Source organism: Argiope bruennichi, chromosome 7 (assembly GCF_947563725.1).
Source record: "Argiope bruennichi chromosome 7, qqArgBrue1.1, whole genome shotgun sequence".
Classification (NCBI taxonomy): domain Eukaryota; kingdom Metazoa; phylum Arthropoda; class Arachnida; order Araneae; family Araneidae; genus Argiope; species Argiope bruennichi.
In genome coordinates this window covers 78646919-78893741 of record NC_079157.1, presented here as the reverse complement: position 1 = coordinate 78893741, position 246823 = coordinate 78646919, and the positions used below count along the sequence as shown (strand labels likewise).

At 27.9% G+C, this 246823-nt stretch overlaps 6 protein-coding genes across 11 annotated transcripts; 4 read left to right on the top strand and 2 right to left on the bottom strand.

The window, feature by feature from the left end:
• Nucleotides 1–7581: 7581 nt before the first annotated feature.
• Nucleotides 7582–60880, top strand: LOC129975827 (WD repeat-containing protein 76-like). 2 transcript variants are annotated; one of them, XM_056089058.1, is made up of 21 exons: nt 7582–7655; nt 13484–13601; nt 15344–15376; nt 18026–18121; nt 25045–25143; nt 29042–29182; nt 31710–31841; nt 33186–33272; nt 33769–33833; nt 35951–36008; nt 43775–43861; nt 44057–44143; nt 44342–44386; nt 45168–45277; nt 47038–47194; nt 47893–48042; nt 52296–52402; nt 52483–52581; nt 55277–55417; nt 59157–59210; nt 60351–60880. In XM_056089058.1, the coding sequence occupies exons 1-21, from the start codon at nt 7615–7617 to the stop codon at nt 60604–60606; spliced, it is 2163 nt and encodes a 720-aa protein (XP_055945033.1). In that variant the 5' UTR covers nt 7582–7614; the 3' UTR covers nt 60607–60880. The 2 variants fall into 2 exon arrangements, with proteins under 2 accessions (XP_055945033.1, XP_055945034.1); XM_056089059.1 differs by lacking the exon at nt 43775–43861.
• A 12646-nt stretch (nt 60881–73526) lies between these two features.
• Nucleotides 73527–100507, top strand: LOC129976050 (WD repeat-containing protein 76-like). The gene is made up of 16 exons (XM_056089401.1): nt 73527–73548; nt 76120–76159; nt 77917–77952; nt 78771–78857; nt 79724–79794; nt 80862–80991; nt 87805–87876; nt 87969–88052; nt 88594–88706; nt 90117–90270; nt 91136–91285; nt 91688–91803; nt 92882–92983; nt 93877–94020; nt 98644–98697; nt 99962–100507. The coding sequence occupies exons 2-16, from the start codon at nt 76127–76129 to the stop codon at nt 100209–100211; spliced, it is 1596 nt and encodes a 531-aa protein (XP_055945376.1). The 5' UTR covers nt 73527–73548; nt 76120–76126; the 3' UTR covers nt 100212–100507.
• Nucleotides 100508–105802: 5295 nt separating this feature from the next.
• On the top strand, nt 105803–131201 carry LOC129975150 (probable glutamate--tRNA ligase, mitochondrial). Of its 2 annotated transcripts, XM_056088111.1 has the most exons (13): nt 105804–106213; nt 108191–108301; nt 110711–110758; nt 112012–112182; nt 112744–112824; nt 112933–113120; nt 115611–115665; nt 116714–116824; nt 119969–120129; nt 121303–121366; nt 129281–129404; nt 130741–130895; nt 130990–131201. In XM_056088111.1, exons 1-13 carry the CDS (start codon nt 106019–106021, stop codon nt 131101–131103), a joined length of 1578 nt encoding a protein of 525 aa, XP_055944086.1. In that variant the 5' UTR covers nt 105804–106018; the 3' UTR covers nt 131104–131201. The 2 variants fall into 2 exon arrangements, 1 of the variants encoding a protein (XP_055944086.1); XR_008785021.1 differs by lacking the exon at nt 130990–131201 and having other exon boundaries at nt 105803–106213; nt 121303–121370; nt 130741–130881.
• Nucleotides 131202–134005: 2804 nt separating this feature from the next.
• LOC129975148 (F-box only protein 30-like) lies at nt 134006–152526 on the bottom strand. Of its 2 annotated transcripts, XM_056088110.1 has the most exons (10): nt 152363–152526; nt 150578–150662; nt 149093–149294; nt 147093–147401; nt 142938–143171; nt 140547–140924; nt 139158–139393; nt 136076–136121; nt 135799–135978; nt 134006–134698 (listed from the first exon to the last, which is right to left on the bottom strand). In XM_056088110.1, the coding sequence occupies exons 3-10, from the start codon at nt 149270–149272 to the stop codon at nt 134480–134482; spliced, it is 1782 nt and encodes a 593-aa protein (XP_055944085.1). In that variant the 5' UTR covers nt 149273–149294; nt 150578–150662; nt 152363–152526; the 3' UTR covers nt 134006–134479. The 2 variants fall into 2 exon arrangements, with proteins under 2 accessions (XP_055944085.1, XP_055944084.1); XM_056088109.1 differs by lacking the exon at nt 150578–150662.
• A 276-nt stretch (nt 152527–152802) lies between these two features.
• LOC129975723 (Bardet-Biedl syndrome 2 protein homolog) lies at nt 152803–184805 on the top strand. Its single transcript, XM_056088900.1, has 18 exons — nt 152803–153048; nt 153134–153358; nt 154373–154498; nt 154953–155015; nt 155691–155873; nt 155969–156055; nt 156446–156581; nt 159545–159642; nt 161407–161517; nt 161620–161676; nt 163459–163556; nt 163641–163748; nt 171504–171633; nt 173662–173790; nt 175868–176005; nt 181481–181593; nt 183347–183495; nt 184555–184805. Exons 1-18 carry the CDS (start codon nt 152932–152934, stop codon nt 184653–184655), a joined length of 2169 nt encoding a protein of 722 aa, XP_055944875.1. The 5' UTR covers nt 152803–152931; the 3' UTR covers nt 184656–184805.
• A 6455-nt stretch (nt 184806–191260) lies between these two features.
• On the bottom strand, nt 191261–246611 carry LOC129975920 (metal cation symporter ZIP14-like). 3 transcript variants are annotated; one of them, XM_056089208.1, is made up of 9 exons: nt 246478–246611; nt 208579–208960; nt 206246–206411; nt 204799–204968; nt 202952–203077; nt 201798–202046; nt 200018–200234; nt 198133–198320; nt 191261–196366 (listed from the first exon to the last, which is right to left on the bottom strand). In XM_056089208.1, the coding sequence occupies exons 2-9, from the start codon at nt 208882–208884 to the stop codon at nt 196106–196108; spliced, it is 1683 nt and encodes a 560-aa protein (XP_055945183.1). In that variant the 5' UTR covers nt 208885–208960; nt 246478–246611; the 3' UTR covers nt 191261–196105. The 3 variants fall into 3 exon arrangements, with proteins under 3 accessions (XP_055945183.1, XP_055945184.1, XP_055945182.1); XM_056089209.1 differs by lacking the exon at nt 246478–246611 and adding an exon at nt 240590–240654; XM_056089207.1 differs by lacking the exon at nt 246478–246611 and adding an exon at nt 210399–210722.
• Nucleotides 246612–246823: the final 212 nt, after the last annotated feature.

Sequence of the window (246823 nt, the reverse complement as noted above, 5' to 3'; positions counted from 1 at the left end):
AAATTTGATGATATTCAGTTTAGTATTATATATGAATTAGTTTGAAAAAAAATAGTTATATTATAACCCTCTCCCTCTTTTTTTCGATATAGAGAAAAGTAAACAAGATCAGAAATTTTTCTTACTTGGGTTTTCAAAGTTGAAAAATAAATTAGAAAATGAAATTTTATGTGAATAGAAATTTTTAAAATTATTTGTTTAGAAAATATTACTGAAATCTCTAAGATAAGGTGATTTTTTTGTAAACTGAATTTTCATATAATTGTTAATAGATCCAAAAGCAGGACTGATTACTAATATTTTAATTTTTTTTTCTTTTTACGCTGTAACTTGTGAACAACAGTAAGCTTTAATACATATGTGTCATGTTTTCGACGGGATAGAAAGAGTTTGTAATAACAAAATTTCCTATATTGAAGCAACGAAGAATCTCATTAAAAATTTAACTATAATGAATTTTCCAGAAACTACTGCAATATTGTATTTTAATAAAATAAATAAAAGAGAGAGATGATTTGGTATTAACCCTTTGCCTAAAATAAAAATTGACTTTCCGTTACATATTAACTAACTCAATAAGTGGCGCTAATTATTTATTATCTTGAATGGCATAAGCAGGAACAGTATAAGACGCGGGGGAAAAGAATGAACAAGATGGGACACTTTTGGTAAAAAAAATTTTTCTACTGCTGGTATGTTCTTCCCTTTTTGTTTTAATAATTGGTTATGAGAGTTCTTATATAGTTTATTTTATGTTATTGTATTTTTTTCTTAATTAGTGGTTGTATTATTTTATAATTTTTTGTTCTGTTTCATTTCTGTAAAAAATGGTGTATTTCTTAGGCCTTAATTTCAGGGGATTTTCTTGTCACAAGGGGTCAATACTGTTGGACTAAGGTCTGATTCCTCACAGAAAAAATCCCTTATTTTAAATCCCTGCCTGAGGATGACCCTTGAGAAAGTCTTCAGGCCGGATTCTTATTTTATTTGGTTTAATTTTGATTCTGTTTTTTCCCTTTTAACTTGGTTTTTGTTACTATATTATATATATATATATATATATATATATATATATATATATATATATATATATATATATATATAATATGAATCTTTGTTCTAAACCCTTAAATACCTTTTGCACTCTTTGTATTTCAGTATAGAATCCTTGTAGAATTGTAATTTAATATTGTATCAAATGTTTCATTCATTTTAAAAATAAATAAGAGGATTTATTCTTACATATTATTTAAGATTAAAACATTCTGATAATGAATTTATTTTTATTGTGCAACTATAAGCGACATGTGCTACATAAAATTTAAAATAAATTCTTTCAGTACAAAAAGTTAAATGTTTTGGAATACCAAATGTGTTCAACTTTTTGTATATACTTAAAAAATATTAATTCAGCTTAGAGACTCTTTTTATAGAAAATAATAAAATCTTGTTGAAACACATTAGTTACTTAAATTATGGAACTTGTCTGCCTTAGTACTTCGAATGTATACTATAATTGCTTCTTCCTTGCAATCTCATTTCCTGTGAAATGACATTTCTTTATTATATTGTTTTGCAATTGTTGAAATTTAAATGTTAGATAATTAATAGAATGTGTATGTGAGTTGTGTCTCCATGTGTTATTTTTCATAAAGTTTCTTACTTCATCCTTAATACTGGCACATCCAGCTTGTGCTCAGTAGTGTAAATAGAAAGAGAATAATATTTTGATGTAAAAATTGTACATACAAATTTTGTTAAAACCTTTGTATAAAAGAAAACGTCATCAGTGTTTATGTATACAGAGTAAATATATTTAAAAATTATATAGTATATCTGAGATTCAGAATAAATTATATAAAAATTTAATGTTGTGTGTTTTATTTCTTTACAAATTTCTGTTTGAGGATCTCTTCACTTTCTTATTTTTGTATCTGAAGAAATTTAAAAGTTATATGCCATGAACCTATAATGTAACGAGGGATGTAAAGGTAATATTGATATTCCAGGTGCCAGTTTGTAAATTTACTATGAATGCAGATATTTGTAATGGATTTCATTTTTTAAATCACAAAACTTTGTCATTTTTCGCATTCTGAGATACATTTGCATTCTAAAGTATTATTGTTCAATTCCAGTAAATTCTCCAGGAGATTGCAATTATTTTCCTGTGAACTTATTACTAAGCGAGAACCAAAAAAATTAAACTTTTTTGAAATCTGATTGAAGCTACCCGGAACTTTTCAAAAAAAAAAAAATGAACAAAATATCAAATATGTATGTAACAAAGACTTCGATTTTTTTTTTTTTTTTTTTTTTTTCTTCCTCCTGAGAACATTGTAAGAGAGGGTGATATTTTTTTGTTCAAACTAGCAATGTTTACCTTAGCTTTTATTTATTTATTGAAAAACATTGCTACTAGTTGAACAAAAAAACTCATCTCATTTACAGATATGTAGAAAAAAAGTAACTGGGTTAAATCTTTTGAGAAATGAGTAAGATATAATATTTCATTCCACTGATTTATGCATTTGTGGGATATGAAGTTAGAGTCGGATTATCAAATAACTAAGTTACAGGTATATTATTCTGAATCAAAAATACTAATTTAAATATGACAAACCTTTTGTTGGCGCACGCACGTAAGGTGTGTGTAATTCTTAGCTTCCTTATGTGAACAAACATATCCGCACTAAATTATTGTTTGCACATGAGATTGTTTTGGAGAAAAACTGAAATTACTTTTTAAATTAAATGAATTTTATTTTTGGAGAATTGATGCCTTCTTAAATGACATAGAAAAAAAAACTTTTTTAAATCAATTTTCTTCAAACTTGTCAATTTTTCTATAAGAATTAAGATTTAAAATGTGAAAGCATTAGAAAAGTATTATTTCAAAAGAAATTTCATCCAGATGCATTCCCCTCTGTTTTTGGACGGGTGTTGAATATGAAACAACGCAACATTCAAAATGCCTACTGTTATTGAAATCGGCGCGTAGGTAATGCATCCTTTTAAGATTATTTTGAAATTTTCCCTTTGGATCGGATTTGATTCGAGGATTTCGGATTGTTGAGGCTAAAGAGATTTCTTTCCTTTCAGGTACAAATAAAATAAAACTATGCAAAGGTCAATAAAAGATTTTCTCATAGCGCTTGGCCCGTCGCGCGCTTTGCCAAGGATAGCTTAGTGCTTTGGGCATTCACGGATTAAAAGTTACTTGCACAACTGTTTGTTCAAAAGTTTGTCGAGTTTTTGATAGCAAAAAATGTAAGACTTGTCCACTAGTTAGAAAAGAACAAATTAAAAACGAAATTTCAAATCAGCAGTTCTGTAAAAACAAAAGTCTTATTTATCTCTTGAATTGTAAAGAATGTAATTTGAATTATATAGGACAAACTAGTACCGAACTAAATAAAAGAATAAATGGCCACAGATCTGCTATTAAAAACTTCATTAAAAATGAGTCTTTTGACTATGAACTATTACACTTTCAATGTCATAATTTTTATAATATTAATATTTACATTCTGGAAGATAACATTATTGACTTAAACAGAAGATTAGACTTAGAAAATATTTATATTTGTAATTTTAAAACTTTGTTTCCTTATGGTTACGGGGATTTAGATAACATTTGCATTTATAACAAACTTAACGTCTTTAAAGACTTTCTAGATAAAGAAAACTTTAGTAAGAGATTAAAGAAAGATATAAAGGTAGAGGTGGCAATTATAATATTATATCTGAAGAATTTCAAAATTATTGTAACTTGGAACATAATAGTGAGAATATTCTTAAAATTAAGAAATATCTTTTTGGCGTTAAGAAAAAAAAAATTAGATGGTTTATTAATAATAAATTTGAAGATTTAAAATTTGAAAACTCTTTCACTAAATTCATAATTCTAGAAAAAACACCATCTGAAAAAGAGGATCAATACCTTTAATTTAAATAGGCAATTACTGAACACATGAAGATTTAAATATTGTTACGAATCTGTAATGCTGTTTCCCAGCATAGTTGGTTCCATCATCAGAAAAACCGTTTTACAGTCATCTGTATTGGACGGAGTCCGGGTGTCGCGTCGGAGGTCCCAGAGCTTTGGTGACTTGGCGCCGACTTTGGCGCCAAAATAGATTATACCCGAAACATCGAGAATTTTCCCGATCCGTCCTCGAAAGTTCTTGATTGGTTGAGAGGCTTCTAGCCCCGCCTCTTGAGACCTATAAAATTAGGCAGTTTGCAGCTGCCAGAGTAGCGGTAGTCGGAATCGACGGTAAACAACTGGTCTTCCAGAGATTAGCAGAGCAGCGACGGAGTCAAGCTAGTGCTGAACTAAGCTGTGCGCTACTGTCTGCAGTAGAGTCTTGTTGTGTGCACATATCGGCTGAAAATAATTGTCTTCCCTATTCTGTATATAGTTGTCGTCTTTGTGCTGTCCTGTTTGTCTTCGTGTAAATAAACGTCGGTTTTTTTTTTGTTTTTTTTTTTACTGCCGCATGCTGATTGAGCGTTCTCCACACCATATAACTTCCACTATCCAAACGAATTCGGAAATTTCGTAACAATATACTTTTTTCTACATCACTCTTTCTGATATTTGCAGTTTCATTTTGTTTTCGACTTCTTACGTCTTTTCAAATTTTTGTTTTAAATAAAAAAAATTTAATCAGAATAATTTTATTTTATTGTTCAACCAACTTTGAAATTGATAATATTTTAAGAATATCTTTTGAAAACCGCTGGCGAATATATTTGATTCAATAATTTTGATTGTGATTAGTGTAGAATTAAATTTAAAATGTTCTTATAACATAATTTAAGCCAACTTAATGTAAAAAAAATAAAGCTAAAATGCAAAATAGCTGGAGACTATACGATTTTATACAAAAAAGAAAGTTAATAAAGTATTCTTAAAAAATGTGTTTAAATGACATTTGGATGGACATTAGAAATTTTTGATTGGCTTGAAAACTTCATTCCAAATATCGATATTGATAATATTGTTAAATTTGTCGCTTATACCATTGCATTATTCTAAAATTTCCGATTGAATGCTTCCTCAAATACTTTCAAATGCATTAAATTACACCAGAAAGATTATTTAAAGGAAATATCTACATATTAAAACTGGAAATGCGCAGACACAAGAAAGCTGGAAATAAATGTTAACTGTCAAATTTTCAGCAAAAAAAAAAAAAAAAAAAAAAAAAAAAAAACATTTTTTTTTAAATTATGAAGTGGGCAAGATAAATGGTACATGAAACATAGTCATCATTTCTTCCATTTGAAAAATTTACTTTAAAATATGAAATAACTCATTAATCTTTTGTTTTTATAATATTCCTCTCTCAGTGTTGAGTCTATCATTCAACCAGAAAAATTATTATACAGTCAAACTCTTATTTTTCTGGAGGTTATGAGATGCAAACATAATATTCGCAACATTTTAGTGAATACTATGAAGAAATGTGGTATAGTAAAAATTAACAAAAATGCAGAGAAAATAATTAAGATTTTAATTCTTTAATATTTATAAAATATTCTTTCGGGTGACTGGGAATTAATTAGCATTCCTACTGGGCGGAAAATCTGCAGAAGGGGAAAGCAATATCTTTGCCCAATTTGTGACAAAAGTTGTAAACAGTTTAGCAAATAATAAACAATGTATGAAATGGAGGAATTCTATTTTAAAAGAATCGCATTTCATAGCAATGCATAAATATATTACATCATCTATCCTTAAAAATTAGATTTAAAATACCCATTTTAGATTTTTTTAAAAATTATATTTTTTCAAAATATTATTTTAAGAATACAAAAAGCCTATACAAGGAATATTAAATTAGTTAAGCTTAGAATAATCTAGTCATCTAATGATTCTTTTTAATTGTATAACAGAAATGAATGGTTTCTTTTACAACGATATATGAAAATTACATCCATAAAGGTACGTATTTTGTATGAGAAATATTTATACGATGACATTTTTTTAACTTATTTTCAAAATATATTTAACAAAAAAGAATATGGAATCTCTTTGATGTATAATATGTGAAAAATAAATAACTTTTAAAAAATGAATTTTCTTTTCGCTTTATTAATATAAAATTTATCATTCTCAGGTTAATGTACCATGAAACCTCATGATAAACACTAGACAATGCTTCGTTATCAAAAACATCAGAAGAGATAGAATTATCGAAAACTGCAACTTCGAATTCAATTAAAATGAATCTCAAGTTTCCTCACTACTGATATTTTGACCTTGGATACTGAAAAATAAATTTAAAAATTTTTATTCATAATGCTTTAAAGTTAATATACGATAGATCATTCTTAGGTGGATGTGCCAAAAAGTTATCGAAGGAATCGGTCGATTTCCATTTTATGTACGATATTAAAGTCTGCAATAGGCAAATATATTGTGAGTGGAAAAGGAATAAAAAGAATCGGATTCCTTTAACCTAAAATCGCAAAGAACAACTCCTCCGTATTGATATTAAGCGGTCGAAACTTAAGCGGAGACGGCTATGCCTGAGCCGACATCTCTGAAAGAAGAGAAGGGGTATCGGCTGATCTCCGACCCTCAAGGGGGAGGAAAGGAAATCCCAGAAACACAAACAAACTGAGGGTACAAGAGAAGACTCTTGTACCCTCAGGGTCTCATACCCTTAACGGGAATAAAGAGAAAAGGAGAAATCTGTGAATGGGTTGAAAAGTGAACGGACCAGTTATTATTGGAATTATCGTATCATTGAATCGCATATAACTGAAATTGGGGCTATTCACAGGAAAGTGTGAAGTCACCGCTCCAATTAATAGTATTTCCTATCTTGACTAGATATTCGCATTTGACAATGCTCTATCCTACAAAGATTATTTCTTATTGCCTGTGACATGCCTTCTAATGGCATTCATTCTGTTCATTCAACAGGCGCCATCTATTGGCAGAATATAGAACTAAAGTGAAAATTTTAAAGAAATGACATTTCTTTTAATTCCACTTTTTCAGGAAATGCTTTACTCCAATAAATAAATTTGAAAAATCAAAATTAAAAAGTAAGCTGAAATTGATAAATTAAGTCAATCACACGTTACTTAAATTAGCAAATTAAGTATTAATTACAATTAATAAATTTTATATTTAATAATAATTAATAATTTTTAATTAATAGTATGTTTGAAATAATAGATATTTGGAACAAATATTTAAAAATAACAATAGTAAAATTATTTGTTATTGAAAAAATCGTGTATTATGCATCTCTAATAAAATTTGTATTATCAGTTCGATATATTTCTAAAAGATAATGCTACTGTAAATTTATTTGGATCCCATTACTAAAATATATATATAGACAGGAGAACAGCCTTAAAAGTTAGGCGTTAATACAAAAGCAAGAATTTACTCTGGTTTCTTTTTTCCAACTATATTATGATTTTTTCTTTTCTGGAGCATTGAAAAAATATTTGATGACGGGGTGATAAATTATAATTAGATAACCAGGAAAGCCGATTTTTACATATGATATTATTAAATATATTAAAATGAAGTGAATCAAAACTTTTTTTTTTCCCGCGCTTGTTTTCTTCCGCGCAGTTTCAAAAATGACGAACCAGAGTGATGGAGAATCTTCGATTGGTTACTTGTAAGTATTTTAAAGTATTAAAATTTAGTTGAAATTGTTTAAATTTTTCGATTATTTTGAGATTTTGAATAGTTTAAATGCAATATAAATGTATGAGATTATGATGAATAACAACAAAAAATTTATTTGCTTTTCTTCTGTCTGTTTTTTTTTGTTTGGTCTTCTTGGTATAATAATACTGAAAGTACATAATAAAATTCTGATTTTATGCGTCAAAAAGTAAACAGAGATCGTTGGCAACAAAAATAAGTAGTAATTAATGATTTGTTTGCTGTTTTCTCTTTCTTCCTTCAGTCTTCTTGTTGTAAATGTAACATTTTTTTTTGTCAGTTTGTGCAGTTTTTTTTTTAATTCTTTATTTGAGAGGATTCTTCGGTACTCTTAATTATTACGCTCATAAATGTTTGATGGGCTTAAGGTTTAGGTACAGCAGACATTGTTCCAAGTTTTAGTTGCTTCTCATGATAACAATTTAATTGATTTGCTATCACGTTGGAAAATCCAGGGTAAAAGTGAATTTTAGTGTGCACCCAGCTGCGCCAACAATGCCAAGTCTCCAATAAAGATGGCAGACAAATTAAACAAATACTTCCATGGAACAGTTACGGTTACCATTTCCCGCCATGTAATTAGGACTTTTTACTGATAAGTATTGTTTGTTTGTTTTTTTCATACTGCCCGATGCCTTCGGCATCTGTAGAAGGCGCCAGGCAGAATTTTTTAACTTAAAAAAAACATCCTACGGCTTCACTAGCAGTGGGAGCGGGAACCTAGTAGCTTCGCTAGCACATTGAACATAAAGACTGTGTGAATAACAGAAACAGTACATAACCAAAGAAAAGAAAAAACGAAGAAATAAGCAATCGGAACATTCTCCATACAAAATTTGAAACAAACATACTTTTTCCAACTTCATCAACTCGTAAAAAAATATATTCCACTCACCCTTCATCCATTCTGCCGGTTCGATATCAAGCCATTCTCAATACAAAATTCCAAACAAACATCCTTTCCTAACTTCATCAACTCGTAAAAAATATATATATGCATATTTAACTCACCTTTCATCCATTCTACAGGTTCGAAATACTCCTGACATAGCAAATTATGAAGGAAACCAACCGTTATAACACCAAAAGAATTACGAGAACTGCGAAGAATTCCATTGCAGCTGTCTTTTAAAATGAGATTGCAGATGATTTTTTTAAAGCGCATACTGACAATTAAAAATTGCAAAAGAATAAATATTTTCTGTTCGTATTCATATTAAAAAAAGAAAGAAGAAAATAACTTTTAATTATAAGCTTAACTTTCTTTATTTAATAAATTGTAATTATAATAAAGAACAAAATTAAAATCTTTAATCGATATTTTTTTAATATTTTTAATTTAACATTTTTTATAATGTAATTGTAGTATATGTACAACTCAACCATTGCAAAAAGTAGTAAACAAAATAGCAGTACGGTTGCTATAAGAGGGATCCGATGGGTTGCAATATTGGCGACAAACAGCTGGTGCACACTAATCGTCACTTAGGCCAAATCCAGCTTACTGATAATCCCAGTAAAACGGAAAAATGTTTAATCGTATTTTCATTATTTTTTGCCAAACAATGGAAAGTTTTCCAAATAATAATTAAAAATGCAGTACCATACCATGCTTTGAAATTTATCATCTTTAAAAAATTACAGTTTGGCTATTGTATTCTTTGGTTCAGTTGGAATTCCTTGCTGATCCAGTTTGGATCCAGATTTCAATCCAATGGTAATTTAGAATGAAACATTATTTGGTTATAGGCTGACAAAATTGCTACTTGCCTTATGTGAGAACGTCGCGATTCTAATTTCTGCAGATAACCATTTAAAGGAGGTATTTACTGAATCAAAAATTTCCTGAAAACTAAAGATGTATAAAAGAACAGTAAGATGATAAATTTGGATTAAATTGCTCTCAACTCTCCTAAAACCTTACAGTGATATTGTATAGCTATTATATATATATATGTGTGTGTTGTGTGTAAGCATTATTTTGTTTGAAAGCAGATGACAGATTCGAAGACAGTGTAGAGACTTTGCATTTTAAAATTATTTTTAATCCATTTTTGGGAAGGCATAATATATTTACAAGAAGGTGCAGACAAAACACGTCCGCCACAGGGCGAGACAAGAGCAGAAGTGGGGAAGAACAAGAAATAAATTATCCCTCGTCTTATATAACATGTGATATTGAGAGGGAAAATATTTTTTTACAGTGCTAATATATTATTAAGATTCTGATAGGGATTTCTGATGCATGTCAATCACAAGTAAGGGAAACACAAGGATCTTTTAAAAAAGCATGTGCTTATTTGACATTTTTCGAGCCCTTCACGCGGAGTGAGTGAAAGTGTCGATGTTTAGCAGATTCAGCAATTTTATAAAGCTTCTCTTGAATGAATTAAGTAGTGAAAGTGGAATCGGATCAGGAAATAAGAGAATGAAATTACTTTGGGCTAAATTAAGATAAAACCTTGAAATTTATTTCGATTAAATTAAGATTTAAATATATATATATAGAGAGAGAGATGTAAGCATTATTTTGTTTGAAGTAGAAGGCAGGTTTGAACACATAGATGAGACATATTATATTTTTTAATTAATTTTTATCTATCGGGAAAGCATAATTATTTACAAGCAGAGACGCAGACAAGGCACGTCCGCCACAGTGCGGCACAAAAACAAAGAAGAAGAAGAGAGAAATAAATTATCCCTCGTTATATATAACCTGAGATTTTGATAGGGAAAATATTTCTTCATAGTGCTAATATATTAATAAGATTCTGATGGGGATTTCGGACGCATGTCAATCACAAGTAAGGGAAACACAGGGATCTTTTAAACAGAATGTGCTTACTGGACATTTTCCTATCCCTTCAAGCTATCATTATATATATATATATATATATATATATATATATATATCATTGTTATAGATAATAATGATAATTTTCTATGGCAACAATAATGTTGGAAGAGATTTTTCTATTAATAAAAATGTGAAAGAACAAATGCTCTCGTAAAAAAAATTGTTTATGGCAATATTCAAGCTAATTTTGAAAAAGTGATTTTGAAGTGTCAATTTGATTTTAAATGCGAGGGATTCACAAGCTAAACATAAAGATTGAAAAGAAAAAGGGGAAGCAGACTGAAAAATTAAAAGCCAGCTTTAAAAGAGAGTTTAAGAGTTGAGAAAAAAATTACAATTCACAAATTTTTGTAAAAGAAGTTTTTAAAACTTTTAAACAGTTTAGTTTCTCTTTTTTTTTTCTTTTTTTTTTTTTGCATTTTAATAATCGATATTTTAATTTTGAACTTAATAATTGATTATTATTCATAATTTTTGGCATTTTGAATGTAATAGACAAACTATTTATCTAACAAGCAAAAACTGTCTATAAATTAGTATCTTATGACTAACAATATTTGTAATAATAAGTGAAATTTAAAAAAAGCAATTATATGTATTTACAAAAGCATAAGTTTTGTTTAGATCAACTGATTTATTATAATTTGTAAATGAAAACAATTTTGAAGTAATATTTTGACACTTTCATTTGTTTAAATATATATTATTAAGTATACATAATTTATATGTTTAATCTACAACATGTTATTCTGATACTTGTGCAAAGAACACTAATTGGTTTTTGAACTATTTTAAAGTTTTCAGCATTTATTGTAAAAACTCTTAAGCCTTTATTTACTGATGGTACTGAAAAGTACCATTTAAATCTGGCTTATATCTTCGTGATATGACAATTTTTGCTGATGGTATTCTAAAGAACACAGAGAATGTAACCCAAATAGCAAGAAGTTAATATAAGCTAAAAGTAGGAATTAAAAATATTTAATTAATAATTAAATTAAGATATTTCTATTAATTAGAATATTTTTCTGGGGTTTCCTGGGATTATTCTGCAAGAAAACTTAACTACTAGTGTAAAAATGAAGTTGAAAAATTGATGACAATATAATTCGGTAAATAAAGGGTTAATATAATTTGTGTTGCAAAGACTAGCTTTAGTGGTTTTTAGATTTCCTATGTAGCTTTTGAAAAAAAGTATTGAATGTTCATTCCATCTTTTATAATTAAATTTCATAAAAATATAAAAAAAAATTTATTAAATAACTAGTGTTTTTAATAATGTATATTGTGCACATGTAGCATTTTAGAAAAAGGGGAAAGCCAGGAAAATATAATTTATACTTGTAAATCAAGGGAAAAAAATTTCATGGTTTCTCTTGCCACACTGTATTATATTGAGAATTCTTACCCAAGCTAAAAATAAAATGCAACTTATCTGTGAGTTCTATTAATATTTCTAAAAAATAGTTTTTTTGTTCAAAAATCAACTTGAATTCAAAGTGCAAAAATGTATATATGTACAAAGTGCAAGTATGTTATCTACTATATATATATATATATATATATATATATATATATATATATATATATATATATATATATATATATATATATATATATATATATATATATATATATATATAAATATATATAAAGGTTATTATATTTAAAAAAAAAAAAGAAACATTCAAATCATAATATAAAAAAATAGGATACTAAATTGCATAAAAATATTAAATTACAGAAATTAGAATACAATAGAAAATATTAAATTTAAAAGCTGTTCTTATATACCATAAAAAAAGTTATTCATAGGTGATAGTATTAAAAATATACTGTTATATCTAAAAAATGGATTTCAGATCTTGTTACTGAACCCCCCCCCCCCCCCTTGAGGTTGATGTACATATGACAATTTTTTTAAAATAGAAATTCTTAGTATAGAAGGAAAAGTGAGGTTAAGAATTAACATTATGCAAAAATCATTTCAAACATAATTAAGACTGAATTGAATTTATTGGATATAAAGAAATATTTTACATAGAAATAATAAATATTTATGAATTATTATTCTAGTATTTTTATCATTAGGTAATAATTTCTGTCACACTAATCAGGGGGAAAATGTATTTAATGTTCATTCAGATACTAATGAATGAATGCTAATAAATAATTCAGATTCCAATGAATACTAATTATTGTTGTTAATAAATCCTTTAGATAAAAGAATAAAGGGTTGAAATTTTTAATGTTTGATCACATTATATGGCAATCTCATCAAAATGGTATGTCAGCTCATTCTTTAAACAACAACAGATGTTTATTGATTCTCTTGACATTGACAAGACATTGGATTTTTGAAAAATTTCTTTATTGAAAGATCGACTTTGGAGGATTTTGATATTGAATTTAGACCTTTCTACAATGATACATCTATGATCAAATAAGCATTTGGAAACACATAAACCAAAAAAAAAGTATGAGTTTCCCTTTTTACAGTCTTTCCTTTTAGTCATCAAATTATGATTTTCTATTTAACATTTTTTTATTAATTTTTTTTTTAACTTTAGAAAATTTAATTTGGTTATTATAAGATTAGACCATTAATTGCAAAACAATAAAATGCAGCTGCGAAGAGGTGTGTGTGTATATATATATATATATTTCAGTTTTTTCCATGGAATATTATAACATTTTCTAGCAATGTCAAGGAACTGAATTTAAGTCAAGATGTAATTCAAGGAATGCTTTCGGATGGATTGTGTCGTTTCTTTAATTCTTACTAATTAAAATTGGTTATTAAAATATTTGCAATCATTGGCTCAAAAATACAGCAAAAGTCAGATAAATTATAATTTATTATGGTATTTTGTTTTTTCTTTAAGCAAATGCTTATTTTTTAATCAATTTAATATTTTTAGACCTGATATTCCAATTTGTGATCTATCATTTAATGATAGTTGGACTCCTATGAATCGGATTTTCTTTAGTCAGTGTATAAATGAAGAAGCTGAAAGAACTTTCTGTCCTCAACAAAAGGTAACTCTATTTATGCTTTCTTGAAATATGCATTTGAATTTAATTTTAAGTCTTATTTTTAAAAAAATTTATGATTTTATGCAATTTTCTTTGTTTTTATTTTTAATGAAATGAAGGTATATTTGAAATTTAAATAATATTATACTTAATGTGTAATATAATGTTATATTAAGTAAAAAAATCTTGCGCAAGTTAGATAATTCAATAAGAGTCTTATTTTAAATCATCTAAATTTTTATTTCGGCTTGGATTGTCTACCTGATTCTCAAGTATCTTTAATTAAAATTCTTCACTTCAATTTTCTTTTACATATGGAAGAATTAATTTAAAAACTGAAAAATAGTTACTGAATCAAATGTAAAAAAAAAAGTTACTTCATAATAGCATTATGAAAAAAAAGTTATAATTTGTGGAGTTGTTGAATTTTTAATTACTAAAAATTAAAATAATGAAAGATTTGGTTGTGCTGCAGCATGAGTAAGATTTCTTATCCATACATTGACAACTTTTGATGTTTTTTAAAGAAAATCAATGGCAAAAACTTAATATTTTATAAATTACCTCTAAATTCTTTAACAGTAATCATAACAAAATTCATGATATTAAATTACTGTCATAAACACTTTAATGATTAATGTTTGTTTTTTCAGGTAAAAGGATTTATTATGATGAAATATATTTTACAGTTATTAGAAAATAATAAAACAAACATGTAGAAATTGTTTCGCATTCAAAATTAAATCTTTTATTTATCTATTCATTTATTTTTGTTCATAATTAGAAATTGAATGTAAAGGTGCCGTTGAGAATTGTGCTTATACTAAGGCAAGATAAAAGAAATGGCTTATAAGCTAAGAGATAAGATTTAATAATAATAATTACAGAAATAAGTATCTCAAGACAATCGCCACCAACTTGAATTCATTTTTTGCTGCTGAATAGAGGTTTTTGTAAATTGTATTGATCTACATATATAATAAACCTACATGCTACTACTTAGAAAGTAGTAGCCAAAATTGAATTTGACTACCTATTTAAGGGAAGTGCCATAGACATAACTATGTAATTACTCCCCCCACACAAAAAGTAGGCAATTGTAGAAACCAAATTGTAACATTAGCTTGAAGTAACAGTAATTAAGCATCCTTTAAGGCTTTTATTTTGGTTCTAAGCTGGTGAACTATAGTGAAAAATGGTTTAGAGCATACTATCCTAAAGTTATAATATTTTTTAAAATAAGAATTTTAAATTATTTTTTTCATTTTCAGTAATTTACAAGCCCCTGAATCATCAAATCAGTATGTTGTCTATATGGAAAAAAAACTTTTAAGAATGTGCTTTCACTTTAAAAAAAATCATAATTGTAAAATCTTGTTATTTTTTTATTAATTTTTTACAGTTTCTAACAATTTTTGGACTCCCTATATTTTTGCGATTTTCACTTACTAAATGTCGTTTGGTATCCTATGTTATATAGTGATTTTTTTTTATCTTAATGCTTACTATCATATGTCTGAATTTATTGACTGAATTCGGCAATATTCTGTGTGTGTATATATATATATATGCATAAAAAAGTCTTTTTTTTTTTTTCTGTATATGAAAAATAACCTTTCTATTTTTAAAAAATTTATAGGCAATATATTTTTTGTTATGATGTAAATTTTTTATATTTATATATGCAGCATCAATTTAAAGTATGTTGATTTTCTTATCTAAGTTGAGCTAATTTTTTATTTTAGAAGTGGAGAAGAAAAAGAAGCCCATTTAAAAATGTATGTATCCTGTTTTAAAGAAACACTTAGTCTACTGTTTTATTAATAATTTCTGATTAGTCAGTAAAATACATTTAAAACCATTTTACAACAATCTCAGTAATTTTTTATTCTTTTAAGCGTAATGGAACATGTTTGTAACAAAGTATTATGTATGCATTCTAGATCATGAAAACAAATATTATGCTTATAAATATTTTTTTAATTCTTGCTTAATTATATATATATATATATATAATGGAAATTTGTAATCTTATTAGTGCATAATAATTACCCATTAATTGCAATAGTTAATTATAATTATTGCAATAGTTAATTATAAAGCTTTAAACAGCTATTATTAATACGAGTTCTGAATTATTGTCATTGTATTCTTTATTATTTGACTAATTTTGTATAATATTTCACAGCATTTTGATAATTTGCAATTTAAGGGAGACCTGTGTACCTAGGGCCACTTTTCATTTTTTTAAATTTACAAATTCTGAGTAATTGGCTGTTTAAAATTGTGAAACAGATATGCAGACAAAGTAATACAAATTAATTTCTATTAAAATCTTTATAAATACTTAAACTAATAATTTCTGTCTAATAGAATGTTTTCTTGAAACTCCACAAATGGTCCCTGGTAGAAGATTTCATTGTACTTAGGGCCAATAATTGATATACCCTGGGCTCATTAATGAATAGGAAACTAACTAACTATATATATATAAAGAATACACAATGTGTCAAAGCATTAGTAAATTACAAGTATTTTCATAAATTATTCAACATCATAAATTGATTCCAAATATCAGCTCCATGTATTGTCCTTTTGAAGCACCTATAGATTTTTTTTTTCTGAGTAATTAGAACATATTATTGTAATTCTGTTTCATAAATAACATCTTTATCATACAGAAATTTTCTGAATGTGCAGTGTTTTTAGATATTCAACACTGTATTGTTCCTCTGTTATATCTGTCACATAAAAATATTCAGTTTTTTTTTTAATAATTTTTTTAAACAAAAATTCATTTCAAATTGTATCATTTATGATAGCTTCTGTGGAATCGGACGAATCTACATTGTCTAATAATTTATTGGGTACCTCAATCTGAAATATAGGTATTTTCCAGGAGTTTTTCTTTTGGCCATTCTAAATGCTATCCCCTTCACTTTTCCTTTTCTAGAATACATAGAAGTCTAATCATAAAAATTTACATCTTCCTGGTTTTTGACAGTTAGTCTGCAACAAGAATATGAACAAGAGTATTCATATTTTGAGAGCACCGTACAAATAGTACATTAGTTAGAACATGTGCAGTAAAATCCGGTATTTTCTAAATAAATCTTCCAACAAAAGTTGATGTATATTGTTCTATTTACTCCAAAATGTTATATTGGAGCCCTAACAGGACCTTTCAAAATTTCTGCAGTCACAGTTGTATCATTTGTATTAGGTTTTGACTTTTTATTCTCTCAGGATGTTTAGGCATCTAACTATATAATAATGAATATGTAATTAAAGAGGAATATTAACAAATTAGGAATTCATGTTACAAAAGTAGGATAATGCTTGAAATTTGGTTAAAATATGGTGGAAACCCTATTTAAAATTATTTTATTTTTAAAAATATAAAAGATTGTATTTTTCAATAAATTGTCATATTTATTCAAACAATTTAATAATCAGCAATGGTGATAATAGCAAATGTATTTTTTATAAGTCAAGCACATTAAGTATGCCTAAGTAACTTATACCCCTTCCATTTTAAAGAACATTTAACAAAAAAAAAAAAAAATTGATTACTTCAAAATAATTTAGATAATTAAAACTTTTCCTCTATTCATTATGAAATTTTTTTAAAAATATAACGTAAAGAAGTTTTGTATAGTCTTGTATCTAGATCCATGACCCTATGTACAAGACTATGTAATTTCATATGAAATGTCTTCTACTACAAAACTCACATGTAGAAGAATTTATTTACTGTTTCAATAGTACTTCATCTTACATGTAACATTTTGTACTAGAATGCAAAGAAAAAATGTTTATTTACCTTTATAAAAAAATAGAATATATGAATTACAGAACAATTCTTCAGACTATCTAAAAATTCAGACAAATTATAAATCAGATAATAAAAATCATATAAAATATATTATCAGACTATAAAAAAACAAAACAAATTATTTTCTCTAATAACTTCATGCAGCTTTCTCCAAGTTTTGAAAATAATTGGCAAAGTAACAATGTGTTGCTATCATGCAGCAAAACTTAAAGCTAAATAATATTCAATTAAAGAGCAGAGGCCCTAAGTATATGATGGACCTAGATACATATGTCTTCCCTACTTGTTTCTGTTTTATCAAAACTAGGTGAAAGTTTTAAAAAAAATTATTAATTTATTATGTGACATACTGAAATAATGAAAATAGATTAAAGATTTTAAAATGTTGTTTGGAAATAAATAGAATGTAAAATTTATGTATAGCTTCCTTCCTTCAAATATTGTTTGACTTTGTTGTCTGAATTATTTATTATTTGTTTACCAATTTACTACAGATTTCTGTGCAAATTAATTTGTTCAAGAGTTGTAAGAAAATAAACATTATATAATTTCTGCTTACATTTATTTGTATCCAATTCTATTATCTGTTTAGGAAAAAATGAATAGAAAATATATCATTTATAAATATGTGTCTTCTGGATCTGAAGTATCTACATCTGATGAATTTAGTTCAGCTGATGAACATGAGGTATATATGTAAATATGAATTTCACTTATTTTTAATTGTTACTTTAAAAATGTTTTATAACAGAATTATTGATTTAAAGATGAATATAGTAAATGATTAATATTGATATATTTTTTTAATTGAAAGTATGTGACTGTGAGCAATTAAAAATTTTAATTTTAGGACATAGCTTTATATCTTTTATACTATCAATAATTTTTTTTCTGTTGGAAACATTTAAGGAAATTGCCAGTAAACTAGTTAACCAAAGGGGTGTGATTCTTTCATGGATCTGTAGCTTTATATTTTTTATTTTTTCATATTTTTCTGCTTTTTTAACAACAAAAAAAATATCTGCAATTAATTTTAAAAAAAAGCACTATTTTCTTGCAAAATTTGTATTTATTGGGGGAAGGACAAGTGAAAGGTTTCTTTTTCAACCACAAGTCAAGATTGGATGCAATGAAGAAATTACAAATAGTGCTGAAAACATATGTTGAATATTCATGAACATTGTAGTAGATGCCCCTGAATATATTTGCTGTTGCAACCTGTTGCCAACTGCAACCTTGGCAGTTGATCCTATTTATCAAAAGCATTCTCTCCTTTGACATTAATGATAAGTTTTTCTGACATGATGACTAATGTTATTAATGTTTTAGAAAGAGTTGTATATGATTTGGAGGTATACAAAATCTTGATACCAGTTTGCAACAGCCACAGGAGAAAGAACTAGTGGATAACTGATAGATTGAAACAGAAAACTTCAGACAATTTCCACTTGTTTTAAAAAGGGTATGTGCTATGCTCACCTGTCTACATGGGCCTAAAGTTGAGTCGAGTTTTAATATCATGAACTTGGCCATCACTTCTGAAACAAATAAACTAAGTATAGGGTCATTGGATGCCATTCAGACTTTGAAGTATCAATTTATGTCTCAAAGGAATTCTGGAGTTCATATGTATAAAAATGACTATCTTAAAATGGACAGAAATCTCAGTAAAAACGTGAATTCAGCAGCAAGCAACTGCAAAGAAACTCTTTGCAAGGAAAAAAAAATGTTTATTATGAGTAATCAATCCTGAGGAAAATGCTATTGTCAAACAAAGCTTTAAAAAAGAATCTGCAAAGCTACTGAAATGCAGAGAAATAATCATTAAGAAAAAAAAAGTGGTCATAGGTCTCAAAAAATTTTTCCAAAGCAGATACAAAATGAAATTGCTTGTTGGATCAATCTAACTGGTGCCCAATAGCATACTGTGAAATGCCCATTGAGTCATGTCAGTGAGACTTGTAAAATAACAAACAATATCTGATAATGTATACGAGATATTTTGAAAAGGTCCACTGAACATTCAAAAGTTTTTTACAAAAAATATGGTGGTGAGGTATATTTATAAAGTATTAGCAATTCCCTCATATTTTTTGCTTTATGTACATTTAAATTTCCCCTGGATAATATGCTTCTTAAAGTGTCTTGAGAAAATCATATTATTGACTTCATTTTATAAGCATTTTGAAATGAATATAAAAACCATTTTGGCTACAGTTTTGATAAATTTTTCTGTATAATGATTATTGATTTATAGTTTAGGGAGTTTTTACTTCACATTTTTGGATTTGATATTGTTTGTTGCAAAAAGAAATTTAAAGAATAAAAGCTTTTCTGATAAGCCAGCTAATATTTCAGATGAGGAAAATTGCTATTTGTAGTATCATCATAATTTAAGCAATGTCATAATGCTGTGATGCAAGTGCTATTGTTATGTATGTATGAAGTTCAAAAGAGAAGGGAATGTGTAATGAGGAGGATAAGCAGAAGTTCATTAATCATTGAAATATTTATTGCATCTAAGATTTGCAATTATTTTATGTTTGCATTTACGTCATGAAATATTAGAATAGTAATAATAAAACAATGCACATTCTAAAGTTATTTTTGATATTTTATGATCAAATATTACTGGATGCAGAACATCATGAAAAGTGCTTAAATTTAAACATTTAAGCACCTTAAAAGTACTTAATTCTGAAAAGAAAATACTAGCTTACGGCTTGGTACAACTGCTATACCAGCAACGAGTCTGAATTTCGTTCCCCCACTAGAACTTTCCAGCTGAACTCTAATTGCCTCGTAAAATCCCTTCCCTTTAGAGTCGCAATCCTTAGGATCAGGAGATTTCTTCTAGAAGTTACTATAATCATTGTTGGTGCTAGTAATTTTTTTAAAGTAACATTCGTAAGATGTATGGAATGAGTTTGCATAATTTCATTTGTGGGAAATACTCGTTGTAAACTTTCATCTTTTCCCTTGTTTCTTAATTTTTTTAACTTTATAATATTTTAACTTAGTATAATTTTGTAACTGTATAATAATATATGGTTATAGTTGGGTCCGTCTATTTGTCTAAATATTTGAACCAAGGATTTACTAATCATTTGAACAAGAAGAATTACTTGAAGTTTCATTTTTGATGGAATGGTATTATGAAGGTAATCGGAACCCTAGAAAAATTGTTACTTCTCTGCTCCCATTCGTCACAAATAATGCAGAAAAACTAAGTGGAACCTCGGTGGGTTTTTTTTTTTTTTTTCCCCACTCTGTCATTATATTTTACATTGAAAAGTGACAAAACACTTTGTTTTGTCTTCATGCCCCCCCCCCCTGAAGAGTTGGTCATATATATTTCCCAGTCACTAATGTATTAGTCTAACACAGTATTAAAACGACCTACAATTTTTTTTCAGCTTTAAATTTTAATACTTGAACTGGATGTATTCCTGCTAAAAATACATTTTGGTTTTGATTTTTAAGTAAGGTGTCGGTTTCACCATTATTTTTCATAATTTATGAAATTGATTGATTTATTAATTTATAATTAATCATTCATTAAAAGTTATAATTGTAATTTTAAAATATTTAAGGTGGTTCTTAAAATCTATCAAAAATAATAATTAGTAGTTTTTCTATAACAGAAGTGAAATATTAAAATTTTTCTTCCTTCATTTCAATCCGCTGAGAAGTACTAGACACAAATTATTCCAGAAATATTTGTATTGAAATAAAATAAAGTAGCTGCATAAAAAAGTAAGGAATTCTAGATTTAATTTGAAGCATTTCTGAAAGATAATCTAAATCAGCTGCTAGTAAAATTTGTATTTAATAACGAATGCTGATCATTTAGAATGCCAGATATACTGTTTTAAGTTTTTTTTTTTTAATGTTTTGCTAACTACTTTTCAGCGTAATATTATTGAAATGCAATCTTATGTATTGAATTCTAAGTAAACCATATCTAATCTTACTTTTAAAAAATTAATTGTCTTAATTCTGGTGATTACCTATGTATTAGTAAATTTTTCTGCAGAAAAATAATTTTTTTGTTATAAATTGGGTATTTATTGTCTGCAAAATTGAGCATAGTTTTCAAAAATACTACATTGCAATGAGTAATTTAAATTTTCGGCAAAAAAAAAAAAAATATCACCATAAACTGTAAGAATTGGCAATAGAATAGAAAAACGTTACTAGTAATTATATTAAAAACTGTTCGAACTACGTTAGAAATAAAAATTATATTTTATTTTTGTGAGCGCAATATATTAACACTAAAACATTCAAAGATATTTTAATCTGCAAAATAGCAGATGATTGTTATCTATATTATGCACAAAGAAATGGGAATATTTTTAAAAAGGAAATATAAACGATTAGGATCTTTATGCATGATATATAAACTGTCACATTTGATTAAAATTGATGAGTTAGAAGAATAACAAAATAAAATTCACAATGAAGTGTTCAAGCTTTATAAGAATTAAGTTTACAGCTTCAGTAATACTTGAGAAATTTATTTAATTACAAATATGATTGAAAAATTGACAATATATTGTTTAATGTGCTAAATAACAATACAATTTATTTAATGTCATAATATTTAATTCAATACTTTCTCCTACAGAATTAGTAAATGTTTGAGAAAAAAAATAAAACTGCGATAAAAACCTTTTTCTAGGATTCAGACGTGGTAAAACCGCAAAAAAGCAACCTGGTTATGAGGAAGAGGACAGGTGACCAATTACCACTGTGGGTGGTCGAAATCGGAAAGGCTATTTCCAATAATCGCCTTTAAAATAAGGGGAAAGCATCTTCTAGCTTTTTTCAATGAATGCCCATATTCAAAGTAACTTTTCTGAGTTTGGCTCCCTAAGCTTAAAGGTTAAAAAGTGCTTAATTTTTTTCAGGAAGTGCAAAGAAAGCATTTTGTTTGGTTTTTCCATTCATTGAATAAGGAGTAGGTACTGTCTGTCCACGACAAGAACACTGCTAGACAATCGTCTATGTTTACGGTGGGCGTTATAGAAACAGATTCCGGTAGGGACGATCCATTTTGAATAGGTGGAATCGGACAGAAGTCTGGGGGGTATTCTTTTTCTTGGCGTCAATGTGAAGTGATAAAAGAAAACCTGTTGCTCATAAATAGTGATGAAAGAAACTTGAATGAATTTCTACCTCTGCGAAATGAACTCTTCCTACAGTAACCTGTTTCTATAACGCCCGCCGTAAACATAGACGATTGTCTAGCAGTGTTCTTGTCGTGGACAGACAGTAGAAGGGAAGAATGCAAAGAAGGAATCTAGGGTGAAATAGATCCAGAAGTTCCAACACATAAAAAAATAATGTTCAATGAGATTTTTTTCTCCTGTTCCCTCTTTCCCACCCGCCAATAATATGCATTGCTGCTTACCGAAATACTTGAATAGTTATCCAGAAGAGACAGTACGAAATAATGAAGAATTTGTTTAAATTATGGCTGGCAAACATAGGTTTAACATTTTATATGTTGTTAAAGAAGATTATGCTGATTGATTAGATCAGTGAAAAACTAGAATGCAACAAGATGAATTTTACATACTTAAGAGATATATCAAACATGGGAGAAGCTACTCTTAGCACACTGACAGGGAAGCCTCTTTAGCATATTTCTCAAAAAAAAAAAAAAAAAAATATTGAGCTTAACTAAGGAGACAGGCAAGTATTCAAAAAAGACTTTTACTAACTTCAGAAGTAAAAAGCAGTAAAATAATTTTTTGGATTACTTCTTAATATTGCTATTCTTTTCTAATAAAAGAATGATCTAAAAAAAGTAATTAAATGCAAAATAAAGTAATTGCATTGTTCTGTCATCAATTTTGTGACAGTTATGCAATCTTACGATATTGATTCATTTATGATGATTATGATCCATTTTGGAATGCTTTAGTTCTTAGCTTTATAAGATTCAAAATAAAATTACTAAATATAATGAGTTCGTGTAGAAGGAAATTTATACTTCCTAATGTTGTATTATTTCAAGGTAATACTCTATTGCGCTACCAGCGCATCTATGACTATACTTACAGAGCACAGGATAGCTCTAAAATATAGCGGAAAGTTCAAGAGGAAATAAGCAGGCATTTTCTTGCATCCTTTTCGTTTATTTTTCAGAACACATAATTTTTATACTGAATTCAAAACACGTTCGAACAACTGTTATTAGGTTACAGTTAATAAAACTAATACTAAATAAAAGATAGATAGATATTCTCCCACCTTAAGTTGTTGGAAAATAACTTAACCTACAAAAAAACACTTAAATTTTTTTTTTTACGTTTACAGTTATTGCATGCAAACTATTACTATAAATTTCTTAAGGCTAAAATTATGACTAAAATATAAATTTTCAAAGTTCAAATGGAAAAAGAAAAATTTACAAATTCAGTCTTATAGGTTGTTTTACAGTCCTCCCGCTTTTTGTTTTTAAAGCAGGTGCAGTGTCATTATTAGAAGTTTCTTTTGAAACCTCATTCTTAACATCATCACGTTTTATTTCAATCCTTATAGCTCTATAACAAAAATCTTCAACAACTTCAAATTCTGTGTCAAATTCACTCTCAGAAAAAAGTTCAAGGACGCTCGAGTGAGTATTTTCTAGCCGCTCTGCTTTCGATTTAAAAACATTCCGTTCTGATTCCAGTTCGGTAATATCAATACTTTCCAAGTGTTATCAGCTCTGTTAATTTACTTTGCGTTTTCGTAAAAGTAGCTCTGCCAGCCTTCCATGATTTATTTAAGATTTGCCATATCAATAACTATTGTAAACACAGTCTTGCCGAGGGTACCAAAAAATGTTGTATTATCTCAAGCGCATCTATGACTGTACTTACTGAGCAGAAGATAGCCCTGAAAACCCCCGAAGACTCTGAAATATAGCGGAAAGTTCATGTGGAAATAAGCAGGCGTTTTCTTGTATTAATTTTGTTTATTTTTCAGAACCCATAATTTTTTAACTGAATTCGAAACACTTTCAAACAACAGTTATTAGGTTACAGCAAATTCTCACTGCACACCCTGAAAAGGGTGTTCTGTTTATTGAGATTTTGCAATTAGATTGTTATTGATTATCAAATTACTGATAATCTGTATAGATATATTTTTTTAATGGTATGCAATTGATTCGAAGTTTCATCTTTTTTTAATTTCAATATCGAAAAAGAAAATCGATTTCATTTTTTTCAACTGCTATTGCTTTTTACAATGTGAATGTAAAAGAATATTTTTATAAATTTCTGTTAATTGCAACAAAGTATATGAAAATTAAGTGTCAACATAAAAGTATGAAATGAATAAGTATTATAAAAAACATGATGAATTTTCGAAATCTAGTAACTAATAGCTTATTACTTTCATCAATTTGGATAACCAGTTGCCAAGCGTAAGAATTAGAAGGGGGGGGAGGGAGATAGAGAGGGGATTATTATTATTATTATTTGCAAGTAATGATAATAAGCAGTGCTATGTTTGTCCTGACTTGTTATTTTCAGTAATCAATGTAATTTCTTTGAACTCTAAACATATGCAACTATCAATTAATGTATTTATTGGTTATTTTTATTTCCCTAGGGGAGAGTAAAGAAAAGGAGATTGTCTGATAAATGCAGGTCCAATTCAGAGTCTGAAACTTATATATCTGATGAATATGATACAGCAGATGAGAAAGAAGTATGTGTTATTTTGAATAAATAAATTATTAATCTGACTTTTTGATATTAAATACACTTTAGAGTATTTTTGAAAAGTTCTTTTAAATTGTGTTCTTTCTATTAAAGAAAATCTAGAGCCCAGTTTTTTTAGCAAAAAGAATTATTAGCATTAAGTTATTTATATTTAAACAAATATGTGCTCTGATACTTTTTTAGAGTTAATGTAAAAATATAATAGAAATATTTATTGATAGAACTCAAAATTAATGAAATGAACCTTTCTTATATGCTTGAAGATTTAAATTTCTTTAAGTTATTGTTTTTTTTCAACAACATATTAATTAAGAAAAGTAAAGAGAAAAATTGTATCCATATTGCCTCCCGTCCAAAAATGTAAAATGCAATTATCTAAATGAGGATGTGATTATATTTTGGGATTTTTATTGAAGCTCGAAAATTTTCTCGAATTTTGTCTAGTTATACAAGTTGGTAACAGAACCCAGAAAGCAGGGGAAAATCAGAAATTTTTATTCATCTGGATGAATCAGAGAAATTCATGAAAATATCTAAAAATCAAGGAACAATAAGAATTATAGCATTTTGGGACGAGCATACACAGTATTGGCGATTTCGTGCTATCATTTCTCTATATCTGAATGCTGCCAAAACAGTCATTGCAATAGCAACCTGGGACAGCTTTCTTTCAAGGGCAGCAACTTTTTGGAATTTCATTTTGATTAGAAGTTGATGAATGTTACTAACAGTACCCTAATGAAGCTTTCTGAGAGATCAGTTTTCACTTTTCAAAGAACAGAGAGTGAATGAATTTTAATTTTACATGCTCTCAACTCAAAACCTTGCAGTGCTGTCTTGTATTATAATGATGCTTTCTTATAGCAACAGTAATCATGAGAGAAAATTTTTAGTTGATAAAGATAGTCTATGAAAGAACCTGAAAGAACAAACACTCATTGCAAGAAGAATTATTTATGAAAATATTCAAGCATATAGTAGAATTATTAATTTTGACGTGTCAGAACAGTTGATTTAAGTATAAGGAATCTGTGGACTAAATATGAAGAGAATATAGAAAAGAAATTAAGTAAAAATTTGGGTAGAAAAAAAAAGATGCAGAGTATTAGCTCAAAGAGTTTAAAAGTAATTAAAATTTTTGGGATAGCTCAAAAAGAATGTTAAATAATTGAAAAAGAAATTGGAAGTTTCAAAATTTTGCCAAAAAATGCTTTTAAAACTTTTCGCTTAATTTAAAGTAAGATTCATTGTTTTACCATGTATTTTTTTTTATTATTACTTTTATAATTGATATTTCAATTTTGAAATTAATAATGCATTATTATTTGTAATTTTTTGCCCTTTTAATTTTAATAAGTAAACATTTGGTACTTGAATTATCTTTAAATTACTATCTCCCAATAGGTATTATTTGAAATAATAAATAAAAAAATTTTTAAACTTTATTCATTTATAAAGGCATAATTTTTTGATTAGAAGAAGTTGTTCCGATTGATTTGTTACAAAAAAAATGAAGTAATGTTTTGGCATTTTTTTTTTATTTACTAAAATATATCTTAATAGATGTTTTTAATCATAATATTTTTTATGTATATATTTATGCTACAACTTTTAATTCTAGTTCTTATGCAAGAGCACTGATTGATTATTTTGGACAAAGTTAATAATTTTTATTGATAATATAAATTATCTTGTATTGCAAAGTATTTTACTAAAAGTTCCAATATTTTTTCGATATAAAAATTGTTATATACTAATTTAATAGTTTTTTAGAATGTTTATTCCATTTTTTAAAAAATTAAAGCATGAAATTATATTATTTTTATCAAATTCAATAATTTGTAAAAGTGTTTTTGATAATGTGTATTGTACACTTATGCCTGAGTACAGAGAAAGCCGGAAATATATTATTAATAGCAAGATTAAGTCAGGGAAATTTTTTCCACAGTTTTTGTGGCCACCATGTTGAACTTAAAATTTTAGTACGATCGCCACATTAGAATTTTTTAAAACTGGTAACAAATATGAAAGTCTCGGCAGTTTTAGTTGCATTCCTAAAAATTGAATATATTTTCAACATTGGATGTTTTTTATCACTATCTAAGACGATGAATGTTTTGTGAACATGGTAATAAAGTTTGATTCTATCTGGAACAAATCATCATAATATTTAACTTTGAAGGTTTATGTCCTGGGTTTCAAGAATCATTTTTCTGATAATTTTATGTTTTATTGGATTCATTCTGATAAATATGTTTATGACGAATATACTTATTAAATATGTTTGGAATCTGGATTATGTTAATTTATAAGAAAAGAAAGTGATTGCATTTCTAAAGAAACATGTATTTACTGAACTGATTGCAAGCTGGAAAAAAAAATGATCATTAAAGTAACAACTACATTAAGTTTTACAGAATGAAATTTGCTGTATACTTTAAGTAGTGACTTTCACTGTTTTGATGAAGTTTATAGATAATTTTTGAATAAAATTTGATGAAAAGTTGTTAAACCAAGAAAAAATCTAACAAATAGTTGTTCCTGTTTTAAATAATTTTAAGTGAAAATACTGATCCTCTGAATTTTCAGATTTATATATTTAAACCAAAAGAAGAAGCTAAATTGATCTTGACAAAACTAATTAAATATTTTTTACATTCTTTCATGGACTCATTTCATTTTCTTAAAACAAAAATTTTGGTGTCCAAAATTTTTACTCAATCTCAATGGGCAAGATTTTATGGAAAGTTTATTGGATCTTTCATTCATGACGTTTTACTAAAATCTTTACTTCTCATAAGCTTTTCTCTTCTTGATTTCAGTTCCTCTTCAATGTCTATTAATATGAATACTTCAAGAGGTATTTTAGATTTTAATATAGTACTAGGCATATTAAGTTATAATGTTGTGTTGATCCAACTGAACTTTCAGTTATTAGCTTAGAAAAATGGAAACACATCTATCCCTAAAACTATTTGCCTCTCAAAAAGTAATTTAAATTTAACAATGTTTAAAAATGTCGAAAGAAAAATTGTTTTTTGAGGGAAAAAAATATTTTCAAATAATAGAATGAATAATTATTTTCAAAATTGTACTTTTAAATAAATAAAATTGTTTTTAAATGTTAATACCGCAAATTATCAAATATATCCAGTAATTCTTGTTTTTAATATTGTTTTGTTTGCCTTATTAATGAAATTATTTTTAAACATTCATAACATTAAACTGAATTATTTGGGATTGGAGAATTTTTACTTCTTACTAAACTTTAAGATATTTTATATGGAAGTGTAATCATCCCTGCGATTATCATGGCAATGAATATAAATTAAGTCGAGTTTATTGTTAATTTATTTTTATGAAATTATCTTAATTCTATCATATTTTTTCGTTTTATGATTTTTAATAAGAGTGTACATGTGTGTGTGAATTAATCACGTTTCTTTTTAGTAAATAGCATTCATACAATTTAAGTATTGCTATTTTGAAAATAATGTAATGAATACAAAGTAATCTGAAGACTCCGACACTTACACGGGGATTTGAATAGTATACTGATATTTGTTGATAGCTTTGTGAGAATTTAAATCTGAATACTCATGGAATTATTGAACATTTAAAATAAAGTGAATGTTTTCATCAATATATATATATATTTGATAATGTGTGCATCTTGTTAAGTATTTAATTTGATAACCAACAGAAGGTTAATTAATTTTTGGAGGGAGGGTAAATATTCAGGTTTACAGCTACATTATTAATTTTATAAGAATCAAGAACTGGTAGCCATTACAGATTATTCAAATTAAAAGTAATAATGTTTTTATGTTTATTAAAAAAGATATTATGGTATGCTAATATTGAAATTTTTCTATATATTTTAGGTTAATCTACATTCTAAACTAACAGCTGTCCAGTCGAGAAAACATACTAATAAAAATAAATCATTTGATAAATGTACACCTACTGATGATTATGATTCATCTAGTGATTGTGACTCATCTGTTTCCTCTGGTGATTCTGAGGTAAAAATTTAACTTTAGCATGATTGTGTTTTACTGCTTTTCTAACTATTTTAAATAGTATCTGCATATGATTTTATTACTTACCTCTGGCATGAGAGCTGACTCTTTCAATTTGTTGGTTATTGAATAAAATGTGAATAACCAATCTGTAATGATGTCTATTATTATTCAACTCATGTTTTCTAAGATATTTCCATATTTTTAGCCCATTATTAAAAGAAAAATCCACCATGTCACCAAATTTGGATTAATATGCTGCCAAATTCCATAATGGCAAACATAGTCTAAAAATAATTTGTTATATATTTCATTTCAGTACGTATGATAGATTTCGCTGCTCAGAAAATCTTTATCTATTTTACTCTGTTATTCATCCCTGTTTTATACTGGCTGTTTCTGAACAGTCAGATTGTGATAATTCAAATATTTTATCAGCTTGATAAATACTGAAAATTTATAGCATTTTATGTAAACAAAAATAACGGAAGATATAAAGGCTCTGAAGAATATTGAATAACTTGTAATGTATTCTAAAAAAAATGTTTAAAAAACTATTATATTTATAAATTATTAGAATATTTGTTGTAGTAAATAGACTTCATTCATTTTAAAATATTTTTCTAATAATAAGTAGAAATTTATTCGAACACTGTGCACCTGACATTTATTCACCTGATTTATATAGATTTGATGTTTATAATCTTGATTTTTTTTTTAAAAAAATTTTTGGGAGCTTCAAGCTTTGAAAACTTTTTCAAAATTTTTAGTTTTATATATATATACTAGCCGCCTTTGGCGACCAGCCGGTTCGCCAATCTTAGTGTTCGTTAAAATTTTAATAATTAAATATTTTATGCAATTCCAACTTCTTCAGCAAAATATTTTATTCTTCAGCAAAATATTTTAAAACTTCAAATTTTGATAGTCATATAATTCACTCATAATATTATAAAGGCCTTCAGTCATAACGTGATATGTATCTCTCTAATTTTCTGTTACCCCTCGTAGAATTTATGCTTTAAATTAAAGTGTAAAGGATTAATCTGCAATTAATATAACAATATTTTTTACTGAAACAAAGCATTTTTTTAATAATATGATTACCGATAATAGAGTCACTGAGCGTTTAAACTTTATGGGCACTAAAGAATATCTTTCTTAATTTATGTAATATCTCAAGCATTTGTCAACAAAATTTTCTCAGATTCATCATGAATGGATCGATTTATTAACAATGTTTCATTTTAAATGCATCAAACACTCAGAAAATAAAATGAATCGTTTAAAATAATCTGTCGAAAACAGGTTTAAAAAAACTACTTAAAAAACGATGTACTTAAAACTATAAGCATATATAAAAAATATATATAACTAACATAAATACAATTTAATTACAAAAGCATGCAACTAACCTAAAAATAATTTAAATCATTGAAAACAGGTTAAAAAAAACTACTTAAAAAACGACGTACTTAAAACTATAAGCATATATAAAAAATATATATATAACTAACATAAATACAATTTAATTACAAAAGCATGCAACTAACCTAAAAATAATTTAAATCATTGTAAACAGGTTAAAAAAAACTACTTAAAAAACGATGTACTTAAAACTATAAGCATATACAAAAAATATATAACATAAATACAATTTACTTACAAAAGCATACAACTAACCTAAAAGTAATTTAAATCGTCCGTTGATAATAGTTGCCATGCCAACGATCAGAACACAGTGCGCATGCGTGAATTTTCTTCGCCTTTTACGTAACGCAAATGCGTGAATTTTTCTACGCCAGTTGGGGTAACGCTATGAAGATTAGACATTTTTAATTTCCTTTATTCTGTGCTATTTTAATTCAAAAGTACTTCAGAATGAATCTGAAACATGGATTAATTAACAATGTTTAATTTTAAATGCATAAAACATTAAGAAAATAAACAGAATCGTTTGAAATAATCCGCCGAAAAATCTTAACCCTAGCCTCATTACTGTTGGGAGAAAAAAAGAACTAAAGCCTAAATCATTTGGCGTTGGGGAAAATTGAAGATTTTTTTGGCGGAAAAGTTGGCGGTGGGGAAAATGGAAGATTTTTTTGGCGGGAAAGTTAGTTTTTAATTAATAATTGACTACCCCTAACATTTAGGGGGATGAAAAATAGATGTTGGCCGATTCTCATAGATACCGGATAAGCACAAAAAATTTCATCAAAATCGGTCAAGCCGTTTCGGAGGAGTATGGCAACGAAAACTGTGACACGAGAATTTTATATATTAGATATATATATACACACTCACATTTGAAAAAAAAGAAAAAAAAATCTGAACGTTCATATCAATAATTAGTCTTTGGTATTTGTACACTTCATTGAGTACTTAATTTGAGTAATTCAACAGAAGGCTAAATCATTTTTGGAAGGATGCGAAATGCATAAATTTACTGGAATATCATTAATTTTATAAAAGTTAAGAACTAACTATCATAAAAGTGTATACTATTCTTGAAATTATTTTATTTTTTTAGAATAATATGCGTCCTAATCTCTCTGTTCTCAAAAGCACGAAATATACAAATTATAAAAGTGTATCATATGATGAATGGAAAATGAGTTCATCTGGTGACTATAGTGTATCTATTTCATCTAGTGACTGTGAAGTAAGAATTTTAATCTAGCATAATTGTTATTAATTGCTTTTCCAGCAATATAAATAATATCTACATGTAATTTTATTACTTACTCATTCTATAAGAGTTGCTTCTTTCAATTTGTTGGCCATTGAATAAAATTGATTGTTCAACCAACCTATAATTATGTCCTCTATTTTTGAAGTCATATTTTTAGAAATAACGTTTCTGCATTTTAATTGACATGAAATATATGTATATAAGTTTCCTTATAACTCACTGTAATCGTTATTATTATTTTTTTTTTTAATCTAAAGGCCAAAGTTACTTAGTATTTTATCTTATTATTTTTAAATGGTTTCATATGGACTGAATATTCAATGACCATCTCATGTAAATTGATTGTGTATTCAGATTAAATTATCTAAATAAACTTTTTAATCTAATGAAGTAGACTAAAATTATTTTGTCATATTTTTCAGTTCTGTTGATAGTTTTGGGATTTCAAGTGGATTATACTGCCTGGATAATGCAAATAGAAATTTTTCTGTTTCACTAAGTTATTCTTTCCATCATATATTAACCATTTACGACAATCATATCATTCAATTATAAACATTTCTTTGAAACACTCCATTTTTATTTTTTATTGTAAAAGCAAATGGTGGAAAATTTAACCATTTTAAAGAAGATTAAATAAAATATAATATTTTCTAAACAGAAAGTAAATGGTTTATTAAGTATTATGTGTCATTCCCCCTCTCTCCTGTACAGTTTAAGTACGGAAAAAACAAAAATTCGCGTTTCTTAAAATCTGTACCAATTAGATAGCAGTTAGTGATCTGATATGTTTTATATCGGTACTTTATTTGCTTTTCCCATTCATTAAAATCATATTGAATTATAACTAGATCATGAGTGCTATTCCTATATTTCTTCGTATCTGGAATATATGTACAAGGAAATCATAAACAATGGATTTTTTTCCCCCCAGATTTTTGAGGGGCAATCCTGATTGTTGTGTTTTAAAATATAATACTGAAGGTAAATGCTCTTTTTTCCCTGTCTCCTTTTAATAATATTAATTTTCATCCTTTGGTTTTTAAATGTTTTTTTCTATATTGTGTAAAAAAAGGACTCTGTCAACAACAACAAAATGTCTTTATTCATGATAATTTCCATATTTTTAAAATAAAGTCGCAACCAATTCAGACAGATATGTGTTTTGGTCATGGAATATTGCATACAGTTTTCAAAGGTACCTTTTATATCATATATTGAATTTATTATTAAATAAAGCTCAATTTGCAGCTGTGATAGAAACTTTATCTTACTAATTTATGCTGATTTATTTCATATTTTTCTATTTTACAGAATAATCAACTCAGTGAATACGAAAAAATGGTACAGAAAAATAGAGATGAAAAAATGGCTTTTTTGAAATCTCTCAAAGTATTTGAAGTAAGTAAGTTGTAAGTATAAGGTGAAATTCTTACTAATGCCTAATGATTCACAATTTATGTACAGTGTTATAAAATTAATTGAAATAAAGAATAAATTACTTTTTTTTTTTAATTTCAAAGATAGCTTTTTTTTTAAGTAACTATTTTTATTTCATTATAACAAAATTCCGAACTCTAAATTTTGCCACTTTTTACAAAATTACATCCTTGTTAATTATTATTAAGTTATAAAAGAACTGTGGGTTCAATAAATTCTTGGTCAAATAAGTAATCATTCATGAACTTGGCATATCTTGAAAAGGCATTTAAATGAATTTCTGTATAAGAAATCATAAAGTAAAATCCATTTTATTTCATCTTTACTCATCCTTAGTCCTTTAATATCCATGTTAGCTACAGAATTTTATTTCCTTTTTTATCAGTTATTTGTTACTAATTAAATGTGTTAGTAATTGTAAATTTCTGTAATAAAATATTCTTTAAATTTCTCTTAGGCAGTGGACAATTTAAAAGAGGCTGTGAAGACCGAAACAAAAGGAAAAGGAAGAAGTAATCAAAGGTTAGAGATACCTTTTTGTGTGTGTGTATTTAATAGTAGTATGATAAATTTATCAAATATTTAATTAAAATGTATTAGAAATATAAAAGTTTATTTATTTTTCTTCATGCAGTCAAATCTGTTTTTGTGCAGTAGATAGAGACCACATTAAAGAAATTGCACAAAAAAATATTCTGAAACTTATAAATAGCTGTAACAAATAATTTTTTCAACATAGTAAGCATATATATATATATATATATATATATATATATATATATATATATATATATATATATATATATATATATATATATATATATATATATATATATATATATACACTGTGAAGGGAGACTGCATAAAAAAAGTCTTACTGAGAAAATCTGTCGAATATTTACAAAATAATGTGTGAGTGCTTTCCATTTAAAATAAATAATTAAATTACACATGGAAATTTTAAAAAAAATTAATTTCTCATTTTAAACATGGAGAAATTCTCATAGTAATAAAAATACATATATTTTTTATGATGAATTGATTTAGTATAATTTTCATCACCTCAAAGATATTAGAATTTATTTATTTTTGGAAATTATTTATTTAATTTTGGAATATTGGAATAAATTGCCATGATATATACATACATTGTATAACCATTCACATTGTATTTGTATACATATGTACACTGATAAAAAAAATTACAAAAGTGTTTTAATATCAACAATGGTTTATACATCATAAAAATACTACACAAAAAATGAAATCGTATTAAAAAAGGATTGCATAAAAATAGATTTGGCTGTGTATTATTTTGTTATTCTTAATCTTCATATATTTCACTCTATAAATTCTTATTTTTTGAATAAATTACATTGGATGCATGACTATCAACACAATTTTGTAAAATATTAGATTTTTAAAAAACAACTTGATATTTAATTTATTTAATTCCATTTTAATTTTACTTTGTTTTTAGTTTATTTTAAACTTAGAATGAGTGAAAGGAATATTGGGACATTTAATGGACTACAGTTTTCTTCTGATTATGCATTTTCTTGATTCATTTACAACTTTTTAAAGAGCTTCAGTGGTATTTCCCTTTAAAAACTTTTGCAAACTGATAATGTTCATTTCCTTCCTTTTTATCAATTAATATTCTTTGTTGCCATAATATACAGTTGCTTTTTGTATATATTTGAAAAATTTCTTGTAATTGAGTTTTTGTTTAGGTACATATCTAAAATTAAAGAATTCATGACTGTGGAGAGGCCTTTTGGTTAAATGATCATTCATGTAATTTACTAAGCTGTGTTGCTGTTAAAAGTGTTTTAGAATTGCTAGATTCTTCCATTCTCCTAATTATATAGTCAAATGCAATTGAAAAGAAAGAATAAAGATTAGTGTATTAACTCTAATTGTGACCAAGTAGGTAGTTTTAAAGTCATTAGCAGTGAGGATATATTTTTAAAAAAATAAAGTTTAAAAAAATACTTTAAATGATTTTTTTAATGTGTTTGATTAATAAATGTTCTCATGAAATGCAAAGATCAGAAATCTTATAAATCCATTGTCCAATTAATCATATTTAGTAAAATATTTTTAACAAAAAAAATGTTTCTTCTGTGATTAAAGTTGATCAAGTTATGAAGTTTTGAATATCATTGTTTTAGATCATTTGAATGATGAAAAAAGATTTGTCAGTGAGCAAAAGTTGGTTCAGTGAAATTTAAAGCCTTTCAACTTAGTTTGAGTTGCTGAAGATTTTTTTTTCATGTTAATTATGACTAGAATATTTTCTTTCATATGACTATTTGAACTTGAAATCTGTGTGTGCAGCTAAATTTTGTAATTTGTTCTGTGTCACATTTGTTAATTCAAACAACATAAAATTTAATTCCTTACACTGTTTGCATTATATTTCTTATTGAAAGTATATTTATCTGCAATAATTTAAAAACTAACTATTAAGCTACAATTAAGGACAATCTCATTATGTCATGTTATATGTCAAAGTCATCATTCAGGAAGTAGATCAAGAATCAAAAATGTAATGATATATTTCAAATTCGTTTTTTTATTTTTATTTTAGTTTCGTAATAAAAATGCAATTAAAAAATTAATTTTTTCATTTTTAGTTGTATGCGTGAAATTCATGAAACAGGAAAGACCAAGGCAGTTAAAAAAATTGAAAAGGTAATTAACTTTATTTATTCTTGATTCAGGCTTTTCTCCATGATTTTCTTATTTTTTGTGTAGTTGCACCTGTGCATTTTTAATGTTAAAGGAATGCATAATAACATTTCTTGTCCAGAACCTATTCCACTAATTTTGAGTTGCATAAAAAATCGTATTACTTAAGCCATTTTCTATCACATGATATGTGAAACATTATATAGAGTGCTTAGTAATATATTAAATAAATTATTTCTGCTTTAAAAAACTAATTATATAAGCAATACAATAAAACAATGAAAACGGTTTGAATTTCAAGGCAACAGCATAATCTATTGTTAGAAATAAGGTTATATGTATATATATAATGTGTGTGTGTTTAACTTGCCAAAATTGAGCAAAAATGAGCTATGAAAAGAGAATTTTTTAAAGTTGTAAGATTGTTTAAATTAATATTTTGGGAAATTATCCCAGAAAAACGCCAAAATTTAGCTTTATTTTTCATTAATTTTATAAAAAAAAATTATTTCTCTGAGGTGCTCATTCCTACCTTTCAAGGTTTACATGTTCTAAATTTAGTAGCTGTAGATCAAATGGTCTAGTCTGCAGAGCATCAACACGAACATTCCTCTTTTCTAGTAGTATAAATATATTTATGAATTTTATATGATAGACTGCTTTTCTAGCGCAGTTAATTCCATTTTTATCATGACAGTTTAGTAAGTAGTTTTGATAGATGCCAGATCAATTACATACCAGTCTTGGTGGCCAAAACGAAAATTCAGAAATTACTGGAATTTTGGATTAGGAATAAAGTTATGCAATCTTTGTAAAACATTCTTTGTCTTGTCTCTAATAATATAAAAAGCCAAAGAAATTGGGTTGAAATTAATCCATAGTGAGTCAGCATTTGATTTCAGCTAAAGCTAGAAGTTTGTCAAGAATGGGTGATGATTCTAGAGACCCAAATAGTGGAGAAATTTCTCTTTTGCAAGCTCTCTCAGAGAACTTTGTGCTGAAACAAGATTTATATATATGTATATATATATTTAAGTGATTTTCTGTTGCATGCTGCTGCTTACTGTGAATGTTGATGATTTTATGTATGCTTTAGTGATGTTTTATTATATTGCATAATTATTATTTGAGGTATTCAGTATTGCATATTTATTATCTGAAGTATTTAAAATAAGGGGTAATATCTTAAAGAAAGTAATTTTTTTCAATTTTAAAACATTCTGGTCACCATTTCAGCATTTGTACAAGTTTAAATTCTTGCTAAGCCTTACTTTAAAGTGACATTTGATTATGGCTTCCTCTAAATTGACAAAGATTAATAATACGAATATAACATAAGTCTGGGAATGAATTACTTTTTATTAAAACAAGACATGTTAGTACTGTTAGTCCTGTGAATACAACACTCATTTAGGGGATTTATGTTCTTGGAATTCTGCTTCTGTTATACTTCTTACTGCTAATCATTCAAAACACACTTCTTGCCATGATGCTGTTGAGCATAAATATTTTTCATGACTGCTCCTGAGTGTGAATTCATTCAGTGGCGAGTAAGCCTCACAATGAGGGTTATTTTTTCTATTTCGTGGTTCAATTGCATTTTTAAAATGCTAGGTAAGCAAAAACTTCATTATTTTTTTTAAGAAAAACTAAACTTAATTGCAGTTTTTTTTAAAAAAATTAAATGTTTTAAAAGCAGCAAATCTGCTGGAACAGCATCTGTTCCAGCAGATTTGCTGGAACATTTCAAAGACATACATTGTCTTTCTTTTAAAATGATTTGCAAAGAAGCAACAACAACTATTGATGATGATATTGCAGGAGTCTTGATTCTTGGTCTACTCTATGACGACCCACCTACCGGAAAGTGTGTAAGACCTTGAAAGTCGCCGGGGAGGGTTGTTAGAAGAGTCTTTTCAAGGACATTTTATCTAGAATTGATATGTCAAATGTTTTTATTTTGATGACTTATTTTATCGTCCTTTTCCAGATTAAACTTTGTCATTTTAAGGTGAATAGCGCGTTTCCAGAAAAGTATGCAAACAATACCTGATACTTCTACTTGAAATTATATATGAGTGGAAAAAGGAAATTAAAACCATATGTGATAGGTAAAAGCATGACATTACACTGCTTTAAAAATGTTAAATCCCTTCCACCTGAACAGGAAACAAATAAAAATGCATGGATGACTACAAGTATTCGGGAATAACATGGTCATTAACTATATTCTTGCTTTTCATAACTGTACTATTGCCCACAATCAACCTGAAAATATGAAAGCAACCTAAGATGTTTTACTTCTTCCAAATGTAGTCGCACTTCGGCCTTTAGGTCTACAGATAATTTGTGACTTTAAACAAAAGTACAAAAAAAAAAAAAAAATGCTTGTAAAGGATGTGATAAAAGCATATGGATGGGAACGAAAAATTTTAATTTTAGATGTAGTTAACTAAGCACAAAAAAGTTGGAGTTTCATTTCATCATGAACTATTTAGAATTGTTTCTAATATGCAGAGTTCATAGCAAACACAGAATTAGAAAAAATCTTCAGTGTAAACATCATCAATCTGAAATTATTTGAGATTACTTCAATCATAAATGGAAAAGGATGCAGTGTCAGTCACATTAATGTGTTTATCAACATTGATAACGATATAATCTACTCACAAGTGACTGTAAAAGTTTTAAAAAAAGAAAAAAAACACTGTTTGAAGAAGCATTGTCAAGAATATGAATCAAACCCCATATAGCAAGACAGAAACATTCGGAGATCTAAAGGAAGTTTGACTGTGCTTACATCCATTCAAGACACAACAGACGAAGAATTTAAAGCCTTTATATTAGGAAAGAAAGTTATTTCCAGTAATCACTTTTGGATTATTTTAATGTACCAAAGTAATTTTTAAAAAAATGTTATAACTATAAAAATTGTTTTATTTTCTACTCATTCATTTGCATGTATTAATTTCTGGAAATCTTATTTTTGTCCCTAAATCCTACTGCAATTCATGATTCCCCCCCCCCCCCCCCTTTCAAATTTCCGCTCTATTTAAATTATAAAAAATGTTTGACCCCTTAAGTGATGGCTTAGAGCAGTTTTGCTATAGTATAGTTTATTATTTCATAATTTTTATAAAAGCTTGGTTGTATATATGGTTGTTTAATATATATTTCACATTCCCCTAAAAATCTTAATTGTCAGTAAATAAAATGATTAGTGCGTTCCAAACAGTTATCATTCAATAAAGCATTGTTTCTTTCACAATTTTGCACTTTAGATAGGGTTCTAAATATTTTAAAAAGAAAAATAGTTTGTTGTTTTAGAAATGTGTGATTTAAAAAGTTTATTTTTAAAGCAACAGAAATAAGGAAAATTTGCCTACTTCAATCACCTATGCATTTTTTTTTTTTTTTTTTTTTTTTATGAAATATAATGATGTGCAATGAAGTAGAGCACTAATAATAACTTTAGTATTTAAGAAGTAGTAAAAATTTTTACAGTTTATTCATCATTAATAATTGAATAAATTGTTTAGAGAAATACACTTTTAAGTTGAATTAAATACAGCTTATTCAAATTATGTGATTGGTTCAGTCAAAGAAAAGAGTTTCTTAAATTACATCATTAATTTCTTTAAGCTCAATAAAGCAAAATATTCTCTAGTTTTCAAGTTCATATAAAGTTTGAATTAATGTTTGTCATTTTAAGAATGGTTATCATTTTTTAAAAGAATTAATTTTTTCTTCCTCACATATAATACAAAAACATGCAGTCTTAGTTTTTGTTCTGTTTGAACCAATTTAATATCTCTGTATTTTTGCTTTTTGCTCCAACTTGTTTCAATTTCAATTTACAAGAACTGGTAATTTTTATAGCTTAGGTAAGATTAGGTAATTTTTAGGTAAGATAGTAAGTAGTCCCTGTGATTTAGTTATTGAATTCATGCAATGATTTGGCCTCTAATTTGGGCAATTTTTCTTCTGTTCTTATTTTTAAAGTATTTGATTAAAATTATAACCAAATGAAGGAAAAAATAACCACTCAGGATATGGCATGTTTTGCTACTTGCTTTTTATAGGAAGGTAACTACTGGGGATAATAACTTAAGATTTATTTTTCTACAAAAGAATAAAATGAAACAATGTATGTGAATGAATTTCAGTAATTTTTAATATTTTCTCAATATACATATATGTATTTGAGAATTAAATAGATGTATTGTTTTTAATATTATTAATATGAATATTGTCTTATTTTAACAAGCATGCTTATTATTTTGCAGAAAAATTGAATTTAATGTAACTTGTTTGCATAATTTTGTGAAAAAGGCATTCATTAGCATGTTTACAGTTTTGATTTCTGAAAAAAATATTAAAATATATTCTACTCATTAATCTAAAAAAAAAAAAAATTTAATCTTTCGATAAAACTCAATTATAGCATTTAAATATTTTTTGAGAGCTCCCTGAAAAAAAAAAAAAATTGTTTTAGGAGAGATGTTCATAGAGAATAGAAAATGATAAGTTGCAATACTTTACATAATCAGAACTTTTACTTTTGGTTAGTCAAGGAAGAAAAATTTTAAATTGAAATTAAAAGGATCCTCTCATTTGAATTTTGTTTTCGAGCAAATAATTATTTATTCTATTGAATTAAAAGCTGTATAGTTTTTTAAATAATTAAAAAACATATATATTATTAAAAATGCTGGAATTATTTGCTACAATTTAAACTAAGAAATTTGAAAAGATTTGAGGCAAATCTGAAGAAGTAACCAATAAGTTAAGAGTTCTTAAGCTATTGCTTTTGATCCCACAAAATTTAAATCAAGCCTTGAATGATGGTGGCTATTATTTTACAATAATTGCATTGATTTTGTTATTTGTCAACAGTTCTAATAAAGCAGTTTTATTTATTATTATTGTTTTAATTAATATTTATAATTGGGAAAATGATAGTTTTTCTAGAAGTTTTCAACACAATTTAGATAGTGATAGAAAGGGATATTAGAAATCTATGACATTTATTTATGTTTAAATGTAAATTTACAAAGTCATGTTGGGCACTAATCAATTTAAGAATGTAAAAACGAGTCATACTGTTTCATTTACACATTATTATAGCATCTTCTGCAATGACAGTTTGAAGCAGTCTTTATTTCATATGTTTAACCGCTTTAACAACAGATGTAAATTTCATCATAGTTTCACATAGAATTTATGTAACATAAACTAGAACACAGTTGTACTGTTGAAGAATTTTAAGAGTAAATGAATGAACTAAATATTATTGAAATCCATTTAAATTTGAATTTAAAATATGTTAAACAAATTAAGTAAATTTTAAATTTGCAGGTTATTGAGATTAAATTTGAAAATTATATTTCAGTTCATTAGATTAAATTAGCATTGTGTCCATCAAAGTTATAATTTTTATAAATGTGTTCAGTAAAATGTATTCCTTGTTAATAAACTTATAGAAGCAAAATTCTTTAATTTTGTTTATTATTTTCAACGCTCTTCTAAAATGCTGTAGTATTTGTTTCAAAAGAGTAATCATTATGGTAATTAGCATTTTTACACAGAAGCTCCATTTCATTATGAGAGACATGGAGTGTCATTCTCACAATGACATTGACCATGTTTTCCTCTGGAGTATCAGCATTGGTAAATTCCGCCTTGATACCCATAATTTGTAGGTCTTTTTGGAACCTTATTTCTCTGAATTCTACTCCATTATCCGAATTGATGATTTTCTTGATGGCGAATCTTTTGGCACGAGCCGGATATATGAAATGCGTTCGATGCCTCATCTTTAGTTTTTGTTAAGAAACAAATTATTTTTCAACTAAAATCATCATTGAAGATAATAAAATAGCAGTAGCCATTACGAGTTTGCTTTGGAAAAGGACCACAGATAGCCGCAGTGGCTCCTTAGATCTTTTGCTGCCTAAGGATTTCAAGGTTTTCCTTCTATTTTTTGCCAATCGGCATGATGTACAATCAATCTCTTCGTTTTTTAAAAAAGGTAAACCCCTCACACCATGCACAAATGACACAATATATTTGATATTAATATGAGCATACTTCTGGTGTCATTCAGTAAGGTTATCAGTCTTTGCTACAGAACGCTTGGTTTTATCTTCTGTAATTTCCCTATCTTCCGTTTTTGAAATGTTGAAAGATGTTATCTTTGAAGTTGGAGGTGGCTTTGGATATGTTTTATGAAGACTGCCATTCAAAGTCGCTGTAAAGATCCATTGGTTTCCATCGAATACTTAATTTTTTTGTCTCTGTCCAATTACCTTATCTTCTTCTTTATCCAGCTTGGGCATGGATATCAAGTTATGCTTTATTTGGGAAGAATAAATAACATTATTCAAGAAAAAAACTTTGGCCATTTGAATAGCAGTTATATAGTTCATATGTCTTGGATGAGGCATGTGGCACTATTTGCTAAATAGATGTGTTCAATCTTATTAGATGGATACTTAGTGAACCATTTTTTATCTGAAAAGAAACATGTCTTTCCTTTGATCCATGCATTTGGATCCAATCTTTCAGTTATATAAGTTTCAGCAATGAAATATTTTGGATTAACCTTTTTCTTTTCCCCACGGTCTCTATCACTGTACACCGATTTATTATATTTACTAGCCTCATCTGATGGACGATTTATCTTTGAGCGATTTCTATCATCAGTTCCAGGTGGAATGACACTGTGTAGTGCAAATTGTTCATGATCTCTCGATCACTGCTCCAAACGTGCCTTCTCAAAAGTTCATTCAGAACTGAATCAAAGTAAACTGATCATAAGGCCGTCTATAAATAGCTTGGACAATTGCCCCGAAGCAATCTGGTAAAAATCTAATCTAAAATGCTTGGTATTTCAAGGAGATTTTTTTTTAGCCAGAATCTAGTAAATCAGCTACGATTTTCCAAAGTGGCTTCGTAGAGTCCAGTTCTCTCTTTAGCATTAATTGTGCACAAAAAGAACTAATCTAATGAACCTATCATACAGGCTCTACTTTCTGGGTAGAAATATTTCTGAATTATTTCCCATGCTATCTTCCTGTCTATTGTGTGAGAAATCATTGGCTGTAGATCCTTGGATACATTAAGATAGATAGTAAAGAAAACTTTTTGACAATGCAATTTCTCTTTTCGTTTGCCTTTCTCTTAAAACTATATCATACACATTACGATCCAACAGGATAGCTATCACATCTTGTTTCCTGCTTGGATAAATATCGGAAGTCAATGGAGCGACATGTTTATCATTCATAGGGCTCCCCCCCCCCCCTTGAATCTTCAAAATATCGGATGGGCATTAGTGCCACAATTTTCTTTTCACATTATTATTATTTGCATCTCCAGAATTCATCCTACATTAAACAAAAAGCTTTTGAAGCTTCGAAATAACATTACATTTTTCATTTGATACATTATGGAGCATATTCCTCATACATTTTGATGAAGATAAAACTCATTGCTCCAAAAATATACAAAATTCATTCATATCATCATTAAAAAAAATTATACATCTAAAATGTTTTTATGTAGCAAAGCAATAAGGATCAATTTTCCACTTTTATCTGTATAATGCTGTGTTAAACTGTGTATATCAGTATTAAACATTTTGTTATTATGCAAATGATGAGCAGTTTCATGTGAAGTATATTTTATTGTAATGATATTTAAATTCACCTGATAACCACAGAAATTAAATTGTTCTCAACAATTAGTTTAAATTTTTATTATTTTAGGCACAACGTATTAGTCTCCGCCAGAAAAGTTTGTTGAAGAAAAAACAGGAAACATTTGCATCAACTCAGTCTTCAAATACAAATAATGTAAGATATAGAAAATCTAGAATTTCTGTATTTTAACTGTTTTTAGTTTAAATATTAATTATTTCTTTAAAGTATTATGCAAATGATAAACAATTTCGTGTGAAGTATATTTCATTGTAATGATATTTAAATTCACCTGATAACCACAGAAATTAAATTGTTCTCAACAGTTAATTTAAATTTTTATTATTTTAGGCACAACGTATTAGTCTCCGCCAGAAAAGTGGGTTGAAGGAAAAACAGGAAACGTTTGCATCTTCTCAGTCTTCAAATACAATTAATGTAATATATTGAAAATCTAGAATTTCTGTATTGTAACTTTTTTTAGTTTAAATATTAATTATTTCTTGAAAGAATTATGCAAATGATAAACAATTTCGTGTGAAGTATATTTCATTGTAATGATATTTAAATTCATCTTGTAACCACAAAAAATAAATTGTTGTTCTCAACAATTAATTTAAATCTTTATTATTTTAGGCACAACGTATTAGTCGCCACCAGAAACGTTTGTTGCAGAAACAGGTAACATTTGCATCCTCTCAGTCTTCAAATCTAAATGTAAGATATAGAAAATCTAGAATTCTGACTTTTAACTTTTTTTAGCTTGTATTTCTTAAAAGAATTAAAAGGTTTATGCTCTTTAAAATTGAAAAAAATCATAATATACTTCTTTAATTATCTGGACTGGATTACTGTAGACTGTCAATCTGGCTCTTCTTAAATCTGCATATTCAGGAAAATAAGTGAGAAGTGTTAAAAGAAGAGAAAAACACTATATTTCAATAATTTTAGCATGATGTAGACAATAAGATGGTGAAGTATGCTTTGTAATATTTGTTATATATGGTGTAATTAGTTACTCTTTGTAATCTTTTGTATAATAAATTTAAATTTTTGCTGTAAAAGGTCATTTTTAATGAGTTTTTATTAATCTGGTGGTTTTTGTTAATCCAGCTGTGTTCTGGTTTGGTATCTGCCAAATTAATAAAAGTCTGCTTTTTTTTTTTTTTTTTTTTTTTTGAAAACATTAATGCTTTTTATATGATCTATTATTTTGCAGTACCTTATTTTAATTTAGAACTACATGATTTTCTATCTATGCCAAGCTACTTTGATAGGAATTACACATGAATTAAAACTGTCACTTTTTATAATATTAGTAATGATATAAATGTATTATTTTGACTAAAGAATTGCTATTTGGTAATGCCAGAATTGTTTTTAACTTCAATTTTAGTTATGTCAAAATTTATTAATTTTTAATGCCTTGTATTCAAACTATACTTTTGCTTCTATATTTTAGGAATTGCCTTCTGTTTTGTCATTTGAAGAAGCACTTTTAGAAGGCCATACATATCATGATTTTATTTCTGAAATTAGGGAGTCAGAATTCAGAATCCAACATCTTCAAAAGTAATCTATAAATTTTATTTCTTGGGAATTTACTTTCTTGTAAAAAAAAAAAAAGTGTGTTTTTTTAAACTACACTGTTCAGTGACACATACCAAAAAGTAAGAGGGAAAAAAATTTTAAGACAATAAACTGGCATAAAGAGAGCTGACTTGATAAACTAAAAAGTAATAATGCACAATAGTAAAATGGCAAATACGACAACAAAAATTACACTACAGACATTTCGGTTTGTTTGGTTTGGTTTCAAGTATTGTGTTTTGTTAGCTTTTCCTGAAAACATTTTATTACAAAATATACATCTTCTGTGACTGGTTCTAATAATGATACTAAACTTACCTATGCTATTAATGTATTCTTCTGGACACTTCAATTTTTGCTAATGAAGCACTTAATTAATTCTTGAAAATGTAATAAATTTTCAATCTTCATCAGTTTAAATCCTACATGTGTCACTTGGCTCCACTATGTAGAGATTATTTGATGCACTTGTAGCTTGCATGTATAAAACATATTTTTTTTATTTAAATTAACTTTTAAAAAATCTTAATATGTGATTACTTTGTTAGAACACTATTTCAAAAAAAAGGAAAACCCCTAATATATATTGCACAGTTGTCAATTTTCATTCCACTTTTTAAAATTTGCTGTATTTATATCTTTATTTTGGCATTTAAATTTCTAGAAATCCATCGTTTAAAATTAGCTGAAGCACAGTCTGAATCTTCTTTAGGTGGCAAGTTTTAGATTATTTCTTTCTCCCCCCCCCCCTAAAAAAAACATTGCTATACAAATGTTTTGATTATTTTTCTAATGCTTTAATATATTCTGTATGTTCATACTCATCTAATTTATTCTCACTCCATTACCTTTAATACTGCTATCATTTGTAGTAAAAATGCATTTAAAAATAATAATTTGTGATTTACGAAAGTTAATTTGTAAAGTAAACGAAATCTTAGTAGTCGGAACCATATATGCAACTTTTTATAAATTTCATAAAATTTATTGTTTGCATAACTATTATTTAAACTTAGCTGATCCAAATGAAATTTTCAAAACTCTGTTTTGCTGTTAGATATTAAACAATTTCTGTGTAGAAAAATAAGAATTGTTATATATGTAATTAATTATATATGTAAAATATGTCAACATGTAAAACATGTAACATGTATAATTTATGTAGTATTTTAAATGTTATATGTTGAGGTTTTTTTAATATGCTTCTTCGAAAATGTGCCTAAAATATTCTAATCTGTAATCTAAAATATATTTAAATAAATAAAAAACTTTCTTATAAACAAACTTTTGCATTGTAGACTTAATAGATGTTTTCTTATTTTACATGTTTTCACATTTAAAATTTTATAAATCAAAATCCATAATTTATCTAGTTGTAATTTTACTTTTTATTCATTTCAAATTAATTTCTCTTATTTATTAGTTTTATCGATCTTAATCTCTATATACTTCATGTTTGGCTTCAACGTGCTGTAATATAAATCAGCAAATTTCCTTTAAAATCATCATGAATTAAAATCTATAAAGCATAATAAATCTATAAATAAATGTAGAACTGGATATAATCAGTAATTCATCAAAATAATTGACTTCTTTTAAAAGTTTGTTAGGTTACTAATCAGTATTTAACTATCTCTCCCTGTCTCTCTCTCTCTCTCTTTTTAATATATCAGCCAGAGTAAAAAATCATAATTTATTCATTTTTATTTTTGACTTTTTGTTTAACTTACTTATTTTTTTAGTGACTATGTATCTCATTTTGATAAAATGAGCCTTCAAAAATCCCAAACATTGAAGCATAATTATGGTAGATCTTCTTCAATGGCTTTTCATGAGTCACAAGAAAAGATCATCTTATGCATAGGAGTTTTAAGTGGTGAAATCATTTTTCGACAACTGGTGAGTTTAGTACATAAATCTAATTCCAATTGAATCTGCTAGAAAATATAATTTATGAGCTAAATAATATTGTCTGTGCTTGGAAGCATTGTAATGTATAGTTAATGTATAATGAGTTATCAGAAATTGTGAAATTTTACTTAAGCCATGTTTCAAAAATTTCATCTATTCTCATACTAGTGGAAGTTTCCCAAGTTGGGAGTTGACTGAGGTGCATTGTTCTTCATTTGAACTATTTTCAAGATTCTCAAATCTCCACATATAGCTTAAGCAATACATTATTGTTTTTAAAAGAAAGTGAACAATTTATTTTCAAATTTGTTGTTTTTTGTAGCCTTGATAATCAAAATCAGTTCTCTTGCTGGATACTAATGCTGATATTTGATTTTTTTCCCCTTATTATTTATGATTACCTTATTTATGTATATTATTTTGCCATTTTCTATTATTCGTTAAGCTTTTAAATACATATTGCATTAAATTATGTGAAAATGTAACAAAAAAATAAGGAAAATTTTTTTGTAAGTCTTAATATTGTCTTAATATTACTTTGTAAGCAAATATATTTTTCTGGTTTTCATGTGTTTTTTTATACATAAATCATTCATTATTGTAATTTTATTTGTGAATTTGCGGTTATTTTTTTTATTATTATTATTTATTTAAACATTGACTTTTAAACGCATGTTAATTTTTAGAATATGGATTCTAATGTTTGTATATTCCAACCTCATCGTCAAAGGGTCAGCAATCTAAAGTTCAGCCCTTATTTTCCTAATGTTTTAATTTCTTCAAGTATTGATGGCACAATGCGTTATGGAGATTTTGAGAAAAAGGTCTTTTATCAGGTATGGGTTTTTTTTAATGGATTCTTTTGATGTGAAATTTTATATCTGTACCCAATTTTGTTACCCAATCTTTACCCAATTTCCTTTTTGTAATTTATCAAATATTCAGTTTGTTGAGACAAAAGAAGATGCTTAATATATTCACTACAGACATCTTTATTATTATCTGTTAATCAAATTTTTGTCAGTCTTTATATTTGATTATGGTAGAATAATTTTCAAACCTTTGAAGTAGAATAAACTAGGGAATAGAAGTTCAAAGATTAAGTTATTGATAAAACTTTCTTTTACAAAAGAGCTGATAATTCTTGGTTTGATTATTGTATTAAATGAATAAACTTTTAACATTCTTTCAGATGAATAATTTATAATGGGTGACATTATGGCTTCTGCAGAAATAAGCTGAGCATTAGTTTCTCTGAAATCCCATTTTATATGTTTTCCTATGCATTTTAAATATATGAATTGAGTTTAAACATTTTTATATTGATGTAATAAGGTAATTAATGGCCCAATTAGGTATGATAATTTAACTTCAAAATCGGATTTTAATTTTACAAAGGCAAACTTTTTTCCCTTCAAAAAGATTTAACCAGTTCATCACCAGTGAAAGGAGAAAGAAGCATTTCCCCAAACCCGCGTGTTCCAAGAGTGTATGCACTTATAGACCCAGGCGATTTTTTTCAGCTAATAAACCTAATTTTATTTAAAAATTGATAGAAAATCATTATTGCAATTAAATACGCTGAAATGATAGTATCTGATATGATAGTATCTGAATATGCTGTTATAGAAATGTCGAGATATTTTAAAAAAACAATTGCAAAGTTTAATGAAAATGAAATAAATTACAGAAACATTTATTAGAGTAACATTTTAATAAAAAAAAAAAAGTATGTATAATATATACTCTCAGAAAATGACGTACATTTGCTTACAAATATTCAAAACATTTTTTTTATATATACAGTGGTGGTCAAAGTGTGAACACTTTTGAAAATCGTTATGTTTTTTAATGCAAACTATTACATATCATTTTAAAGAGAATTTAATGCTGATTTCATTACAAAAAGCAAAATTCTAATATTTGCAATACAAAAAAAGTTATTCTTTAACCTGTATAACAAATACAATGGTGAAGTGGATAGTAATTTCTAATTTTTCTGACAAATTACTATTGTTCTGGAAACAATCAAATGTTAATAACTGCTAGCAGAAGCTAACATCATATTTAAAGTTGGAACAAGTCATTATTGTGTGTTTTTTCTATAGAAGGAAGAGTGTTTTTTAGGTAATGAAATTGCAAGTTGGAAATTTTGTTAAACTTTTTAATGTATATTTGGAATTTTTGAAAATATTTCTAATATTTAGTCAAATAAAAGAATAGATTGGACACCTAGGAAGAGAACTAAGATTATTGTGTTACATGAATGCATGCTTTCTTATGCTGAAATTGCAAGACAATTGGGTGGTTCAGTAATTACATCCGTTTTGTTTACAATAAAAGGAGACAAATTCAATAAAAAACAAAGCAGGAAGTGGCTGAAAAAGGTGCACCGCATCTGTTGATGACTGAAAAATAAAAAGACTATGTTTCCAAGATAGAAGAATGTCATCAACAGCCACCAGAAGTTAGTTGAATGATGCTGCATTTATGTCAGTTCAAGAACAATCAGGATGTTGCAACTCCATTTATTTATCCTTGAACTTTCCCTGATCACGCATGTGGCCTCAAACTGTGACGTAAGGATTAAAGCGATGTCATGTGAGCCGGTCATGGATTGGTTCCTAATTACATCACAAAATGATGTCATATGTAGAATTAGAGTATATATGTATCTCTCTCTTTAAAACTGTGTGTCTTTTTATGTGTATCTCTGTGCTGTTCTGTTAATAAAGATTTTTGTTTCAATAAACGTCGCAAAGATTTCTTTGCAGAACCTGAGTTTGTAAAACAGGAGGAGATTATTAGATGTTGCAATATGAGGTAGAATTCAATGAAAAAATCCTTATCTCAATTTACAGAAGCATATAAAAAGAGCACAATGGATAAATGAAAGCATTAATTGGACAGATAGTCAGTAGTCACAAGTTATACGAAGTGATGAAACAAAGATATTATTATTCGGTAGTGATGGCAAAAATATGTAAGACACAGAATTGGTGAAGAGCTACATCCTGACTGCATTCAGGCAACTATGAAGAACACATTTAGTATGATGATTTGGTCATGCATGTCAGCAGACAGTATTGATCTTTTTCATGTTATTGATGGGTCATTAAGTGCAAGAAAATACATTGACACTACTGAAGAACCAAACCTTACACCTTCGATCAGTGATCTCTTTCCCTACAAAGCATTGTTAATTTTTCAGCAGGATTCAGCTTCTTGTCATACAGCAAAAATATCAATAGTGTGGTTCAGTACAAAGAGCAGTGAATTGTTATCACGGCCAGGAAACAGTCCTGACCTCAAAAGTATTGAAAACTTATGGCATCGTTTGAAAACTCTTGTACATATGAAGCGTTCATCAAATAAAAGGGAATTAATTGTGGCTATAATTGTTTCCTGGCATCATGCAGTAACGAAGGAAGAACTGAAAACTCTCGTCAGTTCAATAAAACATCAGTGTTAAGCTGTAATAAGAAATAAATGTTGTCCTACTAAGTACTGATAACTCACTGCAGTCATCAGCATCTGAGGTATCTTGATAATTATTGCTGCTCAACTTTTTTAATATTGTAAATATTTGAATTTTACTTTTTGTATTAAATTCTCTTTAAAATGACATATAATAGTTTGCATTTTGTGAAACTTTACATTTTCAATAAACATACAAATTTAGAAAACAAAACATAAAAATTCAAAAGTGTCCACGATTTTGGCCACCACTGTATATATTAGAAAACTTAATATAAAAAAATTACTTTATTGTATCTAAAATTTTTGAAGCTTATGATACATTTCAAAACATTGTTCAGGGCAAATCCCTACGTTGCAATTTTTACATTCATAATGAGATAACTTCCTCCCCCCTTCCTTTAAAAAACTTTTTTTTTGGCATACTACACATTGTCTTGACTTTTTACTGTTTGCATCAACATATAATTTTGGAAAATGAAGCCTAGTTAATCGTAAAGGATTGTCAACTTGTTTTATCAACTATAATTTCATCTGCGAAAAACAAATTTAAAAAATCTAATTCTTCAACTGGCTCTAGACTATTTATGTAGATACCACTATATCCAGAAAACTCCAAACTTTTATGTCTTTTTGCAAATCATACATATTTAAATTGTCCGCACTATTATCCCCATAATCGATTATCTCAGTGTCATCTGAATAGTCAGATTAACTGCCGCTTATATTCGAAAAATCACTTTCCTCTGTTTCACTGTCTGATTCATTTATCAATTTAGAAATCTCACTCTCTTAAATATTTTGCTCTTTTCACTATAGGGACTAAAATAAAACTGACCAAAAATTTACAAATGATAAATCTACAGCCACATAAACCAATAAGTAATCTTTTATCTATCTTAGTCAAAATATAAATGTAAACACAGAGCACAGTCAGTCAAGGTCCTTTAAATGCCCATTCCTCTCTAGAGAGCCGAAAAAGTGTAATTGTTTATATATTTAAAAACCCAAATCAAATTTTTTTTAAAAATATCAGAACCAAATGAGCATATTGAAGGTAAATGTTCTGTGAAACATTATTCGGAATTATAATGGAATTCAACCACCATCTAGTGCCATTTAAAAATTTAAATAAAACATTCCAAATTGAAATTGCATATATGTCATCATGGGCTCCTGGAGTGGGAAGGGCTTGTCTCGCATACAAAAGTGTGGACCGTGAAGGTAGGATCACAGTTCTGAATCAACTGCTCTAAAAATACTGGAGGGATGGGGAGAATGCAGGATATTTTTAGTTGAGGAAGCACGTATTCATTGCATATTAGTGTGGAAAGAACTGTTTTGAGAAGAGGGGCTTTTGCATAAATTAATTATTAGTTTTAGTAGTAATGTATAGTTTTTAAAAAATAAACATCATTATTTTTAACTGCAAAAAAACAGCTTGATGCATTCTAAGATACTTACTTTATCTTATATTTTTGTAAACCATCATTTTAATTAACAGTAAATTAATTGACTATATCCTATACATATATATTTTTATCTAAAATTTTTAATTTTTTTTTATTACTTTAGATTATTTTCATGCTTTGTTAATATTTTTAACTTTTAGGTTTTTGAAGCTGAAAGTGTTAACCATTTTGATATTTTGTCTGCGACTTCATGTCTTGTATCTAATGGAATTAAATATGTTTCTGTTATTGATATCCGTTCACCCAGGTAACTATTTTCTCATTCATTTTATATACTTTTATATTGTACTTACTGTAAAAGTTTTGAAAAAATTATTTCTTTTCTAGTAAAACATTTGAGAAAAGACATGAATGTTGTGAAGATGTAAAAACAGTCAGTTTGCACCCTGTTAACAAGAATTATTTCTTATCAAGTCATAAAAAAGGGTGAGATGTGAATTCTTTTTTTATTCTTCTTTTCATGTATTCTATGGTTCCAATTATGCCATTAAATTTGTGGTTCCTAATAATGGGTAGTAGCAATAGCAAGCAATTCATAGAAAAAAAATTGAAACTTATTGAATTTCAAACAATAAAGGAAAAAAAAATTACCTATTACTTCTAGTAATAAATTATATTTAGTTTTAATAATCATGTAATGCATAATCTTAACCATTAATATTCATCATTTTGTATAAATAATGTAATCTATTACAGTTTTAAAGTCCTATTACAAAATACAAAAATGAACTTTTAGAAAGTAGTAATTCACCATAAATTGAAATTATTTATGATAAAGTTTTGGTAAATTTAATTTTTTAAAAAAATATTTATTCATTTTTAAATATTTAAACTGAATTTGAAATTCAAAAATTCATTCGATTTTGATGGAAATTGTAAGAAAATTCAGGCTAAATATTCAGTAATATGCAGGCTAAAATCTTACTTAAGCAGGCTTAATCTACCACAACTCATTGTTCTATCTGAAATGAGAGTTAGTTGATTAACAACTTTTAAAAAATGGATTATTGATTTGAAATTTAATGTGACTACAATAGTTTTGATATGTACCATTTTTGGAATGTAGCAATTATCTTGAAATTGGATTCATGTGTTTGAACCTTTCAAATCAAAAACATGGTTATATTATTTTATTATATAAACATGGTTGTATAACTAACTGTGAAAAATAATTCTTTCTAAGATATGTATGGATATTTGTTTGGAATAGCTGAGGTAATTTTGTAAATGGGGTTGTTATCATCCAATTTAAAATATTTAATAATATAATTGACTTAATACAAAATTTTTAAATTTATTTTGGAATTTGAGTATCCATCACACAATAAGATTAATAAACAATATGTTATTTGTCTGGCTTTCCTCTGTTAAGTTTAGCAAAGGGCGAAAAAATAGGTAAGTGTTGAATATTATACTAGTGTCTGCTAATAATGAAGAAAAATATGCCTTTCTCTATAACAGGATAAACTATTGGACTTATAGAGTTACCAAATTTGGCATTGATCTTTGGTGGGTGGGTATGTACCACTTAAAGTATATTAGAAATTTCAAATAATTAAAAACTAAGCCAAAAAAAACCCTGCAAGCCTCAAAATTTAATTCTTGAAAAAAAATGTTTTAAAACTTTAATTCACACAAAGCAGAACTGTTTGTTTTAAACCAAGTATTTTTTTTTTTTTCATTATAACTCTAATACTTAATTTTGAAATTAATTTATTGTTTTTGTAATTTTGTTGCATTTTAATTATAATAGTTAAGTAATTATTATTTGTTACTTGAGTTATTATAATTAAATTGGTATCTAATATCTAACATTATTTGTAATAATAAATTGATTTTATTCATTATAAAACCATAAGTTTTTGATTAGAGAAAGTGTTTTGTTAAAATTTCCAGTATTTTATTCCGTATAAGAAATGTAATATACTGTTGTAATAATTTTTTGGAAATGTTCATTCCATTTTTTTAAAATTAAGTTTCATCAAAAGTATGAGTTATTTAATATAAAAATGTTTTTAATAGTATATATTGTACAAATAAGGGATTCTGAGTATGGAGGTAGCCTGGAAACTATTATGATTAGTAGCCATGTGTCAGAAAAATAATGCAAGTTTAGTTGTTTTACAGTTTTTATAGCCATTTTGCATACTTTTAAACTTTGCTGCTATGAAATCCAAGCTATTTTTATCAAATATTTCATCAGATTTTCTTTTATTGTTGAACATTAAGGTAGAAGGAATATGTTTAATCATGTATTATTTACATAAGGAATAAGTTAGTGCACTACAGCAAAAAAAAAAAAAAAAATGTTTTAATAGCAATATTGCGTCATGGAACTTCACTTCACCAGAATGATTTATGTAAATAATGAACAAAACTGATATAAAATTAAAACAACTCAGCTTTCATGCCTGTCACAATTTGATGGTTGTGGATAAAGGGAATTGTGAACATCAAATAAACACAATTAGTTTTTCTTTGAAACCAGCTTGTCACCAAACATGGTTAGTTGACTAATAAGTAGAAAATTGATAATAAAAATTTAATGGTAGAAAATTTTATTAGTAACTGCTGAAAATAATACCAAATTAAGTATGTATTTTTGGGTTGGGATAGCCTGGTTGGTAGGGCATTGGATTTGCATCCCTTGTGTTGCGAGCTCGAACCCCGCTGTCCAAAGGCTCTCCATGTACATGGTAGCTGGTGCACGTATAAGTCTGTCGTAGCCATAAAGTCCTCCAAGCCGAGATAATACCACTGGGGGTATTGGATCAGAGATTAATGTTCTCTGATTCAGGTCTAAATTACAATCTGTGGGTGAGTAAATGAAATGTATGAATGAAGTCCGCCCTGTGAAAAAGGGTATGACACCGAGTAGCTAAGATGTATTCTTGGCCCTAGATAGCTCTACTGAAACAAGAGACACTAAAAGTCGGCTTAAAAATTGCTGAATTCATCAGCAGGCTTGTCTATGACAAGTGCCATAAGCAACAACAATATATGTATTTTTCATTATTTTCACTACTAACTATTTTATGTTTTTGATTAATTAAAAAACTATTGTTTCTTAATTAGTTTTTTAAACTGAAAATTATTTTTAAAATTTTTAACTTTTTTTCAGCATTGTCAAATTGTGGGATTTACGAAAACTACAGAAGAATCCTGTGACTGATTTTAACTGCAAAGGAGGAAATATGATGTCTTCTTACTTTTCTCCAATTTCAGGAAATTCTATTCTTGTGACTTTGTCTAGTACTATAAGGTATTTTTTCGTATTCATTCAAATTTGGTCCTTGATTTTGAATAGATCATTGATTATAAAAGTGATGTTTTTCTGAATATTTTTGATACTTTTTGTATGCTCAGTATTTATATGTATCTTGTGTGCATTTTTATCTACCTTTTTAAATTCACCTTAAAAATCACTTGAACTTCTGAACTGTAAAAATTCCCTTTGCCTTTCAGGAACTAATAGTTACAGCTCAAATCATTCTTTAATTTTAATCTTGTGGGCAAAACTGTTGTTTATCTCCAAATGTTTCATGGCTTGCACAAAAATAACTAGAAACTACATATAAGATGGGGGAGGGAAATGATTAATTTTTTTTTTTTTTTTTTTTTTTTTTTTTTTTTTTCTGGCTGATTTGCATTGCTGGTGACTTTTATTCCTCCTAAGAATTTCCTTCTGCTAAAAATTTTCTTATCTGTAACCTTGTATGTCGCATATTTGGGCAATGGCGCTTAGCCAGTAAAAAGGGTTAGGTTGTTTGCCGTTCAAGGAGGTGGAATGATCTCTTTGATAGCTTGTTCAAATGTTTTGGGACAGATATATAAAAAGGATAATAATTTATTGTTGATTCAATACCTAAAAAAAGATAACCGAATTTCATGAATAGTGTAAACCAAAAATTGAAACACAAAAAGGAATTCTAAAGCACACTGAAATAGAAGCTGCTGGGGGGGGGGGGGACTTAATGAAGGAATTGAATGAAAATTTGATGGTTTAATATCAAGAATGATGTTAATTACAGTGAATAATTTTTTATAAGCAAATATCCTCAACCACCACTATAACAGCAGCAGTTTCATAAATTTGAATATATTGCAGTTTTCTGTGTTGTTTTAAATTGGTGCAAAGTGCAAGTTTAGAAATGGATTTTACATATTGGTGGTTGCTGCTGAAAACTTTTGAGTGTTGTGCTAAAAATCTGGTATTGAATGAAACTTCTTTTCAGTGATTTCAAAAAGGAAAAAGAAAGTGAGACACATAGAAATTAATTTAACCTAAATAGACTGAAAATTATAATAACTTTTCAAGGCAAGCAGCAATTGTTCCAAGTCCTTGATATTCTAATATCTTCAAGATAAAGACAAGTCATGGCTTGTTACCAAACAGTGGAGTAATGGGTTATAACTGATAAAATTCAAATCTTTTGCTGTGATACGGCATGTTAAATGTGTACAATTCTAGATGTTCCCTGTACAATTCTAGAAAAATTATTTAATTGTTATCTTGTACTTCTCTTGCCAGTTAATTTAATCACAATTTTTTTTAGTTCATTTTGAGAAGATTTTCAACTTATTGATGAGTGCAATTTTTGTTCAGACATTCTGGTTTTCAAGAGATTAAGAGAAAACTGGAGAAGAAAATTTATATAACTGGTAGCAGTGATATAAAGTAGCAGTAACCTGATGATGTCCACTCTACTATTCTTTGATTTCTTGAACATCATTTTTCTGTACTGATATAGCAATGAAATGATTATTGATAATTTTGGGGATTTTTGAAAACTATATATCATTCTCTCTGCCAGTATTTGTAAATCATACTAAGTGGATGACAAATTCATCATATCTTAACTATCTTCATATTCACTTTTTATCTATTTCAGTTATCTGATCTCTTAAAGATGATTATGTATTTTTCTTGCTCATGTGTTTTTCTTTTCTTGCTTCTGACAATAGAACCTGGTTTTGATTAACATAATCAATTAAAGCATCTTATCATTATTTCATTTCCTTATCATTATATTTAAGTGTTAGTTGATAAATTATCAGGTTATTAATTCAGAAATCAATAGGACTGCTATTAAAGAATTTTCAAACCTTCTTGAGTACTTAGTTCTTGAAGCTGTGGCTCTATAAATATTTGATGACAATGATTCGAACCATTGTTAAGATAAGTTATGCTGGAAGTAAACAAAAATAAAGAATAAGAACAAAACGGAAAAAAAAAAAAATCGACTAAGAGGTACATTCTGCACCAACTTAACTTTTCTTCCTTTACAAATGATGAGTTTTCGTCTTTTATTTAAATACTGTCTCAAAAACTTTCTTTGTAAAGTTTTATATTAGCACAAATTTCCTCAAGGAAATTTCTTTAATATGCAAGGTCCCAAAAGTAGAATTTAAAAATTTGATTAAATAGTTGTTGTGAATGATGTTACAGGAGATGTCAAATTAATTTAAGAAGGCAATAATGTACTCACAAAGTATGAAGTACAAAACAATATGTTTTACTGAATCAGGACCAAAGACTCAACTCATGAAAAATACTCAACTGCTACTAAATCCTATCTTAGGAAAAATTAATGCTTTATTCTTCACTTTATGTTTTAAATTCTATTGAAATTATTTCTGTGAATAAAAGTGTTTCTTTTATAGAAATCATGTTATTTAAAAAGAAACTATATTTTAAGTTGTTGTTTTGAGGATTGTTCCAATTTCAATGCATTTGAGGGTTATCTAGTAATTATACAATTTTAATTATAGATTAGATTTTAAATAGGTTACAAAATTCAAGTGAAATATTGTATATCCTACCTTTTTGATTATTAGAACAACATTAGAGGGTCGAAGCATCAAATTTTGATTTACAAATGTGCATTAACTTTTCCCTAAATATTACTTCTTGAACCCTTAGGCATCTTATATTATGACAGTTGATTATTTAATTGCACATTTAGTGTAATAAAAACAAATAATTTCTCATAACTAAAACATTTCTAATAACTCATTTAATTGTTTATATACTCATTCATTTTTTGAGGAATATCTCTAGACTATTTTGCATTTCATTGCCTGAATTTATTTTTAGACACTTAAATAGTAGCTAAATTTTTGCTGATTAGGTAACATTTTTTTCTCAGTTTATTGCATTGATTAAATTTTAACAATTATCTTTTAGTTTGTTTTTATTTAAAATTATTTGTATTTAATTTAACATATTTTAAAGTGATATTATCTTACTTATTTAATTTTTAAAAAATTTGCATTTAAAAATTCTGTTGCTGAATGAAAATTCTTAATTCTTGCATGTCATTCTGGTGTCATGGTAGCCTGTTGTTAAAGGCTTGGCCTCTAGAGCTGAGGGCTCCACGTTTCAAACTTGAATCCGATAAAAAAAAAATCTACTGTGTCTCTAGGTTTGGTTCACATTAAATCTGATGTCAAGAAACAAATACCCTGTCACTGGTATACTGCAAAATTTAAAGGAGCTCCAATTGTTATATCCTCATCATCTGATCGCAATTGAAAATTACGCTACCATTTACAAAAAAGTAATCCTTGTAAATTTTCTGAAAAGGAGTAATATGAAATTTAATTGTTTTTATTTAGCTAAAAATTACAAAAATTTGTTTGAACTTTCCTTTTCAAGTAACCATTATTTAAAGAAGTTTTAGTATCTGCAACTTTAACTTTAGTTTTTAATTTGAGGCATCAAGTTTAATTTATCTAGATTTATTATTGTTATTAGAAGACTTATTTCTGGAAAAGTTCGTGTAGTTAATCAATTGTTAAATAATTAACTTCAAATGGACACATTGTTCTTTTCAAATTATAATGAATAACTTGGATGGTGTTTTTTACATCAAACGCCCTAATATTATTGTTGTGTAAAATTGTAAGAGTGAACAAACTAAAATGAAAATCTTATGAATGATTTATCTTATTGAAAAGATTTGTGAATTTGTTATAAATGTGTTTTTTCATCCATACAGCCTTCTTAACAGTTCATCATTAAATGAGGAATTTACATTGAAGAAATCAATAGAGTAAGTACTTTAATGTTCTGGTTTTAATTTTTATTTGTTGTAATGTTTTTGAAGGGCATTTTAGATTGTTTAATCAAGCTAAAATTGAATCTGTCAGGTCTCAAACTTTGATAACTACATTGTATATATAAAATTGTGTTTTTTATTTAAAAATTTTTTTAAAAAAACTGTTTTTATTAAAAATATATTTTTAAAAATCTGCTTAAATCATAAGATTTTAGTCTTTTGATATGTTAATTAATTTCTGGCTTTTGTTTTGCTTGCTCTTTTCGGAGAATTTCAAAATTTATGATTTAATTATATCCAATGCTTACTGTAACAATATTTATTTAACATATATTTCCAACTGAGAATTTTTGGAAAACTTTCTAAAAGTTTAATTACAATGATTGGTTTATATATGATTCCACTAAGCATGCAAAAATTGTGCGTATTGTATTGTTGCTGGCCAAAAACAAATTCTTAAATATTACTAAATACAGTACTTTTTTTATTTCTACATTTTTTCTCCCTTAAGTGTAAGAAGAAAAAAAATTATTTTTAAATAAAATAAGTTATTATTTATGTTGTGAAATTTTTTTTATTTCCAAAATTATTATTATAAGTTTTTTGTGTCAAATGGAGGAAAGACTTATGGAGAAATGCTAAACAACCATGCTATTATTAAAATTTTCCACTAACATAATCACCTATAGTTTGAAATTTGGTGTTTAAAAATATACACTAAAATTCTTTTATATTGGCTGCATCTTTCGAACAGAAAAAAATAAAGTGGAGAGAAAATATAACGAGTGCATATATAACAAATTATATACAAATCAAGAGATGAATTTAGAAAAAGAAGAAAAATTATTTTCAGGAATTGGTATCAAAAACTAAATTATTGTTTATGTGTGGCTTTTTCTTTATAGTGACTTTGGTAGGAAATTCCTATCCATTTTATTTACATGGTGTTATTTTAGCCCTAATGGTGGCAATCTTGAAAATCAGAGATTTTGTTTTCAGCTTTTTCACTAATTTTGAATTTTAGTTAAATCTTTGAAGCAAAACACATTCTTTGAGTATATTCAGAAATATGCATTCTATTTATCTCATATTAATTTGCAGAACTTAGCCTTTAAAATATTTCTCCAATTGCAGGCATGAAAATGGAGGAGTTGTTGGAAGGGCTCCTCTCAAAGCTACATGGGTGCCAAATACAGATAATGTATTTGTTGTTGGAAGTAATTCAAGTCCCAGAAGAATAGAAATTTTTGATGATAAACTTTGCAATTTTTTTAATTTCACAAGTGAATGCCTTGAAGGTATTCCAACTGTTAATGTATTCCATTCATCTGTACCAATTTTAGCTAGTGCCACTAAAGGAAACATTTTTATTTTTTCAGAAATTGAATAGATTTTGCATGCAAAATTTTAAATTGTGTTGTGTGTGTATGGCATACACCTCAATAATTTTATTTTATTGCTTTTTTATACGAATCTTAATAATGTTGTCTTTTATAGTGAAATATATTGCTAGTGAATTAGAAATTAAGAATTAAAAAAAAAGGAAATTAATGTATTTTCTGTTATGCAATTTTATTATTGTAATAAAATTTATGGTCCTTGAATAAGAAAATTACCAGATAAATTACATATTTTAATGTACTACTTATTTATTGATTTTGATTTTTTTTCCCTCAATTCATTAGGATTTGCCTTATCACTAGTGATATTTTTCCTTGTGCTTAATTTTTAAATATTTTTTATGAAGCACTTCATGAATTTCATTCTTGTCATACACTATGATTGCAACACACTGATTTATCTTTTGTAAATATGTGATTGATGTGGATATCTTGATTATAATAAATTTAGTAGTAGTTAATAAAATGTTTTTATATTGGTTTAAATTCTGAATAATTAATTCTCTCTTTTTGATCTTGTTCAGATATATGTTTTTAAAACTTTGTGTTCCAATTTAATGATCAACCTTCTCATTTCAAAGCAAGTTATATATTACTTTCACTGCTGTACTGATTGATTACTTTTTTTTTTTTTTTTTTTTTTTTTTGCATTGTTTAAGAAGACCATGTGTATCACTTTTTTACAAGTTTCAATTGGCTTATCATCGTCTTGATTTCAAAACCATGCAAGGTGGGAAAATGGAAACATGATTATTTTAACTGAGAACTTTTACCAAATTAGATATGAGATTTTTAGAATGGTCAATGAGAACACTAATTTAATAAACTGATTTACGATGATTTTAAAATGGTATTTTAATACATTTTTAAAAAAATTGTATTAGAATTTGGATAAATTCATTTTCACAAAAATTTGATCTTGTGAGGTTTTGAAACCAAAGCAATCATATTTCACTCATTAACCAGATTTGAAATCAAGATATTTTCATTTCCATTTCCCCTCTGATTTATTTTTGAAATAATACAAAAAGAAAGAAAGAAACCGACTTGTGGAAGTTAGACTAATTTTTATTTGATATTTAAAAAACTTTTAATTCAAATTTTTATGGAAATTATCCAGTGGGTGTGGTGTGCACGATATCTGCAGCAAGCTTAATAAACTTTATATTCCACAAAAAAACTTAAAATATAGATAATAAATCACATCTGGAGTTTACACTAAGGCAACTCGTACAAAAATAAACAAAATAGATAGCAAATTGCTGAATCAAAACTGTGGGCACTAACAGCCAGAGAGTTCCTTCTACAATCAACATTCCAAAAGAGAATTCACTTTACTTATGTGAGCATCTGCTTATATAGTCTCCAAGACAGGGAGACTATATAAGCAGATTGATATTACCAGAATTTTTGTATTTCTTAAAATCTTTAGTTTTCTCACTAAAGGTGGAAGGCATTGATATGTCATCCATTCAACCTCCATTAAAAAATCTGTCTTTCTCATTATGAAATTAACTATGCAGGGAAGTGATATTATTGATTTGTAACAATATCTATAAATTTTGCAACCAATTGAAAGGTTGTTTTTTTGTAAGTAGGAAAGAAATTTTATTTCGGAATTTTCTTATGGTACCGTTTTTAACAGGATTCTAAAGAATTTTATTGAAATATACATATTTTAAATTCATTTTGTTAATTGGTTGACATAGAGTTAAGAGAGAAGCAGCTGTTAATGTTTATATATGTAATATGAAAATAAAGTAATATGGGTGTTTTTTCTTATAAATGATTTGCATGTTTTATGTTTAAAAATTTGTATAGATTTTTTTTTTCTTCAGTAATACTAAAGTGTTAGTCAGTTAAAATATTCTTAATATCATAATTGAATTTTTCAGCATTTCAATTTTTATTTGATTAAATTTATAAATTATTAGTGTATTGGTATCAGAGATAATTAAAAGCATTATAACTAGCTTTTTAAAACAAATTATATAATAAATGATTTTAATAAATGAGACGAGATCTTAAGATATATTGTTATGAATTTATGTTTCTTCCTAGCACTGTTGGTCTCTTGGTAAAGAAAATACCATCTATTAAAGCTATATGTAAAACTAGGTCAATGGCTTGGTAACAAAAATGAAAATTCCTGTAACTGCTGAAATTTTAGCAATATATTGATTAGAAGCAAAAATACAATATCTTTCTAGAGATTTCTTTACCCTGTTATGGAAACTAAAATGCCGAGTCAGTTGAGAATTGCAGATAATTTGAGAAGTGTAACATGGTTGCCACATCACCAAGAGAACCTGGAAAATACAGTGAAATTTGAAAATTTTCATAAAAACTGGAAAAATAAAGGGAATTTAAGTTTCTTAGTTATTTTTTTTTTTTTTTCCCATCTAAAAAATGACGATTTTTGAAGATTGAAGGAATAAAATATTGTAATCATAGATTCCAAAAACGAAATGATACCGTTCGCGATTGTGTAATAGTGAAATTCATTGCTTTACTACTCTGTCCCATCTTTGTCTGTGAGGTTCAATCTAGATTTGATTTGCGAGACAGTTTCTCTTCTTCCATGAGACTCCCGAATTGCAGTTAATGAGCTTGCCCGAGACTTCTGTAACTGTGTGAAAGAATAGAATACATTTTTCTAGCCGGAATAACAACATTGAATCTGCGGATACATTGTGGTGGAATTTAGTCTCTCTCTCTCTCCTCTCATTTAGTCTCCTGACTTAGCCTAATTGGGGCCTGGGGCAAAAACTTCTTTGGGGGCTCCCCTCTATATTTGCAAAATATAGATTTTCGTAATAAATCTATAAAATATCGATTTTGTGTGTGTTTATGCGATAGATTAAGAAGCTAATATAAAACTGACGGATTTTACACTGTACTGATATTTTTGAAAAAAATTCATTAAAGAAGGAAACGTAAAATAAACTTTCTGTTGAATTTGGGGGGCCCCCTGAGTGGGGCAACTACCCTGAATGCCACTGCCTTAGTCAGGCTCTGCTCATACATGAGTTTATTAAATAGTTTGTTTATCATTTGAGAAATTGTATGCTTATTCAGAGTAGATTAGAGAATATTTTTAAACAATGATTAATACAAACTGCACGGATAAAAAAAAATTATCCTGCTTTTGCTGAATGGTTTCTAAAAATTTACATGCTGTTCGCTTTGTTAGAAGATAATAAATCTAAGTAATATGGGAAAAACAGGCACTTAATGGTCATGCCAAAAGAGGAAGACATACAAGAACTGTTTACCACTTCAAAAAAGTTATTGTTGGACTTAGTATCTGAACGGAATACAGGAAAAAATGACATCTCGAATCTGAAAGCAACAAATATAGTGTTCGAAAATAAACCGATTTAGAACTTTATAGTGACAAAAACAATTATTTAAGGCTGAATTTTTATGGGCTTTAAAACTTGTTGCGTCACATGCGTCTTTTAATGTATTCAATTATATATAGGAAATATTTTCACACGTTTGCTGAAAGTGAAATAGTAAAAAAAAAAAAGTGTATGCTAGGCCGTATAAAAATATCTTACCTAATTTGTTAAGAATTAGCTCCCTGAAATTGATGTCTGAAAAATCTGTAGAAGTTGCAGAAATTCATGTCCAAATTGTATCATGAATTTATTTAGCCTCCCTGTTAATAACAAACATTTCATTCGTTTAATTACTATGAATTTGAATGCGTTCTTTGGAAAGAACTTGTTGACAATAATTAAACTAAAAGAACACGAATGTGAAGTATCCTGGATAAGAACAATAAAACCGGGTAACTGGTCTTAAAAGTGGGAGTGAAAAAAGTAGAGACTCTGTGGTGAGAAATTATTTCATCAAAAATTTCTCGACAGGATGATATTCTTCTGGGTGTAATAGTCAAAGGTAACTTTTTTTCACTTTCTTTCTGAATTGGCAGGGGCTTATAACAATAAACTTACGCTCTTCGAAAATTGCTTTTGGGGAAGTTACATGAAGCGAAGCTTTGCTTTACAAATAGAATAAGAAAGCAAGTACATAAATCCATTCCGTACAAGGTGGAAGTGAGTGACATCACTCTTAATACTGTGTAATTTTCTGGATGATGAATGGCAAAGGGTTGCATACTTTATAAATGGTCAAGTTTGACTTTTATTTTAGTTTCATTTTATTGCCTTAAAACAGATGTCAGAGAGGAACCATCTTGTGAAAATCAAACTCATTCGACTCCTAAAGTAATAATAATAATATGTCACTAAAATTTAACAGGGTAACAAAACAAAGGACCAACATCCGTGTTCTGGGGAGCTTACTTACGTTTCTGTCTATATATGTGTAACTAACATTCTTGGCACAGAAATAAATGTTATTAATCATTGTTGAATAACAACTGTTGACAGCAAACCATCGCCAATCCAAAGGCTTGGTGCAATAGTGTTGTTTTATGAGGGTACGTATAGACATATTTTATTGAATAGAATGGCCTATTGTGTGGAGTTTCGCTATTTCCGAGATTTATAGAAAATATTCAGGACCGAAAAAAAAATGGCCTTCGTATTTTGAATCAGTAGAATGTCTTAATAGAAAATACTACTCATTTTGTGCCATGTAAAAAAGATTTCATTGAGAAAAAGCCCTATTATTATAAAATGTCCAACGCTATTGCTACGATACTGCACGGCATTCAGAATATTGAACAAATATCATGAAGATGTATGATATTTTGTCTTCGTGAGGAGATCAAAGCAAACTTCTTTTTTTTCCATTGATTTTGCTGTGTTTCCCTATTTTATTGTGCTCACAGTTTCTACTTTGCGTAAGAAACAGATGTAACTTTTCTATATCAAATAATCATATTTAGAAAGAGGACATTGAGAGTCTTGTAAATGCAGACAGACAAAAAACACAAGTAAATTCTTTTTTTAAAAAAGTGTATTTAACCAGATAGAGAAAAACAAATTTAATAACAGGAAACATAATTTTTGTCACACTTAAAAGGCTTTATTTATTTATTTTTCTTTCCCCAGAAATAAGTTTTTAGAAAAGTAGTAAAACTTTTCTATATTTGCAGAATTCATTTTTAAGAGTATTCAAATGCCTAACATTTGTGCATGGATGCTAATAAATTTATTCTGTAATAACGTGCTGGATATGCTTTAAGCGACATTTTTGGAAAAGTTTTGAAACTGCTTTGTATCGGAATGAATTTCATGTCTATTGAATACTACTTACTTATGACAAACAAAATCTAAAAGTGATGCAGAAAAAATAATTTTTGAATTAACATTCTTTTAAATACTAAACAAGAATGTTATGCCAAATCAAAATAAGATAATATGAAATGAGATTATATTCAAATAATGAAGGGCATCTTATTCAATTTATGTAAATTTTTAGAAATAAGTAATTTTTAAATCAAATAACAATCCCGTACATTTTATTATGTTTCCATTCATGTCTGCACTGTCGTAAATTCTCAATGTGATATCATGATTTCATTATATTGTATATGATGCAATATTTATTTTTGGAGGTTATCGCGAAAAAACGCCGAATTTTGTTTAATTATTAATTAATCAAAATTTTTAAAACATTTCTCCAAAGTGCTCGCTATCATTCTTCAAATAAAGTACAAATATGCCAAGATTGGTCGCTCTAAGTTTAATGGTTTGGCCTGTAGAGCACCAAAGCGCGCTCACACACACGCACACTTTCATTTTTCTATTGATAGAGACTAGTCGCCTTTAGCGATCATTAGATTCGACGAATAATGGTTATATGCAGTTTCATTGAAATCGTTTAGATCACAGATATAATTTAATATCCATGATTCCGTTAAATTCTCTAACATTCGTCGTGTTATTTTCATTGTCCTATTTATGTTCTGTCCATTGTTTTCATGAATTTCTTTAATGACCAAAGTAAACTAAACTCAGTGGCACTACAGCTCATGTGGGTCACTCCCATTTAAAAAAAATTAGTCTGTTAATGTCCGATCACCTATCTTTTAACTTTCGTAGTGTTGTAAATTCACTTTTCTGTTAGTCTTGTAAACTACACAGATATTAAATAGAATCCTTTTTCTATAACTTTCGACAATGAAAAAAGTAATTATATTAAATATTTGGTGAAATAATGAAGCAAATGATTTGAATTTCAAAGTAACAATGTAATCTGTTGTTAAAAGTTAGGTAAGAAATATTTTTTTAAAAATATGCTAAAATGTAGGCAAAAATTTGCATAAATATTAAATAAATGTCAAAAAATATTTTTAAATTTTAAATGACATTAAATTTATTTTTGTGCAATAACATTTTTGAAATTTATAATAGAAAACGCCAAAGTTCAACTTAATTTTTATTTAATTAAAATCTTTAAAAGATTATTCCGAAATGTACATTCCCACCTTCCAGGGTATGTATGTGTTAAATCTGGGGACTGTAAGTTAGATCTGTAGAGCACTAACACACACTTTACTTTTTTATTATTAATATTATCAGCGATAGATTATTATCGTGTAATGTGCATAATCACGAAGTTCATTCTGATCGCTCAAGTGAGATTGCATACCTTATTATCGAAAAAGACATTTTAGACAAAATTAATTTTGATGAAATACTTGAATTCTCCACCATAAAGGTTAAAAAAATGCATCTTCACTCAATCTAACTATTGGATATAATCTGATTCTTTTTTTTTTTTTTTTTTTTACTTAATATAACCCAATATACTGCAGTAATCTGTATATATATCAGTAAAATTTTGCCTTTTTGAAATTAATTTAAAATTATTTATTAATTTTTTTTTGCTCATTGTAATGAGTTAAATAAATTTTAATATCATGTCAATACATCAAATCCAAAAAGTTTTAAAAATTAAAATTTGCTTGCTTACTTGCATTAAAATAAAAAAAATTATTTTAATTATCTTTCCTATACATCATTTATTTAGATACTTTTCAGCTTTGCTTTGACGATAAATTCTACTATATATGATTAATACATTGTAATATTTATTTACATTTATACTTGAAAGAATATGTAAATAAATTCTTTGTGAATAAATATATACAATATGTAAATAAGGAAGAATGCAAAAGAACATCTGCTGTAGAATTAACTTTTTGGTGAATTATGTAAACTAGCAAATATGATCAAATAATGGCAAAAAAAAAAAAAAAATACTTAGCGCGCTTTTTATTGTTGTTTACCTTTGATAACAGTGATACAGTTGAATTTGAATAAATTAAAATTTTGAAAAACTATACTGATCATCCTTTCTATCATAACCATTTTTCAGTTTATTTCTTCAGAAATAAAATTCGAAATGAATACCTTTTCACCAAAAAATTACTTAGTTTTGCATGAAAATTTCCTCCGGTTTAGTTTATAATTTCAAGCAAGTTTTAGTTCATCATTTCTTCAAACTGTCTGATGAAAGCCCTTAATCGTTGTAAAAAAAAAAAAAAAAAAAAATCAATTTCTATTTTATTTTAAAAGATAGGAAAAGGAGAGCACAGTAGATTGTAATTATCATGGCAATATATACATAAAATTCGAAATTAACATTACGTACAAACATTCAAAAAAAGTATAAATAACTATGCCGAATGAAATAAATTATTTCAAATCAAAATAAATTTATTTTGTTCGTGGCATATTAAAATTTTGGGTAAAAAAAATTATTAACAAAAAAAAAGTTATATATATAAATAAAATCGATCTTTTGATGTATCTCCACGTTATATCTCTTTTAGAGGTCAAAGGAAAACATTTTGAAAACAACATAAATTTGACAAACTTCATGTCTCTCCTAGAATGAATTAACTCAAAACGAATTCTCACAAATAAGATTTGATATACGGTCCTTACATCCGTTTGGTCCATAGATCTTTGTCAAATTTTCGGCGAAATCCATCACGGGTTTGGCCATCCGCAAATGTGACAATAACTGAAAAATGCAAATGGTTAAACAAATAAAATTTGGTGAATAGCTAACATATTAGCAGGAAATATTATACTCTATTTCCATGATATCGAACTATGTTCTGAATGCTGCACAATATTCATGAAGAAAGTGTGCGAATGCTTTAGAGAGAATAGATTTTTTAAATTTCATGCCGATGGGTTTGTAGGAACAGGTTGTGAGTAACGCAACTCATCATCGCAAGTTATTGTGGTTCACACGTAACTAAATATTATAAATAATTATTAATGTTTTGTATTTGTTTAATTGTTATAATTGTTCATGTTTGTTTTTGAAGTAATTGCATCAAAAATATTTTATATATTATTTTTGTGTTAAATGAAACTATTTTTCTGCTGTTGCATCTGGCAACGAGATTATTATTGTAAAAATAAATAGAACGAGTGAGATGCTCGCCGTTGCTTGGATTTGACGTAGTTTGTGTTTTTATTTTAATTTCTTTAAAATACTTTAAATCGTTGGTCGTAATATCCTAAAATAAGAAATGTTTATTTTATGTATCGAGCGTTTACAATCTGCACATTAAAAAGCAGAGTCATACGCCGATAAAGTGGTGACCCGGAAACAGAACTGCAATGGCGACCAGCGAAAAACACGAACCGAAACTAAGTGCAACGGAAACTGCAGCTAATGGTGAAGTAGCCAAGGTTAGTATAAAAATACCTCCATTTTGGACAGAAAAGCCAGAAATTTGGTTTTACCAAGTGGAGGCGCAATTTTCCATTAGTGGTATTAAATCGGAGGAAACAAAATTTCATTATTTAATTGCGCAGATGGAACCAAGATTTGTTGAAAATTTATGGGATATAGTCACTGATGCTAATGAAAATAAATATACCGCTGCGAAGGAGAGATTGCTGAATACCTTTAAAGAAAGCGAAAATAGACGTATTCAGCGTCTCGTGTCAGAAATGGAGTTAGGCGATTTACGGCCAACTCAACTACTTCAAAAAATGCGTAGTTTGGCGACAGATGGGATTTCGGATAATGTGTTGAAAACTCTATTTCTTCAAAAAATGCCGGATTCCATCCGAAATATCCTAATCGTCAGCAATGAAGATATCCGGAAACTTGCCGAAATGGCTGACCGTATTGTAGAAATGCATCCGAATCGGGAAATATATGCTACATCTAGAGGTGATATACAGCAGGATAGTGAAATAAATAGTTTACGTTCACAAATTGTTTCTTTAGAGCGTAAAATCAACCGCTTACAACTTGAACGCAGTCGTTCAAGGAGCAGAGCTGCTAATCAAAACAATCGGGGGCGCAGCGCGTCTCGTAAACGATTTAATCCTGCTGGTAAGTACTGTTTTTATCATTATAAATTTGGAGCAAAGTGTCATCCCGATAAATGCAAGAAACCTTGCGAGTGGAAAAATGCAAATTCGGAAAACTAGCATCAGCAGCAGACTTAACGGCGAGTTCTGCTGCGGAAGTAAATCAAGATTGCCGTAAATACCGTTTATTTGTCTTTGACAAAACAACGGGTTTGCGTTTTCTTGTGGACAGTGGAGCTGATGTTAGCATTTTTCCCAATACCGCAAAACAAATTTCAACTAGTGATTATAAATTATATGCTGCAAATGGAACTGAAATTGAAACATATGGAACGAAAGTATTAACCCTTGATTTGGGATTACGTCGTGAATTCCAATGGCCTTTTGTTATAGCAAATATCAAACAGCCAATTTTAGGAGCAGATTTCCTAAATCTTTTCCATTTGTTAGTTGATGTTAAGAATAAAACATTAATTGATGGAATAACTAACCTCTCTACTGAAGGTAAAGTTGCACCTGCCTTAAACGTCAGTGTAAATACAATGTACAGTGCCTGTAAATATTCAGATTTATTGTATTTGTACCCATCTATTACAAAACCTAATTTTTTTATTTCTGATGTAAAGCATACTATAAAACACCACATAGAAACTAGGGGACCACCAGTGTACTCTAAGGCAAGACGATTAGATCCGAAGAAATTAGAAACTGCCAAACAGGAATTTAAGTTTATGCTGGACAATAATATTATTCGTCCATCTAAATCAGAGTGGGCCAGTCCACTGCATATGGTCTCGAAGAAAGATGGATCTTTCCGACCATGCGGGGACTACAGAAGGTTGAATGACCAAACACTCCCAGATAGATATCCAATTCCTAGACTCGAAGATTTTCAGCACATTTTGCCAAACAAAGTCATATTTTCTAAAATTGATCTTTTTAAGGCCTATTTTCATATTCCTGTTGCAGAGGAGGACAAGAAAAAAACAGCTATTATTACTCCGTTTGGACTTTACGAATTTAACAGAATGAGTTTTGGTTTGCGGAATGCTCCGGCAACATTCCAAAGATTTATTCACGAAGTATTTCGAAATTTAGACTTTGTGTTTCCTTATTTAGATGATGTATTGATTGCCTCTTCTAGTCCAGAAGAACATCGTTCACATCTCAAAATAGTTTTTCAACGCTTAAATGATTACGGGCTTCGCATAAATGTCAGCAAATCAGTTTTCGGAGTTGATTCACTAGAATTTTTGGGCTATAAAATTTCGGCTAAAGGATCAAGGCCTCTGCCTGAAAAAGTAAAGGCCATATTAGAGTATCCATTGCCAAACACCCTTCAAAAATTGCGTACATTTTTAGGTATGCTAAACTTCTATCGTCCATACATAAAAAATGCTGCGGCAACTCAAGCCCCTCTTCATGAATTTTTAAAAGGTGCCAAAAAGAAAGATCAGAGAAAAGTGCCTTGGAATGAGGCAACTGTAAAATTATTTGAAAAATGCAAAATGGATATAGCAGAAGTTGCAATGTTGACATATCCAAATTCCGATTATCCTCTGTCTCTTCACACAGACGCATCGGATTTGGCTATAGGAGCAGTTTTGCAACAACACGAACCTGATGGGTTGAAACCTATCGCATTTTTTTCAAAAAAGTTAAATGAGGCACAAACCAATTATTCGACGTACGATCGTGAACTTTTGGCTATTTATTTGTCCGTAAAACATTTTAAGCATTATTTGGAAGGTAGAGATTTCCAAATCTTCACTGATCATAAACCTTTAGTTTTTGCTTTTAAGCAAAAGAACGACAAAGCGTCGCCAAGACAGTTGAGACATTTACAGTATATTTCTCAATTTACCACAAATATATGTCATGTAAAGGGTCAGGAAAATATTGTCGCAGATACATTATCGAGAATTGCTAATGTTAACCTGCCAACTATAGACTATGATCAAATTGCTGAAGCCCAAACTGATGATGACGAACTGAAACAACTGCGACTTTACAGTAAATCCTTGAAATTTAAGCAGTGTCAACTTCCATCCGGAAAATATTTATGGTGCGACACATCTACATCAAAGGTTAGACCTTTTATTCCAAAGCCTTTCCGTATGCGGATGTTTCAACAAATCCATTGTTTATCTCACCCTGGAATTCGTACAACAGTTAAAGAAATGTCATCACGATTCATTTGGTCTTCACTGAAACAGGAAGTTCGTAACTGGACACAAGCATGTCTCCATTGCCAAAAAAATAAAATTTCGCGGCATACAAAATCCGAATTTGGAACTTTTAAACCGCCAGATGATCGTTTTAGTGTAATTCATATTGATTTGATTGGGCCGTATTCTCCATCGGATGGATACATCTATTGTTTGACATGCATCGATAGACACACATCTTGGATGGAAGTGGTTCCTTTACGACAGATCACTGCTGAAGTTGTTGCACAAGCTTTTTACGAATGCTGGATAACACGATTTGGAGTACCTTCTCTCGTGGTTACGGATCGAGGAACTCAGTTTACTTCAGAATTATTCAGAAAATTAGCAATCATTTGTGGCGTAAAATTACGGCATACGACGTCTTATCATCCCCAAAGCAATGGAAAGATAGAACGCCTACATCGCACGCTAAAAGCAGCCATTAGATGCCACAACTGTATTCGATGGACTGAGTCGTTGCCTACGGTTCTCATGGGTTTACGAGCTTCTCTTCGAGACGATTGTAGTTTTACAATAGCCGAAATGGTATTTGGTAAATCTATCAAATTACCTGGTGAGTTTTTTGAAGATTCGAAAACTGTGTCCATTACAGATTCTTTTGTTGATAATCTGCGAAAACAGATGCAGTTAGTAAAACCAAGAATACCCAAGCAAAAATGCAAACAACACATTTTTGTCCCACAAGATTTAAATACAGCTACTCACGTATTTCTTAGGATTGATCGCGTAAAAAAACCCTTAGAACCGCCATATGAAGGACCATTTTTAGTATTACAACGAACTCAAAAATTTTTCACGTTATTAATCAAAGGTGAACATGTAAATATTTCTATTGATCGAATTAAACCAGCCTATAAGTTAACACATTTTGACATTTCTGATGCTCCATTGCCATCAACTGTTAACAGTCCTGCATCTTGTGAACCCAAAAGAAGTGGCTCAACTGAAAGGATGCAACATAAGAATGCATTAAGTGATTCAATAAAGGACGAGAAACTGCCTGCTTTAACCACACAAACACGTTGTGGAAGGAAAATAAAACGACCTGTGCGTTTTACAGACGATGCATAAAATGTTGTTCTAGTGCATTCTATTCATATTAAATTCAAATGTCATTTTCAATTTTTTTCTAATTAACGTAACTTCGTTACTGGCAAGGGAGTGATGTAGGAACAGGTTGTGAGTAACGCAACTCATCATCGCAAGTTATTGTGGTTCACACGTAACTAAATATTATAAATAATTATTAATGTTTTGTATTTGTTTAATTGTTATAATTGTTCATGTTTGTTTTTGAAGTAATTGCATCAAAAATATTTTATATATTATTTTTGTGTTAAATGAAACTATTTTTCTGCTGTTGCATCTGGCAACGAGATTATTATTGTAAAAATAAATAGAACGAGTGAGATGCTCGCCGTTGCTTGGATTTGACGTAGTTTGTGTTTTTATTTTAATTTCTTTAAAATACTTTAAATCGTTGGTCGTAATATCCTAAAATAAGAAATGTTTATTTTATGTATCGAGCGTTTACAATCTGCACATTAAAACGCAGAGTCATACGCCGATAGGTTTATTAATAAATTCGTTTGTAAGATGTAGATCTATATTAAATTTGGACCATAGCTATCCAATATCTATCTATTCATGTAAAAGCGATGTCTCAAAAACACAAATTGTCAGGTGGATAAGTTTGGAATATGGTTTTCACATCACAATTTTAAATCTATGTCTTATTTTGGTATATGATCATCAAAAAGAAAGACTTTGTATGTATCTATATGTAAGCACATCAAGATATATATAGCAAGCAGAACATATGAAATCATAAGCTAATTTAATGAAATTTGTTATGTGCGAATTACATTATAAATGTGGATCTAATTCAAATTTTATATATAACATTTCAAAGGACATGCATAATGATGTACTATTTTTATTTAGCGCATGATATTATATGACATCTTCATTATTTATTCGAAATTCTGATTTTTACAATATCGTGAGGATAATCGTAACGATATTATAGGTATTTTGTGCTAATAGGGAAACAAGGCATAAATCATTCCAAGAATGGGAGAATTGAGAAAAAAACACTTTCACTGATTTCTCTTTATTTTCTTTATTTGTAATTTAGTATATACAGTATAAAAATAAGAAGTCTCTATTATGTCTTTTAAAAAGAGCAACTAAAGACCTGATTAATAACTTGATTTATATGTCGAAATAAACAAGTCCCGGTTCCCGATCTCGGATTATTTGAATCTTTCTGCCTTATCTAACAAATGATGTAAATTGTTTTACTTTTTATCTTATTATATTTGCAATTTTTAGAATTTTTCAACGGTTACATTCCATTTAATACCTTATTTGTTTTTTAATTAATTAGTTTGGCTACTTAGTAACTTTACTAGATAACTTTTTTAATAACAGAGTATTTATGATCAAAAAATTTCACTGTAACTGTATATATTATGTAACAATACAATGAATTTCCCGCGGTTTATGATGCAAGTGTTCGATTCTTTGTATTAGATTTTTATTTAATTTATTGAGAATTCTGTAATTTTTTTTTGTTTGATAACTTTTTATAGCAGATATATTGGGAAATATTCCATCATTGTTCCTCTTTTGTAGGAAATAAAACATGTAAGTTTTGTATTTCTTATTATGAAGAACTCCGTGCAAGAAATGATGGGCTTTAATTATGTATTACGTAATAATAAATTAAGGCCATTTAAGATCAAACGAAATAAAAATATGATTTATTTTTGAATGTAATTTTCATTTTTTACGCGGCTTTTTTGGCAGCAATAATTTTAGCGAAATGAAATAAAAATAATTTTTAAAAAATGAAAACACACATGAATTTTTTTATTTTTCATCTATATCTATACTTATAATAAAGCTCAATGTGTGTGTGTGTGTGTGATATTTGTTTCTATCTTAAAAGGTGGATATTTTTCATTTTACATGCTTATGTTTATGCTTCGGCTACTTTAGGATTTTATTTTCTGGTTGTATTTCAAACCAACATGCATGTTTGGTAAGAACTATTTTGCTTATAAAAACGCTTTTGTTGCTATGCTTTATTTTTGCTTTTTTATTCTGGAGAAAACAAAAATACACTCTGTTCTTCATTATGATAAAAATTTGTTGCCTGAAACCGTATTATGGGTGTAAAAGAAATTATCGTCCTACTTTGTTCATCAAATTATTCAGTAATTGTAATTAAATAATGTAGAGAAGAAAATGGATAGTGTATCATCAATCTCTGTCCAAGTCCTGTTCAACCTTTGTTCCACTATTAAGAAAATTAAACTTTTTGGTAACCATATATCCTTATTTAGAAAAACACTTCTGTATGACAAAAAAGTACATATTGAATTTAACATAATTTTTAATGAAAGGAAATTTCATGAGTGAGTGGCCAGCTCAACTGTTATCTTATCATGTGTGTGATCTAGGTTCAAACGATGAGATTTAGATTGATAATTCTTGTGTACTTCAAAGCAATATCATTTCGTTATTAATAGTTATAATTCTATTAAAGATAATTTAATTTTCTGTAGTTTATTTTTTTTAACTGTATTGATGTTTCGATCTTGCTTATTAATTTTTTTTAGCAGGAATTAAATGTCAATGAATCAGGACAATGATTTTGGTCTGTAATAGATAGTTCTGTTTACAATTCAATTCAATGATTATATATATATATATGCATATATCTATGAATTAAGTAGCAGAATTTAAGAAATATTTTCTAACATAGGAAGTTTTTTCATGTTAGAACTGTATGATCAGACAAATCTTATAGTATTTTTTATTGAATTTCAATGAATGGAAAATAAAAGTTTTAAATATAAAATGAAATACATATTTATAATTAATAATTTTGGTATTTAAAAAAAAAATTTGTAGAATATATGCTAAATGAAAACATTTTGTATAATTATGAATGCATTCTTTTAAAAGTATTACATATTTTAAAAATGTATTCTTTCAGAACAAGAATGAAGAGAAAAAGTGCACATAAAGAATTTGAGGTATGTTGAATTTTAAAGCCTCTTTGACCTTCAGATATTAATTAGATATGCCCTTATTTTGTGTGAATAATATCACTGTTGAATTAATCATTATGTTCTTTAGTTATGCTTTAGTCCCATAATATAGTGATTGTATATTTGTCAATAAATGTCATTAAGACTGGTAGTTAGTAATAATGATAAGTTTAAAAAAAAAAAATTAAAATCGATGTCATTTTAGCACTAAAAAAATTAGTACAGTTGTTTCAAGATTACCCTATTCTGTGAGAAATTGCCATAAAATTAATTATGGTAACTACAGGATAACATTAATTCAGTCATTATTTTAAAACAAAAAGATACGATGTAAAATATTGTTTTTCCTCTGAACAGGAAAGAGATTAATAGTTTAATGTAACTATATGCTTGTAAGGAAGAAAAAATTGTCATTTCTAGTAGCCAACACTCCTAACATAAACACTGTATTTTTGATTCTTGAACTGTAATTGTCTCTAAATCAGTTAATAGTAGTTTTCATTGAATATTTCGTCTAGGTGTATTTCATCTTTCAAACATTCTTGTTTTAAAGAAAGAGTTATTCCTTTTTTTTTTTTTTTTTTTTTTCCCACCTCATAAGACAATATTGTTTATGAAGACTAAAATTTCGCAAATTATTAAGCAGTTAACTTATACTTGTATTTTGGAAATAAAAATAAGCATACTTTCTCCATTATAGTTATGTCTATAGATTAGTTTGAGAATGAAATGTATTTATCTGTTTATCAAAACAATTAATGCTTTGAAAAAAAAAAGGAAAAAGTTTGTTTTGATAGTGTGATATTCATATTAACTGAATATTATATTACTTATGATGTTAATTTCATTTTCCACCATTTCATCGTGACTTTTAAAAAAATGAGCATAATACTCTTTTATTGGATGCTGTACCTTTCAGCTGATAATAAACATAATAACATTATATCACTTTTGTTATTTTTACTGTCTTTTTTTTTTCTGTTTTTCTCATCTTTTTTGAGACATTCTATTTTTTACTCTCTATTTGCTTTTTATAAACTCTATATGGTAGCTGCTAGGAAATAAAAATATGGGTACCACCATTTGCAATTAAAATGGCTTCATATTTATTATGTCATTTTCATCAATTTTCCCACATTCTTATATTTTCTCAAAACTAAAAAAATTCACCTGTTTTTTTATTTACAAGGCGTGTTTGTATTGATACAATATTTTATATAATGTATTTATGAATTAGGATATTGATTAAGAATATATTTTTAACTGATGTGTTGTGGATACAGATATAGACAGAATGTGCATTTATACCAAAACTTTTTGAGTGTATATTTCAATAAAAGGTTGAACTGTGAATCTGACGTTTTTAGTTCCTTTTAATGTTATTGGATGCAATATATGTTTTAACACATTTATATGTATATGTGTATGTTTTTATTTTCTTTTTGAGTTTGTCCAATTCTTTAAAAATGCATTCATGCTTTTGAAATCTTTTCATAATTGTAAATTATTTCTTATACATGGAGATGATGATATCTATGAAATTCATTTTAACTTACTACTTCAATCAAATTTAACAGGTAGAAACAAAATTATACTTAGAACGATAGTATAATTTATTCTGCTTGCAATGATTAATTCTCTATTTAATTATGTTTCCCCATCAATATTTTGATGGGGAAAGAGGGTTTAATTATTCAGATTGCTAATTTTTTTTTTTTTTTTTTTTCTTTTTTCTTTCCTAGGATAATATAAAGAAAGTGAAGGATGAAAAGCCTGATGTAAGTATATGGACTGTATTTGATATTTCTATGAATAGTTTTTATATTCAAAGTTTATTTGTAAATTTTAAAATTTTAAAAATGTTGAAAAAAATTAAAACCCATTATTTTTGTAGAATGAAACATGCTTAAAAATTTCAGTGATATTTGATTTTTGTATTAATATGAATTTTTAATTCACCATTTGCAATTTTAATTGTACTATTGTGTTTCTCACTTCTAATGCAGTCTGCAAAGCTTAGGGCCTTTTAATTTTAGGAATAGTAAGATTTGTCTGATTACAAAAAAATAATTATAAGAAGCTATTTTAATCTATCGCATGGTTGTTTCAATATTAATTAGAGATAGTTATGAAGGTTTCACTTGAATCACTTAAAAGTAAATTTCAGTGTCAGCCCACTTCATTATCCAATATTTTGGCTATCATACGAGACATAACTTCTGTGATCCTATCTTCGAATATATCATTATCTTCAACTTACATCACTTTATCTTTTAAATAACCCAAAAATTGGACAGTAATTGTCTATTTAAATTTATGGATTCAAGAAACATATTAAACTTTTATCACCATTGATGCCATTTTGATGACAGTCAAATGCAAAATCACTATTTTTGCATAAGTTGCATAATCTATCCGACAAAAAAATTTAAGAATATAATTCTGTCCTATTCTGTAAAAAAATTTGCAATATTATATTCAATGGCTTTAAAAAAAATCAGAGGAAGATTTTATGGCCACTCTATAATATTGTGAAGGAATCATAGAAATTTGTATTTTCCTACCTTAGTTATCTAAACAAATGTATTATTTTCAGATTGGCAATCTTAGTGAATATGAAAAAATGATACAGAAAAATAGAGATGAAAAAGCTGCATTTTTAGAGTCACTAAGAATGGATGAGGTAAGTTTATGATGCAAAGTATTTTTTAAAATAAATTTAAAATTTATTATTTCATCTCATGAATTAAACGAGCTGATATCTCTGGCATTACTCAAGATTAAGATAGATTCATCTTATTATAATTTTCTTATTCATAAAATACTTTTTTTATGAATAAAAAATATCTATTTAATTAAATGCCATAAAATTTTTATTAAAACTATATTTATGTGCAACATTTGATGTAGTTGTAATATGAAAGTTGCAGCAATCACATACCAAATCAACTTTTTATTGAAGAAATGTACATGCTTTGTATGTGAGAAATTATGAATACATTTAATATTAGCAATAAAAAGAAAACCAAAAGGCACATAAATGTTAATGATAATAATTAAAAATTTATATATTTTTCATTGTCACAAATAATTTTTTGTGAAATAATAATTACACTTAACAAAATCCACTCTTGCTTTATATTTATCTATTTTTCATTAATGTATCATTTTTATCGAATTTTAAAAAAACTCTGAAAGCTCATTTTCCACATAAGTGAATTATAATTATCAAAGAATGATGATAATTGCTTAAAATTTAGAAGTACCAATTTAGAAAAAAAAAATTTTTTAAATGTTTAATATTTTCAATTAGTAGAAATAGTGATGTTGATGATAAAATAACCTTTTTACATGTGGAAATATAGATTTTAATAAATTTAGAGTTAATTTTATAATTATCACAAAACCATCACTAAATCTTTCTTTATGTTTCATGTTATTTGTGAATGAAATCTGGAAGGAAAAAAAAAAAAAAACCTGTATTGTAATATGTATTTCTATAATTTACCTTTTCTTTATAAATTTTTATTATCTTTAATTTTTTTTAAGGTTAAAGAAGGCCTGAATGAAGCCATAAATAATCTGAAACCGAAAAAACCTCCCAGAAAAAATATCAAAAGGTATGTTTGATGCAGTATAAACCTAAAAAAAGTTTCTCCTTCGCAACACACATTTTACCTTTGACAATCTGTGCAGTATCTTAAAATATTTAAACTCAAATGTAAGTGTGATATGTGAAATAAAACTTTTTTCATATGTTATTTGCTAGTAACTTTGCAACAGGTATTGAGCTATTGTATATATTTTATAAAATATCATATTCTTGCAGATGCAATTATTTTGGAAAACTTTGAATACACACTCAAATACAATATGTATAACACTAAAAATGATAAAGAGAAATAGCTTGCAAGATGATTAATATTTTTTCCCAAGCAAATTACTGGTACAAAACAAAAAGTGGCTTTGCAGCAATTTAATTTTGAACAAAGATTTCCAAGTTTGAGACCCCATTTCACCTAAGGTTGACTTTTCTGTAAATTTATTCTTGTTAAATCCATTTTGAATATTCTAAGATGTGCATAAGGTGGAGGGTTGGGGACTGGCAATACCTTTATCATCTAGCTCTTTTTCTAAATTATGATGTTATTCAGTGTTGAAATAGAAATGTGAAATAATAGAATTATTAATTTGCAAACTTACTTTGTTTAGTGTGTAGTGATGATTTAACTCAGATATTGTACTGCAGGTTGCATATAGTCTACTTTTGTAGGCTTCCGATTTACTCATGTAATTTTTGTTTATCTTTTTATTCGAATTGTACCAGTCATTCATAAAGTAGACTTTGTGATTACTTTAATCTATAATTATTTTGCTATGTTATTATATAAGAATGTTATATCATGATCGGATGCAATTAAATCTCATTCAAAAAATAGCATACTTTATTGATAATAGACTTTATTGATTTTGGCATAATTATTAGCACTTGTCTAATTTTGCTTATTTCTTAAACAAATTAACAAGAAATTGTTCCAAATGGAAAAAAAAGTTTTAATTCTTCAATAAAGGTATTAGAATTTTGTCAAGAATTAGATTAATTTTGTATTTGCACTGTCACATTTCAGTATGTGAAAATTGTTAATTTCTTTAAGTGTAAAATTAAAATAATGAAATCATATTTTAGCCCTAAGAGTGTTTTGGCCCCTCAAGTTCCTACTCGTAAAAGTCTTCGATTGGCAAAAGTGGATATTGATTTGTCTGAGAAAGCAGTTGAAGCAAGGGCACTAGCAGAAGCTGAAAAAGAAATTGAAAAGGTAATTTACTTGATTATTTAATTTTATCCTTTAAATTATTATTTGTTGATAAAGGTTAGATTTTAACAAAATAAAAATCTAACTATTTCGTTATCAAAGTTCCTAATTCTTAGTACATTCTCTAAAGACATTTTTTGAATCTTTTCTTGTAAAGCTTTGAAAAATATATTGAATATTATTAAGATTTTACAATTCTGAAGACATGTTTCTGAATTCTGAAGCTCATACCAAAAACCTACTAATTTTTTTTAAATTTATTAAAACTTTATTTCATACTTCTAACCCATGTTCTTTTTAGTTAGAAAAACTCCAGAACTTATGTATATTGTTAGATAGGAGTAAAATAAATAATTAAAAAAAAAAAACTTTCACTTACAGAAATTCTTGATGTTTCCATCCTTATTGAAAAAGATTCATTAGAAACAATCAAATGAAGATATTTTGTCACAGTTAGCCATTAGTATATTTTTGTTCAAGAATATGCACACTTTCTGTATTTCTTGCTATTTTTGTCTTACTTGTAAAGTTAATTATTGCTTGGGAAATTTTAGTTTTATATTTCATTTACCTTAGAATGCATTATCAAGCTTAGAATCTTATTTATCAAATTTCTTGCGACATATTTAATAAATAAGATAATATGTGATGATATTTGATGAAAAATTCCAAAATATATGCTTCCTATTTTTATTACATACTCTAATACTACAGAATTTTTGTAGTTGTTACGGAAATGAGGTAAAAACTATGGAGTTACTGATATTGTAAAGAAACTGTGGAAAATTAAAAAAAAAACTGCAGAAAATACCTTTATTCCAAATCCTTGCTCACATTCAATGCTAATAATTTGTAAAAAAAAAAAAAAAAAAAAAAAAAAAAACAGAATCTTGTTTTTGTATGAACATGAAAACACTGGAGTTGCTCCTGATTACAGAATGTATATGGGAGTTTGCTATGTTAAACTGAGCAGTGATGGCTTAAAAAAAGTATAAATATTTGCTATTTCATAATATATATATATATATATATATATATATATATATATATATATATATATATATATAATTGTCTGCCAAGCAGTCTAATTTATTTGATCAACAAAATCGTGCTGTAGGTTTTTTTTAAAGTAAAATAATTTCATTTATATATTTAGTCATTAATAAATGTCAGTTAAATAATTTTGACTAATGTTTTAATCAATTAAAATTCTTGAGATATCTCTACTCTTCAATAATTCGTGGATATTCATTATATGTAATACATTTGTAAGAATTGCAATGAATGACAGAGTAAACAATGTTGGAGGTTATGTAACTTTGCATGATTTAAATTGTAATCATTTATTGTACATTCATTCATTTTTATTTTAATTTATCATTTACTGCTTTGTATCTTTTAACTTTTTTTTTTTAACATTTAAGGTCTGTAAAACCGTGATGAATTCATACATCTGAACGTTTCATAAACACATCATTTTTCTACATATTACTGCTATTTTTTTTGTTCGGTAGTGGCTTTTGTTTCATGATTTTACCTAGAAGTACATTTTGTTAAAGCGTATCAAATCAATCACTGACTAACTTTAACTTAGCTTTCTGATAAATTCTATATGGACACCAGTAAATAATTCACTGCACTTCATGTTGTAATGAAGCAGTTTTAATTAAAACTCATTCAGAATTTAGGTATATACATAAAATTTCTGCTACTGCAATGATTATTTACAAATATTTATAGGGTTAAATACATAAAATTCAACATTCATAGGAAAAAGAATTCTATAAGAACTTACAACGAACAATTTCTTTTCATGCCGAGATTACATCTGAAAGTAAACATAATGACGTCAGAAGAGAAATAACATTGCCAGAAAAGGAATTATAAAGATTTATTACTTTTTAAAAAAGACAATAATAATGTAGAAAGTTAACTTCAAATTATATAAATGTAAGGCAGCCTTAGTGATGTCTACTCTATTTTAACATCCACTCACCTTTTGATTATAAATGATTTTCAAAACAAAGAATTAAACTCAAACAAAGAATTTCCACTCAACAGCATTCACAGCTCCGTGTTTCTGTATTTGTTCCCAATTCAATTTTTTAAAATTGTTGGCTGCTCCTTTGAAGTTTGAACCATTGTCACTGTACACAACTGAGCACCTTCCCCTACGTGCCACAAATCTTCAAAATCCCATCCAAAACGTTTCTGTGGAGGCGGCAGTGACAGGTTCAAAATGTCAACTGCTTCAATAGTCAACTGCTCTGTAAACGGCACAAGTAAATAACAGTACCCAGCTTTTCTTATCTCCTTTGAGAAAAAGTGTCCAGCCATATCAATGCCAGTAATCTGGAACACTGCTGCATCTTTTACTCGATTTGCTGGAAGAGGAGGAGCAAACATATAAAAGTTCTTTGAACAAAATCTTTTACAAATAATGCAATTTGCCAGAACTTGTTTCGTGATTTCCAGGAAGGATAGAAGGCTTTAAAAATTCGTTCTTATCTTTTCTATATGTTATTTTAGTTTTCAACCGAATAATGCCCTGCTCATCTTTAAATGCTTGAAAAGTTTTAAGTCAACCATCATTTTCAGAAATGAAAGATTCTTCTTGAATCATGTGTATTATTTTCACTTCTGCTTCACACAATTCTGCAGCAACGATTCAAACAACACTATTATAATTTGAAATATATTTGTAGTGCTAATTCTCTCCTACATTGATTTCATTATTTGTTAATGTATAAGTGGTTTTTGATTTTTCATTTAGAATCTCTTCTTCATCCCAATGATGATTCAATGTATTCATTAGATTATTGAATTAAGATGGATCCTTTATCCATTGAGGACCCTCCCACCATTTTGAGGAAAGCTGATGCTTTGCCTTGCAACCTCTCAAGGGCAAATCTGTTGGGTTTCTTTCTCCTGGCAAATGCCTCCATTGCGAACAAATACTGATCAGTTTTCCTCTCTCAATAACCATGCCAAAGCAGTGGTCGAATCGCTCCAGAAATATTTTTCGATATTTTTTCATCGAAAGGCTTTAATGATGGAATTTGCCAATCTGACACCAATAACAGCAGCTAAAAGTTCTATCCTTGGAATAGTGGCCCCTCTCGAGGGAGTTACTCAAAACTTGGCAGCTAAAAAAATACTTCAATTTTGTCTTTATTTTGAATTCTCAAATATGTCACAGCTGCATATGCATCTTGGCTTCCATCGACAAAAGTATGGATGGCACAGTTGCTTAGATTTTCTTTATTAATTTGAATGTACCTTGGAATTTCTATATCTTCTAAAGTTTCAGCTCTTGAAACCATTTCAAAAATTCGTATCATAATTCACAATTAATTTCTTCATCCCAACCAATTCCTGTTTTCCAGATTTTCTGTAACATAATTTTCGGACAGAGCATGACTGGTGAGATGAAACCAAATGGATCAAACACCTTTGTACTATAGATAGCATGCTTCTTTTCGTCACCTTTTCAGCAATGATATCATTTATCCAGTTCATGTCAATTTTTAAAGTTTCGACTTCTTTATTTCAAATCAATCCCAAAACGTGAGTTTCTATTTTACTGTAACTTTTATTGCTGTGTCCAGAATATTCCCATTCTCTTAATTCAAATCCTGCTTTTGACATAAGATCTTTTGATTTGTGGATAAATGTCTCTAATTCTTCTTTACTTTCTACACTGGTGACAACATTATCAACATAAAAACTCTTGGCGAGCTTTTTCTTAAATGCGTTATTGTACCCCTCACTTTATTTAATGTGGTAATCAATTACTGACGCCAAAAGGAAGGGTCTACAATTCACTCCAAACACTACTCTGGCTTGCCGGAAATACTTCAGTTTCTTTTCCTTCATATTTTCCCACCATAGAAAATGCAAAAATTCCCTGGCTTTTTGACGAATACTTATTTGGCAAAATGCTTTTCTTCACCTATTACTTCAATTTTTTCTTCTCTGAAACGTAGAATAAGGTCAGGAATAAGTTCCATGAAATTTGGCCCACATTCCAAGCACTGGTTCAAAGAAGGGTGATTAGGCAATCTGGCCGATGTATCAAACACTGATCGTATTGGAGTCATACTACTGCTTGGTTTAATAACCGGGCGATGAGGTAGATAACTTCCATAATTTGAGATTTCAGCTTATGGGACTTCTTCTATGATTCCTTCTTCAAGCCAATTCGAAAAAATAGCTTCATATTCATGATACGAATTAGTACTCACAAGTTTTGAAGATGTGTAATTCAGTCGTTTTTTAGCCAAATTCAAATTATCAGGTAATGGTGATTTGTCATCGGCCCAAGGTAAACAGACTTCGTTCCTCCCATCAGCATTGACAGTAACTGTTTCTAAAAAATGTTCTCGTTTGGAGGTCAATCTCTTGTTTTGATTTTTTCTCAATAGGATCATTGATACCGATTAAATCGAATCTCCACAAATTAGATTTATCAGCTTTACAAACCAAGTACTGCCAAGTTTTCATTCGGAGTATCTCCTTCTAGTGCTTTTCCCATCAATGTCCATCCAAGGTATGTTTCAATTGCTACGAGACCAGATGATCACATCCTCTTGTTACCGGTCAGCAGTTTTCCCATAATGTCTGCTCTGCTGAGGATATGAACTATTCCACTACTGTTACTTATGTCAGACAAAAATATATTATCATCTTCTAATTCTTATATCCAAGAGCCTTTGCAAACAGGATGGATATTTTTACAAATTTTTTCATGGTCCAAAATCTCAAAATTACAAGCAAAATTCTCATTTAAATTTCTTAATCGTATTTTGTAGCAGTCATGTAGAATCTCTTTGGTAGAAACTCTGCCAAAGAGAGAAGGTACCATTTTTTCTAGGTGCAGAGGCAAATATTTTATTTCTTTTGCAACATTTTTTAAAATATATGATTTATGTGAAGCCGAATCTAAAAGTAATCGTACATTTTTCATTTTTTCTTCCAATACTAGTTTGGCCTTTAAAGTCTGAAGAAATACTTTTGTACGTTTACTGAAATTACATGTTGACTTCAGTTTCACTTGACGGATTTTCTCCTTTTTTAAGCTGAGGCGATTTTATCACATATCAACAGCACATGCTTCTTTGAACAAGCCAAACATCTTAAAAAATCATTACGAGTCTTCGCTGTGTGTCCTTGCAATAAACATGAAAAACAACATTTCTCTTTGGCGATTTTGTGTCTTTCTGATAAATTCATTTTTTGAGCCCTAAAAGCATTTTGAACTGATGCTTGCCTTCACAGAAAACACATTTCTTGACTACTCCAATTGACGTAGTTGTCAGCAATCTTGCAACAGTTGGTATTTTATTTCGCAAATGATCAGAAGCATAATTTTTCTTTTTGTATGTATTGCTATCTTGGCTTTTACCTAAACCAAAATCAGCTACCGCTAAGCTTATTCTTTCTTCACTCTGAACTTCCGTTTTGAGAAATTCCATTAAATGTTGAAGACGATTCTTTGCATCATATTTCGAATTAGAAGAAGGACTGTGATTCCATGCTTTTAAAAATTCAGCGGGAAAACATGATTCTACCATAGAATATAAAATACTTGCATTTACATCAGTAATAACACCTAATGTTTCCAAAGAGCATAAAGTTTATCATATAAGAATGTCGATGAAATGTTTTCTTTAGTTTGTACAGATATAATCAATTTTAAGAGTTCTCTAACGTAAACTTCTACCAAGATTTCCTCTCTTCTGAAACGAGATTTCCTCTCTTCAAAAACGAGGTTGAAGTCCTTCAATTGCTTTTGAATAATTGGCGCCTGTTGGCGGAAAGCTCTTGACTTCTTCTCTCGCATGTGACCGAGCAGCTGTTGCTTGGATTAAATATTAAAATTTCTCCTCTGGCATAATTTCTTCATCTTTGTGAATTTGTTCAAACTGACTCCAAAAAAATTAGCCAATCTTTTATATCATCGCCAAATTGTTTAAATTTTAATCTAGGTAATGCCAATTTACGCTTGCAAGTATTCACATCATAATTTAATTCGGGTGGAAGAGACCTTTGGGCTTGAATTTTCGCCATATGTAAATCATGATCCATTTTAGCTTTCTGGAGTTCCAATGCAGTTTTCTTTTTTTCAATTTGCTGCTGTTCTTTCAGCTTCTGATCAGCTATCACTGTGCTTGTTCTTGCACAAAATCAAGATTTTCTTTCTTTTCCACGCTGTTAAAGATAATTTTCTTTAAATCAGCTACTGTAATGGTTGGCAAAAACGTTTCCTTAATTTCTTCCACTACAAATTTAAGATCTTTTTTAAATCCTCTTACGGTGCTAAGCATTTTTATATACTTCAAAATGTCCTTTTGCAGGTGCCAAAAATGTTAAAGCGTATCAAATCAGTCACTGACTGACTTAGCTTTCTGATAAATTGTATGCGGACATCAGTAAATAATTCACTGCACTACATGTTCTAATGAAGCAGTTTTAATTAAAACTCATTCAGAATTTAGGTATATGCATAAAATTTCTGTTACGGCAGTGATTATTTACAAATATTTACAGGTTTAAATACATAAAATTCAACATTCACAGGAAAAAGAATTGTACAAGAACTTACAACGAACAATTCCTTTTCATGCCGAGATTGCATCTGAAAGTAAACATAATAGCATCAAAAGAGAAATAACGTTGCCAAAAAAGGAATTTATAAAGATTAATTACTTTTTAAAAAAGACAATAATAACATAGAGAGTTAACTTCAAATTATATAAAAGTAGGGCAGCCTTAACGATGTCTACTCTACTTTAACACATTTCACTTTTTTGGCAGGTTTTCAAAATAAAAGGTGGTATTGAAAATTTCCACAAGTTGCTCAACAGACATCAAAGAAAGAGTGACAATGTAGGTCAAAGATAAAAATTTTGATTAAAAATATAAGCATATCCCATACATTTCTTTTTTCTTTTGGGCATCGATTTTTTTAATTTTTTCAGGATACTGGTTTGATGAAAAAGAAGATAGGAAAAATAACAACCAAAAAGGTTGCAAAATTCAATAAAGATACAAGTAATTCTGATGTAGGTTGATGTGTTTTCGCTTTGCTGTTTTTAAAGTATCTGGTTTCTGCGTAATTTTATATTTAAGCTTTATAATCCTGTACTAATTGAGAACAGTTAATTTAGTTAGGCATTTTCAATAAGCTTTTATTAATTTGGAATATTTGATATAATAAAGATGTATTTGCTAAATATTTTGATTAAATTTATAATGGCCCTTTGCATTGAAGTTCATCTTTTCTGTCTAATTTAGTATTTACTTATGTTAAATTTCAGTTTTGCATTGTTTTGAATTATAAATTGAGAACAGAATTAAATGATATTTATTATCAACAATATGCTTCTGTTTGCAAAAAAATCTGTATATTATTATTTTTTAAAATAATTTAAAATCTTATTTTTGAATTATATATAATTTGTTGGCAAAAAAATTCTGAAGTAAATCTTTCATCTGCTACTCTGTGTATCTTTTTTTGAAAGATCAAATATGTTTCTCCTAAAAAAATCCAAACAATGAATCTTCCTATCTTTTATAAATGCTTAATATTATGTTTATTTTTAGGAATTACCACCCATCTTGCCATTTCAAGAGGCTATTACAGGAGAGAATGTATATGCAGACTTTGCACGTGATTTTGATGACCTAGATTTCAAAACACCTAAGCCATTTACTGAGTAATACATGTTTGATTTCTTTTTTTTTTTAAATATTTTGTTTCTTATGTTTTTTTACATGTTTTAGATAAGTAATCATTGTGTAAAACTTGTTCCACATTGCCATCTTCCTAAATTTTTGAATTCAAAGCATAGAAATATTTTCAGTGTTGTTTTCTTTAAAAATGCACTAAATCATATTTATGAATTTGTGCTGAAATTTGTTAGATTTTAGTTGTTTCTCTTCCCTCTTGTTTATTCATTCATGATCAATAATTAAAAAAATTAATAAATTTATATTTTTAAACATATAAGTTTATTCATCTATCAGTAGTGACACATTATTTAATCATAGCAATACATTGATATGGTATGAGTTTGAATGGATGTCGATTTAGGAAAATTAGTCTTTTGATAATTTGTATCTCTTATCCCTAAAATATTTTTTTATGTATGTTTTTAATTAATAAGATTTTTACCAATTTTTTTTAATTAAAAAATATTAAATCATTTTTATCATGGTATTATTTATTTTAGTTTCGATTAAAAAAATACTTGTTGTTGACAATCAGAATTCATATTTTCCAAATGCAAATTAATTGAATGTAAAGCATTTTGGAATATGATGTAATACTTTTGCCATTTTCTATATTTATCTTGTTTGTAATATTATTTATTATTACTCACTACACCAAAAAACTTTCCTGATTTATAATTATAAACTATCCTTTATGAAGATAAATCTTAAGTCTGGAAATTATGACATTAAATTTCTCACTGGACCTTACTTTCACTTTGTAAATCAAAATAGAAAAATAACTTGATTTAAAATATTTCTCTTAATTTTCCTAAGTAATTACTTAGTTGAATCTTTTAGTTATTATTAATTAATATTTCATTTTCTAAATTATTTACCTATTTTGGGTTGCTGAAAAACTTTTCTGATAAAAATGGGATTGTAATATATATATATATTCATTTTGTTATAGACCATTAATGGAAAACTTTGAAAAAGTCCTGAAATGAATAATATCATTGCTAACGATAATACAAATTAACAGTACATAGAAAGCTACCAGCAGCTATATTAGTTGCAAATGTTGCAATTTACTCTATTGTAAATTTTAGAGGTCAAAGGAAACTAAAAAAAAAAGTTTTAAATGCGATATTTACTTATTTGTTAAATCATTAACTAATGTTAAAATTTAAATTCTGTTCAAATTTATTGTGTTTAAATGCACATGGTGGTAATCAGGATTATTTGATTTGATATAATGAGACACTTTCAAGTTTCCCATGTGCTTTAGTAATCACATGCTGTATAATGGGTTTAACATTTTTGATTTAATTTTGCTTGATTTCATTCAAAAATATAATTTTTGTGGAACAAAATATCTTTTTTTTAATTGAATTTTTTTAATGATTTTTTAGCTATGTGTCATGTTTTAAGAAAATGAAAATTGATGAGTCCAAAATTGCTAAAGTTGTTAATGGCAGGATTACTGCAATGGCTCTTCATCCAATGAAAGAAAAAGTGATTGTTAGTGCTGGAAATAAATATGGTGCTATTGGTTTTTGGCATGTGGTGAGTTTCTTCTTGGTTTGATGTATTAATGTCCTGATGTATTTATTGTATTACATGTATAATTTTTATACTTTTCACTATGATTTAATTTTTTTTTCTGATTTAGAAATTGTTAATTAACAAACTTTAAATATTTTATAATGCCAGTTTTATATAGCTAGTTCTGGAAAACTTGTTCTCATAGGTTAATGATAAAAGTTATTTCTTTAAAATTATAATTCTTGATAATTAAGTTTGGAATTCATAAGCATTGTTTTAGAAATGTTTGGCAAAATATATAATTATTTTTGTTATTTGATGCATTTCTTATAAATTTTTTTTCCGGATTTAGTATAGAGTATAGCTAATGTATTGATATAATTTTTAATGTATGTGCATATTTAAAACTGCCTGAAATTTAGTGTTTAGCTGCTGAAAGATATAAAAGTCACTTTTAATATAATTCTTTTTAAATTATAAAATATATTTTTAAAATTATCCTGTATTACAATAAATACTTTTATTGTTATTTTAGTTGTGGGAAAGAGTTCTTTGCTGTTATTAATGTTTGTCTATGAAATTAGTTGATCATTAAAAATTAATTGCATTCATTTATTTATTTATATATTAAAAGTGACTTAATCCAAATTGAAACCAATCTGTTCTGTATTTGGCTGTGTTTCTGTTTTTATGACTTGCCCCCCCCCCCCTTCTCTATATAAGATATTAAATTGTTTGGTATATAATACTCCTAAATCAGAACTATTTTGACACTTTAATTGGTTTTTCTTTGTTTGATATGTAAACTTTTGTAATTATGATAGCACAAAATGATATTCTTTTTATGCTTTCTGTATAATAACTTTCCTTCTTCCCCTTTCTGCAGAATTCTGATTCTGACCCATACGAATTTAGACCTCACCTCTTTGGAGTCTCCTGCATGAAATTCAATTCTGATTCTTTGAACCAGATTATGTCAAGTAGCTATGATGGTACTATGCGCTGTGGAGACATGGAGAAAAAAGTTTTTAATGAGGTATATTGGCTTTTACTTATGTTTAAATTTTTAGAGTTTACTGTTTAGATAGAATGTAATTTTTTAATGTATTGTATTTCAGTTACTGTGAAGCTTTAGTTGTCAAGTGTGTTTTATTGGATTTGATTATTTACTCTAAATTGTTTTTATAAATAGAAAACAATTGTGCTTAGTAAATTACCACATGTATTAATATGTAAATGTATGCTGAGTGACTTTTTATTCCTATATTTTTTGTTTGATTTATCTGTAATGCAAATTTTTGTTATCATGATAGCACAAAATGATTTTTTATTTCTGTGTATTTCTTTATATATTTTCTCTAATTTTTTTTATTGTTATAGTTTTGAAAAATAGATTTATTGCTGCAATGTAATGTGTATACGTATTTTTCTTTTTCAGGTTTTTAATATATCAGATGAAACTTCTTGCAATTATTTTGATTTTATTTCTCCAACTACAATCTTAGTATGTCACAGAAATGGAAAGGTTTCTATTGTGGATATTCGTTCTGATAGGTTTGTATTCATCACATTCCTTTCAATTTAGCAAGCTTAATGCCGTATATAAAGGATTAAATGCTTTAATATGTAAGCCAACATTGATCGTTTTGAATAATCAAATTAAAGTGAATTCCTTATAAGGAAAGAAATAGAATTCCCTAATGACTGGTAAAAGTTATCTAAATATTGTCTGTAAGCACTATGTGAAAACAAATTGTTGTCTAAATCTGTTCTATTAACCATTTTACTCTTATGATTTTTTGTTAAAAGAAAGGAAAATAGTTTTGTCTAAATTTCATTAGCCCCATTTTTGTTGAAAAAGTTTATGATCTCAGAATTAGAAAATAGTATAAAAATTAAGCATTTTGAAAACCTCTTTCAAATGTTTAAAATTTGTTGCATTTGATGGCATTTTTAAAAGTTGAAATGATTTTTTAAAACTATTCTTATTTACAAATATTAGATCTGAATTATGAAGACATCTTAATATTTTCCTAAGACCCAGTATTGTTTTACAGGGTTGCTCTTTGGGTTGCAGTCCACAGAAACTATTTGGCCTTAATGAAATAATGTTTTAAAAATTAATTGCTGGTTATCATTTGTGAAGAATTCACAATAGCTGTTTTATTTACACCTATATTTCTTGAAAGTTTTGGAAGTCAATTCTTTGCAGTGTCATGATAAATAAATATTCTGTATTAATTAAACAGTCATATTTTTACACAAAATATTTTGAAGCTATAGGATACATTGTAAAAAATTTATTTAGCTGGGGAGGAAAATTAGGATAGTCATTCAACTAGGAATAGTTAGGGAATTCTCCTAGAATAGGAAAAGTTTGGATAATTTGTTTTAAAAAAAATATTTTTGATTATTTTTATTTTGAAAATACTTTTTTTCTATTGTTAAATGGAATATAGGTAAAAATGGGTGTGTATAGGTGAAAACTTTTTAGATCTGATATTTTTGAATAAGCATTTTTAATTCACAAGTTAAAACATTGAAAAAAAAAAAGACGTAAACATCATTTATTTTGCAAGCCTTTTTTGTTAATTCTTCAAAGTTATATTGTTTAATTTTCACTTTATTTTAGTAAATCTGCTGATAAATCACACAAATGCCATGAATATTCAGTGAAGACAGTGAGTGTTCATCCAGTGAATAAGAATTACTTTGTTTCTGCTGACATGAAAGGGTAAGTAATTTTTTTAAATTTAAAAATAATTAATTAAACCAAGTTTCCTAAATATTTACTTTTTCATCTTAACTGAGAATGGGTGTAACAAAATGAGATAAATAGTGAAAGTGTTCTTGATTATTTAAATAAAAATTCATTATTTCCTAATTATGGTGTGATTTTTTTAAAATAAATCTTGAATTCATAATATAACATTAGAATTAATTTTTTATATTATTATGTTCATAATTAAAACATAAAATAAGATTTTGAAATTCACAATATTGATTAAGTGATGAATTCATTAGTTATAAGATGGCAATAATATCTTAATTTATGAAATATCTTAACAGAATCTATTATATTGCTATCTTTTTTTAGATTACTTGTTTTTCCTCCTCTTTCTTTCCCCTCCTATTTTACTATATCTTTCATTTGTTTTTATGAGGAATTTGACCATCTGGCATTGTTTTCTTTATATATGACAGTGTTACTTTTGAGAACTTATAATTAGTTTCTTCTTTCCTTGTTGAGTTTGAAACAATAATAAATGTGTGATTACAAAACACAACAATAAGATTTCAGCGCAGTTCTATCTTAATATACCATGGAGATTTTCCATGTAAAAGGCATAATTTTAAAGAATGGATAATTTTTAGTATCTAACAATCTGTCTAATATTTTAACACTCCTTTGGTAAAAATGTAAGGAACCTGGTAGTTATTCTGAAATAAAAATTTATAAGGAATTGACTATAGGGAAATCAGTTTAAAATATGGGCTACTATTTTTTTATATTATTACTATTCATTAAGTAATATGATTTTTACTATTGATTAAGTAATATGACAAATTGTTTTCACAGTTATATTATCTTTCAACACTGTTAAATTGTTTATGTAACTTTTCTAGATTTCTTTCCTTATGGGACTTACGAAAGCTACAGAAGAAACCTGTAATAGAAGTGCATCATCATAGGAAGGTCATAACATCAGCTTTCTTTTCTCCTGTTACAGGAAATTCCATTTTAACTACTTCAGCTGATGATTCTCTATGGTAAATAATAATTTGTGATTTTGCTATCTTTCACTCCATTCATAACATATTCATTTGCATTTTATTGGTATTTAATTTTCATTTACAAATTTATATGGTGGAGAGAAATTAACTTGCAGGTTTTGGGAACCAAACTGAAATATTTCTGTAATTACAGGCTCTCAATTAAAAGAACTCAAGAATGATTTCCTCTTCTTTTAATCACATTAGTTTGAAATGATTCTGTTGATTTCAATAATCCATAGTATTTATGGGTTATCATTCCCCATCATAGTAAGCAGGTTGTTCTTTTGCAGTTTTATTTTTGTCTGGATCCTGGATGTGACTTTGTATCACAATTTTATTTCATGTATTTTTTTTTTTTTTTTTTTTTTCTTTTTCTAAAATGGTAATTTACTAATTTTGTAAGAGTCATTATCAAATTAAATATTATGATGCTGAATGAATAATATTAAATTTTCTGCTATATAATTATTTGGAATATTAAACAAAACTTCCATATTTTTTTGGGAATGTGGAAAATAATTGAAATTTATTAAATGTCAATGTTATTACTGAAACTAGGAATTTAGTTTTTTTTTTAAAAAACTTGAACAGAACTTTCTAAAACTTGAAGACTAGTTCATGATTGCCACTTCACCAGGAGAACACTGGAAATTTAAAAATTTACTTTTAAAAAAAATGGGAAATTTGAAATTTTTTATAAAAACTAGGAAACAGGGAATTTTAAGTTTCTTAATTATTTTTTTACCATTTAAAAAATGCTGATCTCTAAAGATTGCAAGAATAAAAGGTCATAGTCATTGCTTCCAAAAATGAAACGTTACCATTTGAGATTGTGTAACTTTCTGTTTTTTTTTTTCTGTATAGATCAGTTCAATTTCTGTTTGCGAGGCAGTTGTTCTTCCATTAGATTCCCGAATTGCAGTTATGAGCATACGCGAGACTTCTGTAACTGTGTGAAAAAATAGAATATATTTTTCTAGCTGGAAAAGCAACATTGAATCTACAGATGCATTGCAGTGGTATTTAGTCACTCACACGTGAGTTTATTAAATGGTTTGCTTATCATTTGAGAAATAATAAGCTTATTCAGAGTAGATTAGAGAATATTTTATAACAATGAGCTGCTCAAAATGAATTGTACAAATAAAATCAATCCTGATTTTGCTGAAAGGGTTGGAGAAGACCCCCAAAATTCATTTGTTGCATACTGTTTGTTTTGTAAGAAAATAATAAGCCTAAGTAATATAGGAAAATAGTTATTTTTTAATCAGGCCAAAAGGGGGGAAACAACATTGTGTGTCAGTTCAAAAAAGTCTTATTTAATATTAGACTTTGCATCTAAAGGAATGGAGGAAAAGATGATATGCCAGTTTTGAAAACGTCAAATTTAATGTCTGAATATAAACTGATTTCGAACTTTTTAATTCACGAACAATCATTCAAAGCTGAATTTTTAAAGCCATTAAAACTTGTTACATCACATTTGTTCTTTGATACATTCAATGATATATTGGAAATATTTTCACATATGTTCACTGAAAGTGAAATAGCTAAAATGAAAATGTACATTCAGCCATACATAAATGTCGTACCTCATACCTTATTTAGCTCATGAAACTGATAGCTGAAAAATCTGCAGAAATTGATGTCCGAATTCATGAATTTACAAAAATGGAATAAACTTAAAAAATAATAATAATTTTGCTTTGTAATGTTTTTTTTTGTTGTTGTTGTTAATTAATCATTTAATGATTTGTATCATGATAACAAAGATGCTTTGTATTTTATTTCACCTGAGTCCTTAATTTTGTGTGACTTGCAATTAAAGAGCACGAGAGGTAATATATCTTCCCCTATTTATATATAAATTCTCTTTTGCAAAATTCTATATTATAAATAGTTTTTTTTTTTTTTTGTATCGATGTAATTATGAAAATTCTGTTAATATGCTATTATTTCAAATAATGTTAAATTGTTGCTTCCTTTTTTTGCTTTTTCCACTTCTTAAAATTATATTGCATTATAACTGGAACAGGAGTGCTATTTTTGCATTTCCCATTTCCTCGTATTTTGAATATATGTAACAGGGGAAAAAACAGTCCTCCCCCTTCCTTTTATAGATTTGAATGGCAACCCTGTAGTTGCTTGTATTTTGTAGTTTCTTGTATTGTTATATTAAAAAACTGTTTCTATAAACATCATCACAAAGTTGTAACATGAATCAATTTTTGATATAGATCAGCATTTACTAATAAAGATTAGTATTATTGATATGGGAAAAGTGATATTATAAAATTTTGGTATGGAGAAAAAAATTGATTCAATGTAAAAATTGATCAATTCATGAGTGAAATTAAGCTTACTCATTCCATACATTTTAAGACTACTTCTTGAGGGTTGAAGAATCGCCAAAATATGGCTCACAAAATTCATCAGCACCAACACTTATTTTAAATTTCTGCTGGCAGAAAATTGACATAACAGAATTTATTTTTTGTCATAAATTAAAGTTTGATGAATATTAAGGATACCCTGCAGCATTATATTTTTTCTGTAAATACGTTTAAAGTACTGAAATTACTTTTATAACTAGAAAAACTTATTTAAATAGCAAGAAACAAAAATAGTTATTTTTTTATTCATTCAGGTATTATATAATAATGTCACAGGTAAAATAGGATAGAAATAAAGCCATAATTTATTTGAAATGATATGGTATCTACTTTGTGTGTGTGTGTGTGTGTGTGTTTTTTCCTTGTTGCCCCTTTATTATATGTTTGTAGTGATTTATGATTTTTCCTATGGAAGCTTGATTCTGATAGTTGTGCAAAATATTATTCAAGAATCAGAGAAAGAAGAGTTATGCAAAATATTCTCCAATTCATTTGCAGAAAATTCTGTTAGTAACATGCTTGGTAATAATAATAAAAGGGAGGGAGGTCACAATATATGCATTTTGGCAGCTCTAGTATACAGTACGTTTTTGTAACTTTCATTGTTTCTACAATCTTTGTAAATATAGAAGATATTGCACTCCTATTATCTTTGTCAAGAGAATAAATCTATAATAAATGTTCACTTTATATTCAAAATTTTATTAATTAACTTTATCCTTAATTCATTAAATGTTAAGTCATGTTTTCTTATATCTGTAAAAAAAATATTTATTAATTTTTTTTTAAATTTAAAACATAAATTGTGAAAAAGATTGATTTTAAATATACTAAAAAGCAAGAGAAGATATTGTGGGGGGGGGCAACTAAAATGGAATGGCATGATATCAACCTTTACCTCTATTACTGGACCTGTTTCCACTGATATTCTAGATGTAAGGTGATTGCAAGGAGAATAATCAGGCCTGGTTATCTGCTAGCATTAAGCTAAATTTTTCAAGGAATGGTAATAATCATCGGAGAAGTAAGAGAAAATGGGAAGAGTTTATAATCAATTCCATAGAGGGCATTCATAGAATTATGCTCAGTGTAGTTGAGTATGTACAATTTTTTTTTTTTTTTTTTTTTTTTAATCATGACAAAGGTGAAATGAAGGGAATTCTATAGCAGTAGTGTGTATCATAGCCCTTTCTGCTGCTAGCTTTTGAAATGTGAAGGGTTGTCTGAGCTATAAAAACAGAGCTCATAAAAAATTTAAAAAAATAATTGTTAATAAAAGATATGTCAGCAGAATTTCTTGTTATTGTTTATGAGTCATTGAGAACTTTAGCGGTCGAAATTTTAGTTTTGTTAAACTAATTAATCTTCACATTTTATAAGTATCAAGAGAGAATTAGTGACTAGCATTTAATTCTTTATTTAAATGCTATTGCATTTGACTAGTGCACTGACATTTAAATTCTTTTGTATTAAAGTAGTATCTTTGGCTCCAAAATATTGACTAGTGTCTAGTGACCCAGTCTAATTATGAAAACAAAAATATGTTTATTCTTTCATTGTGATGCCTGTAACATTTCCTTAAAAATTGTAGTTTACCTGCTGTAATTTGGAAAATCTCATGTATGAATAAATAAAAAATATAATTTTTTTTTTTATGTCATCCAATTCTTTTTTTTTTTTTTTTTTTTTGTTTGTTTGTTTTTTTTTTTTTTTTTTTCTAAGTACCCACTACATGAAAAAAAATCATGGCAATAACTAATATAAAGTTTATACCAATTCTGAGTTCCATTGTTTAATTAAACAAACCATTTGATTTTATCTTCATCTCTTAAAAAGCTGAAATGCATTTATTTGATTAGTTAAAAGTGATTTCCGATCATTTTGTGTAAAAATTTTTATGCTGAAGTATTTATTTTACTAGGAATTATAATACACTCAAAATATAAATGTTAATTGATAACTAAAATATTAGTGCAAATTATTTATATCTGTTACATATTCATATGTATTTAGAATTTAACAGATAGTTATTAGAAAGTTCAAGTAATTTATCAAGATTTTTTTCTGCGGAAGGGCATATTGTTATCACTGTATTTTAAAGTTACTATTTTATGCAAAAAATTGTAATAATTATTGATAATGTTGTCTTTTAATGTTTCTTTATTTTTATCTGTTATATGATAAAGCATAAATAAAATTTTAATCCTCAAATTTTCTTTTACAGTCTTTTTAATTCTTCTAAGTTAGGAAGTGCCCTTCCATTAGATACAAAAGTGAGGTAAGTTTTGAACAATTTTTTGAATTCATTTACAAAGATTAAATTTATATGAAAATATCAAATTACAAATTAAAATTCATTCTTGCTTCTCACTGATAAAAATACTCATCCATCTATATTAAAATTGACATTTAAATTTCAAATTTTAATAGCATCAGAGTGTCTGGTTCAGTCAGATAGTATGAGTTTTCTCAAACTGCATATCAAACTATTTTATATCATTTTTTAATAGGTTATAACATATTTAAAGAAGATAGCTTTTCTAACTTTCATTTCAGTGAAAAAATTTCATTTCAACAAAATTCAATGCAGTTTAAATTTTAAATTCGTATGTAATATATGTTGATTCTTATGTCAAAGCCCCAAACAAGCTTATTATCTTCTCTAAAAAGGCTAATAATTTGCTGCTTGTGTGTGTGCTGCCGATATTTTCAAATACTGTCTTTGTGCTATCTTCTCTAAAAATGCTAATTTGCTGCTTGTGTGCTGTTGATATTTTGCAAGTGGTGTCATTATGTTATCTTCACTAAAATACTAACAATTTGCTGCTTGTGGGGATGTTGCTGATATTTTACAAATGCTGTCTTTATGTATGCCTACTTGTGTTTACTTATTTTCTTGTCGAATAAAATATTTTTATCTAATATTGAGTTTGTTGGACTATTCGTCATACACTCACCATATGGATTTTCTGTAACAGTATCAAATTGCACTTACCAATATTGTTTGGTTTTCCTATTATTATGTTCACATGTACATGAACATACATTTCATTGAAAGGTCCAAATCTAACAAATATTGGACAAGACAAACATAGGACAAATGTAAACAGTGAATATAGTTTATAAAAATATTGGAGCAAGTATGAAAAATTTGTTTATCGAACCTTGGCACTTTTATTTAACTTGTTTCATGCTTGCAAAGAAGAAATTTTATAATTGTTTTGCTCATTATTGATGTGCTAATATGTTTAAAATATATACATTTCTTTGTTTTTAATGACTAATATTTTCAGAACTTAACATTTAATTTATCAACTAAACAACTGATTTAATTAAATTTTGATTTCATGCATTTGCAAAATTGGATTAAACTGAGTTTTGAATTTGAGAGGGGAATTATGTAGAATTTGTGTGTGTAAGTGTTGAACAAATTTTGACATTAAATAGTCGAAAGTAATTAAAATTAAAAAAAAAGTACATTAATAATAAAGGTGTATCTAAAAATATTTTTATTAAAATTATAGTTTTGGTTTTATTTATAGGCATAATAACTTCACTGGCCGATGGTTATCAACTTTTAAAGCTACTTGGCTACCTAACATTGATGATGCTTTTGTTATTGGAAGTATGGAGTATCCCAGAAAAATAGAAATTTTTAATAACCAATTGGACAGCATTTACAATTTCCAGGATGAATACCTTGGCTGTATTACGTCTACCAATGTATTCCATCCCTCTTTGCCAGTCTTAGCTGGTGGAAATTCCAGTGGCAAAGTGTATATTTTTTCATAAAATTCCAATGTATATTTTATAGATTTGCTGTAATTATGTATATTTTTCTTGCGTTCCAAAGGAACCTCACCTAATTTTTTTTATTTTCAATTTATCTCTATTTTTTTAAAAATTCTATACAATTTTTCTTATAAAATATGCAAAAATTATTGAATTTAAGAAATTTATTATTTGTTTTATATTGAAATTGAATTAAGCTTACAATTTTTTTAAGATTTCACTATCATGTAACACTTTAGCAAATACTTTCATAATTAGAAATCCATAGTTAGCTCAGGTTTCATCTCTTATTGAATGTACAAAATATTCACTTCCATTTATGTATTATGATTCACTTTCATTGAACTTTTATACACATTTTGTTAATTTGTATTTTTAAAAATAAATATATATCCCTGTGATATTATACTTCTTATTTTTATGAACAAAAATAAAAACTATGGCTTATTTGTGTTTGATGAATTTTTAAATTGTTTATTTCAATCAGTCTATGTTGCTTCATTTATTCCATTAATAGATCTTAATTCAGGAATTATTCTAAGATTTAGGAATTCAATGCATGAAGTTTTTTAATGTAATGTTTTCTTTAGTAACAAAATAGAAATATTGAATTGTTCAAGTAGCTCATAAAATAAGCTTATTAGTTCAAATTTTGTCTAACTTATAATAGTTAGAGAATTAGCAAAACTTAACTTTAATAGTTGAAGCTGTAGTTGATGTGTAATGTCAGTTTATATTTCTAATTTCAACAAAGCAATGATTTTATGATTTTTTTTACATAAGAAGCAGAAATAAATAAAATTAATTCATTAGATTCTAAAAATAAACAGGGAGAAGCATCTTATGTAATTAAAAAATATTTTAAGACCTCGATGTCTCTTTTCAATACAAATAAATACAATTGTTTGAATATCTTTTTTACTTTAGAAAAAATCTTACTTGAATTAGAGAAGTATTTTTAAAAAATGCTTTGACTAAATTATGCATTTGATGCCACAAAAAATATTAAATTAACTACTTCTCACTACTATTATCCAATGTAATCAATGCATGATAGATAATTCTAGAACTAATTATATTTTTTGTATAGAAATTTCTAACATCATATTTAAAGTTTAGGAAAAACGCATTTCAATTGAGCAAATTGAAATTGCTTTAAAAGTTGCCGTAGCAAACTTCTTAATCCATTAAAACATTTTCGGCATTTAAAACAAAAATGATTTTTTAAATATTTAAATAAGTGTAGAGTCTTTCTTCAAATGGATAATCAAATTCGGAGACTAATTAAAGCAATTCAAGAAAATGTTGAGAAAAAAATAAAATTAATGAAATGAAAGGAAAACTTTTTTTAGCTTTAGTGACATTATTGTAATAGTGACAAAATTATTATATGAAAATTTTAGCTTTACTGTTGTAAAATTGAATTGATTGAAGAAAGTGCTTTCTTTTTAGCTTCTATTTTATTTAAAAGTATTGATTTCAGTTTTTTTCTTAAAAACTAAACGTATTTCATTACATCCTGACTGCTACAACACCCTCGAGTGAAACAAATTTTTATCAGCTCGTATATTTAAAGCTCTTCTTAAAAGTGTGTTCCTCGATAATTTTTTTCTGTAAACATTATTGAAGTGGAAGGATTTATACAAATACTTTTTGATTGCAAAAACTTTAGAAAATTTATTGACATAAAAACAAGCATAACATTTTCGGTAAGCCAGAAGGTGAAGGGATATTCTTTTTTGTCTGTAGATATAATTAAAATTGTTTAACTTATGCTCTATCTAGCATTAACACTCAATATCATATGAGATGAGGCCGTGAAAGTGAAAGCAACTGATGAGGTTTCCAACGAAGTGTTAAGCATGTAAGTAAAAAGCAGTCGGATCTAAAGGTTGAAAACCACTTTTCAGACTTTTGGCTTCTAATGAAAAAAATTTAAACTTTAAGACTGCTCATTATAAAGAGGTGGTAATTTTTTTATATAGAACTGCCTTCCAGATTCAACCATAAAGTAGATACGCGAAAATATCAATGCTTATCAATTTCTAGGTCAGACGTTTATATAAAAACATAGTGTATAACAAATTATTTTTGTTCTAATGTATAATGGATATACATCTGTTTCATGAGGAACGCAAAAAACTTGCAACACATTTTGTGTTATTGTTGAGAGGTGCTTGTAAATGCCACGAGAGGGGGGGGGAGGGATCAATAAGCTGTAGATGGAATAGGCATCACAAATTCAAGATATTGGTGCATTGTCCTATTAGCATAAAATGCCCAACAACATTGTTATGTTATCCACACGATGTTGGCCGGCATTCAGAATGTCGAACAACATCTAGAGGGTATCATACAACTAAAAACTATAAAGAAATTTTTTCCCCTGGACCTTGTTTATCTCTGCAACGGTGCTAATAATTGCATTAAAAGTAAATTTCCCTTAAGTGATTTTACTATGAGATTTTTAATGAGGATTTCTTTGAAACGTGTCGATTTAAGAAAGGAATTTTAGACATCTTTAAAAGAATGTTGTAATCATTAAGGATTTTTATCCCTTCACTTAGAGCATGAGAAAGTGCTGAAGCGAGCAGTTTTAATGTCAAATTAATTAAATAAAAAGTGAATCAGGAAATAAGAGAACAGTTTAGAATAAAGCTTATAAGGGTTAAATAAAGATAAAATTAGGAAATTAATTAGGGTTTAAATTAGATTAAGAGATATTACATACATATATATATATATATATACCTTATTAGCACAAATGTCCCACAACATTATTGCGATATCTTCACGATATTATCCTATATTTAGAGTACTGAGCAACATCTAAGAATTGTCGAGCAATATCTTGTTCTAATAGGGTATATATATATATCAGGGCCAGCCATCTGGGGTGTGCAGCAAATGCTATGCATGATTAAGAACTAAAATAATGTTCTGAACGGTAATAGTAGGATGGAAAGAAGAGAGGAAAAATTTTACAGACGATATCAAGGCAGCCACGTATTACAGTATCCAAATGCATTCTCCTTTTGATATTTCCCATAAAAAAAACTTGTCATTATTAGGTATGTAAATTTTGAAGGAAAAAAGTTTAAATATAAATGAATCATGTATAGGATTTATTGAAATAATTGATGTGACTGGAGAAGAACTAATGAGAGCTCTATTGAAAATATTAAGTGAGTTTGATTTAGATATTATATATTGTAAAGGACAGGCAGACAAAAAAAAAAAAAAAATCGGTTAAAGCAATGAATATATAGTTTGAAGAAACTTGTAATACCCCAGAAGAATTTATTGATGCAAATAACAATACAGCAGTATCCGAAACTAAAAGTCTATTGGGTTCAATACAAGAAATGACATATATTTTATGTTTAAATAGTATGGCTTGCAATTTTGTGCAAAATTTGCACTATCGATAAACTATTTCAAGTAAAACCCATTGTTTTCCACTGCGCTTTTAATTTAGTTAATAAAATTAAAACTGAAATCCAAAATTTAACTCATTTTTAGACGAAGCAAAAGTGATAGTACGTGATTTCAGAGCATTTTCCGATACAGCAGAAGACGAAATTATAGACAACTCGATTGAGGAATTTAGATGTTATTTTTTTTTAACTCTGTATTAGATATTGTTATTGGTCAGATTGAAGATAGATTAAAAAGTATTTTAAATTCAATGATATAAAAAATTTAAAAAAACATGAATTAGAAAAATGTTCGAAAATTCTAAAACGTTTTATAACAAAGATGTAAATGGACACCTAATCCATGAAATTGTCTTGATACGGGATGTGATTTTGAATGAAAGGGATGTAAATACATGTTAGTATATTGCAATACATACTAATAATTATAATGAGTTATTTCTAAATATATTAACTGTGTTAATACTTTTCTTTACATTGCCAGTAACAATAATAAATGTTGAGAGCACTTTCAGCAAATTAATAAAGAATTGTTTTCGCACAATCGTGTGCGCATAAAGCTTAAATACACTTGCGATACTAAGCATCCAAAAAGAAATCTCAAAGAAATGTAATTTTCTTAAAGTAATTAATAGCAAAAACAAAATCATGCATTAAATAAATATGCAACAGTAATATGTGCTCGTGTTTGTAATTCTCTTATTTACTTTGCAAAACATTTAGGACCCCAAATGGTTTATTGTACCCGGACCATTTCATTGAGAAAGCCGGCTCATATATATATATATTATTTCTGCATACTTCATGCGAAGTATGTAGAAAGAAAGTATTTTTACAATGAATTGCAATTTTTATCGCATTGCAAATTCCAAAAAATATATTTTTCGAATTATGTTATGCACAGATGTTCTTTTATCCATCTGTAAAACATAACACAAAAAAGGATGTAAGTTAAAAAATGAAATTTAAATATGATTTAAAAATGAAAATTAAATATGAAATTTAATATTTGGACTTTTCCAAAATTTAGAGAATTTTATCAATAGCATTTCAGATTTTCTTGAAAATATATTTTGCATTTAATAAAGTTAATTTATCTATAAATACTTTTTTCCGTCTCAAATAGCATGGCTGCCTATTTGTAAGCATGAAAATTCAAATCATTTTAAATTAGACAGATGAAATTTATTATATGATCTTCACACCAAATTTAGAGATTTTTATTAAATTTCGAGCGAAATGAATTAACACGCTCGCTACCACGACTCGGGCTTGATATTCGGATCCTCTAATTAGATGCCCCTTCTTTGCTATCTCTGAACTATAATAGAGAAGGGATCATCTAACAAGATAGATGATTAGGTACAATTACATATTATCTGTAACGCATAGGCGCGTTATGCAACAGTCAACGTGTTAAAAAGAAATATGCATGGCTGTCCAAATTCTAGTGAACACATTATCTACAAAATGTAATAATCTATATAAATAAAAGTAAGGATATTTTTTACACTAATTTATCATCTAAATTACAGATACATATCAAATTTCGAACCAAATTCATCAAACGATAGACCATCTGTTGGTCTGTATTTTTCATTCATGTAAATGTAAGAAAGAACTTAAAAATGCAACTACTTAGATAATGAAATTTCTTACTCATGATCAAAATTATCGGTGATATGTTAAATTTTAGAATCAATTAGTGGAAAGAAAACATTTAAAATGTATATTCTATTTTCTTTATTATGTCAAGTAGGATTAAACTCGCTTGTGAATTACTCTGAAAAGAAAAATACACAAACTTGTGGCCTTCACAGCCTTTCCCAAGTTTCACAATGCAGGAACGTTGATAACATTTTTATTGGAGAATATACGAGAAAGTTTCGGAGACACCACTCTCCCTGATTTTATGCTAAAATCTAATTTTCTAAACTGATTAAGAATTTAATATATACCAATCATTTTCATACTTCAAACTTCTTAGATTGTTATGTGTTTCGAAGAGATCATTCGGAGAGATTACAGAAGTAATATTTTTCTTTCACTAATAGTAATTTTTGCAGAAATCACGTGCAGCAAATATTATATAATCATAAATAATCAATCAAGCCTTCGAATATGATACATTTTAAATTATTTTATTAGGTATATGGCAACATTATTTTCATTGGTTTGAAATGAAATGATTGCAAGTTTGTTTGTAAACAAGCGTGTTTGTTTACACGGGTTTGCAATAATCTTGAATGTTTTATTTTGTTATAGAAGGAAAATATGTCTTCGATGATCAGGATAAAATAATATCATTTTTAAGCTGATTAATAACTGAAATTCTGATATTTTTCATATTTTAATAATTATCAATTTGTAATGTTACGTATTTATTTTTTCAAAATTGTATCTGTCAGATATTACAGTACTGTACTGAGAGATGTCCGCGTTAGATTTGCCCCGAGTCCAACAGGGTTTTTACATTTAGGAGGTTTGAGAACTGCGTTGTTTAATTATTTATTTGCTCGTAAAAATAAAGGAAAATTCATTCTTCGTATCGAAGACACGGATCGAGTAAGTTTGTTATTATCTATAAGGTATTTGTTGATGAGTTTATAATCATTTATTGTGAAAATAAAGTGTATATGTACTACGATAATGGGACATATTAGATTTAAAAAAATTATTTTCTTTTTTTACATTTATAGGGGAAATGACTTACTACAAGGGAAAACCACATATGATTGATTATAAATTTAATTAGCTATACAAAACTATTACTGAAATTTGTTTGAAAGATAATGTAACTCGTTAGCTTTACAGATGTTGAAATGGTTCCTTATTTCTTTCCAAGCATTTAGTGGATTTGAAGTGTTGTTAATTTGACTGCTATAGAAAGCATGTTATGCCAGGGTATATAAATTGCTAATATTGTGCTGGTATATATTTATTTTAATGAAGCTCCAAGTAAATAAAATAAAAACAGATCTGGAATTGGAACCCCATTTCTTCTATCCGATAGTCTAGTAACATCTCGTTGGAAGTGTGGCAAAATATAAACTTGCTGCTTGATGAAATTTTGGTTAAAATCTAGAATTCCATGCTTATTTGACGCAGGGCCTTTTTTGGCATTTTTTTTTTTTAATTTTTTTTATCACTTTTGCATAATATCATCTGGAAAGGTTGTAAATCCATAAGACAAGATGTAAAAGTTCTTTAGTTTCTGTTAGAAATTTTGAAAATGCCCAAATTATTGCAAACAGAATTGTTTGCACCAAGCAGTGGCTAATTCTGCATTTTCATTGAAAGTTTAAATAATTCGTGAAACAGGAGAGTTCTCCAATGTTCTAAAGTAAATGTATCTGTTTTTACTATTCATTCTTACAAGGAAAAAAGGTGGATTGATAGATTCTATTAATGTGCATCCCTAACCTTATACTATGTTTTTATATGTCTGTTTATTTTCAATAAATATGATTCAGTTCTTAAATATGGTAGTTATAACTTAACTGTTCTGTAAATCTTGTAGGGGAATTCATTTATAACAATGCATCCATAAGACAATAGGAGCTGAATTCAATGTTTTTTAATACTTTATTTGCAAATTAAACTGTTGAGCTGCAATTATTGTGTTTAGAATTGTTTAAATTTGTATGCTTGCAAATAGAAACTATTGTATATAACCTAATGAACAGACTTCTGATATAGTACTTGGAAATTCTATTGTGCATGGGCTTCATATACTTGTCATTTCTGAGACTCCTCTTTTCATTTATTTTACAATCTTATCCCATTATAAAAAAGGTTTTAATGAGAGAAATTCTTCAATTAGTTGGTTGGTACACAGGTATCTTTAGCTAACTAAGATATATCCTGGATGTTACGTTGTAAATCCATATACTGATTGGCTACACAAAACAACTTAAAGGAGTTGAAGATAATGCACAAACACAATCTTCATAAAAAAACTAGACACTTTTTCATATCAAATATAAATAACTTTTATTAATATTAATGTATATGATTTTTTATTATAAATAATTTCTTTTAGATATGTTTAGCCCCCAAGTAACACAAAAAGAAATATTCATTCTATCTATAATCGTAATTAGTTTCTATCCTACCATGATTTAGTTTATTGTTTAGTTTAGACGATTGTAAATTTAAGACCCAATTCCATGAAAGATGGATTTTGGAAATGGATCTTTTCCAAGTTAAATCTATTAGAGAGAGAGTTATTAATATTAGAGTGTTTGAGATTGCGATGTCAGTTTAATTCTTAGTTTTTTTCATTTAGTTGATACAAAATTATGAGATTTATTTTAATAACTCTCTTGTAGCTGTTAAATGAGCAAACTGAAATTAGCATTTTGTTTTTATAGTATTCAAATTTTTTTCAAACGTGTGTTAAATATTTTAATAGTTTTGTTAAATTAAACTGTTATTAAATATTCTGCTTATTTTCTTACAAAATTCTATTTATCTGAAATTCTAGCTCTTTGTCTGGTTATATACTTTTTTAAAAGTAGAAATAATGTTTATATATTCTAGAAGAGGATCAAACCAGGATCTGTTGAAAACTTAAATGGTATGCTAGAATGGACTGGTTTAATTCCTGATGAGAGCCCTGAAAAAGGAGGACCATTTGGTCCTTATGTTCAGGTAAATTTATTTTGTATGAATTTATGTTATTGTAATAGATTACAGACTTTTTTCCTCCCATTTTAGTTATATCAAACACAAATATTTCATCAATTATAAATCTGTTATTTATATATAAAAGTCATGTAATTAAAAAACCTTATGGATTGCTATAGTGTTGTTGAAAATATTTTTTTATTCACATAAATAGCTATTTTTCTAACTGAAAAACTAAATATTTCAGGTACTATTTGTAGGAGTACTTTAAAAGTAAAGTATGTTTGGGGGGGGGGGGATCAGGTTTTTGGCTAGAAAAAGTGAGACAGTGTTTGAAATACAGTGATATTGCACTGTAGAAGCTCTCTTTTCTAGAAGCTCCACTTCTCTCTCTTTTTTTCTCTGAAAATATATTAGATAGTGATTTGAATCTTTATAAAGTTGAGGTTAAAATAATAATATAGTAAAAAAAAAAAAAAAAAAAAAATCAATCAAGGCCAACTTACTGCTTTTAAGAAAACTGTGTTTGTAAAATTGAAAAAAAAAAAAAAAAAAAAAAAAAAAAATGGTTGTAAATGTGGTGGTAAAAAATGTGTGGTTTGTATATTATGGATGAATGTCATCTAGAGCTTACTATGTAAACATTTTTTTATTGCTTTCCTCTGCCTCTCTTGATTTCTGATTACATAAATACCAAATATTTTTTTTTCTCTCTCCAAACCTGGTGTTAGAAATATTTGCACTGACTCACCATCCACATAATGAGACAACCAGAATATTGATATGAAAAAGGTGTAGAGTTCACCATAATGTTTCTATTTAAGAGCTAGATTAAAAAACAAACAAGCTTATTATTTAATTAATTCTAACTTAAACATTACTTTTGCTTTGCAATATAATTCTGATTAAGCTGTTTTTTGAAGTTCAAATTCATTTTATATAGTCAAGTTGGACATGTTTTATTTTTGGCATTACTTTGTTTTACATAGAATAATGGAATTAACATGAAAAAATGTAATCTTCTATTTGCATTAGAAAATTATATTATTCTGATATTTTTATATTTTAGTTTGTGAACATTCTGTAAATTCCTTTTCATCTTCCTTCTCATTCTATGCTAAATGGAAAATATTAATAGTAATGGCACATAAGTTCCTTTTTGGCATATGAAAATTTGGAACCCATTTCAGCAATATCTTATCTAGCATATTGTTTTATTATATAATAAAATTAATGGTAGGTGAAAAATTCTAGGAGAAAAAGTAACAACCTGTTGAAGATTTAAATCTAAAAATTATTTGAGGAAATGATAAAATAAGTAATAAGCATAATGCTTAATCATTTGTTTTGATAATTATTTAAGTGATCAGTTAATAATTAACCACAAATGTGAACCACCCTGGGCATGCCTGAGCATTCGAGAAAATATGAAGATAGGTTCATCTCAAACCGTCAAACACTGAGATGAATGCCTTATTCCATTACAGTCTTTATACCTATCACTCATGCAGAAATTACCACCTGACATTGACATGGAGGCAGCAGAGTCCCACATCTTTACCTCTAAGAAAGTAAAAACTTGTTTACTTTTTGTAATTTCTCATTCCCATATCTGAGTTGTCCCCTAGTGGAACAAAACAGATGAATAAACATTACAAGGACATTGGTGTAGGGCGGCAAATGCTAAAGACTTGGCTTTGGAGCCAACTGCATCAAACCAGTCATTCGCAATTATTCCCCAGTATCCTAATGAAGTGGTAGCACTCCCTTTTTTTTTTACTCCTCCATTAGCTTGGTCATATATGCAAACTTCATTCTAATAAGTGAATGCTTGCCCCTTCCCCCAATTCATGCATATCAAACCTCTGCCTTCTCATCAACATTCACAGAGTACCAATCCAAACTGTCTGATAAAATTTTACAGAGTAAACATTAAGACCAATTAGATATCTAGCCTTCCAATTTCAGCCTTTTTTTCACATTGATGATAAATTTTGAATTGCACCACTCCATTGATGTGATTATGAACAGCAAGCTGTATAGTTGCATAGAATTATAGAAACTGTTATTATCATACTCTTTAGGTCTGAAGAATTGATTGACCCTAAATATTTGCTGGAAGACCCATACTGATTTGTTATGCCATTACTCAATTATATCACAAATATTTTTAATTCCTGCTAAAATAGCTATAAAATATTTATAAATTTTATTTTGAATGCAATCAAAGTGACCTCCTCCATATGGCAGGATAAAGAATCAAGAACAAAGAAACAAATCTTTTATAAAAGACTTATTGTCAATTTTTTGTTTAATGCTGCAGACTGAATGAATATTTATATTTATTATCTATTTGGATCTATAGAATATATTTTAATTATTAATGTAAATGATATATGAAATTTATATAACTTGTTTTTGTCTGTTTTGCAGTCTGAAAGATTAGAGAAATATCGAGAAAAAACAGAATTGCTTTTGGAGGTAATTAATCTTTTTTGATATATATTGAAGATTATGTTTTTATCAACAATTCAATTGTATTATTTAAATAAGAGCTCCAACAGTTCATTATTTATTTATTGTAGTAACTTAGTTTTATTTATATTACATGATTTTGCTATGTTAAGAGCATTATATATGATGCATTTTATTCATTGTTGGAACAATAGGTTTTAGGATAATGGCATAGATATTGTATATAATTGCTTAAGTTTTCTGTATCACAAGATTAATTAGAATTATATTAAAAATATCACATACATTATATATAATATACTTTTAATAAAAATTACACAAATTTTTCCTTCTGATTTTTATTTATAATTTTTTTTTTACCAATTTATGTACAATTTTAATATTTACATATCATGTTTTAAAATTTCAGCACTCTATCCTCTTTTGCATATTATGCATTTGTTATTTGTAAAAGTTTGATTCTTTTATGTTTTTATTAGATCTGTATACAATGCTTAAAATTTACCATTTTTATACTAGTTTTTTATTGTTATTAAAAATAATTGTAATTTATTAATTTTCTTGCCTATCTTTACTCTTTATTCATTGATGTTTTATGTATTAGTGATGACAAATTTTGTTTGTTTACATATTGATTCTTGTAAAAGTGAATTATGACAAAATTTTAGTGAATGTCTTTCTGTCATGAAATATTTAATGTGAAATTTGCTTGATTGATTTAGAAAAATAAAATTTTTGAATTATATTCATTCTTTGAAAAATCATAAATTGCTTTCATATTTATATTTTATAATTGATGAAAATTTATTAATTAACAAATATTAAATGTTAATGTTTTAAATGAGCACTTGAAAAATTTAGTATCAATGATATAAGATATTTTTTTTAATTACGTAAATAATAAAAAAAAGGAAAGGAGCATTAGTTGAAAATAATCATATTCTTAATCCTCTTACAATTTTGATAAAATGGCAATGACATCTTAGGAATGCGTTTTAAAAATAAAGGAACTTATATTTCATTATACGATTAAAATTGTGAAATATCAGGAATATCTTATAAATTTTAAGTAAATAAACAAATAAATTTGTTATTATGTTTTTGTATAAATATGTAAAGAAAAAAGAAAAGAAAGAAGGGGAAAAAAAAAAAAAAAAGGACAGTTTGCCTGCTTGGAAGGTTAAATTCTTTTTTGTTGTGAAAATGATAAATTTTTAAATATACATGAATATTTTAAGGTATTTTATTTTGATTTACAGTCTGGAGCTGCATATCGCTGCTTTTGTTCTGAAACTAGACTGGATATCTTACGTAAAGAGGCTCTGCGTACAAGGGAAAGTCGTGGCTATGATAATAAGTGCAGACATTTAGAACCTTCTGAGATAGAACAGCTACTGAGAGAGAAGAAACCTTTCACAATCCGTTTTAAGGTTTATTTAGATATTGGCACATTTGAGAATTGAAATGCATAACTTTCTACCAACTTTGTATGGTTAAGATTCTTTAAATTTGTCACAAATAAAGAAAAAAATGATGTTTAAAACAATTAAGAAATAAAAAAATGCAATGATTGCGAACATTTTTATAATTTTTTTTGAAATAGCACTAGTTATTTAATTTTTTTGCTTTAATAAATTCATATTACCAAGTTTTATAATATATCTATTTTATAATATATCTGTTCTGTTTTAATAAATAGATAAATTTTTAATTTAACATTAGGTTATACAGAGAATTTTTAAATTTCCCAACTGCAGCTATATGATGTTGAAGTAAATAAAACTAAAGAAAGAGTTTTACTGAAAAAGAATTTAACTGTTAATGCTGTTTATACCTGTAATTTTTATAATACCATTTTTAACTTGGAAAAATTATTATTAGTGATTAGTTATGAAATCATTCTAACATTATATTGAAGGTAAAGAGAAAACTTACTATTGTGATTTAACATTAAACTATAAAATTTCATTTATGGATAAATCTTTTAACAGATTCCTAAAGGACCAATATCACATAATGATATAGTATTTGGACCACAATGCTATGATGTGTTAGAAAATGAAGGAGATTTTGTAAGAATAATTTATTAATCTTTGCTGCAAAATGTAGTAATTTTTGAATTGCACTTATAATAATATTAGATTGATAGTTCTTGAATCAAAATTTATATTTTCTTTTAGATTATTATGAAAAGTGATGGATTTCCAACGTATCATTTTGCTTCAGTTGTAGATGATCATTTAATGGAAATTAGCCATGTTTTAAGAGGGACTGAATGGTTAATATCAACTCCTAAGCATATTTTATTGCACCAGGCTCTTGGTTGGCAGCCACCCAAATTTGCACATTTACCTTTGTTAACTAATAGGTATTGAAAATTTTTCACTTAATGTAATTCTAAAGTTCATATTTATCGTTAATTATTTGATTCTAACTAGCATGTTAATATTTCTACTACATTAATCTGAAAAATTCTTAATTCAGTTAGTTAACTCAATATTCATGCAGATTCCTTCAGATAGGATTGTAATCTTCTCAGATTGCAAATCAGCTTTAGAAATTATTCAGGGTGGAAAGATAGGGCTTTCCCAGAATATTGATGCTGTTCTGTTCTCTATTGTGGCAATGAAGATGTTGTGCACCTTGCAGTGGATTCCAGTCCACGTGGGCATTGAGGGAAAAGAACAGGTCCACGCTTTTGCCAAGGAGGCCAGAGCAGTGGATCCCACCCCTCTATCTACAACTGCTCTGGATGCTAATGGCATGGCAAGACAGAGACTCTGTACCAATTGAAAGAAATTCTCCCTGAAAAATCTAAATTATAAAAGTGACATCACAACCACAATTGCAAGACTCAGAACAGGGTACCTGAGAGGCATGAGTATCATGCTTAATGGTTCCAGACTCTATGAAGAATGCAGACACTGCCCAGACATGCAGCTGGATACAGAGCATATTTTTAGCTGCCATTCTATTATTTCAGCCCTCTTTAAAATAGACATTGCCTGCACCAGGGATATTCTTTATTCTGATAGAGCTGAAGATGTAGCCAGGGCTGTTCTACATGCTCTAATCTAATTGTCCTTCTCTCTCTCTTTTTTCTTCTTATTTTTTTATTGCACTTGTCACACGACAGCAACAACTTAATATTCCATTTCGAAGAAATATGAAAGCATTTTAAAACTAGTCACATGATTCCAAATCCCGGTTTGATATTGCAGACAACATCTTCTAAACTTCCATGACATACCAGTGTGATAATATGCGATCCCTATGAATTAAATGTGTACTGGGTTCGCATAAACGATAAGCCTTTCATAGGAAGAAATCTCCAACAAGCAATCCTTCAGTTCAGTAGTATAGTGAGTTTCTGTGTATTAGTTGTATAGCAAGTGTAAATGGTGCCTGGGCATGGTATTAGTATTTTTTCCCTTTCATCATATTTGGCTTTAAAAAACTGGTCTAAATGTACTAATGTTTTATTTTCATGATACTCTCTAAGACTAGTTCCAGAGGTTATTTCCTTTGCTGCTCAATCACTATACTATTGTTTAAACCCTTAAGCAGGATTTATCTATCAGTCTTCTATAAATTTCTTCAATATCAAAATAACTTTTCAATACAAAATGAATTTTAACTTTACTATCATCCATTTGGAATTCGTTTCTAAAGTTTAATTAAAATACTACTTTAAAACTAATTAAAATGCTGCTTTTAAACTAACTTTTCCATTCAATGATTACATGTCAAGATGGTTTCAAACATTTTTAGATTGCGTTTTTATTGCAGAGTAAATAACTCGGAGAAAAGTATTATTGAACTTTATTAAAATCATTGAATAAATAATTTAAGAAGAAAAATTGTCACTAAATTTGAAATTGAAAGTATAATTTTTAAAAGTATAAAAATTGAACTTCTTTTCTTTATTAGTAACTTAATGCTTAGCTTTTTTTTAGAAGATTGTAGAAGTTAATGTACTTTGGAAGTAACTTTGAGACACATTTGTGGTCATGAGAAACTTTAAACGAATATCTTTAACTCAATGCTGTGTCTGAAAATATGTGTCTGAACTGATGATATTAGTATGTCTGAAACATATTAATAGTGATTTGGACAAAACCATACGTTTCATTACCAAATTATTATTATTATTATTTTTATATTTCCTTCCTAAGATATATTCTTATGAGTAGAATATTGTATGAGATCTGTTCTTTAAAATATTCTTACCTTTTTTAATTTTGTTTATTCACATGTGTTTTTGTTATATATTTTAAGAACTATTTTCTCATAATCAGTAAATATTTTGTAAAAGAATGCTGAAAGAGATTTTCAAAGTGGTTTTCTTATCTTAGAAAATAAAATAAAACAAACATTTTTTTTTTTTTTTTCACTCCATTCTAAATAGAATGCCAAAAATGTTTATTTTATTCTACAGTTTTGAAAAGTTGTTATACATATGTTATTGGCATAAAATACATTTTTTTCCATGGAAAATTTATTCTTTTTATTTAAACATCATATATTAAGCCATTATTAAATTTGAATATTTATAATTTTTTTGTTTTTTGCACACTTTATTGCTTTTTTTTACTCTTTATTCTTATACATTGAATATAAAATTTCTAAACATAGTAAAGGAGTAAATTAAAATTATTGTGTTTACTTTAATTACTTTTATTGTGTTTCTGAATCTTATTTCAAGTGTTTTACAGTCATAATTGTAAAATTCTATAAATAATGTAAGAGTCCCATGTATCTAAAATCTGATATTTAGAATGAAAAATTTAAAAACTTCAAGCAGAATTTTTATGTGCTATGAATAACAGTGTTAAAATAATTTTTTTTCCTTTTATAGTGACAGAAGCAAATTATCGAAACGTCAAGAATCTATTGGAATTGAACATTTTAAGGTAAACGATTTCATATTTTTTGTAAAATAATTAAATTGTACAATAATTACATTAAAGCCAAATAATAATTAAGTACTGTAGCTATTTTTACACTTATTGCTTTTGTATGTATATATATTTTTTAAATATGTATTTGAATTTAATTAAATATCTTCTCTGTCAGAAAGTATGTAGACATTTCAAAATATGTTAATTATTATTGAAGCAGGCATACAATTAATAATCTAGCAATGCAGTTGTGATAGTTTTTGAAAAATAATATATTTTAGTGGGCATACATTCTTTTTGACTGAGTGATTTTTTTACAATAAAAAAATTATGCACATTATTTTAAGAAAATGGGCAATTTTAATGAAATTAATATTTAGCTGGAAAGAAGATATGCCAAATGAACGCAATTAACTGACAGAAAGTGACATATTGTATTGTGAAAGTTATTGCAATTAGAGAAAAAAGTCAAAGCTGGAACATGGTGCTGTTGATAAAGTTACAGCTAAATTTGAAATAAGTTAATAAATCGAAAACATAATGTGTTTTCAATATATTCTGGTTAAGGTGAGATCTCACTTCAATTAAAATAATTTTGAATTTTGTGAATACGCTTAATTAAAATTGAAATTTCTTGAAAATGTATACCATGTATTTGGACAAAGATAATTTTAAAATCTGCACCATATTTTCGAAAAAAGTAGCATTTTTTTGAAATTGTGTGTGAAATAAGTTTTTGAATTAATTCTTATCTTTTTATAGATGTAAGACAGGTGTAAATATATACAAAGGGATTTTTTTCCCCAAAATTATAATATATTTTTATAATCAAAATGTAACAATAAAATAATTACCTTCTTAGGAAAACATAAGTTTTGATTGAATATTTTAACTTTTTTGTATGAGAAAACAAGAAATAAATTTTGATATGAGAAAAAGAAACAAGATTATACTTAAAGTTAAATAATTTGGTTATTTGAATTTTTTTTGAAGATATGTTACATTATATTTAATAATAGTGCTATGAATTAATTTGTTCATTTTCTTTTATCAATGGCAGGAAAAAGGCTACTCGCCCATTGCTTTGCTGAATTTTTTAGCTGTTGCTGGTGGTGGTTTTGGAAAGCAAGAAGGTTGCATTGCATATGATTTAAATACATTATGCTCCAAGGTAAATTTATTGAGATTATTTTTTTTAAATTATTGTGTCATTTTTATTAAATAATGAATTTGAAAGATATTTCTTTGAGGATAAATAAAGCAGAATTTATCCAGCGGTTTTAATTTTTGAAGTAATTATTTAATTTAGATATTATTAATTATAATTACTAGTAAATTGCTAGACTGGAGTAAAGAAAGGTAGAGATAATAGTAAATTTATGTTGTTTTTAATGCAAAAGAAACTCTTGGAAATGCTTGTTCAATGTATGGAAACTCTTTGGCGTGAAATGCTTTAGGTGTAAGTTTTCTAAGTATTGAAGGGAATTATACTTGGAAAACTTGCATCTGCAAATGTTAAAAATCATAATGAAATTTTAGTTCCTTGGTAAAGTGTAATTGAACGTTTTAATTGCTTTTGAGGTTATAACCAGTACGTTAAAAATTAAATTAATTAAATTATTATAGTTAAATTTATAAATTATTATTTATTTATTTATTCAACTTGTTGCATTTGAATCAAACATTTCCAAAAATATTTTTAAAGGAAAGGGAATGGATTGGAATTTAACTTGTTGCACTCTAATCAAATATTTCCAAGAGAGTTGTTCAAGGAAAGGGAATGGTTTAGAATATAATTCAAAAATTAAATAAAGATTTTAGCACAATTATTTACCTGAAAAAATAAATGAAAGATATTATATAAGAAATTCCTATATAATGTAAGAAAACTTAATATTATATAAGAATTTATTCTTATATAATATTAAGGATAAATTTTGAAAATGGAATCATTATTTCTCTGTTTCTAAAAATAATTATTAGAATACCTACTCGAATACATTTATAGGATGAAACTATAAAATAAGAAATTACTTTTTCCTATAAAAATATTTGTTGTGTACAGTTATAACTTAAATTGTCTTAAAAAAATGGAGCAAATGTTTCTAAATCAAGCAATTCTTAAACATGAAAGGAAAAATCATGGAAATAATTCAAATAGTGGGTACAATTTAATGAAAAAATTTAATAATCAAATTTTGTTTACTGTTTTAAATTATATATATGCATATTTATTTTGACAGTATTCATAAATGTACCTCTTATCAATTGAAATTCAAACTTAGAAACATTTTAATTTCTTAGTTGTGAGGATGTCTCATGGTTATCAGTATGCAATTACTCCAATTTTATCTGCTCCCCAAGCAATTCTTTAGTTTTGACACTGGCATTACTCCCAGTAAAGGGAATTTGCCTTTCCAAATTGTTAAAACACAAAAAACTTGCTTTTTCACCTTTTTTTTTATTTATATTCTTAGTGGAGTTTATACATCTCATTATTCTCGATTGGTCCTGCCTCGGATTCCCTGACAATAATATCGAAAAACCACATTTAAATTTCCTCTTAATCACTTAAGTTAAAATAAATGACTATTTTTCATTGGCGGTAAATTCTTACAATAGTACAAAAACCATTAATCTAACGTTATATATAAATACATATGCAGGCATCCACTCTAATCTTAGCCCATATCTAATTTCTTAACTATTATAGTTAGTCTTTGACTTTCATTTGGAAAAATATTTCAATAAGATAAAGTATTATGTTGTTTGAGACTATGAATGTAATGTTGAAAAAAATTAAGGAATATACTTTTTGTACAATTCCCCAGTCCCATTTAGAAAATATTTTTGATACTTTAACATGGAAAAGTTCCGCCCATCTACGACTAAAAGTTTTTAAAGGCTGAATTTTATTATTTTTCAATGGTTGTTCTGAGCGAGTGCTGTCCATTGATTGGTGTATCTTCCCCGAGACAGTCTTTGAAAGGGTCTAAAATAGTGATATTCAGAGCTTCATGATTCGCTTAATTTTAGGTGTAATTGTTTGACTTTTTTTCTTCATCTGTTTTCTCGTATATGAAGTATTTGAAGAGAAAGTATTGCTATCATTCAAAAATTCGAACTCGAGATTTTGACGAATCGCCATGTTTTACACCTTCCTGATACTCATTTTTATAGAATGCCCGTCAGTCTGTCTACGATAAAGATAACTCAAAAACGTTTTGAGTTTGACGGTTAAAATTCGATATACGGTCTTTACACCAAATTTGTAGATTTCTATCAAAATTTGAGTAAAGTCTGTTCTGAGGAAGTCCGGCGGTTCGAATATAAGTTAACACGATAATTACAAAACGAAGAAAGCTAGATAGATTCGGTATACAGATTTATCATCTATAGTATAGATGCTTATCAAATTTTATATTCAAACCAATAAGGAATAGAGTGTCTGTCGGTCTGTACTTTCAAAAACATGTAAACGCTATAGTTCAAAAACGCAACCACTTAAATATATCAAATTTGGTACGGGATTTTGTGACGACAATTGCTGTTTTGTGTCAAATTTTGGTTTCAGTCGGTTGAGAAAACTGTGTCTCAAACACAAATTAACCGCTTGACATAGAAAAATTGCCAAAAAAAAAAAAAACACCCGCCAAGGATGACACGGAAGATTTAATTAAAATGTAAAATTCATGTCAAAAACTAATTTTTCGTAACTATTTTATGCCAATTCCATGCAAGGCATTTTCAGGGATGATGTCTTTACGAGAGAGTATGCGAGAAAGTTTTGGGGAGACCACTGCCGCTATTCCCCCCTCCCCCTCAAAATATAAGTTATAATCAGTTTACTGTTCCATGATAAATATTCACTTAATAAAGCACAACCACTTGCTAAGTAATCTCAATGCCATGTTTATACCCATATCATGTGCAGTCCGGAGGTTAAGAACCTTTAATTCAAGAACTCCGTGTCACATCCTTCAAATCGGCAAGCATAACTTTCGCAATTTTTTCAGTATTACATTTATTGAATCATAAATCATTATTCTTTATGTTATTAAAAATTTTTTTTTCAATTTCTGGAGCAGTCTAGAAATTAATTATTGAGATATAAATAGTAGTGAGTACTCTGGAAACTTTACTTAAGAAAAGCAATAGTCTCTTCCAGATGTATACAGTATTATCATACTATTTCTTCATAATTCTAAAGCTTTGCTGCATAGTATTACATTTAAATTCTAAATTAATAAAAAATGTAGTATTTGTTAATATTTTAAAAAAAAATTTACATTAATATTGTAATTTTTTACTCTAGTTCAACTTAGAAGAAGTCAACACTGGCTCCTGTATAGTTGATTTAAGAAAATTGGATTTGTTTAACCACAGTTATTTAGTCCAACAGTTGTCAAGTGAACAAACACTTTCCAATTTAATAAAAGAATTAAGGACTGTCCTTAGGAAAAAATATGGTGAAAGGTAAAAAAGGGACTGTATTATTTATTGATAAAAAATTATAGAGCTATCATATAAATAATTTTTATTTTTGTTATTGCTTTTTGAAGTATATATAACTTTTATTAACTCAATTGTTTTAAAATTGTCAAATTCGCATCGAAATAAGGAGTCAGCAATTTCTCATCAGTTGTATTCCTAATACGGGTATTCCCCATTTCCAAGTTATAAATGTCTTGCCACCAGTTAGATACTTTCTCTCTACATTATGATATAAGCTGATGATATATAAAATATGCCTACACAAATTTCAGTCCTTCAGGACAAGAGTTTCTAAAACTTTATCATAAAATCTAACTAATACTTAACGTATATGAAGATTAAAGTTACTATTATTATTTTTTTTAAATGAATGTTTTCTTCTAAAGTGTGCTACTATATAATAAAGAACATACGAAGACCAAATCTTAATAGAATTTTTGAAAGAGTGTTTTATTGGCTATCTCAGTGAAAGCAACATTCTTCCTCCTAGAAGGAAAATGCTCGCTGATGGGGGGAAAAAATGGCTGTATCAGGCACAAAAGGAAAATGTTTCTTTTAGATGATGTGGAAGGATTCAATTTTTGATTCTACTTTTCTAAATCGGCATTTTTAGATAGGTTTGTGGTTATGTGTAATCCAGCTACAATCTTATATATATAACAATTAAAGAAAATCAAAGTGGGTTAAATTAAGAAAGCAGGGCTGTAATTACAGCCGGTTTAGTACCCCAGAAACCAATCTTAGGAAGTCTCCGATTTTATGTTGGAAAAAAATTAAATTTCGTTGTCGATATTTATATTTTTAGTTATTTTATAATGGTTATTATGTAATACAATGAATAGTTATTACTTTATATGGCTGTTTTCTAATAATAATTCTAAAATAATTATTGTATAATCTTTAATTATAGAATAATCTTTATAATCTTTAAATAAAATAATTATTTTTAATAAAATATTTAAAAACTCAAAATAGTAAATATTACAATTAATAGTAAATATATTACAATTAATTGTTATTAATTGTAATATATTTACTATTTCTGTCAAATAATAATTATAGACTTGGATATTTATTATTATTTGAAAGCTGATTTTAGACCTTTTTAACTACTTCCAAATATAAATATTAAAACTTTGCATAATTTAATTGCAGGTATAATAAAGAGGAGAAAAATTTGTCTGATTCGTACATACAAAAAATACTATTCTGTTACAAGGCAAGTAAGTTGGAACTTTCTTTAAATTTTTAAAACAATCTTTATATATATTGTAAATATGGTTTATATAAATTGAGTAGGCTGTACAATCTGGCCATTTTTATAAGCTTTTTTTTTCAGTATTAAGGGCCATTAAAGGAAAAACTAGGCAACGTACAGATTCCGATGTCATTGACTTAGAGGCAATGTAAACATTAGGCAATTATTATTAAAATTATTTTGTAATACTTATTAGTTTAATAATTTTGATCATTTTGCATATTTTGTGCAATAAATATAGGTATTAACAAATTGTAGTGGCGATGCTGATTTCTCCACACGCGGTCTTACCTTTGAGCATGTGCCAGCAATTTTGCTAAGAGGCGAAAACGGAAAAATAAATAATTCTATTTTTATACGATTAAATGGGGAAATGAGAACTGATAATAAAAGTGTTAAAATCTGGATGAATCAGTTTGTTTTGAAATCTGAAGATGAAAATTTTGAAACTGCCTATATGATATTAAAACAACCTTCTGATGAACACTATTATTTCTCCGGAATGGTGATTTTGACGATAACTTTGGAGGAAAAAAAAAATCGTATCTGTCGTTTTCATTTTCCCAATGATGGCTGATATAAAAATTCCTCCTTACAATTTCAGCGATCCACATACAGTGTCTCACAAAAGTGATGGGACACTTGTGCTTTACAAAAGGAAATTGTAATAAAATAAATAAATAAACATGTTCAAAAAACTTTAGGGTGTGTTTCATATTTAAAGTTAGTAACAATTATTACATAACATACATTTTGTTAAAATATTAATTTAATAAAAATACAATTGTTTAGAACGGAGCAAAAAATGGCTCACATAAGTGATGCACTTACTCTTCCATCAAATATTTATCCAAAAGTTTTACTTTTTAAAAGCTTTTAATATTTTGTTGGATTTCTTATTACTTTTAAAACATGATTTAATCTTCTTGGGATGGATTCGACTCATTTTTTTGTGATTTCTGGAGTGATTTTACCCCATTCTTCTTGAAGCATCGATTTTAATTGTTGTTTTGAAGAAATGGTGTGTTTGCGAATTCTTGATTCCAATTCTTGCCAAATATTCTCTATGGGATTTAAGTCTGGAGATTGTGGTGGTGTTTTTATTATTTCAGGACAGTTATACAGCAGCCAGAGTCTAACGTTCAAAGCAGTGTGCTTGGGGTCATTGTCCTGGTAGAAAATCGTTATGAAGATTCAATTTTCGTGCTGAAGATTTCAAATTTTGCTTTAAAATGTCAATATACTTGTACTGATCCATTATACTGTCAATAAAAACAAGATTACCAACTCCAGAGGACGACATACACCCCCATACCATAACTCCTCCTCCACCATGTTTTACTGTTGGCACCAAGTTCTGTTTGCGAAATTCTTCTCTGGGTTTTCTCCACACCAAGATTCTGCCGTCAGAACCAAATATATTAAATTTACTCTCATCAGCAAATATAACTTTATTCCAGTAATCAGAACAGAATTCTTATTTATGTTGGATTTTGCGAAAGCTAGTCTGAGTTTTCTATTCTTTTCACTTACGAAGAATTTTTTCCCGGCTACTCTACCGTGATATCCAGCAGATCGAATTACCCTTCTAACAGTCTCAGGATTAACAATTATTCCATATAATGCTTGTAAATCAGCAGCAACTTTAGGAGCACTCTTTCTTGGATTTTTTTTTTCGAACGATAATTCGCTTTATTCCATTGGATAGCTTTGATGGTCGGCCAGGTCTTCTTTTATCCTGAATAATATGATTCTTTTTATATCGTTTAATGATATTGAAAACTGTTGAATGACTCAAGTTAACTGTTTCAGCAGTTTTTCTAATAGATTTTCCACGTTCAATATGCAAATTAATAACTAATTTTCGAATTTAAGGCGAAGTTTCTTTTCGTTTAGAATTCATGGCTGCACAGAGCTAAAAAACACAAAAATTCCAAAACAAAATGGAGAGAAATACTGCAGACGATTTTATAAATTATTGTTTTTGAGTAAAAATAAAACCACCAAAAGTATTTTTATTGTTTATTTCAGACGATTTTTGTTGCATATCTAATGGTGTCCCATCACTTATGTGAGCTATTTTTTGCTCCGTTCTAAACAATTGTATTTTTATTAAATTAATATTTTGACAAAATGTATGTTATGTAATAATTGTTACTAAATTTTAGTATGAAACACACCCACAAAAAGTTTGTACATGTTTTTTTAATTTATTTTATTACAGTTTCCTTTTGTAAAGCACAAGTGACCCATCACTTTTGTGAGACACTGTATGTGGTCTGCTTTGTGCGGAAGAACTTTTGAACTTGGGGTACTGAAACCAGTGACCTTAGTGTAACGAAGTTCAACTACATCACGTCGAATTTGCCGTCGGAAGTCGTAGCTATGATACGAGATATCATCATGGATCCCGAAGCAATAGATATGTACATTGCAGTTAAAATGCATCTTATTCAATGATCTGGTGAGCCTTCGCAGCAAGAAATTCGAAAATTGCTATCCAGAGAGTAATTATGGGATAAAAAGCTTTCCGAATTATTAAGGACTATGAATCGTCGAGTCGCTTCACTTACTATTCCGAAGGTACTTATGCTGGAACTTGGAATGCTGGGTTTACACTCAGCCAGTATGCAGCGCATGTGTAAAAAGGGACTGATTTATGTTTGCCACAATTTCATAAGATAGATTCAGACATTCCATGCTTGGCTATAAATTGCCGTTTTGGGGTCCCTGGATTTTTCTCTTTCACTACATATGGGGTAAAAGTGAATTATAGTGTGCTCCCTGCTGCGCCAACAATGCCAAGTCACCAATAAAGATAGCGGACAAAATAAACAAATACTTCCGCGGAACAGTTACGGTTGCCATTTCCCGCCATATAATTAGGACGGCATCTGTAGAAGGCACCGGGCAGAATTTTTTAACTTAAAAAAATCATCCTACAGCCTCGCTAGCAGCAGGAGCGGGAACCTAGTAGCTTCGCTAGCACATTGAACATAAGGATAACAGAAACAGTATATAACCAAAAGAAGAAAAAAAAGAACGGAGAAAGAAGCAATCGGAACATTCTCCATACAAAATTTCAAACAAGCATCCTTTCCTAACTTCATCAACTCGTTATATATATATATATATATATATATATATATATATATATATATATATATATATATATATATATATATATATATATATATATATATATATATATATATATATATATACAGTGGCTCAAAAAATTGAGAGTACACCTTATTTTTACTTGATAAATCCGACTTTCAATATAAATAACACATTATCGGGAAGTGCAAACATGTTTTTAATTTTACACATAACAAATGGTTTAATTTAGAGTAAAAATAAAGCAAAATCAACGGATTTCTTCTAAATTGAAAAGTTTCAGAAGCATTTTAAATAAACATACGCAGAATTTTGCCTCAAAAAATTGAGAATACACCAATGAAATTCTTGTAATATCTGGCATAGAAAGAACGTGTCAGTATTTAGTTTCATGTCTTTTAGCTTTTATACTGGCTTCTAAACGTCATGGTACCGATTCGACCAATTTTTGGTGGTATCTGAAGATATTTTACCCCATTCTTCATGCAACACTCGTTTTAAATGGGTTTTGTTTCTAATTTTGACTTTTTGAACCATTGCTTCGAGTGTGGCCCACAGATATTCAATGGTATTGATGTCGGGGTACTGTGGTGGTGTGTGCAACTGCTATTTACAATGAAAAAGACACCATATTTTGACGTTACGTACATTCTGTTTGGGGTCGTTGTCCTACTGGAAAATAAAATTTCCATCTAAACCCAAATTTTTAGTGCTTTCCTTTAGATTGCTGCGAAGTATATCCAAATAAACCATATCGTTTATAATTCCATCTATAAAAATTAAATTACCTACCCCAGATGAAGCCATGCAACCTCAAATCATGGCGGAGTCACCATCATGTTTAACTGTAGGATGTAAATTTTTGGGATTCAAAGCAGTATTAGGCTTTCTCCATATAGTTAGTTCGATAACTGTCGCTGCCAAAATTGTTGAGTTTTCTTTCATTACTAAATAATGCTTTCTTCTAAAGGTTATTGGTCTTCAATTGATGAGTTTTTGCAAACTTCAGATGCTTTTTCTGAATTTGCAAGCTGATGAACGGTTTCTCTCTAACAATGCTACTTTTATATACAGCTTGTCTGATGGCATTTCGCATAGTTTCAGCACTTATACTTCTGTATATGATTTGAAAAGCTTCTGCAACAAGTTGGATGAACCATATGGTCGCAGCAATCTAAAGGAAAGTGTTAAAAATTTGGATTTAGATGGAAATTTCATTTTGCAGCAGGAAAGCGACCCCAAACAAAATGCACGTAACGTCAAAATGTAGTGTCTTTTTCATTGTAAACAGTAGTTACACACACCACTATAGTACCCCGACATCACTGCCATTGAGTATTCGCAGGCCGTACTCGAAAAAGTGGTTCAAAAACACAAAATTAGAAACAATACCCATTTAAAACAAGTGGTGGAAGAAGAATGGGTAAAATATCTTCAGATACCACCAAAAATGGGTCGAATCGGTACCATGACGTTTAGAGGTTATTATAAGAGCCAAAAGACATGCAATTTAACAGTGACACTTTGTTTCTATGCGTGATATTGCAAAAATTTCATTGGTGTATTCTCAATTTTTTGAGGCAAAATTCTGCGTATTTTTATTTAAAATGCTTCTGAAACTTTTCAATTTAGAAGAATTTCGTTAATTTTTTCTTTATTTTTACTCTAAATTAAACCATCTGTTATGTGTAAAAATAAAAACATGTTTGCACATCCTGGTAATGTGTTATTTATATTGAAAGTCGGATTTATCAAGTAAAAGTAAGGTGTACTCTCAATTTTTTGAGCCACTGTATATATATATATATAACTCATCCTTCATCCATTCTACAGGTTCGAAATACTCCCGACATAACAAATTATGAAGAGAACCAACCGTTTGAACACCAAAAGAATTACGAGAACTACGAAGAATTCAATTGCAGCTGTCTTTTAAAGTGAGAATGCAGACAATTTTTTAAAGCGCTTAGTGACAATTAAAATTGCAAAAGAATAAATATTTTCTGATCGTATTCACATTAAAAAAAAAAGAAGAAAATAACTTTTAATTATAAGCTTAACTTTCTTTATTTAATAAACTTTTAATTATAATAAAGAACAAAATTAAAATCTTTAATCGATATTATTAAAAAATATTTTTAATTTAACATTTTTTATAATATAGTTGTAGTTTATGTACAACTCAACCATTGCAAAAAGTAGTAAACAAAATAGCATTAGGGTTGCTAGAAGAGCGTTCCGATGGGTGGCAATATTAGCGACAAACTCGGGGGCACACTATTCTTCACATATCGTGTTAAAATGATAGATATTTACACAAAAAAACATGTTAAATTAATAAAGAAAAAAGGTAATCGTACCTAAATTTGGAAAATTATAAAAAAGAAACGGCAAATAAAATGGGGGAAAAAATACAATCTCGCATCAGAAAAAAGAAAGAGCAAAAAAAAAAAAAAAAAAAAAAAAAATGTCAGAATTAATCTAAGATAAGTGATCAATTTTTTTCACGCCAAAAAAACGCCAAATTCTACAAACGCATGCGAAGTAAGAAAAAAAATAATAATAAAATAAAATACAGCGGCATGTTGTTGTCCCGTCGAGACAATTACTTGACATCGGCCGAACAGCATTTTTCAGCCTTTCTATGCATACGCTGCCTACTGGCCGAGTGTAAATCCGGCGTAAATGCCAGCACCTTTTCAAACTACTTTTAACTTCCAATACACCAATAACTTCTATAAAAGCAGCGGAAGTCGCTGATCGAATCCTCAATATGAGCTCTTCACGTGCTTCCCTGTCAACTAATGTATATTTTCATCCAGTGAAAATTGAATTCTTCAGGAAACTGAAAGGGTTAATAAATGAATCCATGATTTTACTCTACGAAACGAGATTAAGGAATCGCTCTTATCCAAGCATTTGACTCCCCTCCTAGGGAGTCAAATGTATGTTGTTATAGGAAATTTCAGGAGATAGCAAGGGAATACATTTCTTTATGCAGTTTTTCAAAAAACTCTCCAGCGGAGAATAAAAGCGATCATCTCCTCGCTGCATCATATTTCACGTCGCTTATTTATGGAAGACAGATGAGCAAATATTTATTTTCTCATGGATGCAGGATCTGATGTTAGTATATTTAATGCATCAATTGCTGAGGATAAAAGACTGAATAGTAATAATATATAGCAACTGTCGGGAGTGAACACATCTCCCATCAGTGTATATATTAAGAGACTTATGATACTAGACGAATTTGAGAAGGATATTTTCGATGGCCATTTCTAATTGCATCTGTTTCAATCTATCATAAGAGTTGATTTTTAAAAATAATATTTCAAGATTTCCCCTAATCTTTGTAACAGAAAATTAGTAGATAATTAACGGCCAAACTAAAAACTCATTGCAGACTTGTCTCATCTTTAGCTCATTCAATTAAACTTATTTCTGGCTAGAGTATTTTTCATTATGTATTATGAGAGTTTTCTGAAATCGTTAAGCCTCATTCCTTTCCGAAAGAAATCAAGCTTAATGTAAAATATTACATTGAAGCATCTTGTCCACCTGTTTTTCTAAGCCTAGACGATTAGCTCCTGATCGATTACAAACAGCCAAATCAGAATTTCAGCATATGCGTGATGCCTAGTTTAAAAGTTTAGGATCGGCCACATCGATGGCAGGAAATTAATATATATATATATATATATATATATATATTCAATCGTAATGAATCTTTGGAATTCCAGGACTATGAAACCAAGATCAATGCTCTAGGTGTCGGAGAGTGTTACCGAAGCTCAGAAAAACAATCAAATCTTTCTCACTTATCAATGTCATCTTATTGCACAAAATTAGACCAAGGAATGTTTGCAGAAGTTCAATTAAAAAATCTTCAACTAATTTTCTTAGTTTAATTTAGTTTAGTTTTCATATTTTTTTTGGTGGGGGGGGGAGTTAAAAAAAAGACAATAATTTTAATTGGACGAAGTCAAAGAATGTATTCATTACAGTGTCCAAAGGATTTCTCTGAACATCACATTTTGCTACTAATATCACAAAGGAATAAATTTCTAAATAGCTGCAAATAATACGTTCAAGTTTCATGAAATAATTATATAAAATATCATCTACTTTGCGATTTCTCGACTGTCATAAAAGATAATATACAACAGTATATTACTTTGTATATTATGTAATGAATTTTCCAATTTATCTTATATTCTAAAATGGGAATTCCCATTGTTATGGAAACACTTTTAATAATAGGGAATAATAAGGATACTACAGTATAAATAGATAAGAGGAACAAAATATTAATATTACTGGTTAATAAATGTATTAAAAATTATTGGTGAGCTTACAAGATAACATTGAGAATTATCTTTATAAATTTTATAAAATTTAATTGCTTTGTTAGTTTTGACTGCAAATCGGTTAGCAGCTCATATACTAATTATTTGCCAACAGTTCATAAGTACTTCTAATAGATTAACTGTTTTTTTCCTAATAACAATTATAAAGCATTATATTAAAACTTTTGAAAAGAAAACACAACCCTAAGCTATGAAATATGTAATTTATAAGTATCAAAAGAATTCTGCAGAATTCCTGTTCCTGTTTAAACAAACATGAATAAATATTTGCCTTACAATTTTGTTCTCTTTTATTAAAAAACTTTTTGAAAGTTCTTTCTGATAAAAAAAGACTGACTAATTACTCGACTGTATATTAAACAATAATGTAATAATTCTTATATAGGACAGAATGCACACGTTGAACCATTTGACTGAACCTGATATGGAGTATTTGTGGACAGCAGTAGATTGGAAAGACATAGAAGAAAAATTCATTTCTCTGAAAATACCATCTTCGGTCATTACAAGTACATTACAATTTTTATTTTTTATTGGCAGTGATTCCATATTTTCTTATGCTATACGATCGGATCTCAATAACTTTATCCCCTTTATGATGCACAAGGCCAGCTTTTTGTGTGTGTGTGCCAGTAATAATAAAAATTGAAATCGACAAATGCTGTTTTTGTTGGCAGTTTACAGACATTTCTGGAAATTTTTCTATAAATATATTCTATTTCTGAAAGCCATATATTGTTCATGCAGGCAATATGTTTAAGGATTCATAATCTTATGCAATGGTTTGCACACACACACGTCTCATTCCAGAGTGTCCTTGCTCTAAAAAGTATTTTCGTATAATGTCATTCTGCTAATAATATTAGTGACAGTAAATAAAATTTTCATTGAGTAATTTATTAAACTTCATACTTTATTGTAATTTAAAAATCTTGCATATTTTAATACTCTCTTAAAATTTTCTAGTAATATAATTTTCAAAATGTTCGGGAATGAACCTGCCATGTATTATGGAGGGGGTACTTTGACGTCGATGTATGCTAAGAATGATCGTGAATTAGTTTTAGTCATTCATATTTATCTACCGAAAAATGTACTTCTAGGGAAATCTTGATAAGAAAATACATATTCAGCAAATCATACTGTTAGAATATTTCCTTTACTTCTTAACATTTTTTGGTTTATTTAACTATTATTAACTTTTATGTATTTTACAACTATTATTTCTATAGAGAATAATAGAAAGGAATTTAAAATTATGACAAAAAAAATATTCATCCGAATGTAATGGAACTTTGTGGGATGCAGTTAAATTCCATTTCCCATAAGTTGTGAAGGATGGAAGGATTTCAAGGATGTGTTATTTTTATTTTCGATGCTATGCATTTTTTTTTTTTTTTTGGTTAGAAAATGAAACCGGAGCAATATATGAAGTTTTTACCCTGAACAACTTGACAGAATTTACACATATAAATATTAAATGTGGAAGTGAAAATTTAACTTGGCCTGACTATATATGAATATTTTTTATATTTATATGGTTTTAATTATGGTAAAAGGCTTTTAAAAAATAAATTTTTACTTTTTATTATTATGATATTGCTATGTCAATATTTGGGTTGACATGATCTAAATTGAATGATTACATATAAATGAATTACATATATATTTTTTTTACTTCATCATTTATCATTAAGCATTCATAAATCATATTTTGCATTTAAGAACTTTCATATTATTATTAATTTTAAAAAATTGAAATGTAGAGAAAGATTTTAATGGAATGATCTTTATCTTTAACCCTTGCCTCTTTTCTTGTATAAAATATTTTATTCAAATTTCCAGATTTGAAGAATGTGCATAATTTCTTATTTGCTTTGCCTGAATCAGAATTCAATCAAAAGGATTTAATACCTAAACTGAAGAATTTAAGCAAACAACTGAATGTGCCTTATTCATCACTAATGCGGACTATGCGAATTGTTCTCACTGCTCAAAAAGTAAGGTATTTTTTCATTAATTAATGAGAAAAGAATAACTGTATATGAAAATATCTTTTGCAATTTTTATCTTTATTACTTTTTTTTTTTACAGGATGGGCCAGGAATTGCTGAAATAATTGATATGTTAGGAAGGAAGAGATGTTTAGAAAAATTAAATTTCGCAGTAGAAAAAATTGAAAATAGTTTGAATGTTTTAAATTCTTAGGAATAAAATTTTTACATTTTGTTTGAATAAATACATCATATATGTATAAAGTTGGTTGCATTAAAAAACATAGTTTAACGAATCTATTTCATCCACTATTTTGGTATACGTAATTTATTGCTATAAGTTTCAACCATCTCATGTATATCAATTTTATAAGAGATGATGTCGATAAGTAACACTTGTACCATTGCATTCTTTCTCAAATGTGGAAAAAAAAAGTGATTCAAGCTTGAAATTGATTTTTTTTATTTTAGGTTAACAATTTGTGAGTCATTCAACAGTAAAAAAAGTGTTTCAAAAGATTTTGTGGTATTTTAGTCTAGGACTAACCAATTTCAGATGCAATAAAAAAAAATTAAGGCAAAGAACTTTTACGTTTTATGGAATGAAAATTCATGTCAAACTTCAGGACCTTGCACAATTTGTTAAGAGTTACTCACCAAACAATGTAACTTCCACTGCACGCAATAAAGAAGATACAGATAGAAGGAAAATGGGTTTCTCAAAAGCAGTCAATTATCGGTAAAAACCGAAGAAATGATTGTTTTCTCTGTACAAAGAAATTTTTTGCACAAAATGATTATGGGTCAACAGAAAGCAGATTTTGTATGATAGTCTTAAGCACAGGCTGATTTAGACCAGCCATCATCAACAATTGCAAAAGTGAATATTCATGGCAAGAAAGTCTGGTGGGATTGGAAAGAAGTCATTTACTGCAAACTTTGGAACATGGGCAGATTGTTGTAGTTGAATGTTATCGGGCTCAACTGATCAAATTAATTCTGGTGGAAGAAAGATCATTTACATACGAAGGAAGGTGGGAAATGATATTGCTGCATGATAAGGCTTGATTACATACGACAAAACGAACTCAGAAACTCATCTACTCCTAAAGCTGGGAAGTTGTTCAGCACGCAGCGTATTATCTAGATTTGGTTCCCTCCGATTGTCATCTATTCAGATTATTTTATCATATAGGAAAAACCAGTAGTTCTCAAAAGTAACTTGATGATTATTTTGCTTCAAAATCACAGAGTTTCTATCAGGAAGGTAGCATTTATCCGAAAAACAACAAAAGACCACAGATAATAATGGCGAATATTACAATTAAGCTTTGTAACAAGCATCTTTTTAATAAAATTGAATTTGACCAAATGCACTAGTAACAGGAAACTATTTAAACATATATAATTTTGCTGCCAGGAAAGCTACAAGGGGTGTTCAAATGAAAAGGTACGAAACGACACTGTTGGTATAAATGAAGACTTTGTTCAAACTATAAACCATAGGCCAGAGCACAATGATTCTATTGATTAACGAGCCAAAGGATTCCTTGTTCCCAGAATTCCTATGGCCGTGATGAGACCCAGTCCTTCACAGCGTTCTTGAGTTCACCATTTGAGTTGAAGCATTTCCCTTTCAGATGTTTTTTCAGGGGACGAAACACATGAAAATCGCAAGGCAACATGTTTGGGCTGTAGGGCGGATTGTTGAGCTGCTCCCACTTCAACTTGGTCAGTTCCGCATGTGTGACCCTGGAGACGTGTGGACACTCGTTATCATGGAGGAGAACCACACCTTCCGTGAGTAGTCACGGTCGTTTGTTCTTGATGGACCTGCGTAGTCTTCGGAGTGTCTCACAGTACACATCAGAGTTAATGGTTCTGAAAAAACATCTGAAAGCGCTTCAACTCGGACAGCAAACTTAGGGATGCTGTGAAGGATTGGGTCTCATCATGGCCACAGGAATTCTGGGAACAAGGAATCCTTCGGCTTGTTAATCAATAAGATCGCTGTGCTCAGGCCTACGGTGTATACTTTGAATAAAGTCTTCATACCTTTTCATTTGAACACCCCTTGTATATTTAAAGTCTATAATATTTTTCACTGTTCACAAGTTGGTTGGCCATAGCTAGTTTACATTTTTTTTCTCTATAGATAGTTATGATAGATTAGATCTCTATAGATAGATTTGTTATGCCATTTAAAAAAATACATTCAATTCATATAGTTGTGGTAGTTTGAATCACTGACTATATAGCTTCCCAGTAAGCAGACGTTATGCTTGCAGGAAAGTGCATCTTCCACTCTTGCTTTGTTAATATTTTTTTTTTATATATAATATTAGAATCTGTCAAGTTTATAATAAATGTTCTTTGTTATGGGAGTGAGTCTTTGGCATTAATATTAGTCATAATGCTCATATTTAGCTTTAGTTGAGTACCTTTCTAAATAGAAAATGTAAATTAGATAGCGTCAATGGTATAGCCATTCTTTGAACAGTTATGATTTCTGGCTTCTAACTTCATGTCAGAAAACTGCATGGTCAGATAAGATCCAGGTTACAAGGAGTGGCTATCTATTCCACTAAAGCTATTTAAGTTCATGTTTCCTATCCAGAATAGTACACAACTATAGTGGTAAAATATGATCTTCAGATGTGAATGTTATAGTTAATACTAATGCCAAAGATTTGTTCATGTAAAAGAGAACATTTATTAATACATAATAATGTATTTATATATTTTCCAATATTTGTTAACATTTTATAGCAAATTATTCAGGTATATGCAATATTATGCAAAAGCAAGCTGGTATAATCATTGGTAATACTATTTAAATATATCTTCATACCACATATACTATAAAAAAATTAGCTGAAATGACACAAGTTATTATAAAATTTGTTATAGTTTATGTGCATATATTTTAAATTAAATTATGATTTCATACCCAACTCTCACAGGTTAAAATTCCATCACTTGAATTTTTAGCCATTCAGAAATGTAATTGTCAATTTTATCGTAGATATGTTTATAATTTTTTTTTTTAATTCTGATGAAATAATTTGGAACAAAACCGAGATTTTTAACAACATAAAAAAAGGAACAAAGAACTATTAGTTTTATATAAATGCTTTATTATCACTCTAATGCAGTACTTGTAACTGCAAGGTAAACACTGTACAAGCTACTAAATAAATTAATCCAAGCATCTATTAAATAAATTACAATTGAAGAAAAATAAGTATTACTAATTTTTTAAAAAAAAATAAGAATGGGAAAAAAAAAAAAGAGCTTGAGCTACATTTAAAATTTTTGAGTAAAAAAAATATTCTGTTGCTGTATTTCAGCATTTAATTTGTACTTATTTTCTTTACAGGATTAAAATCTTGTTTTTTTATTAATTGCTAGTAGTTAGTTAATTAAAAAATAAATAAATAAATAAACCTACAAACATTTTGAGCCACATAATTATTTCTACAATCTCTAATGCAGAAACCAGCTGCCTTCTCATGAAAATTCATTAAGAGTGGCATACTTTTCAATAAACTATATAAAAAAAAACCTTTACCAAAAAAAAAAAGCAACTATCACAGTTTAGTCATGTTATGTTCATAAATTTCTTTTGAAGGATCGCTGAAGCGTTTGTCATGTGGAGGATCAACACCTGGAGGGACCCCATATATGAACGCCTTCTTCTGAGAAATTCGGTTAAAGTAGGGGCAGACTTTCAAGTGATTTGCCATGTTGTTCTGGTCATCCATTTTCCATGTATGAATAGGTGAGAAATGAGAGCTAAAGAACCATCTCTGAAATTAAAAAATTATAGATACTGAAACAAAATACTAAAAATGGCTAGACACATTTTTAAGTCATTCTAAAATTATAGGTGATGATCTCTTATATAATTGTGTAGTTGCATTCTGGTGTCATAAAAACACAAATAGAGTGTTTCTATTAAATTCTTCAAAATCAAGGAAGAAAACTATATTTGAAACAATTTACAAATATATGTTTGTATTTCACTAAAAATTATATATTCAATTTTTTTCTGCATGCCAGCAAAGACTGCTTTATTTTCTTATTTTGTATTACCATTTGTATACTTGGGACATTGAGAATTTTTTGGACAATTTGGGACAAGTTGGATGGCAACTGAAAAAGTTGTAATTGTCTGGATTGTTGGTATTAAAAATTGTATATTTTAAATCAATAAAAATGAATATATTGTACTAATGTAAATTTACATGTAGTGTTAAGAATTAAATATTCTAAAAATGACAACCAATTTAATCTATAATAAACAACTTTATAAACTTACATCTGATTATTTCATTCATGAAACAGGAGAATTTTGATCTCTTAAGTAATTAAACATACATTTTAGAACTTTTCAATTAGAATTTTTTTAGAATTGGAATTTTTCAATGAAGAAATAAAATATAACTATTTGATAATACACTTAATAATTATTTATCACTTTCACTTTTGTATAACGTCATTTTATAATCTTGACATTAAATGCGCATATGAATACCACCACAACCATGAACAAAAAATAAAAAGAGAGAGAGAGAGAGAGGGAAAAAATGCCATTAAAAAGAAAAAAACAATATTTAAAAAAAATGCCCAGCATTTTTTGTATTCTGTACAAAGCAATACTTTATTATTAAAAGTAGAATTGATACAAATGATTGCTAAGTTAATTTCTTCCTATTTTTCAGGCAAACAAAATTTGAATAAATGTTACAACTTACTCAACTTAAAACTGCTTAAAAATAATCCAAAAGCTTTTAGCCTTCAAATAAAAAATTAAAGCATTTTATATTTTGTAAGATTTAAATGCAATGAGAATTACCTTTACAACTTTTGCAATGAAATATATATATATAGAAGCTCATTAACTCACCTTTTGTTTAGAAACTTTCCATGTGAATTTATTATCTTTGGTCTTTTGTCGTTCCCACTTCAGACGAACTAGACCCCGGTCCTTGAGAACTGTTGCACATACATTTCGCAATAGAGTTGATGTTAAGGACAAACTAGCAAGACTAAAACTGTCTAGATATCGAACTACGTGTTGTAAAACCTAGGAAATAAATAATAAATAAATATTTTTTAAAAACCCAACATGCATAATATCTAAAATTTTACAAATTAATAAAAAATAAATTTTAATCACTTACATCAAAAGGTAAATCCTGTAAATTGAGCTGGTGGGTAAAATTTGAGCTAAAAAGGAAAAATATGGGTTTGAAATAGGAGAAGATCATAAAATATTTCAAAAAGGATTGCATTAATTATGTATAATCATCTTATACTATGATTATATTATGTGGTGACAAGTTCAAGATATATATCATTGCCTTATCTACCTAAACTTTTCTCATGTAGATTTAAAATACTAATGATCAAATTCAGTGAGTAAATTCTGGAATTTAAATTTATGGAAGCATTTGATATTATATTTTAAGCAATAGATAAAAGTCCACATATAGAATCATGAACAGTAGCTGCTACTTACTGCAAACATCTTGGGACATAATAATTTTGATAACAATAATAGAATTGGGTTAAAACTAATTATATCTTTGATGACATGAAGGAAAAAAGAAAAGGAAAAAATCATATTCATTAAACCTATAATTTATTTAAAAAGTAACAAAAAAATTTCATTCATTATTGCTTATTGACAATTATTTCCAAATATTCATTTGTATATTATTCGTATTTGTATTTGTTTTTTAAAATTTGTTTCATGCCAAGTTTCAAAATACCAAGTGCTTGATTCGCTTTGGTATTTGTTGGAGAATTTTCTTCAACATATGTGTTCTTCTCAGAGTCATTGCTCACAAAAAAAACTTCCGATTTTTCCAAGTTTTACAAAGAGATTGTGAGAATCGGAATATTGTACTGAATCATTCATTGCTCACAAAAAAAACTTCCGATTTTTCCAAGTTTTACAAAGAGATTGTGAGAATCGGAATATTGTACTGAATCATTTTTTTAGATAAATTTTCACACCAGTTGAGAATTTTTATTTTGCCTTTAATTCTTAAATCAGTTCTTTTTTCATCCCTTTTGTTTTCATAATTCAACTGCAGGCAATAATTGTTTATGGCTATTCAACAGATTTTAAGGCAAACTTGTCATGTTAGTTGTTCATGTTAAATTAATCCAAAGTGTTCTAATTCCATCCCATAAAAAATGACTTCCAGATATTTCCTCATAAATGGAATAAGAAATGCCACAAATGTCAATCATTAATGTTGGTTAAAAAATGAAGGAGTGATGAAATTTCTACTTAAAAATTAATGACATTAAATAATAGTGATCATACTAATTGCATACTTTTGTATATATTTACATATGCCAATTTGAGATAAAAGGATTTTGATAAGAAAAAGAGAATAATAGCATTAATTTTAATCATTTTAAACAGTGTCCACTGTATTCTATATGTTGCATTCTTCTTGCATTTAAGAAAAGAAAAAAAAATATGCAAAAACATAATAAGTCTTGCTTGTTAAGGAAAGTGGACTTATTAACTTTCATGTATTTAATTTGCCTTATAAAATATGTTCATTTTTAAAATTAAATGCAAAAGTTTAAAATTTGAAAATTTTTGTGACATTAGAGAATAGCATAATCTGGGGAGTGTAATTTTGACAATATATGAATTTAAATCTAAATTTAAATTTGAGAACTTTTTTTTATTATTATTCTTTCAAAACCATAACTTAAGTAAATTTCAGATTATAAAAGTGAATCACCACATGGCTGAATATTTGAATTATACTTATGGTAATAGGTTCAATGGGATAAAGAAGTATATGCAATTTCTTTTAGAAGTCCATGAAGGAGAAATATAAATGAATTCCTGAAGGATGCTAAAGCACAATTCATAGCATCCCTTAAAAGAAATTCAGGATGACAATGATTTGCTTTTCAAATCAAATTGACTCAATATGAATTTTGATATATTTATTTTTTCCTCTATGTTTACAACAAATGGGAAATAAAAGTTTGAACAGGCAAATGTTAGGAAATAAGCAAATACAGTGATAAAATTCAGATTATCATGCTACAACAAGAATAATTTCTTTAAAAAATACAAAATAATAAAATCACACATTTTTAAAAAATATTTTCTATAATAACTGAGAAAATTTGATTTTAAAAAAGGCTCAAACTCAATTATATGCATATGTAGAAATGGTACATAATAAATCACTAACACATTTTAAGAATCTTATCTGGGATTGGAAAAAGAAGCATTTCAAATGAAATTTGGTAATAAACCAAAGAAAAACAAACATATATATAAAGCAAAACCAGTCCAATTCTTTTATTGTTATCAGCTCTTATAAATTTAAAGCAGTAACTAAATCTGAAAACTAATACATTTAAATTTTAAAAAATGGAAATTTAAGCCTGTCAAGTATAAAATTAAAATTTTATTGCATAGAACCATTTTGGTTTCAGAGAGTCAGGTTATGATTCAGAGAAGAATATCTTTTTGCTATTTTTGAAATATATAAATATATTTAAATATTTATGGTGTTGGATAGAGTGTGGCAAAGAAATAAATTATACAAGTGTTTTCAGAATATCATTTTTAAATTTATGAAATTATGAATGATGAGATGGGAATGTCATGTTATTCACATGCCAGTGGGGAGGGGACTATCTTTGAAAAAGAATCATAGAAGAAAAGTAGTAGAGATTAATAGATCTAAGAAATTTTAAAAATATCAAATCAAGTAATTTGATTAAATTCATTGAGAAAATAGAATTTAATCTAGGTGTTGAGCTGACGATAATGAGGGAATATTAAATTAGTAGTAGTTTAAATGTTAATGGTATGATGTGGAAATTCAGTGATTTATCATGATGGAGCCATTCTAAAGTTTTTAAATTTTAGAGGATTTAAATAAATTCCAAAATATTAAGTACAAAAACCTCCAAAAAACAATATATTTTAACACTTTTTTTTTTAGAAATTTCACTGAGTAGTTAAATATTGAACTTTTACAACTACTATAAGTGAACTTTCTGAACACTTCTTGCTGGTCCCATTTAGAAGTTTTTTATAAGTACTATCATAGTTAATAAGAGATCATTTCTTCTACATGGAAAGCATAATAGATATTTCTAGGCAATTAACACACCAATTGTTTCAGATTGTGCATAGAGCAATGTTTCAGTAACAAAAATTATACATATATATTTCAATAAATTGTTACTTATTTATAACATATTAAATACCTGTTTGTTTTATTGGAGGTAAGCTCATCATGAACAGAATAAGCTACTCCAAAGCTCTCCAGAGTTTCATTGTAGATGATGTGAGAATTTTTTGGAACAGGATTGAATCTCGTTCTGGCAAATTTACAGCCATACTGAGCAAGAGGACACCTCTCCATCAACCATCCATTTAGTCCACCATGGATTTCAGAATGTACATTTTTAAAATGCCAACCATATTCATCTCGTCTAAATTCCTTTGAAAAATAAACTATCTTACTTAAAAACTCAGAAAACATGAGACGTTTTTTAACACCATAATTATTAATAATTTCATCTTAAATGTTCATTAAACTAATATAAAATTAAAAATTAATATACATAAATTTAAATAAATACATAATATATCGACATTTTCACTTTTTGATAATTTACAATATGGTACTATGCAATCTAATATAAAAAAGTTATGTGACATCAAATTAGAATAATATAAAGTTTAAATACATTAATCGAACATTATCCCACAATTATTAAAAATGCAGTGAATAAATTTTAACTGGAAATTTAGCAAATATTAAAAATATTTAGAGGATTCCACATAATAAAATTTAATTTTAAAATTCTACAAGGTAAACATACCATTTCCAAGTATGTACAAAATCAACATAAACAATTTTTTAAAAAATCTTACAATTCATCAAAACCCCATAAAACAATTTTTTACAATATAAATATTTTAGTAATTTCCTGACTAATTTTAAAAAAACTCATAATTTATCAAAACTGTAAGAAGCAATTTTTTATGATATAAATATTTATGTAACTTTTTTCATTTATGTGTATTAATAATAAAAAGTTCATAAAAAATCTACTAAAAAAATGTGTTTCATTACAATGCAAAAGTTCTTTTGTTTAATTGAAAGAAATTGTTCTTCATATTTGGATTTTAAAAAACATTATCTTTCTATAAAATACTAAATACCAATAAAATGAATAATCTGGAACAAATCTAAAGGAAAAATGAAAGTTGTGCTCTCTACTTTTTCTAAGAAGAATAGAAAATTTAATGTTTACTTTTATTTTTACACTTATATATACATTATAAATGCTGGAAAATTTTTAATGTTGAAAATGGAATTGCAAACAATATTATATTAAAAAATCACAATTAGAAACACTTAAAAATTCTTTCCTGCTTCTACAGATTAACTATGAAGGTGATAAAAGCCTTTTCAAACTGAAATTAAGCAATAAAAAATTACAAAATTAAATTTAAACAACAAAAAATTATTTTAAATGAAAATTTTAAAATTTAAATATTTAATCACACAAATAATTATTAATTGAAGATTATTTTCAACGAAACAGAAAAATAAAAATTATGATTAAATTGTAGATCAAACTCACTTGACAACATAAAAAAGTATACATAAAATTTGAAGAAGGATGTTGTGATCTGGCCCCCAGATTCAAATCCAATCCTAAAGAGAGGCACCAAGGTGGAGAGGATGCAGGATTTCTAAATTTTAAATCTAAAATTTGACAAGCAACATTTTGATGGCCATTGCATAAATACGGGTAGGGTTCAGCAGGATCTACAGCAACATAAATAGAGCCTTCTGCAGAAGATTGGTGGTAGACAATGGTACCAAACTGACTAAGTTGAAGCACATCATCTAGATTATAAAAAGGTAATTCACCAGATGAATGCAGTTCCTGGTTGGACTTTTCATAATTTGACATTTTATTATTGTTCTCGATCTTGTGCTTGGTATCCTTTGATTCCTATTTAATTGAATAATAAAAAAAAAAAAAAATGATGTATTTTTATACTTTACATTCTTATCAATATGTAAAATAAAATTTAAGCATAACATTGATTTTTATTCTATCAAATATCAATTTGTTGTCAGCTAAGAAAATGAATTAAATAGGAATAATGATACTAATGTTTTAAAAAATTATTGAAACTTTGTTATTTCTATATCTAAGGTGAAAAATAATACAGAAAAGGTCCAGTGTAAGAAACTGATACAAAAATTAAAAATTTTTAAGCAAATTAGCCTCTCCCCTCCCTAAAAAAAATTATGTACCTTTGTATCTGCATGCCTATGTAGACAAATGCAGTTTCCAAGGAGTTTTTTTTTTTTTTTTTTTAATTTTATAACAATGCATATTGTTGATCAAATATATATATATAAACATGTTTTAAATTTTGATATTTTTTTTCATTTGTTCAACACATTGTAAAAAAAAAAAAAAAAAAAAAAAGTGTTTTTGTTTGCCCCCCCCCCCCAAATGCAAATGAAAGTTGTCATTATTAAAATAATTCAGTGAAGTTTTGTAAGATTAATAATAAAAATTAGTGTCCTTTTTAGTAAAATAGAATAAAAAACTAGAGACTACATTAAAAAAATAATTAATATTTCAATCTGCATTAAAGTGATTTGGAGAAAATTCTACCATAATTTATGCTTTTCCATTTTATTAATATTGGTTTTTTAAACCTCAACAAATATATACATATGGATATTAATGGATTCAAATTAATTTGCTGTAGAAACATCTTTGAAAAAATATTTTTAATAAAAAGCAATTTTTCATATTTTAATTGAAATATTCTACCACAAATTCTAAAAGTGGTTATAACCTTGTTTGGATTTTCAATTGAATTTCATTACTTATTGAAAAAGTCTATGTTGTCTTTAAATAATAATTGATAAAAAAAATTGATTTATGATGTATTTGACCAGAATCCATCTATAAATATATATTTTATAAATATTGGAAATTTATGTAACCAGTAAATCGGACATATTTTTAAAAAAAATAGAATTAAAAAAAATCAACTGTCAAGGAAAGAGGACTTGTACCATTCACAAATATCTATATAAACTATGCAAAAGAAACTTAATTGATTATCAATTCTGTCTTGGTTCAGAAAATAATTTATTAATATCAGATAATGCTGACAGATATTTAATACAATAATTTTAAAATTTGAATTTAAAATTAAAAATATAATAGAAAGTATAAACAAATATAAATTTGTATATTACAATAGTTCAGAATAGGTTTCAAATTCACATGACCTTTGGAATGCTTAGCAGCAATTCAAGGAAATAATATTTTTCAAATAATAAAACCTGTTAACTGGTATGATGAAATATTTCAATGTAAAACAAACACAATATAAGTTAATTACCTGGTTAACAGGTTAAAGGCCACTTTTTTAATAATGTGAAATGCATCATAATTATAATCAATAAATCATATTTATTTATCATAATTTAAAGCACCCTTTTTTGTAATGTGAAATGCCTCATTAGATATAAGGAAATATATCTAATGATGCATAAACCTCATTTTCATGAGATGCAATGTTATTATTTAAAAGAAAGCAAATTAAAAAAGTATTATCACTAAAGCTACAGCTGATAACAAGCAAAATGGAAAAAGTTGAGTTCTACCAAAAAATATTGCATATATAAGCCAAGCCAAAAACATTTTTTTTTAAAATAATTTTGTTCAAGTCCAAAATAAATTAATATTAAAAAGACAGTATATTTCATGTATATTTTTATTTAGAAATATTTCATAACTGTTAAAATTGTTACTGAATGATATTCAATTATAATTATTCTTAAATACAACAACCTCTCGCGCATCCAACAACAATACTGTTAAATTTTTAAGCAAAATCTTACCAATTTGAGTTTTTCAGGAGAGTAGAGTAAAAGAGTTAAAAATTAAAAGGAAACTAGTAAAAAAGTATAAAAACTTAGAAGGTTTGCTCACTGTTATCTTATTATTACAATCTCCTGCATTTTCTTTATTTGAAGTTTCACAAGAATCAATGAATTCCGAATCACGCAATCTCTTCGGATGGCAACCATTTGTTAAGCAGTGTGACAAAGAATTTGACGTGTTGTTGGATGTTCCTTTACACGTTTTACACAATTCCTTGCACACACTTTCTTCTAAACCAGGAGGATAGCTGAATTCTCTAGAGTTGTGCCATTTTCTATAAACCTAAACAAGAAAATAAGATATATTCATTGGCAATCATAAAATATTTTTAAAAAATACATATATTGACATAAACAATTATTAACAATAATTTTCCTTTTTATTTTTTTTGTGTATGTTATGGCCAAAGCCCAAAATCGGCCAAAGTTACTATAAACTTACCGGCCAATGTCCGATTTCTTGATTTCGGGCTTTGGCCAACCAATTCGCGAAGTGACTTGGGATGATCGGTCAAAGTAGGAAGAAAGAAATCAAGAGCAGATTGTTTTACACACTGTTAAAAATGAAGTATTTAAAAATGAGTACTTCTGTGTACTGTTTTTTTTAAAGTACAATTGTTTCAGAAACAAGTTCAAATAAAAGTGACACCTCCGAGTTAAAAATAAGTTTTTAATACATAAAAATATGATCTAATGTTATTCTGTTCTCATATTAAAGCCATAATAGAAATTATTCAGTGAATGTATATGCTGTAACAATGTGATAGCATGAAGAAGATTAGATTTACACCCTTCAAAATGCCGAATTATATCTTGTACAAATGTGTTGCATATCATGTATGAATAGAAAGGCAGATTGAGTACTCAATTTGTCAACTACCTTTAGGGGTGATCCTTAGTCTTTTTCTGCTTCATAGACCTAATATTAAAGATCCCAGATCACATTGTCTCTCGAAATGTCTCTTAAAAAATATGAAATTTTTTGCAAAGGCAAATATAAGGGCTAATTAAAACAAATATGAAGGAAAAATAGTTTTTTAATTAATATTATTTAAAGATATTTCTTTGTTGGCGCCAACTGTCAAATTTCACCTACAACATGTCCTTATTTATATTTTATACATAAATGTCATTATATTTATTTTAATTTACTCTTAATATTGTTTTTTCCCTTGTAATACAGTTCGTATTTTATGAATCAATATTTTGGAAGAGAATGTAATCTGGCAAATTTAGCATTATGTCTATGTGGCAGAAAAGGATTGACCCTTAAAACATTTCTTGAAATACACCGCTTTTGTGCGAGTTAGCCTAGTTGGCAGTGCCTTAGGCTGTAGATCGAATGGTCTGAGTTCGAATATCTCTAGGTCCAACCAAGTCAGTCGAGATTGATTTTTGCACATTTAGATTTGCATAATTTCTGCAGATTTGGGAAAACACATACTCATATTCGAATCCCTGTACATATTCAAAAAGTGTGTGCATGCATTTCTCAAATTTAAGTCTATTATAACAACGAAGTACTCAAGAATGAGTAGATTTTACCAGTTTTTAAGCATTCTGTTTAATGTGCCACCTACCGGTCAATCTACTATTATCACATATGGCTTTGGCAAGGATTTCTAGCCACTTCGCGAAATGGTCAGCCAAAATACAATATTAATTGCACATACTTCGGCCAAACCTCTTGGCCAAAACGCGAATTGGCCGGTCAATTCGCAAACTGACCGAACTTCGGGCTTTGGCCGTAACATATATAAACTGAAAGTAATGCAATCATTAAAATATTCAAACTTAAAAAAAATTGACAAATCTCCATGTTTTAGTCCCTGATGAATCTTCCTAAATCTGAAAAAAGTATTTTTGAATTATGTCAGTCTGTGAGCATAATAATTAAAAAAAAAAAAAACTATTTTGAACTAGGAAGAGGAAATTTGGCAAGCAGACTTAACACCAAATTTGTAGAAATATTTTTAGATTAAATCTGTCAAAGGGAAGTCTGCCTGTCCGAGTACATGCAAACTAAATAAAAAAGAATTCAGTAGATAAAATTTCGTGCGTAATTTTTAAAATCAAATATATAGATGTGTATAAAAAAATTTGAACCCAACAATATTCTCCTCTAAGTTAAGTCATAAACATTATCAAAATCACTAGGAGATCAATTATATGTATTAACTTATATAATAATATATTAGAAAGCTTACTCATGATTTTGCTTGAGATCAAACAATAGAATTTTGAGATTATAAAAAGTCCACTGTTAAGTATTTTTGCTAAATTGTTAGTAATTATAACATTGATAATTAGGTACATTATCTTACTTTAAAATATTGCTATTAAATTTACAGAATGAATAAAATATTGAGTAATGTTACAGTATATGCTTTCTTTTGTGTAAAAACTACTATTTCTTTTATTTTAATATTGGCAACATGAAGAGAAATAGTTATAACTAACTTTACCAGAAAAATTTTATTCTTGTTTACTATAGTTATATAAAGTCATTTTGATTTCAATAAGCATTTTTATCATTATTTTTTTATTTTATCATCAAAGAAACAAAGAAATTACTTCTTTGATTTTTTTTTAAGAACAGAATTAAACACAAATAATAATAATCTAAATACTTATAATAAAGCTCAATGTGTGTGTGTGTGTGTTGGCTCTCTACAGGCCAGGTCATTTGACATACAGCTATCAAATTTGGTACATGTATACCTTAGAGGTCGGGAATGTGCACCTGGGGTCCCTTTCTTTGAAATTTTAATTAGAATTTTAATTATTAATTAAAAACTAACTTTCCCGCCAAAAAAATTTTCCATTTTCCCCCACCGCCAAATGAGTAAGGCTTCTGTTTTTTTTTCCTTCCAACAGTAATGAAGCTAGGGTTAAAATTTTTTGGCGGATTATTTCAAACGATTCTGTTTATTTTCTTAATGTTTTATGCATTTAAAATTAAACATTGTTAATTAATCCATGTTTCAGATTCATTCTGAAGTACTTTTGAATTAAAATAACACAGAATAAAGGAAATTAAAAATTTCTAATCCGCATAGCATTACCCCAACTGGCGTAGAAAAAAGTCACGTATTTCCGTTACGTAACTGGGGAAGAAAATTCAGGCATGCGCATTCTGTTCTGATTGTTGCCATGACAACCGTTATCAATGGATGATTTAAATTATTTTTGAGTTAGTTGCATGCTTTTGTAAGTAAATTGTATTTATGTTAGTTATATATTTTTTGTATATGCTTATAGTTTTAAGTACATCGTTTTTTAAGTAGTTTTTTTAAAACCTGTTTTCAACCATTTATTTTAAACGATTCGTTTTATTTTCTTAGTGTTTGATGCATTTAAATTTAAACATTGTTAATTAATCGATTTGCTCATAATGAATCTAAGAAAATTTTGTTGACAAACTCTTGAGATATTACATAAATTAAAAAAGATATTCTTTAGTGCCCATAAAGTTTAAGCGCTAAGTGACTCTATTTTCAGTAATCAGATTATAAAAAAATGCTTTGTTTCAGTAAAAAATATTATTATATTAATTGCAGATTAATCATTTACATTTTAATTTAAAGCATAATTTCTACGAGGGGTAACAGAAAATTAGAGAGATACATATCACGCTATGACTGAAGGCCTTTATAATATTATGAGTGAATTATATGACTATCAAAATTTGAAGTTTTAAAATATTTTGCTGAAAAATCTATTAAAGTTGGAATTGCGTAAAATATTTAATGGTACAACCGGAGTTTAACCCCCTGCTTGGCAAAATTTTTAAAAATCGCCAACAACGGTCTTGCGAAATGTTCAAAAGCAAAGGAGCAGATATTCAATTATAGTGCATAATAAAGATTGCCAGCTTTGGCGCGTTATCGCAACTTGGCGAAGCAGGGGGTTAAACTCCGGTTCAACCTATTTAATTATTAAAATTTAAACGAACATTAAGATTGGCGAACCGGCTGGTCGCCAAAGGCGGCTAGTAATAATAATAAAATTCTACTTTGTACTTAAGAAAGATTCCTTAACAAGTCTAAATTTCACAAATAAGCTTTGTATATTTTTTGCAATTGTTGAAGAGAATGCTAGTAAGCTTCCTATTTTGTAAGAATGGTTGAGGTAGTAGAAAAATATCAATAAGTTTTTATTATCATATCCATTCTTTATAGGGAAAAGTAAAAGCAACTCATACCCATAGAGAACTTGAAGCACTAATGGTGAATTTCTGATTGGATAATGATTGGCCTTGTGCAGCAGCAACACACCATCTCCTCAACATTCGCTGGTCACGAAGTGCTAAAGATACGTCTAAATGATTTCTCACAGCAGGATCCATCTGACTTGACAAACAAGCTGCCTTTTTATCATGTAGATGTATAGGCCACCGATCCCATTCTTCTGAGCAATGTATGATACTTGCTGGGCATGACGTCAGATGTTTGCTTCGGTACTTTCTAAACATAATTGCTGGACATCCATATTCTGCATTGATACATGGTACCTATAAAGAAATATTGATAATTTTTATGGGAATTTTTAAATTCTTGATACATTTAAATTGTAATAGATGTGAAAGACATCTGAGAATTATTAGGTTTCCCTAAAAACGCTGAAATAATTCATGGTCTGACTTAAATCTGAAATTTGCTTTCATTCAAGATAATAATTTACAAATATTAATATGTGATAACTACTTTAGATAAAATCTTAGTTTAGTGTGCCAAGGACACCAATTTCACCAAGGATGCCAATCAAGATGGCTGACCATATAAACAATATTGTGAAACAGTAACAATTACTCATCATTTTTATCAAAATCATAACATTTATTGATCATGATTGTTTTATCCAAGAATACTTCTTTTTGAACCTTTATGGATCACAACTACTGAATCTTCTTTGAATTCAGTGATAAAAATTTTTTGCAAACTGGCTATGCCGGTCTGTACTTCAGATAATAAAATTCACACATGCGTTGCCTCTGCCATCTGAAGAAAACATCAGGCAAATTTTTTTTACTTTAAAAAAAATACCCTACAGTTTCATTAGAAGTGGAAGTGGGAACCCAGTAGCTGAAAATAATAAAAAAATAGCACAAAAAAATTGAGAAAAAGAAATCTGTTCCTAATAGCTTCATTACTACAGAATGATGTTTTTCTTAAGAAGAAATATGAAGGAATAAATACACTAAGTCAATATAAATTATTCTTAATTGAGTACAGAATGATTTAGGAATTCCAATATAAGAACAGCGAAACATTTCACTGATGAAAACATAGTTTTGTCATTGGCAAATATATTTCGAAATGCAGACATCGAATTCACAAGTACAATATCCCTCATAACATTTCTGATTATCCCAATCACCAGACATTGGATTATTGAACTGTCAGACTTATCAAATAATAACAGGAAAGAAAAGAAAAACAAATCACAAAGAATTCCATCAGAATGGTAAGATAATATTAAAATGAAAACTGTGAAATAAACACAAATTATTCAAAAAGCTCAAACAGATGTTTTTAGTTTTTTATTTCCTATTCAGATAAAATTCGTAAACAGACGATTTTAATTAGTATAACATAATTTGGTAAAAATTGCAAAAGGATAAATATTATCTGTCCATAGTTTTGTTTAAAAATAACACTGAATATTTTATTAGTAGTAATAATACTTTCAATTATAAAATGTTAATTTAATTAAATTCTTTAATAATATTTATTTGTTAATTATTTTTAATTTTCATTTCGTAAAAATTGCTACAGTAGATATGAAAAAAATTGTAAAAAATCTGTATCAGGGGGTCATCATATTTGCAACAAATTTGGGAGCACAATAAACTAGGATTCAACCCTACTTTAGAATGGTTTTTATATTTATAATATTCCTGAGTGAATCTTTCAACTATCAAATATTGGTATCTAATTTAAAATTATTTTACTAAATAAATAAACATTTATTAACCCTTAACAGTCATAAGTGACCTCTCGTATGACAGTACTTTCTTAACCAAGCTCTGTACAAATATTTAAATGACCAATAAGGATTAAAAATTTATCATCTCTGTATTTTTATTGATAGCTTGATAACTGATAATTTTAAACAAAATCCTACTTTTGATTATTATATCCTGTTTTCAGTATAGGACAGATAAATTTTTCTAAAACAATTCAAATAGAAAAAAAAGACTACCTTTTCTTTCATACATAAGAGTCTATGCTCATTGATTTTGCAAGCATGAAACTTGGCACCGCATTCTGATGGACAGTTGATTATTTTACAACTTTCTCCAGGTTTTGGGACTACTGTACACTTTAATAGTTTTATGCATTGTAAACAATGAGGATGAATGTCTTCCTCATAAGTATCCATTAGAGTTGACTGTTTCAGATATCTAGATAATAAAAAGTTCATGTATAAAAAAAACAAAATATTTTTTTTTTTTAAATCAAATTCTTATAAAACAAATTTAAATTCTAAATGATTAAATTAAGAGTTAAAAAAATTAATCTATACACACATTTTAATAAAAAAAATCACCATAAATATAAAATTCAAGATTTTATCACAGATAAAATCTCTTATCGGTTATAATCATAAATTCTCTCCTCCTACAACTTTACGGAAAAGCTTTAATGATACATTGATTGTCAAAATCTACATTATAAAAATATATTGAATGAAAAGCTTAAAAAATATTTTTAAAGCAAGGATGTGATTGACCAAAAGGCATAAAAGAGGAAGACCAAAAAAATGCCAAACAAAATGATGTACGAAGGAAAAACATGCAAAACAGTATGAATTAAACAATTAATATATAGAAAAAATTATAAAAAATACAAACTAATGGACTTTTATATTCATTGCAAAATATTTATACAAGTAAAAAAATCAATGACATATGATTTTCACAAGGACACTTTAAAAAAGTATATAGTTCAGGGCAAATCTAAAGGTATATGGGACAAACAAATATGACAGGGAAAAACAATACTTAATTACATATATACTATACATATATACAATACTTAATTACATATATATATATTATTATATTTTAATAAAAATTCATTTAAAGCTGGGTGGACCTACACAGCATATATTGGACATATTACTGGCTTTTGTTTTGCAAGTCTTTTATTGACACAATAGGCATTTCATAGTTTGCTTTTGAGCATCAAATACATTGGTATAACAAACAGCTTCATCTAAGTGCAAGATGTGGAAAAACTTTTTCAGACCTTAGTCCAGATAAATATTTGTCTGTAATTTGGCAGTTTTGCCAAATATTTTCTTTACAACTTCCTTTGACACTAGCTTTTTCCTTGGACAATCATTTGTCACAAACATTTTTTCTACTAAGAATTAAATTTCTGCTTCTTAGTTCTTTTTTGTTGAATTCATGTTTTTATAAAGAATGTTACCCATTTTTATCTTTAAGACAGTCCTTTTTCTTAATATAAATTGACCTGCAGATTTTATTTGAGACATAAACTCATTCCTCACAATTTTAATGTCATCAAATGACTTTGTATTTCATCTATTTGTTTCACAGTTAACGACTCGATTTATAATACTAGAATTCGACTCAACTTTATGGCCATAAAAACACGTAAACATGGCACTTGTCCTTTATGACACAGTGGAAATTGTTCATAATTTTCAACTTCCACTCACCAGTTATCCACTGGTTGCTTTTGCTATAGTCACCACAAACTAGCAGCAGGATACTTGTGTACCTCTAAGTCATACATACATCTTTCTGTAATACGAATGACATTAGTCACAAGATTAAGATGATCTTTCGTAATGATAAAGAAAAGAATGCTTCCAACAAACAAGAACAATTACCAATCCAGACTGCAACAGCAAAATATCCAAAGGTATCTTCTGCAATGTTTATGAACATTCAAAATTTGATTTCATTACCCTTTTTTGAAATTCACTATATCCAGGCCTGATTTTTGGGTTGAAGTAGAAAGCCTTTTAGCACTTTCCATATAATTATAGATATTGTAAGAAGAAATTTTGTGATAATTTGCAGAATTTTTTTTTTTTTTTTTTTTTGTTAAAAAAAGCAGAGTGTATATATATATATATATATATATATATATATATATATATATATATGTCATACAAATGTATTAAATGGAAATATAATTATCTAAAAAATACAAATTAGCTGCATTCATTATCCAAATAAGATTCTATTATAGCATATGTGGCATAGTTTAAAGGGTGTATAATGAAAATTTAATGACAGTTGTATACATTTGTAATTATTAACTTTATTATTATAGACTTTTTTTATGAATGATACCATACATTATTAATATTGATGATTAATTTATATGCTTGAAACAAAATATTTATTCTAACCATTTGAGGATTTAAATGCTGAAATATAATGAAATAACATTGTATAAAATTTATGAATATGTTTTTAATATTATCATGAATATTTTATTAAACTGACCCTTTTCTTATAATTAAGAATATATTTCATTCATAAAACCCATTTTGAAGCATTATTTATAAGTTATATACCCGATTTTTAAGAAGAAACCATGCTCTAAACTGATATAAACAGTAATAACTCAAAGACTAAAACAATTTTTAAATTATTCTATTGTATAAATACACAAAAATATTAAAAGGTAAAGAAAAAAAATGTAGGATAACAATAGAATCAGAGAAGTAATTACTTCCAAAAATGCCAGAAAAAGTTATATGATTGAATATATATGTATATCAATCACTGTATTCATTCTCTCTTTTATTTCCTCTTCCACTGAAGTTAAATTGGTTTTCTGAATATATATATGTATATGTTCTCAAAACAAAAATGTTAGGTAATATTAAAAACAATCAATTTTACAGGAAAACTTTAAAAGAAAAGAAAATAAATTAATTGCCAGTAAGAAATTTTTTTATAACAAGCAAATTTTAATATATACAATATATATTTAAAAATCACAGCAAATCCAATTTAGAAATAATGTGCATTATATAGTATTGATCAAATAAATTTCATCAAAAAAACTATAAAAATTTTAAATTTCTTTACCAAAATTCCCTCACAATTCAAAATTTCTTGGAATTCTTAGGATAATTAGATGAGAATTACATTAAATTTAAGGTTTCTTTGTGCCATAATATATCAAACATATAAAATGAAAGAACAGTTCAATTGTCATTCCATTTGTTTATTAAATTATAATAAAAAACCATTCAATAAAAGTGAAAAAACGCAAAAATTTTTTAATGAAATTTAAATTAATCATAAAAGAAAAATAAATAATAATAACCAAGGATAATAAATGTTGAGAGAAACCGGATGATGATCGAAACTTGATAAGTATTTGTTTACTTATAAAGAAGCAATAAAATGGATTCGAAGCTAAAATGCGCAATTCCGCTCACAAAACATAACATAAATGTCATTAAAAGAAAACAAACAACCTTTTTTTTGTAATCTACGTCTTTTTCTTGCAAAAATACATTTCAAAAGATAAGTGCTTTGCACGTCTCCGATTTAGTTAATTTAACAATTCCTTTGTTCATCATACTCGGTAAAGTCAATGATCGAAATACTGGTTCGGAAATCCAAAGCAAAAATATGAAACATCAAAATAGCAAATCAGAAACCAGATCTATAGATGCCGCTTCTTCTGTCAGAATCAAGTATAAAATTTTTTAAAGCCTCTATTTCAACGATTTAAAAAATTCAAGTTATATCTCAATATATATGTGATAATTTAAAGTATTTTCATAAAGATAAAATTGTTATTTTCTCTAGAAACAATTAAATTATTAAAATGTTTTTCTATAATTAAACAATCCCAATAGGACAGCTGAATTTTCTGTATACTGTAACCTCGACGGTTTATCCATGCGTAGATTGTATCTATGGTTACCAAGTGTAAATAAATAGCAGATTTGGTATGTTTATAGTAGTAGCAAACTGCCTACTACATTCTGAAACTAACTAACACTATTATTGAATAAAGAATTATATAAAATAAAAAAAAATGTTAGCTCCTGTTTTCAATTTGAATCTCAGTCATAAAATACTACCACATCGAGTAACAATAGGGAAATACGATGGCATTCACCCATGTTTAACTGCTGCAACTGCATCAGATAAAGTATTCACGCCTTTGTATAAAAGAATAAATTTTTCATTGTATATCGTTGTTTTTTCCTTTATGATATTTTTTCTTCTTATTGTAGATTTTCGTCCATAATCCGCATCAGAATACTGTTTATAAAGGTGGAAGATGGTCTAGTAATGCTTTATCAGGAGATTTGAGTCTCTTAAATATTAACCAGTCCATAACATGTGTTGCTGCTGGTCCATTGAAACCTGATGCCAAAAATGATGTTCTTGTAGTAGGCACTGCAACTAATTTATTGGCTTATGATGTTGATAATAATACAGATCTTTTTTACAAAGATGTGAGTATTTATTATTTTCCTATTTCATAATTTAAATTCTTTTTGTTTTTTCAGAATCAAGTTATGTAGACAACTGATTTAAAAATTTTTGGGGATCTATGGGATCAATTTAGTTTCACATTTCAATAATTTTTTTAATTATTTAATCTAGCTAATTTTTCTTATTTTATTTTAATAGCCATGTGATTACATATGATACTTGTGCATTAACCATGTGCAAGTGATTAATTGCAAAGATAAATAAGTAAAAAAATAAAGATGCCATGCTTAATGCAACCAAAAATTGATCACAGAAGAAAAAAAAATCTTGAAATATTTTATGTTATTCTCCTTATTGTGTTTACCAGTAATATTCAATTGTCTAAAGTTCAACAATGGCACACAGTTAATATATATAATATGTATTTAGTAGCATGCGCCATTTATGGCATACATAATTGTATGTGGTAGGAAAAATATCAGCTATAAAATTCTTGTAAAATTAACTTCAATTATTAGCTAATGATATTTTTAATAATAAATAAAAGTATTATTTATCTATCTTCAAGATACTGTACAGAATTCAGAATATCAAATGGCATTCAAGAGAAATCATATTTTGTTATTATAGGATTAATTATTATGGCAAGTGAAGGAAATAATAAATTTCAAACAAATATAAAATTAAACATTATTAATTTATAGGACAGGATAATATAATCAGTTAAAAGAATAAAGATTATTTAAAGATATTATAAGCAATTAATAAATTAAACTTTAATTTATTTAATAATTCAGTGTTAATATGCATGTTATATAAATGTTTTATAATTCACGGAATTTATATTCTTAACAATAAATTTATTTATTTGGAAACTAAGCAAATAATATTTTTTTCACTATCTTGCCTGGAGTTGCCTAAACCCAGTGTTCCTAAGCGGCTGCTAAATCAGGAATCTGCCATTATCTGCAGCATGTTCTTGCGTAATAAGATGGAGACATATTTTAATTTTGATATATCACTATGCATTTAAGGTTCATGATGGTGCAAATTGCCTTTTGATTGGACACCTTGGCGCAACTGAAAAGCCAATGGCTATTGTTGGTGGAAACTGCTCATTGCAAGGTTTTGATCATGAAGGGAATGATATTTACTGGACTGTAAGTTACTAATAAATAAGTTTATTTACATATTTATTTATTGACACATAAATGAATTAATTTTCATAATTAATATAAATAAAAACTATAACACAAATTTTATATTAAAAAAATTGGAACAAGTTATGAATATTAGTGTTTATGATTTTAAAATTGTTAGTATCAATTTTAGTAATGTAGCTATGAAGAAAAATGAAATAGGTAAAGAAAATTAAATATTACTTTAAAACTCTAATATTTTCTTGTAATTTTCAGCTTAAAAATCTTATTATGTAATAAATATGTGTGCATTAATATTATAATGGAATTAAATTTCCAGGATATTTGCTTCATTTTATAGGATATTGCAAGATATTTATTCTATATTACTAAGTTCTGAGGAAAAAAAAAAAAAGAATTTTTTTTTTTTAAATATTATGTAAGATTTGTATGTATGATTATTTCAAATTCATAGGTTACTGGTGACAATGTTAGTTCCATTACATTGTGTGATTTCAATCATGATTCTTTTAATGAGGTAATTACTTTTTTTTACTCAAAACATTTTTATTTCATGTTATTATTTGTAGTTTTGGTTTTTTTATGCGAAATTTAACTCTAAATTTTAAATACTATTTTATAAAATATTTATTTAAAAATATATTCTTATTTTGTATCTATTTATTCTTTTTAAAATATTTTTATGATAAAATATTCATATATGTTTCTTTGTATTAATTTTTTAAAATTTTGTGTGTGGTATTGCGTTTCACCAATCATAATCTAGCTATGGTTTCAGATTGTTTATGTTATGCACTCTAGTATAATATGCATTATGAAATAAATTATATTTCATGAAATCATTTTAATATTTATTTCTTTTTGGAAATATTATCATTTAATGTAATATTTAACATATAATATTTTAAATATAAAATATATTTATGCATTTATATATACATTTATTATGCAAATATATATATGCATTTAAAATATATTATTATGCATTATATTAACGAAACTGTAAAATAAAGTAATAATATGATTGAGTTTATTACAGTTTAGAGATGATTCTAATTTTTCAGGTTTATTAATTTATAACCTTATATTGAAATTGAGATGCATCATCTATTAATTTTAGTGGATATCAACATTGCAAATTAGATTAGAAGGATATCTGAACTGAAACATTATTTTATGCATTTTTTTACAGCTGATTGTAGGTTCAGAGGATTTTGATATTCGAGTATTTCGAAATGATGTTATCATTGCTGAAATGACTGAGACAGAGGCAGTGACTGGTTTGTGTAAAGTTATGGGGCAGCATTTTGGATATGCTTTGGCAAATGGCACAGTAGGCGTCTATAAAGGCTTAGATAGAGCATGGAGGATAAAGGTACTTTCTAAAACAAATTATGTTGGATGTATTTGCAAATTTTTAAATTACTCATTTGTAAGAAGTCTTTTTTTTTTTTTTTTTGCTCTTTCTAGTCAAAGAATCAAGCCATTTGCCTGAATAGTTATGATATTGATGGAGATGGTGTACCTGAAGTTATAACTGGCTGGAGTAATGGCAAAGTATAATAAAATGTTTTTTTCTTTTATATCAATAGCATGTATATTTAAGTGCAATATTCTGTCATATTATCATGTCAGCATTAATTACACATTAAGTCATATCACTTAATTAATATTTGTAATACTGAAGAATATGAGAACAAATGGTATATATTTAAGTATTGAGCAATTGGTATTTAGAAGTAGCTGTTTGGTATTAGGTGGTAGAATTTTAGAACAAATGGTATATATTTATTCAGCAATAGGTATAGATTTGCAATTCATTTGATAAAAAAACGCTGCAAATTTTATATATATTTTTTTTACGAAATTTGAATTGAAATACAGACGCCATATTGTAAAACTTTATAAATTATGATATTTTTAAAATTTTACTTTATAAATGAACAGATTGATGCTCGAAATGTTCAGTCAGGAGAAGTTGTGTTCAAGGACAACTTTTCGCATTGCATTGCTGGAATTGTAAAAGGGGATTATCGTTTAACTGGGAAAGAAGAACTCATCTTCTGTGCCACAGATGGTGAAGGTAAAATTTTTTTTATAATAATTACTATTTACATAAATTGAGTTTCAACGAACTGAAAATGTAGATGCATTGTATACCACCAATAATTTTTCAAACAATGTTTTCTGTAATGACTATTTGCTTAGTAGGATTCTTTATATAGTGTGTAATATCTTGATGCTGACCGATCAAATAAATGAGTTGTGTAACAAAACAATTCTTTTATTTACAGTCATATATATGTACACGACACCAACTTGTTCTCATCTAGGTTAATATTATTTACAAATTTCACACAACAGTTGAAAGTTTAATCATGAAATAGTTTCTAGATCAAATAGACACCAAAAAGACGCTAACAGGCTGTTAGCTCAAATTTCTACTCCAGGGGCCGTTCCAGAAATCCACCGACATTTATCGGTTGGATCCTGACACAGAAACTCGAATCACACGGAGCTTCTCACAAAAGCAGGAACAGCTTCTCCGCACATCGATGTCTCTCCGAATCCCAATTCGAAACCTCTCACTGTTCTCCTCTCTGATTGACTAAAAAAAAATGCATTTTATTTTCGTCAAATATCCATCTCCGATTTTCTTATTGGGGAACTTGAGTTCCCTATCGCCCAATAGCTACCCAGCAAAGCTTCCTCAATGGTCTCCACTCGATCGTGGGAGTGTCTGTTAAGGATCTATCTTTGTAACTGACCCCTCTCGAACGTATGTTAATTATAATCAATTAACAGCTAACACCGGCTGATGTTCACCTAATGACAACGACTGGTTATTGATCGTTTCGTGAAGATTTGAAGAGTCTCTTTATAAGGAAAAAAACTAACACCTGTATGTTTTGACTTTCTTCTTCCTCGAAGACATGATGGATCTATTTGAAACGACGAGATACCCATCTGATGTCCTTTAATCTGGATACAACAAATGATCTGACACAATGGCTCTACCAGTGAAAAGGATCCACATCTGGTGGTCCGTATGCACTTAACTATGTGTAGGGAAACGGGTGATGTTATATCTGGTTGAAATGCCAATTACCATGTGAGGGAAATGGGAGAACGTTACAAGTGGAGACAATACATATCCACAAGATTCACGTGAAGTACACTGCATCAAATTAATTTTTGGTCTACAGCACTTTTTGCAGAAAGGAAAACACATGATACTAAAGCACAGCATAAGGAAACATATGTCATATCATATGTATAGTTATGTAAGTTTGATTATTGCCCCGTGAATTTACTCTATTGTGTGCTTTTATGACACACATGCTATTGAACAATTTTTGCTGGTAGAAGGGCAAAAATGTGTCAATTAAAGCTAATGATTCTTAGTTTCTCAGGTACGGAAAGAAAGCATTTTAATTGTCCAAAATATTCGACCTTGAAATGTTGATGAATTTCCCCGTTTCAAACTTTCCTGAGTAAGAAAAACACATCTTAGGAATTATATCTGTCTGTCATTCTGTTTGGTCTGTTTGTGATCATGTTAATTAAAAACAATGTGCTAGGTGAATAAATATGTGATTTTTACACCAAATTTATAGGCTTCTTTCAAATTTCGGACGAAACTCATTCACCAAAAATTTATCGATCGAAGTACAAGTGAACACGATTACTAAGAAACGTAAAGAGCTAGATGAATAAAATTTGGTACATAGATATATCATCTGAAATATGGATCTGTATTAAATTTTGAACCAAGTCGGTTAAAGGTTTGTCCATTTGTTCAAATGTAAGTAAACGCACAAAATTTTTAAAAAATATCCACCTTAGTATTTTAGATACGTGGTATCTTGTATATGATCCTGCTATTAAAACTATAAATCTATATCAAGTTTTTCTTTCAAAGGTTCTAATGAAAGACTACCAAATTACAAAAATGGTTTTCTTTCTTATACAGTGAATCACAAAATGATTAAGCGTAGCTTTGTCATTCCAGGCGAGATCGGAAAGGAGCAGGGATACTCCACTTATGTTGTCACCTTTCCGTTTTGCATTATTTTCTGATTACAGAGCAATAAAAATTTGAGAAATTTTAGTACTTTCATGGGGTTTGTCACAATATCCACAATTTTCATGCTGGGAGAGCAAAGCTGAATATTAAATAGGCAACTGCCTTGGAGCTCTGCAAAGTTCTAGGAAAGCTGCAAGCTCGAGACTTTTTACAATATTTTCAGTTAAATTAATTTTTTATTTTTATTGAATTTAAGTAGACCGTCACTAGAATTTATTCAACTTAAAATAAAGTATCATTTAAATTTCAGGATATTATTCTAATAACATTCCTAATTCATTCTTCTGTAAATTTTATGTTATGCTACTTTTTATTTCTTATGCTAGTTTATGATTGAAAAATATATATGATGTATTAAATAAATAGAATTTACATTGTGTTAAAACGTATTATCATTTTTTTTTACTGTTTTATATTATAAAAATAGTTTTAAATTTTAATTTAGCATTTTTTTTATACGCGGTATAGTGAAATAAAATTTCTTGAAGGTGGTCCATAATTTTATATTCTACTGTTTCAGTTTGTCAAAATTTACCTAATAAAAACTACTTATATAGAGATTAAATTAAAATTAAAAAAAATAAATAAATCTGTCTTTGGAAATCTGGGAGGTGAGAATGGAGTCCTGAGACCTTCAATGCTTAAAGGCTCCTAGATGGCATCATCCCTTTTAGTAGTGGAGGGGGTATATATTTCTTAGGAAGTATTCCAGAAAGCACGGAGAGAACCATTTCTACAAGCTTTTGTTGCAAATTACTATAATGATTTATATTATTTAATAATGCTGTATTATTTATGGTAGATTAGATTTTTCTGTCTTCAACAAGATGGTTAATAATAGATTATTTCTCATCTATTATACAAATTAATGTGAAAAAGTTTTTGAAAGTAAATACAAGTAAAATCTTGAAATTATGTATCTTTATTAATGCAACGCATTTCCTTTTAAAAACCTGTAGTTCGAGGATACGAAGCTGCATCTGCCGAGATGCGTCATCACATGTTGGATGCTAATTTTGAGCAAGAAACTATACGTGACTTATCGGCTAAAAAGCAGGTCAGTTTTATTCTGGAAGTGTAACGGAAGTTATTTAATTTTGGAACTACAGTCGCTCCGTAAGTGCTTGGACATTTTTAGAAGTCTTCGTATATTTTGTTATATCTCCGTTCAGAACAATGTTTTAAGTATGCTTTTTTCATAAGACTAAGTACTATGCATATCACAATTCCTAAACTTTATTCCTTTTTTTAAAGGATAAAATTTTTGCGACTTCAGAACTGATATATGAATAAGATACTGAAGCATTAATATGTGATAAAAAAAAAAAGAGAATGATCTGATATTGAATATCTAAAGCAGATATTCCACGTGTTTCTCAATTTTTATTTATAAATATGGAAACTCTCTGAGAAGAACAGCGGCCCCATTCTTCTGCTCGAAGAAAATAATTCGAATCTTGATCCATAATGTAAGAAGTCGGGTCGGATATCCGTTGTAAATTTAATTTGTTCAATTTTTCCTTTTTCAAAGCAAAACTAACTAAGAAAGGTATTTTGATTTGAAACATTTTATTGAAGTTTAATTAGTAAATAAAAATCAGATGAATTACATTCTCGTTTATTTATTTGTTTATAGTTATTTTATATTTCGTTTGTCTTTTTTTTCTTCTTTCTATATTGATAAAGCTTTTTAAAAATAAGAAAAAAATTATTTTTAATAACAATATTTTAACTGTCATTCAATATATATATATATATATATATATATATATATATATATATATATATATACCAGCATATGTTCTTTTAATGTGAAATTAAAAGAACATATTATTTAAATACTTACATTTTTAATAGCACTAAAACGTCGTGGAACTTACAATTAAATTAAAAATTAAACAGAACCAATATTCCTGGTGAGCTAGTTGACGGCAGATAACAGTTTTGAATAAACTTGATTTTTTAAAATTCTTTCTCTACCAGTTTCTATATATTTTTCTATTATTTTTATTTGTAGAATGATAAAGGAATTCTTTTCGAAAAATTAAATTTATGTGAATTTTGTTAAAAGATTAAAATTTAATAAGCTTAATGTCTAAAAATCACATCGATTTAATTATGTCGAATGAAACTGACGGGAGTGACAAGGGGTAGGCTTCGGGATCGAGTCGGGGACGCGGTGGCTTGGTGGTAAGATCTTGGCTTCGGAACGAGGGCCGATTCCACCGAAGAACCGTCGTGTAAGTGGGTATGGTGCATGTTAAATCCGGCAGGACCAAACGTCTTCCCGCTGGTGTGATATGGACGTTTAGAAGGGGGGGGGTGACAGCTCAGGTTTCGTCCTCATCATCTGACCGCGTTTTAAAACGATGTCCGTTCCAAAATAGCCCTAGTGTTGTTTTAAAACGGGATGTTAATAAAAACTAAACTAAACTAACAATCTATTATAACTAATTAATTAAATGAATATCTTCTTTTTAAGGTATATAAGTTTTTTCCCCTGAAAATCTCGTAATTTTGATTTATGGAAGACACTTGAATCGACACCTCCTCTTTGTCACATCATACGAGCTTCACATCACAGAAGAATATCTGGTCCTGATCGACTAACGTATATTAGAAAAGTGTACGCGACGGATCTTTAACGGAATTTGATCTTGAAACCTGATCCATGGTTTCAATCTATCATCAGGTATCCACGACCCTGAAGACTCCAGTTCTGAACAGAAATATAATAAAAATTACGAATACATTCAAAAATATCCAAGTACATTTGGAAGCGACTGCTTGTGTACTTAAACTGCTCCTTTTTGTATTACAGGCGCTGCTGTTGGAATTCAGAAATTACGAAGAAAATGCTAGGATTGGAAGTGGAAATTTGAAAACAGCTGGGAGAGCTAGTCAGACTCATGATGAGCATGGAATTATTCCGGTAAATATATTCAATAAATTGAAATTTACTTACAAATTGTTCATTCAAATATTTCGTAATTTCATTTATTGTTAATAAATATTCCCTTTTGTTTTAAATTAGGCTACCACTCAGTTAAAAACTGGATTATCTATAAACCTTGGCTCAGATAAAATTGGGGTAAGTAATATTGGATTATTGAATGTTTGCTTTAATAGGAGTATTTGATGAATGTTTTTAATAAAAACAGTTTTAATCAAATGTCAAATCACCGTAAAGCTTGCCTCTGACGAACTTGATGATTTAATGTGTGATATTAGACAAGTTTTTTTAATTTATTTATTTTTTTAATTTTGCGGTAAAGGTGAATCATAGTTTACAAAGCTTGACTTTCTGTCGCCTACCTACCTTAAAAAAAAAAAAAAAAAAAACTAGTTTGATACAGTTGTGTTTACTAGAACTCTTATTTCTCTCTCCAATCTACTTTCTGGCCGTGGTGGCCTGGTGGTAAGATCTCGGCTTCGGAACCGGAGGGTATCAAGTTCGAGAGTCGATTCCACCGAAGAACCGTTCGTGACAGCGGATCCGGTTCACATTAAATCCGTTGGGGCCAAACGACCTCCCGCAGGTGTGGTGTGGAACTTTGGAGGGGGGTACCAGCTCAGGTGTCGTCCGCGTGATCTGACTGCTTTTTAAAACGATTTCCGTCCTAAAATAGCCCTAGTATTGCTTTTAAACGGGGCGTTAATATAACTAAACTAAACTAAAATAAACTAAACCAATCTACTTTCTGTTTCATATTTTCTGATCTTTCGGCAAAAGCACTTGTCTGTAGGAGGATACCATTTCATCAAAGGCGCTGTATGTCATTATGAGATATTATTTTCAGAAAAGAATGAGTAACAAAATATCCTGTTCTGTTATTCTTTTTACCCATTAACAGGACAGAACGTAGAAAATCATCCCATATATTGGTTCGAGCTTAAAAAGTCTTCTTCGATATTACCCTAAAACTGGTTGAAAAGTAGAAAATCATTTTCTGAAGATTTTCCTAAAACCGGCTTCAACGTAAAAAGCATCAATGCTTTCCTTTTTTATACCGTTTTACAAAGATTCAGATTTTTGAAAGTCGACAGTTAATGGGTTAAAATGTGAATATAAATTTTCGAAATAAATACTGTTTTCTTTTAGCGCAAGGTAACTTATGGTGAATAACTTCTGAGAATTGAAATCTTAATTGTGTGGTTTATAATGATACATAAATGAGAGAAAATGTAATAATGAAGTGATTTTTAAAATTAAGAAAATAAGGGAGGGAAATGAAAGCCAGGGAAATGAAGGTGTCAATATTGGCAAGTAAATTTAAATTTAAAGTTATTCTGCTTCCAAAGAGGAAATGCAAGCAAAAAGGAAAGTATTTTTCTGAAAATAATCCTTGTAATTTTTTTTCTTTATTATAAAAAATGAAGTATATATGAAAGGATGATTTCTTTATCAAAGTAAAATCGATGATTTAGTTTAGTTTAGTTATATTAACATCCCATTTTAAAGCCACACTAGGGATATTTTGGGACGGATCTCGCAATTTTGAACCGCGGTCAGATGATGAGTATGACACCTGAGCTGGCACCCCCCTCCGAATTTCCACACCACACCAGCGGGACTATGTTTGGCCTCGACGGATTTAACGTACACCAGACCCGCTTAGAGGTGGATCTTCGGTGGAATCGAGTCTCGAACCTGATACCCTCCGGTTCCGAAGCCGTATAAAATCAATGAAGATTAGAAATAATGCATAGAAGAAATATTTTAATTTTATTTATTATTTTGCTTTGGGTATTTATTCACTTCTTTATGAAATGAAATATTCCATTTCCATAAGTTTAAAACATATCTGTTTTTTTTAAATAAAATTGTTGCTATATCAATTGTTTTTTAATTAAAATAATTCTTTTTCTTCAGCCCCATATTGAAGTATCTTTAGAAACGACTAACAATACTATAATCAGATGCGTTCTGATATTTGCCGAAGGAATATTTGATGGCGAATCTCATGTGGTGTAAGTTGTTGTTATCTTTAATTTCGGTAAATATATATTGGTATATTTTTAGTTAAACATTTTTCCTTATCTTTAAATTTACAGACATCCTAAGGAAAATCAACTTTCTTCATCCATACGTATTCCATTGTGGCCTCCTAAAGACTTACCAATCGATCTTCATATTAAAGCCATGATTGGTTATAAGGGAAGGTAATGTTTTCTTTCAAATCTTTTAATAATTAAATATCTTACATAATAAAAATTATATTTTTACTGTTATTATTTACCATCTTTATAACTTATGTATTATTATATTACAATGTAACTTTCCTTCCTTTTTCCTTGGTAATTCCGGCCAGATGTAACGTAACTCGTTTTCCCACACATAGCAAAATTAATTGGATAACAGGTATTCACAAAGAAAACGTTTTTCAAAATTTGTTTTTTAATTAAAATTTTCATGTTTTCCCTCAATGATTTCGGAGAATATTATTTTTCCTAGCAATTTTATACCATTCTGGAATTAAAAAAAAAAGGGCTTTTTAGTGATGCCAATTTTATTTTCATGCAATTTTTCTCTAATTTTAATAAATTTTTAATATAATAATTTTTTAATTTATTAGATTTATATTACAACTGTTGCGACTTTAACTAACACGTTTTTTTTTTGTCTGTGGACGTTATCGCTACTAGATAATGACGAGCAAATTTTAGAAATAATATAAAAACAGATGATGCAAATATAAAATATCATGCCACGATATTTCTGATTAGAAATTCAAATATCACCTCCTTTTTTTTAATTTTTATATTTTTGAACAATTATTTTTATTAAGAACTACATTAAAGAAAGCACTGGAAAATGTGGTGGAACAAAAGCTTTGAATCATTTAATCACAAATGAAATTATTCTTTAGTGTCTATTTGAAAGCATCATGAAATATTTTAATAGTATTGTGTATTAATAGTGCACTTTTCGGAAAAAAGTGTTAGTTAAGAAGAAAATTCCATTAAAAATAGCGTTTAATATCGATATTATTGCTTACTTCTCTTAAGTGTCATATCTTTCTTGAAAGTTTTTGTTTTTAGTAAAATGTTATAGGGGTTTGCTATATATCAATTTATTTTACAACAAACATTTCATTTTGAAAACAAAAATAAAAAAGCACGGGTTTTTGGTTTTGCAAGTATTACACGTATTATTTCAGGAAATTACCCGAACAAGAATTATTTAATCATTACGATCAATCATACTAGAAAATTAAATAGGAATTAATGAATAATTACATATAAATGACGAAGATTCGAGAACTTTTGAAAAATTTGCAAATGATTCCACGTTTGTGAATGCCATTACGATTTGATGAAACTACATGTTCACCGGTTATAGTATATATATATATATATAATTTTCAATTTGGAATGTTGGCTGAGTTTTAAAAAAAATATCTAAATTTATGTTTCTGAATAAAAATGTATAAAAATTTTATTTAATTTTCTATGTAATTTTAAGCATTACCATCAAAACAGCTTTTAAAAAAGTTTTAAAATGACATTTTTGTAATATACAGTAGGCAAAATGATTATTTGTACACCACTTTTTTTTAATGTTTTTGAAACATATAAGCAGCTATTTTATTCATTGCGACGTGTGAGCGTGAGTTTGTTGTTTATTTCTACGTAAACGAAAAAAATATTTTAAAATGATTGAAAATAAGATCTAAATCTAACAAACTTGGAAAATTTCTTGCAAAAAGTATAATTGTACACCTATATCTCCGGTAAATATTACTATCATTTCATGTGATTTTTCACATTATAGTTAATTTTTTGGATAGTTTGTATTTTTTAAACATTGAAGGTTATCTTTTTAACACTGAAGGTCACTCGCAGGGAAAAGTTGAGAAATGACCACGAAATCAAAAGAAGTCATCTTTAGACATGAGAACTCATATTGTTAATTTTAATAAAAGTGTAAAATCTTATCGCGAAATTCAAAAGATGGTTAAGTTACCCTTTACAACTATTGGTTACATCGTAAGAAAATATAAAAATACTGGACGCGTTGAAAATGAACGCAGGCCAGGCGGCCCGAGTAAATTAACTTCAAGAAATAAACAAAGTATTGTTAAAGCATCTATTAGAAAACCACAAATTTCTGCTCAGAAAATTGCAGATGACCTTCTCGCATCTTCTAACATTAGAGTGACCGCTCAAACAATAAGAAATGAGTTACATAGTGCTGGTTTAAAAGTCAGAACTCCGAGAAAAACACCAATGATCTCTGAAGTAAATAGAAAGAAGCGTCTAGAATTTGCTATGAAATACAAAGAAAAACCGATGGACTTCAGGAAAAAGGTTATTTTTTCAGATGAGAGTAAGTTTGAAATTTTTTCACCCCCTAGTATCTGAAAAATCTGGCGAAAAAATAAAACAGCCCTTGATAGTAAAAATGTACTTTAGACCCTGAAACATGGTGGTGGAAATGTGATGGTTTGGGGCTGTGTAGCTCATGGCGGTGTTGGAAAATTACACTTTATTGACACAAAAATGACAGCTTTAGGTTAGATTGATGTGTTGCGGCATAACTTATTAGATAGTGCTAGAAAATTGGGTATCGGTGACACTTTCTTATTCCAACAAGATAACGATCCAAAACACACTGCGATAGTTACTAAAACATGATTGCTTTATAATGCGCCAAGACGCCTTGAAACTCCACCACAATCCCCGGATATAAATCCAATTGAAAATTTGTGGATGCTATTGGTTGCTGAAGTCTGAAAAAAAATATTACAAGTAAAAATAGTTTGAAAGAAGCACTCATGGAAGCTTGGGAAGAAATAAATCAAGAAACCACCAAAAAGTTAATAAAATCAATGCCAAGACGTCTTGAAGCAATTGTAAAAGCCAATGGAATGCATACAAAGTATTAAATTTCTATAAAATAATTATAATTGTGTTTAAAATTTGTCACCAAGTAAGTGTACAAATACTCTTTTTGTATAGTTTTTATAAAGTTTTATTCATTAATCAACTAAAGTTTATATGATTGTTTTTTTGTTGATATTTCATTATTATTTTACCTCACTAGAATATAGTTCTGTAATTTTAACTTAGTTACCTTATTTTATTTTGCTATAATATTCCAAAATTGAAGTGTACAAATAAACATTTTGTCAACTGTATATATATATATATTTGCTCAGATGCGTGGCCGCGAAGAGAAGACTAGCAATTTTAAAACTCGATTTATCCCATTCTGGGGGGCATAAATTCTGAACAAGAAAGAAGCGACGATGAAATTCACGTTCGTTCACTTACGATGCAATACAAATGCAAAAGAGCGAAAGAGATTGAAATATTTTTTCCCAGTGAATTTATACTATGAGATTCTGATAGGAATGTATAGATTTTTTAAAAAAAGGGAAATATATATATTTTTTAAATGAATTTTCAAAGTATTAAGGATTTTTATCCTTTCACTTGGAGCGTGAGAACCGCTGATTTTACAGTTTTCTAGAGCGCGTGTATTATTAATTAAATAAAAAAGTCGGAATTGGATCAGGAAATTAGAGACCATTTTAGAATGAAATTAATACGGGCTAAATTAAGATAGGAAACTAGGAAATTAATTAGGATTTAATTTAGATTTAGAGATTATATATATATATATAATATATAGCCAGGCTATTTTGCTTAAAATTTTTTTCGATGAATTTCTGTATTTCATCAAATATTTTCTTGGTATTTAGAACAAAATTTTCATTGAATATTAATACCTTTGATTTATATCGAAATTAGTGAACAGGCATATGAAAGAAGGCAGTTTCCGCATTCAAATCACAGACTTTATCGAATATTTGTCTTTGATATTTATTTATTGATTCTGCCATCATTAAGTCGGTAAGACTTTAGTAACTAATCAGAGGTGGCGTTAGCAGGGAATTCAATTCAATTGCCCCCCTGTCGGCAACCGCTTGCCCCCCCCCCCCGTCGGCAAAATTTTTCACTACTTCAAAATGGTTGTGGAAAAGCACACATTCTCGAATATGAAAATTTAAAAACCATCTTAACATTATTATGTTGTAAACAATTAAGTAGCTGTTAAAGCGGTTTAATTATGTTTGGTAAAATAATCAATAGGGTGGCAGGTCAATAAGATGCCGCACTTTGAGGACGATTTTTGATCGCCTGACTATGAACGCAATTTGATAGATGTAGAAGCTAAATTCACAGATTTGCAGGCTTTTGATTGAAATGTCGTTCATCAAGCTTCTAATTAGCATTACTTTTGGCAATATATCCGACAGGGTGAATTAGTTATCTCATTCTGCCGACTATGAACTGAATACGATGAAAGTTCGCTAATTTTCAGACATCTTTTGTAAATGTTCATTCGGCTAATAATTTGTATTACTTTTGGCAGAATAACCGACAACGTGTCAAGTGAGTAAGAAGTCACATTTTTGCCGATTTATATTTGTCTTTCGGCTAAGATGTTATCATAAGTTATAAGAAAAAAAAATTTTATCGAGTACTTCGATTATTTGCAAGTGGAATTATTAGGGAAAAATACTTTTATATTTCACAAGATATAGGGCCGGCGTCCTGGCATAGGGGTAGCGCGTCTTCCCCGTGACCTAGGCGTCCTGGGTTCGAGTCCCGGATCGGGCATGGTTGTTCTTCATCTGTTCTACCTGTGAGATGTGTGAATGTGCCCCCCTCTAAAAAGAGGTTGTATAAGCGAATGTGATGCGTGAGTAGCTAAGACATACTCTTGGCCCTAGTTAGCGCTACTAAAACAAGAGACGCTCCCTTGGCTTAAAATCGCTGACTTCGTCAGCGAGCTTGTCCATGGCAAGTGCCATTATAAACATGAAATAGGGCGATAGTTTTCTCTAATTCGGAATTCAATGAATCATTTTATGAGATTTTAGATTATAAAATGAATCATTTTTTTTATCTAATTGTTATTTCTTCGGGGATGAATTGGTAAATTTATTTCATTTTACTTCACTGAGAATTCTCTGATTAAAATCTAGTTTATGGTTAAACTAAATTTAATAAACACTCTTTTCTCTCGATACTCTTGTGTTTTATGCATGCTAAGAAGAGTTAGGTTGCTGTAACCAGGTTATGTGAATTCATTATAAATTACTGGAATAAGTAAATTTTATTATAGTAAACTATTTAACAGTAAAATATCTTTTTTATGCAATCTAATTTACTGGCTACAATTATTAAAGAAATATTACTGACTGAAAATGACGACAAAAAATAAATATATATGTTATGGTAGCTTTTTAGCTACGCTAAGAGCTTATCCAAGTATGTACTAAATTTGTTAAATAAATTACTACCTAAATTCTTAAGATTCTGCTTTCAGTATTATAACTATGTAATCAGAAAAAGTATTTTTAAAAAACTTCTTTTACATTTTTTAATAAATATTCTTTACAGTATAATCTATATAATTTCTGGTGCTTCTAAATTTTTAATAGACTTTCAATAAAGATATCTTGATAAAATGATAATGTCTTGATTAAAATATTTATTCATAGAATATTCATATATGATATACTATCCGCCTTTGGCGACCAGCTGGTTCGCCAATCTTAATGTTCGTTTAAATTTTAATAATTAAATATTTTACGCAATTCCTACTTTAATAGATTCTTCATCAAAATATTTTAAAACTTCAAATTTTGATAAGCATATAATTCACTCATAATATTATAAACGCCTTCAGTCATAACGTAATATGTATCTCTCTCATTTTCTGTTAGCTCCCGTAGAATTTATGCTTTAAATTAAAGTGGAAAGAATTAATCTGCAATTAATATAATAATATTTTTTAATGAAACAAAGCATTTTTTATAATATGATTACTGATAACCGAGTCACTGAGCTTTTAAACTTTATGGGCACTAAACAATATCTTTCTTAATTTATGTAATATCTCAAGAATTTGTAAACAAAATTTTCTCAGATTCATCATGAACAGATCGATTAATTTACAATGTTTCATTTTAAATGCATCAATCACTAAGAAAATGAAATGAATCGTTTAAAATAATCGGTCGGAAACAGGTTTAAAAAAACTACTTAAAAAACAATGTACTTAAAATTATAAGCTTATACAAAAATATATATAACTAACATAAATACAATTTAATTACAGAAGCATGCATCTAACCTAAAAATAATTTAAATCAAATCCGCATCCGTTGGTAATGGTTGTCATGACAACAATCAGAACACAATGCGCATGCGTGTAACGCAAATGCGTGAATTTTTCTACGCCAGTTGGGGTAAGGTATACATGTACCAAATTTGGTAGCTGTAGGTCAAATGACCTGGCCTGCAGAGCGCCAACACACACACACACTCACACACACACACACACACACACACACATTGAGCTTTATTTATAAGTATAGATTAATACCTTGACATACGAATTTACTTAACTGGTACATCCTATTAAGGACAATTATTATTATTTTAATTCCTAAAATAATATAAAGTCATTTGAGGCACTGATGAGTTTTCAAGTGATTTTTGCATTTTAAATTACTCAATACTTTCACTTAATTGTAGATTAAAAATTTAGTAATTGGATGCGCGATCCAGACTCGTCATTGTATACGAAGTGGTTAAGAAAAACCAATGCATGCAACTTAGGGGATAAAAATAATTTTTTTAGAGGTATATTAGCTTGCAATAGCTTCGAGGGAAACAAGTACTTAACCACAAGAACACGTGCTTAAAAATGAAGATAGAGGAGTTCATATTCTAGATCTAAATGTTTTTTAATAAAACGCTTTGTCTTTTAAAGTCTGATAGTTTTTTTAACATATACATAATACATGGGACACCTAATGCTTAAGCCGCTCATTTTTCACACGTTCATTTTTCAATCTTACATAAAATAGTTAAGTTTGTACATATCTTTACAAAATATTTTCCCAAATTTTCTTAAGAAACATCATTGTATCTTTTCAGCATTCTATATCGTTCGTGTCCGAATTATATTAAATTTTTGTTGTATGCGCTCGCTTATTCGCCTCGGTTTCGAAATATATCTGAATTCCCTCTCGTTGTTGCAATTCTTATAAAAATTATTTTAGGTAGGAGACTATACAAAGGAAGAGGAAAAAATCGGTTTTTGGCGAAAGCACTGAATATTCCATTTTATTTATCATGCTGGATTTCTAAAAAATTTCTTTTATAAAACTTTTTGAATATAATTTCTACATTCATTTTAAATAGCTTCCATGATGAGAACATGTATTTGTTTAATTTACAATGACACCGCATTCTACCTCAGCATGTGTTTCTATACTACAATCTAGAATAAATATAATTGTATTTTTTCCAAAATTAGATCTTAGTGCAAATAAATCTCAAGAATCTCATAAAAATATAGATTCAAATATTGACAATTTTTTAAAGGTCAGTAAAAAAACAACAACTGAGAACATTTTTTTGCAAATATCTTTGTAAATTTTTATCAATGAAAGAAAGGTCAGTATCTCATTTAAAAAAGAAGCTAAAAAATACTTAATTTCCTTTAATTAAATGTAAAAATTAATTATTATGAGCTATTTTCTAACCGAATTAGGGAAATTGTGATTGCTCCCCTGTCGGATATGTCTTGCCCCCCCCCCCGTCGGCAAGACTCTACCGCCGCCTCTGTAACTAGTGTAGAGTGGAAAATCTGATTGACTTTTTTTTTATGGCAGAGATTATTCATGGCATATAAATTACAGATCATTATGTGAATAGTTTTGTCTCTAATTGAATATCGAATATTAATGATAATTATTGAAGTGGAATTTTCTTCTTTGTGTGAAATATTAATGCTTCTAATCGCTTTCATTTTTTAGTGTTATGCAAGTTTATTGTATCGTAACATATTTTGTTTTGAATTCTTTTTTCATCCATTCATAATTTTTTCAGCGTTCATTTTCATGTGTTTGAGTTAACAAGACAGCTACCCAGATTTTCTATGTATGCTCTGACATCTGAACATACTGACGAAGAACCAGAGAGCTACGTTAAGTTCTTCCTAAATGATAGGGTTCAACGGGTAATACTCTTCTATTTTTAGAATTCTATTAAATTAATTTGTTTTTTTTAAGTTAATAATCATTCTGTATCAAAATTCTTGTTTCTGTTTTAAATTATAAATAATTGATTCTATAAATTATTCCATTAAATTTGAGATTTGTTTTTATTATATGTTTAAAATTCTGAAATTCAATGTATCTCGAACTGAACTGTTTTTATTAACTTTCCTGAATTTTTGTTTTGTGTTTAATATTTTTGTTTTCGTTTCAAATTTCACAGTGTTAATAATTTTGTTTTAATTTACATTTTAAATTCCTATATAAAATCTGCTTTGTTCCATGCAATTGAAAAATCTTTTTTTTTTTTTTAAACGGGAAAATAGTTTTCATAGTAGTAACCTAGTTTGGATATTAAAGAACTAATACGATTACAAGATGTTAACTATATTTTTATTGTCAGTCTGGCAATGATTAACTATTTCATGCCAATTTAATACCGAGATTATATTCTTTACTAACAATTGCGCAAATTCTTACTGAGAAACAAATTTCACGAGATTGAAGTATATGGCATTTAAGGAATGACAGGAATTAAAGTTAGTCGCCGTAGGCAATTTTTCATGAAATGTGAATTGGAATTTCAAAATGTGAAAATTTTCAGAATTTCTTCGTGATTGCGTTATTTATGGACTTTAGTTAGAAAAGTAATTGAATTTATTTAAAAATATAGCAAAGGTGTAAAGCTATACATCAAGCAGCTTAGGTCAGTTTATGAAATCATAACATTAAGGGAAGTTGGAAATTAAAGATTTTGGTACCAATCTTTAAACAGCAATTGAACTGCGAATTGAATTTCAGTTATTTTTCTTTAATATTATTTTCTCAATTGTGTCTGCTACGTTTATCTTGTTTAACGTTCATATTTGTAAAGTGAGATCTATTGCTCTTTTGTTATTTTTAATTTTATAAATAGCTAGCTGAACATGCATAGTGATATGAGAATGTTAGCGATATCAGAACCTTAAATATTTAGAATAAACATATTAAAACGAAGAAAAAAATTGATGCTGATTTTGTGTGCGTATTCTTTGTTTTTGAGAACTAGAAAGGATAAAACGTAAAACAACTAACTTATAATAAAGAGCCTATTATTGAAAAAAAAATTACAATGAAAAGGGAAAGAGTCCAGAAAATGATGTTATTAAAATTTGAATTGTATAAAAATAATGTTCATACTTTTTCTTGAGTTTGATTCTTTCTCAAATCAGTAATACTTCGAACAGCGATTCAGCTCGAAAATCTTGGCTTCTTGCCAAATTAGGGAAGAGATAAAACTTCTAGCGGATAAACGCATTCATCGGCGGATCGGCGAAAAAAATCTTAGTGCTTATCAGGAAAGCAATTAATTAAAAAGTAAATGAAAGTATTTTTAGTTTTATTTGTTAATTATTTCAAAAGATACGAAAAAGATTATGGTATCAGAATGTTGGATGCAGAGATACTAATTTCAATTCTTGAAATTTCTCGGAAAAAGTAATTAGTATTTAAAAATGTCTCCAAATTTTGTAAATTATGATACTTTCTTTAAGGATATTTTTCTCAGTTTTCGGCTTTGCTTGAGGTGCAATGAATTGCCGTTTGATTTCTTGTATACCAAATTTCATGGTTGGAAATGCGACAAATTTGTCTGCTCACAGAAGCATTTCTTTGTATAAATATAGGTTTTATATTTTCATTTTTCAATCGGATTTTTATTATACCAGAAATTATTCGCTTTCAACTTTGCAGCAAGAAAATTAGAAATATAATAATACTTTCTTATTAAAATATTAAGTATATTAATGAAAATTTATTGCAGAAATTATCTTTTAATGAATACGCAACCTTAAAAAATTAAAATTTTGGATTAACTGACTTTTAAAAGAAATGCTATTTTTCAAGTAAATATGATATTTTCTACGTGTATCGTATTTTTACATTAAATATATATTATTTCATCAGATATTTTCAGTATTATTAATCATAGGATTATTTATTTTTCATTTTAGGTAATATCTTGGATTAACAATAATTTTCTGTTAATGCAAGATTTGGAATTCACCAATCAATTGAATTTGAGATTCACCTGCTTACGCTCTCAACAGCCGTTGTTAATTACTATGGATTCCTCATCAGAGGTTAGATCACATTCTTTTCATGCTATTTATAATGTTTGTTGCCACAAATTTCTAACGAACTCTCTGTCTTTATCAGTAATGATCATCTTCTTTCTTAAATCCTTAGCTGATGTGAGTTATTGAAAACCAATCAACCCGTGTAGATATTGCGTCTTATAAATAGCTTCAGATTGTTAGATTATTGATTAATTTGGAATCCATATCAAGAATTCTAATTATTTGTATTTTAATTATCAAACCTTATTTCGGCTTTTTTATAGTTTAAAATTCACCAAACTGACGCGATTATTAGATTTAAAAATATTTTAGAATACATCATGATAGGAGAAAAAAAAGGGAGTATAACTGGAAAAAATATTTTATTTTTACTACTGTGAAATTTAAAAAAAACAATTGCAACTTCTTACATATACGTATATATTAACGAAGACCAAAATTGTCCAATAATATTTATATACTGAGCTCCATTTAAAGTTTGGTTTTTATTTAACTACCATTATCCTCTTAACCGCCGATTGTCTGGAATTATGTAGGCATGAAGTTAAAAGGATTAATAATCTATTATCTAATTTGAGCATGAAGGATTTATTCTAAGCTAATAACGATGTGAAATATTCTCTCAATTATTCTGATTAATTTAATGTAAACATTATTTCTCGAGTATTTAATATCATTTCAGAGTGAATATACATATATCTCACTGAATTCAAATTTGATTTAGTTTATAGATTAATTAAAGGTTGAACTTATTCAATTCTTTGATAATTTTATACTTCTCACTGAGATATATCATACCTATCTTAAATGCATGTCAAATCTGAGTTTTTAAATTTATCGGTTTCGCTGCCAATAGAAATCTATCTATATTTTGAGTTACTAAATCACTGAAAGTGAGTGCTTTTGTCAAATTGTTCATTCATGGTAAACGAAATTGATGGGGAAAAAATCTCTCTCTATTTGAATTATTTCATGACAATTTTATTAATAAATGTATTCAACTAATTTTTTACAATTACTTTAAAGAGTGACTCTTCTTTTTCAATTTCTACTATTAGCTCACACTCTTTCTATATATATCTTGCTCAGATTTTCAATTGTTAATAAAATACTTTTTATTCACCCACTCAAGTTCAAATACATTTTTTTAAAACTTGTAGCGGATGACACTTGATGTTAATACAATTTTTTTCAAATATTAATTAATTAATTAAATTTGTCCAGTAATTTCTATTTGATTGCCAAAATTGCCAAATCCGTCGCCATGTCGCCAAATGGTTGCCAAATTTGACGCCAAGCTCTATTTGCCACTTAATATTGTAATTCTGTCATATGCATATGCATATTTATTTATATTAATTGTAATTATTTAATAAAAAGTTACTAAAATAAATTTTTTTATTAACCTAAGTAGGAGACTTAATTTTTTTTTATATATATATATTACTTGTTTTGTATGTGCTTTCTCATATGGCACTTGTTAAAAACTATTTAAACTAAAGTACTTGTTTAAAACAGTTTTAAAAACTCTTGGATAATGTTTAATATTGTTTTATGTGGGTATTAGCTAATGGTTAAATATTTCTGTAGATAATGGTTGGAAGACATTCCGGGTTTGAATATTTTTTTCTTTGCATTATTTTTGAAAAAAAAAGCTACTTTTTTCTAATTATATTCATTTTGAAATATTTCCTTAAAATGAATATTCTTGAATATTCTTTCATACATCAAAATGAAACGCTGTATCAAACTATGAGAGCCCAATCGACATGAGTTTGTAATGTAATATGTTGCAGCAAGGATAACTGTTGCAATCAGAAAGAGAAATAATTAATAGGAAGCTCTGTTACCACTGGTAATTTCAAGATCATTTCAGTAATGAGAAAGTGCAATCAATTGACTCACACAAAGTTGGTCGAGCAGATGCCTTTTATTTTTATGTGATTGTATTTTAATTGTTGCTCCTATTGAGGACAATATTTGTTATTGTTTCCCATTGGCGTATACTAGTCTTTTTTAGTTTTGAGGTAGACTGGGTCGATGTGGATTAAATAAAATAAAGATTTTTACTCTGTTGCAGGTATTCATCAAAACGGATGACATGGAACTGGCTGGAGAACTTATCCAGTCCCTCTCTCAATTTCTGACTTTGGAAGATTTGTCAGTTACAGCTCATTTTCCTCAAGAAACCGAAAACCTTGCTAATCTTCTCACAAAAGTATGATTTTTGAGTCTTTAGTTTGTTTTATTTGAAAGCGAATCAAGAATATGCATGTAATAATATTTTAATATATTAATACAGCACACTCCCGAGTATCCGGTTCGCGACTATCCGGCTTTCGTACTATCCGGTCTAGCCTTCTTTTATTGTAATTAAATGAAGAAGGCAAGGCATTCCATTGGTAATACTACCATGCCATTGGAAGCTGGTGTCGGCTACGATTCTCCTAGATGTCGTGTGCAAAATGCAAACTGTAACTGGAAAAGAGCAGCGTTCTGCTCGTTGTTCATTGTTTTGTCAGTGCGTAGCGGACCTCTATTATAACTGCACAGTACGCACAGTATTCGTAAATTGTCCTTGGAGTATTCTTAATGTTTTTTTAAGTTTACCACAGTGAAGATTTCGAAAGGGATGATAAACAAAAAAAGTTGTGTATTGCATTTAAGTTTGGAATTACAGAATTTATAGTAAAATGTGAACAGTTTATACCTTTTAACTTACTTTTTCACTAATAAAATTTTGAATCGTGCAGTGCAGTATATAAACATATATAAACTCTCAGTACAGAGCCTTCTATTTTAACCCGACTCGTTATCGGCAACTGCTTCTATGGTTCACCGGGTCGCATTCACATACTACGTGACTTGAGATAAATAGAGGGGTTAGTACTTAATAAGAAGTGAGAAAAAATGTATTGTTACAGTAGTATAAAGGCTTCGTCTCCTGGATTGGTGAGCAAAGAAATGAATTCATAGGCTTATCAGTCTTATTTGTTATTCGGTCTGCACTTCTGCCACATTAGGTGGATACTTGGAAGTGTACTGTATAATTTTTTTTCAAGTTTTTGCTACTACTGTAAAATGTTTTTATTCTGGGTTTTTTATGGCATGAAAAAATTCACCTAAAATGCATTGATAGATTTGTATTTTTCTTAAGAAATTCATAGTTTATTAAAATATTATAAAATTTAGGAAATAAATTTTGCACATAAAAATATTACATACACTCTTATACACATATACCCCGAAATTTTATAGTTCTGAATCTTATTTTTACATGCTTGTGATACCAGTGAAGATACAGTTTTTGTTTCAAACATAAAACGATAGAATGTTGCCAACAAATTTTTTTAAAGTTAGCAGAAATTTCAAGTATGAGAGTTTTTATTTAAAAAAGTTATAGTTATAAAAAAATTATTTACGTGAAATTGTATCAATGTCATCACTCTGCAACAAGCAAAAAAAGATTCAATTTTGAAATTAAAAAAAAAAATAATAATAAACATCTAGCAAATTTCAAATAAGTTTAATTAATTATTTTTTTGTGCATTCTTTCAATATATGAAAAAAAGTGGTAATTGTAATTTGTAAATTTCTTTTGTTAAATTTAGCAGCAAAAAAAGAAAAAAAAAATGCTGGAGCAGTAAAATATTTACGTATATCCATACACATTGGATGAACAAATAAATAATAAAATAGAAGGAAACTCATTAAAAATGATGATTAAAATTTACTATGTTATGTTCCTTCCTTTTTATAATGAAAAACATTAAATATATGTTTGAATTTGAGCAAGGAAAATCGAAATAAATTAAATACAATTACGCAAAATGAATAAATAAATAAAAATGAAATAAAAATCACATGCAAAGTGCTCTATTAAAAAAAAAATACTAATGTGAAGAAAATACAATATTGCTTCAACATTATTATAAAACTAGCTAAGATACTTTTAGTTTTATATTCTTAATATGGAAACTACTTTTGTATAAAATATTATAACATACAAAATCCTTTGGTCGTATGAAAAGTTTTTTAGTTAAAATGAGAATATCAGTTGAATCAGACGATTCTTAAAAAACTACCAGGAGCAAATTTTCCCCCTAAGTTATTAATATATTTTTATGTAAATGCTTAAAATTTTGCCCAATATTCAAAGTTTTGTGCTTTTCTCTTACAATATTACTTATTTACTACTTCGAAGAAGACGTAGATAAAGATGATTAGTGATTTTAACGGTAGCAATTCTTAATCAAATTAATATAATTTAGAATTCTTTTAAAACCACTAAAAAACGTTATCAAGCACATTTTTAAAAGTAAAATAGAAATCAGTGTATCTCATTTCAAAGTCGTCTGCATCTGTTCAATTCTTTATTAAATTTTGGAAAATTAACAATCAAAAGGGAAATTTCAACTTAACTGAAACAATAAAATTCAGAATTTTAACATTAAACAATGACATTTTATAGAACATATTATATATATATATATATATATATATATATATATATATATATATACAGTGGCTCAAAAAATTGAGAGTACACCTTACTTTTAATTGATAAATGCGACTTTCAATATAAATAGCACATTACTGGGAAGTGCAAACATGTTTTTATTTTTACACATAGCAAATGGTGTAATTTAGAATAAAAATAAAGAAAAATCAACGAAAAATTTCTACATTGAAAAGTTTCAGAAGCATTTTAAATAAACATACACATAATTTTGCCTCAAAAAATTGAGAATACACCAATGAAATTTTTGCAATATCACGCATAGAAACAAAGTGCCGCTATTAAATTGCGTGTCTTTTGGCTCTTATAATGGCCTCTAAACGTCGTGGTACCGATTCGACAAATTTTTGGTGGTATCTGAAGATATTTTACCCCATTCTTCTTGCACCACTTGTTTTAAATGGGTTTTGTTTCTAATTCTGTGTTTTTGAACCACTTTTTCGAGTATCTCCCACGAATATTCAATGGCATTGATGTCGGAATACTGTGGTGGTGTGTGTAACTGCCGTTTATAATGAAAAATACACCATATTTTGACGTTACGTGCATTCTGTTTGGGGTCGTTGTCCTGCTGGAAAATGGAATATCCATCTAAACCCAAATTTTTAACACTTTCCTTTAGATTGCTGCTACCATATGGTTCATCCGACTTGTTGCAGAAACTTTTCAAATCATAGGAAGAAGTGTAAGTGCTGAAACTGTACTAAATGCCACTAGACAAGCTGGATATAAAAGTCGAATTGTTAGAGAGAAATCGTTCATCAGCTTGCAAATTCAGAAAAAGCATTTGAAGTTTGCAAAAACTCATCAATTGAAGACCAATAACTTTTAGAAGAAAGCTATATTTAGTAATATTAGAAAGCTATATTAGAAAGAAACCTCAACATTTTTGGCAGTGACAGCCATCGTATTGTATGAAGAAAGCCTAATACTGCTTTGGATCCAAAAAATTTACGTTCTACATTTAAACATGATGATGACTCCGTCATGATTTGAAATTACATGGCTTCATCCGGGGGAAGGAAATTTAATTTTTATAGATGGCATTATAAATGATATGGTTTACTTGGATATACTTCACAGTAATCTAAAGTAAAATGCTAAAAATTTGGGTTTAGATGGAAATTTCATTTTCCAGTAGGACAACGACCCCAAACAGAATACACGTAATTTCAAAATATGGTGTCTTTTTCATTGTAAATAGCAGTTACACACCACCACAGTACCCCGACATCAATACCATTGAATATTCGTGGGCCATACTCGAAAAAGTGGTTCAAAAACACAAAATTAGAAACAAAACCCATTTAAAACAAGTGGTGCAAGAAGAAAGGGGTAAAATATCTTCAGATACCACCAAAAATGGGTCGAATCGGTACCATGATGTTTAGAGGCCATTATACGAGCCAAAAGACATGCAATTTAATAGCGGCACTTTGTTTCTATGCGTGATATTGCAAAAATTTCATTGGTGTATTCTCAATTTTTTGAGGCAAAATTCTGCCTATGTTTATTTAAAATGCTTCTAAAACTTTTCAATTTAAAAGTTTTTCGTTGATTTTTCTTTATTTTTACTCTAAATTAAACCATTTGTTATGTGTAAAAATAAAAACATGTTTGCACTTCCCGGTAATGTGTTATTTATATTGAAAGTCTGATTTATCAAGTAAAAGTAAGGTGTACTCTCAATTTTTTGAGCCACTGTATATATTATAAGGCGACAGATAATATTGTTACGATAAGTATCGTTATATAATTCCGAATTCACAAAATTCTAGACGAAAGGCAGAGTTTTAAGCGATTCTAATGCATCAGTTAAATTCATCAGTTCATCAGAAATTTGAAAATAGTTTAAAAAATATTTGTTTAAAATAAACAACTCATGAAAACTAAAAACAAAACAAAAAACTTGTTAAAAGTATGTTTTTTGTTATAGATTCCCAATTCAATATAAAAGAACAAATAAGAATCTGCTTTAAATCTAGTATTCAAAAGTCAGAAAAGTTTCTTTTAAATTGAATTTTTAATAGTATGAAAAGTGACTGATTAAAAGCTGATTAAATACAAAGGAAATTCTAATTAAAAGTTATTTAAATTTCATCATAACAATGAAGAACAAACATCATAAGCTGATAATGTTATAAATTAATAATAATGGATTCAGATAGCTAAACTAATAATAATAATATTAAAGTTCTCTTTATAAATTCAAAAAAGTTGTTAAATTAAAATATTTTATCTGGAACATTAATGTAATAATTTTAATTAGTATGTTGTGGAAATTTTAATTCTTATTTTAGAAGTTTTATTTTCCCTAAATTTATACGAATAGAAGATGCCGCATCCATGTGCAAATTAAGCATTATTCTTTTACCAGTACTTCTTTTATTGTGCCTTCATTATTTTATAAGTCTCACTGTATGTCAATAATGAGAAGAAATTATACTAATTTATTCAAAAGATATAGCACATCTAATTTTTTCTGTTGAAAATAGAATTTATGCTGAAAGAAAATTGTTACTTATAAAGTTTTAATTAATTCTGAAATAATCTGTAGATGGATCTGCTGTCTATTTATCATATGTACTGTTACATAGAAATCTGCGTTTAGTAGCCATGAAAAAGAATATTATGTTATTCTAATAAAAAGTTATTGCTTGAGTAGAAGCATTAATTTTAATTACATCTAAATTAATATTTGTTTGTATATTTCTTCGAAATGAATCAACGAAAATGAATCAACATGATCAGGCAAGTGGAAGGTTTTTTAAGTCGATTTCTATCACCAGATGGCGCTGATTACAACTCGTTCAGGCCAATTCATTTCCTTTATGCTTGAATAAACCTCCTATCGCGACTGTAAGAAGCTTAATTTCTTTTTGCACACTGAAAATATTACCGGGAAATTAATTTACTTAAAAATTATTATGCATCATAAGAGATGTTCATCATGTTCTTAATTATTATGCATCATAAGAGAGATAGTGAATAATCTCGGAGCCTTTATTATTTTTTTGAAGTGATTGCCAAATGCAAATAGAACACCTAAGCAATTCTCTTGATAGAGAGCATGCAGTTAATTAGTAAAAAAAGAACATATCGTAACTGCAAAGTGCAGTTCTATATGTTTCTTGTTAATCCGCCCATAAAAAAAAATGAATTTCATTATTCTAGGTAAATGAATACCAGTCTGTCCGCCAGCAGCTATCTGCCGACATGGCTGATAATTCAGGTCTGATCAGAAATCTTGTTGTCCGTGCTGAAGATGCTCGCCTTATGAGAGACTAGTAAGTTATATAATTTTTTAAAGTTTTAATTTAATATTAGCCGCTTTTAGCGACCAACTTGTTCACAAAGAGTATTGGTTTTCTTGGCCGTTAAACAATTAATATGGTTTATATAACAATTTTACTTATTGTTTGAAAAATCCGAATTTAACGGAATTCGCTTACAATAAATTATTGAGAATGCAAATTATATAATTACGAAATAAAAGCAAAAGTAAAAATCTTATTTCGGAGTTGATATCTAGTAAAGACAAAACTCTAACTAACTAACTAAGACAAAACTCTTTTTTAAAACTCTAAGTTTTAAAAATGGAAAAAGCACGCAATTGAATGGTTTGATGGAACAATTTAATTACGTTTGAAATTGAACGTAACAGTAAAAACAGTGTTGCAATTTATAAGTAAAATTATTTTTTTTTTAATTTATTGAAATTAGAGAAATAAAATGTACGAAATGAAATGGATATTGCACTATGAAAACTGTTTGAGTTTTAAAATTATATACAAATCATTTTTGAAAGATGAGATTTAAGAAGAATGTAGATGTCAAATACCGACAACTTGCTTATTTTTTTTTAATCAACCGATATTTTAATTAATTTTTGGATGTTGAAAAATTCGCCGTGACTTTCCTCGTGTCTTGAAAAGACAGGCTAAATTTCATCGAACTTGAAGGAAAACTATAGATATGTATAAACAGCATTTAAATAAAAATTGCATATATGCCACTCACTTACTAAATCGATTAACACACACACACACACACACACACACACACACACACACACACACACACACACACACACACACACACACACACACACACACACACACAAGTGGACTGTTGTGAATTTGATGTTGCATGATTTTGGACGGATGAATGGTCGGGAATTTTATTAACATATATTATATATTTAGAAAGCACATTTATAATATTATTAGCCGATATTTACATATATACATTAGACGCAGTTAAGAGTTGAAATAACGTTAAGATTATAGTTAGTCTAGATGTTCAGCTCAGTCTTTTAGAAGAATACAATAATTCTCTCTCACTTAACACGTTAGATGCTAAATAAAAGACAAATTTAAGACTTATCAGATAGACTTATTAGATCTAAATCGTAATCACGTAATCTTTTTAGAAAAGCAAATAAGTTCTTTCATCTTTAGTTTTACCTTGGACTACGATGCCATCGAAATAAGCTATAGTTTTTGGTAAAGCTTTCAGAATTTGATCGATACTTGATTTTAATTTGAATAATTTCGGCTGCGTGGCCTTGAAAATTCAATGAAACCGAAAAATGTTTCAAAATACCTAAAAAAATCTCGAGGGTTTCAGGCCTCCTAAAACTGTGGAGCCGAAGGCAAATACCTATTTTACCTACTTAATAATCCATCCCTTCACACTATTATATATAAACCTTTTTATTTATATTAATTTACTATGTTAATGCAAACAATTTATTTACATATTACTTTTATTTTCTTAGCTATTAGTGATTTCAATGTGGATTATAGTGATCCTTTTCGAATATTACTCGCGGATGAGAATACCCAAACTATTGTTTGAACAACATGAGAATCTAATAACTTGAAAGATTTTACGAAGTATAAGAAAATAAATTCTAAGCTTGCATGTTACGATGACAATCACCACTCTGTTGAAATAGAATTTTTCTAGTTTGTCTCTTGAAAAAAATCTGTATGAAAGTTTTTAAAATATCTCTTTCTGCTTGTTTGAACTTTATAGTGCCCTGATGAGAAGATGGCATCAAGACCTTCATGCTTTAAACGGTGAACTCATAAACAATTACAAGATACGATCCAATAATCACGAAGAACTCATGACTTGCTTGAAGCAGGTGAATCAAATTATCCAAAGAGCTGGAAGACTTAGAGGTAAGCAGACAGTCTAGAATTCTTTCAAAAGTAAGATATCGTAGAATTTTTATTTTTGGTTTTAATTTGGATCAAAAGAGGAGAAATTATTTCAAAAGTTGTTAATTTCATGAATTATATTTTTGTTTTAAACATACATTTCGAATTTATTCATTTGTTTTCAAATAATATTGAATAATTTAATAATTGGTCATTGAAATGGTTCACTACGTTTATGAAAAAGGAAAAAGTTTTAGCTTAGAAATTTTTATCAAGCAGTCATTGACTTTTAATAATTTCTTTTATTAGAGATTTAATTTTAAAAACTATTTTGCTTGTTTACATTACAGTCCCTTATATAGCTATACAATTTTTGCTGAAAAATCTATTTTGTGATATACTAATCAAAAGAGAATTTTGTATTTAAATAGTTCTATCAAGGATTATTATTATTACGTTACTACATTATCTAATGCCTTTTCTTTATTATTGTGTCGTTCGGTTCAGTCATCATTAGATTCAATCGTTATTTTTTTCATTTTCTCGTGTACGAAGTATAGAGAAAGTATTGTAATCATCAATAAATAAATAAAAAATAAAAAACCGAATTCCAGATTTTAACAAATTTAACGTTTCAGATTCCCAAGTTCGAAAAACACATTTTTGGCATTATGTCTGTCTGTTTATGAGCACATTAACTCGAAAATGCTCTGATCTAGGCAAGTGAAATTTGTATATGGACTTAAGGCCACATTATTTGTAAATTTTTTTTATCAAATTTTGAGCAAAATTTATTTAAAAGAAATCTGAAGTATTCGAGTACTCGATAACTGCAAAACATAAAGAGCCAAAGATAAATTATAAATAAAATTTGCTAATATAAGTTTAATATATAAAATGTAGATTTTTATGAAATTTGGTACTAAATCCCCCAAAAGGTTGATCGTCTGTTGGTGATCCTTCCATATGCATGTAAACGCAGGGATTTAGAGCCATGAAATTTAATATACGATCTAGGGATATGAATTTCACCGCATTTTATTTCACTTTGATATTAATAATGATTTTTCCCTTTTACAGTTGGAAGGCCCAAAACACAAGTGATAAACTCCTGCCGTGCTGCCATAAAGAATAATGACATTGATTTGTTGATTAAAGTAATAGGAACAGGCGAGCCATGAAGATCGATTCAACTGAAGAAGGTCTTCTTAATTTCAAAATGAGCTTATTCCAGTTGTATCAGATTTTTTCTTTTGTTAATTTTCAATGCAAGAAGAGCACTGATGAAACAATTCTGCTATCTAGTCAAATAAATAATCCTGGTTTTTATATCAAAATATTTCTGATGTGTGATTTTATGTTCTCAAAAATCAGAAACCTATCACCACAAATATTTTTTAAAAAATAATGTTATTAAATATTTAATATGCATTTATTAACTCTGAGCGATTGCATTGGTAGAAAATAATTAAGAGACGGGTAGTGTCAAATTTTTAGTTATAAAAGAAAATGTCTCTATGTATGTATTTTTATGACACAGATTTATGTTATATACAGATTTAATTTTTACACTATTTTATTTTATTTATTATAAGGCTACCAATTCAATTTTTCTAAGTTTTGAGAATTAAAAATTTTTCTTCATGATTTGCAATTTATTTTGTCGAATAATAGCCGCTGTACTCGCTATCTGTTTGTTCTATATATACACGTAAGAAAAAGCTTGGATATTCAAATTTTCTGTAATATAAATCAAATATTCAACACCTAGTAATTAGATTTTGGACCTATGAACAAATTTATCAAGGGAAGTAAAATTCTAATCAATAAACTCGTGCTAAAAAGAAAGAAAGTATATGCGATTGAGCAGATTAACATTGGAATATTGTATACCAAAGAAATTGGATTAATTTTAAAAGTTTAAAACATGTATAAAAAAATGCTACTTGACAAATTCATCTCATACCCAATATCAAATGATGAAGTAAAAAGTCAAAAGAAAATAACTTAATTTCTACATTGGCGAAAGCGCAAGCGATGTATGTGATTAAACAGTGAAATAGGTTTTATATTTGGATAATAAAAAAGGAAAAAAAAAAAATGTTTAATTCAACTTTAAAAAATTGATGAAAAATCAAAGAAAAATAGTACGGCAATGAAATTCATGTCTTTATAAAGTTAATTTTTTGAATTTTTAGATCAGGGGTGTTTGTGGGACCCCAAAAAATCCCCTGAAACTTTTACGGACTTACTACCGGCATTTTGGAGTTTCGAGAAGGGGGGGGGAGAAATGAAAAATTACAATTATGAAGTATTTGAATGACCTAATTATAAAAGTTCAATGAATTACTTTTTTTGCAAAATTAATAACCATAAATTTTCAAACATATAAACTACTACATTTTATGCAAATATTTTAAATTACCTGAATTAATTCTTTTAAAAAAAATTATCTAATTTCTGCTGCTTTTTTTAAATTTTCTGATGTTTGTGGGCTTGTCTTTCTTTTGTGGTGAACTTCATAATTGCAGGAAGGTTGACTTTTATTTTCCTCATTTACAGTTGAAGAAATTTCCTCGAGAACTGCACATGCAGAGGTAGAAGCAGTTTGCTTTTCTGCTAATGTAGAAGGTTTTTCAGAGACTTTTATAGGTGACTCATCTGAAATACATGTTTTTAAGTCCTCTTGATATGTTTTCCAACTTCTGTTCATATTCAGTAAGAGATCTTTGTGAATTGGATCAGTCATTGGATTTTTTGAGCCATATTTTTCACATGAGGTTTCTTTAGAAGCCATTAAATCATATTTAATAGTCTGCACTGCATCTAGGGAATCAATCTTAAGAGAGGTTCTATAGTCAGTGACAAGTGTATCCATTAAGTTGAATGCACTTTCCATTAATGGGCCATGGAAGCAGCTAAGGCAGGCTTTGACCAATTTAGCCAATGTAGGATACTTATAATCATTTGTGAAATCATCTTTTAAATTAAAAACTTTAGACCAATATTTATCAATTGTACACTTGACTTGATTTCCACTTTCATCAGATGTGTAGAGCATTTCTTTGGTGATATCAATATCACTCTGGTATAACCTTATTTCAGCTTCTACTTTTGACTTTTCATTATCACTAAAAATATGGGACATAAAAGATGATAATTTTTCAAAAGCTAATATTGTACTGGTTTTACCTCTTAGCTCTGGATCTAATGCTGTAAAACTAATTAGATATGAATTTTTAAGGGGTAATTTCTGTTTCATATGCTGAAATTTCTAAATGAAATTCTCTTGCGTACATAAATAAAAAAAATATTTCAATAAGCGAAACGAAAAATTTACACGTGCATCAATAAATGAAACGAAGCGGATTTACACAGCGGAGAAAAAAAAGTTGCGAAGCGATCAATGACAAATAGCTAATACGGCGAAAAATCCCCCTTCTCTACTTATTGGCGCCACGCCAGGAGAGATAAGACCTTTGAACCCAGAGTCACGTTATCGCACATCTGGTCGAACGAAGTCTCCCCCTTTTTTTTCTGCCGCGCCTACTTGCCGAAAAGAATCCAGAAGAGAATGTCCGAGAACCGGGGGAATGAGTCATAACTCGCAATAAGGAAAGAACAAAAAAGAAGTTTTTTCCCCCTTTTCACGCATTATCACTGCCTTTGGAGAAAGAAAGGAAAAGTTTTCACCACACACACTGACCTTGCGTTTTCTGCTTTAAAAGCAAACAAAATTATCCAGATCAAAATAAATAATTCATTATTATTCCTACTTCCTTTTGAACGACGATCCCCGGAATTTCCGGGTATCGAAGTTCAAAATCCCCGGAATTCCGGGGTTTCCCCGGAGCACAAACACCCCTGTAAGATGTTATAAGAATTATTTTTATGTAGTGATTTTTTTCAGAAAGTATGTTGAAAAATATTAAATATTTTAACCTCCATTTTACTCAATTTAGAGGCGCGGAAAAGCTTTTTAATAGCATTGTTACTCCTTCTAAGTGCTACCAAACATACTTCAAATTTTGTTTGAATCCATTGGAGTGTAAAATTTTAAATTTTATTAGGAAACAAACAAACACACAAACAAATTATAGATAGATATATATATATATATATAGAGAGAGAGATGTACGATAGTTACATTTATATTTATTGATTTAATTGCTTATTTTTCTTGCATTGGTGAAATGGAAGGGCGAAAATTTTGTTAATTATCTGTGTAGTCTGTATGATGAATCGAAAAATGAAATTACATTACCTGAAAAGATAACAAGCAATTTAAAACAGATTACTCCCGAACATTTTAATGTTATGAGATTCAACTTCATTAGGCAAACTCCTCATTTGTTAAGAGAAAATCAAATTATGCATGAAATATTTATATTAAATATAATCAAATTTTTCACCGTATCAACTGAACTCCAGAAGTGGGTAATATTATATATCATTGATAATATCAGTGAGATGAAAAAGTTTAGATATGAACAAAATTCACAGATTTCAAAATATACTTCATTTTCCTAATATAGTTTCAATGAAATGTGCTATATACTCATATACAGTATTATGACAATAAAAACACGTTTGAGCATATTGCAAGTTGTTAATTAAAAACAAAATTGTCTTAAAAGTTTAGTCGAAAATAAAATAAAATTTAAGGAAACAAGATTTAAAATCACACTTTGTATCCGTTCTTGTTGATTAGTCCATAAGTACGAGTTTCCATTGAAGAAACTAAATCTTACATGATTTCGAGTTCGATTTTGTATTATATATCTTCAATGAATCTTCAATGAAGTTCATTTGCAGAACAGTACTGTCTATCATTACTGTAAATTTTGTGACAAATGATGTCCTAAATATTCTCTATTGGATTAAAATGAGGGCTACATACCTGTCAGTCGAGAACTTCCATATTTTAAAAATTAAACCAGACTACTGTGTTGTTTAGAGTATGAATCGAAGCATTGTCTTGTTGAAGTTCTTCCTGGATGTCACCTAGAAGCTCAGCAAATGGCAGCAATGTCCAGTGTCTTAATATAATGTTGTGATGTCGAAGTTTCTTGCGCAATTCTTGCAAGTACGATGTTCAGTCAATTGGACATTCCAGATTCTACTTTTTTTCCCCTCCCATCTCTAAATATCAACAGTTACCATACGATTTTGGACCTGTGACATTCTTTGTCACTTATGTGGGTCCAGAACTAATTTCTTTTTCTTTTTAAAATGAACCATTTTTCCTATTCGAAGAATCCCGCTAACTTACAAATTTCAAGAACATAATTTGTGTAATACTTTTCAATCTTTGAATCTGACAACCATCAAGTTTATTCGTCACATGAGCTTCCCAAACTTGCATTTTGCTTTATATATGTATCCATTTGATAACATTGGATAATCGGATTTCTTTAATCGATTAATAATAGTTGAGATTTCCGTAACGAGCTTACTTTTAGCTTCTAAATAAATACCAAATTTTCGTAATCTCATCTGTCTGAATTTCTTCTGTGTGCGGCATTCTAGACTTTGAAGTGTTATCATTTGCAGAACTAAAGTACTCGAAATTTGTGATTTAATCTCTTTTAAATTTGTATATGCTAATAAAAATTCGTATTCAGGTTTAAACTTTTGTAACAAGGAAATTTTTATTCTCACCCAAAAAAGTGGTATTAGAGCAAAGCAAACAATCGTGTTTTGATGAAACCATTTTAAAATTTTTTTTCAATATATTTAAAGGCTTTTGTAATTCTACTATTACAATTATGTTAAAGCCAGCTGGTATCAGTATCTAAACTTTTGCATCGCAGTGTACCATTTGTTTAGCCAGCTATTTATTAAATTTGTTTTTAGTACTAGTATTAATTTGTTATAAATGGACTTATACATGTAGTTTAGTTTAGTTATTTAAACGTTCCGTTTTAAAGCAACATTAGGGCTATTTTGGGACAGACCTCGTAATTTTGAACGGCGGTCGGATGACGAAGATGACACCTGAGCTGTGCTCCCTTCTCCAAACTTCCACGCCACACCAGCGGGAGAACGCTATGTCCGACGGATTTAACGCACCCCAGACCTGCTTACACGATGATATTCGGTAGAATGGGATTTCGAACCTGAAACCCTCCGGTGCCGAAGCCGAGACCTTATCATCAGACCTCTGCGGCTAACTTATACATGTAATGCAAAAATAAAAGAGAATTTGAGAAATAATTGCCATTTAATTTACAAACAAGATATCTTCTTCTCAATATCATATCTAAATTAACTTTCATGCATTTGTTCTTGAATTTATTTATTCACATTCGTCAGTGCATCAGATTTTAATATTAAATGACGTTTTTTAGTTTATTTACAGATGTAAGATGCATTGCGATATAGAAACGTATTTAACTGGTGTTTATGACTATACTATAAAGCGTGATGACCAGGTAGTTAGTTCCGAAAATATTGGTTGTGATTAATGTCCATTGAATTTCTTATGTATAACTTTCATAACACGATTTGATTATTTTGTCTTATAACTGTTTAATTGTATAATATAAATGAATTTTTCTAATAAAGTCAAGCCATTAGAAAGATTTTAATGGTTGAAATTAGATTTTATATTCAAACCTTTAATTCTTAGAATACATATTGTTTTCTTATGGAGTCAGGTCATTAATCTAAATGTTCATCGCCTTCCACGGCAATGTAATTTCGACTAATTATTTCTCATATAAATTGCACTATAGAATATTTCTTCTTTAGCGTTCAATAATATTAGAAAATAACAATTGTATATTTGATGAAACAATGAATAGGATTTGAATTTCGTAGCAACAAATGAAATACATTAAAAATTACATACTTTAAAAATTTAGAAAGATTATATGAGAAATATTCATATAATTAAAAAGATAATTTTTTTTTAATTTAAAAAATGTGAAATTTTTTGTGATAAGTATCATTAAATTAATAATAATAAATATCATTAATGCCGTACTTTGGATTGGCGAGGAGGTTGGCACACTGGCATTGTTAGAGTGTGTTACAGTTCGTAGGGGGTTGGCACTTGGTTGGTGCGTTGGCCTTATTAGGGAGTGTTACATATTAATGTTTGAAAAATTATTTAATTCAAACTAAGCCACTGGTTGAAATTGTATATCAGATAAATTTTAAATTATTCATTAGATTTAAATTTCAATAAAATTTAGAAATGTCATTTATATTAAGAATATCCATAAAAGAGTTGTGGATAAAGTATATATATGAAATTTTTCCTATTCATAATAGGATGGAATCAACGCATTACAGAAACGATTGCATTTCTCTCCAGTTCAAGTTTTTATTTTGTTCCTTTCATCTAAAAAACAAATTTTTTTTCCAGGACAAAAATTCTCAGTAATTTTTTTTTTTAAATATCATTAACTTAAATTCATAAATTTTTTGCAACTAACACACAATCCGAGATTCAAAATTTTTAAAGAATCTTTACTACACATAAATTACTTATTATGTAACAGCTATTAGACAGAATTAGTAAAATGAAATTTATTGTCATTTAGTGATAAATACTGCAATAAATATTAAAGTACCAGTAAATAAATAAATTTATTGATTTTCTACTAGTTACAATATAGATTTTTGCTACGAATAGTTTATAATATAAAAGCAACAAAACACAAGAATTGTACTATAATGATCAATACTGTAAAAAAAACAGTATAAAAACAAATATACATTCATAAATAATTTTTTAACACATATGAACACTTCTTGAAGCAATCCAATCAGTGAGATTCATAAATAATATAACCTTGACATAATTTTGTAATTATATTTGCTTAATAAAGTTAAATGTGCATTTACTGAATAAATTTACATTTGATAAAAATTAAAAAACACTGATAAAATGAAATATTATATACAAGTCAATACTTCAAAAATAAACATAAATTTTATACTATAGCAAGGAAATTATACATAACATTAATTATTAATTAAAAACTTGTAAAATTAATGGATTCTTTTTACTGAGAATGCTGAGCATACTTATTAATTACATTTCATATGATAATCAAGTGGTTAAATCAATATAGTATAAAAATATAAAATTGTTTCATTAATACCGAATATGGTAACTCGAACTTAAATTGGATGACAAAGCTAATGACTAAATTTGGAAGCATTTACAGTCAAAGGAATTATACATTTCAGCCAAAGGAATAAGTCAGCTATTTTGCTACATGCATTGATAGTAAAATAGGGTGGAAAACCAGCGCAAAAATCAAAATAAGATTTGGATATTTTTTTAAATGAGACCTTTAAAGTAAAATTCTTTTACCACCGAAAAATGAAAATTCAATTTAATTTCATATCATTTCCATTAAACATAGTTAAAAATATGAAGCATGATTATAGTTCCATATTCTGATATTAATAAACTCACAATACATGATTGAGTACATTTAATTTGCAAAAAATTACACCCAATTCTCATCTACACTAATTGCTATAACATGCAAGAGTAATTCTGAGTCACAATTAACGATTAAAACTAGAGCCTCTACGACAATTACACGATTTTCACACTATAACAATGTGAAGATATGCAGTATACAAATGTGTCTCAACACTAAAATTCAGAGTATGTATTCCACAGAATATATATGTATGGAGTATTTTGATAGAAAATAACATATTTTATTCAGAGAACATTTTTAAGTTAAAAAAAATGCAATTATTAATTGATTATAGGCAGTGAATTATCCAATTCACTCTTTCCCTGAAATACTTTTTAATGATTAAGAAAAGTCATTTAATTATAGGTGCAAATAAATACACAAGTGGTTTAAATCTTCCTGACATAGTATTTAGCTCTAGATATCACAGTTACAATTTTTTTTAAAAAGTAATTAATATAATGTATTAAGATCATGCTTTATTAACTAAATTTATTAAATGGAAACAAATAATTCATTTAGTTTTAATCACACTAATATTTATAAAAAATTGAATAAATAAAAGACATCTTTCCCTCTCACTATATCTATATAATAATTTCTGTAAATTTTTAGAAGATTAAAAAAAAAAAAAAAAAACTTTGATCTTTACAAAGCTTATAACATTCAGTAATCATAAACAATTAGTCCATAAAATTAACTTTGAATCAATGCTGTATGAAAATTTAAACGAAAGGTTTAGTGTAAATCATTCTTGAGTAAATTTTATCTCAAGGAAAAACATTTGCATAGCTATAAGTCTTTTTTTAAAGAATTATACTATTAAGAATTAGACTAAAGAATTATACATAAAGAATTAGACTATTTCAGACAGCAACTCTAGTATCTTTACATTTAGTTAATTTGATCTAATTATTATCAATGAAGGGAGATTTAATTTTTCATTCATATATAAAATAAAATTGTCAAGAAGATGTACAAAATTAGCATATATCTTAGAAGATACACATGGTATACCTATAACACAATTTTTATAACTTATGAATTTACATAAAATTGTCAAAAGAATGTATATTTTTCACTATACTTTGTACAATTAGGTGACGTCATAGTTTCAAATACTTTAGGTAAAATAAAACTACTTAAACAATTTGATATAACCACATATTTTCTTATAGGTATATAATTTCAGCCAGATAATGTTTATTTTTTTTTTCTCAATACCCTGTATTAATCAAGTTCTGATGGAGACTACTCCAAATAAAAACATGCATTCTAAATTTTATGATTATGTAATAAAATATGAAAGATCTTAACAATCCCAAAAATAATTTATAAAATTAATGATTATCATACTTTATTTTAAAACACTTTCATAATTTCACAGTCCTCCAACTCCTAATTCCATGATTTTCATAAACTAATATGTTTATCCTTATCTTATTATTATATATAAACTATATCATACTAATTGGCTAGCACATAATAATAGTAGGCTTTGATAAAAAAAAATAAAAATACAATTATGATTGTTTGCAGATGTTGCATCTAAAATGTGACTTTTTAAAAAAGTGGAATCAGAGGATTAAGCTTCAATCATATCAACTAATTAGTAAGCCTTTGCCTTACATGATTTTATTTATAAGCTTATTGATAAACTGGATTATAATTTTTATAACTTAATGCAAAAAAGTATACGAGATACATAAACATTTTATAGATTTTTCTGAATCAGGATATATTTTATAATTGATTTGGTAGTACAGAAGTCAAAAACTTAAATTTCAATTCACAGCAATTTATTACTGATGAAAGTGCAATATTGTTAATGAGTGAGAAAATCTATAATGGGCCTCAAAAACAAATTTCTATTTTTTTTTTTTTTTTGCATAAAAGAAAGAAAAACACCAGTTAACAGTTTGATCAAGAAAATTAATGATTATGTTTTTCATCATGATTCTGCATCATGAATGCTTTGAGTAAAAGTAATAACTTTAATTTTTAAAATGTTTCCATTATAACCTGCTAGGAGAACAGCTTTCGCTTCAAACTGATAATTTTGAATATCATTTATAGCAGGTTGGAGCAATCCATAAAATAAATTGATAAAAATGAATTAGTAGAAAAAATTGATCAATTATAGCTATATGATAATGAATTAAGATTGTGAAACATTTCTATTTTTTTTTTATTTATAACAAAATTATAAAAAAATAAGTTCTTTAACCATAAGGTTTTTAGCAAGTATTTTACAGTTTGATCATTACAGTGTGCATGTTTAAATAGCAAATTTTTGAATAGAATTAGACAAGCATTTGAAGAATTTTTTTTTATTGTTAGGTTGAAATTTCATTTTAAAAATTTTATGACAGAAATTTGAATGCTGTTTTGGAGTTAAGATTAAAATGAAAAATTATGAAATAAGATATTACTGAAAGATAAATTATACAGATGAAATAGAAAAAGCATTGAAAATATTAATTTAAATATATTTAATAATCAAAAGAAAATAACAAATAAAAGTTAGAGCTAAATGCAAAGACAAAAACTAAGTTGTACTCAAACTATAAAGTGTGCTAAGTTCACTACCAAATCTAAATAAACTAAAAGCAAAAACTAAAATCAAAATATCAAAGAACAAAAGTTCTTGAATATAAGGAACATAACAAATCTCATACATTTATAAGAAAAATATATTCTTAAAATAAAGCTATTTCTTTGCAATGTGAACAATAAATTTGTTACAAAGCATCTTTGGTTTTCTGCATGTTACTTAATAAAGATAATGTAATTGTATATTTTTTCATAAAACAAAGTTAAATTCTAAGATACAGTCCATCATTAAAAAAAGTAATTTATCTATATGAATATTATTTGCTGTATAAAATTAAAATTAATATTAAATGATAAATGTTTAAGACTTCTAGTAAGAATCATTTTACTAGAACATAAATAAGAAATGACTGGACCCAAAAATTTGTAAAAGGGAAAATTACTTATATATTGCAGAATACTAGATTAATGATATTTTAATCTTAGTACTGCATTCATAAGTAAATTTACACAATTCTTCCAAAATCTGTAATCTCAAATATTTATCAATCAATCAATATATAGCTACATGCATAAAACTCTTAAATAGAGCACATAAAATAAATCACAGTTCAGGAAATACATAAAAATTGCACAACATAATTACATAAAATGAATACTAAAAAAATATTCATTTACTTTTTAAAGACAACAATAGACATACTATTTACAATAAGTGATAAAAATAAATCATTAAACACAATTATATAGGTTATAGGAAAGTTAATGTCATTTCTTACCTAGAAATTTGAAAATTTGACACAAAAAGTAAAGTTTTGTTTAGTTTTTATAATATAAAGTCATTAAAAATTTGCAGAAGATACAGAAATGACAATTCTTTGTTCTACAAATAACAATTGTCTTTAAATAGTAAAATCAAAATGCCAGCTTTTAATTCATTAAAACTTTATACCAACACAAACACTTTTGATTGCAACAGACAAACCAGATATTTCAGTTTAAATTCAGCCCTGCTGTAAAGGACCTTACAATATTTCTCTCACAATCCCATTTTCCATATAAAAATTTGTTCAAACCCTAAAATAGAATGAATTTAAAATAGCTATTCAGAAAAATTTGAATGAAATGCTACAAGTCAGAATGATTTTTGTAATCATTTAAACTTAAGTTGTTAAAAAAAATAATGAAGCCGATGCGAAAGTCACTTTAACATCCTATTTTTGTTATAACCTATAGTTAAAGGAACCCTGCTATGAAATAATGTTATTCAACCTTAAAAATACGTATTTTCTTTAAATAAAATGATAATTCATAAAGCAAACAGCTATTATTTAAGCTCTAATTATCTTCATGGAAGCCACATTTTAAACCCATCAATTCTGTTGCAGTTAAAATGATTCCTTCCTTAAAAATATTCATCTGATCATTTAGATACACACATCATTTGAGTAAAATAGGAAAATATGATCACCTAAAAAAGGTCACAGAGATCATCATAGTTAAAAATATCTACAAGCCCATAAAATCCAAATGCATTATAACAGCAGCAATTTCATTTACCGAAAATTGCTTACTATGAGAATGACTTCAGTTAAGGAACTGAGGTTAGGAAAAAAGATCTCTATGAATAATTAATTAGTGAGAACGCTTTGCAAATTTTTTGCTTCTTGAAGTCCTGAATAGAGTTGCTTCACTCGATCGTCTATTGTTTCCTCTTGACTAGATGCAAAAGTGCTTAAGTTTTCAAAATTGAAATGTTCCTGATATCGAGCCATTACAAATAAAATGGCTACACCAAGTATGATGCCAATGTTCTGAATAAAAAACACTTTCAGTTGTTGTTTTATCCCTTTCTGACGAGCTTCTTCTAAAACTTCACCAAGCTCACCCATCTGTAAAAAACATTTTTTTAAATTAAACATTCGATTCTTAAAATGTTTCAATTTCAAAGTAAAACAATTTAATTACTTTCAAAAATAATTCAAGATAGGTGTCAATAATTCTAAATTTTATAGAAAAATTATGCTAACTTTAAAAAAATAATCACCACGTCTAGCAGAAAAAAATTTTTTAATCTAATTCCCTCACCAAATTTTGGAGCAAACTAAGACCTTATTATAATGCAGTTGCTTAAATATTCAGTTCCTTATTATTGAATAACAGTGGAAAAAATGCTGCACTGAGAGATAATGCTATAGAATTAGCTGAATATAACAATGGCAGGTTAACAATTAAAGATTTGCAGATTCTGGGACAACAGATAATTTAATGAGATTTTTTTTCCCTCTCAAACTTAATGTTTTTTAATGGCTGAACAATTTCCTAACATTTAACAAAAGTAACTTCACATTTAAATTAAATGAAAATTTTTACAATAAATGTCATTGATTGATGCTACTACATGCTATTTTTGATTCTTATTTAACCTTTTGGTATTAAAAAATTTGGTGTTATTTAATCTTGCTTATTCAGCAATGCATGCAAGCATAATTTTCTAAATTTAATTAGAAATAAATTTAAATTCTAATTAGAAAAATATCTACTTTCATAAAAAGTGAAAATATAAATATCAACATTCAATTTTTCAATACTTCTAATATGATATATATAATCAATATTTTTTTTTCCCATTCACTCAGAGGTCTAAAATTAAGGCACTGCCCTAATGTTAGCTACAGCCTTATACAAAAACCATTTTGGAACTAACTTAATTTCAAACAATGAGAATAAGAAATCCAAGAATGCATATATTTTGAAATTTCAGACTATATGTATATCAACATGTCATTGATAAATGTTAAGCTAAAAACTAACAATTACTTAGAACAGTAAACAACCTGTTAAGTGTAAGTTATAAATTTTTATGTTGTGTTTTATTTGATAGGATGCAAGTTAAATAAGGGAAATTGAAATTATATACAAAACTAAATGAAGTAAAAGTTTGTAAACATTTAGACAAATATCCATATACTAAAGTGAAAACCTCTTTTGAAATAAAAGATTTTAATTTAAGCATTTCAATTTGGCACAAATGCCATGGTTGGATTACATGAATCAAATTACTGTTAAAATAGCATTTTAAAGTTGCTCAGAAACTTTTTTTAAAACAGTAATATATGTATTTTGAAATTTAGATTGCAAAATTGCAAATATCTTTATATTTACTTTAAGCTAAATGCACATAATATTAGCTGAAAATTCTGGATTTTATTCTGTCAAGTTAATGTAACATTAAAATTCAGTGATGAAAAACACAGAAGAAATTTGACTAATTTATTCATAAAAAACTTAATGTCTAGAGTTAAGTTAGATCTCTATACTACTATTTCCTACTGTAATTTAATATTACTCCTCATTATGATACAGGATTATGAAATTCCAGGCAGTTTAAGAAAAAAAAAATTATATAAAGATGCTGTGTTCATATGATTTTGTTCAAGTCTTTCAGAAATTTAGATTTATCTATATTTTAATTTCATTTAAAATTACTGTTGCCTTTTTTTTAAAGCTTATTCTTAATGAAAGTTTTAAAATTCATGCCTAAAATAACTTTTGATGTTTCTAAAAATCTTCCAAAACCTACTAAGAAATTTCAACAAATTCAATAATAAAACATCCCTCAAGGTATAAAAATTAATATTGCATACAAGCAACTTACCATATCTACAAGAGCTATATACAAAAACATTCCAGCTGCTAAGGCAAAAATAAACGGAGCTCCTTCTGCTAAGTCACCAAGAATAATCCCCAAAACAAGTCCCAAATAGCATGTGATTGCAGACAGGAAATTGTAAAGTAATGCTTGGCGCATTGTCATCCCAGCACCCAAAAGAACAGCAAAATCACCTGTAAGAATCAAAATTAGAATAGATAAAACACATTTATCTAGTGTTTTGCAGTCAGTGAAAATTCACATTGACAGAACATATCGTCATTCAATGATGTATTATTTGCAAACTTAAAGTAGATAGAAGTACTTAAAGTGTTCGGTATTATTATTATCTAAAACCAAATTCTGCTTAAACATACCCAAATTTTCAAAGACATCCCCATGGCATTCAGATTTATTTAACAGGATTTAATAATATACAATTAGGTTTTCTCTGAATTGTAAACACATAATGTCATCGACTACAAATGAACAGAAAGAAGGAAATTATAAAAACATTATTTGGAACAATATTAGATTTATTTATCAAATACAAATTTAATTTTAGATAACACTAAAATTAAATAATTTGACATCTTGACCAGTTTGTAAATTTTCCTCAGGCAAATTAGACCCCAAATTGTTTTCAAGAAACAAATCACCTTTTCTCAAACATTAAACAATTGTATTTTTCCTTTTGTATATTTTAACACACAACAACACAAAAATTTCCCTCCACTGTCATATTATCAAATATTTCAAAAAATAAAATGAAAAGAGCAAATTGCAAGCAGTAATATAAAATCCAAGCTGTATACTGCACAAGACATTTTCGAAGTTTTCTAACTAAATTTCCTCAACTTTTTAGAGATCTGCTGAAGATGTAGGAATAATTTCAATTTAAAAATGATGTATCTTTTTATTTTCTCATGTATCTAGTACACAGCAATAAATTTAAAAAAAGAATTCAAAAATTGGATGAATCTCCACATTTCAGACCTCCAAGTTGAATACATTTTGGGTATTATATAATCTGAGCATGATAACTTACAAACACTTCAAGTTAAACGAATGAAATTGGGTTCATGGAATTTAGACCAAATTTGTATATTTCTATTAAACTTTGAACAAAATCCATTACAAGGAAAACCACCAGTTTGTGCGTATGAAAGCTCGATAACTTCAAAATATGAAGAGTTGGATGAGAAAATTTTACAACAAGTTTATCATTTTTAAAAAAATGTAGAGTTTTATCAAATTTTAAACCAAATCTGTCAAAGGGTTTATCATTTGTTCTCTTGCCTGCATGTTAACACAATAACTCAAAAACAAATAATTTAAATCAATAAAATTCAGTATGTAATATTGTGACTACAACTACAGTTCTGTATCAAATTTTAGTCCCAATCCATCAAAACAGGGAATCTAAAATACAGATTTGTGCAATAGAATCAATTAAAATGCAAAGTTCATGCTAAATATCTATATTTTGTAACTATAGCTTGCCAATGTCAAACAAGGCATTCAAGGTCTTAGCCTAGGTCCACAATTTTAATGGGAGGGAAGGGAATAAGATTTATTGGAAAGTGCACAAGATAGTTTTGGAGTAACCATTTCTTCTGGTTTATGGAATACTATAGCAATTTTTTATTACAATAAGATATCTAAAAGAAAAAATGAATAGCAGTATAAAAGAGAAGAAAAAAATTAACATTAATAATAATTAGAAAAAAATCTTTAAAAACTCAAACTCAACTATTATAGTGTACCATAACCATAGATCTGCAGTTTAAATATTTTTTTATGCAATTTTATGATGAAAATATTTATAAAATAGCATTAAACACAAAATAAATGCGATTAAAATAAAAATATTTTTACTTTAAACATTTACCTAATTCATGGGGAAATTCTTCACAGATAACAGCAACCGATATACTGACACCTGCAAGAATGCTCTCCGAGAAGGCAGCTCCAATAGATAATCCGTCAATGAAATTATGCAGTCCATCTCCAAATATAATCATCCATGCCACCGTAGCAATGGTTGATTTACCTTTCTCAAAATGGATTGTGTGTTCATGATGATGAGTATGATGAGAATTAGCAATCTGTATTAAAATGAAAACAAATTTAATTACCCAATAAATTTACAAAATTATATTTATTAAAATGTCTGTTTAATAAATAAATACTTCATATAAAAGCATACAAAATATTTTTTAGAATGGGTAAATGATAGGTTTCAGTTAATTTAAAAACAAACATACATAAAGATAATTAGATTATACATTATAATATATAAAAGTAATGTTAGTCATTGCTTGACAAGAAAAAAAAATGTATACAAAATTCTACTGATTAAGAAAAAAGACAGATCTCAACACAGGCTTAATCATTAGCCTATTAGAAATTATAAGGGAAAAAAACCCTTTGTGCACTTAAAAGATCACAGAAAAAGTCTGTATATTATTTTATATAAATAAAAATTCATCTAAGTCCAGTCAATTAAATATTAATTTTATATTAAAAATAAGCACTTTAAAAAACTTGAGCACCTTTAGGAGGAGGGTGAAAGAGCTGGCGTTAAATTTTGACGCTAGAGCTACGAGTTATAAAATTTACCAAGTTGAGCAAGAAAGTATCCAATTTTATAAAAATAAACTTAGGATATCATTAGTAACTGATAAATATTGTCACAAACATTAAAAATTTAAATGTTTTTTTCCCCTACATGTTTTTTTTAGGAAAAATTAAAATTTTATAACTTTATGTGAATGTTTTTTCTTGATACAGCTGACCGAAGAAAAGATGTATTAAGAAAAAGACATCTACCAACACTCTGCCATTTCATTAATATACTAATTCCTTGAGAAAAAAGAAGCTTAAGTAAATAAATCAAATTCTTCAAACAGTTTCATTTTCTCATTAATAACTTTACACATAATAAATTTTGTTAGTAAAGAAAAATCTGGCTCGTTCAGCTTATTAAACAAGTGCATTAGTTTTATATTCAATTTCATTTTCCAAAAAGCTTTTCTTAACATGGAAAGGATCAAGAAATCAAATTCCAGCCTTCTTTTCTTTATGTGATTGGCCTTTCAAAAACGGGCAATATTTTGAATGGCTGCTGATATTCTTAATTCTTAAGCAATGTTTACTGTTTTGCTTTTTTTTTTTGAAAACCTTCAATATATATATACTTTTGGTAAGCATAAAAAATTTCTAAAGCTTTTACACACAAATTACTCATAGTAAAAATAGTTAAATAATTCACTAATAATGATACGCTAAAATATAATGAACAAATGCTCCATAAAAAATAAAACATGCAGAAAAGAAACAAAACATTTTATCACTTAAAAACCAACTGCTATCATTTCCAGGAATATACGAAATTATTTTTAAAAAGAAAAAAATCTTTTCCCTACTTAAGACAATCAAAACATTTTAGCCACTAAACAAAATTAAAAATTCATATTTATATGACATTAGTAGCTATTTTAATATAATATGAAGTATAAAATCTACATTGCTGAATTTATTAACCAACTGGTAATTAAAAAAAAAAGATTTATAGAACAGATTACCACAAAATAAAGTTTTGAAAGACAGCATGCAAAAAAAAAAAAAAAAAAAAAAAAAAAATTGAATTAAAACAAAAAGTAATTCACCTCAGCTTCAACAGGATATGATTTTACTATCATGTGCTCAGTTGTGGCATCATTGATCTTGTAGTTATTTTGATTGTTAAAACTCTCTGCAGTGAGTATTGGCAAAGAACCATTGGTATAGTTGCCGTTTTCATTTTTTTCCTCTTTCACAGATGTAACAATAATGGTATGATTAGTCTCGGGCAAAGTTTTCAGAAATTCATTTGAGTTTTCTTTGATTTGATAACCAGATTTCTTTAATTTTCTTTCCTGCAAAAAAAGTTTCAGAATATTGGCAAAAGAGAAATTATAAATTAATATGAACAAAATATTTAAAATGATATTAAATTTCCAAAGAGGTCATTTATCTGAAATATACAGTAATTAAAAAAATGAATTAAATTAGAAAGTAATTAAAAGCAGACAATGCTAAAAAATTTTAATTTATATTTGTAAAAATGTTATAAGTACATTTGGCAACTCAAATTTTTAAATCTACAAAACCCTACATGCCTTTTCTGCAGATTTACCAAAACAGTATATAAATCCACTGTCATAGCAGAAAATCACTAATTTAATATTCACCATTCCCATTACTTTTATTTAAGGATAGAGTTGAAAAATAAACCCAAAAAAACTTTCTAAATTGGGACATATCCAATAGGTAAGAAAAACAGCAAATTCTCAAAGTTTTCTTTCATTTCTCTTTAAAAATTTTTTTCCCACTCATATAAATTTATATTTTTTTTTATATCTATTCAAACTCTCAAAAATGAATTTCTTTCTTCAATATTAATCACAGCAATCAAACATAACTTTACAGGTATTTTCATAACTAACATGTTTTTTTTAAGGATATATAATTAGTTTTATTGTGCATGGAATGATTTTTGAATTTTAATAGGAATGATTTTTGAATTTTAATAAACATACTAAAATAAAGAATTTTATTGCAAATTTCAAATCTTTAATTTTTTTGAAGTATTATTATTTATTTTACAAGTCCTACTGAAAAGCAACACATTTACATGAGTTTTTTTTTCTTCCAATTTTAAACTAAAGAAGCATTATCACAATGCCTGGCATTTATTTTTGGTCACATTTAAACAAACAGCATTTATTCTAATACAGATTAAAATTTAGCATTTCAAATGAATAAAGTGTATTAAAATTACCTTTTTCACATCAATAATTATTTTCATGAACCTTTCACTCAGATAAAATAGATAAATTCCACCAAAAATTAATAGTGACTTCCATAAATAATTATGCTCTTCATCTTGTCCAACAAGTTTGAAAGTCTGAAAACAAACATCAATTTTTAAATTATAAACCAAAATAAAAATTCTATTAAGAAATATTAAAATTAAGATGTTATTAAAATCTAATGGAACTTTGTAAATACGTACATTGATGAAACACTGTGTGTGTGTGTGTGTTGTACACAGGCATACATAATGATAACTCTTAATCTATTTTAAATCCTACTATGTCTTAATTTAAAATAGCCTATATTACTTTATTTTAGAATTCATATTTCCTGATTCAAACTGCACATTTTTAATTCTAACACTTTTAGTGTGAAAAGACGTGCTTCACTGGCTATCCCTAGGTATAAACAATGCCCTCCCTTGGAAAAATAAATTGAAGTTAAATCCAAAATTATCAGACTGACATCTGGAAAAATTATGAGAAATTAAGAGTAAAAAAATTATCTACCTACTTAAATATAAGTTAAATAAACAAAAATGGCAGCAAATGCATTTCTTGCAAATTTGGGAGATTAAAATAGACATTTATTCAAATTTAGAGACCAAAACAACAATTGTTTATTATAATTGATGACCATAGGATGCATTCTGTCAGAAATTCATGGCAGTTTACATTATACATCATCAGTATTAAAGTCTTACGACATCATAGCACTATCAAAAACGGAAATATTTGGTTAATCTATCTTCCAAATTTCAAGATGTTATAATTTTTTTTTTCAATAATAGATATTAAACGCATCTCTTCTTTAGCTTTCTACAATGCAGGAAAATCAAAGTATTAAATATTTAATGAAACAATGAAACCAGTTTGAATTTCATAGTAATAATGTAATCTACTGTTAGAATTTAAGCAAAAAAAAAAAAAAAAAAAAAAAAAAATGCAACAAAATTTCATTGTAAATTTATTGAAGTTATCAGAAAAAAAATACAAAAATTCAATTTAGTTTTTCATTGATTAAACTCTAATTAAACTGCTCCATGATGCATGTTTTCCCATCCTCCAGGTATATAGGTGTTCAATTTGGTAGCTGTAGGTCAAACAGTCTGACCTATAGAGCATGCATGCACACAGGCACACACACGTTATTTCCAAACATATTATAAATGACATGCATTATATCCAAACAGATAATGATTTACAGCAGCATAATACAACAATCAATATTTATTTCCAATTAATCTCATCTGATGTTAATCTATTATTACTTACTTAATTTCAATATTTTCATAAACATTAATACATTTTTAAAATTACAAATAAAAGTAAGATTAAAATTATAAATACAAAATATGTCATGAATAGATATTTTCTTATATATTTTAAACTGAATGTAAATGTGTAAAAATAAGAAAGAAGGAGGAATTTCAAAAATGTTATCAAGGGACTTAAAGGAAATAATGCTATAAAACAAATATCTCGTGCAAAAATTTTTAACTATCAATTCAATTATTACAGAAAAAAAAAAAAAAAAAATGTACACTCAATGATACAAGTGATTATGCTAGTTGTCAATATCATGAAATGTGTCAAAATACAAAAATCTTTTCTGTCAAGTTCTGTTATATACTATTAAAGAATGTCACCATATAATAATAATAATAATGAAATAATAAAGAAGTCATAACAAATAATAAAAGACTTAAGAAATGTTCAATATATGAATAATTAAGCAAACAAACTTTGGATAATTACTATTAATGAATGCAAAAATATTTCAAAAATGTGAAAAGGAATTGGAAATATTTACCTGAGGAATGAGATGAAACAATGAACTTCCAACTAAGCTTCCAACAGCCAATCCTTCAAATAACATCAGGACAACTTGGTAAACATTCTTACTTAGAAGTGGCAGAATAATGACACCAACTAATGAGCAACAACTTATGACTGTGACAAAAAGAAGTCCATAGCCCCAAACTGAAAATTAAGACATTCTATCATGTAGCAATGAATACATATGATAGCAAAGTTATTCATTCAATCAAATATGAATGGATGATCTTTTTGAATGGATAGCAATTAAAATGTGTAATATGTCCTATGCAATATAATTGATGCAATTGCCAAAGAATGATATTTATTAAACTTTTATGTTTCACATATCTCATGAATATACAAATACAAGAGCATACTAGTACAAATGAAATGTCTGTAGTTATAGTAATGAAAACAGTATAAATAATAACACATTTTTTAATGGAAATTTTATTATATATATTCTAAATACAAAAGACAATATTAATTTAATACACTTTTACAATAAATTGTTACAAAGAATTTTATACTTTTAGAATCCTCAGTTGTATTGTACGAGACTGATTTGATTAAACACTACATATTTTTATAAATCTAGTTTGTAAAAACAAGTCTTGCTACATTATTCAGATATCTATCTTTTAGAAATATATATATATATAAATCACTCCAAGTATCTCATGCATGTATATTGCAACAGAGCAATAAAATAGCCAAATTAATAGGACCAATAATCCAGCTAAGTATAGCTTTGATTAAGTATACCAGCTAATTCTCACAATGCACAATTATTATTAACTATTTAAATTTTTAATTAACTCGTAATATTCTCAAAAAGTTACTATTTTTTCCATTTTTTTAAAATGTGATTAACAAACTTAATATAATTGCCTATGCTCACTCCATTCTTATCTTTGTTTATTATATTGTTCTCCCTCATTATTACTTAACTCTTACTCATTCTTTCTTCCTAAATTACAACTTGATATTTTTAAGTCTACGAGGATATGCCAAATTATTATTTACATATGCTCATAATACATAACATATTAGATCTATATACCCAAAAGTAAGAAATATACAACAGAAAAATCTACAGAATGATAGATTAAAGCTTTTTAAATGGAGGAATGTTATACAATATCTTTATAAAATGATAAAAAATTATCTTACTAAAAATATTACCACCAGCATACGATGGAAATAGCATACAATACTTAAATAATCGGTCTTTCATTATTTTGAAATAAAATTTATTTCTTCAACAGATGAATTGATACATCCTGACAAACATGTTCAACAGATTAGAGAAATCTTATTTTTGTTATACTTTTTTAATATAAATGGTGGTACACCATAAAATATTTTAATTAAAATTCTCAATAGCAAATAATTTTACAATAATTAACAAGAGTATGACAAACATTTTTATAAATTACCTGCCAAACTAGAAGGTTTTAGACTAGTAATCTGATCAGAAACAGGTACTGAACAAGCACTATTATGAAGCTGAAGTAGCAGCAATGGACATAATCTTGCAAGTGCTTCACTTACAGTTTTTGTTGATTGTGGAACTAGCTCCAACATGTCACTTGCAGACATGCACTAAAGGAAATAATAATAATAAATTTAAACAAAGAGAAACAAAAATATAAATTATTTACAATACAAAATATAATATTTACAATACAAATTTATAATACAAAAGATTTAATTTTTGTAAAGTTCCCAATATTTACACTAGAAAAACCTGCAAATTCAAAGAAATAAAATATTGCGAGCTTTTAAAATTACTATTATAAACATGAAACATTATTAGTAAATAAAGGTAATAATTCATACTTTCATAGAATTAAACTTCAACACATTTTAAGAAAGAAAATTTTAGAGCAATAAAAAAAAATCAAGGCAAAAACATTAAAATTCATAAAAATAACCAAGAATCTATAAAAAAAAAATGTTTAAGAATTTCTACCAAGCATATTTTCTTTCTAATTTCTTAATACATGAGTAGAAACAAATTGTAATAAAATTACATTTGCAGAATAATGCACAATTAAAGTAAATCTTGATTGATTTCTAGAAGTAGCAAATAATCTGAAGAATTATTTCAACATATAAATAAGTTCATAAATCACAGTTTATTTATAAAATAATCAGCATTTCAGATATTAATTTTAAACTCAGGCATAAACAGAGAATAAACAGTAAAAAAATTTCTATGTACCAAATGTAAACATTTACTGAAATCAATTCTTTTTTACATATTAAAAATTAGCTTTACACAAAAATTTGAGAAATTGCTAACATAATAGAACCAATATTTTTTTAAAAATAAAATATGAAGTAAAAAAAACAAACAATAATTACAAATATCTACAGAAATTATTAAAAATGCTAAACTTTGTAATATGTGAAAGCGTATTATTTCCTCGCCTGTTTTAGTCAAAGACAAAACAAACTGTCATGAATTCAAAAAGAGAAGAAAGTTTATGTAAACTTATTCAGCAAAAGAGAATCTATCCTTCCTACTTATCAGAAATTCTGTCATGAGAAACTTTAAAGCATAACTAGAGTGAAAGCAGAAATTCCACACACACACACACACACACAAAAAAAAAAATGAAATTAATTGAAAACAATACTGACACACATATCTAGTTATCACATGTTTTAAATTACCTTTAATATTATAAAAAAAATTACTTTTGTAATGATACCTTAATACATTGATTGGAAGGATCTCCAAAATAAAATCTTGGAATGTTTTTGATTTAACTCAACTTGAATTAATATCTAATTTCTTTCAAACAAAATCATAAAAAGACTGGTGAAAAAGATTAAATGCAGGTTCAGAAACAAAATATCTAATTTCTTTCAAACAAAATCATAAAAAGACTGGTGAAAAAGATTAAATGCAGGTTCAGAAACAACAATGAGAATTACAAATAAAGGTTTAAGTTGCTAATAAAAATAACTTCAAAGAACTTTCTGAAAGGTCTCAAGATCAAAATTTCAATTAATTATTAAACTGAAAATCAAATACTAGATATTAATTTAGTTGCATTTTAAATTTATAGAAGCTCTTTTTATAATACATACCTCATTAAATTAACAACACATTTAAAATTAATCAAGGAATTCATTAATACATTTTAATTTCAGAAGACTCCCTCTATTTTATATAAATCAATGATTTATTTCTTAACTTTATATTTTATTTCATTTATTTCTTGGCTTTATATTCATTTATTATTCTCGGCTTTAAAAATGTGAACTCAAATATTTTTTTATGATACTAGTGGCATAACAAGGAATAAGCAGAGGAAAAGAAGTTTAGATGCCCAAGGCAACAATCAAAAGAAGCGAGAGACAGCAGGGACATAGTATTTTTAAGTATATTTCTCATTATCTATGGACACTGAGAATAGGAAAAGGAAAACAAACAAACAAAAAAAAAAAAACAAAGAATATTCCCTTGCAGCATTTATTCTTATTATGTTACTATGCAGTAAATGAGATCTTTATACCCATTACACATCTATATGCTACAGATACAGATGCAATACAATTCATCCTTCCTTAAAACACAAAACTAAATTAAGCTAATGCTATTTATTTTAAGCCAAGATTTTGGTAGGTTCTACTTTTAACAACTGCTTCAGATGGGAAGTATAAAACTGCATTTCTAGTTTTATTTATACATAAATTACAAGTTAATAAATATTTGATAAATATTAATAAAGATAATAGCAAAAGATATATTTCTTACCTTAAGCAAATGTCCATCATTGCACAAATTTTTCGGCAACAAAGGGAACTGCGATAAAGACGAACAGTTCAAATTTGGTAAAGCATATGTCAGATTTTGATTATGCAAGTCTTCAAACAACAGAGAAAAGCTTTCCGAGATATTTGCATTTGAATAAGCAGATGTTGGATGATGTCGCAAAAGTGCTATCTGCGACAGAGATTCCAAAATATCTAAGCTATCAATGAACTGTTGCTCAGCATTGCAGAAATAAAATGGAAGAATGAATGATGCAATGAGAAATGTTGTTCGCCAATGAATAGCCATGATTTCGAATCCTGCAAAAAATTAAATCAGGCAGGAAGTTAACAGTCCAATTGTTGATTGTCCGTCAAGTCGGTATCTGAAAGGTAAAAATATTATGATCAATATAAAATAAAAGCAACTTTCAGAATCAGTTTTATTTAAATAATAAAAAGATAAAAAAATTGTTAACTTTTTTTTTTTAATTTGTAGTTTAATACTATACATATTATAAAATCTTGATAGTGATTTGGAGAAAATTACTTTTAAGTGGAACTGCTAGTAAGGAATAAAAATATTATATTGATGGTTTAACTAAAGATTAAATTCAGAAAATATTGTCATAAAAATATTAATATACAATTTTTAAAAAAAAAAATTAAAGTAAAACAGATTTAAAAATTTCATCTTCACACACATAAAAAAAAACAAATTTCAACAAAGCTTTGAATATTTTTAGTGATTGTTTTATTTGAAGTTACTTTCAATTAATTTAAATGAAACTTCTCACTCTGTAAATGTAAAAATATTTGATTATGATATTTAATGGCTTAAAAAAAATTCAAAGTTGAATGTAACAGTGTGGAGAGCCGAAATAAATTTTTGATGATATAAAGCAAATTGCTTAGTAAAGAAGCTACATCTCTTGAAAATTTAAAAAACACACACAAAAAAAATAATGATTCAGAAACTTTAAATTCATAACCTATTCAAGAATAATTTTATCTATTATTAGTTTTAACAATTAATATGCTTTTATGAATAATTAATAGGGATTAGGAAATTAAAATTACAATAAATATTTTTTAATTATTAGGTACCAATTGGTTACCATAATGGTAATGGACAATAATAATGGTAAATGGACAATAAATATATAAATTTATCTAGCAACAAAACTGAATGCTGAATGCAAATGCATTTTCCCTTGCAAATAAACACAAGTTTAATGAATGTATTCATTCTTGTTCTATAAATTGTAACAACAAGTTTTAGATTAACAAAATAAAAAAAAGGAAATTGTGATGGATCAAAATAATTTCCATCGAGTTTAATCCTACTGATAAGCTTTCTTATAAAAATATCACTCAATATTATTTTTTTTTTTCAATAAAGAGATTGTATTAATCCTCGAAAGATATCCAAAATTGATTTTCTTCAGCAAATGAAATATGTATGCCATATATAAACTTTACAGCTTGCTTTTTATTTTATAAAAATATTCTTAAAAGGAACAACACATTTTTAGTGAAATAATAGAAAATACCTACTAACCACGGAAAATATGTAATAGACAAATTTATTGCGTCAGTGTTTTTAAAGATTATATTTTACTTCAAAATTCATATCAGTTAATCATCTATCTGATAAAAATATTATACAATACAAGTGGGTTTTTTATATCCATACGAAAAAATGAAATGACAAACATTCCATTAAACATTTACCAGCAGTAGACATAGGCATACTAACTCGTTGCAAAAGCTTTGCTATAAGAGGTAAATTTAAGTAGCTAAAAATAAATCCCATTCACTTACAGCATGGAATGTTGAGTATAGAATGAACAGTTTGAAATCCAAATTTTGAATGAATTCACTCGTGTGTCATTTTAGAATTATAAATCGAGCGCGTTACGCCGAAAGAGCAGCGACGAAAGAACGAAGGTCCGCAAATCAAACGCCATTGCCGGTTCGACAGTGCCCAATAAAAACATTGCCTTCACAAGGTTAATGTTCCGCAAAAAAATCAGCCCGCAGTTTCGGTCACGTGATGCTCTATACGATAAGCGATAGGAAAGGGACTAAATACAATTCAGTCCTTTTAAACTGATCCCCACGCTCTCAGGCTGGTGTAATATTTCTGGGATGGTAAAGACCGCGGAGAGATTCGAAAATCTTGATTGAAATGGTTGGGAGCTTATCATCGTACGTTGCAATTTCCTTTGACTTTAACCTCTGCTAATCAGAAGATTTCTAAAAAATGTTGCACATAAATGGAAAGAGTACAGACGATTTGTTTTTTATTTCTTTTGATTTAATCGAATTTTATAAAATCGATACACTACTAATAAGTCTAATAATAAAGAGAAGATATTTTGAACCATTCGCATAAAGGATTTTTTTTTTGACGTAAACCAAAATTCAATCATATTCTTTCTGTAGCAATTGGTATAATATTAGTTAAAAAGAAAATTAATTAAGAATGTTTTGAACCGTATACAAAAATAGTATACATTTAAAAAAAATAAATGGAAATGAATATTCTTTCAAACAGTCAATCAAAAATATCTAAAATATTACTGAATAATTCATAATTTAATGAAACTCAATTGCGATTTATTTTTATAATAAAATGATATTATTACTTTGAAAAGTATCATGTATAATCATGCATTATTTATTTGAAAAATTAAATGATGAATATGTTCTTTATTTACCACACATGAACATACATTTTGTTCCTCCTTTTTTTTAAGAAGATATTTTCTTCTGTGTGTTTTACTAAATCTTTTTCTTTTAATTCATTTTTAATGTGTATTTCTGGCAGAATTCTCTCATATAAAGATTAGATTTTGCAAATGTATTATTCAAAAATATTAGTCAAGGTGAAATTTGAAAAAATGAGAGAGAGAGAGATTTTGCCTTGAATTTTGCAAACGAATTTTTTTTCCACAAATGCAAACTTCATTTAGAATGTATCAAATTTAAAAATTCACTTAAATTTATCTGTGTTGGAATTAAAATATTATTAATATTTCTTTAATATTCCCCAAGAAATTGAAAAATTAAAAAAAAAATTATATACGTTAAAATTAAGTTATTTTATAAGCAGTAATATAATTCATAATATATAAAACCAATAGTTGTATTGAGTAAGCGTACGTGAAAGTGGCGATTAGAATAATTCAACTAGTTTAATAAGTTATGCAATGCTTCATTTCAGAATTTAATGAATGAATGAATAAAATTTATTTTCTGTTTCAGGTTTATTATAATTTAATTGAAATCAGCGGTGGATGTAAGCATTTTGAAGCTCTAAGCAATTCAAACTAAGAGGGTTTTTTTTATCAATAAATGAACATTTGAATTTTTGTGATTCACATTTGAGCAAATTCAAAAAATATCATATTTCAACAAACCTAAAAATTTTTAGTCATTTGATTACTAATGTGCAGATTACAAAAAAAAAAAAAAAAAAAGTAAATGCAATTATAAAATTTAGATAAATTAGTCATAATTAATGAATAATAGTTTTATTTATCTACAAAAAAAGCATTAAATTATGATGAGACTGTTGCAAATAATAAATTCTGAATAAATATAGCATTGAAAATTATAGCATAGAAATATAGCCTTGAATAGCATATTCTGTTTGACTATTTTACAGAAATAGTCAAACAGAATATAATATGGCCAATTTAAAAGAGCAATTAATATGCCAATATATTATAAATAAATAAATATTTTTTTTCTTTTAGGTATTAGTAAAATTAAGTTCTGATAATTTATTTAATAATGGTTTCAATAATTAAATTAAACAGACTTTGTGCTAATTTTTATCACACAGAATTTGTATTTTTTACAAATATATTCATTTGGTTATTAATAACATTATTTTATTAAGGCTCTTTGTGGCTCAGCCGTTCAAGACAACTACCTGATCGAAAATTACTACTGATTGAAATTATTCGTAGTATAAGTACTAATAAGCTAAGTAATATGCAGTTTTATAAAAACGCAACAGAAAAGTTTTTTTTTTCGTAATTATGTTTGCAACGCTATTTATACAATGAAATAGCACAGACTGCTTTGAAATTTCTATAAAACACTTGTAATTGCTTGTTTTCGTTGGATAAATAGAAGGGTTTGACAAACAAATTTGAACAACTGAGCATGTGCATGATGGTATATCAATCTGGACAGCTGTCGTAAGAAATTTTTGCCAGGAAATTTATTAGATTGATTTGTATCTGTCTTTTGAAACTATTTTCATTTCAACTGCTGCTTTTGAACCGCGGAATAATTTGAGAATTCTTTCAACATGAATATTAAGAATTGCATAAATTTCAATTTATCATATTTCCGGAATTTGAAAAATTAACTTGGTGGGTTCTGGCCATATTTTCGGTAATCTTTCACGAGTCTTAAAAGCTGAAGAATCAATTTTTAAAGACACTTTTTATTACTTAACTGTAATATAAAATTTAACTATTTTATTTATTTCCTACATTTTATGTCTGATTTGTAGTTCATTATTATTAAATATTAAGGGCTATTGAAATCCATTGTTTTTTCTTAAATTCATTACCAGGTGGCATCTGCTACATGGAATCAACTTTAAATTATATTCATTGGTTAAATGATAATTAAGTTCTGAAAATATTAAAATGGTATCTTGTCATTGAGAAGATACAAGTGTATAAAATTTCGTATCTTTAGCTCATTCACGAGAAACAACCAAATTTCATTTAATTAATTATTGCGTTTTTCAGTTATCGCTTTTATATGCATGGCAAAGTACATAGTGATAGACGGCCAATCCTTTGACAGTTTAAATTCAAAATTTAATAAGAACTTATATTTTAGATACTAAATCTGTGAGCCACATTTTATTTATATAATTCTTTATATCTTATAGTCGACATATTCACTTGCACGACTAGGACAACCGCACAGATATATTTCTGTGTGGCTACCATGACAAATTATAACCTGATTGCGAATGTAATTTCTTTCAAAATTTGATGGAAATCTGCAAATTTCATTTTAAGACCATATACCAAATTTCATTTGTTTGTGTCAAAGAAATATGTCAAAATTTCGAGCTCAAATTCTTTGAGGATTATAATACTTTCTATTTATATGCTTCGGTTATAAGACAGTAAAAAAAAAGTACATTTATCAAGTGCTAATAGAAGGTTATTCTTGAAAATTCATTAGTTCACCAGAAGTCACATTAAGAGTTCCAATGCAGAGTTATTTCAAGTTAAAATTCGAAATATCTTTTTTTTTTTTTAGAAAAAAAAATCATTACTTATACAGGAAACCACATTACTTCGAATCCGTATAAGATGGAGTATTACAGTATTTGTCATACCTTAATAATCTGAATTGAGATCATTTTTTTTCAATGGTTAAATACGGAAAGCTCAGAGGGGAAGTCAAAAGATGGAAAGAAATTAACAGAAAATAGCATGTTAAGTAAACAGTTTTACAATAATACCCAGAAAATACACCGATGATCAAACCGGCAATCAAAAATCCAATATAAAATGTTTAAAAGCTTTCCAAACATTTATCACTATCTGATCTTTTGTTTTTCTTAAGTGCAGATGCAATTATTTTTTGTTTACAAATCGCAGAATATTTATCGGCCTTAAAGACTGAATCCATAAATTTGATAAAGGAAACCTTGCTATCTGAAGTAGTTTTCTTTTCACTTTATTTAATCGTATGGCGACCTTGAAGCATCAAAGTTAGAAGTGTAAAAATTCAAAGTCAAATTCAAGGATTTGACACTGAAAATTTAAAAAAATATTTTCATAAAAATAAAGAAAGTTGAACTTGAAGATTTTTTCTGTTCTTACTTTTTCCGTCTTACTTAATCAGATAAAGTTGTTAATAGTCAATTGATTAATTTTAGCCAAGTTATATTAACATCCCAATTAAAAGGGCCACTAGCGCAATTTTCGGACGAAATTGAACCCTAGTCAGATGACAAGGACGATACCTGAGCTGGCACCTCTTCTCCATACTCTTAGACTACATAGTGGGTAAGCGTTTGGCCCCGAGGATTTAACATATATCAGTGCTTCGTTACACAATGGTTCTTCATTGGAACCCTCTGTGTCAGTTTGAAATATAAGGAAGTGGCCTTTAATTCACATAGCAAAATATGAAATTCTTCATATAATTTATATATATGTTTCAATATATAATTATTCACTTACACAAAATAGGTAAATTATTCGTATAGAGAAGCCAATTCATGGAATGTCACTTCATAAGCGTAATTATATATCATCATAAGCTGTTTCTATGTGGGCGCATCTTTTAAGCAAATACTGAACTAAAGAGAGTGTTCGCCCTGAAACTTTCTTACATATTCTCTAATAAATGTGTTTTCTCCTTCCCCTTCCTGATAAAATTATAGACCTTGGGCAAGGCTGTGAACACAGCAAATGCCCATATATCTTTTAAGTCCTACGTATGAAAGTTTTGTGCTCCGAAATATAGTTAAAAAATATCCATTCTTTGAGGATAAATTCAAACTAATTTTGCTTAGAATTTGATACAGAGTTATAATTTTAGTATCAACACCATGTATCAAATTTCAATTTTTTAAGCCGTTGCGTTTTTGAGTTGTCGTATTTACATGCATGCAAAAGAACAGATTAAAAGACAATTAACTTTTTAACGAATTGCGAGGGCCGCGGTGGCCTGGTGATAAGGTCTCGGCTTCGAAACCGAAGGGTTTCAGGTTCGAGACCCGATTCCACCGAAGAACCGTCGTGTAAGGGGGTCTGTTGCACGTTTCGTCCTGATCAAACGTCCTCCCGCTAGTGTGGTGTGGAGATGGGGGTACCAGCTCAGGTGTCGCCCTCGTCGTCTGACCGCGGTTCAAAATGACGAGGTCCGTCCGAAAATAGCCCTAGTGTTACTTCAAACGGGACGTTAATATAACTAAACTAAACTTTAACGAATTTGATTTAAAATGAGATACGAATTTTTACTTTAGATCTGTGCACCAAATTTTATTCAGATAAATCCTTGCATTTGTACCCGGATAGTCTGACAGATAGAATTCCCGAGAATGAATTTCTATTTGATAAAAATCTATAAATTAAGTGTAAAGGTCAAAAATAATATTTTATCCGTCCATATCAAAATATTTTTGAGCTATCATATTCACAAATAGATAGACAGAAACACATAATTCTGAAATGTGGGAATTTATCAAAATCTGGAATTCGAATATTTTGATGCTTACAATAATTTCTCTTTGCATATTTCATACAATAGAAAGTAAAAAGAAAAATTATTGTAAAAATGAAGATTAGAGTCTCAAGATTTTGATGAATTTCCAAATTTTAGACCTATTTAAACCCGCTTTTGGAATTATGTCTGCATGGTCAGCTTGTCCTTGAATTATCGATTATCAACCTTTTGATTAAGATCAAAGTGATCTTTTGTCAATACAATACCCCAAAAAACGTAATAAAGCTGGACTTATGAAATTAAAAATGAGTCCTTTACCCCAATATTTTTAATTAACATACAAAACATGAATTTGCATGTGAAATAAAAACTCGATTATGTTCAGTAAACAGATGAAATTTGGCATTTGATTTTATTAATAGAAGTGAAGATCAATATCAAATTTGAGGCAAAATCAATCTACGGATTGGCTATCTTTTGATTTGTCTATTTATACATATGCGAAGTTTAATAATCCGAAAATCAGTAAATAAAGAAGTTGTAATTTAGTGCATGATCTTTAGACCAGAAATTTTAGAAACGCGCCAAATTTCGGTTTGGTTTGATTTAAGTTATATTAATGTCCCATTTAAAGCAAGACTAGGGCTATTTTGGGACGGACTTCGTAATTTTGAGCTGCGGTCAGGACAACACCTGAGCTGGCACCCCCCTCTCCACACCAGGGGGGGGGGACGTTTGGTCATGACGGATTTAAGGTACAACAGACCCCCTTACATGACAGTTCTTCAGTGGAATCGGGTCTCGAACCTGAAACCCTCCGGTTCCGAAGCCGAGACCTTACCACCAGGCCACCGCGGCCCGCGCCTAATTTCGGAAAAATTCCGCCAGAGGGTGGATTGTCGGTTCGTCAACGCTTATGTAAACAAGAAAACTAATAAAAAAACAAAAACAAGATAGGCAATAAAAATTTGATAAGAGATTTTGATTCCAAAAATGTAGGTCTAAATCTAATTTTGAGTTTAATCAGTCAAAGGAAAGATGGGCAAACGACATATTCAATTTTTTTCACAGCGTTACCAAGTTAAACGCAAAAATCATAATATTGTTTATGTATATTAACTAATGCCGAATACACCAGCTGGTTCTTCAAACAGGATGCGCAATGGAACTTGAAGTGGGGGCATTTAATGTGTTTCTTAAGAAGTAGAAGGACTCGATTAAAGAAAAACTGATTGAATCTATAAGGAAAAGGTTTCATGCATATAATATATTAACTTAAAAAATGAGGGAGAAAAAAGCTATCGACAAGAGCTTGACATTTACCGCTTTAATTTCTAGCTTTCCTAAAAAACCCTTAAAAATGAAACTTCAAAGGAAATTCGAGCATTAAGTTCGAAACGACATAAGATGATAATATTTTAGCAATGATTCAGTTTTTTTTTATTTTATTATTTTCTCATATACGTCAAAGAATTCGAACTAAGGGTTGTGGCATATCTCCAAATTTTAGACCTCTCCGAGTTTAAAAAACACATTAAAAAATATCCTCTGTCTATCTGTGACAAAGATAGATCAAAAGCACTTCGATCCAAGTCTACAGCCTGAAAATTGGTTAGTTATATTAACGTCCCGTTTTAAGCAACACTAGGGCTAGTTTGGGACAGACCTCGTCATTTTGAACCGCGGTCAGATAACGAGGACGACACCTGAGCTGACACCCCCCCCCCTCTCCACACCACGCCACAGCAGCGGTAGAACGTTTGGGCTTAACAGATTTAACGAGCAACAGCACCCCTTACACGACGGTTCTTCGGTGGAATCGGGTCTCGAACCTGAAACCCTACGCCTCACGATCCGAGACCTTACCACCATGCCACTGCGGCATGTCTGAAAATTGGTATACTGTCTTTATATCAAATTTGTACATTTCTATCAAATTTTGAGCTAAATCCGCTCAGAGGAAGTCCATATGTTCGCATATAAGTTAATACGTTAATTACCAAACGAAAAGAGCTATATAGATAAAATTCGGTACATAGATTTGTAAAATATAGTGTAGACACCTATCGAATTTTGAGCTAAGTTCAACTACGGGTTGATTGTCTGTCGGTCTGTACTTTCAGAAATATGCAAACGCGATAACTCAAAGATGCAATGACTAAAATAAATAAAATTTGGTATGGGATTTTGTGACTAGAAGCTTGATTCTGTGCTAATTTTTAGTTTCAATCGAATGTGAAAAAAAAGGGTCTAAAACATAAATTCGATTTTTCTGATGTTATTATCCTTATATCAGAAATTAATCGCCAAATAACTCGCCAAGGATGACCGAATGGATACAGTAAAAATACTAAACTCACGCCAATGTTAAATATTTCGCAACTATTTTACTCTAATATGATGCAAGTTTTCTCTGGAATAACTATAACAGAGAGTGTGTGAGAAAATTTTGGGTAAACTACTTTCACTGGTTTTCAACCGAATTAAATTAAAATTTGACATAGAACTACAACTATAGTCCCAATATTACGTAACATTAATTAACATTAATTTCAGTCTCATTCACTCCTTTATTGCTCTTTCGAATGATTAAGCTTACATGCATGTGAAAGTATGCCTATAGACAGCCAATCCTTTGACAGATTTAATTCCAAATTTGATACGGATTGACATTTTCGATGCTAAAGCTACATACCAAAATTCATCTAGCTAGTTCTTTGCATTTTATGGCTTTTGTGTTCACTTGTATTCAACTCGCACAACTGGCAATCCCCTGAATGGATTTCGTTCAAAATTTAATTGAAATCTTCAAATTTAGTGTTCAGACTATAAGCCAAATTTCACTGTTCTAGTTTCGTCAAATTTCGAAGCTTATAATATTTTCTTTTTCATCCTATATGAGGAAATAAAAGATTGAATGAGAAATATAGAACTTCAGGGTTAAGATCATCATTATAGGAGTTTAAATTTTAGTTTACATTCAATAAATTGAAAAGATCATTCGGCCCTTGTTTATTTATATTAGCAAACATTTTAGGTATATCTATATTAGACAAATACATATTCCTCATAAAAATTTTATGTCTAAATTGCCTAAGTTTGTCTTTTTTAAATGGTTTTAAAGTAATGCTAATGTGAACACCTGCTTGTATATAAACATTATCATTTTAGAATAGTTCGCATGAGGATGACCATAATTAATTAACTCACATAAAACTAGTAGTCATTATATATAAATTATTACATAAGTCTGATTATTTAATTGTTGAACTGGCAATTCCATTATCAAACAACTTACAATAATCTCTGATGATGATGATGTCGTGTCCGCGTTACCACGGAAAGGGTGTGCAGTAGCTTCTGAGGGTAAAGACCCCCTAAGCACCGAAGGCAGAAGTCTGACTTCTAGCTCATATGAAGATGACACACTCACACATTCGCTTGCACAACCCCTTTTTACAAGGGGGCACATTCACACACCTCACAGATAGAACACATATGAAGAACAGCCATCCCCGAACCGGGACTCGAACCCGGGACGTCCAGATCACGGGGAAGATGCGCTACCCCTATGCCAGTACGCCGGCTAAAATAACCTCTATCGATAATAAAAGAAAATGTCTGAGCGTGTGTCGGCACAATACAAGGCAGTCTGTTTGACTGGAACTTAAAATGTCAGCACCAAATATATTTTGAAGACAGATAATATGCACATAGTGCATTACTTTTTGAAATTTTAATGAATCACAAAATAGCAAAATTTGGACGTTTTCCACCATAACATCTCAAAATATGTTTGGAAATTATATTGGGGAAAATTAAACGAAGCATAGAAATAATTTTTACATCAGCTATAAAATTCTAAAAATAATTAATATTTTAAAAAAAACTGTATTAACATCAAGTGTCATACACTACAAGTTTTAAAAAATGTATTTGAACTTGAATGGATGAATGAAAAGTATTTTATTAACGATTGAAAATTTGAACAAGACATATATATATATATATATATATATATATATATATATATATATATATATATATATATATATATATATATATATATATATATAGGGAGAGTGTGAACTAATAGTAGGAATTGAATTATTTCTTCTATTATACCAGTAATTAGAACCAATTATAATAAATTTTCTAATGTTTTTTTTTTTTTTTTTTAGTTTTGTGGAAATTGCAGACAAGTATCATTTCAAAACTGAGCTGTACTGAAATCTTTTTATATTCTATACATGCCTAAGCATTATTGTTCTATTCTATAATATAACTGGATGCATAAAAATATATTTTTGAGCTTTAAATTTGAAGTTTTGTTTTCTGATAGTAACATGCTAACTTTTCTGTTGAATCAGCAAGCGAGGCAAAACTCTTAAAATATTTCAAAAATTAAAAAAAAACGTCTTAGTTTTTCACACAAAAAAAAAAAAAAAAAAAAAAAAAGAACCTCTGACATTGAATGATTTTACTAATAAATCATATATTTTATAAGTATGCTTCGGCTCAGTAACGAATACCAATATAAAGATGGAACAGAAGATGAAATTTATCTAACTCAATAAAATTAAATACAAGAGAAAAAAATGTTTGTTCTCCTTTTTATATTGTATTTGAGCTTTTGTGTTATTATATTCATAGACAAATCGGCAAATGAACACAATTTCAAAAATAGGTGGGGCTTTTTTTCGGAATAAAAGAAGTTTAAAATGTGGAAATTCACCAAAAACTTGAGATCAAATTTCTCAATCTTTTCATACTGGGTGGCTAATAAATAATTTGGAACTGCAACTAATAAATGTAATGAAAAAAAAAAAAAAAAAGAGATTCACTTTGTCTATTGTCGAAGGCATGAAACGGTGAATTCCGACACCAACAACAAAAACCGTCATAGATGGAGAAAAAAAATTGCGACAGAAAAAAGTAATTACTCAAGTCTCCAACAGGAGCGATTCTGGCACTATCAGAACAACTACAACAAATAATACGATAATCAATAATTACATTCGGAAAATGGATTGTGCAATATATCATTAATGTCGAGGTGATAGAAAAGGCATATATAGAAATGAATGATATCCTGTATGGATATCATTCATTTCTATATATGTGTAAATTATACTCTTTTATTATTCTCTGTAGCGTTACATTTTCTTACGAGCTGGTCTTATATTTGTACATAAAATGTTACACTGACAATTTTTTTTCTTCAGTATTCATTTATGCCATACCTTTTATAGTCTGTATATAAAATTAGATTTCATTTTGTTCACTGATTTCAGCTACAGAGGACTCGAAACAAGAAAAACTATTTTATGGCCATTTTATATTTCTCTTATACGAGAAAATAAAAGATTCATTCAGCAGGGCTTCAAGAGCCAGTATCAGTTCGACTTTCCGGACCGCTTTGCAGTTTCATTCGTGAAAACCAATTAGGAAATCCCGATTAAGCCGAGGTGAAGTCCTTTAGCTCTATTTGAATTTTGATCAATTGATAGCCCTCGAACGACGGGAAGTTCAAGAGGAAGTATTAACATCAACTCAGGATTGTTTATTTCAATGAATTCTTGAAATTCGTTCAGAGAATAGAAAAATAAAATTTAAGAACCAGAAGGGGGAAAAAATCGTTACGGCTGTTTTATCTTCGGCTGTATTTTTACTATCTTCGCTTCGGGCTTTTTTATGAAATGAAACTTCGCTAGTAGTTTTCGAGCTTGTTGGTTTTCTTGTACTGTACATCTACTTTCGTACTACCGTGTGCGAAATCTTGTACTATGATATCGATGATAATATAATACATATTACTTGCAACACAGGAACTGTCAAGATATTCTTCTATTTATGAAAAATATTATACATCTGTTAAAAACGCAAAAGTGCAATGTAATATGCACATACGCAGTTTCTTTATTGTTCTACTTTTATACATCTACAGGAATTGACTCATGAGATTTGTACAACCTGCATTTCACTTGGTAGAGTTTCTTCATATCAAAGATGCCCTGATGGCAACATTTTCCATGCTTTTGACTTGCACTACTTTTTTCAAAAAAAAGCTCAATGAAAGAATGTAATATCTATTTTTAAAAGTAAAAAAAAAAAAAAGATATTCATAAATACGAAAGGAACATTTTTTCTTCTAGCCCCTCTCGAAAAATATACTAAGATATCATGGAGTCCATCCTCTATTTTCTGCGCCAAGCTTACAATCAAAGTATACATTATAGGTAGTTCTTATAAGCGAATAAATATTTTGCTTTTGCAAGGTAAGCGTGAATTCTTCATAAATGTGCAAATTTAAGCATGATTCTCCATAAGCAAAAATTGTCACGATTATTCACAAATTTTCTGGATATTGTATCCTGCATACTGAGAAATGGGGAAAACAATATATGTAAATCTTTCACATGTCAATGGATTTCGCAAAGGATCTGACATGACTAATACAAAATGATGCCGTTTCTGATTATTATTGAGATTTGGCTGTTGTTGTCCAGATTATGAGAAATCAGTAGGAGAATCCTTTGATCGACAAAATGATTTAGGAATTGAAACAAAAATAAGAGCAAATTAAGTACCCTATATATCATAAATACACAAATAATAAAGTAAAAGCGTAGGTCTCAGGTACTTATTGGATTTGTTAATTAGAGCGAAATTTCAATTTTCATTATCAAATTTTAGTTCAACATCCTTGAATCTATAAAAAAGACCAGTGGAAACTGTAACACAGAGAGGAGTAAAAAATATCCTCACCCATTATGAGATGTGCAAATTCGAATTTATATCTTGATATCAAGCAGGTATTTTTTTAATGTGCTAATCAACAAATTTATCTATTTGTGAATAAATATTAATTATAGCATTGTAAATTTCACATTTTATTTACATTTTCGACCCAAATTGTAGCAAAATTCAACGGGGGGAGTTCTAAAATTTTTTATTATTTTATATTTATGCCGATTCCTTATATTCTCACAATTATTAGTTTTCATTCGTGGACATTATGTGCAGGGGTGATTCCGCTGTAAGGAAACAAAGGGTAACAAGAAAAGCCAAATGACATTTGAATCTGTCTAGACGGGCATTTGCTAGTTATAAGTATTCGATTGTTTGTTAACGGGCATTCGCTAGTTATTAGTTTTTTTTTTTTTTTTGAGAATTTGACAATGATTAACACTTCAAGCGCCACTCCGATATTTCCTTCTCTTCCGTTTGGTCCGCAATATCTACCGATGTTCTCGATGTTTATATTCATCGAGATGACACACAAGATGTTTACCGTGCTTTAATGAAATCCATTAAGACATTCTGATAGAGAAAAATTTTGGTGCATTCATTAATTTATTAATAGAAAACAATTTTTTTTGTATCATATTTTGTACAAACTATAATACTAAATACTATATAACAAAATATGATACTAAAATTGTGTATCATATTTTGTTATCGACGACTGTCGCATTCTGTACAAAAAATTTTACGTCGGGTACCAGTGATTGACGCAGCGCAAACCGAAAATTAAGCATCAATCACAGCTGACTGACGTATGACAAAGTTGGTGATTCGAGTAAAAAAATGTTTCCATTGTCTCATATTATTGATTGAAAATATGCTTCTATTAAATATTGTGACTGCAGCTTCAGTTTTTATGATCTTGCTTTTATTTGCGCTTTTCTGCTGTCTATTGACGGATGCAGGGAATATCTTTTTAAGATCTTTGTATTGATCCATTTAATGAACAAATCTGCAATCTAATCTTTTATCTATATATTAAAATTATTATTCAATTTGAATCAAAATCTGTTCATGCGCAAACTTTAGAATCCTAAGGAGCTTTCCGGTACACTGCAACCGAAGCTATTTATCAAAGTGCGTTTGTTCGCAAATCTAAGAATTTTCTTTTCGAAACACTGTTACCGAGGTTATTTCCATAAGAATTTAAGAATTCCAGGAAGATTTCCATATTATTATTATTGAGGCTATTTTTAAATGATAAAGACGAGAAAGCCCTTAAATTATATAATATAACAGTTAATTAGTTTGGATCCTACTCCAGTCTATATGATAAATATGTTGTCTTGTATTTATAAAAATATTTCACCAGTAAATATCATTTAAATTATTAAAGAGAATCAACTTGACATTGGATCAGTGGGTTCATTGATACATGATTACGACGCGAAGGCTTTTAAAAGAAACATTAAAATATTTATGATAACATAAACGAAAGAAAAGATAATGTTAACCATAAAATTCTGAAATTTCTGTAACAGAAAAATGAAATAATAACATTAAACACACAAAAATACAACGAGGCTATATTTAGTCACTTACTTTCACTGAAATTTTTATGTTTATCAAGAAGTTTTTGTTTAGTATTTTACTTTTACTATAATTTCTTTTTTGTCCAAACAATAGTTTTTCTCTAATTAATTTATTGATTTTGTGTTTTGTAAATTAGGGAATATTCCTTTTTGCTCTTCTAGATTTATCAACTTAACCAAAATTATTTTATTTCTGGATTTTTTTAAAAATATATCTGGAATTTCGGACAATTTTTTCTTGCTGATTTCATATTTAAAAAAATCCCTTTTTCAATCATTTAAGGAATTCATTCCCATGTTTTTATATATGTTTCAGTTTTAGATCTTATTTTAATGGAAAAAATCTTTTTTTTTTCACTTTTAAAATCGAAGAACAACAGTATAAGGTGATAAAAATATTATGCGGTTTCATGTAAAAATATGGAGGGTTAAGTTACATCAATAACATTTGTAAAAAGCACGTAATCAAATTTTTCGAATGAAAAATTGCAACTGAAAAATACAATTATTAAAATAAAAATTTCTCAATTCTCTTTTCCAGCTTAATATATTTCTGATGAAAATTTCTCTGTAAATATTAAGTGTGAACGAAACTCTAAGACTATTTTTTAAATTTATTTAAAAGGGCAGAAAGACTGATGCATATTAAATTTTAAGAGTCGCTGGTTTCTTAAAAGTACTGTTTTAAAATACTCACTTAAAAAGATATGTCAATTTGAAATGCACAGAAAAAAAATATTGTCCGTTAGTCGAATTGAAAAAAATCGATTTTTTTCGATTCGTCATTTACCCCCTCCGCTTTCTAGGCATTTTCTCCTTTCATTTCTTAAAATTTGAAACTGTGAAATCAGGACAAGTGCGTGAATCAGGCAGCAAATGGTTAACGTTTTCCAACAAAATATTATTAATTTAAATTTTAAAAGCAGTCAAAACTAAAGCGAAAAACTAAAAATTACTCTTTTTTTCCTAACTTCCAGGATGCTGGTGTTATCGGAAAATGTTCAATACAAAAATTGATCATTATGATGAGACAAAGATTTGCCTAAATTGAATGATATTTCTATTTTCAATCCTAAGGGTGTTCAATCGTCTCCATCCTCTTTGAGTTGGGTGATCCAAGTGCGAACTCGGACTTGATTTTCAGTCTTCTTATAGTATATCCTTCGCCTATTTAAATCCGAAATGCTTTTAAAAATAGTTAAGATCTTTAAAAATTATTGTGATTTTTTATTGCTCTTACTTGTTTCAATATTTTTAAACAATAAGTGGACACCTTCAATATTTTTAAACAATAGTGGACAATAAGTGGACTAATAGATAGAAGACATACAGATTTTTTTACCTGGGATTTGAAGTATAACGAATCAGTATTCAAACTGCGAATGTCAGGACACATCTTTATTTTTAAAAGTATATATTAGAAATCTACTTATTTCACGAAAATGGTTTTCAATCCTTTGGATCTTTCTTAAAATTCTAAGTACTTTTAAACTATGTCCGCTTTCTTGCTTTATGTCCTTAGCATTGACGTATTCTAGAATATTTACAGCTGTCTATTAAGCTGAGAGAGCAATAATATATGACGTGAAACTTGTTCTTCGCCAATAACAGTTGATTTCAAAAACTGACGTAGTGTTATAGACACCATTAAGATGATCGAAAACCACAAATATTTTATCGCATTACTGACGTTAAAAGAAAGAATTATATGATTTGATAACTTATTTGTTGACATTTTATATATTTGTAGGGAATCTGTTTTTTCTTTTCTTATTATCTTTGAGGAAGGGGGGAGGAGATTAAAGAGAGGACAATCATTAAAAAGAAAAACTATTTTTTTCACCGATTTCTGCAAATCTTTTTTTCTTTCCGAGTAAAAAAGTTTAGAGCAAGATTTCAAGGGTTTTTTTTTCTGCTCACTTCCGATTACAGTATATTAATTGGGAAGAAATATTTTAATTAGATGATATGGCGACCAATTGATTTGCCAGGATCAGTAGTTTCCTTAAATTTTCAATTTAACATTCTAAATTATTTCCTCTTAATAATTTCCTTCGCAAATTATTTTTACACATAAAATTTTGATAGTTATATCATGCTACTACTATTTTAATATACTACTCGTATTTTAAAAGTTTTGAATCTTTCTCTTTATTGTGCTATTCATTTCATTCATTTTCTATTTTTTTTTTTTTTTATCTTTATGCATCTATATATATCACACAAAAGAGCAAAAGTGTTTAAAAATGTATGCACTTTAAAATTCTTTCAATATTACTGAAATCTTATATTAAACTTTTATTGCAAGTACACGAAAATTTTCAAAAATATATAATATATACAATTAATATATAAAAATAATATATAAAAAATATATAATTAATGATATATACAGTGGCTCAAACAATTGAGAGTACACCTTACTTTTACATGATAAATCCGATTTTCAATATAAATCACACATTACTGAGAGGTGCAAACATGTTTTTATTTTTACACATAACAAATGGTTTAATTTAAAGTAAAGATAAAGAACAATCAACGAAAAACCTCTAAACTGAAAAATTTCAGAAACATTTTAAATAAACATACGCAGATTTTTGCTTCAAAAAATTGAGAATACACCAGTGAAATTTTTGTAATATCTCGCAAAGAATAAAAGTGTCAATCTTTAATTGCATGTCTTTTGGCTTTTATAATGAACTTTAAACGTCTTGGTACCGATATGACCAATTTTTGGTGTTATCTGAAGATATTTTACCCCATTCTTCTTGCACCACTTGGTTTAAATGGGTTTTTGTCTAATTTTATGTTTTTTAATCATTATTTCGAGTGTGGCCCACAGATATTCAATGGCATTGATGTCGGTGAATTGTGGTGGTGTGTGCAACTGCTGTTTACAGTGGAAAAGACACCACATTTTGACATAACGTGCTTTCTGTTTCGAGTCGTTGTCCTGCTGGAAAATGAAATATCCCTCTAAACCCAAATTTTTAGTACTTTTCTTTAGATTGCTGCGAAGTATATCCAAGTAAGCCATATGACTCATAATGCCATCTTTAAAAACTAAATGTCCTGAAGCCATACAACTCCAAAGCATGACGGAGTCACCACCATGTTTAACTGTAGGGTGTAAATTTTTTGGATCAAAAATAGCATTAGGCTTTATCCATACAGTGCAACGGGTGTTACTGCCAAAAATGTTGAATTTTTTTCATCACTAAATATAACTTTCTTCCAAAAGTTATTGGTCTTCAATTGATGAGTTTTTGTATATTTTAGACGCTTTTTATGAATTTGCAACCTGAAGAACCGTTTCTCTCTAACAATTCGATTTTTATATCCAGCTTGTCTAATTGCATTTCGCACAGTTTCAGCTCTGCCTATGATTTGAGCATTTCCTGCAGAAAGTTGGATCATCTATACGGTCTCAATAATCTAAAGGAAAGTACTGAAAATGGGGTTTAGATGAAAATTTATTTTCCATCAGGACAGCAACCCCAAACAGAACGCACGTAACTTCAAAATGTGTATCCTTTTCATTGTAAACAGCATTTACACACAACACCATAGTACCCCGACATCAATGTCATTGAATATCTGTGGGCCACACTCGAAATAGTGGTTCAAAAACACAAAATTAGAAATAAAATCCATTTAAAACAAGTTTGTAAGAAGAATAGGGTAAAATATCTTCAGATACAAAAAAAAAAATTGGTCGAATCGGTACTAGGACGTTTAAAGGCCATCATAAAAACTCAAAAGATATGCAATTAAATTTTGACACTTTTCTTCTTTGCGAGATATTACAAAAATTTAATTGGTGTATTCTTAATTTTTTGAGACAAAAATCTGCGTATGTTTATTTAAAATGCTTCTGAAATTTTTCAGTTTAGAGGTCTTTCGTTGAATGTTTTTTATTTTTACTTTAAATTAAACCATTTGTTATGTATAAAAATAAAATCATGTTTGCACTTCTCGGTAATGTGTTATTTATATTGAAAGTCAGATTTATCAAGTAAAAGTAAGGTATACTCTCAATTGTTTGAGTCACAGTATATATATATATATATATATATATATATATATATATATATATTTATACTGAATAAGGATGTAAACCATGCAAATGAAAAACAGAATATTTCTTTCTTTATTTTTAACAACAGAAATAAAAATCACGTTATCAAACATTGTAAGAAACATTGAAAACGATTTGGGTTTTATTCACAACAATGAAAAATATACTTAATAATAAATTCGATGCTTAGTTAAATCTGGATTGAGGAACTTTTTGGCAATAAAATTGTTATAATAAAAATGATAATTTTTGGAGTTTAAAGAGGAATAAATTTGTTAAATTTTTTTTAATTAAATGATATTATGTTAGAATTTTTTTTAATTCATTTTTTTTTATCAATTATGAGAAAGTTTTTAAAATAAGAAAATTTTGTTGCAAAATTATTGAAATGATTTAATTTATGACCAAATATGTAAAAAAAAAGGATTTATGCGAATAAAGATAAATATTTATTTATTTGTATATTATACAAATCTACAGTTTTTGTCGAATCTTAATAAAATTTTGCACAGGTGCGTTTTCTAGATGAGAAAAAAAAATGGCCGTGAACTTTCTGAAGTTCAAAAGTTAATTAAAAATTTAGCAAAGTTTTTGTATTTTTCATTTATGTCTTTCAAAATTATTATTATACAAAAATGGACTTTTCATGTCTTAAAAATGTAAAAAAATATCTTTTTGATGAAACCAATTTCTTTACCGTGCAGTTTTTTTCTCCTCTGATTTTAATAATTTTTATATTTTATATTTTATTTTTTATTATACTTTTTTTTAAAAAAAACTTTTATATTTTATTTTATAAACATTTTGTGGTATTGTGTTTATTATTACAATGAAAGCCAAACAACTTTCAGGATTTCATCTATCTTTGGAATGACAGCCTTTGTAGCTAAAAATCCCAAAATCCCCCTCATTCAAACAAAAAAATCATCTATCTTCAATCACGTGCTTTTTCCAATATTGCAATCAAAATAAAAAAAAATAACTTTACATGAATATTTGAAAAATAAATTTTACTTCCGCTTTTATTTATCTAGACATTTTTTTTTTTTTTTTTAATTTGCGCACGCGATAATTTCAGGTGGACTTATCCAATTGAATATTTTTTTCAATCTTCAAATATTCAAATTATAGAGTGAAATTTTAAATAAATGCGCTTAACAGTAATAGCTGAAGGATAGAAAAACCAATATTTGGGGGAAACAAGTAAGTCGCAAAAGGCGATTAGTACTGAAATTTAAAATAAATCAAAAATTAATTCCATTCTCCGTCTTATTATATGAAAATAAAATTTTAATATTCTTTTAGAAGAGCTTTTAAGCTATTTAAGTAACTCTATTTTTTGTGTTTAACAATATGTACCAAATATTGCATGTATCTTATCTCAACAAACCATCAATCATTCATATTGACATTCCGTAAAGCATTGGTTCAATTAAATGATTGAATGAAACAGAATGAAACAGATTCCTAACTTGTGAGATGTGTATTCTGGACATACGCAACAAATTAATTAACGGCATACGAAAGGTAATGTTTGTATTGGCGGAAAATACAAAAATGAGTTGTTAAAATGAAAAAAAAAAAAAAACATGTTTAAAATATTCCACAAATTTATGAGATAGACGAAAATCTTGCGATTCCGAAAAGCCATTAATATCAAATACTTTATAAAGAACTCTGATGTCAAACTAATAAAATATTTAGAACACTAAATTTCAGAAAATAATAAACTCATGTTTGCATAAATAAATAATAAATATTAGAATAAACTTGACGCAGTTCCAGACATAAAATAATATCTTCATTTTAATTTAGTTTTATAAAATTCTAATTCTCTAAATTCTCTAAGAAACATGTACTATAAGGATTGCTCTGAAATTGTTCTTCATTTGGTTACCACGGTGAGAAGTAGTAAATTTGTAAGAAATTATTTCAATACTGTTTTTAATAAAACGGGGAAATAATATTATTATAAAAATTAATTCAAATATAAAATCAAAAATGAATCATAAAAATGCTATTTACTAATATCGTTTGGACATCGTAACTCGAATCGTTTGGTTTTTAAATCTTTTATATCTTTCTATCATATAATTTTTTTTATCTAAACATTACGTTTTATTCGTCTTGATAGCGAGTCACCTGATCCATGACATTTGAATTTATTTTGCCAGTATTGTTTCACATATTTGATGAAAATTATTATTAATATCATAGTAAGCATTTATATTGCACTTGACGGTGAGTTGGTGACAAAAAGAAAAAGTAAAGCTTTAATTAATACTAAATTAACAGCAAATGAGTTTGAAACAATATTATTTGTTAATCCTACAACTCTGTGGCAACACAGATGAATAACTTTCCGGTTTGTTTACATTTTTCGAGTAACATCCCTTTTCCATCTCTTGACTACGAATATCTGAATATACAAGAAATACACGCGTTAACCCTGCATGATTTTTTAAAATAGTAATAAGGCTTCCACCTACATCAGAAGAAGGAAAAATGCGATGAAAGACCGAGTGAGGATCTGGCAATTTGAAAAGAAAAGCCAATCGTAAAGCTCCTAAGTTGGCGGAAAAATATAAAAAAATGATGCAATATTTAGGTATTTTAGATATAAGCAAAGAATATTCTCATTCTGGGGATTTGAGCTCTGATGCGGAATTGGCTGATCGGCAAATGTGTGTAGTCAGCATGAAAAAATTGTTTCCAACGTTGAACGAATGGTTAGTGGAGTTCAAAAACTTGCTAACTGGAACTGGCGAACATCGCGTACGATATCGGACAACATGAGATTTGGCAAGCGACAGTGAGAAGGGGGGATTAATAAAAACTTTGAGCAAAAAGATAGCTTGGATGAAGTTGGAGAGTAAAAGTAGGGTTACACAAAAAGACTAATCAAAAGTATAGAAGGAAATAAATTTTTAATTTAATCATTGATGTAAATAATTTTAATTTTTAAACATCTTAGAATTATGTGTTTTAACCTTTAAATTTCTGTATACATATCTCTGCTACCAAAAAAAAATTTAATTAAAAAAAGTTATGATTTATTTTTTGAAGATCGAGGAAAAATTAACTATAGCAATTTCGGCAATTTCAAATAATTTACATTTTTTTAATAATTAATGTACTTATGATTTCCTATTATTAGCAGAGTGAAGGAAGCGAGACGGATTACGTAGTTTCCCAAACGAATCGCAATGCGATTCTTAAGGGTTGTTGAGTGGATAAGTAGCACTTAAAACCTTATTTATTTTATAAAAAATTCCAAAAGCATTTTTCTGTTAAAAACTTTCTAAGATCATTGACTTGTTCTCTCTTTTTTTTTTTTAAGTGTTTTCGTTTTTATTTTATTTATGATATTTCGTTTTTATTGTCTATAATTCACCAAACGATACTTTCATCACGAAATAGTAAACACATAAAATCATAATTATTTTTTATAGCTTTTTTATGTTTTTCTAGTTTTGATTTCATCGACTTTCGTCATGTCACGAGCAAAACTGTGCAGGCTCTGCTACTACTCTTATAATTTGTTTGATCTACTTATATTTCACTGCAGTTTAATCAGAAATTTTGTCAAAATCAACGTGATATTTTATAGTATTACTTAATAATTGTAGGTCATGAAAAATCTTCACGTGGAAATGGCACGATCAAAATGTAATTTCAGATTTTGTAGTTAATCTTAGCAAATAAACCAATAAAAATAGCTACTAAAATGTTACTGAAGTTATAAAAGCAGAAGTCTTAGAATTTTTTCAAAGTGTGTCTCATATCATTCATAAAACTTTTCTGATCAATCCAAAACTTTGAATTTTTTAATCTTGTATTAAATTTTAAATTTATTAATTTTTGTATTAAATTTTAACATTTGCGAGTAAACCGAATATATTTCATAGTCAATAGGTGTCAATTAAACTACGCATGCTACAATTTTGATGTATTAAAAATAATTTTAGGATGTAGTTCATTGGAATTATATAGAAAGAAAAAAAATTGAAGTTCTCGTTTCTAACAGTGCTTGCAATTTTTACTTATCTGAAACTACACTCATGTCCAAAATTAAGGTCACAAACATAAAATCTGCGAAAACTATTTGCCACGAAATTTGGGACAGATATATATTATAATGGGAGAAAGAATATAGCAATATAAAAATATGGAAAAGATTTTAATTGTGAATCAAGAAACTGGGTTTATCAAAAAGTGTTAAATCATGAATAAGAGAAAAAGCATTTATCTCTGAAAAGTCTTCCTAATATGGAGTGTGACCACCGTGCATTACTGTACAAGCTTCACAACGAGCTCTCATACTATTTATAATGGTGTCAATAAAGGTTCTTGTCAACAAAACCGATTCTTTCAAAAGCGCAGCTTTTAACTCCTGGAGGTTCTTTGGAGGTGAGGGGATACGCTGTGCAATAGCTTTCTACAACATCCCATACATGTTCAATAGGATGAGATCTGGAGACCTCTAGGGCCCATCCATAGGGGAATATCCTTTTCTTCAAGAAAATTATCAACAATATGAGCTCTGTATGGCAGCGCATTATCGTACACAAAAATGAAATCCTCACCAATAACACTCCGGAATTACCTCACGCAGGCTTCAAAGATCTCATCTCTATAATGATGTGCAGTGACAAAACCGGCATCGAAGACGTACGTGCAATGGTGCATAACTACCCAACATTATGCCGTTCCAGATAAAGGATTGATTCCTTTGCCACCAAATCTGTCCATTTCTTTCCATGTCCATGATATCGAGCTATTCGTTCTCTTCAGATGAAGATTCGACGAGAATCATTCTATGTGGTGAATCGCTATTCATCACAGAAATGAACACGCCTTCATTCTTGCTGTGCCAAAGACTGATGTGTTCTGCACCACAACAACCAGGGTTTTTGTTGTTGTTGTTGTTGGATGCAGTCAAGGACAAAGGACACTCTTTGTTATATATCTATGTCCTGTTTGCCTGAAAATTCTTATCCAGACGAATTTGCAATTCAATTTATAATTGAAAATTAATTTATAATTGACTTCTTTTTTCAGTTATTGTGTTAACTTATATTCAAGTTATATAACAGCTAGCCAGACTTCCTCTGTACGGACTTAGTTCAAAATTTGATACAAATCTGAAAATTTGTTATAAAGACTGTATACCAAATTTCATCTCTCTAGCTCAAAGCGATTTTGAGTTATCTTTGTCACAGACAAACACAGAGACGGACATTTATCATTTATCAAAAAGGTATTTTTCGAACTCTGGGATATTTCAAAGGTGGAGATTCGTCAAAATCTCGATTTCGAATTTTTTCACAATTACAGTATTTTTTCTATATATTATACACAAAAAAATTAAATACAATATTGACTCTAACAGTTTGCAGTTGTTATCAGTTAATTGCGGTGTATTAGTTTCTTGATATTTGTTTTTACGTACAACATTGTTTATCTGACCAATGAAGGGAGGGGGGAGGAGGGGACAAAGAGAGGAAAACATGATAAATCAGTGCAGATTACTTTTTACCAATTACTGGAAGTCCACCAGTGGCATTGACATGCTAATATCAGCTTTTACTCCAATGTACGATTTTAATATATGTCCTATTATATACGATCATCTTTATGCCTCATATATAGTCAGGATTTTGAGATAATATCTTTATTAGAGAAGATGCGAGAAATTTTCAGGAGATCACTCCCGATGGTTTTTCCAAGAAGCCATTCGTTTCTAAGATAGAAAAATCGAATGAAATTTCAAAAATCTTCTTCACAATCGGAATTTTTAGAAAAGGAGATTTTCTTCTGTGTGGAGAGGAGAAGAAAATTAGGAATTCAAGGGCGAAAGAATAACTATCGAACCATTTTATTTCAGTTCCTCCCTCTCCTTATAAAGCTTTCATTTCAACTGGTTCAAATTTCTTTCTTCTTTCAACAATATTCACGAAATAACAACCTCCTGAAATACCGTCAAGTACTTGTTGGAGAAGTTTATGAAAAATATATATGTATCTTCGACTTTTGTTATTTCGCGTAGAAGTTACGCTTCCATTATTTTTGAGATCTTCAAAGAATTTACTTGTTTTTTGAAAATCAGCACACATCACTCCAGAGCCATGTGATAAAAGTGTTGGTGATCTCAATCACACTTTTATTGGTAGAATATATTCTTTTCCAATTCCAAAAATTGAAAATAAATACTCTCTTAAAATCTAGATATATGATAGCCTATTTAAGCGTTATATTTATAAAATTGAAGCACGTGCAACTAAAAAACAAGTCCTTGTAACAAAAAAAGTAAACATATAAGAGATATTGCGAAACAATATTTTTTTTTTCGTAATGGATAGAACAAACAAGTGTAATGAAATAAATAACTTGTCTAGACTAAACTCTGATATTTAAAATTGAAAAAAAAATTAAATTGTTAGAAGCCAACTCCAAGTTATGATGTGTTGGTGGGAGTCTGGATAAAATAATGTTGATTACCATGATATGTTCATCACATCCATCTAATCTATATATGGAGCAATCCATGATTGAGAGGTTGTCATTAAATTTGATTTTATCTTTGCAAATTACCATCTAAATCTGAAGTTACGACATAAGCTAGATAGTTTTAAATCATTTAAATTAAATTTTATTCAAACACATTAATTACGCCTTAATTACTAGCAAGGTTTTCTTTTCTTTTTTTTAAAAGATCTGGATTTGGGTTGTATATTCATTTCTTAATAGCAAAACTCTGATTGACTTGGTACAATTTCTGCTGCACGGAACACCCTGATCTTAGTACGCATATGCATTTGCCACAGGGTGCCAAAAATCAAAATTAATTTCTTTCCTTTATTTCATACTAGCTGCCTTTGGTGACCAGCTGGTCGCTAAGGTTAATGCTCGATAAAATTTTCAATTAAATATTTTATGTTTGGTCCCTTAATAGCTTCTTCAGCATAATATTTTCAAATTTAAAATTTTGATAATCATATAATTCATACCATTAGCCTTATCACATTCTATTCATTATATTATGTATCTCCTAATTTCTGACAATTCCCGTAGAATGTGAACTTGAAATTGAAGTGGAATAAATACAAAATTTTTTACTTCCGCTTTTACTTTATTTCATAGTTTATATTTATTAAAAAATTTAAAATGATTTTTTTTTATTGAAACAACATAGTTTTTTAAAAATACAACTACGAATAATCAAATTCTTCGGCATTGAAGTCTTATATATACTAAACAATATTTTTTTATAATTTAAGTAATATCTGAAGGAATTATTCAATAAAAAAATTCTCCGATTCATAGTTTACTCAGTTTTATTCATAAAAGAGAAGACTTTCAATTAATTATTCTATTAAAGAGCACTAAAGCAATTATCCGTAGAGCTATTTTGTAATAAAAAATGCCAATTAACAGAGATATTTTGTACCAAATAGAAACAAATATTTTTAGTATTTATATTTATTTCGTTTTTATAAAGCTTTAAATATATGAAATACAACACTTAGTTGTGAATAGAAACATCTTTCATAAAAACTAGAGTAGAGATGAAATGCAGAATAATTTTATTTTAAGTCTTAATATATTTTTGAAATGAATGAAAAAGGAAAGTTCTTCCATAATAATTTCAATTACCCAATCCATGATCGATTTCAATAAGACGAAACGCGTATATTCACTAATGAAGTAAAAAGGAAGTGCGTATGAAGCGCGCACACAAGCCTTATGTACAAACAATTTGAATTCTTCTTATTTGGAAAGAGAAACTAATGGAAATAACTAATTCAGCAACTTTATTGAGGCTTATGATGTTATTGCTAAGGTCAATCAGCATTAGTGAAAGTTACGGTAGTTAGATTTCGAGAATTGTGGGGAAATACTAAAATCCGGCACGAGTCAAAACTAAAAGCAAAAATTTTTTAGCTTTAAGTACAGTCTAACCTCTCTTAATCAGCAATTCCTGTAACGAGTGATTCGAAATAACAAGCAAAAACCAGAAGAAGTGGTCTCCTCAAAACGTTCTCGTATATTCTCTAATAAACTTGCCATGCCAGAGAACGCATTACCTGGTATTGGCGTACAATAGTTACGAAATATTAATTTTGGCCGTGAATTTAATATTTTTACTGAATGTATCGTCTCACCTTTGGCGAGTTTTTTCGGCGATTAATCCTTGACATACGTTAATAGTATACAAAAATCGAATTTGTGTTTTTAGACACGTTTTTCCCAACCGACTGAAACAAAAATTTAGCACAAAACTGCACATATAATCACAAATTCACACACCAAATTTTATATATTTGTCTTTGCATTTTTGAGTTATCCCGCTTGCACGATTTTGAAAATACAGACCGACAGACAATTAATCTTCTGTTGGATTTGGCTCAAAATTTGACAAGTATAAATGTTAACTATAACACTATAAATTTTAAATCTGTGTAACGAAACTTTATCTATACAGCTTTCTTCGTTTTGTAATTATAGCATACATTCGAACAGCCGGACAGACAGACTTCCTCTGAACAGAATTTACACAAAATTTGACAGAAGTATGTAAATTTGGTATAAACATCATATACTAAATTTAACCGTCTAACTGAAAGCGTTTTTGAGTTATTTTTGTCATAGACAGACTGACGTATATTTCCTAAAAACTTGTCTTTCGGACTCAAATAGTTCTAAAACGTGGAGATTCGTCAAAACCTCGAATTGGAATTTTCGACAATTACTTACTTTCTCTGTACTACGTATACGAGAAAGTAAAAATGCAAAAGAAATTACTCTCTTAACGAGCGATGTTATGAGGCGAGGGGATGATGAAGGAACTTGCCGGATAGCATTGCCGAATGCTACTTCGAGGGGTTTGAGCAAATACCTGTAAAACCACCTGTCACATGTCTGAAAAAAAAATCACATTTTTTTTAAATGTGTTACAAGTTTACTAGCATTGTTCATGTGAGCAGACATTCTAAAAAAATTCAAAGTATTAAAATTACCATAACTTTGTGAAAATAGTATGCAAGAAAGTATCAATGTTTTCATAAAATAGGAAATAAAAGTTCTAAACGCGAATCTTACGAAATTCTACCAGAAGGAACGCATTAATGTATTACGACAGCTGTGTCGTAAATGTCAATTATCTTACGTCTGACATCTTCAAAGGTCAAATGGTGCATAGCAGAAGAGATATCATTTCAAAGTCTAGGTCAAGTATACTACTGAAAAGCAGATTTTTTTCTCGATTATATCTGTTTCTTCAAAAAAAAAAAAAAAAAAAAAAGAGGGGAGGGGAGGGGGAGGAAATTAATTTTTTTTCTTGTACACTTGATCATCATAATGCTTCTTTTAATCTGTAATTAAAAATTAAAAATAATTTTATTTTTATGATATGCGATCAAAAGCTTTCAGTTGATATCAATAAAACTTCTCTGAAAGTATTCAAAATTACTTTACTTACTGAGTGTTTATTCCTTGTTTTGGTTCGGTTCGTCATTCATTTGTCATTCATTCGGTTCGTCATTCATTTGCCATTCATTTGGTTCGACATTCATTTGTCATTCATTCGGTTCGTCATTCATTTGCCATTCATTTGGTTCGACATTCATTTGTCATTCATTCGGTTCGTCATTCATTTGCCATTCATTTGGTTCGTCATTCATTTGTCATTCATTCGGTTCGTCATTCATTTGCCATTCATTTGGTTCGTCATTCATTTGTCATTCATTCGGTTCGTCATTCATTTGCCATTCATTTGGTTCGTCATTCATTGTCATGAATGAAGGATAAATTATATTTCTAAGCTCTTTTTCCTAAGAGACAATTTTGAATTACGCCGAATTTAAATCAAATCTATACAAGCGTCAAAATTGAAAAATTTGTAGCGATTTCTCGGCAAATATAATCGTGACAATTTTTTATTCCAGCTTTAAAAGCCGTTTATGAGCATTTCTGGAATGCAACCAGGATTGCAGACTTTTAGGAAGTTTTTGGATGATTGACACGATTTTGACGTGCTTGGTGAGAAACCATATATTAATCTTAAATCTTACCAAGATTATTTATCTGACAATCGTTAAGCCTATTTTTGTAACTGTTTGAACTTTTTATTTGAATTCCATATCTTGATTTCTTTTATATCTTTTTTCCTCTGACTGAATGTCCTCTTTCGCAGCATGGCGGCATATCTCCAGAACACGTCTAATAATATTTTGCAGCTTCATTAATTCGCTGAGCGACACATTTGATTAAGTAAAGCTGTAAAAATTTTCAATGAATGAAGCGGTTTGAAATTCGTGTGATATTTTGTTTATATTTGACTGTTGCCATTCCACAAGTGATAATAAGCTCGATTTCTGTGCCCCACGTACGTTAGAATTATATATATATATATATATATATATATATATATATATCATAAAGCCTTTCCATTTCTTTGCAAAATTTTATTTCTCTAACATCAAAAAAGTTTGAAATTCTGATTAGGCACGATTTACATATCTCTTTTTGTAATACTAGTAACCAGTAACAGAAATTCCAGTAACTCAGACGATCGACGGAATAAATTTGAATGAATATCTGAATTCATGGGACTATATATAGCATTGGTATTTACTTAAGCTCAGTTAAAGTTTGACCCGTAGGTGTAGGATGACAAGTTTTCCATAAAAATAAAAGACTTATCATCCTACGCATTATTTAAATATGTATTTAGATCGGAATTGCATTTTCTGTAAAGTTCTTTATAATTATATTATTCAATGGTATATTTTATAGGAAATAATTTAATTTCCACTTTATATAATATATGTTTTAGTTTAGTGAAATTAATATCCCATTTTAAAGTAAGACGAGAGCTATTTTGGGTAATCTTCGAAATTTTAAAGCATAATTAGAAGACAGGTGATTAATCACCTTCCCTTTCTCCCCCACATCAAACATTTGACTCTAAAAAAAGAATTAATTAAACGAGTACAGGGCTCATGTGCATGACGAATACACCAAGGAATTGAGTCTGGACTCCGAGACCCTTCGGTACTGAGACTAAGACTTTGGTGGGCTAAGTTTCGAAGACTTATTATTAGACGAGACCACCTCGACATAATAATAATAACTGAAAAAAAAAAAAGATGCAAGAAAAAGCAAAACTTTTTTCTTCTTCCCCTATTTTTAGCAGTCATATATCTGCTGATCAAATATCAAACAATGTAAACAGTTTTCTGCAATATTCTATCAAAATTTATGCAAGTAATTTTTTTATAAATTTATGAGGACATCCTTTGTAGTTTAAACTGGGTTTAAATTGCCGATCATTGCATTTATATATATCTAATCAAAAACGATTTTTAGAAACAGAGTTCTATGCGGATAACACAGATGTTTTTTATTGTAATTAATTTTTTTTAATTTTTAATCCCTAATTCAATTTCTTTCTCAAATTTACAATCTGGTGGCTTCACTGATATGAATAAAAATTTCATTTAATCAGTCAATTTACAGCAGTGGCTCGGGTATAAGGTTTAAACTTTGGATCTGAAGAGTTCCAGATTCGAAGAAAAACCGTGTGCGTGTGTTTCGTACAAATTAAATTTATCGAGACAAGATGGTGTGGCATGGAAGTCTGAAGAAGGGAGTGCCAGCTCAGATGTTGTCCCCCTCATTTAACTACGGTTCAAAATCCCACAATTTATACAAATATTTCTAATGTTACTTCGAAAACGGACGTAAATATAATAACCAAGGTAAAATAAACTATAATAAATTAATCAATCATCTGATACCCGAATTCTGAAAATATTATAACTATTTCAACTTTTGGCGTATTTTAATTTCAATTTTTCATTCATCTTATAAATAGCCAGATATTTTAAAAAAATCCTGCTTCTTTTTTTAAAAAATAAGAAAATCTTAAAAACAATAAAAAAATCACACAGTTAAATATTTGATAAAATAATAAAGACGGTTTGAATTTCTAAAGAAAAATGTAATCTATTGTTGAAAATTAGCAAAAAATAATTTCAAAAAGTCACCAAAATTCAGGAAAAATTTGTCCGACTTTTAAATTAACATCATTAAAAATAACATTTTTTTTAAAATTTTTAATTGGTGTGAATTTTTAAAAAAAAAAAATTCTATCCTAATGGGAAATAAACAAAAAAGATGGCGAAAAAATACTATTTTTAGAAATATGAAGCTAGTGATGAAATAAGTGTTTTAAAAAATTATATTTTATTATGATTTTTTTATTTGTATATCATAAATTAAATTATCCATAAAATGATTCTTAAAATCGAGAAAATATCTTTTATGAAAGATGTGTACTAAAACAAGATCATTGAAATCATGCTTACCCTAAAACAGCAGATCTTCTTTTATTACAAAAAATTTAAATAAACATAGTCACAGCTATTAGAAGTATGTACTGATCAAAAACCCATCAACTATTTACCGATCTTACAATATAAACTGTAGGTTATCAAAATCATCAGTTATCAAGTACTTAAAATATTGCTTATCTTATGGAAATCTTGAAAACATCCCATTCTGTCATGTGTAACTAATCTTTCCTATTCAGGAAAACTGTTAAGATTCTTACTCATACGAATAATTTTTAAAAACCAGATCATTTGGAATTCTGCGGAATTTTTTTTTGAAAACAGTGAAATCGCACAGAACATATGGAATTTTATGTAAGGAAAAACATGAGCTGACGCTGAAAGGAAGTTATCACTGACGTACTTCCTTAATTTTTAGAAAGAAGCAGTAATAAAAGTTGAATCATCTCCCTAGTTCTGTTGGAATGGGTGGGAAAAAATGCTTGGGAAAGACCTAATAAAACAATCATGAATGAATTTATCGGCCCATCTAGTCGACATATTGCAACCTTGATAATGGACTTCGTTCCGTGTCTGTAGTCCGTCTTTCTACATTTCCTCACTTCGCTGGTTGATGAGTTCGGACTGATTATCAGAATTTCAATCAAAAAATAAAAATGGTTGACCGAAGAGTGGTCTGCCTCTTTTTTTTTTTAAATATAGAAATGGACAGTCTTTTTATTTGGTTTGTTAAAAAATAGAATAAACTGATAAAACTAGATTTTACTTATAATGGGTTAAAAAGTGATTATATTTTCATAGCTTTATTTCGAGGAGCTGGTTAAGGAAAGGATCCTGAGAAATTCTAAAAAAAATTATAAATAAATAACAATGGAAAAGTTAATTATTTAAAAGTTTTCTAAAAAATGGAAAAGAAAAGAATGGTAGAAATAATGTATTCTACCTTTAGTTTTATTATTTTTCTTCAACTGCTGATTTAGAGAAATTGAGTTGATCCTATTCTTTGTATAAGTAGGCGGTTGAGACGAATTCTGTAGAAGCTAACATATAAAAATAATAAATATAATTTTAGATTTTTTTTTCACTACGAAAATCTGTATAAAATTGAAACCAGTTTTTTTTTTATTTGAACCCCATACTATCCCACACCTCTTCATGGATTCGAACTTAATTTTGCACTCATATTCATTAGCATTTAGAAAGATTAATACCGACAGTGTAATTTTAAAACCTTCTTAAGAAAGTGAAATGGCGGAGTTGAAAATATTTTATGTTTTTCCGTCCAAATTTCAAATCTAGGATTCGCATAAAAATATTTTTATACTATCTCAAAATAAAAAAAACTACAACTTTGCAATAACACCATTTTTATTGCCGAGCTGTTTTCCTTTAATTTTTTAAGCCATTTTTTCAAACATAATTTTTAATCACCTTCGTTCTTTTAAAAATCAAATTATTAAATCTCTCGGGTTTTTAAATACATTTATAAGCCAGGCGCTTTTGCCAATGTTAATATTCATTTGATTTCTTCAGATATTTTTATTTTCAATACATAGAGTAAAGGCAAAAATTTTAATACATACATCTGTAATTCACTAAAACATTGTCTTTGAAATTTGCTGCAATTCCTTTAACTGTATGACGTAATTTTCTCTCATACTTAAGCACTTAAGATTTTAATGCGCTGTCATATGTCTTCACTGATTTCTTTCTTTTTTAATTGAGTTCTTTGAATAAGATTTTAATACTCTTGATTAGTTTGTCAGTTTTTATTATATTTATATACATTAAACAACTTACAGGAATTTTAAAGTCATATTTTTAAAAATATGTTAACAAATATTTCTTTTTGGTTTCATTTCCTAACTATAGACGTTTGACATTTCTTCAACTTCGTAATTTTTCGAATTCAGGCATTATGTCTTGTGCTCCGATTAACTATTATTGACATATAACCAGACTTAAAATACTAAGCATTAAGTTTTGAATATTTGAATAAACTTTATTGATAATTTGCGTAACAAAATTCCTGAAATTAACGAATATGAGCACGAATCATAAAGCCAGTGCCAAATCGAAAAATTTCCGGAAAAAAAAAAAAAAGCGTAACCGAAACTAATTCCTAAATGTCTGCAATGTGTGTGTGTGTGTGTGTGTGTGTGTGTGTGTGTGTGTTATCCAGATAGTAAATAAACAAACGCAGACGAAGAGCCTGATATTGCAACTAGTATAAAAATAATTGTAAATGTTGTGTTATTAATATTAAAAATTTTATCCAGTTTGGCGACTAGCTGGAAAGCTAGAGATATTGATTGGATTTCAATTTAATAATTTAATTATAAATTCACGTCCATGATACCATAAAACTGTTAGACATTAAAGATGTTACTTTACTTGCATTATATGCGCTTTGTTTATTGAGTATATGAGTCTTTCTAATGGAGATTAGTTCCATTATAGCGCTCATAAAATGTTATAAAATATATTGACATCATAGCACTATTAAAAATGTAAATGATCGATCATCTATATTTCAACTTTTGAGGTTTTTTAAATTCACTTTCTCATTATTCTTATAAATTAATTGCCTAGATATTAAAGAAATTCCTCGTTCTTAAATTTTCAACAATAAAAAAATCTCACAATCAAATATTTGATAAAACAATAAAAATAGAATGAATTTCGGAAAAACAATGTAATCGATTGTAGGAAAGTAGGAAATTAGGCAAAAAATCATTCTAAAAAATTGTCAAAATTCAGGAAAAATGTGTCCAACTTTTAAATTAGCGCCATTAAAAAATAGTTTCTTAAATTTTCAAAAAGTGTAAAACACATATTTGCTCAGAAATATTTTCGGAAATTATCGAAAATAATCAAAATTCAGCTTAATTTTTAATTAACTAAAATTCTTATTGAAATTTCAGAAAAAAAAAATCGCATTCCGACATTTTTAGGTGTACCTGTAACTGTAGATCAAACTGCACACACATACACATCTTTATTATAATAAAAAATAACAAGACAACTTTATATTTATTTTCAGTAAAATATTGCAAAGTTTTTCTCAATAAATCGTTATGCATTCATATAAATTTTAAGCATACTTACTTATTTATAAAAAAAATGTAACTTTCGGATAGGATTTTGGAAAATGCTCACAATTATTAATTTCATCTTCATTGTAAAATTTTTTAAACATTATTCATCTACGTATCATCGTGACATACTTTGTTTGTAAATTGCGATATATATTTTATATATTTTTAAAACACGATAAAAATGAAATCACTTTTTCAATTAGACGAAAAGGAGTAATTCATATGCATTATGGTATGCATTTATTACATACCAACAATACAATTAATATGTTAAAATCTATATCAAGCCATTTTATAAATGTTATAAATTTTTAAGATTTTTTTTAGAACTAAGATTTATTATTTTAAATCATTTTAATACTGTGCTTTTCAGTTTTATACATTTTTTATATAATATTTTAAAATTTTTATATTTTTATATTATAACCATTTTTTATTTCAACATTTTTTTTAAATTCAAAATTTTTAGATTAAAAATTTTTCATGAAATCAAAAATTGTATATATATCACAAAAAAATAAAGAATTTCACAGATATATAAATAATATCACCGCAAAACCAGAAATGTCATTAAAATAAATACCACAAACCAAAATAAAATATCACATATGTTTACCTTCATTTTTTAAAAACATTTTTCTTATAGCCTTTAGGTTTTTTCCCTCCCTCCTGTTTTGCTTACCATTGTTTCCTATTTGCAATTTTTGCAAGTTTCCCATGTTAAACTTTCATTCTTCTAAAACCATTCAATAATGAAGAGTTTTTATTTTGATAGAAAAGAGGTACACACAATCAATAGAATTTTTCTTCCTCTTTTTTATATCTTTTAAGAGGTTTTTTTTTTGTTAAATATTTTAATTTGGATTCTTCAAAAATGATTTGACAAATTTTATTGCACATCTGTCCATGAGTTTTACAATAGTTGCTGATCTCTAATCTATTGGAGAATCTTCATCAATTGCAGCTGAGAATTTAGTTTTTACTTTTTTCCCCATCTGAATCGTTATTGATGTATATATTGAGAATTTGTCTTGAGATTTCGAAGGAATTTTTTTCTTTATTGCTGTTCTTCGTCAAATGGATATCTAAATATTTCAAAGTTGATAAACAACGTATATAAAAATATAAAGATATACGAATATAATAAATATAAAGATATTCTAACCACAAATCAGAACCATGTGAGCAAAATAAGAATTTCCAATAATTTTAGATTAATTTTATTTAATTAAAATTCCAATATATTATATCAGACGAATTTTTAATTGCACATTTAAAACTTGATATATATTTTAACCAAATGTATTTTGACATTCTGATTAATCTTTTATTTTTGAGGGGGAAACAATATAAGATACATACAGAAACGCTACGTTTCTACATTTATTTAAGAATAATGGCTATAAGTAACAGTAATGAAAAACAAATTCACAAATACCTTAAAAAACTGATATTCATTTAACTGATCACAGAGATCTCCAGATTAATAAAGAAAGAAATTATATAAAAATAAAATTATTTATATTAAATAAAAAAAGCAACTTTTTTCATTGCAAATCCATTTACACAAAAAGAATTTTTAATTAAATTATAATTTTGCCAGAAATACATTCACATTTTTTAAAAATCGTTTGCGTCCTTCCGAGAAAAAAAAGTTATTTCTTATTTCGAGTTGAGATGTAAAAAATGAAAAAGTATTTGTGAACGCTATAAAAGAATTATATATTTTTAAAATATGAAACAGTAGTCAATTGAAATATTCCAAAAAGTTTGAGATAATTCATTTTTTAAAAATTGATATGAAATATTTTTAAACTGCATTGTTTCTAAATTGAAAGTCGCATGTTTACACAATTGAGAACAACTTTCCTAGCGAATAAATATGAACCGTATAGTCCATAACATTCGCAGTTATCATGTGTATGAATTTCTGAAAATTGCGCCCCGTATCATTTCTGTGCAGCGGTTTTCAACCACTTGAAAAAATATTTGTATTATTTACATAATATTTGTAAATATTTCATGAAAAAAAATTTGTATGAAAATAGCTGTAATAGTTTAATATGCAAAAAAATGTGTCAAAGAATATACCCATTTTTAACATTAAAAATTATTAGGAAGGAATTATGGGAATTTTATTAAATGTTCATTTTAAATGTGTCGAAAGAAATTTAGTAATTTACAAATGGAGTTGTTTAAAAAAACTTTTTAAAGATGCTATTGCAAAATTGATGAAAAAAATTTATGGCGGATTTCCAGCTAGGCAATTAATCAATTATAAAGAGGTTATTGGTAAAGTTGCTAAACAAACAAATTTGCAAAAAAATACAGATTTTATGAATTATAAAATATTGACATTAACATCTCGCCAAGTGTAATTGATCGGTCTACATTCACTTAATCATAACAACATTTATAAACACTGAATTGTCACAAATCATAAAGTTGCTAAAATAAAAATTAACCAAAAAGAAATCATTAACATGCTGTATTAAAAATTAATGTTACTATATGAATGGGATGTGTAAAATGTTTGAGATTAATGTAAAATGCGAATTTAAATTAATCTATTTATTAAAAGATAGGCTTCATAGTGTATATTGCATAGGTCCCGAATTGCCTTATATTGCCATTAAGATTTGAACCTTTTTTCAGTTGATGAGAAGCAAGTAAGAAAATAATTGCACATTAGAAATATGACTTGCATTAAGCGCCTAGATATTTGCGCATCCAGTTAAAAAAATTTTGTCATTGAATAGAGTAATTAAATCATTTAGGAAAAGAAAGAACTTAGCGATCACTTACACATCAGAAGTACCCAACTTAACTGAATCATAATAACAATGTAGCTCCAAAACAGAACATATCATCTAATGAAGAAGAAGAAATCTCCTTGTCAAGTTACTAAGGAGACTTGAGAGAACCACCGCACTTTGTTGTTCTTAGTTATTTAATATGTCGCGTTTTTAAAATACGCAGCTATTAGTTCATTTTCGTTAAGAACCTTTGAGCTTTCACAGCGTACTTTCCTAATTTTATCGCGTGGCTTTCCTAAGAAGATGACTATCGAATGTCGGGGACTTCTCAATTTTAGTGTTTCTCGGAATTTCATGCTTCACGTACTTCCTGGAAATTAATTAAATATTGAGAA

Excerpts from the sequence above, each read along its gene's own strand:
- LOC129975827 (XM_056089058.1), top strand. The coding sequence starts at position 7,615 with ATGACGAACCAGAGTGATGGAGAATCTTCGATTGGTTACTT. Across the intron at positions 25,144-29,041 it reads ATACAGCAGATGAGAAAGAA|GTTAATCTACATTCTAAACT; the intron begins GTATGTGTTATT and ends TATATATTTTAG. Across the intron at positions 59,211-60,350 it reads ACATTGAAGAAATCAATAGA|GCATGAAAATGGAGGAGTTG; the intron begins GTAAGTACTTTA and ends CTCCAATTGCAG.
- LOC129975920 (XM_056089208.1), bottom strand. The coding sequence starts at position 208,884 with ATGGCTATTCATTGGCGAACAACATTTCTCATTGCATCATTCATTCTT. Across the intron at positions 206,412-208,578 it reads ATGATGGACATTTGCTTAAG|TGCATGTCTGCAAGTGACAT; the intron begins GTAAGAAATATA and ends TATTTCCTTTAG. Across the intron at positions 204,969-206,245 it reads AAAACCTTCTAGTTTGGCAG|TTTGGGGCTATGGACTTCTT; the intron begins GTAATTTATAAA and ends CTTAATTTTCAG.
- LOC129975148 (XM_056088110.1), bottom strand. The coding sequence starts at position 149,272 with ATGGATACTTATGAGGAAGACATTCATCCTCATTGTTTACAATGCATA. Across the intron at positions 143,172-147,092 it reads GTGCTTCAAGTTCTCTATGG|GTTTATAGAAAATGGCACAA; the intron begins GTATGAGTTGCT and ends TTTCTTGTTTAG. Across the intron at positions 134,699-135,798 it reads GGAAAGTTTCTAAACAAAAG|AGATGGTTCTTTAGCTCTCA; the intron begins GTGAGTTAATGA and ends TTTTAATTTCAG.
- LOC129975723 (XM_056088900.1), top strand. The coding sequence starts at position 152,932 with ATGTTAGCTCCTGTTTTCAATTTGAATCTCAGTCATAAAATACTACCA. Across the intron at positions 155,016-155,690 it reads ATCATGATTCTTTTAATGAG|CTGATTGTAGGTTCAGAGGA; the intron begins GTAATTACTTTT and ends ATTTTTTTACAG. Across the intron at positions 159,643-161,406 it reads ACTTATCGGCTAAAAAGCAG|GCGCTGCTGTTGGAATTCAG; the intron begins GTCAGTTTTATT and ends TTTGTATTACAG.
- LOC129975150 (XM_056088111.1), top strand. The coding sequence starts at position 106,019 with ATGTTACGTATTTATTTTTTCAAAATTGTATCTGTCAGATATTACAGT. Across the intron at positions 120,130-121,302 it reads AGGAAAAAATATGGTGAAAG|GTATAATAAAGAGGAGAAAA; the intron begins GTAAAAAAGGGA and ends ATTTAATTGCAG. Across the intron at positions 121,367-129,280 it reads AAATACTATTCTGTTACAAG|GACAGAATGCACACGTTGAA; the intron begins GCAAGTAAGTTG and ends ATTCTTATATAG.
- LOC129976050 (XM_056089401.1), top strand. The coding sequence starts at position 76,127 with ATGAAGAGAAAAAGTGCACATAAAGAATTTGAG. Across the intron at positions 76,160-77,916 it reads GTGCACATAAAGAATTTGAG|GATAATATAAAGAAAGTGAA; the intron begins GTATGTTGAATT and ends TTTCTTTCCTAG. Across the intron at positions 87,877-87,968 it reads ATCAAAGAAAGAGTGACAAT|GATACTGGTTTGATGAAAAA; the intron begins GTAGGTCAAAGA and ends TAATTTTTTCAG.